This window comes from Ceratotherium simum, chromosome 36 (assembly GCF_057802395.1).
Source record: "Ceratotherium simum simum isolate JZ-2026a chromosome 36, ASM5780239v1, whole genome shotgun sequence".
Lineage (NCBI taxonomy): Eukaryota > Metazoa > Chordata > Mammalia > Perissodactyla > Rhinocerotidae > Ceratotherium > Ceratotherium simum.
In genome coordinates, this window is record NC_141935.1 from 5822525 (window position 1) to 6041745 (window position 219221).

Consider the following 219221-nt stretch of genomic DNA (forward strand, 5'->3'; position numbering starts at 1 on the left):
AGAATTTCCTTCCTTTTTAAGGCTGAATTGTATGTATAAACTACATTTTGTTTATCTATTTATCTGTCAATGGACATTTGGGTTGTTTCTACTGTTTGGCTGATGTGAATAATGCAGCTATGAACATAGGTGTACAAATATCTCTTTGAGTCCCTACGTTCAATTCCTAGAAGTAGAATTGCTGGATTGTATGTTCATTCTATTTTTAATTTTTTAAGGAACTATCACACTGTTTTCCATAGTGGCTACACAATTCTCTATTCCCACCAAGAGTGCACAAGTGTTCCAATTTCTCCACATCCTTGCCAATAGTTAAATTATCTGCTTTTTGATAGTAGCCATCCTAAACGGTGTTAAAATGGTATTTTATTGTGGTTTTGATTTGCATTTCCCTAATGATTAGTGATGTTGAGCATCTTTTCATGTGTTTATTGGCCATTTGTACATACTCTTTGGAGAAGTGACTATTCAGATCCTTTGTTCTTTTTTAAAGTGGGTTGTCTTTTTATTTTGACTTATGATTCTAGACACAATCCTTTATCACAAGTGTGATTTGCAAATATTTTATCCTATTCCATTGGTTGCCTTCTCACTCTTGATTGTGTCCTTTCTTTTCCTGTTAACTATTCTGAAGAACTTAGTTTTAGTTGTGTCTTTCATACATTGAGTGGGGTTTTGCATTGCAGCTCAATTAGAAAATCTTTTTCTCTTATAGTAGGTGAGTTAAGCTCTTTCAGTTTGTCATAACTACATATTATTTGTGTAGTTTTCCAGTTTTTCACCATGTGGTCCCTTTGTTCATTATGTTGTTGCTGCAGCTATTGTTTTTCTATCTATTTTGCTATTTAGAAAGGAATGTATTTTTTCAGGTAGTTATCTTTATGCTAATATCTTTTAATCATACCCTATTCCCACAAGTTTTGGACAATGTCTATTTGTCTCTATCATGAGAAATACATAAAATTCACTTAGAACTTGTTCCTTCCTTCCCTTTCCCTTCTTTTCCTATATTATCTAATTTTATTGAATGTTAATATCTTTCTTGGTGTTTATGCTTGTTTGTTCGTTTATATACTTAGAATTATACTATTTCATTTCAGCTTTAAATTATATTATTTGACTGCCTCCTATAACCTATGAAGGAAGGAATGGAGGGAGGAAGGAAAGAAGAAAGGAGAGAAGGTCAGAAAGAAGGTAGAAAGGAAGGAAATGAGGAAGATAGAAAATTGAAAAGTCCATGAATAAGAGAATAATTAAGTGAACTATGTTACCTCCAGCTTATAAAATACTATTCAGATATTATAAAGAATAAGATCAATCCATGTGAATTGGTATGGTGATAGGTCTATAGTATATCAAGTAAAAATGAAAGTCTTGGAACAATATATACAGTATGATATGCAATATGTATCCCCTTTAATATATATAAATAAAAATATGCATGTGTGTATATAAATACATATTTAAGTGTGTATATTTACATCTGAAAGATACAGAGCAAATTCTTTACAGTGATAATCTCCGGACTGAAGAGTAGATCTGGGGTACTGGGAGGAATAAAAAGAATGTTCATTCTTTATCCTATTTACATTTGTATTGTTTGAACTGTCCTATGATGTCAAAAGAGTTGCTCTCATATTTGAGAAAAATAATAAATTATTTTAAAATTGTAATACTTAAAATATCTGGTTATAGAAAAATTTACTTGATGTTAAGTAAATATGTAAACTGAATTTTTATTTTCTCATAAGCTGTTTTCGAAGTATATAAAAACAAATTAAAATCCTTGTCATAGTGAAGCTTGCATAGTAACTAGCCTTCAATTTATATTTGAGAAGAAGTATGTTAGGAAACTACTTCTCAGTTCGAGGTAGACTTTTTACACTCTCCAGTTACTCCAGTTTTTCTCCAAAGGAATCATGCTGAGTTTCCCTGAATTCAGTTTTAATGTGCAATGTATTCCAGCGTTTTGATCTTTCCTTTTTAAATGAAGAAATAGGCAGATATCTATCAATTCTTAACTTCCCTTTGAAAAATTAAAGTTTCTCTCTGCAGAACTGGGCAGCACCCTTTTAAGCTTTGGAATCCCCCAGGGCAATCACCATGTTAGCAATTCTTGGATCTTTGACAGCATCCCTGTACTACAAGGGTCGCAAATCACCTAAGCAAAGTTTGCTTTTGTATTCATCATGATAAAAATTATCTTACAACATACAGTTCTCTAAAAAGCAAAATGGTCATTGTACCATTATTCTCAACACCTCACACATCTAATTAAAGTGATAGTTCAATGAAACAGTTACAGTTTGCCAAATCAACCTGCAGAATTGTGCTTCTTTGTCAAGCAATCCTTTACTTCTGCTATCCTCTCATTCTCTCTCCACATGACTTTTCTCAACTTTCTCTGGTCTCCAAATCCTTTAACTTCTCTCCCCAAATATCCTTCCACATTCTCAGCAGGTGACTTCCCATCCTTCACAAAGGAAATACAAAACATGACGTGAATCACCTCATTCCAGCCACACACTCAGTCCCCCCTTCCAGCCAAGAGCCATTCTCTACTTGTGCTTAGGACCTATCTCTTCTCACTTTTCCAGGAAACCTCTGCCATCTATTATACAATATTTTCCCCATATCTTCCACTGTCCTTCTTTACTGACCCACTCTCATTTAATTTGAATATGCTCGAATTTCTCCCATCTTACTCAAAAAGAACTCCTTTATTATGCTGTCTCTTCCTCCATTCCACCCTACCTCTCTCCCTTTCACTGTCACACTTAATGCCAAGCTCACTACATTCATGTCTCTCTTTTTTTGTACCTTACACTTCTTCCTCAACCTGCTCCCATCTCAATTTCATGCTTAACGATGCTGTTCCTTTCAAGTATCCCAACAGCATTTTCAGTCCTCATCTCTTCCGGTTTTCATTCGACCAGTCCAGCCATTCCTTATCAACTTCTTTTGTTATACCTTTTCCTATACCCAATCACTAAACTTTGGATACCCTCAAAACCCTGAACTAGGCCTACTTCTAACCTCACCCTGATAAACTCATCTAGTACCTTAGTTTTAATCAATGTTTACTAACTGATGACTCCAAATTAGGCACAGTAGACTGTTCTGATGTCCAGGTTTATATAAACTCCCACAGATTGGGTTCCCAGGGAAGCAGGCTATGAGATGGAAATTAGCAGCCAAGATGGTTTTTAGGGCATTCTCTTAGGATCCACATGTGTGGAAGGGAAAAGAAGGAAGCAGGATGGGAGAAGTTGAGCTGTAAAGAACTTTCAACCAGTGGTGTCAGCCAACTCCATGGAGGGCTCTGCAGCTTGGATCGCCCTTTAAAGTTGTTCTGAGTTGGGGTGAGGGGGGATTTTCTTTATAACTCCTGTTGACCAGTCACTGATGTGTGCCACCCTTGGAAGGAGTTGTGACCTTGGGAGAAAAAGTTCTCTCCAGCTGAGGCAACCACCTTAGGGAGCTGATAATTGAGAGCTCCCAGCACCCAAGAATAAGTCTTTTGTTTTTGAAGGGAACCTGGGTGGTTCATCACAGCATTGACCACAAGAATCAACTGCTTACCAAATATTTTTTCTTGGCTATCCCTGAGATACCTCAAAAATAACATTTCCAAAACTAAAATCTTCATGCTAATCCCCACTCCTCACTTTGCTTCTCTCATCACACTTAGACGACCATCCCATCCATTTATTCAAGCTGGAAACCAAGGAGTCCTCCTGAACTCTTTTCTCTGCCTCACGCCCAGCCCATATCTAATTAATTCCCAACATTGTGATTTCACATCCTAAATATCTCTTGTCAGTTGACTTTGCACCATCTCTGCTACTTCATCCAGTGTAAATGACCACGTTATTTTGCTTGGATGATGGCATTATTTTCCTTAGTGGTTTCCCTATGCCTACACTTTTCTTCCTCCACATCAGTCTCTCCTTAATGCAGTCAGTAGTGTCTTAAAAAATCACTATAAGCATCTCATTTCAATCAGTGACTTCCAAAATCTTTAATTTGGCCTGAAAAGGCCTTCATCATCAGGCCCCCAGTCTCTCTAGGTTTACCTTGCTCCACTCACTTTGCTCCTCTCCACTCAGTCCATACTGGACTTTTGTTAGCTTCTTGGAAACTCCATGTTCTCTGCTGTTTTCCATATGTTCCTCCCTCTACCTGAAATTCTTTTCTTTTCTCCCATCAAGTCTCAGCCTATATATCACTTCCTCAGAGAAGCCTTTCTTGAACACCCAGGACTAGGCTGTATCTCCTGGTGTTCACTGCCAAAGACAGTGTCTTTCCTGGCACACCTCGTCTTGTAAAGATGCATTTAATCTCTTTCTTCTCCACCAGAGCACAAGCTCCATAACTGTAGAAGATGTGTTTTATTCATTGTTTTACCTCCAGTGCTTAGCATAATGCCTAGCATATGGTGTGTGCTCAATATTTGGTTTGTGTGGGCCTCCCTCTTGGAATGTCTTCTCTAGTCTTGTAAACCTTAGACTCTTTTCCCAGGAAGCTTCCTATACCCCATCTCACCAAAAAAGTTCATTACTGCCTCCTCCGTGCCACCACTTTACTTTGTACATGCTTCAATTGTCACACTTTTCACACTTCCATTTCTTTAGCATTTGGAGTTTACAGATTGGCAGCTAGTGAGCCACATTGCTCACAAAATTTTTTAAGTTCTCCCCTCCACATATAAGAATCAGTAGATTTCACAATAAACAAATTAGAAGATATGGCAATACTGGATACATATTCCCACATGAAGGTTACCGACTTTGAGCAAAGCTTCTGCTTCCTGGGGTATAGCAGGTGCCCAGCATTGTTGATCAATGGATTGTTTGATGAATTAATTGGAAACTATTAATACTTTTTTTTCTACTTACAAAACTTTATGGACCATTGCTAAATTACTTTTAAAATGCAGAAATCCACATTTAAATACTAACTGCTAGAAAGTAAATTAGGAAGTTAGGAAGCTACTCAGGTTAAACCGAACATGCTATCGTCAGTCCACCAGAAATGTCACTAGACCTGCCACACTCATCACCCACGTATTATGTCTGGCCTCCTGGCCATTTGACTTTACAACCATAGTACAACTTTAACTCTTCTACTAAACTGAGTAGTTCCTTGCTTTGTGAGTTCCTTGAAATAATGAGCTGAATTTTATTCATCTCTGAATCCTGCATTACCTAGCATGTTTCATGTGATATGGCAGGTGCTCGATATTGTTTATTAATAGATTGATTGATGAATTAATTGAAAAATATTAACATTTTCCTACTGATATTGAATTTCAATCAAAATTCAATTTTATGGGATCCACTGTGGAAAACTACTGTAGGAGATTCATTAAAATAATGAAGATGAACTCAAGGACAGTTCTAAAACATACATGTCTAACACTGAATGAATTAATATTTAGTCCCCAGAGTTAGGACCAGCTGTGGCTTCATTTCCAGAAGAAGCTATCTTATAGCTCAACAGTAGAAAACTATAACTTGGGGGTTTGAAGAATATTGTCATACTGAGAAAATAAAATTTTGAGTAAGATGAACTGAATAGCTTCTGGAGAGGAAAATATGACGTTCTAGTAGCAACAACCAGTGGTAATAGGGGTCCCACTACCCAGTGGTGCTGTTGCATGTGCTTATGAATGAACTGTAATAACCACTAGAAGTATAACTGTTACTTCAAACTGAAAAGTGACAATGTGGCTATTTGAAGTCTCTAATAGATATTAATAATATTGACACTGTCATTTTTTTTGGTGCTTTTAGGACCCATGATTTTAGATTTTACAATTTGCATGATTCCAACAATTACCTAACTTAAAAAAATTACTTGAAAGTATAAAATATAAAAATGGCAAGGGTTATTCTTTTTTTTTAACCATGTTTCTTGGACAACATTTTAACACGTGCATAGTTCACTACTTCACAAACAATTTGATTATTAACCTTGTAGCTAATATTAAAGTTAATTTTAAAAGTTCTTTACATTTAGAAAGTCTGAAGGGTAGTCTAGTTTGCATTTAATAAAGTAAATCCTCTAATATAATGTATAGTTTCTTATCTTTACTGTGTTTGGTCCTTTAATATTGACATAAAGAATGAATTAAAAGTAATGAAAAACCCTAATATTAATGAAGATGATAAAGACAAATGTAATGTTTTGCACATATATTGAAGACAACAATATAGCCCAGTGAATGGCCATTAGGAAACAGAAATATATTCATGTGTAGATCAATTTTTTAACAGATGGAAGACATGCAATAAAGATTAGGTTACATGTTAAATCTTCCAAATTAGAAATGAAGCAACATGCTCTGGCTTTTATTTATAAATAAAGAAAATGTTCAGCATAAACAATTTAGATTCAAATATTCAAGCAAGTAAAAGCATAGAGGTTCTTAATTCAACATTTTTCTTCTAAAAATTTTGTTCTATAAATGATTTTATGATGTGTCGAAATACTGTTCTTCTTTCTGCCATAAATTTTTATGTCCTTAAGGGTTCTTGATAAGACAGCATGCTTGTTGAGAAAGAGAGAGGGAGAGAGAGAGACAGAGAGAGACTTGAAATAAGCATCGTTTCTGGTCAAGTATTTATTACAATCTTAGCCCTTCAACATTTCATGTAATTAGTCATAGTTTTAACTGGTACTGAGAAAAACAAGTAACCATTCTTGATAAATTATACCACCAATTCATTTTTAAAAACTCAATGTCATTTACTGCACTAACCCCATTTTTTTACAATTTTTTCTAAGTTATTTGCTTCTTTTTCTCTTGGAAATGAGAAATCCAAGATACACCAAAACATTTAAGTAGCATAATAAAATTTTTCTACCTGACTTTACCACAGTTAAAATAAAAAATGAAAAAAGTTTTCCACCCACGTGTGTTTTATGAACGTTTTTTTCTAGAGTGTTCAAAGTATCTAAAAAGCTGTCCTTATGTAGTTCATTGTTTACAATTACTGGAACAGTACCACATGCACTTTGCCATAAGTTGTTTTTTTAATATTTTTAGTTTAACATAAAGTAAAATTTCCACTTTATGCTGTATCTTCAAAAGGGTCAAAATCCTGATACTATAAAATAATTACATCATTTTATCATATTATTGTAATATTTTTCTAAAAATTATAATTATTTTCCATTCATCAAGAAGTAGAAAATATATTTATTAAATTGTCATATAGGAATCACTTCAGTAAGTGATTCTAAATTCTTATATAGAAATGTGCTCTTGAAAATAAATACCATAATTTTAATCCTTATTAACATGCTCTTCTAACAGTAGAAAGATTTGTACAACTGTGTTTCCAATATTTATTATTTACATATGAACTTATACTCTGGAGTGGGAGAAAATGTGATTTTATATCTCAAAATGCATAGGTTAATTTTTGCACATTTAAATATTCCACACATAAATTGATTTATTTACCAAATTGCCAACGTGTCGCAAATATCAAATAGCAAACAATGCTTTGACTTCAGACAACTCAGAAAGCTTGTTGAGTATTACTTGTTAAGTAATATCTCTACAAGTTTGCTTGGTTTAAAAAAAACAAAAAAGAAAGAAAATGATTTCTTCCTTTATAATGACCGTAAAGTAGAGTGTTGTAGAAGCTAATGTTTCTGAAATTTATAACATAATGAATCTCTTGAATAACAATCTAACCAAAAAAATTAGTTGTAGGCACAAGCCTCTTCTTACCTTTCTCTTTGAAAACATCTTGGATAGTTTAACTGCCCTCTGTCACATTGCACTCTAGATTCAGATCTGATAATAGGTAACTCAACTATATATGTATCTCTCCTACAAAGAAAATCAATATACTCGCCATGAAGAATATATGGTCTATTGTCAAAATTCCATTTCAGCAGTAAATTATTCTTTTCCATTTCAACAAAAGATAATGTGCAAGGCTCTAAAAAATAAAAAGAAGAAAATTATCTCGGTACATCTTGGTACTAACAGGAAGCATTGTGTTGCCTACTCGTGATGACCTTAAAATTCCCAGGCAGTAGAGTGGCAAGTACGTTAGTTAGAATTAATATTCGAGTCAGAAAATATGTTCGAAGCTCAAGGAAAACAGTCTGCCACTTATTGCTGTGGTCTTGGATTTGGAAAAAAGGTATGTCCTGCCAGTCACTTAGCTTTAAACCATTAAGTTTTTCGAAAGATAGCAAACCAAAAAAAGTGTATTTTTTAGAGCATTGGCAGTTACTAATAATCATTGAAATAATGTTCTTTTTCTTTTTCTTCTTCAGGAAGTTCAAATGAAATGCTTATGAGGCAAACTACTTGTTTGATTACTGGATAGATAATATTTTATGGAAATGTAGGAACAAGCTGGATTCTCAACACTAACTCAAATTTTATGACCTGATAGCATCCAAAGTGGTTGAAAGTTTCCTATCTTTTGAATTTCCAGTTATTAAAGAATATCAAGATTGGATTAAGATGTTTCAATTCTAAGCATTGAAAGTATTATTGTGTCCTTCCCTCTTACGCATTAAAACAAAACAAAACAACACCTTAAGATAAATATTAGGATACTCAACAAACTTCTTTGTTTTTTTCCATGATAAAAAGACTGATATTTTCAAAATATCAAATACCAAATTATTTCAGAAAATGAGGTTGTTTGTGTCTTTATTTGCCTCCTGGATGACCTAGCACTAAGCAATAGCTTCCGAGATGAGTATAAATGTTCAGAGTTGCTAATAGAGCATATGAATCATATAACTATAATACATTAACAAACTTCTTTATTCAAATATTTTAAACAAGTATTTCTTGAATGCCAGATGTTATAGTAGAAATGCTATAGACAAAATAAAAATGGGCCAGAATTATTAGAAACACTCTATAGCATCTTTATAGTCACTGCAAACTAGCTCTGAAAATTGGGTCAAATTGTACTATAATTTAGAATATCATTGTTATATGAAAAGTGAAATTTTCTAAAACAAGTTAAAAATTAGTTCATGGATCTTCTGTTCTCAGCTATGACAGAGGAGCGTATATCAGACCAGCACTTCTACTATGAACTAGAAAATATGAAAACAGACACAAAGCAAGTATTTCAAGGAATCAGAGAATTTCCAAAGCAATCAGTCCTCAAGATGCTAAGGTTCTGGTAGAAGCTCATTCACATGAGTTCAACATTCTGTGTGGCATTTTCCTCTTGGGTTATTTGTTTATTCTCAGCATGAGCCAAGAGGCTGGGTAGAGAAGGCCAACAACAAACATAGAGCCAACAGAGCTTTTGGAAATCACATGGGGTTGAGAATAGAAAAATGGAAGTTTGGGTTGGCCAGGACAGCCAGGACTTGAGGGGCCAAGGACCCAGAGGGATGGGAGGTGCAGAGAATAAGCTTGATACTCTGCAATGGCTTTTACCTTGAGGAATTTGCCTATTCTTGACTTGTGCAGAGAGACAGAATAAGAAGCCAAGCAGAAAATGAGTGAAATAATAATATTAGAGCCAGTCAAGAAGGAGGAACCTTGGTATATACACCAAACTCTCAGTGAAGAACCTAGTAGGGGTATGGTCTATGAATAGGAGCAAACAAAGTTCTGAAAATAAGCTTAGAGAAAACTTTGTCTTTAATTGGACTGAGACTAAACACCCCTACTCTAACTATCAGGCAGAGGATGGGATGAGTATTCTCCGTAATAAAATGACATCATCATTCCAAGCTCCTAAAATTTTCCATATGTAATATTTCATATTCAATCAACTGTTAACAGAAGTAGCAAGAAGTGAGGTTAGAAAATGTAAATAGACCTACAGGTGATCCAGATAGTGGAGTTTTCAGACAAAGACTGAAAGATAAGTGTCATTAATGTGGTCAAGAAATAGATGTTAACATGAAGTCTTTCATCAGACACCAATGCACACACACACACACACACAAAATGAAATGGAAACTCCGGAAATGCAAAGGTAGTAGTTGGAATTGAGAACTCAAGAGATGAGTTTAAATCAGATTGGACACATCTAAAGAAAGGACTAATGAACTGGAAGACATATCTGGAAGAAAATTACCAAACTGAAACAAAGAGAAAAAGAACCTCCAAAACCTGTGGAAAACATCAAGCCACAGATTCAAGAAGTGCTACCAACTTGAAGAATAAAATGCTCAAAGAAACCCACATCTAGGCCCAACATAAATGACCTACTGAAAATAAAGGCAAAGAGAATCTCAAAACCAGTAAAGTACAAACAGAAACTTAGTTTCACAGAAGTAACCATTACGAATGACATTTGACTATTTAACACAAACTATAAAAAAGAGAAAAGGATGAAATGACATCTTTAAAGCATTGAGAGAAAATAGGGCTAAGCTAGAATTCTATATCAGGTAAAATTATTCTTCAAAAGTGAAGGAAAATAAAGAAATTTGTAGACCAACAAAAACTAAGAAAATAATAAAGAAATATTTTTTTCAGGCGTACAGAAAATTATCCCAATGAGAAACAGAGAAAAACAGGAGATGAGGAACAAATCATTGACAAATATATGGGTAAATATAAAAGAATATTGTTGGACATCATAACATTAATAATATCTTTGAGACTTAAGCTGTATGTAGAATGAAAATGCATGAAACAGTGTTACAAAAACTGGGAAGAGTAAATAAAGTTAAAGTGTTTTGGGTCCCAGAGAAGTGGTAAAAGTGCTAATTTATATTCAATTGTAATAAGTCAAGGTTACATTACATAATCTCTATCATGACGGTTAATGGAAGCCAAGAGGAAAGTATAATTAACAACCTAGTAGAGAGTGAAATGGTATAACAAATAAATTGATTCACCCATAAGAAAGTGAAATAAAGAAGAGAAAAAAGAATATAGAACAGATAGGGTGTATACTAGTATAGTAAGATGGTAGCTGTAAACCCAATATATCAGTAATCATATTAATATGTAAATAGACTAAATATTACACTATAAAGGAAACGATTGTCAGACTAAGTATATTTTAAAATAAACTAACTATATATTGCTTATAAGGCATATACATTAAAAGTAAGAACCCAGAAGGTTGAAAGTAAAAGGATGGGGAAAATGGTACATTTTTTAAATACTTGTCAAAAGCCAGCTGGTACAGCTAAAGCAGACTTTAAGGCTAAAATGAACAAACAAGCAAAAACAAAGCATTATTATAGATAAAAGAGGACTCTTTCAAAATCACACAGGGCCAATATATCAAGTCGAACATGCTTCAATTTGTGTGTTGAAGCTAATAAAAACTAATAAAACAGCACTGAAATAGAAAAGCAAAAATTGACAGAACTAAAATGAGAAATATCTTAAAATGCCCAGACTGAGAAACTTTTACATACTTATTTTGGTAACTGATAGAGAAACAAAGAAAAACAAATCAGTATGGATACGAATGAAATTAATAACATGAAAAACAAAATTCAATTCAAATGACATATGCAACAACAGTGAACCCAACAATGACGAAGATAATTAATTTCAAGTACAAAAGAATGTTTACCTAAGACAAACAAATGTATGCTTGTAATAAAGTGAGTATCAATGAATTTCAAAGGACAGATATAATTCAAAGTGTGTTTCATTGGATTTAAATTAGAAATCAATAACAAAAGAAAACTAGAAAATCCTCCAATGTTTGTAATTTAAAAAATAAACTTCTACATAACTCAGAGTGCATAGAAGATATCAAAATGGGTATTATAATTTTAACTGAATTATAATAAAATTCCAAAATATAAAAATGTGTGAAATGAAGTTAAAGTTGTACTCAGTTGGAAATTTATATCCTTTAAATTTATATATTAGGAAAAACACAAAGCTAAAAATCAGTAATCAAAGTATCCACCTAAAAAGCTAGAAAAGGAATAATAAAAAAAAATCCAAGAAATTAGAAGAGAGAAAATAATAAAATAAGAATATAACTGAATAAAATAGTAAGCAACATTTGATGAAAGTATCAAAAAATACAAATAGTTGTTTGAAAGGCCTAATAAAATTTATAGACCCTTAGCAAGATATGTCAAGAAAGAAAGAGACACATCTTAATAGTAATAATAAAAGACACATCAATAAAATATTTAAAAGAGTGTAAAAGGATGTCATAAACAATATGTCAACAAATTTGACAATTTAAATACAATGGACAACTTCCTAGAAAACACCCCCCACCAAAACTCACAGGACAGATAATAACCTAATATCTTTTAAACAAATTGAAGCTGTCAAAATCTGTCCTCAAAGAAAACTCAAGGCCCTGATGGTATGTTTGGTGAATTCTTACAATTATTAAGGAAGAAATAGTACCAGTTCTAGAGAATTGAAAAGAGGGAATACTTCCCAACTCACTGTATGAGGCTAATAGAAACTTGGTACCAAATCTGAAAGGAAAATAACAGACTGATCTCTCATGAAAATAAATGCAAAACTTCTAAGTAAACATTAATAAGTAAAATCCAACAACATAAAAAACCATAATTCCTCACAACCATGTGGGATTTATCACAGGAATGCAATCATGCTTTAACATTCAAAAAGAAGCAGTATAATTCCAGGGAAAAAACAAAAGTAATAATCATTTGATTATTTCAACAGATACTGCTAAAATTAAACACTCATTGAAGATTTTTAAAAAATTCTTAGCAAAATAGAAATAGAAGGTTTCTATATCTTTAAGTAGATTTTTTAAAAGTATTTATAACACTGTACTTAAAGATGAGTTATTAAAAGCTTTACATATGAGACTGGGAAACAAAGATACCCACTACCTCTTCTACTCAGCATTGTACTGAAGTCTAAGACAGTGAAATCAGAGAAGAAAATAAATAAAAGTCAGATACGGAGACAAAGAAATATTTTATTTTTATTTAAAGATATGCTATTTTGTGCCTCCTGAGAATCTTGGTGGATATCGTCACTTCTAATAGCATGCCTTGCTAATAAGGTATTAACTTGCTTCATCTTTCTAGATTGAGGTGGCCATTCCTATCTGTTTCTCCATTGTACTCATGTTTTCTATTACATCACCAATCACACTGAATGATAATTATTAACATGTGTACCCAAACCACAATGGCTTATTCATCTTATAGCCCCATACCAAATCAGTACCTTTGTATGGTTTGTACTTAATAAGTAACTGTTAGAGCAAGCTGGACTATGGTTATTTATGATGTAGAGGAAGGAATAGAAACCAGTGATTAAATAGGCACACTAATAAAATAATACAAATGTAGCAAATTAAGCATTATATTAGTGTTATATCTACTCAAAAAGAATAGAAAATGAAAAAAAAATATGGTTTTATTTTATTAAATAGAGACATATTTAGCAGTACATACCTAAACACAATGGCGGTGTAGTCCACACTCCCTCTAAACAATAGGACTCCCTAGACCCTTGCAGGAAATGGTGATCAAAACATTTGTATTCTACTGAGGAACCATTTTCATAGGTGCCTCCTGTTGAACTAACAGTGACTCCATTTTTAATAAGTGGAGGAGATGCACACATTCCTTTGTGTTCTGCAAAAATAATTTTTAAAGTATACAGTGAATGGCTATAATAAACATCCAGGGCTTATTATATATAATATATATAACTTATACAACTGTTATAGAAATAAAATGAGATATTTCACGTAAAACATTTTTAAGACAGCTCTCAAATAATTTTTAAATAGATCATTTCTGCAATAACTTCATACTATAAAATTTATTATTGCAATTAGAATCTCATATTATAATAGTTAAACACACATTTAAAACTAGCAAAGCATCAACAATCATGATTTTATTTTTCCCTTTCTATTTTATTTCTCCCTGTCAGCCAAAAGTGAAAGTGTATGAGAGCCCTCTTGAAGCCATGCTTTCTGTGTGTATTCTCTTCTTTTTTTTTCTTATTAAAATAGTCCCTCCAAGGAGTAGAGAAAATCTCTCACTCTACATCAAGCCCTTTAGCAAACCCTAAGAAGAGCAATGTTTTACAGAGTTGTTGATTGCTCATGAGGGTGATCAATCCTCTCATAGTCTGGTGATATTTATAAAACCTCTTGTTTTCTCCCTTTATAAAATTGACTTATTGGAATTAAAAGATGTCAGCATAGACATCCTATGTGAGTATATGTCTTGACTGAAAATTGATCATATCATTCCAAATTTTATAGATTAGAAGATGGTAGTGGTGAATTGCTTAGGATCTTATACTTTGAACCCATTGGTGATATTGATCACCTGAGAAACTGTCAGAAAGCACTATTGTTTTACCTTTTCTAAAACATAAAGGATATTTTACTTCTCCTCTATTGCACTGCACAGATAATTCAGACACTGGGGTTGATGGAGATAAGTCATATCCTTGTTTACATAAAAAATCTATTAAATCTCCATGTAGAACCTTTCCTTCATATTTCCACTTCAACTCTATGTTATTTCTGTTCATGTAATCCACATTAACAGTACATGGCTCTGCAAGACAGAAATGCTCTTGTAAATTCTTTATTCATCTGACAAATAATAAAGTGATATATTTTTTAAATAAAAATTATGACAGGCATCAAAAACAATATTTTATATTTAACATTTATCATTATTGAAGCTTCTCACACACTTTCATAATAAAGTATACACTTTATTACTATCAAATGAATTTATACATTTCTTATTATCCTCATTCTATCATAAAGTACAACCACTTAACTTGAAACATTAAAAATAGTTGAGGCCATCAACCACTTAGGTTAATCATAATTTCCTTCCTATAAAATAAAAATCTTGAAACAGGAAATATTTACTGTGTTATATTCATGGGACACTTACTACTCGATATATATCAATGAATTAAAACAAAGACCCCTGTCCTCACAGAGCTTCGCTTCTAACTGGGAGAAACACAACACACTATAAACAGTAAATATATGGATTTATCATTTGTGACCATCTTTAAACTACATATGATAAATTAGATGGGAAAATGAGTAGCGAAGGAGAGGAGCTATCAGAAGGCTGGGGTAAGGGAGGCTATACTTTTAAATGAGGTGGTTGGGAAAGGCCTAAATAAGAAGTAATATTGGCAGAGACTTGAAGAAGGTTAAGGAGTGAACCATGTCGATTTAAGAGGGAAAGGCGTTCCAAGCAGAGGGAATAACCCTGAGATGAGAGCATGCTTGGCTTGTTTGAGGAAGAGCGAAGAGACCCTAGTGGCTGGAGTAGAATGAGAGCAGGGAAGACCAGTAGGGACAAGTCTGAGTGGTTCATAATATCTGGAATAATAATTCACAGATGGAAAATTCTGCTCCTTATCACATTGTTTTTCCCATTTGTAGTGAGAGTACTTTAATTCCAAAGGATAAATAAGATGTGAAAAGCTCTTTCCTCTTGCCCTGATGACAATGAATGATCTTCACTCAGTATTTGCTTTGGGCTATTAGCACCAATCCTGAGGCAATTGTTCCAGAGATAGAATCATAGATTTCTTTAAACCTTCTTATTCCTTATGAGGTTGTTCCATTGCTAGTTTTTCCACTACTATTTCAATCCAGTCTCTATCTTCAGAGATGACTGTACTTCCATTCAATGCAATATCAATCACGTCATCAAAAACATTTATGTAAATATGATAGCAAAAGAAAAACTACAAGTGAAGATATATCTGGATTTGAATGGGGACAGCAACCTAAGAATGGTTTGAAAGAGAGAAACCACAAAGGAGATATTGAAAGAGATTAAGACTTAAAACTTAAACTTATGTATATTAAAAACACTACAAATAAAAGGAAAAGGAAAATAAAAAATGGTTGCAATATATATGATTGTCAAATGGATAATGCAATTTATGTAGCTAAAACTCTGAGTATGGAAAAATGGCTGAACTACAAACAATCAGTTCTTTGAAAAAAAACCTTGTGGCCACTAGAAAATTGAAAAATGCCCAATTGATTAATACATAAATAAATCAAATTAAAATAATTTTAATTGCTGAATTAACAAAATGTAAAGATTAAAATATTCAAGTTGACGAAGGTTAAGAAAACTGCTACTTTAATTCACTGATGGTAGGGTCATAAATCAGAATAAACTTTATGAAGACAATTTGGCAATTAACAGAAAAATAATTAAAATTCCAGATCTCTTTGATCCAGAAATTCCTCTTCAGAAAACCTGAAAAAAAATAAATAAAATAAAATGTGAAATAAATATAATTAATTTTAAAAATTAAAAAATAAATGTTGAAAACATAGTAAACATCCATCAGAAAGTGATTAATTAAATTATGGCATATCTGTATTGTGGAATACTAGACAGCCATTAAAATATATATTGCATAAGTATATCAAACCATGTTCATAATATAGTTTATGTGGGAAAAAAACAAGATACATAACCTCTTCATGATAGCATATATTTTTGTGAATATGTGTGTGTTTGTGTGTGTGTGTGTGTGTGTGTGTGTAGAAAAAGATTTAGAAGATCATTATTTAAGTCGTTAACAGCATTTGTTTCAGGCAAGTTTGCTGATATTTTCTGTTTTCTTCTAGTAGCTTCTATATGTTTATTCTTTTTTGGTAAAAAATAATAATCTGCTTTAGTAGTTTAAAAGACTAATATTTTTGAGAGTATTTTATTTTAACTTATAGGAAGTTTGTCATGGCATTACCTATTTGTAAAAGTCACAACATAACAAGTTCATTGCAACAGTAGTGACCAGTTACATTACTTTTAAATGTAACTGTGACTAGCAAAGTTAAAAAATGAGGCAAATCTATAGGCTTGAAATGAGAGGTGAATATTATTTTCTCAAAGTTATCTCAATTTAGATAATTATTTAGATAGCTGCCTCAATTCTCTACTTGAAACATTAATGTTAATTATACCACGTTGTAATCCAAAATATATTTAGAGTAACTACAAACACGTTTTTATTTGTTCAAGATATAACAAAAAGTGACCCTTCAAGTGAAGAAGTGGTGGCAAAGAAAGTTATTAAAAATATGCTCTCCTAAGGAAAGAATTGGATTGCTTATTCTTCTCTTCAAATGACATTCTGAGGACAATACATGCAGAGATATTGAAGACTATTATAAGGGGAAATTTAGTCAGGAGAAAGACAACGCCAGAAGTAATCAGTCACAAAAATGTGAATAAACTTAATGCTACAGAAATGCGGTTAAAATGGTAGTTTCATTGTTCATATTTTAATACAATTTTTTTAAAAAGCAGTGGGGTAAGACCTAATATAGTCCTAGACCCTAAGATATTAGGGGTTTTCTGCTTATAGAAATGATAAGGGAAATACTTAAAAAAAAAGATTTATACAAAATCATTATTTTCATGCTATAAAACATTATATGAAAATCACATAAAATACAAACATAAGAGTAAAAGAAATTCAATGTGTTCTGTTACAAGAGGAATAAGTTCCGAGGATCTAATGTACAGCATGGTGACTATAGTTAATATTGTTTTGTATACTTGAAAGTTGCCAAGAGAATAGATCTTAAATGCCTTCATCATAAAAACAACAACCAAACAACGGTAATTATGTGAGATGAAGGATATATTAACTAACCTTAGTGTAGTAATCATTTCACAATGTAAATGTGCATCACATCATCCTATTGTGTACCTTAAACTTACACAGTGTTATATGTCAATTATATCTCAATAAAGCTGGGGAAAATTTTTTTTTTAATTCAATGTATTCTCCATCTTACCTAAGCAAACAGGTGGAGGTGACCATTTTCCTTGTTCACAGTGAGATATTTTTTCTCCCTTCAGTAAATAATATTCATTGCACCTATATTCCACCGAGGATCCTGTTGTGTAGCTTTCCAACACCCCATCAACAACAGCCCCATTTATTACAGCAGGTGGAGGCTTACAGTTCTCTTTATTTGCTAAGAAGAGAGGATATTTTAAAATTAATATGAACTTCTAACAACATAATGATATAGTATAGTTACCCATAGAATAGTACCTCAGTATTTGTACTATATAGTTTAGGACTGTTGATTTCTAAATTCACCAGAAATGTGAGAAATTTTATTCAGCTCAAATATTTTTAAAATTTACTAAGCAAAAATAAACAGCAAATATTTTGCCTAAGAACAAGGATGCAAATTTTTCACATTTTTTTTTTTGTGTGTGTGAAGGAACCGTGATATGTAGAAAGGTGAACGCTCTTTAACCAAAAGATTATGGTCAACTCTAAAACTGTCCTTTGTCATTATCCACTTTTATTTTTTCCCTTCTCATTCCTCTTTATCTCAGATCTCAATCAATCCGTGGCTGAAAATTTCCATTTTTCTCTCCCTCTTTAGAGTCTTTCTCTGCTAACTTCTCTAGCATGCGTAATAGCTTTTCTCTTATGCAGTAGATATTCTTGGTAAATGCATTTGCGGAGATCTCTCCAGGATCTGATCAAGAAATGAGAAAGATGACAGGAAGGGTAACACCCAGGCATGGTAACATAGCTTGCTTGTGTCCTTCAGTAAAACGAAAGATCGAGGACATGTCTCAGAGGCATGTAGGGCTCAGAATGGTCAGATGCAAAAGTACTATCAGCAGGACGTAAATGGAGAAGAAGTGGATCATGATTATAGCCAGTCACTCAACCCAACATGCCCTTATTTGTTTTCTCTAATGAGCACATTGTCACTTATGTGCTCTCATCTAAAGCTCATAAGTCATAGCACCAGTCAGGTAAGGTAACAGTGCCTAGCACTAACATACACTAAAAAAATTGTTTTAGTTTCCCAATTCTTTATATTGGCTTAACTTCTACAGATGGCTCCATACACTCACAAAAAATAGCAGCGTATGTGCAGTATCATTATGTTTCTAACTTCTAAGCAATAGTCTCTTGCTATAAGTACATGGATTAAATAAGGAGAATGGAAAATTTTACACAATAGGCTTAGCTATTGATGTTAAATGTAGCACACACACCAACACACTCAGGGGCAAGTGTCCATTTTCCACGTTTACAGGTTATTTCTTTTGGTCCACGGAGATGGTAGCCACTTTCACATCCGTAGGTCACTTTATCTCCATTATAATAAATCTTAGAGGATAGATTTGCTGCACCATTCTCAACGATGGGTGGTTCCTCACAAGCTATCTTCTCTTTTTCTTCTGGAAAGGGATAATTTAAAGAGAAGAGATCATTTAGCTGCTTATGCAGATTTCATTTTAGGGAAATCTTATTTGAGGTGTTGCTAACCAACGCATTTTGGAGGTTGTGTCCATTTTCCATTTTCACAACGTATTTCTTCTGATCCCTGTATCTCAAAATTAAGTTCACATTCTATATGAACTGTATCTCCGTGACGATAAGTTGTTGAATATGTTTGAATTTTGGAGTTTAGAGGCAGAGGTGGAGGAGGACATCGATTTCTTCTTCCTTATAGAAAAATATCAGCATATTTAGCCAGTCATAAACTACAAAAAATAATAGTTAACATTTAAGAAGCACATTTATTGTGCCAAGTACCATAAGAAGTATGGCAGACAGACTCTAGGGTCACCCCCTGATCCTCACCTCCTGAGTTCACTTCCTCGTGTCATTCTCCTTCCCATGAGCAGGAACTGTGACTTGCTTCTAACCAATAGACTACAGCAAAGATGATGGGATGTATGTGATTATGTATACAAGATTATGCAACATAACATTGTGAGGCCATTCTTGCTGAGACAGTCTCTCTCCTTGCTGATTTTGAAAAAAGCAAGCTGACACATTGTGAGCTTCTAAATGGGGAGGGCCAGGAGGCAAGGGACAGAGGGCTGCCTCCAACTGGCAGCCAGGAAGAAACTGAGGCCTCAGTTCAGCAGCCTACAAAGCACTGAATGCTGCCAGCAACCACAGTGAGTCTGGAAGCAGGTTCTTCCCCAGTCAAGCCGCAGATGAGATTGCAGTCCCATCTGACACCTTGATTGCAGCTTTGTTAGACATGAATGCAGAGGAGCCAGTCAAGCTATGCTCAGAATCTCGACTCACAGAAACTGTGAAATAATGTTTGTTGTTTTAAGCTGCTAAATTCCTGATAACTTTGTTTTGAACCAACAGAACACTAAAACAGCAAGCATTTTACATTCATTATCTCCTTTAATCCTAAAATAACTATTAAGTGGGGTCCCATTTATAGATATTATAGATAAAGAAACTAAAACTTACAAAGTAAATTAATTTTTTTTTTTGTAAGGAAGATCAGCCCTGAGCTAACATCCATGCTAATCCTCCTCTTTTTGCTGAGGAAGACCGGCCCTGAGCTAACACCTATTGTCAATCCTCCTCCTTTTTTTTTGCCCCAAAGCCCCAGTAGATAGTTGTGAGTCATAGTTGCACATCCTTCTAGTTGCTGTATGTGGGATGCGGCCTCAGCATGGCCACACAAGAGGTGCATCAGTGCGCGCCCGGGATCCAAACCTGGGCTGCCAGTAGCGGAGCGTGCGCACTTAACCTCTAAGCCATGGGGCCGGCCCCAAAGTAAATTATTAATAAGTGACAGATCCATTATTGAGCCTGTGCCTATCTGAATTAAAATCTCCTGTTCTTAACTACTCTAAAATACCGTGCTAATTTCCTATTCCTGCTGTGACAGATTACCACAATTTACTGGCTTAAAATAGCATAAATTTATTCTCTTACCATTCTGGAGGCCAAAAAGCCAGAATCAGTTTCAGTGGGCTAAAATCAAGGTGTCAGGAGAGCTGCATTCTTTCTAGAGGGTTTAGGAGAGAATCAGCTTCTTTGCCTTTCAAGTTTATGGAGGCCGCCTTGGCTCATGACCCCTTCCTTATATCACTCCAACCCCTTGCTTCCATTGTCACATCTCCTATTTCCTCTTCTGTAGTCAAATCTCCCTCTGCCTCCCTCTTATAAGGATGCCTGTGATTATAATTAGGTCCCACGTGGATAAGCTCAAGATCCTTAACTTACATCTGCAAAGTCCCTTTGCCATGTAAGGTCCAGCATTCACTGGTTCCAGGGATTAGGATTTGGATATCTTTTGGGGGTGGGGAGGTAGGCATTATTCAGCCTACTGCACTGCCTATCCCACATCTAATGAAAATACTAAAGAAAAGCAACAGGCAACTTGGCATGCTGGTTAATTTGGATGGGGGAAGTGCAGAAAAGGCAGTAACTAGGTCTGCCATTTATTTTTGAAATAACATGCTAGAGACAATTTGCTAACAATGTTCCTCTCTACTGTTAGACCAAGACTGTTAGGCACAACTGGAAAATTAAAAAAAAAAAAAGCATCATAGTTATTGTTCAATTTATAAAGAATTATGATAGGTCTGGGCAATCCCATTGCACACCCCTGGTCAGCTCCCTCCTTCGTTCCTCCTAGCTCCTATTTCAAATCTTCACCAGTCTCTTCCAAGTTCTGCTTTCCTTTCTCCTGCCTGTCAATAATGACATTATTTTCTACATTACAGAGAAAATAGAGGCTATCAAGCCCTTTACCTCTCCCCGTCCCTCCCAATCCTCAAACTCCGATTTATCTTTTAAGGCTCAGTTCCAATATTACCAATCACCTCCACAAATGCTATCCCACACCACAACAATCAAAATCTTTCATGTTTGTTCATATTCAGGTGTTCAGTTTGTACACCTGACTTTGTTATACCGTTTGCCACATTGTGTCAGTTACTTTTTCATATCGGTTTCCTCTGCTAGACTAGGACCTCCTTCATATCACGTCATAGGTGAGATTAGATGACTATTCAATCGATGTCTTCTAACAGGTAATCATACCACCTGCTTGAACACATCCAGTGATGGAAACGATCATAGCTCTAGCTAGATGACCTCATTTTTCATTTTCACTCTGGGTAATATTCTGTTGCTTTTTCTGCTCTTTAACTCACCATTTTGAAGACTATATTTTCACAGCAGGAAATGTGTGGCCAAATAAGAAAGTACTCTCCCAAAGCTGCCAGCTTGGGATAATTGGATCTAGTAATTCCCAATAAGAAAAGTTACTCATTATAATAACAGATTTAAAATTTATAAGAGATTTAAAAAAAAGTTTAAAAGATATATCCTCTCTACAATCTAATACAAAACAAGATTTCTTCAGATTCAATGTATTAAAGATTGCTTAAAATAGTTAGCACTGATTTAAAAGACAACTTTTATGTTAAAAAGTAGCACTCAGGACAAGAATTAGATATCATCACATCTTTTCATAGGAATCAGAGCTGATTAAGACATGATATTTTATTTACACGAATGTGAAACTTCAAAAATTACCTTCACATACAGGAGATTCTGGGTACCAACCAAAGTTATAGCACTGAATTAAATCAGATCCACTTAGATGATAGTTTTCATGACAGAAAAACTGAACTACATCTCCTTCTTCATAGGTTTGCTTTATAGGATGAAAATAACCATTTTCTATTAATCTTAAAGAAGAGCACTTTAATTCTAAAGATGAAAGAACAAAGAAAAAAGTGTTATTTTTCCTTCTAGCACAAAATTGCCCTGCTACTTATATGCCGTATCTGGAATATAAATTGGTAAATTTGTCATATTTTGATATACATAATAAAAGCTTGATATTTATTAAATATCATCAGGCTTATTTTAATTTAATTACCCCAGCTTAAAGGAACTTTTCCTTTATGAGAGCTATGAATGATCAAAGCCTATTATTAACAAAATTAAAACCAGAAGCAGAAGTATGAAAAATGGAACATAATTAGCATGACAATTTATATACACGTCTGTATGAGAAGAGGTTTTCAGAGGGAAAGTAGATTGTCTTCAAAATGAGAACCTACTGGCACATTTTGGCGTGAGAGACCATCCGTATGTGTGACATTCTGCCTCCTCCGTCTTCTGGCCTCCTGCGGTGTAGTAGCCGGGAGCACATTCGTATTGCACTTTGTCCTGTATTTTGAATGTTTTCTGTGCTGTGGAATAGTTTCCATGATATAGTTCAGGAGCCAAACATGTTTCTAAAAAGAATAATAAAGTTATTTATTTTATGAACTTCATCACTAAGCCTAGAATATTAAAAAGAAATCTCAAAATGTATTTTCACTGAATCTTAAGAATACATGGCACAATCAACCCTGGGCAAAATTGAAAAATAGCCAGTTTGCCCTTGCCTCTTTATTCCCTTTTTTCATACACCTTGTGTCCCAACTCCATAAGTCTTCTCTTCTTAAAATTATAGTCCAGTGTATTTGACCAAAGGCCACAACTCAACTGAAGGCTTGTGCAGTAAAAATTCTTTGATTATATGCCATTTGTGGATTTGTGTAATTTAAACAACTAACAAAACACTCACAAAATATGTATACTATTCAAATTATTGGATTATTTTTAAGTCTATCTGATATACAATATAAAATAATCTGGTAATTATTTATTATATATAAATTATATTTACAATATAAAACAATCTGTAATGTGGTTTACAATATAAAATAATGCGCATTATCCCAAATTCTTCTCTTGTAAAGGAAATAGTAATTTATATATGTTGTGAGAAATAGATTTGGTAAGTTTCTTTCCTTTTATTCCACTCCAATTTTTTTTTTTATTAGTAGAAAGTAGGAACTGCTCGAGTAGATGAATTGTGGGAGTTGAGAATGGTTGGATTAAGGAAATGCCTAGCATTGGAGGCAAACAATATAACTTCTTGCACATCTTCAGATCTAGGAAATGATTCTTAAACACATACCATGTTCCTTCCTACAGGTTGGTTGAGAAGACCATCCATCGGTGAGACACTGAACCACTTCTTCCTCCTTCCCTCCAGTGGTTTTGTATCCTGAAGTACATCCATACCTCATGCTTTCTTGAATTTTGTATGATAATTTTACATCAGAGATGTAACCATTTCTCAGGTCGGGCTTAGTGCATTTTTCTATGGAAGAAAAGTATTTCTTTGCTTAACTTGATGAAATTAAGCTTGTCTTTTACTAAATGTTGTAAAACTAAGGCAAAAGTTTAATATTATTCTGGGAATTTTAAGGAGAGAGAGAAAAAGTGTTCATTTCACAATTTCTCGAATTAATTTAATTTTGGAAATATCTTGCATGTTCTGCATCAAATTTCTTTAAAAGTTGATTCAACTTGACATTGACCTTTTTTGTATTTATTAATCTCGGTTCTTATAGTCGTTCCTACCCCTACCACATCTATTTTTAGAAAATACATCCACAGCTTTTCTGCTAACAAAGTGTCATTAATGGCAAATAGAAGGAATTTCTTTTGCATTTACCTCCTAATATTTTTAAGTCCACTGTGTTTGATAATTTTTAACATCATGTGACAAAAGCACATACCTACTTTCTGGATCCTTAAATAATTCTGCAGACATCTTAATGTGAAAACTTTGTTCTTTCATTTTTTTCAGCAAATGATCTACGTGCACAGTAAGACTCCATAGTCGGTCCATGTAGACTGTGACCGAATCACAGACATATTACTCAAAACCTTTGAGTTTACAGAGTTATTTTTTAGTAGATACTTGCAACAGTGATGTGTTAGATAAGAAATTTACCTTAGCATTGTATGGAGTTCAATCAGTTTTTAGGCTCTATTATTAGACCCTTGTAACAAACCAATTCAGAAAGGTTAAGAGACTTGTCCAAGCTTAATATTAGTTTAAGTATATTTAGTGCTTGCTGTGTGGCAAGCACTTTATAAGGATTATCTCATTGAAGCAGCATTACCCCAATTTATAGATGAGAAACTTAGGCTTAGAATCTCGAAGTCACTTCCCAGTGGTGGAGCAGGATTCCCACGCAGGCAGGCTGACTGCAGAGGTTGTATCTTAACCATGACACTACACTGCTAAACTTGTACGACTATCTCTGCACCATGATACTACAGTGCTAAACCAGAGTTCCCCTCTTCTGGCTCCTATTTCAATGCCCTTACCTCTAATCTAAAAGAGTTAATAAACCTAAGATGTTCACTAAGATGTTAATTTATTCGTATGCTCTAGTTATGAATTTAACCTAGTTATGAGTGAGACTTATTTATTAGAGTTAGTCTATGGTCTGTGTTAATACTCAAAGTGCAATGCTTAAATTTGTGGTCTATTCTCAAGTCCTGGGAGGGATAATTATTCCAAATGGATATGTTTACCAGGTGTGTCAACCACCATAACCACCATACCCACTTCCTCTTCTAAATGCAACTGACTCAACCAAAGCCCCTTATTCTGCAAAACAGAGTTTAGGGAATTCTTTGCTCAAGAGAGGTCATCTGACCCAATGGAAGCCAATTGATAGTTTGACTATGATGTAGCCCAACATGAAATAATGGGATGAAACAATCAGACTTCCTTTTCACAAATCTGAACTCAAAATTCAGAAAAACACATTTTTCAATGGATATTATGAGAGAAGAAGTTGGCACACAAAGGAGGGATGAGTCTTTCAAATGATAAAACTCTAAAGTGACAGTCTTATTCTTCCTAAGGCCAGTGTCACATATTTTTCTGGCTTCCTATGCACAAGTATCTGTGTCAGTTCCTCATTCCTTAAAATAACTCAGTTGTGTCTGTGTTCCTTACAATATGATAATAGCAATTTCAATAATTATCCTTATTGCCTTCACAGGGTATTATTGAAAACAAGCAAAGGAAATAACATTTTAATGAGAAACATAATATACAGAATTTTAGGATATGTCTTCACTTTGTAAAGCCTACAGGGGGCCAGTAATTTTGTTCTTATCTACCAGGAGGTTTTACCACCTGCCATATTTTATTGGACTCTAGTTTACGAGCGAATCTACTGGAATATCATAAACATCATGTTGACACATCCCACCGACTTACTGAAGCACCGTGGTCCTGGAGACCAGCCTTCTGAAGTGCACGTGCTTTGTTCCTCTTGTTTTCCATTTTTAGTCGTATAACCAGCCAAGCAGTAGAATGACAATGTTTTGTCAACGCTCATGGGAAAGTAATAATTTTTAAAAGTATAGTAATATTGGGCAATCCTTCCATTCTCCACACTAGGAAGACCACAGGATTTCTCTGAAACGAGTAAACATCAAGCTGAAAACTGAAAAACATATCTAAACCATTAAATCTGTGATCAAGTGACAAAATATTTTTAAATTGAAAGTGTTTGCAGACACCTTAACTAATACTTAGTTTTATTCCCTAAACTCTTAAGGTATTTTTGTGACAATCCTCTGCAATCAGGATTAATCTGTTAGCAATCCCAATACCCAACAGTCAGAATCAAACTGGGCAGGCCACTTCCTCAGGGAAGCTTTCTGTAACTGAAACAGCACTTTCTAATAGAAATATAATGCAAGCCACATACGTAATTTTAAAATTTCTAATAGCCACATTAATAAAAGGACAAAGTTAATTTTTGGGGAGAGCAGTGAGGAAGATTGGCACTGAGCTAACATCTGTGCCCATCTGCCTCTATTTTGTATATGGGATGCCGCCGCAGCATGGCTTGATGAGCACTAATTAGGTCCACAGGCATCCGAACCTGTGAACACCGGGCCACCAAAGCAGAGTGTGCAAACCTAACCCCTAAACCACCAGGCTGGGCCCATGGACAAAGTTAATTTTAATAATAGGTTTTATTTGACCCAATATATTAAAACGATTTTACATTCTTTTTTTTTTTTTTTTTACTAAGTCTGAAATCCAGTGTATATTTACATTTACAGAACATCCCCAATTAGGACTGGCCACATTTGAATAACCATATGTGGCTAGTGGCCACGATATTGGACAGCAGATTTCTCGAAGACGTTCTAGATGACGTTCTCCTTAAGATATACACACCTACAAGATTTTGAAATACATGACCTTTTTTTAAGAAAAAGACATACAACCAATTTAAAAAGATAAATAAAAGACTTGAGCAATAGCTTTACAAAACAGGATATTTAAATGGTCAGACACCTAGTAAAAAGTACTCAGCTTTATTAGTCTTCAGGGAAATGCTAATTAAACCACCATGAGATGGTACTACATACCCACTGGAACAGCCACTGGAGTGACTGAAATGGAGAAGACACACTATATCAATGATTGGTGAAGATGTGGAGAAAATGGAATTCTTGTACTACTGCAAGTGAGAGAATAAATTGGTACAACCTCTCATGAGAAAATAGTTTGGCAGTATTTATTAAAGTAGAATATGCACATATATTAAAAAAACATACATATGTGCAGCCAAGGACATGTTGTAGAATGTTCATAGCAGTACTATTCATATAGTCGCATACTGGAAACAATCTGAATGCCCAGGAAAGGCAGAAGATAAACACATTTTAGACTCTACATACCATGTAGAGTATTATACAGCAACACAAATGCTGAGTGCTGAATGGTGAATTTCACAAATATATTATTAATTGAAAGAAGCCAGTCACACATGAGTAAATATTGTATGCACTTGCATAATTTTTTATTGAGATATATTTGACATATAACATTATAGTAGTTTCAGATGTATAAGATAATGATCCAATATTTGTATACTGTGAAATGATCACCACATTAAGTCTAGTTAACATCTATCACTGCAACAGTTACAAACTTTTTTCTTGTGATGAGAACTTTTAAGCTCTACACTATTAGCAATATTCAAATATACAATACAGTGTCGTCAACTGTACTCACCATGCTGTACATCCCCAGTACTTACTTTTTTTTTATTTTTGTGAGGAAGATCAGCCCTGAGCTAACATCTACGCCAATCCTCCTCTTTTTGCTGAGGAAGACTGGCCCTGGGCTAACATTTGTGCCTATCTTCCTCCACTTTATATGGGATGCCGCCACAGCATGGCCTGACAAACGGTGCGTCAGTGCGCCCCCAGGACCTGAACCCGGGCCACCAGCAGTGGAGAGCATGCACTTAACCGCTACACCACAGGGCCGGCCCCAGTACTTCCTTTTTTTATAACTGGAAGATTGTATCTTTTGAACACCTTCACTCATATTGCCCACCCCCCAACTCCCATCTCCAAGTGCCCAGCTTGGGGGGGTGCTGGGTGTGGGGCTGCTCTTGGGGCCATGGCTGGCATTGGCCATGGTTCCAGGGAGGAGCCTGAGGAGCACCGTGAGTTGGGCCGGCTCCCAAGTCAGCACGGAGGACGCTGCATCTTACTACAGCTGTTCAGAAGCATCACTGGAAGCTCAGATGTGGGCACCCCAGCCAGCAGCAGAGAGGGGTGCAAGGGAGCCACAAAGAGTCCCCTTCTGATGCCCCAAGGAGCAAGCTGACCCCTTTCAGGCTCCAGGAACACCACATTCATGAGAGGAATGTCTTCCACCAAAGAAATGAGACCTCCCTTTGACCAACGAGGATATGGGGAGAACTACCAGCTGCTCAACTAACACACACCCTCTAGTGATGCCTCTGAATGGTCCCAAGTGGTTGTGGTGGCCAGAGTCAGCCTGGAGGGTAAGGGAGCTGAGGCCATCACTGATCTGATGGTGGACTAGTGTGGCATGCTATATAAGGTGGCTGTGCCACCTGCCACCTTCTCCTCAATTGGCCTCCCATCGTAGTGAACGTGAGCCTTTTGCCCCCCACATTTAGTGTAGCATCTTCACCGATTCAACATCCAGGAACCCACTATCCCCCAATCCACTATGCTCAGCTCCCGTCCACCTCACTGCGGTTTATCAGGTCTCCTTATAGCTTCCCTATGCTGTGGCCCCTAATTTCCTACCAAGTCCCCTCCTTTTTCCTTCTGCCAATATTGCCACCTCTCACCTTCCACACTGTGCCTTGACTCCCCCAACAGCAAGGGCAAAGGCCAGGCACTGGTGCCAGTGGTAGAACGTGTGGTGGATGGACAGTTGTTCTCAGGTTCTCAGACTGCATGGGTGGAGGTGGTGCCGGCACACCGAGGGACCCCAGACACTGACCTCACGGTCTAGAGGGTGGTTGGTGCTTTAGCTTCTCAGAAGTATCGTGTGGTGGCAGCTCAGAGGAAGGAGGAGCCTAGCCCTCTCAATTTGTCCCATCATACTCCCGACCATTACGGTGAGGGGCGAGGGCCAGCCAGGAACCCAGCAGAGATGGCCAAGAAAATAAGGCCCAGGAGTTCTACCCTCAATCTCATCAGGAACCAGTGAAACAGAGACCTTTATCCAAAGCAATGGTTGTAGCCAATGACAACCTGGTGCCCACTGGAACTGACCCAGGCCTGCTGCCCATGGGCTCAGAGATCCTGATGGCACCAAGTTTATACATGCAGGCCAGAGCCACCTTCCCAGACATGGACCCAATGCCAACCCCTCATTACCTCCTCTCATTCGCCCTCCGATCTCATGAAAGGCGCCATCATCCAGCTGGCTACTGGGAAGCTGAAGTGGGTGGAGGACCTCCAGACCCGGGATTTTGTGCACAGTGCTGAAGTGAGTGGGGGGCTGAAGTGAGCAGACATTCAGAGAGCCAGTGGCTTGGATATGTCATACTGCATTTTGTAGTTGGTGAGCAGCAGAGCAGAGCGCTCCCCGAGCTCCCCTTCCTTATATATGGCCAGGGCTGGTCCTTCTGCAGCCCTGGGCAGACTGCACAGTTCTTATCTTTGCCCTTCCATTGGCTACAGGGGAGAGATGTCTGTATTTCTATCACTTTACAGGGCTTGAACAGTAACTCAGTTTCTCAGGCAGCTGCACTCCCCTAGGCCAGCTGATCCTCCACCCCAAGAAAGGCCTGAGAGGATGGTCTTGGGACCCAGAGAACAATGTGACAGGGAGGGGAAGAGCCAGCCATCAGGTGAGGGCTGCTGAGTGGTACAGCCTTCTCTGCCAGAGCCTGATGCTCAGGACTGCTGGCTAGACCCGAGCTTCCAAAGACACAGCATGCAAGGGAGGGAGCGTGGGCTGCACTGCTCTGCCCTCCTTCATCCCACGGGAGGTAAAGCTGTCCATGGAAGAGTGTTCCAATGCAGGAAAATGAACCTGTTTCCCAGACCAGGACTGGGGCTTTACCCCAGAGCTGGGCTTCACCTCGAGCAGGCAGCGGATTTGCACATGTCTAACAAGGAATGGCCCTATTAGCAGTGAGATTTGGGGGAAAGAGGAGTCATGAAGCCAGCTTCCCAATGTTGCTCACTAACCCATGGCATCCTTTCAGGACAGCCCCAGAGGGCGCTGTGATGGGAAGCAGCAGGCCTGGGGCAATGAAGGAAGGGGCTGTATGGAGGACAAGACGCAATCCAAACACCAGCTTCTCCCTGTTCCTTCTTCCCCATCCCTCGCTCCTGCAAGGGGAAGGCCAGACTTTGGGAGCAGGTGGTAGAAGGAAGGAGCAAAGAAAGAGCCCAAATGATGATCCAGAGCTTATAGTAGCAGTTCAACTGTCTGAAATTTTCTCTCCTTTCTTTTTTTGTGATGGGTGGGCAGGAGGTCCCATGGTTGGAAATAAGAGCCTTCCTATCCAGAACTCTTCTTTGGGGAGCTGTGCACTTGAAAGGGTAGTTCTGTTCCAGATGTCTATAGCTGGGTTTGTGGGGGTGGAGCGCTCATCACAGGACTCTGCTTGATCCTCTCCTTCAGCCCTTTCACATCTCTCCCCACCATTCCTCCCACAAGGTCTCCGGCACCAGGAGAGAGAGAAGCCCCTCCAGGGTTTAGAATGAAGTCCTGCCTTGGTGGGGACCCAATCAGGGGATTTGGGGAGAAAGACCCAATGGCCAGGCTGACCAGCCGCCAGGCAGGGCTTCTGGCAAGTTAGCTGACCTCCTCCTCCTGCTTAGCATGCCAGACCCTGTTTGAAATTGTACTGAATCTCTTCTCTGCCTTCTCCTACTCCTTCCTCTTCCTCTTCTTCTTCTCCTTCTCTTTTTCCTTTCCAGTCAAACACTCAATAACTTCTTTTGCCTTTGGTTGGCTTCTGGGGAGTGGAGGGGTGCCGGGGGCTGGCAGCAGCCTGGACTTCACATGTTCTCTGGTGGATCTCAAAGGCAACGACCAGAATTGCAGTCAAACCCAAAGGACTTCACAGTCTGGAGGCCACAGTCAATACAGTCCAGGGGAGGGTTGCAGCGTTCCTCAGGCCTGGACCCCAGACCCAGCTTCAGGAGACAGGCATGTTGGGAGGAGGCTCTGAATCTCTGGCTCTCATACTCTCTTGTGTTGGATGCCTGCATGTTCTGCCCAGCCTTCCTCTGCTTCAAATAGTCCTTGTCTCTGTGCCACTTGATGAAGATGAAAAAAAGATACCACAGGGGAAGCCCATGACCCAGGCTAGTCCCACAGCTTCCATGGAGTTCTTGCTTATCTTTCAGAAAATGTATCCAGCTCAGGGGATATGGGCTCAGACTCCTCCTGCACTCTGGGACGCTGCGGCTTGGCAGTGCCTGGGTCCCGTTCTGAGAAGCCTTGTTAGCTGTGGCTCCTGAGAGAACCCTTTGGAAGCCACTTCCACAGGACTGGGGGTAATCACCCTGGTGCCAGTAATCCATGGTAACAGAGGTCAGGATGGCTACTTGGAGTTTAGTGCCCCAGAGGGGACATTGAGGAGGCTGCTGAGGTGCTGTTAATGTTCTGTATCCTGACCTGCATGCCATAGAATTTTGTAAACATTTATAGAAGGATATCTTATGATTTTTTTATTTTCCTATAAATATTATACTCCAAATAAAACATTTATTTTTAAAAAATCTGTCCTTATGTTGGAGACCTTAAAATTATGAAAATGCTTAAAAGCTCTTGAGCAACTCCTCAGGGCTGTCCTGGGAGGAAGTATCAGGCATGGCTGGGAGGAGACCAGGGCCGGTGGGATGACTCTGCCTTCAATGCCTTAGGTGATCACAGTCTGCCCTATTGTTACCATGACACTTAAAAGGACAGCAGTGCCAGCCCAGGGCAAAAGGAAGTGGGCAAGGAATGATGGGTAATGTAAACTTTCCAGAGTCTGTTGGAGGGGAGGAGCAGATAAAAACATGTCCAGGAGAGTGCCCATTCTCTGAGAATTTTCACCGTTTTCCAGTCATGTACCACCAGGGATTTGCAACGGAAAGACTTCAAAAATAGCAGTGCTGTGGTGAACACACAAAGAGGTTGCTGTTGAGAGGAGCAAATGGATGGTGAACGCTACCTTGTGGCTTCAAAAACTCTGTCCTGGGCCATGTCCCTCCTTCACCAAGAGAGGCACATTACCTGTCACAGTAGCTGATATGTCTTGGGGAACGTGAATTGACGAGAAACAAGCAATGAGAAATGGGAGGAACTCAAACACAATAAAATAAAATCAACGAATTGGACAATCAATACCACGTGAAGCACAGTTAGTGAAGCAGATGGATTGACAACTTCAAATTTGCATGATGAATATCCTTAAATAGATATGGGAAGACACTGGGACTATAGAGCAGGAATAAATGGCTATAAAGAAGAAACAAGTACAAATACAGAGTATGGAAATATACTATTTGATGTAAATAAACCATTAAATGTGGAAAATGGCAGAATGGTTGTAGTGAAAAGCTAATTGGTATACTAGATATAAAATTTAAAAATTCCAACTTTATGAGATTAGGGCCTCCACATTGTACAGTTACAGAGGCACCATTCACATCGTGTGATTTGAGGCGTGGGAGGAAGAATCAGAAGCCAAAAGGCAAAAGTTGATAAATTTGATTACATCAAAATGAAGGATTTCTTTCAGTGAAAATCATTGTTGACAAAACAAACCATAACATTTCAGAAGAAGGAAATTGTAATGTCAAAAATTGGCAAGAATTTAAAATGTATAGTCTACAAAGAGCTCCCACAAATCAGCTATAAAAAGGCATAAAGCAAAGGAAAATGTTAGTCAGATATAAATCAGGAACTCAAGGAAAAAAATTGCCCCAATAATCTCACATGTAAGTACATACATGCCAAAGAAATTCTTAGAGAAATAAGGTGACTATGTGATAGCATTCATTTCAGAGTTATTTGTAGTTAGCAGGAAATTAGAAGTAACTCTGTGTCCACCTCTAGGAGGGTGGGTAAGTGAAATATATGAAACTCTATGCAGCAGTTAAAAGCAACAAAATAGATTCAGCAACATGGAAATACATTTAAACAGTAGCAAGTAAAATAAAGCAATGAAATAAAATCTACAGTAAACTATCATTTACGTGACTGTAAAACACACTCATGAACACAAAAGAAGACAGTTTACAAAGATATTTACATATTTAAGAACATATCAAACACATTATAGTGGGTCCCGGTTTGATGGCAGGGAAATGGAATCCAGGTCAGAGATAAGGGGGAAAATGTACAAATAAAGCAAAAGTGACACCTTTCATAGCCCAAAGATGACCCCATGCTATGAAATGGGCAGTGTAATTAACTCAATCCTTGCCCCTAAGGTTCCTGATGGGGGTAGAGGAAAGCATGGGGATATGAGATCGTGGTTCCTGTCTTCCAGCAACTTACGTTTTTTTGTTTATGTGAAGTAAGATTATAACCATATAATAATTAGAAAATTAGCTGGAATATTGCCATGTCTCCACGAGATAAAGACAATAATATTGGTTGGTTTTCCCCTATTTAAACAGGAAAGTATAACCAAAAGAAACTATTGATACAAAAATTATCTTCTTGTAGAATTAAATGTGTCCAAGAAGATGAACTCTATTTCACTTCCATAATTTGAATTGCAGACCCTTTTTTTTAAAAGATTTTTTTATTTATTTATTTTTTCCCCCAAAGCCACAGTAGATAGTTGTATGTCATAGCTGCACATCCTTCTAGTTGCTGTATGTGGGACCTGGCCTCATCATGGCCGGAGAAGTGGTGCGTCTGTGCGCGCCCGGGATCCGAACCCCGGGGCCGCCAGCAGTGGAGCTTGAGCACTTAACCGCTAAGCCACAGGGCCCACCTGCAGACCCTTTTTTGGTAGCAAATTTGTAGTAAACTATTCAACTAAAAGTCAACGATAATCCACAGGATGTCTTATTTCCACAAATCCCCTAAGGTGTTTATTCTAGAAAAGCCTAATGGCTGTGATTTCTCACTTTGCATATTCACTCTTGCTGACCTGTAATGACCTGCCTGGTTTCCTATCCCTACAGCCTAATAACACTGATAACTGCTCCTAAATAACCCACACCTGTGCACTGCCTCCTCACTCTCACACTCACTCACCCCTACGCAGTCTGCCTACTAAGATTTGTAATAGTCAGGGAGTCCATAGGTGTTGGTTTGTCTGTACAGTCCTGATTTATATCTTTGTCTCACATAATTATTCACAGAACCCCATTCACTCTCAAAAGTGTCCTTGTTTACATAATTAATTATATAGTCCTCCTATCAATCCCTACTTAATGACTTCAACCAACGAATAAATCACTAGGACAAAAATCAAAGTGTTGTGAGTCGAAAATCTTGCTGCTGATTTATGATTACTTCTTTTTCAAATTTCCCATATTTAAGCTCATTCTCTGAACAGAGACTTAAAATTGTACCAGCTTTGCCAGTGTTAGGAATGGATTCTAGCATGAAATTAGAATTAAGGTTAACATACTACTTCTAAATGGCAGTACTGTTAGCCTGAAAACTCTTTAAGGTATTTAGATTCTGGTCTCTTATCTCCCCAAACCTATAGATACAAAGAGTTTTTTATCTTGTCTTGTTTTTCTAAGTTATGTTACTATAAGAACAGTTTACTAGTTTTAACCAAAGGGAAAAGTCTGACTAAATATTATAACAGATTATATTTACAAGTATGTTTTATATAAAATTGACATGCTAAATGAAAGAGCATATTAAAAACTCAAGTGAAATGAATGTTAGAATTTCATTTTATATTTTTTAGAGACTAAATATCAAGAATTAATTTTACCTTCTGCATAGAGTTCTCCTGAGATGATCAATAAGATGATAAACACCAAGTCTTTCGACCTCATCTTCAATGATGTGCTTAATAAAAATTTTAACAATTCTAAAGCAGTAGGGACTCCTCATTAAGTGCACAGCACTTCTCTTGAAGAAAAAGTTAATTATTTACAACATCTAAGTCCCTTTGTACCAAGCCTTATATTTCATTTAAAATATTTTTGAATAATACTAAAATAACACAACTATGTTACTTTTCATGCCAGAGTCCAGTAAGAACGTGATAACCAGTAAGAGCCACAATAGCAGCAGCATAAATAATTAACTCAGACTGCATAAAAATCAGGGTAAATTTTCAACATTAATTCCCAATTGTAAGTCCATAGAGTAAAGTTCACATGTGGCCATTGATTTCTTCACCACCGTTGATCAAGTGAAGAGATGAACTTAGGAACATGAGACAACAAATATCTGCTGTTAAAATAGGGTGTTGTCTAAATCATACTGCTTAAATCGAAAAATGACCTTAACTGTCTCAAGCAATGATAGGATAATATTATTGATGGTCTTGTGTAACGTTTAAAGAGTGTATTCTGTGGCAAGTGATGAGATGGGCGCTGTGCTGTGTTACCACTCATTTATGAGAAATGTTGTGAGTGTTCACCAAGTACCAGGTCAGGTTCTGGTCTTTAGTACATAGCAGTGAAAAAATAGATTAAAATTACTGCCCTCATGGAGTTCACCTTCTAATGGGTTTTAATTTAGACTATAAAATAATACTGTGACATAGGAGCTATTACTATTTCAATGTTGTAACTTTTTATTAAAATACAACGTATTAAGAGAAAAGTACACACACCATAAGTGCACAGATCAATGGATTCTCACAAACTGAGCACATTCATGAACCCAGCACCCAAAACAAGGAACAGAATGTACCAGCACCCCAGAACTTCCTTCCACGGCACTGCTTTTGCCCACCCCAATGTTAAACACTATCTTCACTTCTAACAGCTTGGTTTTGCTTGGTTTTATACTACATAATGGAATCATACAGCATTTTTTTTTTTTATATCTGGCTTCTTTTGTTTAACATGTTGCTTGTGTTATCCATCCATATCTTGGGCTGCAAAAGATAGTTCCTTCTCTGTATAGGCATTCCATTCTATTAATATGCCAAAATTATCTATTCTTTCTACATTTCTGGACATTTCAGTGACTTGCAAGATTTGTTTTAGAAAAATGCCTCAATTTATCTATAAAACAGGAGAAATAAGCTATTCTTTTCCCTTTAGGAATATGATTATATTCAATCTAATATAATATTTTAAGGTAACAGACATGAATAACAGTGTTATAATAATTTTATGACATATTAGTTTGTTACATGCATGAGGTATTAAATAATAAAAGAAACAACGAATATAAACAGTTTATTTATTACATATATATTTTAAAATTTAATACAAAGTCAGATTTTTGAAGTTATACAAAGAAATCCAAAAACACCTGACATATATGTGATTGTTTTACTATTTCTTTTTACTGTACATACTGATAAAATGTTTACATTTACTTATAAGGAAGGCCAAGCATATCCACCACCATTTGAATAGCTTGCAGGGAATGTGTGATTTCTTCCATGATATATCTTCTCAAAACCCAATCTGGTTTAAGTCCAGAAAAGAATAAAAATCTTGTGTTAATAAAGTTCTTCACTTAAAAGAGTTACCTTCAGGAGGCAGGTCAAGATGGCAGCGTAGGCAGACTCTGAACTCACCTCCTCCCATGGACACAGTCAATTTACAACTACTCGTGGAAAAATTACCCCTGAGACATAACTGAAAACTGGATACAAGGAATTTCTGCAACAACGGACAATCCTAACTGAGGTGGAAGAGGCAGAAACTCCCTCGTGGAGAGGAGAAATGCTGCCTTCACAAGCCACCAGCATGACGGCCAGCGGGAGCAGCACACAGGTACACAGCCTCCCTGGAGGCGCTGGGCCCGGAGCCGGGGAGCACTCCACTGTGGGCATTTTGTGGAGCCAGCACAATCGAGATGAGTGGCATAATATCTGACTTTGCTTGCTACTAAAACATTGGGGAGTAGCCCCAGAAAAGCTGGCTCACAAAGACATTAAAACCGGCTCTTAAAGGGTCCATGCGCAAACTCACCAGTCTCGGAAAGCATCCTAAAATCACCAGAAAGAAAGGTGCACAGTGCTGTGGTGAAAAGAGACTCACCTGATAGGCCCAGAGTGCATCTCAGTGAGGGGTGAGACCTCTCCAGGGGGACTGGGACATTGGTGGCGGCCATTGTTGTGGCCTGGTGTCGGCATGCTGACACAGACGCCATTGGCGTTCTCCCTGAGGCCTGCTAGCCCAGGGTCTACTCCACGTGCTAGAGTACCAATTTAATCCAGCTCATCCAGGGCAGGTAGCCCACCCTAGAGACTGGCCCCACACAACAACAAGCCCTCAGGCAACGTGTGGGCCTGCATAGATTGGTGACTGGATTCTCTGCAGCCTGGCAACTAAGCCGACTTCAGTGGGGCAGGGCGTGCACAAGGAGCGGGTGGAGAGTGTGGGGCAGTGGCGGAGTTTGTGGGGCTCCCGCCGTGGAGAGACTGGGTCCCCTTCAGGAGTTCGGGGCACACACATGGGGCAGGACTATGTTGACTGTGTGTGTGGACCTGTGGGCGGCAGGGCTTGTCAGCTGTAGACTTGTGCTTCTCAAAGACCCACATAGGGGGTTTGCCCCACCTTCCAAAGCTTGAAGTAATTGGGTGCTCCCGTGCCTGAGGCCAGCTCCACCCAGCTGCAATCCTCAGACAGCTGATAAGAGACCTCAAAGCTGGAGGCTTACAGCAATTGTAAGGCCCTGAGCCTAACAACCTGCCACGCTGGGGGCCTACTCACTTAAAAGAAATACTGCAACACAAATGTGGTATTAGAACTTGCAGCCACCTGTGCTGGGGATCCCCACACCTGAAAAAGAGACTGAAGGACCCACAACAACTACAAGCAGCTGAGCATTACAACAGCTGGCCAGGAGCATAACTCGGCCTCCCTGGGTACCTACAGAGAGAGCAAACAGGCCACAACAGAAGGACACACGTAGCCCACATAGGGGTCACCCATGGAACGTTGAGAACTGAGGGAAGCACACTGCAGGTGTCCTAAGGCATCACTTACATAAGGTCACCTATCCAAGAGCAAGAGACGTAGCTGACCTACCTAATACGTAGACACAAGCACAGGGAAAGAGGCAAAATGAGGAGGCAAAGGAATACATTCCAAGTAAGGGAACAGGACAAAACCCCAGAAAAGGAACTAAGTGAAACAGAAATGAGCAACCTACCCGACAGAGAGTTCAAACTAAGAATGTTAAGGATGCTCACTGATCTGGGGAGAAGAATAGATGAACTCAGTGAGAATGTCAACAAAGAAATGGAAGATATAAAAAAGAACCAATCAGAAATGAAGAATAAGATACTGAAAATGAAAAATTCACTAGAGGGACTCAAAAGCAGAGTAGAGGATACAGAAGAACAGATCAGTGAGCTGGACGAAAGACTAGAAGAAATTACCCAAGCTGAACAGGTACAAGAGAAAAGAATTAAAAAGAGTGAGGACAGTCTAAGGGACCTCTGGGACAACATTAAGCACACTAACATCCGTGTTATAGGTGTCCCGGAAGGAGAAGAGCGAGACAAAGGAGCAGAGAATCTATTTCAAGAAATAATAGATGAAAACTTCCCTAACATAAGAAAGGAAACAGACATCCAAGTACAGGAATCACAGAGAGCCCCAAACAAGATAAACCCAAAGAGGCCCACACCAAGACACATCAGAATCAAAATGTCCAAAATTAAAGATAAAGAGAGAATCCTAAAAGCCACAAGAGAACGTCAAGTTACTTACAAAGGAAATCCCATAAGGCTAGCAGCTGACTTCTCAGCAGAAACATTACAGGCTAGAAGAGAGTGGCACGATATATTTAAAGTGCTAAAGAGAAAAAACTTACAGCCAAGAATACTCTACCTAGCAAAGTTATCATTCAAAATGGAAGGAGAGATCAAAAATTTCCCAGACAAGCAAAAATTAAAGGAGTTTGTCACCAAGAAACCAGTTCTACAAGAAATGTTAAAGGGACTGACTTAAGGAGAAAAGAGAAGACCACAAATAGGAAAAATTATCGATTTCCATGATTAGAGGGCAATTGGATAAAAATGCATGAAAAAGAGGTTAGATATGATATCAAAAACATAAAATGAAGGAGGAGGGGAGTTAAAGAGTAGAGCTTTCAGACAGAGGTCAAACTAAAGAGACTATCACTTCTGTATAGAAGAAGAAAGGAACAGAGAAGGACTACTAAAACACTGAGAAAAAAAGTTGAAAAATGGCAGTAAGTACATACATATCAATAGCTACTTTAAAGGTCAATGGACTAAATGCTCTAATTAAAAGGCATAGGGTGGCTGATTGGATAAAAAAAACAAAACCCATATATATGCTGCATACAAGAAACACATATCAGACCTAAGGACACTGACAGGCTGAAAGTGAAGGGATGGAAAAAGATACTCCACGCAAATGGTAATGAAAAGAAAGCTGGGGTAGCAGTACTCATATCACACAAAATAGACTTTGGAACAGAAACTGTGGAAAGAGACAAAGAGGGGCATTACATGATGATTGGGGGAACAGTCCAACGGGAGGATATAACACTTCTAGGTGTCTATGCACCCAATGTAGGTGCACCTAAATATATAAAGCAATTATTAACAGACATAAAAACAGAAATAGACAGTAACACAGTAATAGTGGGGGACTTTAACACTCCACTTACATCAACGGATGGATCAACCAAGCAGAAGATCAATAGGGAAACATTGGCCTTAAATGACACACTAGAACAGATGGACCTAGTAGATATATACAGAGCATTCCATCCAAAAACCGAAGAATACACGTTCTTTTCAAATGCACATGGAACATTCTCCAGGATTGATCACATATTAGGCCACAAAACAAGTCTCCATAAATTTAAGAAGATTGAAATAATATCAGGCATCTTTTCTGACCACAGTGGTATGAAACTGGAAATCAACCACAGGAAGAAAATCAGAAAAGCCATAAATATGTGGAGATTAAACAAGATGCTACTGAACAACGACTGGGTCAATGAAGAGGTCAAGGAAGAAATCAAAAAATACCTGGAGACAAATGAAAATGAAAATACAACATGCCAGAATTTATGGGATACAGCAAAAGCGGTTCTAAGAGGGAAGTTTATAGCAATACAGGCCTATCTCAACAAACCAGAAAAATCTCAAATAAACAATCTAACAATGTACCTAAAGGAACTGGAAAAAGAAGAAGAAACAAAGCCCCAAATCAGTAGAAGAAGGGAAATAATAAAAATTAGAGCAGAAATAAATGAAATAGAGACCAAAAAAAAATAGAAAAAATTAATAAAACCAAGAGCTGGTTCTTTGAAAAGATAAACAAAATTGACAAACCTTTGGCTAGACTCACCAAGAAGAAAAGAGAGAAGGCACAAATAAGTAAAATCAGAAATGAAAGAGGAGAAATTATGACAGACACCTCAGAAATGCAAAAGATTATAAGAGAATACTATGAAAAGCTATATGCCAACCAATTCGACAATCTGGAAGAAATGGATAAATTCTTCGAATCATACAACCTTCCAAAACTGGATCAAGAAGAGGTAGAGAATTTGAATAGACCAATCACCAGTAAAGAGATCAAAACAGTAATCAAAAACCTCCCCAAAAATAAAAGTCCAGGACCAGATGGCTTCCCTGGTGAATTCTACCAAACATTTAAAGAAGACTTAATACCTATCCTTCTCAAACTCTTCCAAAAAATTGAGGAGGGTAGGAAGCTCCCTAACTCATTCTACAGAGCCGACATTGCCCTGATACAAAAACCAGACAAAGACAACACAGAAAGAGGAAATTGCAAGCCAATATCACTGATGAACACCAATGCGAAAATCCTCAACAAAATACTGGTAAATCACATACAACAATACGTTAGAAAGATTATACACCATGATCAAGTGGGATTTATTCCAGGGATGCAGGGATGGTTTAACATTCGCAAATCAATCAACGTAATACACCATATTAATAAAATGAAGAATAAAAATCACAGGATCATCTCAATAGATGCAGAGAAAGCATTTGACAAGATACAGCATCCATTTATGATAAAAACTCTGAATAAAATGGGTATAGAAGGAAAGTACTTCAACATAATAAAGGCCATATATGAGAAACCCACAGCTAATATCATCCTCAATGGTGAAAAACTGAAAGCTATCCCTCTGAGAACGGGAACCAGACAAGGATGCCCACTGTCACCACTCCTATTTAACATAGTACTGGAAGTCCTAGCCAGAGCAATCAGTCAAGAGAAGGAAATAAAGGGGATCCAAATTGGAAAGGAAGAAGTGAAACTGTCACTATTTGCAGATGACATGATTTTATGTATAGAAACACTAAAGAATCCACCAGAAAACTTTTAGAAGTAATAAACCAATATGGTAAAGTTGCAGGATACAAAATCAACATACAAAATTCAGTTGCATTTCTATACACTAACAACGAAGTAGCAGAAAGAGAAATTCAGAATACCATCCCATTTACAATTGCAACAAAATGAATAAAATACCTGGGAATAAACTTAACCAAAGAGGTGAAAGAGCTGTACACGGAAAACTATAAAACATTTCTGAAAGAAATTGAAGAAGACACAAAGAAATGGAAAGATATTCCGTGCTCTTGGATTGGAAGAATTAACATAGTTAAGATGTCCATACTTCCTAAAGCAATCTACAGATTCAATGCAATCCCTATCAAAGTTCCAACAACATTTTTCACAGAAATAGAACAAAGAATCCTAAAATTTATATGGAACAACAAAAGAACCCGAATAGCTAAAGGAATCCTAAGAGAAGAGAACAAAGCTGGAGGTATCACACTCCCTGATTTCAAAGTATACTACAAAGCTATAGTGACCAAAACAGCATGGTGCTGGCACAAAGACAGACACACAGATCAATGGAATAGAATCAAAAGCCCAGAAATAAACCCACACATCTATGGACAGCTAATCTTTGACAAAGGAGCCAAGAACATACAATGGAGAAAAGAAAGTCTCTTCAACAAATGGTGTAGGGAAAACTGGATAGCCACATGCAAAAAAATGAAAGTAGACCCTTACCTTACACCATACACAAAAATCGGCTCCAGATGGATTAAAGACTTGAATGTAAGACCTGAAACTGTGAAACTTCTAGAAGAAAACATAGGCAGTTCGCTCTTCGACATCGGTCTTAGCAACATATTTTCAAGCACCATGTGTGACTAGGCAAGAGAAACAATAGAAAAGATGAACAGGTGGGACTACATCAAACTGAAAAGCTTCTGCACAGCAAAGGAAACCATCAACAAAACGAAAAGACAACCTAACAATTGGGAGAAGATGTTTGCAAGCCATACATCTGATAGGGGCTTAATCTCCAAAATATATAAAGAACTCATGTATCTCAACAACAGAAAAACTACCAACCCAATTAAAAAAATAGGCAAAGGACCTGAACAGACATTTCTCCAAAGAGGATATACAGATGGCCAACAGACACATGAAAAGATGTTCAAAATCATTAACTATCAGGGAAATGCAAATCAAAACTACAATGAGATATCACCTCATGCCCCTCAGAATGGCTATAATTAACAAGACAGGAAACAACATGTGTTGGAGAGGTTGTGGAGAGAAGGGAACTCTCATACACCGCTGGTGGGAGTCCAAACTGGTGCAGCCACTATGGAAAACAGTATGGAGATTCCTCAAAAAATCTAGGATAGAACTACCATATGATCCAGCTATTCCACTGCTGGGTATTTATCCAAAGAACTTGAAAACACCAATGTGTAAAGATACATGCACCCCTGTGTTCATTGCAGCTTTATTCACAATAGCCAAGACCTGGAGGCAACCTAAGTGCCCATCGGGGAACGAATGGATAAAGAAGATGTGGTATATATACACAATGGAATGCTACTCAGCCATAGGAAATGATGAAATCCAGCCATTTGTGACAACATGGATGGACATTGAGGGTATAATGCAAAGTGAAATAAGTCAGAGGGAGAAGGTCAAATACGGTATGATTTCCTTCACTAAGTAGTAGCTAATAACAACAATAAACAAGCACATAGAGACAGAGATTGGATTGGTGGTTACCAGAGGGGAAGGGGGGAGAGAGGAGGGTGAAAGGGATAATTCGGCACATGTGTGTGGTGATGAGTAGTAATTAGTATTTTGGTGGTGAACATGATGTAATCTATGCAGAAATAGAAGTATAATGATGTACACCTGAAATTTATACAATGTTATAAACCAATGTTACTGAAATAAACAAAAAATAAAAAAAATAAAAAATAATAACAATAAAAAAAGAGTTACCTTCATCTTTTTGTCTTACCTAAAATGCGGCTACTCCTGAACACATTACTTTCCTTACAACCCTCTCAAACAGGATGGAGGGCTTCATATTCTTGCCCTTTACTACTTTCAGACTATTTCTCTCCATCTTTCCTGAAAAATAATCCCAGCACCTTTGACGCTTATGCTATTTAGCTCCACCACTGCCTTTTGGGCATCTTCCAAACGCGCAGTGTTTTGTTCTTTATAAACTTCTTCTCTCAGCGCCTGTCTCCATTCTCAATAACTACAACAATCCTGTGGCCACAAAGCCAATAACCTCATCTGTCAGTTTCTGGCTCCCTTTCCTTCTGTCCCACCCCAGCCAATCCCTTCTCACATGATCACATAATAGACTTGGTCACCACAAAGTGCCCCCCCTGACGTCTCAGTTGGAGATTTCCATTCCCCAACCACCACTTCTGATCCATCCACGTCATTTGACTTAATACGTCCACTGCACATATGCTTCCACCTCACTGAGATCTCCATTCACTCGACCTCAACACGTGCTCATGACCCACCGGAATGCTTTTCTCACTTTCCTCCTTGGCTAGCGTAGGTCCATCAATAGACTCCCCTTTGCAAATACCATTAACTCTATTGTTTCTCTTTCCTATTGATTTCAATTGGAAAGTTCTATCTGGATTCCAAATTGAATCCAAATATCTGCTTTCTCCATTCCTATACAGCTGGACATTGTGAAAGAAAAATTACAGAACCAGGCTGACTGATTTTATGCCCATAATTGCAAATTGAAATGGGCACTTGGAATTGCCTAATATAATTTCTTTCTCTTTCCCCAAGGTGACTATTTTATTCCTTTCTTCTTTTCAAATGTCTCCTCCACACCCTCCCTGATCTGATTCTGACCTAATGTCTATAACCTCATGCTTCATTCCATCAGAGGGAAGCTCAAACATCTTTCCCACATAAATCCCCACTACTATATGCATTCCCACCTTCTTATTCTTTCCTGTTAAAAATCCAAATATCTATTCACTGGTCAGTGGTCAAACAAAGTGTGGTATAGCCATACAATGGAATCGTACTCTGTGATAAAGGAGAATGAAATTCTAATCCCTACATCAACATGGATGAACCTCAAAAGTCTTAAGTTAAATAAAGAATCCAGTCACAAAAAGCTACATACCATGTGATTCTATTTATGTGACAATGTAGAAAAGGCAAAACTAAAAGTACTGAAATCAGATCAGTAGTTGCCAGAGACTACGGGTTAAAGGAAGAGAACTGACTGCAAAGGGGCACAAAAGAACTCTGGTGTGATACAAATATTTTATCTCAGTGGTAGTTGTTTCACACCTGTGTACATTGGTCAAAACTCATTGAACTACATACCTACACAAGGGCGCATTTACACTGCTGGTAAATTTTACCTCAAAAAACGCGAGTATATCAAAAGAAAATAAAAGATCTACTCATTCATATGCTTTTAATAATAGTTTTAAAAACATAATTAATATTAAAATTTACCAGTCCTTAAATACAAATCATATGCAGAAATAGTGCCCATTAATAAATTTCAAGCAATTAGACTATTTTTATGTTATACTGTGAAATATGCATGATTTTTATGTTATACTGTGAAATATGCATGCATAAAACCAAGGTACAACTATTATACAGTTTATAATTATGAGTAATTATAAAGCTGTGCTATGTAATCTAAATCAAGTATAGTGCATTGCCAACACTGTGGGATTTATACCTAGTAGAGAATTGCTGAGGCATAGAAAGGAAGAAGAGAGAGAGGGAGGGAGGAGAGAGAGAAAGGGACAGCGAGAGGGAGGAAGGGGAGAATGGGAGGGGGGAAGGAAGAAAATTAAACATCATGAACTAATTTAGTTCATCAATTAAATATTTTTGTTAATAAGGTAAAATCAGAAAATGATAAATTTATCATTTAAATAAAATTTTACTCCCTGAGCAAACTGTAAATTCATAGCTGAAGTTCTAATGTTATCAATTTGGGGCCATAAATGAATTCAGGATTAATAACAAATTTGTACCTTAAATCAGTATTAAAATTCTAATTTATATCCTCTAACTGAAGGATGTGGCTAGAGTTCTCTGCATTAGAAGACCAATTTCTGTCATAAGAAAATTCATCAACTATTACACTTATAAAAGGATGAATTTTACTGTATATAAATTATATCTCAATAAACTTGACTTTAAAAACTATGGAATAGCAAGGTTAAATTACTACGTAAGTTTCTAAGTGCTCACTCTAAACTTGTGAACTTTTATCCACACAGAGCAATAATAGAGTTTTCCGTCTGGCACTGGTCTGTGGGTCATGCCTGGAGGACTGCTAAAGGCTTGAAGTGTCTCAGGTTTGATTTTGGGACAAGAATTCTATTTAGATGGTCTTGTGCACCAGGAGATAAGATCATCCTGTATTGTACAGACTGGCCCTACATCCACCAACAAGTGTCCTTACAGGAAACACAGGGAGGGAGAAGGAGGAGAAGCCCATGTGTAGACAGAGGCAGAGAAGGGAGCTGGACAGTAGCAAGCCAGGGACACCTCAAGTCACCAGAAGCTGGAAGAGTCAGGGAGGGATTCCACCCTGGAGCCTTCAGAGAAAGAGAGGGCCCCTCTGTGTCCTTGACATTGAACTTCTGCTTTCAAGAGCTGTGCGAGAATAAGTTACTGTCGCTTAAGGCCCCTTGATTTGTGGTAACTTGTTACATCAGCTACAGAACTCTAATATGAGGTCTGATAGAAAACTTCTCTAGAAGGAGAAATTTCAAGTGTCGGGGTGATTATGGGAGGAGTTAGAGGTTGATATTTTGGCCAAGAGGGATTTTCGGCAGCTCTCAAACAGTGTAGCTTATCTCACATGAAGGAAAAAAAAAAATGGTATAGCAAAGCTTATAAAACTTAACTATTAGCCTTAGCTCCCAAATATTTAATACAAGGAATTTATTGAATAACTACTAAATTCTCAAAGCTATAGTGTTATTACTTTGTTATTTATTGACATCATCTCCTTTAAATTTACCAATGATTCTATTCTTGTTCGTAGGTTGTTTCTCCATTGTCAAGCACAATATCTTGCTTATAGTAGGTACTTAATAAATGTTTGCTAAACGAATGAATGAATTGTGACACAAAACGACAGAGTACACTTACTGCTTACCTTGAAACTATTCTGGTTCTTACACGTGTTTCTGGAATAAAGGGAGTGCTGATAGAACCATTTGTCTTTTGTTTATAAAGTATTCTTTTAGTGTTCATTTTACATTTATGAGCTGTAATGAGCTTATGAGTTTGTAGAGACTATAAAAATGGTCAACAATTTTGGACCTACTTCGCACATCCTAAAAAAGACAATGTACATTTTTAAAACTAACAAGAATTAAATTTGGTATCCCTTATATGCTCGGAAAATTAATCATAATGGATAAACACTATGCAGTAAACACGAGCTTTTAACAAAAGCCAAGCTCTCCAAGTTCAGCAGTTAGATTGGTTTAAATTACAAACTAATTTGTAAGACAATTACAAAGATCTGAACACCACACCAAAGATATACAGTTGGTAAACAAGCACAGGAAAAAATGGTTACCATCACATGCCATTAGAGGATTGCAAATTGAAACAAGCATGTGATGCCAATACACATCTATCAGAATGGTTAAAATCTAAAACACTGACACTACCAAACACCAGCCAGGAAGCGGAGCAGCAGGAGCTCTCATCTATTTCTGGTGGGAATGCAAAATGCTACAGCCACCGTGGAAGACAGCTAGGCAGTTTCTTACAAACTAAACATAGTTTTAACATATGATCAAGCAATCCCATTCCTAGGTACCTACACAAAGAAGTGGAAAATTATGTCCACAGAAAAACCTTCACACAGATATTTATAGTACCATTATTCCTAATTGCTAAAAATTAGAAGCAACCAAGATATCCTTCAATAGGTAAATGGTTAAAAAGAAAATGTGGTACACCCTTGCAATGGAATGGTATTCAGACTATATCCAGAATAGAGAAAGAACTCTCAAAACTCAGTAAGATAAGCAATAAAATTATAAAAATTGGCAAAAGATTTCAACATACACTTTGCCAAGGAAGATACTCTGGAGGAAATAAAACACTTGAATATACAGACATCATCAGCCATCAGGGAAATGCAAAATAAAACCAAGACCATATGTGTTGGCGAAGATGTGGAGTAAGTAGAACTCTCACACAGCTCCCCACAAACTCCTCCCAAGTCCACATCGTCACCATTACTGATATTTGTTAAACGCTTCTTATGTTCCAGGCAGAGTTTCAGGGGTCTTATATAACTAGTGTAATCCTCACATCCCTAGGAGGCAGTTACTGTGATTTTACAGATGAACTCATCAAGGTTCAGAGCTTCAAGTATTTTGCCGGAGTCATACCACAAGCAAAAAACACATAAACCATATAAACATTTTAAACCATAAAACACCATAAACAAGCCAGTCTTAAAAAATAAAAACTTGAACTTTTACTCTATAAAACAGTAAATTCCCAAATACAACAAAACTGTAGTCCACATAATAAAAAGGAATAATGTAAATCGGGAAAAAAAAAAGAAAAAAAAAAACCTCTCTTTCCATAGAAAGAAAAGCAAGCATTCCTAGACTAGACGGGAGGGGCGGGTTCTTAGTGCAGCTGAACCACTGCTGACACACAAGTCAATGGACCTGAGATTAGAGCCTCTTCTCACTGTGTTATGACGCCGTTATTGACACAACTAGTCAGACTCCCTCAGCTAATGGTGTATTTTCACACCTTCAGAGGTTCTCCTCAATGGAAAAGCCACAGCAGTCAAAATAAGAACATAAATACCCTGGCTTTTGGTGACATGGATGGGAACATTACTCTGCACAATGCAAGGCAAAAAAGATACCCAAGAAGTTCTTGAAACAATATTTATGAAATGAGTTTCACCACTGAAACTACACTACAGCAAAGGATAAAAAAAGGATTAAAATACTCAAGTGTGCATACACAACACACATGCTTGCTGAAAACAGCCCTGAGGAGACGTTTTTGCTTTTTTTGCTGTAGATATTTAGCCAAAACTAAGCTCACTATTCCAGCGGGATAAGTAGCTACCCTGACTCTACATCGAGTCAGTATCCCGGGTACATATTGAAACTAAAATGTGTAGTAAGATGACTCATAGGATGCATTAAAAAAAACAATTAAAAGAAAAAAGCTACTCTCACCAAAGTACTCCTGGCAATCTTAAAAATAGTTTTTAGTTCCTGTAATGGATTCTGTCCCCCCTTCCAGGGCTCTATCAGACAATGCTCCATAGGGTTTTCCTGGACAATTTTTTTGGAAGCCGGTGGCCAAGTCTTTCTTCCTGGTCTGTCTTAGTCTGGAACCCCCACTGAAACCTGTCCACCAGGGTGACTCTGCTGGTATTTGAAATCCCGGTGACAGAGTTTTCAGCATCACAGCCACACGCAGCCACCAGAGGTTGACAAAGAACAGATAGGTGGTGTGGTTCCTAGACTGGGAAAGGAACCATGCTGTGGAGATGAGAGGAAAGAACCTTAACCACTAATCAATCTGGGCTGGCCAGAGACACCGGTGAATAAGAGGATTACTTTAACAGTGCCGCCCATTACTTCCGAATCACGAGTCTGTCCCAACCCCTGAAGCCTATTAAAAACGCTCCTGGATTGAATAGAGAGGTCTATCCAAATGCATCTCGTGATGCTACCTGCACGCGCGCTGCCGTGCAGCCGCCGCCCCAGTGGCCGGACGTGGCTGAGGGACAGCAGCGCGGGGCAGCCGCCTCCTCCTGGGCCGCGGGGTCCCGCAGCCCCGCCGGCGGCCTCGGCTCCGGGGGGCTCGCCCGCCAGCACCTTCGCCCCCCGCGCCGGGTCGCCACGGCAGCGCCGACACCCCGGGACCTCCGCCCGGCTCCCGCCAGGCTGCTCCGGAGCGGGGTCTCAGAGGCACTTGGACCGCTTCCGCCCTGGGCGGCTGTGCAGGTCGCGGGAGCGAATCCCCCCTTTCTTTTTCAGTCGCCGACACCAACAGGGTCGGAAAAAGAAAGCGACGCCCAGGGCTCTCAGACTCAAGAGAGGAGCACACCACCTGCGGTCCTCCGCCTCTAGTTAAGACTTCGAGCCTCCACCGTTGGGAGAGTGGGGCCCGCCCCCCTCCTCACAGGGCCAATCACCGAGCAGCAGCCCCTGTATGCGCAACATCACTCATCGTCGGGGAAATGCAACTCAAAACCCCATGGGATAGCGCCTCAAACCTGTTAGAATGGCTATCATGAAAAAGACAAGGGATAACAGCTGTTGGCGAGATGTGGAGAAAAAGGAACACCTGTGCACTGTTAGTAGCAATGTAAATAGCTGTAGCCACGATGGAAAACGGTATGGAGGTTCCTCAAAAAATTAAAAATGAAACTGCCATATGATCCAGCAATTTTGCTTCTAAATATTTATCCAAGGGAAATGAAATCACTCCCTCGAAAAGATATGTCTAACTCCATTTTCATTGCAGCATTATTTACAATAGCCGAGACATGGAAGCAACCATCGATGGATGAAAGAATAAAGAAAATGTGGTATACATACACGCTGGGATATTATTCAGCCATAAAAAAAGAAGAAAATCTTGCCATTTGCGACAGCATGGATGAGACAGAGGGCATTATGCTAAGCGAGATAAGGCAGGCAAAGAAAGACAAGTACTGTGTGATCTCACTTATATGTGGAATCTAAAAATAAAAACAAAAACAAAATGAACTCATAGGTACAGAGAACAGATTGGTGGTTGCCAGAGGCAGGGGGAAGTGGGGCGTGGGCCAAATGAGTTATAGTGGTCAAAAAGTACAAACATCTGGTAATAAAATAATTAAGTCATGGAGATGTAATGCACAGCATGGTGACTACAGTTATATTACTGTACTGTATATTCGAAAGTTGGTAAGATTGTAGATCTTAAAAGTTCTCATCACGAGGGGAAAAAAAATTGTAACTATGTATGGTGATAGATGCTGAGACTTTTTGTTGTGATCGTTTAGCAATACACACAAATATCAAATTGATATGTTGTACATCTGAAACTATTATATTGTCATACGTGAATTAAATCTAAATGAATAAATAAATAAATAAATATTTTCCTTATATCTAACACACACTGAAGTCTGTTTCTTACTGATAACAGCTTCCTCTTCAAGGTTCTCATGTTTGAAAATTCACTTTGGACTTATGCAGTTAATGCACAGATGATGCCAAGGCTCTGCTCCAAAACCCTAAAGTTCTGCCCTGTGACTCACCTGTCGGGGCCTGTGCAAGACTCCAAACAGCACCCGTATCTACCACTGACATTCCAAGCACCATTGGATATGCTGGATCATAAGGCCCAAGTGACAGAGCAACTTGAGTGTCACCAGGGATCTTTTCCAGAGCCTTCTCATGTTCTATGCCTCAGTTTAAACTAGCAAGTTTTTGGGACCATCAATAAATGGGGCAGAGTGACACCCTCAAATGGGGAATATATAGCTTCCCGAATCTAAAAATGCCCACTAGCTGCTGCACTTATTTTGGGGATGTGGGGAACTGGAGGGGGAGAGATGCAGTAACTTATGTTTCACCTTAAAAGGGATATCGCAACATGCCCCTCGCCCTCAACCTCTAGACATTTCCCTGAGGTAGAAGGCCCCTGAATATTTGTTGGGTTTATTCCTATCATCTGACATGCAAATGTCTTACCAGTAAGTCTAGACTAGTTGCTACTTCTTGCTCACTAGGACCAATCAGCATGATATCATCAATGTATGGACCAGTGTGACTCCTTGTGGAAGGGAAAGATGATCAAGTTTCCTGCAAACTAGGTTATGACATAGAGCTGCAGAGTTGATAGACTCCTGACGTGGGACAGTGAACGTGTATTCATGACCTTGCCAGGAGAAACAAAACTGCTTCTGCCAGGGTTTACCAACAAGGATGGAGACAAAAGCATTTTCCAGATGAATGGGGCACACTAGCACGTTCTCAGATATTACAGGGGATGTGCTAATTTGCTCAAGCAATGGAGCAACATCTAGTAAACCAGCTACGATGGGAGTCACCATCTGGTTCAGCTTGCAATAACCCACCGTCATTCTCAAAGATCCATCTGTTATCGGCACTAGTCAAATAGGCAGGTTGATGTGGATGTGGTATGAACCGCCACCCCTGCATCTTGCAAATCCTTGGTGGTGGCCTCATCCCTGCAGTCCCTCCAGGAATGCAGTATGGCTTTTGCTTTGCCATTTCTCTAGATAGAAGCAGTTCTACTGGCTTTCTCTTGGCCTTTCCCACCATAATAGCCCTCATTCCGCTGGTCAGGGAGCCAATGTTTTGATTCTTTTGGTTCCTTAGAAATGTACAAAGCATATCTGAGGAAGACAATGTAATATTCCTCCTGAGGAATGTAAATGTACACTTGCACAGAAAGAAAAATATAAAATCCTGAATAAGAAGACTCAGCAGCATTGTGTCAATAGTTCTTAAGTTCATATACACACTTTTACAACCTACAAATTTATTCTGAGAAAGTTTTCACAAATCCCTTTCTCTGTTTTTTGTTAGAAAATAACCTAGTATTTGTCTTCTTCTAACACTGTTTCCTTGGAAATCTGGGAAATAGGAAATGTCATCTGTGATAGCAGGACCCAGGCTTAGATTGATAATACTTGGGGAACAGGCATGGTTTCAGGGTTTTTGAGTCTTGTGATTTGTAAATCAGTGTCCCCCTTGCAGGTCCTGGGCTCTGCTCAAGTTCTCCTTTGAGAGATATGGACTCCTGCGGGGATGAAGAGTCCAAGTCTAGACGACACCCTCACTGACACACAGGTTTTATTTCCTTGTTACTCAGGTGTCACCTGGGGAGATGCAGCACAGACCGGGACGGCTGCAGGGACTCCTGGTGCTGTCCTTCATGATGTGCTGTACTTCCTGCCCTTAATCTTTCAGCAAAGCTGAGATAACTTTTGCCAGAACAGCCTACTAGTTTCCTGTTAGAATGAGTCTCTGAACTGAAGACCATCGCTGACCTTCAAGCAGAGTGGGCAATGCAAATACCTACAGCTTTCACTTTGGAGTCAGACGAGTTCATTCTAAAGTTTCTAGGGATAGGTAACAATAGCCATGAAAGCTCTAAAAACAAAGAAAGAATTACATGATGGCTGGTCCCACTGCTTATCACATCTCAGAAGCCTTTACAATTATACAGTTGGTGCTGGTAGAGAATGGACAGATAGAAACCCGATTATAATAGAAGGTATAAAAAGAGACACATGCCCAAAGAAATTCTTATATGAATAAAGTCACATCTCAAATGACTAGGAAAAGGACAATGTTTTTGATAAATACAGTTGAGACTACTGGAGAGTCATTTAAAAAATAAAATATATCCATACTTCCACGTCATTTTTAATTTTAGATATCTCCAAGTAAGAAAACAAAACGCATTCTTCAATACAAAAACAATCAGTGCATTTGTTAAGAATAGGATATGTAGATCTATGACTCAGAATTTGAGGAAATAAAAAAAAGACTGATAATGATAAGTGCATAAAATTCAAAAATTCCTGCCTAGAAAAATCAACATGAACTCAAACACCAATAACAAATTGAAAAATATGTCTAATTCATATCACAGAAATGGGAAACGAAAAATGATAATTTCATTATTTCCATAGAAAAGAATAATAAAAGGAAAAAGGGGCTAGTGTCTTAATCAGAAAATTAAGAGAAAAAAAAAACAAAACAAATGGCCCTTGCATATATTAAACAAAAATAAGCACATTCATAATAATAAAATACACAGGAGTACTGTTTACTATCTACCAAACAGGAAAATATCCAAAAGGTTGGCAACACCCTCAGTTGGCAAGGCCAAGGAAAAGAGGCTCTCTAGAACACTACAGAATAATGTACAACACTCCTATGGAAAAGAATTTGAAATATCTAAGACAGTTACAAATACATTTGCCTGATGATCCATTCATTTCACTCCCAGCGTTATATCCTGACAGTAGGTCCACACGGTGTATTCATCCTGTCATTCGTTATCTGTAATAACAAAATATCAGAATGGTCTGAGTGAGATACATTCTAAAATGAAAACTGCAAGGCACAGATAATGTGTAAAGTAACCTCCATTCTCAATAACAAAAGGAGATTAATGAACACAGGAGAGATGTCAGAAACTAATAAAATTATAACTTCGTTCAATGAGGGAACAGGTGTGATGGAAGTAAGACTACTCTGCATAGACACTTCTCGTATCACTTTGATGTTTAAAACATGTAGGTGTATCTTACATTCAAAAAAGAAAGTTTAGATTAAAAGAGAAAGCAGAAGAAAACTTTTAAATCAAAAAAAATGCTAATGGAAATAAATATGAAACTGTAATTATTTGGTAAGTGAGCCACAAATGATAAGAATTATTTCAAGTCTTTTTCGAAGAGGATACTTACACTCAGAGCTCAACTTCCTAGGACAAAGTAAATGCAAAGACATTTGAACCTTCATTCACTAGTTTAACTGCTAATTATAACGTATGCATTATACTTTTGATATTATGTTCATGGATATGGAAAAATAAAAATGTACAAGTAAAGAGAGAAAATGTACTAAAAAGTTTTTTAACTCTGTATTATTAACCTTGAATTGTAAAATCCAATAGGAACTGATGAATTGTAAATTTCATTTCTATTTCAAAGGTCTGAGAACCAAAATACTGTGCAAGTGAAGACATTTCAACACTATTGAACACTCCCATCTAGCACCAATAGCACAGGTCTTGGGTTCTAAACACTTTTGCCAATAAAAAAAAATCAGATCTTGGAAAATCATGATTATGGGTGTTGGGCAGGGGAAGTACACAGTGAGCCTGGAACATCATGTTGTGCTAAAAAGAAGAGCAATGCTCAAAGGCTAATGGGATACAACAAAAAGTCTACAACAAAGACTAATGGGATACAACAATCAGGAGCCAGTTTCAAGCGGTACCCACTTGCGAAATTTGGGATAATTTGAGCTTCAAACAGAATAATGACTATAATTGATTGTGACAAATTGAATAAATAAAAATTCATAAACCAGTGCCGATGCACACAACATTTTTAAAAAAGAAAGGAAAACATCTTTAAAGGCATCATGGAAGGTCGCTATTACATCAATTTCTCACTGGAAAAATTGGAAATCAGAGGGCCAAAATAGAGATTTACCAAATCTTTTAGGTGAATGTTTAATTTAAACAGAATTGGTAGATTAACACTCATCTTTACGCAAGAATGACAGTTAAGAAATGCAGAAAAATGATACAATTGATCTTAAAAATCACTATTTTGCAGGCAAAAATAAAATAATTGATTATAGGAAAGTGTCAGAAATAGATTCCACAATCATTATGTGAAAAGTTTTAGAGAAATAGCACGTACACAAAGTGAAGATTAACAGCAAAGCTAACTAGCTGATTGTGACAATGTTCCTTTGTGAGAAAACTGGCTGTCACCAGTGATTCAGATTTATATAAATTGGCTCCATTGGTGACAGCCAGGTCTCTAGTCTAAGAAGGAAACTTGATTTGATGCAACACAAAGTTACAAGTTATCATCATAAAATAATTTTTTACGATTAATGGTTTATACCTTTATTATCATATTACAGTTTGCATGTTTTTGTAGAAGTTAAAAACGTCTATAGTCAACCAACTTTAACTAACTATGCTGTTTCAAATGTACAAACATAAAAATCGTATTTCAGACTCTTGGGGTTGAATGTTTCCAAAACCCTCTATACCAGCAAAATCATGAAAAATTTATTATATCTAAAGATGATTACCAAAGAGGTCTCTATACTTCTCAGCATGTAATGTCTTACTTTATATATATCTTTATTTCTAAACAATATATTCTTGTGGTTCAAGGGCGATATATGTTAAAGATAGAAAAATTGGAAAATACAGCGAAGTATAAAGAGTTAACCACCAACTCTTACCCCAATTATCTCTAAAGTCAACTCTAGTTATGGGAAATATTTTATTATACTTCCTGGCAATCTTTGTTCTATAAACATTTGTTTGGGGCTCAAAGCATAGTGTGTGTGTGTGTTTATACTTGATATTGGAATTTTTATCACGTTTCATGTCAAGATTATGCTAGCTATGCACCCAATTAGATTCTAATTCCTCTTTATGTTTCATTTGAATTATGATGTGAGCTAGATAGACATCTTGTAGAAGATCATGCATTTCACCACTTTTTCATATATTTATCTATTGATAAGTAAGCAATGTAAGTAATAACTACTTACATCTTACTTCTAACATGGGTATGACAGTTTGGTTTTTACGTGTTTGTGACGTGATATTATTTTCAAGATGGAGACAAGCCCTTTTTTCCATTTCCTCTGAAATAGAGAGTCTCAGAAAACCTCAGAGGTTATGGAGAAGCTTTGGGAAAGTTGGGAGAAGGATGGATGGAAGCAGGCACTGAGGTGATGGCATCTAGATTCTGGCCATAGATACTTGATGAACAGGACACAGAGCGTTTTCATTTGCCAAGTTTTAATGAGGTTCTTTTAGAATTGATTCATTGGTCTCTCAGATTATAATCACATTGTCCACATAATATTTAACACAAATTCTAATGTATGAGTAAAATTGAGTTAAACAATACTTGAAGAAATAAACTGAGAAGGATTGGATTAATAATGAAAAATTCTGAATAAATGTACATATGTGAATTTTATGACTGCATGTTAATCATGGTTCTATCCACAGGTGGGATACACCACTTTCCCTTCACGACAGGTTGTTCGAAATGTTGCAGGTGGTGTCTTTGGTCGATATCCGCGTTTGCACCTAAATTCAACGGTATCCCCTGTTTCAGAATACAATTTTTTGTCATATGACCATCGTAGTTCTATCTTATGTTTTTCCATAATTTCTTCTGATAGTACGCATGCATCTGAAGTCAAAAAAATGAACATAACACATTAAGGAGTATACAAATATTGTCCACAAAAATTCAGACTCAAGTAGAATCTTCTATGCTGTTAGGACTTCATTCTTAAAACTTTTTACAAACCAATTCATTAAAAATCCAGTATGTGGATTTAAACCATTTTATAAAATTAATGATGTAAAAATGAAGTATTATGTTTAATGGATGATAACTAAAGGTTATAATCTAAGATTCATAATATCAATTATCATATGAAGAGCTTTCGTAAAAGAATGTTTTGTTGCTGTTGTTGATTCAACAAGAATCTTTCAAACTTTATTTCCGCACACATTAATATTTGGTAGCAAGCATTCCAAAGATGAATTCATTTAATCCATGAAAATTCTATTATAAACAGCAAAACATCATACTCATTACACTGATTTTCCCAGGATGCGTCAGAATATTAAAATATTTACCTAAACAATTTGGTGGTTCTGACCACTGTCCATTCCTACATATTATATTCCTTTTTCCCTGAAGCACATGGAAGGACTGGCATTGGTACTCAACTGAGGATCCTGGAGCATACACTGGTAATGGGAATGAGGTAATGTCTCCATTGTCAATAGGTGGAGGGGGCCCACATTTTCCTTTAGAGTCTAAAAAATATGATTTGATTATTGAAAGACCAAGAAAAACATAGGTTAAACTAAAGCAAATAAAAGTATAGCACAATACGTAATATCAAGACTTGTGATTTCTGATGACAGAAATTATTTGTTGAAGAAATTTTAATCATTTAAAGTGAAAGTCACATTTTTAAGCCCTTACTTTCACCCCGCATGAAACTACACATAAAGCATCAACAAATACGTCTGTTTCGCAGTACCCCCGTAATAAAAAATGTTTTTCTTTGTGAATATATACGGGACATTGGGCTAGCTAAGACAAACAAAAAAGTTCCTTGTTCTTATATACAACATACTGCCGTGTCTGTTGGATCTCTAGTCAGTTTTTATTGATTTACATTCTTACTGTAAAAGAAACATCACTCCTTTAATAGAATTCAAGAGTTACAAATTTACATAATGTGAAAAGGAATTGCTGGCTTCCTGTTCTGGACAAGATGAGGTAGAAACATTTCTGCTTATTCCTTCTGTTAAGTATAACTAAAAATCCTGAACATATTATAAAAAGCAACAGAAGAGATTGTGAAAGATGTGGAGAACGGTCTCTAACCATCTGGTTAGAGACTTTGGGATTCAAGGAATTAAAGTGCAATGAGTTGTCATGGTTTTCATTTTGTCTTCTAAGTATCCTGGACTGGGCACTGAAGAAGATTGTAACCCAGAAACGATATCAAGATTAGGCAGAAAAGAAGAAAAATTCCCAAGAAGAGCCTGCTCTCTTTAGACAAAAGCCCAGGAAAGGAGCAGCCTCGCAAGACAGAAACATTTTCTACAATAGCCAACTTACTCTGGAAAAACATCATAGAAGAAATCTACAACTAATCTTCCCCCCACCTCAATCAAGAGAGGCCAAGTGAGGAGACTGGACTTCTACTCACACTCTGAGGGATCAAGACACCCCTCCCCTTGTCTGTGGTGTCAGTGGAGGCAGAATGGGAAGCCTGGACTTGCACACTGCCTGGCAGTAAGGGAGGCGTGATAAATAAAAAATTCCAATAAAATCCAGAGTTTCAAAACATAATACGCAAAAGGTCCAGAATACAACTGAAAATCACTCATCATACCAAGGACTGGGAAAATCTCAAAAGAGAAAAGACGATCAACAGAAGACAACATTGAGATGATACAGAGGTTGGAATTATTTGACAATGGTTTTAAAAATCCAGTGGGAATCATAGAACTAAAAAACATAACAGAATAAAATAATGTCACTGGAGGGGCTCAATAACAGATTGCAGATGACAGAAGGATAAATCACCTTGAAGATAGAACAATACAAATCACTCGCTTTGAAAATAGACTGACAACAAAAAAATAGACAGAGCTTCAGGGACCTGTGGGAAGATAGCAAAAGACTGGAGACTCAGGAAGACAAAAGAAGGGGGTTGGAGATGAGGAAAAAAACTCACAAAATAATGGCTTAAAATTTCCCAAATTGGGCATAAGGCATATATCTACATATTAAAAAAAATGAGTGAGTACCAAACAGGATTAACCCAAGAAATTCATGCCAAGATACATAATAATCAAACTGCTCAACACTAAAGAAAAAGAAAAAAATCTCAAAAGCAGCTAGATAGAAATTATGCAAGGCTATAGGGAAAAAAGGATTCGAACATCAGTGTGGTTTTCATCTGTGACCAAGGAGCCAGAAAGTGACAACATTTTTCAGGTGCTGGAAGAAAAGAACTGTCAACTCCAATTCCATATCCGGTGACATTATCCTTTAGGAATAAAGGGAGAAATGAAGACATTCCCAGACAAAGGAAAACGGAGAATTGGTCTCCATCAGACCTGTGCTTAAAGAATTGCTAAGGAGTTTTTCAAATCAAAAGGAAAAGATAACAGAAGGATGATTGACACTTCAGAAAGGAAGATAAAACAAGGGAAGTGATAAAAATAGGGGCAAATGTAATAGACTTTTTCCTAATGAGTTTGTTAAATTTGGGTGCAAAATTATATTATTTGATAAGATGCTCTATGTACATAGAGGAAATACCTAAAACATTTATGTTTAAAATGTGGGGAGATTAAACAGACCTAAATGGATGGAAAGTTTCCACACTTTGTTTGAAGTGGTAAAATGTCAATTTTAGGTAATATGTCAATACCATTAGGGAGTGATAAGCTGCATACGTATATCTTCACACCGAGAGCAATCCCTAATAACTCTGTACAAAGAGACAGCTCGACAAGAATACAGATATTTTAAAATAAAGTGATTTTAAATGTTCAAACAAGCTACAGGGAAGGCAAGAAAAGGAAACAGGAATTAAAAACAAAGGAAACACACACACACACAAATAATAAAATGGCTGACATAGCCCCTAACATGGCAATAGTTACTTTAAAAGCTAAATGTTCTAAATGCACCAAAGACTGAAAATGGCAGGGTGGACACAGAAACAAGACCCAGCTATATGCTTCCTACAAGAAACTCACTTCAAACATGAAAACATAGGTAGGCTCAAAGCAAAAGATTGGGAAAAATGTATACCAATTTCAATTTCAAAACAATTTGAAAAACTAGAAGTGGCTAATATAACATCTCCTTTGTTGGCTCCTCTTATTTCTTGACCTCTAAATACCGGAGTGTCCCATGACCAAGTTCTCAGACTACTTTTTTTATTTATACACGAATTCCCTGGATGAGCTCAGCTAGTAACATACCTTTAAATATAATCCATATGCTAAAGAAGTGCAAATTTACATCACATGCTATGATTCCCACCCCTGTCCCACTGCCTATTCCATGTCCTAAAGTAAAACTTCACAGGGCTGTCAAATGTGGTTAAGGTATCTGCAATACATTTATTCCTTGGGAAGAAACTGAATCTCTTAATGCTTCAGAGAGGGAATAATCCACGATTCCAACTCTTCTTCTAATCTGATCAAATCTTTCATAAAATAGATATACCTTATTACTTATTAAGTAATTAAGTTTTTCCATCCACAAAAAGAATTGGATTTTAAGCATCATCGTTTTATTTGTGTTTAAAAAATTTATTCCGTAAGAACTACTTCATTCTCTATTTACGTCAACGTATTTTGTCCCTAATATATGCTCTAAAATTTGGAGGGAAATAAGATACTCTACCTTTGCACTGAGGTGGGTCTGTCCAAGTTCCATTCAAACATGTCACTTCTATTTCCCCAAACAGATCAAAAGGTTTGTTGCATTCATAACGTACTCTCTCCCCAGGTGGATACCTAGGCATCACACTTAGTATAACAGCATTTTCCACTTTGGGTGGTTTCTCACAGGAAACATCTGAATAGAAAGAAAAAAAGTACCTCCAACATAATGATCATTTTGAGTAGCAAATCAACAAATGAGATTCTAAATATATTTCAAGAGGGGTTTAAAATAAGTCGTTAATCTGTCATAAAAGACTGCTCGTCTTAATAATTTTCATGTAAGAGTGAGGAAAAGGAGAGAAAGCAATATTTCTTTGGTAAGATTTAAGCTTCTACACCTTAAATCTCTCTCCCATCCTTCACTAGACTGTTGATAGACATTTGTGTGTGTGTGTGTGGAGGCCAGTGAAAATGAGAGTTTATCTGGACATTTCTCTTTCAGTTCCTTTTATATAAATTAAAAATGAATTTATAAACCACAAGAAAATCATAATAAAGAGATTATTTGATAGTAGGATTTGGTTTGCAATCATCCTGTTTGTGAATTGTAATTTTAAGCCCCTAGAAAAATAAATACAAATAAGATACTTCCTTAGAGAATAAATCAATCATGAACACATTGAAGAATAACATAGTTGAAGGAAGAACATGACTATTCAAAGGATCCAAACAGGAGGTGTAGAAAAATGACAGAAAAATAACTGTATAGTTTATAAAAACACTCAAATGACTTTTGGGGAGCAAATGCCTAGGATACTACAATGAGTTATGTGTAACTCATCAGTGAGATTCAGGTGGATATAAAGTATAATTGGCTATAGCTATGGTTCCTAAACCAAAGTGTCCATCGAATACCTTGACCCCAGAGTCTTTGATTCAACAGGTCTGACTAAGCCTGTGAATTTGCATTTCCATTTCTAGCAATTTCCCAGAAGATGCTGATGCTGCTCCTCCAGGGACCAAACTTGAAGAACTATCAGGTTACAAGACTAACCATTGAGTAGACAATTCCATTCCATTACGTTAAGGCATAAATCTTCTGTGCCTAAAAACCTGGCCTGAAAAAATAATCTATGTCCATTTTATGATGATGCTAGAGGCAATTCTATATTATATTACTTAAGACACTTGCATAAATAAATTTTAAAATTTCATCGAAGTACCTCTGCAGGTTGGCCTTCCTATCCACTTGCCGTTAATACACTGGACAATACTGGATCCATCCAATTGGTAATATTTGGGACATTTATAAGCCACTTGTTCTCCTGACCTATATGACTCCTTCTTCTGGCCTATGAGTATAGCATCATCAAAGCTGGGTAAGCTAAAACAGTCCGTTTCTGAAAGAAAAAAAAATGTATTTGTTCAGTAAATGGTTAAAAATACATAATGGCCAATAAATATATATTCTAGAATAACAGCTACATATAAAACCAATGAATACTGTGCAATAATTTTCTTATACCTTGAAAAAATGTGTTAGCAGTCGTGACTTAATTACATTGAAAGGTTCTACATTTATCAAAATATAACATGGGAATAGTGATTTTGAAACCTTGAAGAGATATGGATGCGTGTAATGCTTGAGACCATACTGCTTACATTCGCATTCTTATTGGCCCACCTGCATTTTGGAAGTATTTCTACTTTGTGCTTCTGTCAAAATCTGTTTCTGTTAATTACGTCAAATATCTCAGAAAATTCTATATTCAAAGGAGATAACTGACAAACTAACAGTAAATTGCATAACAATGCGATTGATGAGCAGGGGCCAGCTGTGACACTGGAACAGAGATGAAAGGTCTAAGTACATATATCAGAGGATGTCGCAAGTGCACACAAGATGACGGGAGAATGAAATCATTCGGCTCATGTTGTCACACTTTTCTTATTACCAGGGCTATTAATTCCCTTCCAGAATCCAGAACTTCCCAGAGACACCTTGTTAAATTCTAGAATTACTGCTTAGTTTCATATTTGTACCATTTATGCTACGAATTAAAGATATTTATCAGCCTTAGAACAAAATGAAATACACTATACTTATGCATTCTGGAGGATCGGACCATTTTCCTCCTAAACACTTTATAGATGCAGGTCCATCAATCCCGAAGCCTTCGGTACAGCTGTACATAACTTCTTCTCCATATTGGTAACTGCGTAACTTGTGAGACTGAACACCGTGTGGGATCGGAGGTGGCTGTTCGCAAGGAATTCCTTTAAAAAAAAAAGAAATGAAAGAATGACTCCATGTTACACTAACTCTGAAATTTAATTCTATGTACCAGTTATCATATTTGGCTGTTTTAATTTACAAGACATGATCACACAGGAGCTACCATCACATTACGGAGAAGATGCACAAACGCTTCCTAAAACCACCATTCTGGTGTGTGTAAAGCTGTCAATTTGAGCAAAAAGTTGACACTAAAAATGTCAATATATTTATGAAAGACTATCGATGCTTCTCTAACCAAGCATGAATAATATAAGAAAACATCAAGAATTAATCATCTTCAGAAAAGTACTATATATTGTGAGAAATCAGAAGGGACGTTGTTGGCAGAACATAGGAAATTTTTTTAAAAACTTGGCGTCGAAGCAAACACTATACCTTATATGAAGAGTTAGGTACATGAATAGGTATAGCTACAAATAAGGAGGTTTAATTTCACTATACATCCACTTTTAACACAAAACAAGCCAGAATTAAAAGTGATTTTACAAGGAACCAATGACCTTAACAAAAATAAGCTTGATTTGATTATGCAAAAATTGTTTGATAAAATATGTAAATATGTAAATGGTAGAAAAACGTACAAATGACTTTATTTATTTAGAAATGTAATGGATTCTTTCTCGTAACTTTGATGACAACTGATTATTTTTAATGCACTGTACTGAAAATAGGATTTTAGTTTGTGTACTCTCCTTACCTACACACTGAGGTGGAGAACTCCATTTTCCCATGTGGCATGTTATCCTATCTTCTTCAGATATCCTGAAACCATCATCACAAATATAACTTAATCTGGTGCTATGTGGATAAAGCTTGGGTTCAAATCTCTCTTTCTTTTCTTCTGGAGAGTTAGGTGATTCAATGGTTCCATGTTCTATATGAGGTGGTTGAGAACATGGAATTTTTTCTATACGAAGAAAAGAGATCAAGGAGTTAAGCACAAATATAATGTTTAAATTGAAAAATAAAATCAAACACTCTTTGGGATTTTAAAATAAGGATAGTTTGAACAAATTAAGTTATTTTAAAAACTGAAAACCATTTGAAACTTGAAAGAATATGTCTTCATAAATTCTATACTACTATCCACTTGTTCAATATGCCCCTTCATTCTTGTCAGGTTCATCATGAGGAGTAAAATAGGCCTGAGCAGAAATTTTATCTGGTATTTACACAGTAACCCAAAGTTTTTGTCTATATTCATTTCTCAGTAGAAGTGAAAGGATGCTGACTGATTTGTATACATAGATTTTAATTTGCTGTTTCAAGATAAACTGGAATAGATATAGAGCAAGGCCTTCATCTTATTCATCTTCACAAAGCACATGACAGTATTAGCTTATTTGAAAGAATGTCACAAAGCAAGTTATGAACTACTGACCCACACAGCGTGGTGTTGACTCCCATCTTCCATCTTTGCACACAATTTCTTCCTCTCCTTGAATTAGATATTTTTCTTGACAGAGAACAGATATTTTTTCTCCATCTCGATAATTCACTGTTGTTGTCATATCTTGAGCATTGGGAATCTGAGGTGGAGGTGGGCATGATTGTACTTCTAAAAATATTAAAATTAGATTTCTTGATTAAAAATCATAAGTTAAAAATATTACAAGGGTAATTCAGTAAATAGAAAACTTAATAATAATGTACCATACATAAAATTCTAACGTTATGTTCTATGTTTCAATATGTTACGCTTTTCAGCTTGTATACCCTTTTAATCTATCACGTTGGGTATATATCCTCATGGTCTTCCTTGGACTTTCTTCTTTTTATTCTTTCTGTGATCTTTCTGTGATCATTCTTTGCATAATTTATGTAAAACCTATTTTGATTATTTCCAACCATTAGGATGTTCTAGCTGAATAACTCATTCAATACCAGGCACTAAATAAAGACTGACATCAGGATCCTTTTTTTCTTTTTCATTTTTTTAATCGAGGTAACATTGCTTTATAACATTATATAAACTTCAGGCGTACATCATTATATTTCAATTTCTGTGTAGACTACATCATTGAGAATTTTTCTACAGATATCCATGATCCAATGTATTGGGATTGGATTAAAACCCTCACAAGATATTCTACCAATGGAAGCTGATTAGTCAGACGAAGAATTATATTTAGTTAATGATCAATTAATTTGATAGAGTTTCTTGGCCAAAGTAAGAATTAGATATGTTCACTAGCAGTTTATAGTGTGTTATTAAAAGTTCAAAACTCCCCTGGAGGTTCTGTTTACCAGCTTGCCTACACTGTTAAGGGATACAGACGGATGAAGTGTTCCCAGTTGAAGAGATTAGACAGCCTGGCTTTAGTTACATGACCAGCAGTGTATAAAAGATCCCTCTGTAAAGTTGTGTCTGAGCGCCCACAAAACTGAGACACCTCAGATATATCTCGTCAGTTCATAATCTGAAGACAAAGCATGTCCTGTTCAACTGAGGGAAGATTCTGGATGACCATCCCTGGAAGATTTAGAACCTCTCTATGATTTGTTGCTTTTATTTTCTCTTTTCATACTGTGTCTTTATTTCATTAAAGAGAATCAATTTGAATGTGATGAAAAAATTGAACAAAGAGTGAAATATTGATGAAATAATAGCAAAATTTCATACTGTATCTTTGTTTCATACAGTATCTTTTTTCATTATGTGAATATAAAAGAGGAAGTCTTGTAAATCTTTTCAGTTGTCCAACATTTTCTATTCAATTCAGGCAAATGTTTCACTGAATACACTTCATTCATGCTTATTAATATTGTTCAGATTTTCAGTTTCTATCTAACTCTATAATATTTTATATTCCATCAAAAATATTTTTTCGTTTTTCTGTTTTAAATATCTTGGCATATTTTTCTACGTATTCTCCAATTTATTTTCTTCTGTGTCTGATCTTTAACCACCTTTGTCCTAAGAATCTTAATTTGAACTTCTTCTTGGTAAGTCTTGCTAGAGGTTGGTTTATATATTAAATTTCCCTAAAAGCTGAATTATTATTCTGCAAATCAGCTGTTTATGCATTTTTAAGCTTCTTATAATAGTAATTGATGCTTTAATTATTCTTTCCTTCTATGTTTTTTGGGTGTATTATCTTTCCTAGCTTCAGGATTGTAATACCTATTGCTTTTATTTTGCTCTTTGTTTTATAATGCATGTTTTAAAGCTATAAATATCTTTGCCTTTGCTGCATCCCATAGATTTCAATGTGTACTGCTACCATTGTCATTTTATTCAAGTATTTTCTGTTAGTTAATCACTAATAAGGGATTTTTTTTCCCCCGGATTTGTAAGATGGGTGAATAAGGTGTGCCGGTAGTTCTCTTATCATTTTATATTTGCTTTCAATTTAGAGAGAATGGTTTGAGGACACTGATTACTTGAAATCGGTTGGGAATTCCTTTCTCACATGGACATGATCAATTGTTTTAAATTAATTGACTATGTTAAATTAAGCCAATATAGACTTCAAGACATCAGTATTACAAATATAATCAAGAAATACTTTATCATTATAAAAATGATAATTCACAAGGACAAATTTATCATAAATGTGTATGTATCTAAAAATACATGAAATACATGAAGCAAAGATGGACAAAACCAAAGGAAGAAATAGACAAATCCACAATCCTAGTTAGCAGTACTGATACCCTACTTACTCTGACTGATAGAATAAGGAGATAAAAAATTTTAAGCAGACATAGACGAACTTAAAGAACACCATGAACTTCTTTAACCTGATCCAACAACTAGAGTACGCCTATGCTTTTATATGAAAATAAAACCATCACGAAGATAGAAAACGAGCTGTGCAATAAAAAAAGAAGGACCAAGTCTCAAAATATTGAAATTTTACAGAGTACGTTCTGTGACAACAAAACTGGATTAGAAATCAATAAGTATAAATTATCTATGCAAACATCCACTATACTCACTAAATTATATACATCAAATATGTGCAGTTCTTTACACAACAATCATACAACATAAAGCTCTCAAAAGAGAATAAATTATTTAGAAAAGCATGAATATTTGGAAATTAAATGACAAACTTTTAAATAACTGACAGGTCAAAGAAGAAATCACAAAGAGTTGTAGAAAATATTTCACATAGAATTAAACGAAAATAAAATAAATTTAAAATTTTTTTGAGACACAGCTAAAGCAGTATTTAGAAACAAAAATGTAGTTTTAAAGGTTTATATTTAAAAAGCACGATGGTTTAAATTTAAACTTTCATTTTCTGCTTAAGAAATGCAAAAAAGAGTAAAATTAAAATCAAACTACTAAGAAGGAAGGAAACAATAATTCCACGGAAGACAGAAAATAGAGAAAATTGAGAAAGACAAAGAGAAAATTAACAAAGCGAAAAACGGTGAATGTTAATAAAGCTAAAAAATAAAAAAGAGTGAAAATTAAGAGTGTTAAAATTAGTTATTTGAAAACATAATTAGAAAACCCGAGGAAGGATGATCAAGATGAAAGAGAGAAACAAATGTCAATATCAAGAATGAAAGAAGTGACATCACCAGAGATGCTATAGAAGTGAAAGGAAAACAGAATATTTAAGTGACTAATAGAAACACCTGTATACCCATCAATTTGATAAATTGGATAAAATCGAGATGATTCTTAAAAAATACAACTTCCTTACATTTTGACAGAGATAACATAGAAAATCTGAATAGCCCACTACTTACTAAAGAAATTGAATTCTTCATCAAGAAAGTCTTCCATAAAAGCAAACTAGGCATCAGATGACATCCCAGGTGAATTCTATCAATCATTTAAGGGAAAAAATAATACAATAATAATCTTACACCCGCACTTTCAGAAAACAGAGGAGCAGAGAACACTTCTCAATCTCTTTTATGATGCCACAACATCCCCAAGAGCAACGCGGCAGAGACATTACAAGAAAAAGTAACGACAGATTCGTTTCCCCCTTGAACACAGAGGCAAGAACCCTTAAAAATATACCAGCAAATCAAGGAAACAAAACTATAGAGAGAATAGTATATCACCACCAAGTAGAGTTGACTCTAGGAATGAGAGACGTGTTCCACATTCAAAAATTTACAGCCCTAATTTCCCATATTAACAGAATTCAGAAAGTCATATCATCATACGCATAAAAAGCATCTAAAAGCATTCAACGTTGGTTGATGGTACAACTTCTCACTCAGCTAATAGGAATAGAAGGAAATTCCCCGAATCTGATAAAGGGCAACTACAAAAATTCTAAAGTGACTTTATAATTGTGGTAAAATGTTGACTATCCTCTCCCAGTGGTCAGGAATAAGACAAAGATGTTTGTTCTCATCTCTTCCCTTCAACAGTTTACTGGAGGTCTTGCTCAGTGCAAGAGGATAAGAAAATAAACAAAAAATCAAAATTAAAACGGACCAGTAGAAATAAAATCTTGCATTTGCTATGATACAGTTGCTTACAAAATAATGTCTAGAATGAATAAGGCAACTTAGTACAGTTTCAGAGGATAAAATAAATATACAAAAATCAAGTGCATTTCTTTACACTTGCAGCAAAAAAAAATGGAAAATGTGAGTTTGAAAAATAGCATTTGTAATACTAAAACACAAAATAGGAATAAATTTTTTAGAACTGTAAATCTTCTACACTTACAACATTACTAGGATAATAGAAGTAGAAATAAATAATTGTAGACACATATCATATTTATAGATTGAACACTCAATTTGGTTAAGATGTCAATTTTCTCTAATTTATCTTTCATTATACAAGCCATCCCTTTCATTATACAAGCAGATATTTCATGGAACTTGATTAGTAGTCCCTGAAATTTCTATGTTAATGAAAAGACCAGAATAACTAAAACAATCTTGAAAAGGAAGAAAATAATTGGAGACTGTATATATCAGACTTCAAGACTTACTATAAAGCTGTAGTTATCAAGGCACTGTGACAGGGCTAAGGAGAGATAAATGGATAAATGGTCTGAAAAGAAAGTCCAGAAATAAATCAACACTTCCATAGTCAATTGATTTTCATTTCAAAATTTTTTCCATACGTATTGCTAGAACAACTGGCTATCCATATATAATAAAAAACACCAACCCCTGTTTTATACCATCTTCAAACATTAATGTAAGATGGATAATATGCCCATATATAAATACTAAAACTGTACAGCTTCTAGAAGAAAATGTAGACCATGTGTACTGTACTGCCTGTAAATATCATTTCTTTTTTTTTTTAATTTGTGTTTTAATAGTTTTTAACATTGTGAAATTTTGGGTTGTACATTTTTGTTTGTCCATCACCATATATATGACTCCCTTCACCCCTTGTGCCCACCCCCCACCCCCATTGCCCCTGGTAAGCACAATATAGTTTTCTCTGTCCATGTGTTGGTTTATATTCCACATATGAGTGAGATCATACAGTGTTTGTCTTTCTCCTTGTGGCTTACTTCACTTAACGTAATACCCTCCAGGCCCATCCATGTTGTTGCAAATGGGATGATTTTGTCTTTTTTATGGCTGAGTAGTATTCCATTGTATATATATACCACATTTTCTTGTTCCAATCGTCAGTTGAGGGACACTTAGGTTGCTTCCACTTCGTGGCTATGGTGAATAATGCTGCAATAAACATAGGGGTGCATAAGCCTCTTTGGATTGTTGATTTCAGGTTCGTTGGATAGATTCCCAGTAGTGGGATGGCTGGATCATAGGGTATTTCCATTTTTAATTCTTTGAGGAATCTCCATACCGTTTTCCATAGAGGCTGCACCAGTTTGCATTCCCAACAGCTGTGTATGAGGGTTCCTGTTTCTCCACATCCTCTCCAACATTTGTTGTTTTTTGTCTTGGTGATTATAGCCATTGTAATGGGCGTGAGGTGATATCTTAGTGTTGTTTTGATTTGTATTTCCCTGATGATTAATGATGTTGAACATCTTTTCATGTGCCTATTAGCCATATGTATATCTTCTTTGGAGAAGTGTCTGTTCATTTCCCCTGCCCATTTTTTGATCGGGTTGTTTGTTTTTTGTTGTTCAGTTGTGTGAGTTCTTTATATATTATGGAGATCAACCCCTTGTAGATGTATGTTTTGCAAATATTCTCTCCCAGCTGGTGGGTTGTCTGTTCATCTTGATTCTGGTTTCGTTTGTCTTGTAGAAGCTCTTTAATCTGATAAAGTCCCACTTGTTTATTTTTTCTTTAGTTTCCCTAGTCTGGGTAGGCATGTCATCCGAAAAGATTCCTTTATGACCACAATAATAGTAGGGGATCTTAATACCCCACTTACATCAATGGATAGATCATCCAGTCAAAACATCAATAAAGAAATAGTAGACTTAAATGAAAAACTGGACGAGATGGACCTAGTAGACATATACAGAGCACTCCATCCAAAAACAACTGACTACACATTCTTCTCAAGCACGCATGGAACATTCTCAAGGATAGACCACATGTTGGGAAACAAAGCAAGCCTCAATAAGTTTAAGAAGACTGAAATCATAACAAGCACCTTTTCAGACCATAATGCTATGAAACTGGAAATTAACCATGAAAAAAAAAATGGGGAAAGTGACAAAAATGTGGAGATTAAACAACATGCTACTGAACAACCAATGGATCATTGATAAACTAAAGGAGAAATCAAAAACTATCTGGAAACAAACAAAAATGAAAATATGCCACACTAAACCATATGGGATGCAGCACAAGTGGTCCTGAGAGGGAAACTCATAGTGATACAAGCCCACCTTAACAAACAAGAAAAAGCCCAAATAAGCAACCTTAAATTACACCTAACAGAACTAGAAAAAGAAGAACAAACAAAGCCCAAAGTCAGTAGAAGGAGAGAAATAATAAAAAGCAGAGCAGAAATAAATGAAATTGAGACCAAAATCACAGTAGAAAGGATTAATGAAACAAAGAGTTGGTTCTTTGAGAAGAGAAACAAAATCAACAAACCCTTAGCCAGGCTTACTCAGAAAAAAAGAGAAAAGGCTCCTGTAAATAAAATTAGAAATGAAAGAGGAGAAATTACAATGGATACCATGGAAATACAGAGGATTATAAGAGAATATTATGAGAAATTATATGCCAACAAATTGGACCATCTAGAAGAAGTGGATAAATTCTTAGACTCATACAACCTCCCAAAACTGAACCAAAAAGAAATGGAGAATCTGAATAGACCAATCACAAGTAAAGAGATTGAAATAGTAATCAAAAACCTCCCAAAACATAAAAGTCCAGGACCAGATGGCTTCTCCAGTGAATTTTACCAAACATTCAAAGAAGGTTTAATACCCATCCAGCTCAAACTATTTCCAAAAAATAGAGGAAGATGGAACACTTCCTAAATCATTCTATGAGGCCAACATCAATTAGGCAAGAAAAAGGAATAAAAGGAATCCAAATAGTTAATGAAGAAGTGAAACTCTCACTATTTGCAGATGACATGATTTTATATATAGAAACCCCTAAAGAATCCGTTGGAAAACTATTAGAAATAATCAACAACTAGAGCAAAGTCGCAAGGTACAAAATCAATCTACAAAAATCAGTTGCATTTCTGTATGCTAATAACGAACTAACAGAAAGAGAGCTCAAAAAGATAACACCATTTACAATTGCATCAAACAGAATAAAATACTGAGCAATAAATCTTACCAAGGACGTGAATGATCTATACAATGAGAACTACAAGACATTATTGAAAGAAATTGATGGTGACATAAAGAAATGGAAAGACATCCCATGCACGTGGATTGGAAGAATAAACATAGTTAAAATGTCTATATTACCTAAAGCAATCTACAGATTCAATGCAATCCCAATCAGAATCCCAATGACATTCTTCACGGAAATAGAAAAAAGAATACTAAAATTTATATGGGGCAACAAAAGACCCTGACTAGCTAAAGCAATCCTAAGAAAAAAGGACAAAGCAGGAGGCATCACAATCCCTGACTTCAAAACTTACTACAAAGCAACAGTAATCAAAACAGTGTGGTACTGGTACAAAAACAGACACACAGATCAATGGAACAGAATTGAAAGCCCAGAAAGAAAACCACACATATACGGACAGCTAATTTTCGACAAAGGAGCTAAGAACATACAATGGAGAAAGGAAAGTCTCTTCAATAAATGGTGTTGGGAAAACTGGACAGCCACATGCAAAAGAATGAAAGTGGACCATCTGCTATCTCCATTCACAAAACTTAAATCAAAATGGGTCAAAGACCTGAAGGTGAGACCTGAAACTATAAAACTTATAGAAGAAAATATAGGCAACACACTATTTGACATTGGTCATATCATTTCTTTTTTTAAAGAACTAAAAATATGTTAAACCGTAGACAGTAGATTTGTTTTTATATTTGTATGAAACTACTTTCTGTATTTTCTAGGCTTGAGGAAATCGGTAAAAATATTAAGGAGAGTGAGTCCAGGTGCCCTACACTTAGAGAAGAGAAATACAGATATGAAAAGTGGAAAACTGGAATGAACGCTGTGCTATTAAATTGAAATTGGTGCTGTCAATATGACTCAGAGATTTCAAGATTAGTATAGATAAATGATAAACGACTAAACAGATACATAGGTAGATGATATAGATAGATAGATAGATAGATAGATAGATAGATAGATAGATAGATAGATAGATAGAGAGATAGTTGATTGATACATAACAGTCATAGACATAGGCATAGGCAGATGCGGGTGTAATATAAGGAATTCGAAGCAATGGTGTTCTAATAGTAATGAGCACCAGATGTTAGTTGAAAACCACCAAGTTTCTGGGTGGTTTGTTACCTAGCTGACTAGTGCACATGATACAATTAAAATGTAGAAACAGTGTTTTGGTTAGTATCTAAATTATCTTCCAGCTTGAAACTTATTTGTTATAGTAAACACGTAAAATTTTTAAAAGACAGAAAGATAATACTTTCACAAGTTAAGAAGAAATAGAATAAAAATTTGAACATATTATAAATAAGAGTTTACCTGTGCAGGTAACTTCAGGATCCCATTTTCCATTTATGCAGACTGAGCGTTTGGATTTTCCTTTACATTTGTAATTTATGTTGTGGCCATGATTAAATTCATTCTCATCTGATGGGTTTGTCTCACGTAGAATTAACTTTGGAAACGTACACTTCACAAGTTCATCTGTTGCTATAAAACGAAAAAGTTTCCTTGAAAATACCAATTATAAAAATCAAAGCAACTACTGCAATAAAACAGACATAGCATCAATGGTATAACGAAATTAGAATGCACACCTATAAATTCCACCAACAAAGTTATTCCTCATCATATTGCATAAGATGGGCCATTATGTATGAACATAAGTCCCGTATCCACTCTTTGAAATTTCAGAGAAAATATCCATTATTCAGACATTTTTCACTTTGGAGATTGGAAAAGCACAAGATCACTTTTTGGATGATCGACATAGTGAACAGTCATCCCATGACTGAATTTGGTCCCATAGTTGAAATCTGCACAAACACTCACATTCATTCATTTCTTAATCTCAAGCATCTCTACATCGTTTTTATTGCACAGTCTTAAAACATTAAAATAACAACAATTATCTGTGGAACTAGAATATATGAAGTTGTTAGTTTAAATACATTTTTTTCAAGAAAGGTAACATAACATAATAGGAAAAGTAGATCTAAGATGTCTCGTATAGAATGTGAATATTTAAGCAGATATTTAAAAAGAGACAGATAACTGGAATAAGAAACTGAGTGCTTAAAGTCACTACCTATTTTCTATATATAATCTTAGAATTCTTAAGAAGCTAACTTATACACCAGAACACCATATAATTCAATAATATTATAATACCATAATAGTAAATTTTTGCTGGTTTGACTGTGAGTTAAATACTGACTATAGAAACCTTTTATATAGTTACATATTTCAAAAATTCAGTACAGGTAAGAGTCCTTCTGAATTCTGATAAAATATCAGTGTAGGATTTTGGTAGTATTTGTTAACGGTTTATTAATGATCAGAGTCAGGTAAGGATGAACAGAATAAAGAAAACCCAAGTGACTGGCCAATGTAAAGTAATGATTTTGTACTGCAACCCTGACAAACAGTTAAGTAAAGGAGACTAATTCAAGACACAGCAGAGTCTTGAGGAATAGTTCTATTTTTAGGACTGGTCCAGATTGTTGGGGGAGACAACACTAGATATTCTTCAAGAGACAGTAACTGAAGGAAGATCTGTGGTCAAAAGAGTGGTGGTGGCAGTTGTCACTATGTCCTGTAATTGCTTGGTTTCTGAAAGGATTTCTTTGTTTATTAAGAGAAAATAAACAATTGAGAGGAGTGAACGGCTAGACTAGAGGGAGGTGCAAATAGACATTGAGAGGATAAAATTGCAGTAAGGCATATGACAGCTTGAAGGGGATTATGTGAAGGTGAATATAGGTAGAGAATTCACCTTAGACAGGAAAACTCTGAGATCAGAAGAGAGTATTAATTGAAGCAGATGTTTGGAGTAAGTTAGAATGGAAAGTTGAGAGATTTCATGCCCAACATTACCTTGGGTTTTTCCCCATGTGAAATAAGGTGGGATCATTTGTAGAGATAGAAGAGGACAGAGATGAGGTTTGGTCCTGAAGAACTGGCAATACCTGTGACAGGAATGTATTTAGAAAAATGTAAGGATTAAGAAGTGACCAAATTTATTGATTCCTTTAACAAACTCCTAATGAATATCTCCTATATGTCAGCCAGTCTTTTGGCTGTTGAGAATACATCAATGAACAAAATACCTATCGATTCCTGCTCTAATGGAGCAGAGGCTCAGTTCTACCTTCTTCTTGGAATAATCAGTGACTAGAAATCTGATGAATAAGAAAGACTGGACATCCAGGGATCCCTTTGAATGTAGGACCCAGGAAAACTCCAGGAAAGAACTTATTCCAAAGGAAAAATGAAAGAGGACAGCGGGATTCTCCCTGTTATCAAAGCCTTGGTCATCCAAAGGTTGGGATGATTCACTTACAGAGTGCAGGGCATCAATCAGATTTGTTTCCTGGCCCAAATCCTACTGCGTCCTATGACTTAGAGGGCTTGTGGCCCACCCACCCTCCAGCACATTAACCACTTTTTGTTGCATTTGAAACAGACTGAGAAATTATCATTGTTAGAAGCTCTGGGATAGGCAAAAATCCTATAGGAGTATAGCAAGTGGGTATTTTCTCAACTCTTTTTCCTTGTTTTCCAGGGTCTAAAAGAAAGTGCCACAGAAAAACAAAAATGGTATTTGTGCAAGTATAGTTATATTTTCCTGGTAATTACTACTTGTATTTTAATCATATAAATATCTTTAAGTAAAATTTAGCTTCACACTAATAAAGATACACAATGTTAATATCAGAGACAAAAAGATTCATGAAATTCTATTGCTAATTTATATTTGTCCTCTGTACATACAATGAATTATCAACAACAAACATTTGGATTCGTTGTAATTTAAGACCTGACATTTTCAAGAATATCTCTCAATTTCAAAAATATGGTTCTGAATACTGTTTTTACAACAAAAATATTAACCTCTATTAAATGTCAATTGAGAAGTGTATTCTCACCAATGCACTGAGGAAGTTGGGTCCAGGTTCCACGAAGACACATAACTGATCTGTGTCCAATCATTGTAAATGCTTCTCTGCAGTTGAACTCTACTGAATCTCCATGGTGATAGGGAGGGGCGGAAGGCTGGACATCGCCGTGATCAAGCTCAGGTATATCTCCACAGGTACTCTCTTCCTCTGTGAATTTTCACAAAAATGTGTTTATCTTGAAGATATAATTTATGTGTGTATATGAAAACAAAAAGTTGATTTAAGTTTAAACATTAATATTTTTTATACATTACCAATACACACAGGCAAGGTTGTCCATTTTCCATCAACACACTGAGTTTTGTTAGAACCCTTCAACAGAAATCTAGGATTGCAAACATATTCCACCTCTTCGCTGTGTCCATATTCCTCTTTCTGTGTTTCTTTAACTTCTCCATTGGGGAGTGGAGGGGGTGGACCACACGCCCGTACATGCTCTAGAGTAGAAATACTGTGTAATTAATGCTTAAATTGTCTATTTTTTCAACTTAAAATTCCAGTAAAATGGAATGGTTTTTTCCTTAATTTATTTATTATTTCTTATATAATTTATTAGAGCATCCTTAAACAATGACCAAACAATGGAGTTTACACCAGATTCGTGTTTCCCAGGTCTATTACTTATACTATGAACTAGCATATTGGAAGTATATTTAAAACCAGAAAATAGGTTCAATAATCTAGATGTTGTAAAGATGTATGCAAACCACTTAATAAATAGGGTTGTGTTGGTGATAGCAATATCCATATTCCACAGAAACATTTTATGAAAACTTTCTGAAAAAATACCACCATTGGGGGCAAGCATTTGATCAACATATTTCAGCTTTGATTAAGCCATACATGAGCTTGAATTGACTAGAAGCTCCTTGAATATTCTTTGGACATAGTCAATGGAACTTGTTGTCAGGGCCATGCTATCTAAATTGTCCAATATTAATGGAGGAATTGTATGCAAAAGGAAAAGCAACAAAAGAAATCCCTCCAGGGGCAGACATCCTGTGTGTATCTATGGAGACTTCCACTACATATGACAAGAAACAGCTGGAGATTAATTTCCCAAAGAAGGAAATCTGAAATATCTTCTATGGAACACATGTCCTTCACAGGTATACCCTGGCTTAATGCATGAGATTATAGACGCACTGGAAACAAACAGAAAATTAAGAGAGGAGAAAAAGTTGATATCGAAAATTCCAATTCTGGTTTCAGCAATTGCGAGATACATATTCACCTTTACATATTGGAAAATCAGGGGACCATCCGAAGTGGTAGCACTGAATTGAATCTGCTCCAACTCTTATACGTCTTTGTCTGCAGGAGAATTTCAGTACATCTCCAACTTTGTAAGTGCGTTTCTTGGGCTCAACATTTAATAAGCTGTCTATTTGGGGAATACTGCATTCTCTTTCTATAAACAAGATCAAATAATTTAATCAGATTATATAATCATTTTTATATATGTCATGTAAAAATGAGGTGCTAGGAACTGCATATACAGAGGGACACTAGACAAAATCTTCTTCCTTGAAAAATGCTACATGTTAGGTTTTATACACCCTCTAAATCCATATGAGACTCTTTGAGCTGTATTAAGATATTGAACAGCGATATTTGTACCCAGAAAATTTATTTGTAAAGTCAACTTTCTTATACTAGATCTGATGTTATCACTGACATTTATAACATTTAATGTTACATTTTCCGTACTCTCAAAACATAAAGTACTCTCCCACATTAAAAAAAACTAATGCTACAATTCTTAAATTGCACACCTATAAATACTTGGTAATTTTATTTAAAGTAATTTGAGAACCAGAACACACAAAAGAGACATTTCTAATGCATTTTAGTTAGAGGAACATTAAAAACTGCCTAATTAATATTCTGCATGTTCAGAAATCAAACTGAAACTTGAAATAAAATGAAGAAACACGTTTGAGGCCATATCGTATGGCTAGGTGTATTCTAGGCATTCTGAATATTTCTATAATATACAAATGTCTATTCTTATTATAACTGTAATTTATACTAGCTACTAATAAATTGTTAATTATTCTCATTCAAATAAGTAATGTGTAAAATATCCCTTAATACTTGTCAAATTTGTGACATTGCTAAATATTATGAAAAATGCATTATTTTATTTAGAATTTTTCCATCTTGCAAATTAATTTATAAAATTAAAAATTAATTTAAAAATTAGAGTCATACTAAAAAGAAACGTTTTACTAACTAAAAGTCATGTATTAAAACACTCATAAAATTAGGTGTGTTAACTATTTTTAAAACTAATGTCACAAAAATAATAACTCAATAAATTTGCTCTTGTTTTTGTTTTAATGTTGATTCTTGAAGTTTAGTTGAGAAGATAACACTTAACGAGAACCACTTGGATTACTCCCCTAAAATTCGATTCCAATCATCTACATAGCAGTTCTTTTATTTGTATGTCTCTCTGTTTATATATTTTGTGGTCATTTTACATAAATTATCCATCTCATCACATTACGAAAGACACTGCCTTAACAACAACAACAACAGAGCTTGGCTGTTGACTATTTTATAAGTGTTATATTTATATAAAGATAATGACTTAAGAAATGTGATTTAAAGATTTTGAATGGGCATACTATGAATTAGAGATATTTGGCTTTGCCCCTAAAAGTCAAAATCCTAAATCCTAGCACTGATGATTGGAAACATGAGTATGAATTTTTTACTCTGAAGTGTACATTTATTTAAGATTGCTGTAAACATTGTTGGGCTTAAGTGGCTTATGACAGCAACGATTGTTTGGAAATCTCTCCCCAAAGGACAGAACACCCAGGATATTGGAAATAAACTCAGATATCAGCCAATCTGGTTGCACTTTTCTGCTACATGTTTGAGGGAAGTTATTTGAAAAGACTAGTAAACTGTGATTTGTTCATTTGATATTTGGAGGCCTACACCGTGCTGGAGAATTCCTAGCAATGTGTTCACAAGGTCATAAGTTTTTATAAAATTTGCAATAGAAAGCCATGTTGGCCACATCAGTTTCCACTGCTGTCTCTGTCACTCCAACTTCTTCTCCTTCATGTTTCCTGTCATGTGGTGACGTTGGAAACACCAGCAGAATTATATGGTCATGATTTTGCATTCTTTTTTAAAGAAGGCCCCTCAAAATGTAAAAGCTTCCGGCTTCCTAAAACCTGGATCTGCCTCTAATCCCAGAAAAGAAATTCATGATCATCTTGAAAGCTTTCCACTTTACTTAGAATAAAATCCAAACTCTTTATGATCCATCCTTTGCCTGCACTTCCAATGTCATCTTATATCTCTCTCCCCCTCTCAATCCAGACTCCAGGCTTTATGATCTTTGAATTGTTTAAATAGCTCAAGTTCTTTGCTGCCTCAGCTGTGGACAGACCCCTATCTCTATCCTGAATGGTTGTCACCCTTTCTTTGCATAGATGCCTTCCTATATAAAGTAGATCCATCCATCCTCTCCTATTTTCAAAGTTCTTGCATTCTTTTGTTCCTCTGAACACAGTCATATATCAAATATATTTAAAATATTTTTATCATTTGTTCATTATTTGCCTTAATTCATTGATTTTTTCATACTGGAATGAAAGGTCTCAAAAGGCAGACCCATGTTTGCATTTTTCACCATTTTCTCCTAGCCTATTTCTAGCCCATGATAGGTGTTTGCTGTCAGCGTGAATCCAATTCACTGGGACCAAGACACTGCTAAGCAAGTCTACCTCAGCTCTATAATGAGCTCACTGTGTGTCTCTCACAAGTCTCTATTTCAAACCTTTTCTACTCTACCTAGTGTGCCCTCTCCTCCTTTCCCCATGCACCACTCAATCTCAGATGACTTTGTCTTGTATTTCAAAGGAAAATAGAAACCATCAGCTCCTGCTTCTCCCCAGCATTACATTTACACTTCTCTTTTCCTTCCTTCCTCCTGTGAAAAGTTGGAAGTAGCCCCATCACTGCCAAACCCTATTACTTCCACAGGAGCTCTGGTTCCCTTTCTCTCCCACCTTCACAGGGAACTATCCGCCTCATGTATTCCATGTCTCCCTGCTTCCTTCTCTACTGCATCCTCATCAGCATTCAGTCCACTCTCATGTCTCCCATCTTTAAAAAAAAAAAATACTCCCTTGGGCTGGCCCGGTGGGGTAGTGGTTAAGTTTGTGCACTCTGCTTCAGCAGCCCAGGATTCGCAGGTTGCAGACCTACACACCGCTCATCAAGCCATGCTGTGCTGGTGTCACATATACAAAGTAGAGGAACATTGGCACAAATGTTAGCTCAAGGTCAATCTTCCTCATCAAAAAAAGAAACAACAATACTTCCTTGAGTGTATAATTTCCTCTAACAACATTCTGAATTTCCTATTTTGTGGCACAGTCAACCTTGAAAGAATTTTGCCCACATGTTGTATGAAATTTCTTACTAATCATTTTTCTTCAGTAAATTCTATTTAGGTTCTGCCTCATGTATTCCATCCAAAATTGTTTTTGCTACCCTTATTATTGGCCTTGATGTAGCCAAATCCACCATATTTTTACAGTCTCCTAACTGGACATATCTACTGAATTAGAAATGTTCACCACTCAATTTGTCATAATAATGTAATTAGCTTATAATTCATTAGGTTTATCTTTGGCAGGTACTGTGGCAAGAGGTTTATAAGGATAATTTAGTCTATTAGTCAAAACAATCCTTTGAAATATTATGACAATTGTAAATATTAAAACACTTTTCAGATAAGGAAGAGTGAAGAGAGCTTCAAATAGGCGTGGCTGCTGACCTAAGATACATGCTTAGCGAGTGGTGGAGCGGGAAGTAGAACCCGGCCAGTCTGACTCCACACGCTTCACTACTAACCACTCTGTCTGTTTCCTCTGCCTTCAGTCATTTTCTTCTCCTCATATCTGTGACAATATTCACTAGTACAGTTTTCTTCTGATTCTCTGAGTCCTTTTTTCTATCTACTTTGCCTTCTCTTCCTCTTCCCTGTGACACCTAAATGTTGGGAAGCTGCAGGGCTGAGTCCTGAGCTCTCTTTTCCTTTCATTCTTTATTCTTTTCCAATGTGATATCATCATTTGCATCGTGATAATCCCACATGTATATCTCTTGCCTAGACCTACATATCTAAACTGTGGTTTACATATCTGATTTTGATTGCCCATGAGCAGCTCAACCATAATGTGTCCAAGGCAAAAGTTGGGATGTTCCTTTCAAAGTGCTCTCCCTCCTCCAGAACCACTTCACCAAAAGACGTTGCCATTTACCTGCCTGCTTAAAAAATAAAGTCAAATAAACATGTGAGTCCCTTGACCTCTTAATCTTTTTCATACCCAACATTTGAAACATTACCTATGTTTCTACCACCAAAACATATCCCAAATCTTTCCTCTGCTCTGCATCTCTCAGCCATCACCCTATCCCAATCCCTACCCTTTTTCACCCACATGGACTCCTGAATCTTCTCTTGTTCATCACAAGCACAGCATAAAAAAAAAAGAAAACCTTCAAAAGTCCAAAGAAATTTATATTGTTCCTTTCCTTAAAACTCCTTTATGGCTTTTCATCCATCCCAAAATTAATACAGATGCTAACATGCCCTGAAATAACCTGGACAGTCTTTCCTTTGTCACCTCTCCAGCCTCAGCTCATAAAATTCTCCCACACCTTGAATAGAATCAACTCACACTGGTATTTCCCAAATATTGTTTTGTTTTCAATGCTTTCCACATACTGTTCCTTTGGCTTGGAACACTCTACATCTACTCAGTTTACTACACATTCATCTACAGATTCCAGCCCCGGAAAACAGACAGCTGATGGGCAAACATAAAAGAGATTCCTGTAATAGTCCACAGGATTTTTCAAAGTCAGAAAATAAAAAGTTCTTCTCAGGACCTGCAGAAATTAATGCTCAAGGTGGGAGGGGTAAAACTGAAACAGAAGCCAAATACCTGAGTAAGTTGTAAGTAACTGTAATTTTGGTAATGAGTGCCGTGTTTAAATAATATGAAAGTTTGCCTTTGGAATAACAAAAACAATTATACTTTAATCACAAATCTATGATACATATGGCTCAGGATTAAAGCACGGTGTTAAAGGTAGCTTGTTATCTCTGGGCTTCAAAACAACCTCTGCTCCCAGTTTTTAATAAATCAGAAGGTGACACCTTGATTTTAATCATTGTTCCTTCAATATGAATCTTGATAATTCAAACTTTTCACAAATTAATGTTAATTTTGTTCGTCTTGAAAAAAAGAACAACTGACAAAACAATACTTACCATAACATGTGGGTGTATCAGACCAGCCATCGTTACCACAAACTATGGAACCTGTGGTGCGTCCATCTCTGCTCTCATAGCCATCACGGCACACGTAGTCCAATCTGTCATTGAGCTTAAACCATGTTCTATCACTTTTGGCTCTGGCCTTCTCAAATAGTGGCATATCACAAGATTCTAATGCGTAATAGAATGGAAGATTTCACTTCTAATATTATTAAATGAACAAGCTGAATGAGTATGTCCCATACGAAAGGGAAGTAAAAGACTCTATCAATTAGTATATGCTAATAAATTAAATATCAAATGGAAATAATCTGAGAATGTCAGTGATAAATCATTGTCCTGAAAATCTAACTCAAAAAAGAGTTTCTACATAACATTTTTCGCATCACTTAAACTCTCTGAAAAATTCATTTTAAGAATATTTTTCTCAGTTCAACTATACTCATGTTTTTGTCCCATGTTAGTTATAACATAGGCCAGTGCATTTTTTAGCAAAGTGGAATAGCATTGTGTGAATTAAGATGACCAACTTATTAGCAGTCATGTCACATATGCTAGAGAAAAAGGATTAGTTGAATTAAAAGATTAATTTTCAACAATGCAAGTAAATTTTTTAAATTTCTGTAAAACTCAGTTTTAAAACATTCTAATTTTTAAAGCACACATGCTGATTTTGCTTTCTCAAATATTTTCCTAAATGCTTTGTGTTCTTTTATACTTATCAAGATTGAATATAGAGAGAGTTCTATTGCTTATAATTAGTTATAAGAAAGTAAATTGTTAAAAAATAGTCTCAGGGGGCCGGTCCAGTGACGCAAGCGTTTAAGTGCGCGCTCAGCTGCAGCTGCCTGGGGTTCCCCGGTTCAGATCCCGGCCGCGCACCAACGCACTGCTTGTTAAGCCATGCTGTGGCCACGTTCCATATAAAGTAGAGGAAGATGGGCACGGATGTTAGCCCAGGGCCAATCTTTCTCAGCAAAAAAGAGGAGGATTAGCATCGGATGTTAGCTCAGGGTTGGTCCTCCTCACAAAAAAATAATAATAATAATAATAATACTTTCAGTTTTCACTAACATTATACTAGAGTGATGTTAATAAAGGTTTAAATAATTTATCTCAAATTATATAATGTGTTATAAAGCCAGCTAGCTTAAGATTTAGAAAAAGAAAGCAAAACTAAAAACATACTAATAAAAATTTATTTAACCGAGACATTTTCTCTTCCACAATAAGCGTGTTGTAATGGATAGCTGATCACAATTCAGTATAAAATGAATTTCATATGGAGGCAACTTTTCTCATTTTTTCTTTGGCTAGTGCCCATAGTAAGCAAAGAGACTGAAAAAAATGAAATGAAAACAGCAAAAATGGATATTTTAAATATCCCTTTAACTTAAAGTAAATATGTTAAATATCATTTCAAAAAATGTTATTGTGTGGATTTAGGATAATAAGATAAACTGAGCAAATTGTTTTTAGAAAATATTCATAAACGTCTAGGTAATGGGACAGGGAAATCTTTCAACACAGAAAAATTTGGTACCATCTAGAAGTGTTTCTCAATCTCCACTAATAAGATGTCTAGGAAGAACTCCTAAGAGAGAGGATTTTTCAGAAGTGGACCTATCCTGCAGTATAAAACAAGTAAATCATAAATAGTCTAAGATTATGCATTATGAACCCACCTCTTCGCTTAAAAAAATAACTCTCCTGTCTAGCAGCAAAGACTGAGACATGAAAGTCTGATCACCTTGAAGCAGGTACAACAGGTACAAAGGTCTCAGCTAATAATAAATGAGTTTACACCAGAATACACATAAGTCTTCCTAAGTAGATTTGAAATGACCAGAGGTCTTAAAGAGGGAACACTTGAACTGAAAGATGCACTCATATTATACCACACCAGTAATTAATCTTAAAAGGCAAAGTATCATATATTCTTCTCAAAGTTTTTTTATTTGTCTTTTCAAGTGGAACCACCTCAGACCTCCCAAAAAAGAATTAAAGTAAACTTTTGTACAACGATCATCAGGATGAAGATTAATAACATAGTCCATTACTTACTGATGCATGTGGGCTGAGCTGACCATCCTCTTTGCAGACATGTAATTGATCCTGATGCTTTACCATCTGCTGTTACATAGCCTGGTTTACACTTATATCGTGCTCGTTTATTTAAGGGATATGTAAAGTCAGATTCAGAAATAAATCCATTCTCAATTTCTATATCTGATTTTGAACATGTTTCTAAAAGGGGGAAAGCTTAAGGAAAAGACAAGTATATGTCATTTGTAAATGATAACCTGGAAAAATCCTAACCATCCAAGTTCTTGTGCAAAGAAAATAGGCTATGAGTTTCCACAATATTAAATCAAGATAATTTATTCAAATTTGGGAGGAACAAAACAAGATTTAAAATACTCAGAATCTCTTCTAAGAAATTATGAGAAATCTGTTGGTCTAATGGATCTAGATCTTACAGTGTGCCAGAGCTCTCCTAGTAATGGGTCCTTTCCTGGAACTTGTGTTCAATATTGCCTAATTTGGATGTCTTAAGCAAACCCAGAACTCAGTTAACCAGTTGGGGTATCTCAGATCAGATGATGATCTCAGAGGATCTTCCACCACAGCAACCACAGCCTTTGGCCCTGAGATTTTCAAATGTCGATCATCATAATTGGGTGCTTAAAACTATATGGATACAAGGAGTTCACTGAAGATGGAAAAGATCAACACATTCATTGATCTTGGAAGGCCAAAATGATGATTCGTCAAGTTACGTACAAGTTCACTTGAAACAGTAAAAGTAGACTTTTGTCCTTTACTGCATCTCCGCCCAGGACTCAGCTTCATTTATTTAATAACTCATAGATAAAGAAGACAGCAAAAGAGAAAACATTAAGTACTTTTAAATGAATAATAATAAAAACATGTTAAATAAAATTTTGTGAATTGACACTAAGGTAGTGCTGAGAGGGAAATTTTACCATTAAATAGCTATATTAGAAAAGAATAAAGACTGAAAATCAAGAATTGTTTGCACTTTAAGAAATCAAAAAAGAAAAGCAAACAAAACCCAATATAAGTATAAATTTGAAAAAACTATAGAAAAGTTAGTAAGATGGTGGAATAGGATGGCTCGACCTCTCCTCCCCACACACAAACCGAATTAACAGCTACAGGTGTATCAATTCCCTTTATTAGAAATACAAATCTGGTTGAGAGATTCCTGCAGACAAGGCAAGTGAGAAAATGGTAAGGGGTAGGAGAAACTGCAATACAGTCTCATCATAAATCCCACCCCTGGCACAGCACCATCCAGCTGGGAGGGAATGCCCAACTCACAGCTTCTCCTTGAGGAACAAACGGTTGGAACCCTATATCTTGTGTCCCAAGTTTCCAACTGCTACTCCAGGATCTGGCTTCTAAGTCACCTGACTGGGAGGTAAAGGGCCCAGCATATGCTAGTCTCCTGGGGACTACAGAGGACCAAGTGTCAGTTATGAATGAGTGTGTGAGCACTTCTCACAGTTCAGCCCCCAGCTAAGTGCAGAGTGAGCAGATCATAAAGCCCAGCAGCCAGTTCCCCATGGAAGGAGTTAGATCACGCATCTAGACCCTCATCTTTTCCAGATGCTGCCTGAAGAACTGTCTTCTAACTAACCTGTTTCTGAGAGCTGACGAAGACCACAATTGGCTAGATGCCTAGGGGCTCCAGAGAGCAAAATAATGGCTTGACAGAGCATGCGGTTTGAAGGAGTGTGCATGCATTGCCACAACTCCTCTCCCCACCTCAGTGCAGAGTGAGTGGAATGAGAAACTCCAGCTCCCAGCCTCACCCTGAGTAGAGAAGGAACTGGACCACACATCTAATACCTCAAATTTTCTGGCTTTCTTGAGGGCCTGGCTTCTATCTTGCCTATCTCAGGACACTGATGAGACTTGGCTTACTCTAGACTCCTGGGGAATGCTAAACACAAAGACCACAGGTTGGATGAGCAAACAGTTTTGAGAAGCACCCAGAATCTCTGTCTTGGCCAATGATGATAGATTCTTCTACAATCAGGAGGAAGACAAGTGTGCCCACTCTCACCACTTTTATTCAATATGTACTGGAGGTCCTAGCCAAGCAATTAATCTACAAAAAGTGGTGAAAGTGGTAAAGGGGCACAAATCTGCGGTGACAGATGGCAACTAGACTTTTGGTGGTGAACACAAGGTAATCTATACAGAAGTTAAAATATAATTACATCTGAAATTTATATCGTGTAATAAACCAATCTTACCTTAATAAGAAATTTAAACATTAACAAAATTAAAAATATAAAAAAGAAATAAAAGGCATCCAAATTAGGAAGGAAGAAATAAAATTATCTCTTTATACAGAAGACACGATATTATGTGTACAAAATCCTACAGATTGACCAAAGCTGTTAGAACTAATAAACAACTTCAACAAGTTACAGGAAACAAAATCAACATACAAAAATTAGTAACATTTCTACACACTAACAACAAACTATCTGAAAAGGGAATTAATAAAACAATCACATTTACATTAACGACAGAAAGAATGTAATGCTGAGGAATAAACTTAACCAAATTAGTGAACAACTTGTATACTGAAAATTATAAAATATGAATGAAGAAAATTAAAGAAGACATAAATAGAAAGACATCCAGTGTTCATGGATTGGAGTCTTCAATATTGTTAAATGTCCATACTACCCTAAGTGACCTACAGATTCAATGCAATCCTAATCAAAACCCAATGGCATTCTTTCCAGACATAGAAAAAACAAACCTAAAATTAATAGGTAACTACAAAAGACCTGAATAGCCAAAGCAATCTTGAGCGAGAACAAAGCTGAGGATATCACACTTCCTGAGTTCAAAATATATTACAAAGCTACACTAATCAAAACAGTATGGTACTGGCATAAAAACAGACAAATAGATCAGTGGAAAAAGATAGAGAACCCAGAAATAAATCCACACATAAACGGTCACCTGATCTTCAGGAAGGGTGCCAAGACACACCATGGGGAAAGGACAGTTTCTTCAACAAATAGTGTTGTGAGAACTAGATATCCACGTACAGAAGAATAAAACTGGGTCCTTATCTTACACCATATACAAAAATCTACTCAAACTTACTATATTGTTGTCAATTTCTCCTCTTCAAACCTGTCAATATTTGCTGTACATGTTTAGGAGTTCTGATGTGGAGTGCATATATGTTTACCATGTTATATCTTCGTGATGAATTGACTCTTTTATTATTATCTAATGACCTTCTTTGTCTCTAGAGACAGTTTTAGACATGAAGTCAATTTTTTTGTATTTAAGTATAGCGACTCCTACTTCTTTTGGTTGTCATTTGCATGAAATATCCTTTTCCATGCCTTCACTTCTATTTGTCTTTAAATCTGAAATGAGTCTTTCATTGATAGTATATCATCTGTTCTTGTTTTTTTAGTCGTTCAGGTACTCTTTGTCTTTTGTCGTTGTTGTTTATTGCAGTAACATTGGTGTATAACATTGTATAAATTTCAGGTGTACATCATTATACTTCTATTTCTGCATGGATTACATCATGTTCACCACCCAAATACTAACTATAACCCACCACACACATGTGCCAAATTATCCCTTTCGCCCTCCTCCCTCCCCTCTTCTGCTCTGGTAACCACCATTCCAATCTCTGTCTCTATGTGTTTGTTTGTTGTTGTTATTATCTGCTACTTAATGAGTGAGATCATACGGTATTTGACCTTCTCCCTCAGACTTATTTCATTTTGCATAATACCCTCAATGTCCATCCATGTTGTCACAAATGGCTGGATTTCATCATTTCTTATGGCTGAGTAGCATTCCATTGTGTATATATACCACATCTTCTTTATCCATTCATCCCTTGATGGGCACTTAGGTTGCTTCCAAGCCTTGGCTATTGTGAATAACGCTGAAATGAACACATGGGTGCATGTATCTTTACACATTGGTGTTTTCAAGTTCTTTGTATAATTAGCGAGCAGTGGAATAGCTGGATCATATGGTAGTTCTATCCTTAATTTTTTGAGGAATCTCCATACTGTTTTCCACCAGTTTACACTCCCACCAGCAGTGTGTGAGAGTTCCCTTCTCTCCACATCCTCTGCAACACATGTTGTTTCCTGTCTTGTTAATTATAGCCATTCTGACAGGCATGAGGGGATATCTCATTGCAGTTTTGATTTGCATTTCCCTGATAGTTAGTGATTTTGAACATCTTTTCATGTGTCTGTTGACCGTCTGTATATCTTCTTTGGAGAAATGTCTGTTCAGGTCTTTTGCCCATTTTTTAATTGAGTTGTTAGTTTTTTTGTTGTTGAGATGCATGAGTTCTTTATATATTTTGGAGATTAAGCCCTTTCAGATGTATGGTTTGCAAATATCTTCTCCCGATTGTTAGGTTGTCTTTTCGTTTTGTTCATGGTTTCCTTTGCTGTGCAGAAGCTTTTCAGTTTGATGTAGTCCCACCTGTTCATCTTTTCTATTGTTTCTCTTGCCTAGTCACACATGGTGCTTGAAAATATGTTGCTAAGACCGATGTCGAAGAGCGAACTGCCTATGTTTTCTTCTAGAAGTTTCACAGTTTCAGGTCTTACATTCAAGTCTTTAATCCATCTGGAGCCGATTTTTGTGTATGGTGTAAGGTAAGGGTCTATTTTCATTTTTTTGCATGTAACTATCCAGTTTTGCCAACACCATTTGTTGAAGAGACTTTCTTTTCTCCATTGTGTGTTCTTGGCTCCTTTGTCGAAGATTAGCTGTCCATAAATGTGTGGGTTTATTTCTGGGCTTTCGATTCTATTCCATTGATCTGTGTGTCTGTTTTTGTGCCAGTACCATGCTGTTTTGGTTACTATAGCTTTGTAGTATATTTTGAAATCAGGGAGTGTGATACCTCCAGCTTTGTTCTTTTTTCTCAGGATTCCTTTAGCTATTCGGGGTCTTTTCTTGTTCCATATGAATTTTAGGATTCTTTGTTCTATTTCTGTGAAAAATGTTGTTGGAACTTTGATCAGGATTGCATTGAATATATAGAATGCTTTAGGAAGTATGGACATCTTAACTATGTTAATTCTTCCAATCCGAGAGCATGGAATATCTTTCCATTTCTTTGTGTCTTCTTCAATTTCTTTCAGCAATATTTTATAGTTTTCGGTGTACAGATCTTTCACCTCTTGGGTTAAGTTTATTCCTAGGTATTTTATTCTTTTGTTGCAATTGTAAATGGGATTGTATTCTTAGTTCCTCTTTCTGCTACGTCATTCTTATTGTATAGAAACGCAACTGATTTCTGTATGTTGATTTTGTATCCTGCAACTTTACCATATTCATTTATTACTTCTAAAAGTTTTTTGGTGGATTCTTTAGGGTTTTCCATATATAAAACCATGTCATCTGCAAATAGTGAGAGTTTCACTGCTTCCTTTCCAATTTGGATCCCTTTTATTTCTTTCTCTTGCCTGATTGATCTGGCTAGGACTTCCAGTACTATGTTAAATAGGAGTGGTGAGAGTGGGCATCCTGGTCTGGTTCCTGTTCTTAGAGGGATAGCTTTCAGTCTTTCACCATTGGGGATGATGTTAGCTGTGAGTTTGTCATATATGGCCTTTATTATGTTGAGGTAGTTTCCTTCTATACCCATTTTATTCAGAATTTTTATCATAAATGGATGCTGGATCTTGTGAAATGCTTTCTCTGCATCTATTGAGATCATCATGTGATTTTTATTCTTCATTTTATTAATGTGGTGTATTACGTTGATTGATTTGTGAATGTTGAACCATCCCTGCATACCTGGAATAAATCCCACTTGATCATGGTGTATAATCTTTTTAAAGTATTGTTGTATGCGATTTGCTAGTATTTTGTTGAGGATTTTTGCATCGATGTTCATCAGTGATATTGGCCTGTAATTTTCTCTTTTTGTGTTGTCCTTGTCTGGTTTTGGTATCAGGGTAATGTCGGCTTCCTAGAATGAGTTAGGGAGCTTCCCCCCCTCCTCAATGTTTTGGAAGAGTTTGAGAAGGATGGGTATTAAGTCTTCTTTGAATGTTTGGTAGAATTCACCAGGGAAGCCATCTGGTCCTGGACTTTTATTTTGGGGGAGGTTTGTGATGACTGTTTCGATCTTACTGGTGATTGGTCTATTCAAATTCTCTATTTCTTCTTGATCCAATTTTGGAAGGTTGTATGATTTTAAGAATTTATCCATTTCTTCCAGATTTTCTAATTTGTTGGCTTATAGCTTTTCATACTATTCTCTTATAATCTTTTGTATTTCTGAGGTGACTGTTGTAATTTCTCCTCTTTCATTTCTGATTTTACTTATCTGAGCCTTCTCTCTTTTTTTCTTGGTGAGTCTAGCTAAAGATTTGTCAATTTTGATTATCTTTTCAGAGAACCAGCTCTTGGTTTTATTAATTTTTTCTATTGTTTTTTTGGTCTCTATTTCATTTATTTATGCTCTGATTTTTATTATTTCCCTTCCTCTACTGATTTTGGGCTTTGTTTGTTCTTCTTTTTCCAGTTCCTTTAGGTGCATTGTTAGATTGTTTATTTGAGATTTTTCTTGTTTGTTGAGATAGGCCTGTATTGCTATAAACTTCCCTCTTAGAACCGCTTTTGCTGTATCCCATAAATTCTGGCATGTCGTATTTTCGTTTTCATTTGTCTCCAGGTATGTTTTGATTTCTTCTTTGATTTCTTCGTTGATCTAGTCATTGTTCAGTAGCATTTTGTTTAATCTCCACGTATTTGTGGCTTTTCTGATTTTCTTCCTATAGTTGATTTCTAGTTTCATACCATGGTGGTCAGAAAGGAAGCTTGGTATTATTTCAATCTTCTTAAATTTATGTAGACTTGTTTTGTAGCCTAATACATGATCAATCCTGGAGAATGTTCCATGTGCATTTGAAAACAATGTGTATTCCTCAGTTTTTGGATGGAATGTTCTGTATATATCTACTAGGTCCATCTGTTCTAGTGTGTCATTTAAGGCCAATGTTTCCTTATTTATCTTCTGTTTGGATGATCTATCCGTTGGTGTAAGTAGAGTGTTAAAGTCCCCTACTATTATTGTGTTACTGTCTATTTCTCTTTTTACATCTGTTAATAGTTGCTTTATATATTTAGGTGCACCTACACTGGGTGCGTAGATATTTACAATTGTTATATCCTCTTGTTGGATTGTTCCCTTGATCATTATGTAATGCCCTTCTTTGTCTCTTTTTACAGTTTTTGTTTTAAAGTCTATTTTGTTTGAAATGAGTACTGCTACCCCGGCTTTCTTTTCATTGTCATTTGCGTGGAGTATCTTTTTCCATCATTTCACTTTCAGTTTGTGAGTGTCTTTAGGTCTGAAATGTGTCTCTTGTAGGCAGCATATATATGGGTCTTGTTTTTTTATCCAATCAGCCACCCTATGCCTTTTAATTGGAGCATTTAGTCCATTGACGTTTAAAGTAGCTATTGATAAGTATGTACTTACTGCCATTTTTAAACTTTTTTCTTCTCAGTGTTTTAGTGGTCCTTCTCTGTTCCTTTCTCTTTCTATACAGAATTGATGGTCTCTTTAGTTTGACCTCTGTCTGAAAGCTCTACTCTTTAACTCCCCTCCTCTCTCCTTTTACGTGTTTGATATCATATCTAACCTCTTTTTTGTGCATCTGTATCCGTTACCTTCTTATCATGGAAATAGATAATTTTTCCTATTTGTGGTCTTCCTTTTTCCCCTTACATCAGTCTCTTTAACTTTTCTTGTAGCACTGGTTTCTTGGTGACAAACTCCTTTAATTTTTGCTTGTCTGGGAAATTTTTGATCTCTCCTTCCATTTTGAATGATAACCTTGCTGTGTAGAGTATTCTTGGCTGTAAGTTTTTTCCTTTTAGCACTTTAAATATATCGTGCCACTCTCTTCTAGCCTGTAATGTTTCTGCTGAGAAGTCAGCTGATAGCCTTATGGGGTTTGCTTTGTATGTAACTTGCCTTTCTCTTGCGGTTTTTAGGATTCTCTCTTTATCTTTAATTCTGGACATTTTGATTATGATGTGTCTTGGTGTGGGCTTCTTTGGGTTTATCTTGTTTATGGCTCTTTGTGCTTCCTGTACCTGGATGTCTGTTTCCTTCCTTAAGTTAGGGAAGTTTTTATCTATTATTTCTTTCTTTCTTTTTTTTTTTTTTTGTGAGGAAGATCAGCCCTGAGCTAACATCCACGCCAATGCTCCTCTTTTTGCTGAGGAAGACCGGCTCTGAGCTAACATCGATTGCCAATCCTCCTCCTTTTTTTTTTCCCAAAAGCCCCAGTAGATAGTTGTATGTCATAGTTGCACATCCTTCTAGTTGCTGTATGTGGGACGTGGCCTCAGCATGGCCGGAGAAGCAGTGCGTAGGTGTGCGCCCGGGATCCGATCCTGGGCCGCCAGTAGCAGAGCGCGTGCCCTTAACTGCTAAGCCACAGGGCAGGCCCCTCATCTATTATTTCTTGAAATAGATTCTCGCCACTTTGTCTCTCTCTTCTCCTTCTGGGACACCTATAACACGGATGTTAGTGCATTTGATGTTGTCCCAGAGGTCCCTTAGACTGTCCTCACTCTTTTTAGTTCTTTTCTATTTTACTTGTTCAGCTCGGGTAATTTCTTCTAGTCTTTTGTCCAGCTCACAGATCCGTTCTTCTGTATCCTCTACTCTGGTTTTGAGTCCCTCTAGTGAATTTTTCATTTCTAGTATTGTATTCTTCATTTCTGATTGGTTCTTTTTCATATCTTCCATTACTTTGTTGACGTTCTCACTGAGTTCATCTATTCTTCTCCCCAGATCAGTGAGCATCCTTAACACTCTTTGTTTGAACTCTCTGTCAGATAGGTTGCTCATTTCTGTTTCACTTAGTTCCTTTTCTGGGGTTTTGTCCTGTTCTCTTTCTTGGAATGTATTCCTTTGCCTCCTCATTTTGCCTCTTTCTCTGTGCTTGTGTCTATGTATTAGGTAGGTCAGCACGTCTCCTGCTCTTGGATAGGTGACCTTATATAAGTGATGCCTTAGGAGGTCTGCAGTGTGCTTCCCTCAGTTCTCAATGTTCCAGGGGTGATCCCTATGTGGACTACGTGTGTCCTTCTGTTGTGGCCTGTTTGCTCTCCCTGTAGGCACCCAGGATGTCCGAGTTATGATCCTTGTCAGCTGTTGTAATGCTCAGCTGCTTATAGTTGTTGCGGGCCCTTCAGTCTCTTTATCAGGTCTGGGAAGCCCCAGAAGTCTTGGCTGCCAGTTCTAATACGTCATTTACGTTGCAGTATTTCTTTCTTTTTTTTTTTTAAGATTTTTATTTATTTATTTTCCCCCCCAAAGCCCCGGTAGATAGTTGTATGTCATAGCTGCACATCCTTCTAGTTGCTGTATGTGGGACGCGGCCTCAGCATGGCTGGAGAGCGGTGGGTCAGTGTGCGCCCAGGATCCAAACCCGGGCAGCCAGCAGCGGAGTGCGAGCACTCAACCGCTAAGCCACCCACCGGGCCGGCCCTGCAGTATTTCTTTTAAGTAAGTAGGGCCCCAGCGTGGCAGGTTGTTAGACTCAGGGGCTTACAATTGCTATAAGCCTCCAGCCTTTAGGTCTCTTCTCAGCTCTCTGAGGATTGCAGCTGGGTGGGGCTGGCCTCAGGCACGGGAGCACCCAATTGTTTCAGACTTTGGAAGGTGGGGCAAACCCCCTCTGTCACTCTTTGAGAAGCACAAGTCTTCTGCAGCTGACAAGCCCTGCCACCCACAGGTCCACACACACAGTCAACACAGTCTTGCCCCCTGTGTGCACCCGGGCCTCCTGAAGTGGACCCAGTCTCTCCACGGTGGGAGCCTCACACGCTCCACCACTGCCCCACACTCTCCACCCACTCCTTTTGTACGCCCTTCCCCACTGAAGTTGGCTCAGTTGCCATTCTGCAGAGAATCCATTCACCAATCTACACAGGCCCACAAGTTACCTGAGGGCTTGTTGTTGGGTGGGGCCAGTCTCTAGGGGGCTGCCTGCCCTGGCAGAGCTGGATTAAATCAGTGCTCCAGTGGGTCGGGCAGACCTAGGCTACCAGGCCCCAGAGAGAATTCCAATGGTGTCTGTGTCAGCAGGCCCACACCAGGCCACAACAATGGCCACCGCCAATGTCCCAGTCCCTGGAGAGGTCTCACCTCTCACTGCAATGCACTGAGATCCTATCAGGTGAGTCTCTTTTCACCAAAGTACTGTGCACCTTTCTTTCTGCTGATTTTCCGTTGCTTTCTGAAATGGGTGGGTTTGCGCGTAGGCCCTTTAAGAGCCGGTTTTAATTTCTTTGTGAACCAGCTTTTCTGGGGGTACTCCCCAATGTTTTAGTAGCAGGCAAAGTCAGATATTACGCCACTCATCTCAATTGTGCTGGGTCCACAAGATGCCCACAGCAGGGGCGCTCCCCAGCTCAGGGCTCTGCTCCTCCAGGGAGGCTGCGTACCTTTGGGCTGCTTCCGGGCGGCTGTGAAGCCGGCGGCTTGTGAAGGCAACGTTTTTTCTCTCCAGAAGGGAGTTTCTGCCTCTTCCACCTCAATTAGGATTGTCCTTTGTTGCAGGAGTTCCTCTTATCCAGTTTTCAGTTCTGTCTTAGGGGTAATTTTTCCCCTAGTAGCTGTAAATTGGCTGTGTCCATGGGAGGAGGTGAGTTCAGAGTCTGCTTACGCCACCATCTTGATTTCTCTCTTCACGTATTCTTTCTTCTGTGTGATGAAGTCTGCTGTTGATGCTCTTCATTGTATTTTTCATTTCATTCACTGTAGTCTGCAGCTCCAGACTCACTTTGGTCCTTTATATGATTTCTGTCTCATTAAATTCCTGATTTCCTTGAATTGTCCTTTTGTGTTATTCTGTAGCTAAACGAGGTTTCTTAAGGTAACTATTTTGAATTCTGTATTAGGCAAATCATAGATCTTCATTATTTGGGGTCAGTTACTGGAAAATTATTCTGCTCCTCTTGTGGAGTCATGTTTACTTGATTTGACATGTTTCTTGAACTGTTGCATTGCTGTCTCTGCATTTGAAAAAGCAGTCACTTTCTCTAGTCTTTACTGACTGATTTTGGAAAAGAAATAACTTCTGTCACCCCTACTAGGAATTCTGAGGCTTTTTCAGACCTTTTTTATGAACATACCTGCTCCACATATCTTCTTGCCACTTGAGAGGGATTTCTTACCTTCTATGCCTTCTCTCAACCCTGCAAAGCCAGTCTGGGTGCTGAAAACTTCCTGTTTGCTTTCCCTGGGGCAATGCAACATGGTCAAGTTTGTTTTGCCCCACCCCTGTGGAGTCAGGTTGGCTTTCTGAGTGTGCACTTCCACCTACAAAGGCTCTCACTCACTAATATTGGGAGTGTACACAGGGAACTGGCCATGGGACGGGGAGAGGAGTGTGTGGGTGAGATATGCAGTGTGTTAGGGGTGTGTGTGCCTGAGCAGAGTTTGCAATTAAGATGTCCCCACTGACTAGATGGAAGTCTTCTTGATGGAGTCTGTAAAGTGCTTAGTAGGATCTGCATCCCTTTAGGAATTCTGAGCCTATATCTTGTGCTACAAGCTCTTCCCAAACCCGCCAGTCATGCAGATCGTCTCAGTATTCTGGATGTGTTGGGGTAGAAATGGGCCCTTTTGTCAGTGATGCACACAGCTGAGGAGGTCAAACACTCATTCATGGGCTCTTTCTTTCCCCCAGTGAAAAAATCATGGGCCGAGTGGATCTCTCTTGGCACTGAGCTGTGCCACTGTAGGGGAGGGGTGATTAAGGTAAATGAAACTGTACCTCTCACCCTCTTCAGTGCACCCAATCTGGGATACTTTTGCTCCAATGGAGTGCTGATATGTCTCTGCTAGATTCCTCAACTCCCAAAAAGATGCTCTTGTCCATGGGTCATTGTCAAAGTCAGTGTTCTTTGTGGGGAAGAAAATAGAAACTCCCTTTCTGTCATCTCACTGATATCACTCTCTTATTACAGCTTTCTTCTTTGTGGCTCTTTTACCATTTTCTTGAATAATGTCTATCAGCTGGCTCATTTATTTTGCTATATATGTATCAAGAAATTTTTATATCCATTCATACACACTTGGAAAAAATTAAAATCAAATAGGTCCATTGATAAAACAAGAAGTTGATATAAACATTTTGTCATAGGTAATATAGATGAGTCTTAGCAAATCATAAACATATTGGGATTTCAGACCAGTGTACTTACTGACATGGATACATTTGGGAGGAGGGGACCAGCCATTCTCCGTACATGTCATTATTGTCTGCTCATCTGGAAGACTGTAGCCAGAATAGCAATCAACTTTTACAGATTGCCCCTGTAAATAATTTTTTCCCTCATATGGATAATATCCATGCTCCAAGTAATTGAAAATACATTGTCCTAAGGATCATAAAAATGATAAATGAAAAGTCTTAAACACCCATAAATTTGGCAAAAATAGTAATTTAACATAGTAATGTTAAATAGTAATTTATCTTTACATCCAATAGTAATTTATCTTTACAATATTTAAATTGGAATGAATCAGCATCCAAAAATGATATATAACTTAAGAAAAACTAAAGTTACTACCAAACATTTTTTAAAAATAAAAAATTAATACTGAATATTATTTACCTTTAGTTTTAAATTTAAATACGTATAAATGATATAGATGTTCTTGTAAAGTTTCTATCTTTGTCTCTCGTGATTTTTGTGAAGAGCTCCTTGTGAAAGGAAAGATCTATATTGATCATTTTGCTCATAGAACTCATCTTTTGGCCTTATTTTTTTCATATAAGACTCAATTGTATTCACTTACGTGTTTACTCTCTCCACTCTTTGAAATATTTGTATATATACAATTATAAAAAGGTTTACTTACTTTGGCAGGGTACTGCTGGTGACCATCCTTCTTGTCTGCAATCAAGATAACCCCCTCTATGTCCTGAAGGAGTCACAAAATTTTGATCACAGTAATAGTAATACTGTTTTCCTATAGGTACTGGAAAGTATGGTTTATAATACTCTTCATAATGTAGACGTCCGTGTTTTATTTCTGGAAAATCACAAGGCTTCACTGGCAATAAAAAACCATAATAAAACTGGTATAAATAATGTTTTACCTCAATAAAAATCAAATTCGAGATGAATGTTTCATTGTTGAATTAGATTCTCTTATCGGCATAATGACACTCATTGCGTTAGAGTTTCTAGGACAAGAAAAGTTATAAAATTCAGGTGACTGAAGTGTGTGAGGAAGCCCTTGGTAATGAAGATAAAATTATGTCTGTGGGTCATATGATATAGGAACTGTATGAAGACTCTGCAGGAAGAAAACTGCACAGATCTGTTTAATGAAGTCTCCTTGAGAACATGTAACCTAGCCCTGGTTGATTAAATGAGCATCTTGATTGAGAGATGAAAGTACTGATTTTATCACTCAGCTCATCTGTCTTCTTTTCCTTTCTTTCCAGTTTCATCAGAAATCAGAGCCTTGTCTTTTCTTCTCAAACCAACTCAATGTAGGAAGATACTGGGGTTTTTGTTTTTGTTATTTTTTTGGATTGACATTGATTAGTTTGTTTTCTATTTATTGCAAACAATGTAAGAAATAGAGAGAAGCACAAAAATTTTCCATTGATAACATCATACAGAAAAATATCATTCTTATTCATGCCTCAAAACACTCATTGAGGCAAGTTTTACTTTCTTTATTTAACCACAGAAATGAAATAGGAATATTTCTCAATAGCCAAATAGTTAGGATTATAGTAACATATGATTGTTTATTTCTAATTTTAATTGGAGAATGACATGTTTTTAAATGTCTGATAAATATTTTTAAATGAGGTATAATAGAATTACAATTTGTTGAGTTAATCTAATATAGCAAATAATTTCAACACATACGTTTAAATGCTATGTTGTTTATAACACGTTTATATATAATATTTTATATAAAATTCTGCCCCTTACACTGGATGACTTTGAGATAATTTGGAACTTTTAATACCAGACTCATACAAGTTTTTTCCATGAAATATGATTCTATTCTAATAAACCTTATGGAACATCTTAAAAAACGTTCCAACACACACAGACACACTCACACAGATATACACACACCAAATATTCATTATCATCTTCATCTTCCTTAAGTTCACTGATCTCTTTTATTCTTCGTTTGGTTAGAGAAATTTTCAAGTTGTTTCTACAGACTTGCTATGTGGATTACAAGCTTTGAATCCTTGCATATACTAACATCTTTCTTTATCAAAGAATTGTGAATCATATATTCTCTAAGGATAGATTATTGCCTTAAAGTCCATAACTCTCTTCATTGATAGATGTTTTCTCCACTTTTTTTGTGTGTGTGTGAGGAAGATCAGCCCTGAGCTAACATCCGTGCTAATCCTTCTCTTTTTGCTGAGGAAGACTGGCTCTGAGCTAACATCCATTGCCTAATCCTCCTCCTTTTTTTCCCCCAAAGCCCCCCAGTAGATATTTGTACACCATAGTTGCACATCCTTCCAGTTGCTGTATGTGGGACAGGGCCTCAGCATGGCCGGAGAAGCGGCGGTGCGTCGGTGCATGCCCGGGATCCGAACCCAGGCCGCCAGCGGTGGAGTGCACGCACTTAACCACCAAGCCATGGGGCCGGCCCATCTCCACTTTTTTGAAGGTTCTTATATTGAGATTAAAATGCCTATTTAGTCTCATTCACTTTAAGCAATTCTAGCTTTTTCCTCCACCACTTTTTGGAGATTCAGAGTATTTTGTCTTCACTCTTGGCTGAATTTCATCATGATATGTAAAGATGTGTGTCATTTAACAATAATTATATTTTGAGCAAGCTTAACTCTTTAGATTTGCAAGAACTTAGTCTTAAGGAACTGAATTAAATTTGCCATTAAATTATAGAGGAGAAAATATAATGCTGGTTGTCTTATTTCAGAACAGGTATGGTTATCTACCTCATTGTGGTGTTTCAAAGGATATGAAATAAATGAAATACTTCAGTGAGATTTCTTTTCAAAAGGTAATCACAGGAGGTCAAATTAAAAGTAGGTGTTATTATTGTCACAGGACTGAGCCCCGTTGCTATTTTTTCTCTTTCATTCGGGAACACTTAAATCTGTCTTTACCATCCAACAAGCTCATTTCTGAAGCAAATATAACATTCCACATATGGTCTGATCAGCACTGATGCTGGCAGGACTTAGAACAGCCTCCTTCTACCTCTTACACTTCTACCAGTGCAGGATGTGGCCTCATTAGCAGTTATGGTGGTTCCCTCATATTTTTGACTCAAACTGATCTCAAAATTGATCGAAATAAGACTAATTTTTGAAATTGTTTCAATCTGTCTATATTTCTGCAGCTAATTCCTTTGACCCAAGCCCAGGATCTTATAGTTAAATGTCACGTTATCAGATTCAACCTAGCATAAAGGATTCTTTTTGAATGATGAATCTGTGCTAATGAGATTCACTACATTACACGCTCTATCATTCCAGTTGTGAATTTGCACTGCATTTCCTCTAAATCATTAAACTGTTTGATAACACAAACGAGTAATGGAGTATGCCTAAGAACAAAGTCCTGCATCTGAGAATGACATAGGTTATTTAATGAAATTAAAAACTACAATACAAATTAACTATTTAATGAGTTAGAAACCATCTAACTCATCTATTTCCAAATTTTGTCCACAAGAACTTCAGAAAGTCCCTTGTAGAATAACCTTGCTGAGATCCAGATACTGTTGGGCTGATCTATCATTTTCAAAAACCAATCATAAACATGATTAAATATTTTGCTTATGTAACTGGTTCAAAATGGCAATGTAGGAGGACCCGGAACTCACCTCCACCCACAGACACATCAAACTTACAGCTACATGCAGAACAAATTTCTTCTGACAAAAAAACAAAAGCTAGCTGAGTGACTCCTATACATCAGGCAAAAGTGGAAAAACGTACACCGAAGTGGGTAGTTGAGACAGGACATATCTCGCCATAAACTTCACCCTCAGTGTGGTGACCCACAATCAGGAGGCAACTCAAAACCCCAAGCTTTTACCTGAGGAGTGAAGGGTTTGAAACTCACATCTAGCACCCGAACTTTCAGAACTGAGAGACAAGCCCCCAAAACATCTAGGTTTGAAAGCCAACAAGGCTTGTGTCCACAAGACCTACAGAAAAATAGTGAACTGAGAAATGAGTTTAAAGGACCCACATGAGTGGACTCACCCACCGCAGGACCCAGTACAGAAGAAGGCAACTGAAAAGGGCCCAGACCTTCTGTGGAAGAGGCTTATTTGCCTATCATAAAGCATGGGCCTGAGGAGCAGGAATTTAAATTAACTCACATCTAGGAGCCTACTTAAATACTCTCCAAAGATGGAGGACAGTGGATGCCATCTTTGTGCTCTTCCTCTGCCTCACTCCAGGTCACCAGCATCTCCCAGAAAGGAGCTTGTACCCTTCTTTGACGCTCTGGTTTTCATGGCTGGCACCCAGGAGATGCGTCTAGATTGCTTGGCTCTGCTGGTCAGGAAGGCTTACACTTGCAGGTTCCAAAGGACTGTAACAAATGGAGAAAGAGTTTCTAACAGGCTCTTTCTGTGGAAGAGGCCGATTAGATTCACCTTCATTGCTGTGGACTGATGGTCAGATTTCTAATTAAAGGCATATCTAAGGATTGTTTTAATCCTCTCCAGACACCTTGGAAGGAGGTGCTATCTTCACACTCTCCCTCTGCCATGCTCCAGAGCACCCTTAACTCCCAGATGGGGCTGGTACAAGTGTCTGGTTCCCCAGTTTTTATGTCTGGTGCACCAGATTATTGGCTGCCACCAAGGGGATGTTCCTTGATCACCTAGCTTTAGTGGCCAGTGGGGCTTGTGGTCATGGGTCTCACAGGACTATAGCAAATGAAGAGACAATTTGTGGCCACTTACCACCCACATGGCACAGTGCAGATGCAGATTGAAATACAACCTCAGTCTTCCTGTGAAAGAGGCTTATTAGCTTTTCCTGGAGCTTTGGCCTGAGGGGCAGTCTTCTGGTTGGGGACATATCTAGGGGCCTACTAAGTGCTCTCCAGGGACTGAGGCCGGGGGACACCACTGTGTGCTCTCCCTCTGCCTTGCTCCAGCTTGCCAGTATCAGTACCCTCATTTGGTGCCTCAATTTCTGTTGCTGCAGCCCACGGGATACCTCTGGATCACTGCACTCTGGTGGCCCATGGGGCTTATGCTCACAGTCCCACAGGACTGTAACAAAGGGAGAAAACATTTTTAACTGTCTACCAACCCAGGGAACAGTAGAGACAAGATACTGGCGAGTCTGTTCTTACTGTGAAAGAGGCCTATTAGCCTATCTTCATAGCTGAGGACTGAGAGGAAGATTTCTAATTAAACACACAACTAAAGGCTGACTGTATTCCTCTCTCCAGAGACCATGGAGAGCAAGTGCTTTCTTCATGCTCTCCATTTACCAAGCTCAAGAGTGCTAGGAGTTCCTGGAAGGGAGCTGGTGTCCTGGATTTTACATATGGTGCCCCAGTTTTTGTGGCTACTGCCCAGGGATCTCCACTTGATTGTCTGGCTCTGGTGGCCACTGGGGCTTGTGTTCATGAGTTCAACAGGACAGAAGCAGAGAAGCAAACAGGTCTTCACTGGCCAATACCCACAGCTCAGCTCAGAAGGAGCAGGCAGAAGTTCCCATATCCCAGTCTTCCCCTGAAAGAGGTATATTTGTATACTTTACAAGCTGCTGCCTGGGATACAAAATCAATATACAAAATCAGTTGCATTTCTATACACTAACAACGAAGAAGCAAAAAGAGAAATTAAGAATACAATCCCACTTACAATTGCAACAAAAGAATAAAATACCTAGGAATAAACTTAACCAAAGAGGTGAAAGATTTGTACACTGAAAACTAAACTATAAAACATTGCTGAAAGAAATTGAAGAAGACACCAAGAAATGGAAAGATATTCCATGCTCTTGGATTGAAGAATTAACATAGTTAAGATGTCCATACTTCCTAAAGCAATCTATAGATTCGTTGTAATCCCCACCAAAGTTCCGACAACCTTTTTCACAGAAATAGAACAAAGAATTGTAAAATTTATATGGAACAACAAAAGACCCCAAATATCCAAAGGAATCCTGAGAAAAAAGAACTAAAAAAAGAAGAAAAAATAAAGCCCAAAGTTAGTAGAAGGAAGGACATAACAAAAATCTGACTGGAAATAGAGACAAAGAGGCAATAGAAGAGATCAAGAAAACTGAGAGCTGGTGTTTTGAAAAGATAAACAAAATTGACAAACCTTTTATGGACTCACCAAGATAAAATGAGAGAGGACTCAAATAAATAAAATCAGAAATGAAAGAGGAGACATTCTCACAAATACCACAGAAATACAAAGGATAATAAGAGATAACTTGCACAATTATACCAGGAAATTGGACAACCTACAAGAAATGGATAAATTTCTAGAAACATACAACCTACCAAGACTGAATCAAGATGAAATAGAAAATCTGAACAGACAGATTAGTAGTCAGGAGAATGAATTAGTAACCAAAAACTTCCCCTAAAGAAGAGTCTAGGACAAGATGACTTCACTACTGAATTCTACCCAATATTTAAAGAAGAATAAATGCCAGCTCTTCAAAAAAATAGAAGACGAGAGAATGCTTCCAAACTCATGGTCTCCAACAAGGCAAGAATTACCCTAATTCCAAAACCAAACATGGACACCACAAGAGAAGAAAATTACCAGCCACAATTCCTGATGAACATGGACACAAAAATCCTCAACAAAATATTAGCAAACCAAATTCAACAATACATCGAAATGATCATACACCATGATCAAGTGGGATTTATTCCAGGGATGCAAGGATGGGTCAACATTCCCAAATCAATCAGTGCAATATGCTACATTAACCAAATGAAGATTAAAATTATATGATCACCTCAATAGATACAGACAAAGTATTTGACGACATTCAGAATTTACTTTACTCTCAACACAGTGGGTATAGAGGGAAAGTACCTCAACATAATAAAGGCCATATATGATAAGCCCAGAGCCAACACCACACACAATGGTGAAAAGCTGAAAGCTTTTCCTCTAAGGTCAGGAACACGACAAGAATGGTCACTCTTGCCAGTTTTATTCAACATAGTATTGGAAGTCCAACTAGAGCAAGCTAGGGCAATTAGGCAAGAAAAAGAAACAAAAGCATCCAGATTGGAAAGGAAGAAGTAAAACCATCATTGTTTGCACATGACATGGTGTTATACTATAGAAAACCCAGAAGAATTCACCAAAAATCTGTTCCAACTGACAAACAAATTTGGTCAAGTTACAGGATACGAAATCAATATATAAAAACCTGTTGCATTTCTATAAGCTAATAATGAACTATCAGAAAAAGAAAATAAGAGAACAATCTCACTTACAATTGCATCAAAAGAATAAAATACCTAGGAATAACTCTATCCAATGAGATGAAGCACCTATATACTGAAAACTATAAGAAAATGATAAATGAAATTGAAGAAAACACAAACAGAAAGATAGTCCATGCTCATGGATTGGAAGAATTGATATTGTTCAAATGTCCATACTACCCACAGCAATCTACAGATTCATAGCAAAACCTTTCAAAATTCCAGTGTCATTTTGCACAGAAATAGAGCAAACAATCCTGAAATTGTTTAGAACCACAAAAGAGTCCAAAAAGTCAAAGCAATCCTAAGAAAGAAGAACAAAGCTGGAGGATTCCTGCTTCCTGATTTCAAACTATATTGCAAAGCTATAGCAATCAAAACGGTGTGATATTGGCATGAAAACAGACACATAGAGCCCAGAAATAAACTCACACATAGATGGTCAACAAGTCGAGAGAAAGGAGCCAAGAATATATAGCAGAGAAAGGACAGTCTCTTCAATGAATGGCATTGGGAAAACTGGACAGCCGCTTGCAAAAGAACGAATCTGGACAAAACAAAATTAACTCAAAACTGGATTGAAGATTTGAACTAAGACCTGAAACCATAAAACTCAAAGAAGAAAACATAGAGGGTAAGGTCCTTCACATCAGTCGTGGAGATGACTTTTCATTTGACATCAAAAGCAAAGGCAACAAAAAATGAAAATAAACAAGTGGGACTATATTAAACTAAAAAGCTTCTGCACATCAAAGGAAACCATCAACAAATGAGGTTCTCCCTACCAAATGGGAGAAAATATTTGCAAATCATATATCTAATTAGGGATTAATATCCGATATACGAAAAGAACTCATAATTCTATAGCAAAAACAAAAACCAATCTATTTAAGAAATAACCAGAGGAAATGAACAGCCATTTTTCCAAAGAAGCCATCCAGATGGCCAACAGGTACATGAAAGGATGCTCAACATCACTAATGATCAGGGAAATGCAAATCAAAACCACAATAAGATATCACTTCTCACCTGTTAGAACGGTATCATCAAACAAAAGAGATAACAAGTATTGGGTTGGAAAAGGGAACCCTTGTGAACTGTTGGGCGGAAATGTAAATTGGTGTAGCCACTATGGGAAACAGAATGGAAGTTCTTCAGAAAATAAAAATAGAACTACCATATGATCCAGCAATTTAACTTCTGGGTATTTATCTGAAGCAAAAGAAATCACTATCTCCAAAAGATATCTGTAACCTTATGATCATTGCAGCATTGTTGGCAAAAGCCAAGACATGGAAGCAACCTAAGCGTCCACTGATGGATGAATTAATGAAGAAAACGTGTATATATACAATGGAATATTACTCAGCTATAAAGATCAAGGAAATCTTGCCATTTGTGACAACACGGATGGACCCAGAGGGCATTATCCTAAGTGAAATAAGGCAGACAGAGAAAGACAAGTACTGTATGATCTCTACTTATATGTGGAATCTAAAAAAAAAACCAAAAAACTCATGGATACAGAGAACGATTGGTGGTTGCAGGAGGCAGGGCATGGATGGAGTGGACAAAATGGTGAAGGTTGTCAAGAGGTACAGACTTCCAATTATAAAATAATTAACTCACGGTCATGTAATGTATAACATAGTGACTAGAGTTTTATCACTGTATCGTATATTTGCAAGTTGCTAAGTGAGTAGATCTTAAAAGTTCTCATCACAGGGGGAAAAAATTTGTAATTATGTGTGGTAATAGATGTTAACTAGATTTTTTGTGATCATTTAGCAATACATGCAAATATCAAATCATTACATTTTACATCTGAAACTTATATAATGTTATATTTCAAATATATCTAAGTCAATAAATAAATATTTTCCTTATATCCAAGGAACACTGAAATCTGTTTCCTCTTCAAGAGTCTCATGCTTTGGAAATTCATTTTGGACTTATGCCTAGAATTAACATTGAAGCCATTGACCTATTATTTGTATCACTACATTTTTCATTCGTGGAGTATCCAATTTAAGTGGGTTCACTTTTACAAGGAAGTGTGACATATAAAGAAAGCGAACATAATTGTACAGAAAGAAAACACTTGGAAAAGGGCAAAGGAAACGTCCCCAGAAATAAAACACTCTGTTGAATTGAGTGGTATTTTGTTCTTGTGATGGTTTTAAAAAATTCCACAATGTCTTCAACACAACTCCTTCCAAAAACTGAAGCCTAACTTGTCTCCCCTTGAGTGTGCTGGACTTAGTGACTCACTTCTAAAGAATAGGCATGGCTGAAGCGACAGTGTGTGACTGGGTCATAAATGGCATGGAGGCTTCCTCCCCTCTCTTACCAATCCTCAGCTCTGGAGAAAGTGAGCTGCCATTCAAGCAACCTGTGGAGATGCCCATGTGGTATGGAACTGAGGTTTCTGCCAAAAGCCACGTGAGTGAGCTGTCCTGGAAGCAGGTCCTCCAGCCCAGCCTAGCCACCCAGGAACTGCAGCCTACACCAGCATCCTGACTGCAGCACAGGAGTCTGACTCAGAACTACCCAGCTAAGCCACTCCCAATTTCCTGACCCAAAGAAACTCTGAGATAATGCAGTTTTGTTGCTTTAAGCCAATATGTTTTGGGGGAAATATTTTACACAGAAACAACTAATAAACTAGGTATTCAAAGACACTAGTCTTACTCAATATTTTAGTTTAGATTTTAAATTACATTAGGTAGAGAAATATATATTCATACAAACACATGCACACATATATTTAATGTTGAATAGCAAAAAAAGAGAGCTTTTTACAAAGATGTGTTTTTGATCCTCAGAATTGGCTACTTTGAAAAGCAAAGAATGTTTCTAAAGCCTCTATTTTACATAAACAGTGAGGCAAATGTTTCGATTTATTGTATCCCTATGATTTTGTGTTTAAGAGAAAGTAATTTCAGAATTAAGAAGTAGGTCAAGATATGAATGGAACTTACAGCTACATCTTGGTGAAGGTGCCCAGCCTGAACTGGTGCATTTTCCTGTATTTCCTTGGCATTAAATGAATGGCATTAAAATGAGCACAGCCTCATATCCTTCCCCTATATCACTCATTTCCCTCACTGTATCTCTCATCTTATGTATTTCTGCCTCCTGGACTCTTGAATCCTGTTTCTCCAAAGCCATCACAAACTTCATGATGTTCCGTATGTGGCAATGAATCCATGATAAATCACTTCAACTACTCTTTTCACTTTCTTCAACTTCCTTGGCTTCTGTAGTTTTCATAAGGACTGCTTACAAATATTTTGAGTCTCTTCTTCCAGAAACTTGGTAGGATTACATATCCCTGCCCCTTTGAAGTAGACATGGCTATATGACTTGCATAGCTCAAGGAAATGAACGTGGAAGTAATATGTTTCCCTTTAGGGAGGAAGTTTTAAAAGCTGTTGTGTGAAATTTTATGTTCTCTTCCCCACAGCTGCAGTGATTAAGGAAGGACATGGAAAGATGATGTCTCTCTCTCCTGATTCTTACAATGGATATAATGAGCAGAGTCCATTCAGAACTACATTGGAAGTTAGCATGAATAAACTAAAGTTTATTTCCTATTCATATTGAGATTTTGGAATACATTTTTCTTACTGTAATAAAATAACCTAGTCCAGGGCGTGGAAAACTTTTTATGTAAAGAAACCAGATAACAGGTCTCTGTCACAACTATTCAACTCTGCAGTTGGAGCACAAAAGTAGTCATAAGCAATGCAGAAACAAATGGGTGTGGCTGTGTTCCAATAAAACATTGTTTACCAAAAAAAAAAAAAACCAAAAAAAAAAATATAGGATGCTTTTGACCTGTAGGCTCTTGTGTGCTATCCCTTGACCTAGTCTATCCTAATGTATAAAGCTCCTTCTCAGTCCTTTCCATCAACTTTGCTCTATCTCAGCAATGGATCAATTAGCAACATTCATTTTCTAATAAAATACCATTTCTTTTAACAATTGTAGACATGTAACCTAAGCATTTATAGTGGTGCCATGTTGTATTTTAGACTAAAATCGTGTGATGGACGTTCAGCATTGCCTGAAATCCATTTATATGCCCCTAATTTACTTCAAAATCCATTTCCCAAAGAAAGCGACCCCCAGTTTCCTCATTTTCCTCAAGCCACCTAACACAATTGCTCCTTCATCAACAGGTAATAAGTCCCTGCATTCACAGAAAACAGTTGAGAGTAAACGCTGGGGGCGCCCTAGATTTCTCTCCAGCATTCCTTCAACTCCAGCTGTATTTGCTCTGGACTTAAGCCTCTCCCTTAACCTTTGATGATAAGGTGCTTTTTTTTTTTTTTTTTTTTTTTGTCGTATTCATCCTAGCTTCTCTAGCCTGTCACTTGCCATGAATCATGAACCATTGTTGACTCCTTCCCTCTCTCACTGTGTCAACCACTCTCTCTTAAGTGGATACGCAAGCTTCCCCAATGTTAAACTCCTTCTCTCAACCCTGGGTCCAGGTTCAGCTAATGTACTACACTTCCCCTCCCCTTCACAGCCCACATCCTTACAATACCATCTTACACTTGCTGTCTCCTTTCCCAACTCCCATTTATTCCTCAACCCACTGCTATCTGGCTTCTGACATCTAAATTGTGCCAGACCTGCTCTGACAAATGTCACCAATGTCCTCCAATTTCCAAATCCAGAACTCTCTGTAGTCCCCATGTCACAGTGGCTGGTATATATCATGGGCTCCTTAATTGTTTGTTGAACTGAAGAGACAGAAACCTGTGATATTTGACACTGGTGATCACTGACTTCTTGAAGTTCTCCAATGCCTCACATTCTTATGTTCTCCTTACCTTTGTCTGAAGAGCAGTATTTTACTTTACTTATTTCACTTCTAACTGCTCCTCTTCTTCTACTCTACATAAAGTGTTAGGCCCTGCCAGCTTTTCAGGTCTCATCTCCTACCACTTTCCTGCTCACTCTCTGTACTACCAACACTATAGCCTTCTGTCCTGTCTTCACACAGACCAAGCTCATTCCTATCCTCTGCACTACCTATTCTTTATTTCTGAATGATTCTGCTCTGGATCTTCCTATTGATTCTTATCACCACCTCGGAAACTTCTTTCCTGGAGACCCTGCAGGTATTGTGTGAATGGATATCTAGCCTTTAAAGTTGGTTCCACATGAGTTTTTGAGTAGATTCTGTTGTTTTCCTCTTCACATTCTCTGTGTGACTCAAGACACTTTCATGATAAAAAGCTACCACTGTTATGCTAATCACCTCTTCAGTGGGATCCACATCCATCTATCCAACTGCAGCTTCACACTGTTGGTCCATGCATATAATTCAGAGGCATATCCAACGTTTTATGTCAAACTAAAACATTATCCTTCTCTCCATAGATGTTTTTACTCCTGTGTTCAACATTTTAATTTGTGACACAAGAATCCCACAAGAGAAGACTGGAAATTTACACCACACTCCTTCCTCCTCATCACTCTGATATTCAGTTAAACACCATATTCTAGGAAGTTGTCATTATTGCTTATATATCTCCTCCCCCTCCCCTGTGTATGTTTAGCTTCTAGAGGTATTGCAAAAGTCTCTTGATTGGTCTTAAATTTATTCTCCATTATGCGAGACGAAGTTTGATAGATTATTGCTAACTTGATAATATACTTATATTATCAATGATTATGTTAGCATTAATAAAAATAATATGTGACCGCCTAAACAGAAGGTTTAATTAAAATATGTCTTCAGTGCTTGCTGTTTATTGACACAAACCTCAAAAGAGCCTTAAATGTGTTCCTTTATTTTGTTTTGTTTTTTCTCTCTCACTTCACTCTGCTATATCTATCATGGTTTCACATACCCCTGCACTCCAGTTTACATAACCCAGTTTTTAGTTCATATTATAACTGAGCTTAATACCAGTGTTTAAAGATACAGCTACGAGGTATAGAAAATGTGTGTTATGCTAAGACACCAGCCAAATAATATTGGGAGAATTTTGTTAAATTAATTAAGAGTTTAAGAACTTAAGGTGATTATTTTCAAGCAGTGGACATTACTCCCTTAATAAATTTTAATCATCTACTGTCATAATCTTCATTAAAAAATGATGATATTATAATATTGCCAGGACAGGTGCCTCTATTCAGAATAACAATCTTTGAGACTGTCCAACTGTGTGGGGCCACGTTTCTTTCTACTGTTAGAAACAACCTTAAACATTTAAAATCAGAATAATAATTCAAGGTTAGCACTCCATGTTGTGGCTCACTAGAAAATTCTGTCTGCTCAAGGAACAGATGGATTTGGATCAAATGTGGCTTTTAGTTGGCAGGTCTAGGTACTTTTAATTATTCCTGGAAATGACATAGTCAGAGACTGTCCCTTATGGGCTACAGAGACCAAAGTTTTCATGAATCACCCTCAAATAAAAGCCCTTACACATGCAAATCATAGACCAGATGGACGAAAATTTAAGTGTTTTCTCCAGAATTATCATCTGTAAATTTCCTCTTATTCTTTAGTTCCCAATTTCTGATATATTTGGGGAAAACAAGATACAGAAATTCGGAATTCATCATCTATCAGCAAGTAGATCTTTCCATTGTACCGGGAAAATAAGAAGTATTTGTGATATATTACCTGAGGTACAGAGAGTGGAGTTCCTTTTAATAAGAGACTCATCTACATCTAGTTAATGTAAAATGCATTTCAATAGGGTGAAGCATGTTGTAAGAGAGAGGGCATGCTTATCTAATCTGGGGGGAACTTCTCTTTATTTATATTGATCTTTGGTAAACTCTCTTGTGAAAGAAAGTGCCCAATCCAGTGCATCCCAATTCTGGTATCTCTCTCCCGAAAGAAAGCAGGATCTGAAAGCACACAGTCTTGAATTTTTGTTATGACTCGTGACTGAGAAAACGAGAAAGAAATTCTAAAAGGAAAATGTTCTATAAATGTAGACTCTTTGGGTCTGTGTGTGTGTGTGTGTGTGTGTGTGTGTGTAAACGAGTCAAGGTTCAAGAAGCCTAGGAGTTATAGTAACCATATCAGAAAAACAGAGATTTCCCATTGTTAAAACTATCAGGTGCTGAGCAAGACTTTTAAGACCAAGAAGTGACCAAGTGACCAAGTGACCAAGAAAATAAATAATTAGACAACTTCTATGAACCAGTCCTGCTGACCTGAATCCTATGTCCAAGTAAAATTGAATCTTCAAAGTCTTACTTTGAATTCACTGACCCTGGAATGATGGTTTATTCTAACGTGTATCCTCAATACAGGACAAGGAGTCTGATATAAAATAAGTGGTTTATAAGTTATATTTTGATGATTGGATGGATAAATTAACTAATTATTTAGAAGAGCCTCTGGAAGTAAAACACATGGCAGAGGTTAATGCCAGGGGATGTGTGCGCCCACTCTCCTGGCTTAGGAAGCACGGATGCCATGAAGACAAACAGCCGGATGCCACACACCATCAGCCTAACACGGATCTAATGTGGGTTATCGCTGTCTTGTGTTTATTAACTTCTTTCTAAAATATTTTCTTAACGATGCCTGAAAGTGGAGGTCCTTCAGTTGTCTAGGAGGATGTATTTTTCAAGGTGCTGTTTGTGGGCTCAATTTTTTTGTTAAAGAAAAGAATAGAATCAACACAAAAACTGTAGTTTTTGTAAAAAAAAAAAAAAGGATCAGTAAAACAAGGTTTATACCTGGAATTAGGATTTAAAGTTCAGAGTGCTCTTAAGAGATCAGCTGTTTTCTCCCCCTACAGTATGGAATAATCTGTAAAGTCATCCTTTTACAATGTCCCGTGACCTCTGATTGTGTGTATGATACATGGTCACTTGTTTCACTCACTACAACAGCTCTCATCAAAACATAACTCACCGGTTTTCATAAATGTCTGCAAATATCTCAGCACAGTTCTTACCAAGCTATAGCTGTATCTTCTTGCAATTCTTCTTATGATATGATTTCTTAAACTCCTCAACTATCTACCTCCCATCTTCTAAGTGATGATAGGATGACACTTTCCCTGTTAAAATGAGGTAAATTAAGCAGAACACAATATTCCAGACATAATTTTTGGTGAGTGAAGAACACAGCTGAAATGATCTCTTTGTCTCTGTAGAACATCTTTCCATTTTGAGCCTAAAAGAGTTAGTGGTTTCTTTCGGTGCCATCGTCACTGTTGATTCATGTTAAGCCTGTGGTTAATGAAATCTCCATTTTCTTCCACTTAATTCCATTGTCAATTCAGGGTTTTCTCATATAATATTAATAAAGTTTACTTCTTTAAAGCTAAATGCTGGCCTTTAGAAGACCAATCTAACTGTTTGAGAAGTGTATCTACCTGGGAATTGGGAAGTCTGGTATAGTCCTGGCTCTGATCTAGACTTGCTGTTTGACCTGCACCGTCTACTTAATTAGGTATTGAACTTACCGTTCCTGTTTATGTCTATCTTCAGAGTGAGAGATTCATACGAATTGATCTCAAAATGGCCCTTGCACACATAAAATTTTAAGATCTATACACATATAATAGTTGATTTCTATAAACACTAGTACTCCACTATGAGAACAAATAAACTTCTCAACTGTAAGGAGTACGTGAATTAAAATAATTGATAAAATATACAACAAAAGATATAGAAAAGAAATAGAACATTACATGAAGGAACTGCACTCCTTGCAAATTTAGTGCACGCATCTCCTCTTTCACTGTATTCAAAACCCTTATTATATTTATATGGAAATTATTCATTTTCTTTATAAGTTATCTTCTGAGATACAGAATATGCATTTAAAGTTTCCAGTACTTTGCAGGAAATTTCTAAATAGAAGGGATTAAATTCCAAAATGTTTGCTATATATTAAAGGACTGTGTCCAAGACAATTAGTTATATAAAGACTCACTTTGTTTCCATTGGGTAAATCAGGCAACCAAACAAAAGTTCTGTTCTGACTTGAATGCTTGATGAATATTTTATCTGTTTTTATCAATATTCATTTTTGAAGGAAGTTAAAATTCAGATTAACATTATGTTGCTCTTTTTATCTGGTCTGAAGATAAACAGTCCTCTTGAAATAAGTAGTGGCCAGTAATACTCATCCACTGTCTATGTAGAATTGGATATACATATTGGCAATTGATAAGTATTTTCACTGAGTGATCAGCGAAAATTACATATTTTTTTAGTTTTTGATAATAGAGTAATTATAGAAAAAACACTTTGTCAAATAAATTAATTTAACTCAGTTTTGTCACACCTCCTAGAAGTAACTGACCTTCTGCATTTGTGTTTTCAATATCCATCCAAGTTTTCTGCCAAAAAGAGTCTGGTCATCATCTTTGATGCCATCATCTCTGATGCCATCATCTCTCAAACATATTTCCCTGGGATTAAAGCAACAATAACAAATTTCCCAAGTCCTATTCTCCCACCTTTCTAATCTGTTTTCCTGTTTGAATCTTAATGACCTTTTTTCTTGTCAGTTCATTGATCCAGTCAAAATCCTTCATTGATTCCCAATTCAGTTTTAATACAAGACAAATTCTTCACCATGGTGTATGGAGCACCTAAGAAACTTGTAACAGCCTATCTTCATCCATCACTGACTTATCCCACACTTGCGTCCTACACTACAGCCCCTCAGAACAGTGGCCATAGGGGAGCCAGATGCTCAATGAAGCCTCAGTGCATTTGCATTCCTCTCCATGAGCTTCCTTTGACTGGTATGCTTTTCCTCTCCACAATTCATCTAAAAAATTCTCATTCTTCCTTTCAGACTTATCTTATGCATTAGTCATTCCAGCAAGGATTCACTAACCACAGAAATTTAGCTGTAAGAAGTAAGCCCCATCCATGAATTCTAGAGTATACAGTATTTGCTATGCTTAATATAAATGTTTACCATTATTGACTCAAAGAACTAGTTTTGTTAGAAAGAGTTCTTAAGAAGAAGAATGCTTTCCTCTACATCTTATTGTAGGATAGACTCGACTAAGAAAGTATAAATAAGTTGGGCATTTTAGATAATGTTAAAATGTATGGCACATGAAAAGATGTTCAAAATCACTAACTATCAGGGAAATGCAAATCAAAACTACAATGAGATGTCACCTCACGCCCGTCAGAATGGCTATAATTAACAAGACAGGAAACAATATGTGTTGGAGAGGATGTGGAGAAAAGGGAACTCTCATACACTGCTGGTGGGAGTGCAAACTGGTGCAGCCACTATGGAAAACAGTATGGAGATTCCTCAAAAAATCAAGGATAGAACTACCATATGATCCAGCTATTCCACTGTTGGGTATTTATCCAAAGAACTTGAAAACACCAATTTGCAAAGGTACATGCACCCCTGTGTTCATTGCAGCCTTATTCACAATAGCCAAGACTTGGAAGCAACCTAAGTGCCCATCAAGGGATGAATGGATAAAGAAGATGTGGTATATATACACAATGGAATACTACTCAGCCATAAGAAACGATGAAATCCAGGCATTTGTGACAACATGGATGGACATTGAGGGTGTGATGCAGAGTGAAATAAGTCAGAGGGAGAAGGTCAAATACCGTATGATTTCCTTCATTAAGTAGTAGATAATAACAACAATAAACAAACACATAGGGACAGAGACTGGATTGGTGGTTACCAGAGGGGAAGGGGGGAGGGAGGAGGGTGAAAGGGATAATTCGGTACACGTGTGTGGTGATGGGTTGTAATTGGTATTTTGGTGGTGAACATGATGTAGTCCATGCAGAAGTAGAAGTACAATGATGTACACCTGAAATTTTTACAATGTTATAAACCAATGTTACTGCAATAAACAAAACAAAACAAACAAACAAAAAAATGTATGGCACAACTTTCTGCCCAACAAGTGTTGGTAAAACAAAGTATGGTGCTTTTAAATAAATTGTGCAGAATGTTTCATTACAAAAGCACAAGTCATCAGATTGGTCATGATGCACAGGTCGGCAGTATTACAAGTAAAGAAAGGGAATATAATTGTAGGGAAAGAAAACAAATCAATGAACAATGTGCTAGAATTAATGCCATGAAAATTATTGATTCACTTATTTATTTAGTCAACATTTTCTGGTGATCCCTGAAATGAAAAGTGTAATTTATTGTCATTCCACTGGAAATTAAGGATACATAGAGAGTGATGTCAGGATCATTGTCGTTACAATGATAGTTACAACATTGTCGTTACAATGATAGTTACAGTTACAACTGTAAGTTACAACTAAATGGACATCTATTAACGAAGAGGAGATTCCTTACACAGCACAACAGGATGCCTGAGAGATCCATGCAGCTGTACATCTGAAGGTGGGTGGACCGGATGCCACGGAAGCAGTGGAACTAGGGGAGCTGCTCCTTCCCCCTCCCTGGCAGCAGTGTTCCAGATTGTGGATCCTCACACAGCTGCCAATGAGACTGAGTAGAGGTGGGCGCAGCCATCCCACAGGTGAACACTTGTGGAGCAGTAGCCTGGCTCATAGGAGCACCACAGTGCTGTGGCAGCCCCATGCCAAGATGCCCTGCCGAGCAGCAGTCCAGCCCATGAAAGCATGACCTGCCTGATGAACACAACACACCAAGAGGCAGCCCGTCCCATGAGAAGCTGCTACAAGGGTCACCTGCAGCTGGCCCTTGTGAATGCAGAGCAGCCCAACTGGCACAACTATGAGCAGAGGGGGCAGCAGCAGAAAAAACAGCTCCTGCCCCACCCCCAGCAGTGGCAGGTGAATCTGTGACCAGAAGCAACAGGCACTACAGCAGAACCAGTGACCCAGCCCCCAGTAGCAGCAACCCACACACCAGCCCCCACAAGAGCAGAGGCTATATACAAGTCCCTGGGTCCCAAGACCCCTGCCAGCAACAGTGACAACTGCGAACCCAACACCTATGGCAGTGGCTCAACCAGTACCCCAAGACAACCTGGAAACAGCAGTGCAGGTGATGCATGGTACAGCAGCGTCTGAGCACGCAGAGACCCAGTGACCAGAACCAAAGTAATGAAAGCTGTACACAAATAACAAAAGCTGATTACAACCGTAAATGTGCCAGCAGAGGATCAATGCATCAAACACCGTGAAGAACTACAGAAACACTGCAGAATAGAAGGAAAACGACAGATCTCCAGAAATCAAATCTGAAGTCACAGAAGATCACAACCTAAATGGTGGAGAATTCAAAATATCTGTCATAAAGAAACTCAACGAATACAAGAAAACTCAGGAAGACAGTTCAATGAGCTCGGGAATAAAATTAATGAACAGAATGAATACTTCACCAATGAGATTGAAGCTCTAAAAAAATCCCAAACAGAAATTCTGGATATGAAGAAAACAATTAATGAGAGAAAAAATTAGGTAGAAAGCATTAAGAAGAGAGAAAACCTTATGGAGGACAGAACTAGTGACCTCAAAGATAGAAATCTACAAATGCTTCAGGTGGAGGAGGAGAGAGAACTAAGATTAAAAAAAAATAAAGACATTGTTCAAGAACTACCGGAGTCAATTTGGAAAAGTAACATAAGGATTATAGGTATTCCAGAAGGAAGAGAAGGACAAAGGAGCAGAGAGCTTGTTCAAAGAAATAATAGTTGAGAACTTCCCAAACCTGGCGAAGGAACTGGACATACTAGTACATGATGCCAATAGAACTCCTAATTACGTTAATGCCAAAACCATTTTTCTGAGGCATATGATATTAAAACTTTCAAAAGTCAATGACAAAGAAAAAATACTAAGGGCAGCAAGAGAGAAGGAAATAACCTACAAAGGAACCCCCATCAGGCTTTCAGCAGGTTTCTCAGCAGAGACTTTACAGGCTAGGAGAGAATGGAGTGATATACTCAAAATAATGAAAGACAAAATCTGTCAGCCAAGAATACTCTAGCCAGTGAAATTTTCCATCAGATATGACAGAGAAATAAAAGTTTTCCCAGATAAACCTAAGCTGAGGGAGTTCATCACCACTTGACTTGCCTTACAAGAAATGATCAAGGCAGCCCTCCAACCAGAAACAAAAACCCAAAGTTTTACAAAGCATTGAGCAAAGAGATAAATACACAGACAAAACTCAGAAAATTGCAGCTCTCTATCAGAATAAGTTAGCAAACACTTAATTATAACATAAAAGATAAAGGGAAATAAAGCATTAAAAATAACTATAAACACCAGATTAGTCACAAACTCACAACACAAAAAAGAATAATTTGTGACAACAGAAACATAGAAGGGGAAGAGGAAAGGGATGGAACCAGCTTAGGCTAATGAAGATAAGAGGATATCAGAAAATGGACTATCTTGTTTATGAGATCTTTTATACACATGTCACAGTAACCAAAAAACAAAAACTCAGAGCAGATCCACAAATCATAATTAAAGAGGAAACCATCAGAGAAAACCACCAAACTGAAAGGGAAGTCAGAAAGTAAAGGCAAAAGAAACAATGGAAATGTAGAACAACCCGAAAACAAGACATAAAATGGCAGTCTTAAGCCCTCATACTTCAATAATCACTCTAAATGTAAATGGATTAAATTCACCAATCAAGACACAGAGTGGCTGGATGGATTAAAAAACAAGACCCAACAGTATGCTGCCTCCAGGAAGCACATCTCAGCTCTGAAGACAAACATAGCCTCAAAGTTAGGGGATGGAAGATGACACTCCAAGCAAATGGCAAGCAAAAGAAGCCAGGTGTAGCAACACCAATATCAGACAAAGCAGACTTTAAGATAAAAAAGTTAATGAGAGACAAAGATGGGCATTATATAATGATAAAAGGGACATTCCACCAAGAAGACATTACACTTATTACTATATATGCACCTAACACAAGCACACCAAAGTATACAAAGCAATTATTAACAGATCTCATGGGAAAAATAGGAAGAACACAATAATAGTAGGGCACCTTAACACTCCATTCATGTCAGTAGATAGATCATCCAGAGAGAAAGTCAACAGAGTAGAAATAGAACAAGGAATCCTAAAATGTATATCGAACAACAAAGGATGCCGAATAGCCAAAGCAATCCTGAGAAAAAAGAACAAATGTGGAGGCACCACAATCCTGGACTTCAAAATGTACTACACAGCTACAGTAATCAAAACAACATGGTACTGGCAGAAAAACAGACACACAGGTCAATGGAACAGAGCTGAAACCCAAAAACAAAGCCACACATTTGTGGACAGCTAACCTTTGACAAAGGAGCAAAGAACATACAATGGAGAAAGGAAAGTCTCTTCAATAAATGGTGTTGGGAAAACTGGAGAGCCATGTGCAAAAGAATGAAAATAGACCATTATCTTACACCAGACAAAAATTAATTCAAAATGCATTAAAGACTTGAATATAAGACCTGAAACCATAAATCTCCTGAAGAAAATATAGACAGTACACTCTGACATCGGTCTTAGCGATATCTTTTCAAATACCATGTCTACTCAGGCAAGGGAAACAAGGGAAAAAAAAAAATGGGACATCAGACTAAATAGGTTCTGCAAGCAAAGGAACCCACGAACAAAATGAAAAGACAACTCACCCACTGGGAGAAAATATGTGTAAATCATCTATCTGACAAGGGGTTAATTTCCAAAATATATGAAACACTCAAAGAATTCAACAACAAAAAAACAAACAATCTGATCAAAAATGGGCAGAGGATATGAACAGACATTTTTCCAAAGAAGATATACAGATGGCCAACAGGCACATAAAAACACATTCAAGGTCGCCAAATTTTAGGGAAATGCAAATCAAAACTACAATGAGATATCACCTTACTGCTGTCAGAATGGCTATAATTAACAAGACAAGAAATAACAAGTGTGGGAGAGGATATGGAGAAAAGGGAACTCTCATACACTGCTCATGGGAATGCAAACTGGTGCAGCTACTACAGAAAACAATATGGCGAATCCTCAAAAAATTAAAAATAGAAATACCATGTGATTGGGCTATCCCACTACTAGGTATTTATCCAAAAAACAGGAAAACACAATGCATAAAGATATGTGCACCCCTATGTTCATCGCAGCATTATTCACTATAGCCAAGACATGGAAGCAACCCAAGTGTCCCTCAAGGGATGAATGGAAAGAAAATGTGGTATATCTATAGATATAGATATAGATATAGATATAGATATAGATATAGATATAGATATAGATATAGATATAGATATAGATATAGATGTAGATGTATATCTAGATATGGACATAGATAAAGATTAGATATATTTATACATATACATACAACGGAATACTACTCAGCCATAAAAAAGACAAAATCCTGTCATTTGCCACACATGGATGGACCTTAGGGTATTAGGCTAATCGAAATAAACCTGACAGAGAAAGACAAACACCCTACGATTTCACACATATGTAGAAGATAAAAAACACATGGATAAAGAGAACAGATTAGTGGTTACCAGAGGGGAAAGGAGTGGGAGAGGGGCAAAAGGGGTAAAGGGGCACATATGTATGCTGATATGCGGATATAAACTAGACTATTGGTGCTAAACATGACGTAGTCTATACAGAAACTGATATATAATAACATACACTTGAAATTTACACAAGGTTATTAGCCAATATAACCATAATAAATTAATTTTTTTTAATGTTAAATGAAAACAAAAAGAAAATATTCTACTTGTTTTTCAGAGAGATATTCCTTTTTATCTACTGTTAATACTTTTGAAATGTTAAATTGATTGTGATGTTAATGACTTTTAACAGCTTACGGTATAATTGAGATATAGTAAGCTGCATATATTTGAAATGACTGAATTAATGAGTTTTCCTTTATGAATCCATAAAACCATCACCATATGCAAGATTATGAAGATATCCAACACTCCCAAAGGTTTCTTCGTATTAAAAACAAGACCTCAACATATTTTAAAGTCAGATTCCAGCTCGTCTTGTGACGAGTACTGTATTTCCTACAGTAGTGTGAGCATAGTCACATATCTCCATAAACATTGAGAGTTCTTTCTCTGTGGAACTCAAGAAACAGAGAAAATATAATTTATTTTCCTCTTAGGAGAATATGAGATAATTTTTCTACTAAGTTATTCGCTATGAGGATATCACAATACAGACCATTCCCACTAGTTGATTCAATAAAAAGAAAAGACACATGAAAGTAGATACGACATGAAGTTACATTTACGAGGGAAGCTGAGAGTTCTGACCTGTTTCCGACTTACCTTCTCCATGAGCACAGGAAACCCAGAAGGGGAGAATGACACTGATTAGTAACAGCACGTTAGATGTTCCCAATGGCATATTAACACAAATATTCCAGTTGTGCTGTTTGGGGTTTTAAAACTGCTTTGTTAGCAGTTGTCTGTTGTGACTCTGAATTTAAGTGCACTGCCAAGAAGCAAGTTAATTGAGGTCCCTTAGTAAATATCAAAGTTCAAAGAGCTTTGCAAAATCTCTCAATTCCTGTTAGTGCTTTCACAATCACTTCTGGAATTCATTCCCGAATATGTACTTGTACAACTTCCTTTAGGAACAGCTATAGACTGGTTTCAAAAGTGATGTGAAGCATTCTCACCATTTTCCTTCCCCATACCACCAGGGGTTTACAATGACAAGACTTTTCAAAAACAGCAGTGCTGTGGTGAACACACAAGGAGCCTCCCTGAGAGGCAGGGTTGCTCTTCAGGCAGGGGCAGCAAAGGAGTGGTCAACCCTAGGTTTCAATCTTGGTCAATCCTGGCGTAAAGCACTCTCTGTCCTGGGGCACGTCCCTCCTTCACCAGGGGACGCACAGTAGCTGTCAAGGTAGCTGATATGTCTTAGGGAACATGAATCATGAGAAAAAAATATAGGAAATGGAAGGACCACAATGAATTTCAACCAAAATGAAAGAGAGGCATCAAACTAGACAATGAAAACCACGTGGAGGACAATTAGTGGAACAGATCGACTGAGAAATTAAAATTTGCATGATGAATATCTTTAAATAGATATGGGATTATTAGTAATTAGTATTTTGGTGGTGAACATGATGTAGTCCATGCAGAAATAGAAGTACAATGATGTACACCTGAAATTTTTACAATGTTATAAACCAATGTTACTGCAATAAACAAAAAATTAAAAAAGAAAAAAAAAACAAAAAAAAATAGATATGGGAAGATACTGGGAATATAGAGCAGGGGTAAATGGCTCTAAAGAAGAAACAATTACAAATACTGAGAATGGAAATATACTACCTGATTTAAATGACCCATTAAATGTGGAAAATAGAATGGTTGTAGGGAAATCTCATTGGTACACTAGAATATAAAATTTAAAAATTTCAACTTTATGACCTTAGGGCCTCCATGTTGTACAATTACGAAGGCACCTTTCACATTGTGTGGTTTGGGGGTTGGAAGTGGGAAGCAGAAACTACAAGGCAAAAATGGACAAATTTGATTACATCACAATTAAGGATTTCTTTCAGTGAAAAGCATTGTTGACAAAAAACATGCAGAACGTTTTGGAGGAAGGCATTTGCAACATCTAAATTCAACAAGAAGTTAAAATGTATACTCTACAAAGAGCTCCCACAAATCAGCTATAAAAAGGTATAAAGCAAAGGAAAATGCTAATCAGATATAAATCAGGAAAGCAAGGATAAGAATTGACCCAATCATCACATGTGTGAGTACATACAGGCCAAAGAAAATTTCAGAGAAATAGGGGATTATGTGACAGCATTCATTTCAGAGTTATCTGTGCTTAGGAGCAAATTAGAGGCAACTCTGTGTCCACCTTTAGGAGGGTGGCTATGTGACATATATGAAACCCTATGCAGCAGTTAAAAGCAACAAAATAGATTCAGCAACATGGAAATATATTTACACAGTAGCAAGTAAAATAAAACTGTGAGATAAAATCTATGATAAGCCTTCATTTACGGGAAAGAAAAGCACATACACAAAACAAGACAGTTTACAAAGATACATATTTAAGAATATACCAGACACTTTATAGTGGGTCCCAGTCTGGTGGTAGGGAAATGGAATCCAGAGTCAGAGATAAAAGGGGGAAATGTATAAATAAAGCTACAGTGACACCTTTCATAGGCCAATGATGATCACACGCTATGAAATGAGAAGTGTAATCAACTCAATCCTTGCCCCTAAGGTTCCCGATGTGGGCTGGGGAAAGCATGGGGATATGAGATCGTGGTCTCTGTCTTCAGGCAGCTTACATTTTTTGTTTATGTGAAATATGATTATAATCATATAATAATTAGAAAATTAGCTAGACTACTGCAATGTCTTCACGGGATACATGATAGACAATTATATCAGCTGGTTTTTCCCTATTTACAGAAAAATAAAAACAAAGGAATCTATTCATACAAAAATTATCTTATTGTAGAATTAAATCTGTCAAAGAAGAAGAATTCTATTTATTTCACTTTCATAATTTTCATCTATTAAAATAAATTTTAATTGATTTGAATTGATTAAAGAATTTAATCAATTCTCTTTTTGTAGAAAATTTGTGGTAAACTATTCAACTAAAAGTCAATGATAATCCATAGGATGTTTTATTTCCACAAATCCCCTCAGGTGTTTATTTTAGAAAAGCCTTATTGCTGTGATTTCTTACTTTGCAGATTCACTTTTGCTGACCTGTAATGTCCTGCCTGGTTTCCTATCCCTACAGCCTAATAACACTGATAACTGTTCCTAAATAACCCACACCTGTGCACTGCCCCCCTCACTCTCACTCTAATCTCACCCCCAGGCAGTCTCTCTACTAGGATTTCTAATAGTCAGGGAGTCCACAGGTGTTGGTTTGTCTGGACAGTCCTGATTTACATCTGTTGTCTCACATAATTATTACTAGAGCCCCCTTCACTCTCAAAAGTGTCCTTGTTTGCATAATCAATTACATGGTCCTCCTACCAATCCCTATTTAATGACTTCAACCCATGAATAAATCTCTAGGACAAAAATCAAAGTGTTGAGAGTCGAAAATCTTGCTGATGATTTATAATTATTTCTTTTTCCAATTTCCCACATTACGCTCACTCTATGAACAGAGAATTAAAAGTGTACAAGGTTTTCCTGTGTTAGGAATGGATTCTAGGATGAAATTAGAATTAAGGTTCACAAACCACTTCGAAATGGCGGTACCATTACCCTGAAAACCCTTAAAAGTGTTTTGATTCTGGTCTCTTATCCCCCCAAACATATTGATACAAAGGGTTTTTTAACTTGTTTTGTTTTTCTGAGTTATGTTACTATAAGATTAGTTTACTAGGGGGCCGGCCCCGTGGCTTGGCGGTTAAGTGCGCGCGCTCCGCTGCTGGCAGCCAGGGTTCGGATCCCAGGCGCGCACCGACGCACTGCTTCTCTGGCCATGCTGAGGCCGCGTCCCACATACAGCAACTGGAAGGATGTGCAGCTATAACGTACAGCTATCTACTGGGGCTTTGGGGGAAAAAAATAAATAAAATTATTTAAAAAAGATTAGTTTACTAGGGTTAACCAAAGGGAAAAATCAGTCTAAATATTATAACAAATCATATTTACAAGTATGTTTTATATAAAATTCATATGCCACAATGAAAGAGCATATTAAAAACTCAAGCTAAATGAATGTTAGAATTTCCATTTATATTTTTTAAACAATAAATAATATCAAGAATTAACTTTACTTTCTGCATAGAGTTCTCCTGAGATGATTAATAAGATGTTAAACACCAAGTTTTTGGACCTCATCTTCAATGGGTGCTTAATAAAGACTTTAACAATTCTAAGCCAGTAGGGACTTCTCATTAAGTACACAGTACTTCTCTTGAAGAAAAAGTTAATTTACGACATCTAAGTCCCTTTGTAGCAAGACATATTTCATTTAAAATATTTTTGAATAATGCTAAAATAACACAACTATGTTACAATACTTTTCATGCCAGAGTCCAGTAAGAACACGACAACCAGTAAGAGCCACAATAGCAGGAGCATAAATAATTAACTCAGACTGCATAGAAATCAGGATAAATTTTCAACATTAATTCCCAATTGTAAGTCCGTAGAGTAAAGTTCACTTGTGGCCATCGATTTCTTTACCACCATTGATCAAATGAAGAGATGAACTTAGGATCACGAGGTCATGAATACCTGATGTTAAAATGGGGTGTTGTCCAGATCGAAAAATGCTTAAATAGAAAAATGACCTTAACTGTCTCACGCAATGATAAAATAATATTATTGATAGTCATGTGTAATTTTTTAAGAGTCTATTCTGTGGTAGGCGATGAGATGGGCGCTGTGCTGTGTTATCACTCATTTATGCGAAATGTTGTAAGTTTCACCAAGTACTAGTTCATGTTCTGGTGTTGGGTACACAGCAGTGAAAAAATAGACTAAATTTACTGCCCTCTAGAATGCAGAATTAGTCTACATTCTAATGGATTTTAAAGTATAAATACTGTGACCTAGGAACCATTAGTCTGAATTTTGTAACTTTTTATGAAAATACAACATATTAAGAGAAAAGTGCACGTAGCATAGCTGCACAGATCAATGATCACATTCGTGAAACCAGCACCCAGAACAAGGAACAGAATTTACAAGAACCTCAGAATTTCCTTCAAGTCATTGCCTATGCTCACCCTCTGTCTGAAATACCATCTTGACTTCTAACAGCTTGGTTTTATACTACATATTGGAATCATCCAGTACTGTTTTGTCCCTCTGGCTTCTTTTACGTTGCTCGTGACATCCACTCAGATCTGGGGCTGTAGTAGATGGTTGCTTCTCTGTATAGTATTCCGTTCTGTTACTATGTCACAAATTATCTATTCATTCTCCTGTTCATGGACATTTGTGTGACTCCAACATTTGTTTTAGAAAAATGCCTCAATTTCTGTATAAAACAGGAGATATAAGCTATTCAAACTAATATAATATTTTAAGATAACAGACATGAATAACAGTGTTATAATCATTTTATGACGTCACGTTGTTACATACATAAAGCTATTAAATAATAAACAATAAATATAAAAACTATTTATTATATAAATTTTTAAAAATTTAATACAAAGTCAGATTTATGATGTTATACAAAGAAATCCAAAATCATCCTACTGGTTTACTGTTTCATTTGACTGGATATACTGATAAAATGTTTACATTTACTTATAAGGAAGGCAAGCACATCCATCACAATTTGAATAGCTTGCAGGGAATTTGTGATTTCTTCCATGTTATCTCTTCTCAAAACCCAACATGGTTTAAGTTTGTGAAAAGAACAAAAATCTTGCATTAAGAAAGTTCTCTTAAAAGAGTTACCTTCACCTTTTCGTCTTAACTAAAATGTGGCTACTCCTGAACACATCGTTTCCCTTATAACCCTCTCCAACAGGATGGAGGGCTGCATATTATTGCTAATACTAATTTTAGACTATTTCTCTCCATCTTTACTGAAAGATAATCCCAGCTCCTTTGAAGTTTAGGCTATTTAGCTCCAGCACTGCCTTTGGCTCATCTTCCAAACTCTCAGTGTTTTCTTCTTTGTAAACTTGGTTCCTGGTCTTCTCTCAACGCCCGTCACCATTCTCAGAACTTCAACATCTCTGTGGCCAAAAAGCCAACAACCTCATCTGTCAGTTTCTGCCTCCCTTTCCTTCTGTCCCACCCCAGCCAATCCCTTCTCACATGATCACATAATAGACTTGGTCACCACAAAGTGGCCCCCACTGACGTCTCAACTGGAGACTTCCATTTCCCAACCACCACTTCTGATTCATCCTCGTCATTTGACTTAATACGTCCACTGCACATATGCTTCCACCTCACTGAGATCTCCATTCACTCGACCTCAACACGTGCCCATGACCCATCGGAGTGCTTTTCTCACTTTCATCCTTGGCTAGCTTAGGTCCACCAATAGAATCCCCTTTGCAAGTGCCATTAACTCTACTGTTTCCCTTTCCTATTGAAAGTTCTATTTGGACTCCAAGTTGAATCCAAATATCTGCCTTCTTCATTCCTATACAGCTGGACATTGTGAAAGAAAAATCACAGAACCAGACTGACTGATTTTATGCCCATAATTGCAAATCAAAATGGGCACTTGACATTGCCTAATATGCTTCCTTTCTCTTTCCCCAAGGTGACTATGTTATTCCCTTCTTCTTTTCAGATGTCCCCTCCACACCCTCCCTGATCTGCTTCTGAGCTAATGTTTATGAGCTCATACTTCAGTCCATCAGAGCGAAGCTCATACATCTTTCCCACACAAATCCCTTCTACTATGTGCATCCCCACCTTCTTATTCTTCCCTCTTAAAAATCCAAATATCTATCCACTGGTCAGTGGTCAAAGTGTGGTATAGCCATACAATGGAATCGTACTCTGTGATAAAGGAGAATGAAATTCTAATCCCTGCATCAACATGGATGAACCTTAAAAGCCTTAAGTTAAATAAAAGAATCCAGTCACAAAAAGCTACATACCATGTGATTCTATTTATGTGACAACGTAGAAGAGGCAAAACTAAAAGTACTAAAATCAGACCAGTAGTTTCCAGAGTCTAGGGGTTAAACGGAGAGAACTGACTGCAAAGGGGCAAAGGGAACTCTGGTGTGATACAAATATCTCATCTCAGTGGTAGTGGTTTCACACCTGTGTAAACTGGTTGAAACTCATTGAACTACATACCTACACAAGGGCGCATTTACACTGTTGGTTAATTTTACCTCAAAAACCTGACTTTATCAAAAGAAAAAAAAGAATCTATTCATTCATATGCTTTTAATATTAGCTTTTAAAACATAATTAATGTTAAAATGTACAAGTCATAAATAAAAATCACATGCAGAATTAGTCCCCATTAATAAATTTCAAGCAATTAGATTATTTTGTGTTATACTGTGAAATATCCATGCATAAATCCAATTTACAACTATTATAGAATTTATAATTATGAGTAATTATAAAGCGTACTGCTATGTAACCCAGATCAAGAAATAGTGTACTGTTAACACTGTGGAATTTATACCGAGTAGAGAATTGCTGAGTCATAGAAAGGAAGGAGGGAGGGAGGGAGAGAGGGAGGGAGGAGAGAGAGATAGCCAGAGAGAGAGAAGAAAGGGAGGGAAGGAGGAAGAAAGGAAATTAAACATCATGAGTTAATTTATCAAAATCAATTAAAACCTTTTGTTAATAAGGTAAAAATCAGAAAATGTTAAATTAACTATTTGAATAAAATTTTACCGCCTGCGCAAAATGTAAAGTCATAGCTGTATTGCTGAACCAAGTGGGCTTGCCTCCTGGTGAGTTAAATAAGACTCCACACCACTGGAAGTTGTCTCACAAAGTAAAGTGTATTTCTAGTAAATAGGAGGCCATGAGGAATCATTTCCAAGGTCATGGCGTCCCTGAACAAAGGGAAGCAGGAACTTTTATTTTGGTTGGCGAATGAATATTCAAAAGGGATTGGCGGGTATTCGCTTGTACAGGCTCAGTTGGAAAACGTTTCCACATAATGAGGCCTACGTTCCTCTTTGAGAGAGCTTTTCATTCAAAACAAGGTAAAGGTCATGGGCATAGCTCTTGTGGTGAGGCATGGTCAGTCTCAGGATGGTTGGTGGTCACACCTCCCTAACATACGAAAGGGGAAGAAACAACTTGGAAAAACAGTTAATAGCTTCCAAACCCACCTTTGACTTTCTCGAGGCACCTAGTCAGTGACAGCTGAAGTCCTAATGTTATAAATTTTGGACCATAATTGAATTCATGATTAATAACAAATTTCTCTCTTCTTTTTTCTTTTTTGCTGAGGGAGATTCACCCTGACCTAACATCCACTGCCAATCTTCCTCTTTTTGCATGTGAGCCACCACCACAGATTGGCGATTGACAGATGAGTGGTGTAGGTCCACGCTTGGGAACCAAACCCAGGCTGCCGAAGCAAGTGCACTGAACTCAAACACTAGGCCACTGAGGCTGGTCCACAAGTTAGTGTCTTAAATCAGTGTTGTAATTCTAATTTATATCATCTAACAGAAGAATGTTTCTGGATTTCTCTACAATAGAAGGCCAACTTTTGTCACAAGAAAATGCAATGAATATTACACTGATAAAAGGATGAATGTGACTGTGTGTAAATTATATCTCAATAAATTTGACATAAAAACTATGGAATAGCAAGGTTAAATTACTATATAAGTTTCTAAGTGCTGACTCTAAACTTCTGAACTTTTATCCACACAGAGCAGTGACAGAGCTTGCCGTCTGCACTGGTCTGTGGGTCATGCCTGGAGCTCTGCAGAAAGGATTCAGGTGCTTCAGGTTTGATTTTATGACAAGAACGCTATTTGGATGGTCTTGTGCACCAAGAGATAAGATCATCCTGTGTTGTACAGACTGGCCCTACGTCCACCAACAGATGTCCCACAAGAGACACAGGAGAAGGAGGAGGAGAAGCCCATGTGTAGACAGAGGCAGAGAAGGGAGCTGGACAGCAGCAAGCCAGGGACACCTCGAGTCACCAGAAACGGGAATAGTCAGAGATGGATTCCACCCTGGAGCCTTCAGAGAAAGAGAGGGCCCCTCTGTGTCCTTGACATTGAACTTCTGCTTTCAAGAGCTGTGCGAGAATAAGTTACTGTCGGTTAAGGCCCCTAGGTTTGTAGTAATTTGTTACAGCAGCTCTAGGAAACTCACACAATGTCTCAGAGAACTTCTCTAGAAGGAGATATTTCAAGTATTAGGGTGATCCCAGGAGGAGTTAGAGGTTGATATTTTCGCCAAGAGGGATTTTGGGCAGCTCTCAAACAGCGTAGCTTGTCCTACACGCAGGAAATAAGGAAAATTTGTCGAGTAAAGCTTATAAAAAGATAATTATTAGCCTTAGCACTTAACTCTTTAATACAAAGAATTTATTGAATAACTATAAAATACCCAAAGCTATAGGGTTATTACTTCATTATTTGTTGAGATTATCTCTCTCAGATTTATCAAAGATTCCATTCTTGTTCGTAGGTTGTTTCTCCATTGTCAAGCACAATATCTTGCTTATAGTAGGTACTTAATAAATGTTCGCTAAATGAATGAGTGGTGACACAAAATGAGTGGTGACATAAAATAGAATACATTTAATACTTACCTTGAAACTATTCTGGCTCTTACAGTTGTTTCTGGAATAAAGGGAATGCTGATAGAAGAATTTGTCATTTGTTTATAAAGTATTCTTTCAGTAATCATTTTATGTTTACAAGCTGTAAGTCTGTAGAGACTATAAATACGGTCAACAATTTTGGACCTACTTCAAACATCCTAAAAAAGAAAATGTACATTTATTAAAATTAATAGAAATTAATTTTTCTGTGTGTGTGTGAAGAAGATTGGGCCTGAGCTAACATCTGTGCCCATCTTCCTCTATTTTGTATATGGGATGCCTCCACAGCATGGCTTGATGAGTGGTGCATGGCACTGCGCCTGGGATCCGAACCTGTGAATCCCGCGCCGTTGAAGCGAACTTAACCACCATTCCACGGGCCCAGCCCCCAAAGAATTAAATTTTGTATCTCTTCTATGATAGCAAAAGCAATCATAATAAATAAACACGATGCAGTAAACTTAGGAGCTTTTAACCATTAAAAGCCAAGCTCTCCAACTTCAGCAGTTAGATTGGTTTAAATTATGAACTAATTTGTAAGACAAATATAAAGAAGGAAAATATTCAAAAATTGTACACTTAACTCCCTATGAATTAAAAGGCAAATATTACAGTCAATATACCTATTACATCCAGTCACCAAGTCCTGTGAATTGCTTCCCTTTAAAGATTCCACGGTTATCCACTTCCCTCTCACTGATACAACCCCAGGTCAAGTACCATCTCCTGCCTGGACCACGGAAGATCTACACCTGCCTCCTCCTTAAAGGACTCTCTACATCCACACGTGCTCTCCCCAATCCATCCTTCAATCACCACCCAGACTGATGTTAAAAGTTAGACTGGAACATCTTCCCATGCTTAAAATGCTTGAGTGGTTTCCTATTGTTCTCAGGATAAAGGCCACATCCTATCACAGCCTGTGACCACCCCTGCATTGACTGTGACACCGAGAGGGAATAGCGCAGAGGTCTCACCACAGGAAAGCTGGAAATGTGCTTATGGTCACAGCAGGAGGAGGAGGAGTCACACACATCTGGTTTCTACCTTGCTAGATAACTCGTTACTTCCCTCGGGTAAACGGGAAATGGTTACTCATATGGCTGTAACAGAGTCTATTTTTATCATTCAATTTCTTTAATACATAAGAAACAACTTGGGCTGGCCTGGTGGCGTAGCGGTTGAGGGCGGGTGCTCTGGTGCAGAGCCCTGGGTTTCACAGGTTCGAATCCTGGGCACACACCAACACACTGCTTGTCAAGCCATGCTCTGGCAGCAGCCCATATAAAGTAGAGGAAGACGGGCACAGATGTTAGCCCAGGGCCGGTCTTCCTCAGCAAAAAGAGAAGGATTGGCATAGGATGTTAGCTCAGGGCTGATCTTCCTCACACACAAAAAAAGAAAAACAACAACTCATATATCAGCACAAAAAGCAGGTTTGAACACATACAAAACCCTAATTAAGATGTGACAGTTACTAAAGGAAAAGTATAAAAGACTTAGACCTAAGAACTGGTAAAAATAACCTCAAAAAAAGTAACTGATTAATACGTAGAGAGGCTCGATTTGTTGTCTTCAATAAAACAGCTAACAAACAACAGTTTTGTGAAAATGCTTCCACCTTGTCCGACACTTTGTCACCAGGCTTTTCTCGGTACCTGGCAAAAGCTGCAGTAGTGTATCTACACAATTTTCTACATCGGGAACTGCTGAAGTGGTTGTCTCATACTTGAGGAGAACAGAACGAAATTAAAAGTTATAATACACACATGTGCTCTTAAAAACAGCCCAACTGAAACGAAAGCTTAGAGATAAATTTAGGGAGCGTCCGCAGGAGGTACAAAGGACGTCATGAAATGACTTTTTGATTTTACTTTTATTTCTGTATTCACATTCTATGCAAATCTGCATTTTAATTGTTTTCTTCCCAACCTACTTTAAAGTTCCACAAAAAATGAATCATGTCTAAAATTCTGAAAATGAACACCTTGAAGTAAATAGAAACAAGCTTAAAGACAAGGCCATTTTAGTGAGAACCTCTCAGGAAAAATAAAACTTATTCGTGATAGTTGATCATAGGAGAAGATGATAAAGGCAAGATTTAATTAGTTACCCTAATACATGCTTCCTGAGAAGAAGGGAATCTTGTCTTAAAATAAAATAAATTTGATTCTAATAAGTCTAGGATAAATGTTTCATGCCTCAGTTATCTAACCGTATCATTAGATTTCTATGGAAATTTGCATGGTAACAAATAATACTAATGATACTAAGGTAAAAAGAAGAAAACAACAATATTCACAATTAACACTTACCTGGCACTTCTATGTATCAAGCACATTATTTATGTTGAATCATTTAGTCCTCACAACAACATTATGAGGTAGGTACTGTTAGTACACCCATAATATAAAGAAAGGGAAGCACAGCGAGGCTAAGTAACCTAGAGTTAGCTACAGAGCTGGGGTTCAAACCCAGGCAGTTTGGCATGAGTCTGTGTTCTTAACCACTACTTCTCAATAGGAAGATGCCAGGTAAACTGCTTTAAGTTGTGGCTGAGGGGTAGGGTGGGGCAGACCAACCTGTCATCTCGATACCTTGGATCGCATGCATTACAGTTTAGTACAGGTATCTGTTGCCAGTCCAAAGCCAAATGACTTAAATCCTAGTACAGAGAGTCCTGCAGGGTAACCAAGTTAATGCAACCTCTGTATCATGTTGTCTCAGATGTGATTCTAAGAGGTTCTACTGTTCTGATACAATACAGGGGATGAGAAAGAAACTCAGCTCTGGAGGTAGACAGAAATGATCCATATTCAACTCTGCCACTTATCACACTCGAGCCCTTAGGCAAGGAACTTCTTTTCCATGAGGATTATTATTCCTTCTCTATAACATTAGAATCATAACAGGAACCACCTTAGAGAGTTAGTGTAAGGACTAAATTAAATGACAAATGAAAACCGTAGCACATAAAGTACTCAATAAATGTTAGTCATCATTCCTATTAATATATAAAGACAGAAGAAATAAAATGGTAAAAAATTAGTGTTTCTATGCACAGTGATGTTAACAGATTAAACATTTTTCCCCCTAAGACTCTTGCACATAAATGAATTTTCACTTGGAGATCTAAGTTCTAGTGATGAGCAAGCATAAACTTAATTTGCTGGGTCAGATTTCTTGAGCAATGAACATTTCATTATTAAAGTGGAAAACTACCTTAGCCACGTCAAGCAGGACTTGCACAGCATAGCTGATGACTTCCATACAAGGAACACTACAATTGCAACCTCAGATCAAAACACATACTTTAGAAATCTCTCCACTCTAGGCCATGTTCTCACAACAAAGAGGAGACGATCTAGTAACTGCCTTGAAAGAGAAAAAAAGAGCTGAATTCACAGCAACAAAATGAAGTTTCAGCTAATATTGTTGTATTATAATATTATTTGTACTCCCAAAGGTAAAAATGCATGTCTAACAATACACAAGGTATTGTTAAAACAAACTAACCTCAGTGCTTTAAAGCCTCAAGACCAGCAGACAGGTGCTTACACATCAAAAGATAATAAAGGGCAAGGGTAGATCTTCTGTAGAATTTGTTTTCTTCTCGAATCTCCCTATTCACAAGCTGGGGATTTAGTCATATAGCTTTAATTTTTGAATTTTCTTCCTCCAAGAATATCCTCTTTATAATGCATGAAAGAGACAAAATATAGCAATTTTAAGGCTACAACCCATGATGTTTTGAACTTATACCTACATCTATTTCCACAGAGAAAATATTTTCAGTAAATTTATATGAAGTGATCCCATACTTTGTAACTAAAATCTCAACTCAGGTTCTAATGAATAATAAAATCAATTTTTCTAAATGAAAATACATATATAATATTCCTGTGTATACGCTGAAGCATCAGTCATTGATCAAAGATGCCCAGGTCTATTCAAATGCTAAAATACTTTTTCATCTCTCAGTCATAAACTTCCTCTAGGAAATTCAAAAATAAAGGGCTTAGCAATGAAATTATGCTAGCTTGATGTTTATGAGTTATTCTATTGGCTAATCTTAGCTTTAATTGCAAATTTAATTATAGCAAATTTGTCGCATACAGCACCATTAACATTAGGAGCAAAAAAGAGAAATACTTAGAAACATATCTAACAAAATCTGTACAAGATCTGTATGAGGAAAACTAGAAAATTCTCATGAAAGAAATCAAAGATCTAAATAAATGAAGAGATATTTCAAGTTCATGGATAGGAAGATTCGATTTTGTTAAGATGTCAGTTCTTCCCAACTTCATCTAGATATGCAATGCAATCTCAAACAAAATCTCACCTACTTGATTTGTGGATATCAGCAAATTGATTCTAAAGTTGATATGGAGAGACAAAGATCAGAATAGCAAAAACAATACTGAAGAAGAACCAAGTTGGAGGACTAACATTCAAGGCTTACTATGAAGTTACAGTAGTCAAGACAGTGTGGTATTGGCACAATTAAATGGACAAATAGATCAATGGAACAGAATAGACAGCCCAGAAATATATCCCTGCAACACAGTCAACTGATCCTTGAGAAAGGGATAACACAAGTGAATGGACAAAAGATAGATTTTTCAACAAACGGTGCTGGAACAACAGGACATCCATATGAAAAAAAAAATGAGTCTAAACCCTGACTCTTTACCTTTCACAAAAATTAACTAAAATGGATCATCGATCCAAACATAAAACATAAAACTATAAAACTTCTAGGAGATAACAGTAGAATATCTAAGTAACTTTTCATTTGGCAAAGGCTTTTTAGATATAACACAAAAGTACAATCCATGAAAGAAAAAAATTGATGTTGGATTTCATTAAAATTCTGCTCTCTGAAAGACTCTGTTAAGAGAACAAAAGGATAAGTCACAGGCTAGGAGAAAATATTTGCAGAAAACATATCTGATAAAAGATTTGTAACCAACTATACAACGAACTCTTAAAACTCAACACTAAGAAATCAAAACATGAGAAATAAGAATTTGCAAAATGGGCAAAAGACCTATACACCTCACCTAAGAAGATATACAGATGGTAAATAAGCAAATGAAAAGATGGTCGACATCATAGGGCATTAGAAGATTGCAAATTGAAACATCTATCAGAATGGTTAAAATCTACAACACTGACAACACCAAACACCAGCCAGGAAGTAGAGCAGCAGGAGCTCTCATCCATTTCTGGTGGGAATGCAAAATGCCACAGCCACCGTGGAAGACCGCTAGGCAGTTTCTTACAAACTAAACATAGTTTTCTCACATGATTAAGCAATCCCACACTTAGGTACCTACCCAAAGAATTGGAAAACTTACGTACGTGGAAAAACCTGCTCACGGATGTTTATAGCACCTTTATTCCTAATTGCTAAAATTAGAAGCAACCAAGATCTCCTTCAGTAGGTGAATGGATTAAAAAACTGTGGTACATTCACACGATGGAATGCTATTCAGACTATATCCAGAATATAGACAGAACTCTCAAAACTCAGTAAGATAAGCAACTCAATTATAAAAAGGGACAAAAGATTTCAACATACACTTCACCAAATAAGACATTCAGAAGGAAATTAAACACTTGAAAATATAGACATCATTAGCCATTAGGGAAATGCTAGTTAAAAGCAAGACAATATGTGTTGGCGAAGATGTGGAGAAAGTAGTACTCTCACACAATTCCCCACAAACTCCTCCAAAGTCCACTTGTCACCATTACTGATGTTTGTTAAACGCTTCTTATGTTCCAGGCAGAGTTTCAGGGGTCTATTATGACTAGTGTAATCCTCACATCCCTAGGAAGCAGGTACTGGATTCTACAGATTAACTCACCAAGGTCCAGAAAGCTGTAAATATTTTGCCAAAGTCCTAACACTACTAATTAGAACCCAGGCTGACACCCAGCTCAGACATTAACATCTGCTCCCCACAGCCTGGCAGGAATCTGCCAAACGCAAAACCCTGACATGACAAAGCAAACTCTGTCTGTTGTTTTTCAGGGGAAAAAATGACAAGTTTACTTCTAAAGCATAAAACCTATAAGCCATATAAACATTTTAAACCATAAAACATCATAAACAGCTGGTCTTAAAAAATAAAAAAGTGAACTTATACTCTATAAAATAGTAAATTCAAAAAAACAAAAGACGGGGCTGGCCCTGTGGCATAGAGATTAAGTTCGCCGCTCTAATTCTGGAACCCATGGTTCGCATGTTTGGATACTGGGTTCGGACTAATCTTCGGCTTGTCAAGCTATGCTGTGGCAGGCGTCCCGCATGTAGAGGAAGATGGGCACGGGTGTTAGCCCAGGGCCAATCTTCCTCAGCAAAATAGGAGGATCGCCAACGGATGTTAGCTCAGGCCTAATCTTCCTCACCAAAAAAAAAAAAAAAAACACTTTAGGTCCACATAACAAAAAGAATAATATAAATAAAAAAAAATCTTCTTTCCATAGAAAGAAAAGCAAGCATTGCTAGACTAGAGGGGAGGGGCAGGTTCTTACGTGCGTCTGAACCACTGCTGACACACAAGTCAATGGACCTGAGATTGGAGCCTCTTCTCACTGCGTCATGACGCCGTTATTTAGACAACTCGTCAGACTCCCTCAGCTAATGGTGTATTTTCACACTTTCAGAGGTTCTCCTCAATGGTAAAGCCACAGCAGTCAAAATAAGCACATAAATTCTCCAGATTGGGTGATAGGGATGGGAACTTTAGTCAATGCAACACAGAAAAGCTACCAGGGGAAGTTCTTGAAACCTGTATAAAATGAGATTCACCCTTAAAATTACACTACAGGAAAGGAAAAAAAAAACATTAAAATACTAAAGTGTGCATACACACCCCACATACTTGCTGAAAACAGCCCTGAAGAGGTGTTTTTATTTTTTCTGCTGTACACACTTAGCCAAAACTAAGCTCACTATTCCAGCTGAATAAGTAGTTACCGTGACTCTACATGGAGTTGGTTTCCGGGATACATATTGAAACTAAAATGAATAGTAAGACCACTCATACGAAGCCACTTAAAAAAAAAAAAAAAAAGCTGCTCTAATCAAAGTACTTCTAGCAATCTTAACAACAGTTGTTAGTGCCCTGGAGTGGATTCTGACTCTCCCCCTTCCCTCGCTGTATCAGTCAATACTCCACAGGGTTTTCATGGCCAAAGTTTTTGGAAGTGGACGGCCAGGTCCTTCCTCCTAGTCTGTCTTAGTCTGAAAGCTCCGCTGAACCCTGTCCACCACGGTAACTCTGCTGGTGTTTGACACCCTGGTGGCAGAGCTTTCGGCATCACAGCCACACGCAGCCACTACAAGAGGACAAAGGACAGACAGGTGGCGCGGTTCCTTTATCAGAACAGAGACCAGGGTCGCAGCGAGAGAGACAGAGTGGTTATCTTAACCACTAGACTAGCTGGGCTGGCGAGAAAGAGAGAGAGGAAAATAAGAGGTTAATTTTAAAAGTGCGGCCTATGACTTTAGAACCGCAAAAATTTGTCGCAACCCCTGAAGTCTACCAAAAATCGCTTGTGGATTTAATGGAGAGGTCGGTCCAAACGCTTCTCACGATGCTGCTACGTGCACGCGCGTTGCCCTGCAGCCGCCGCCCCAGTGACCGGGTACCCTGGCCCAGGCTATACGGGACAGGACCCACCAGATCAGCGAGAAGGAGCTGACTTGACCCCCCACCGCACCCCCGCAAGGGTCTCCTGTCTGGTCCTTTCTCTCCGGCCGCGCCGTCCTAGGAGGGGCGCCCGAGGGGCCCACGACCCACCTGCAGCACCCAGGAGCGCGGCGAGACGCTGAAGCCGCGGTCGGCGGCGGGGAAGCGCGCCACCTGCACCTCGGCCACCTCCTCGTTCGGGTTGTCCAGGGCCAGAGGCAGCGTCCGCGAGGCGCCCAGGCGGACCGCCCCGAAGCAGAGGAAAGGCGACTTGCGGAAGTGGCTGAGGGACAGCACCGGCGGGGCAGCCGCCTCCTCCTGGGCCGCGGGGTCCCGCAGCCCCGCCGGCGGCCTCGGCTCCGGGGGGCTCACCCGCCAGCACCTTCGACCCCCGCGCCGGGTCGCCACGGCAGCGCGAGACCCCGGGACCTCCGCCCGGCTCCCGCCAGGCTGCTCCGGAGCGGGGACGCGCGGGAACGCCACGCGCTTCCCCCAGGGGCGGCTGTGCAGGTCGTGGGAGCGAATCCCCCTTTTCCTCTCCGCTGGCGGACAGCGTAGCCCAAAGGAAGCAATGCCCGCAAGCTCGCAGACTCAAAAGAGGAAGAAAACACCTGTGGTCCTCCCATGGGGTTAAACTTCGAGCCTCCACCGTTGCGGGCGTTGGGGCCCGACCCCCTCCTCACAGGGACAAGCACTGAGCGGCAGCCCCTGGATGCGCAACATCACTCATCATCAAGGAAATGCAACTCAAAACCCCATGAGATAGCGCCTCAAACCAGTGAGAATGTCATGAAAAAGATAAGAGGTAAGAACTGTTGGGAGATGTGGAGAAAGGGAACCCTTGTACCCTGTCGGTGGAAGTGTAAATTGGTGTAGCCACTATGGAAATCAGTATGGAGCTTCCTCATAGAACTATCATATGATCCAGCAATTTTACTTCTGAGTTTTTATCAGCAGGAAATGAAATCACTATCTCGAAAGGAGATCTCTAACCCCGTGTTCATTGCAAAATTATTTACAATAACCAAGACATGGAAGCAACCTGTGCCCATTAATGGATGAAAGGATAATAAAATGTGATATATATATATATATATATATATATATATATACAATGGGATATTATTCAGCCATAAAAAAAGAAGGAACTCTCGACCCTTGAGACAACATGGATGGACCATGAGGGCATTATGCTAAGTGAGATAAGGCAGACAGAGAATGACAAGTATTGTATGATCTCACTTATATGAGGAATCTAACAACAAAACCAAAATCACAGATACATAGGACAAATTGGTGGTTGCCAGAGGCAAGGGGAAGTGGAGGCAGGGCAAAAAGGATGATCATGGTCACAAAGTACAAACTTCCAGTAATACAATATTTATTTAAGTCATGGAGATATAATGCACAGCATGGTGACTATGGTTTTATTACTGTATTGTATATTTGAAAATTGCTAAGAGAGTAGATCTTAAAAGTTCTCATCATGAGGGGAAAAAAAATTTCTAACTATGTGTGGTAATAGATGCTAACTAGTCTTGTTGTTGTGATCATTTAGCAATATATACAAATATGAAATCTTTATGTTGTACATCTGAAAATAATATATGTCAATTAAATTTAAATAAATATTTTCCTTGTATCTAATGCACACCAAAGTCTGTTTTATACTGATGCTAACTTCCTGTTCAAGGACGTCATGCTTTGAAAATTCACTTTGGACTTATGCAGTTAACGCACAGATGACGCCAAGGCTTTGCTCCAAAATCCTAACGGTCTGCCCTGTGACTCACCTGTAGGGGCCTGTGAAAGACTCTAAACAGCACCCGTATCTACCACTGACAGTCCAAGCAGCATTGCATATGCTGGATCATAGGCCCAAATAGCAGAGCATCTTGCATGGCAACCAGGACCTATTGTAGAGCCTTCTCTTGTTCTATGCCTCACTTAAAACTAGCGGGTTTGGGGGCCCATCAATAAATGGGCCAGAGTGACCTCCTCAAATGAGGAATTGTAGCCGCCAAAATCTCAAGAGGCCCACGAGGTGCTGCACTTCATTTCTGGGTTGTGGGAAAGTGGGGGTGGAGGAGAAGGTGCAGTAACTACGTTCCCCCTAAAAGGGATGTCTCACCATGCAGCACAACCTTGATTCCTAGATATTTCCCTGAGGTGGAAGGGTTCTGAATATATGTTGGACTTATTCCTGTCATCTGACATACATGTGTCTTACCAGTAAGTCTAGACTACTTGATATTTCTTGCTCACTAGGTCCAATCAGCATATCATCAGTTTATGGACCAGTGTGACTCCTTGTGGAAGGGAAAGATGATAAAGTTCCCTGCAAACTAGGTTATGACATAGGGCTGAAGAGTTGATGTACTCCTGAAGTTGGACTATGAATGTGTATTGATGACCTTGCTGGCTGAAAGAAAACTGCTTCTGGTGGTGTTTACTAACAAGGATGGAGAAAAAAGCAGTTTCCAGGTGAATAGGGGCACACCAGCATGTTCTAAGATATTACAGGGGATGTGTTAATTTGCTCAAGCATTGAAGTGACGTCTGGTAAAGCAGCTACGATTGGAGTCACCATCTGGTTCAGCTTGCAATAACCCACAGTCATTCTCCGAGATCCATCTGTTTTTGGCACCAAATAGGCAAGCTGATGGGGATGTGGTATGAACCGCCACCCCTGCATCTTGCAAATCGTTGGTGGTGGCCTCATCCCTGCAGTCCCTCCAGGAATGCAGTGTGGCTTTTGCTTTACCATTTCTCTAGGTAGAGGCAGTTCTACTGGCTTTCACTTGGCCTTTCCCACCATAATAGCTCTCATTCCACTGGTCCGGGAAACAATGAATTGATTCTTCCTGTTGGTTGGAAATATACAAAGCATATCTGAGGAAGACAATGTAATATTCCTCCTAAGGAATGCAAATGTACACTTGCATGGAAAGAAAAATATAAAAACTTGAATACGAAGCCTCAGCAGCATTGTGTTAATAATTCTTAAGTTCATATACACGCTTTTACAGCCTAGAAATTTACTTTGAGAAAGTTCTCACCAATCCCCTTCTCCTTTTTTTGTTGGAAAATAGCTCCAAGTTTCCTGTCTTCTAACACTGTTTCCATGGAAACCTGAGAACTAGGAAATGTCATCTGTGTTATCAGAAAACAGGCTCCGATTGATAATACTTGGGGACAGGAATAGTTTTGGGGTTTTTGAGTCTTGTACTTTGTATATCAGCGTCCCACTTGCTGGGTCCTGGGCTTTGTTCAAGTTCTCCTTTGATAAGGACCCCTGTGGAATTGAGTCCACATCTAGACGACAGCCTCACTGACACACAGGTTTCGTTTCCTTGTTACAAAGGTGTCACCTGTGGGAGATGCAGTACAGACCTAGACGGCTGCAAGGACACCTGGTGCTGTCTTTCATGACATGCTGTACTTTCTGCCCTTATTCTTTCAGCACATCTGAGATTACTTTTGCCAGAACACTCTATTAGATTCCTATTAGTATGAATGTCTGAACTAAAGACCGCTACTAATCTTCAAGTAGAGTGCGCAATCCAGATACATACAGCTTTTATTTTAGAGTCATACAAGTTCATTCTAAAGTTTCTAGGGATAGGTATCAATAGCCAGGAAAGTTCTAAAAGCAAAGAAAAAATTACATGGTGGCTGGTCACACTGTATATCACATCTAAGAAGCCTTTACAATTATACAATTGATGCTTACATAAGAATGAACAGGTAGAAAGTGGATTAGAAGAGAAAGTTTAAAAAGAGACACATGCCCAAAGAAATTGTTGGGTGATTGAAGTTTCATCTCAAATCACTAGGAAAAAGGCAATGTTTTTAAGAGATACTGTTGGGACAACTGGAGAGTCATTTAAAAAATAAAAGAATTTAAAATATATACTTACCTCCACATCATTTTTAATTTTAGAGATATCCTAGTAAGAAAAAACCCCACACATTCAGTACAAAAACAGTGGATGTGTTTGTTAAGATTAGGACACGAAAATGTATGATTCAGAATTCAAGGAAATAAAAAAATGATTGATATTTTTTTTTAATTTTTTGTTTATTGCAGTAACATTGGTTTATAACATTGTAAAAATTTCAGGTGTACATCATTGTACTTCTATTTCTGCATAGATTACATCATGTTCACCACCATAATACGAATTACAACCCATCACCACACACATGTACCGAATTATCCCTTTCACCCTCCTCCCTCCCCCCTTCCCCTCTGGTAACCACCAATCCAATCTCTGTCCCTATGTGTTTGTTCATTGTTGTTATTATCTACTACTTAATGAAGGAAATCATACGGTATTTGACCTTCTCCCTCTGACTTATTTCACTTTGCATTATACCCTCAATGTCCATCCATGTTGTCACAAATGGCTGGATTTCATCGTTTCTTATGGCTGAGTAGTATTCCATTGTGAATATATACCACATCTTCTTTATCCATTCGTCCCTTGATGGGCACTTAGGTTGCTTCCAAGTCTAGGCTATTGTGAATAACACTGCAATGAACACAGGGGTGCATGTACCTTTGCAAATTGGTGTTTTCAAGTTCTTTGGATAAATACCCAACAGTGGAATAGCTGGATCATATGGTAGTTCTATCCTTGATTTTTTGAGGAATCTCCATACTGATTGATATTTATAAGTGCATAAAATTCAAAACTTTCTGCCTAGAAAATTAACATGAACTCAAAAGTCAAATAACAATTTGGAAAATATGTCTAATTCATATCATACAAAAGAGAGCTGTAAAGTGATAATTTCATTATTTCTAAAGAATAATAATAGGAGAAGAGGCTAGTGTCTTAATCAGAAAATTAAGAGGAAATAAACAAATTACCCTTAGATATCTTAAATGAAAATAAGCACTTTCATAATAATAAAATACACATGAAAACTACACAGGGGTACCATTTATTATCTGCCAAGCTGGAAATATATCGAAAAGTTTGACAACAGCCTCAATTGGCAAGGCCAAGGAAAAGAGGCTCTCTAGAACACTACAGAATAACCTACAACACTCCCATGAAAAAGAATTTGGAAGATCTAAGAAATTTACAAATATATTTGCTTGATGATCCATTCACTTCACTTCCAGCAGTGTATCCTGACAACAGGTCCACACAAGTGTATTCATCATATCATTCATTATCTAATAGTAAAATATCAGAATGATCTGAGTGACATACATTCTAAAATGAAAAGAGCAAGTTACAGATAAATGTGTAAAGCAATCTCCCTTCTCTAGAATAAACAGAGATTAATGAACCCTGGAGGGATGTCAGAAACTGATAAAATTATAACTTCATCAAATGAGGGAAGGGGTGTGATGGAAGTAAGACTACTCTGCATAGACCCGTCTGGTATCATTTTGATTTTTAAAACATGTAGGTCTATTTCACATTCAAAAAAAAGATTAAATGAAAAGAGGGAGAAGAATAAAATTTTAAAATTGAAAAAAATACTATCGCAAATAAATGTAAAACTCTCTTAATTTGGTAAGTGAGCCAAACAGAGAAAAGAATTATTTCAAATCTTCTTTGAAGAGGGTACTTACACTCAGAGTCAAACAGCCTGGGACAAAATAAATGCAAAGACATTTGAACCTTGATTCACTGGTTTAACTGCTAATAGTAATGTTTGCATTACACCTTCGATGTTAATTTCATGAATATTGAAAAATAAGTATACATGAGTAAAGAGAAAAGAGAGAAAATGTGTTAAAGTGTTTTTTTCACTTTGTATTATTAAACTTAAATTGTAAAATCCAATAGGAACTGATGAATTGTGAATTTCATTTCTATTTCAAAGATCTGACAACCAAAAGACTCTGGAAGTAAAGACATGTCAACACTATTGAATACTCCCATCTAGCAGCAATAGCACAATTCTTGGGTTGTAAACACTATTGCCCAGCAAAAAGAATCAGGTCTTCTTGGAAAGACATGATCATGGGTGTTGGGCAGGGGAAGTACACAGTGAGCCTGGAACGTCGTATTGTGCTAAAAAGAAGAGAAATGCTCAAAGACTAATGGGGACACAACAAAAGCAATCAGGAGCCAGTTTCAAAATGTATCCACTTGCCAAATGTGGGATAATATGAACTTGAAATAGAATAATGATCACAATTGATTGTGACAAATTGAATAAGCAAAAATTCATGTTCCATGCTGACACACACAACTTTTTTAAAAATGAAGGAAAAACATATTATAGCCATCATGGAAGGTCACTATTACATCAAATCCTTACTCCAAAAAATTGGAAATTAAAGGGCCAAAGTAGAAATTTACCAAATCTTTTAGGTGAAAGTTTCACTTAAACAGAGTAGGTAAATTAACACTCATTTTTACGCAAAAATGACAATAAGTGCAGAAAAATGATAGAATTGATCTTAAAAATCCCTATTTTGCAGACAATGATGAAATAATTGATTTCATAATAGGCCATAACAGTGTCGTAAATAGATTCAATAATCATTATCTAAAAGATGTTGGAGAAATAATATATATACACAAATATTAATATCAACAGCAAACATAACTTGCCAATTGTAACAATGTTCCTTTAAATGTGAGAAAATTGGCTGTCACTAGTGATTCAGAGCTATATAAATTGCCTCCACAGGTGACAGCTAGGTCTCTCATTCTAAGATTGTCACTGGATTTAATGCACTACAAAGGAACAAGATATCACCTTAAAATATTTTTACCGTAACTGTTTATATCTTTATTTGTGTCTTAAAGTTTTCATATTTTTGTAGAAACTAAAAATGTTATAGTCAACCAATTTTAACTAATTATGCTATTTGAAATGTAGGTACATAAAAATCACATTTCAGACTCTTGTGGTTGAGTAATTCCAAAACTCTCTATACCAGCAAACTCACGAAAAAGTTGTTAGATCTGAAGTTCATTACCAAAGAAATCTTTATAGTTCTCCACATGTATTGTCTGACTTTTTATATATCTGTATTTTAAATACTTTTGTGGTTCAAAAATGATGTACACTAAAGATAGAAAAATTGGAGAATTCAACTAAGTATAAAGAATTTAACACCAACTCTCACACCTATTATCTCTAAATTGAAGTCCAGTAATGGTAAATATTTTATTATACTTCCTGCCAATCTTTGTTCTATAAACATTTGTTCAGTGCTCAAAGCATAGTGTGTGAATGCGTGTGTGTGTTTATACTTGATATTGAAATTTTCATCACATTTCCTGTCAATGTTATGCTAGCTATGCACACAATTAGATTCTATTTCCCTCTTTATGATTTGTTTGACTTATGATGTGTGCTAGATAGATGTTTTATAGAAGACCATGTATTTCATCATTTTTTGGTATATTTGTCTATTGATAAATAAACAAAAGTAAGTAATAACTACTTACATCTTATTACTAAAGTGGGTATGACAGAGTTTGGTTTTAACGTACTAGTGAAGAAGTGATATTATTTTGAAGGTGGAGAGAAGCTTTTTTTTTTTTTTTTTCCTCTGAAATAGAGAGTCTCAGAAAGCGTCAGAAGTTATGGAGAAGCTCTGGGAAAGTTGGGAGAAGGATGGATGGAAGCAGGCACTGAGGTGATGGCATCTAGATTCTGGCCATAGGAATTTGATGAACAGGACACACAGCATTTTCGTTTGCCAAGTTTTAATGAGGTGCTTGTAGAAGTGATTCATTGATCTCTCACATTATAATCACATCGTCCACATAATATTTAACACACATTCAGATTTAAGAGTAAAAATGAGTTAAACAATACTTGAAGAAATAAACTGAGAAGAATTGGGTTAATAATGAAAAATTCTGAATAAATGTACATATGTGAGTTTTATGATTGCATTTTAACCATCGCTCTATCCACAGGTGGGATACAACAATTTCCTTTCCTGACAGGTTGCTCGAAATGTTTTGGGCGGTGTCTTTTTACGATATCCACGTTTACACATAAATTCAACAGTATCCTCTGCTTTAGAGTAACTTTTTTTCTCATATTTCCATCATAATTGTATCATGTTTTACGTGATTTCTTCTGATCAATTACTCATGCATCTGAAGGTAAAAAGAATGAACATAAAACATCAGGGATTATACAAATATTTTCCATAAAATTTCAGACTCAAGAAGAACCTTCTACTCTGGTCCAGGACTTTATTCTTAAAACCTTTTCCAAACCAACACATAGAAAATCCATGATGTAGATTTAAATCACTTTAAATGATTAATGATGTAAAAATGAGGTACTGTGTTTAATGTGTGAAAATTAAAGATTATAATCAAAGATTCATTATGTCAATTACCATATGAAGAGCTTTCACTAAAAAAATCTTTTGTTGCTCTTGTTGCTTAAACAATAATTTTTCAAACTTCATTTCCTCACATATTAATATTTGGCACCAAGCATTGACCAGAATGGTTGGCTGTTAATCCATGAAAATTCTACTATAAACAGCACAACACCATACGCGTTATAGTGATTTTCCCAGGATCCATGAAACTATTAAACTATTTACCTAAGCATTTTCATGCTCCCTAACATCTACGCTACTAACCACTTGTTCAATATGCCCCTTCATTCTTGTCCTGTTCATCATGAGGAGTAAAATAGACCTGAACAGAAATTTTATCTGGTATTTACATAGTAACCCAAAGATTTTGTCCATATTCATTTCACAGTAGAAGTTAAAGGATGCTGATTGATTTGTGTATGTAGATTGTAGTTTCCTGTTTCAAGATAAAGTAGAATGGATATAAAGAAAGACCTACATCTTGTTCATCTACACAAAGCACAGGTCAGTATTAGCTTATTTGAAAGAATGTCACAAAGCAAGTTATGAACTACTGACCCACACAGCGTGGTATTGACTCCCATCTTCCATCTTTGCACACAATTTCTTCCACTCCTTGAATTAGGTATTTTTCTTGACAGAGAACAGATATTTTTTCTCCATCTCGATAATTCACTGTTGTTGTCATATCTTGAGCATTGGGAATCTGAGGTGGAGGTGGGCATGATTGTACTTCTAAAAATATTAAAATTAGATTTCTTGATTAAAAATCGTAAGTTAAAAATATTAAAAGGGTAATTCAGTAAATAGAAAACTTAATAATAATGTACCATATATAATAAAATTCTAACGTTATGTACTATGTTTCAATATGTTACGCTTTTCAGCTTGTTAATCTATCACGTTGGGTTTATATCCTCATGGTCTTCCTTGGACTTTCTTCCTTTTATGCTTTCTGTGATCAACCTTGCATAATTTAGGTAAAACCTATGTTGATTATTTCTAACCATTAGGACATTAGAGCTGAATAACTCATTCAATACCAGGCACTAAATAAAGACTGATATCAGGATCTTTTTTTTCTTTTTCATTTTTTTTTAATTGAGGTAACATTGCTTTATAACATTATATAAATTTCAGGCATACATCATTATATTTCAGTTTCTGTATAGACTACATCATCAAGATCTTTCTACAGATAGCCATGATCAAATGTACTGGGATTGGATTAAAACCCTCACAAGATATTCTACTAATGGAAGCTGATTAGTCAGACGAAGAATTATATTTAGTTAATGATCAATTAATTTGCTAGAGCTTCTTGGCCAAAGTAAGAATTAGATATGTTCACTAGTGGTTTATAGTGTGTTATTCAAAGTTCAAAACTCCCCTGGAGGTTCTGTTTACCAGCTTGCCTACACTGTTAAGGGATATAGATGGATGAAATGCTCCCAGATGAACAGATTAGACAGCCTGGCTTTAGTTACATGACCAGCAGTGTATAAAAGATCCCTCTGTAAAGTTGTGTCTGAGAGCCCATAAAACAAGGTACATCAGATATATCTTGTCAGTTCATAATCTGAAGACAAAGCATGTCCTGTTCCACTGAGGGGAGACTCTGGAAGACCATCCCTGGAAGCTTTAGAGCCTCTCTGTGATTGCTTGCTTTTACTTTCTCTTGTCATACTGTGTCTTTATTTCGTTAAAGAGAATCAAATTTGAACATGGTGAAAAAACTGAAGAAAGAGTGAAATACTGATGAAATAATAACAAAGTTTCATACTGTATCTTTATTTCATACTGCATCTTTTTTCATTATGTGAATATACACTGGGAAGTCTTGTAAATCTTTTCAATTGTCCAACATTTTCTATTCAATTCAGGCAAATATTTCACTGAATATACTTCATTTATGTTTATTAATATTGTTCAGATTTTCTGTTTCTAAGTCAATAGGAGTTTTTTATATTCCATCAAAAATAATTTTTCATGTTTCTGTTTTAAATACCTTGGCATATTTTTCTACGTATTCTCAAACTTATTTTCTTCTGTGTCTGATCTTTAACCACCTTTGTCCTAAGAATCTTAATTTGAATTTCTTCTTGGTAAGTCTTGCCAGAGGTTGGTTTATATCCTAAATTTTCCTAAAAGCTGAATTTTATCCTGCAAATCAGCTGTTTATGCATTTTTAAGCTTCTTATAATAATAATTGATGCTTTAATTATTCTTTCCTTATGTTCTTCGGGTGTATTATCTTTCCTAGCTTCAGGATTGTAATACCCATTGCTTTTATTTTGCTCTTTCCTTTATAATGCATGTTTTAAAGCTATAAATATCTTTGCCTTTGCTGTATCCCATAGATTTCGATGTGTACTGCTACCACTGTCATTTTATTTAAGCATTTTCTGTTGGTTAATCACTAATAAGGGTTTTCTTTCCACCCAAATTTGTAAAATGGGTGAATAAGGTGTGTAGCTAGTTCTCTTATTATTTTATTTTTGTTTTTAATTTAGAGAGAATGGTTTGAGGACACTGATTACTTAAAATCAGTTGGGAATTCCTTTCTCACATGGAAATGATCAATTGTTTTAAATTAACCAACTATGTTAAATTAAGCCAATATAGACTTCAAGACATGAGTATTACAAATATAATCAAGAAATACTTTATCATTATAAAAATGATAATTCACAAGAACAAATTTATCATAAATGTGTATGTACCTAAAAACACACTAAGTACAGGAAGCAAAGATGGACAAAACCAAAGGAAGAAATAGACAAATCCACAATCTTAGTTAGCAGTACTGATACCCTACTTACTCTGACTGGTAGAATAAGGAGATAAAAAATTTTAAGCAGGCATAGACAAATTTGAAGAACACCATAAACTACTTTAACCTGATCCAACAACTAGAGTATGCCTATGCTGTTATATGAAAGTAAAACCATCAGGAAGATAGAAAACGAGCTGTGCAATAAAAAAAAGCAGGATTAAATCTCAAAATATTGAAATTTTACAGAGTACGTTCTGTGACAACAAAATTAGATTAGAAATCAATAAGAATAAATTATCTATGCAAACATCCACTATACTCACTAAATTATATATGTGCAGTTCTTTACACAACAATCATACCACATAAAGCTCTCAAAAGAGAATAAATTATTTAGAAAAGCATGAATATTTGGAAATTAAATGACAAACTTTTAAATAACTGACAGGTCAAAGAAGAAATCACAAAGAATTGTAGAAAATATTTCACATAGAATTAAATAAAAATAAAATGAATATAAAATTTTTTGACACACAGCTAAAGCAGTATTTAGAAGCAAAAATGTATTTTTAAATGTTTATATTTAAAAAGTAGGATGGTTTAAATCTATGTTTTCATTTTCTACTTAAGAAATGCGAAAAAGAGTAAAATTAAAATCAAGCTAATACGAAGGAAGGCAACAATAATTACACGAAAGACAGAAAATAGAGAAAATTGAGAAAGACAAAGAGAAAAGAGAAAATTAACAAAGCGAAAAACAGTGAATGTTAATAAAGCTAAAAATTAAAAAAGAGGGAAAATTAAGAGTGTTAAAATCAGTTATTTGAAAACATTAATTAGAAAACCCTAGGAAGGATGATCAAGATGAAAGAGAGGAACAAATGTCAATATCAAGAATGAAAGAAGTGACACCACCAGTGATGCTATAGAAGTGAAAGGAAAACAGAATATTAAGTGACTAATAGAAACAACTGTATACCCATCAATTTGATAAATTGGATAAAATCGAGATGATTCTTAAAAAATACAACTTCCTTGCGTTTTGACAGAGATAACATAGAAAATCTGAATAGCCCACTACCTACTAAAGAAATTGAATTCTTCATCAGGAAAGTCTTCCATAAAAGCAAACTAGGCATCAGATGACGTCCCAGGTGAATTCTATCAATCATTTAAGGGAAAAAATAATACAATAATAATCTTACACCTGTACTTTCAGAAAACAGAGGAGCAGAGAACACTTCTCAATTTGTTTTATGATGCCACAACATCCCTAAGAGCAACCTGGCAGAGACATTACAAGAAAAAGTAATGACAGATTAGTATCCCCCGTGAACATAAATGCAAGAACCCTTAAAAATATATCAGCAAGTCAAGTAAAAAAAATATAGAGAGAATAATATATCACCACCAAGTAGAGTTGACTCTAGGAATGAGAGACTTGTTCCACATTCAAAAATTTACATCTCTAATTTCCCATATTAACAGAATTCAGAAAGTCATATCATCATATGCATAAAAAGCATTTAAAAACATTCAACGTTGGTTGATGGTACAGCTTCTCACTCAGCTAAGTAGGAATAGAAGCAAATTGCCCGAATCTGATAAAGGGCAACTACAAAAATCCTAAAGTGACTTTATAATTGTGGTAAAATGTTGACTATCCTCTCCCAGTGGTCAGGAATAAGACAAAGATGTTTGTTCTCATCTCTTCCCTTCAACAGTTTACTGGAGATCTTACTCAGTGCAACAGGACAAGAAAATAAACAAAAAATCAAAATTAAAATGGACCAGCTGAAATACAATCTTGCATTTGCTATGATATAGTTACTTACAAAATAATACCTAGAATGAATACGGCAACTTAGTACAGTTTCAGAGGATAAAATAAATATACAAAAATCTAGTGCATTTCTTTACACTTGCAGCAAAAAAATGGAAAATGCAAGTTTGAAAAATAGCATTTGTAATACTAAAAACACAAAATAGCAATAAATTTTTTAGAACTGTAAATCTACACTTACAACATTACTGGGAAAATAGAAGCAGAAATAAATAATTGTAGAGACATATCATATTGATAGATTGAACACTCAATATGGTTAAGATGTCAATTCTCCCTATTTTATCTTTCATTAGACAAGCCATCCCTTTCATTATACAAGCAGACATTTCATAGAACTTGATTAGTAGTCCCTGAAATTTCTATGTTAATGAAAAGACCAGAATAACTAAAACTATCTTGAAAAGGAAGAAAACAATTGGAGACTATATATATTAGACTTCAAGACTTACTAGTCACAAGGCACTGTGACAGGGCTAAGGAGAGATAAATGGTTAAATGGTCTGAAAAGCAAGTCCAGAAAAAAATCAACACTTCCATAGTCAATTGATTTTCATTTCAAAATTTTTTCCATACGTATTGCTAGAACAACTGGCTATCCTTATGTAATAAAGAACACCAACCCCTGTTTTACACCATCTTCAAAAATTAATGTAAGTTGGATAATATGCCCATATATAAATGCTAAAATTGTACAGCTTCTAGAAGAAAATGTAGAACATTTGTACTGTACTGACTGTAAATATCATTTCTTTTTTTTAAAGAACTAAAATTATGTTAAACTGTAGACAGTAGATTTGTTTTTATATTGGTATGATACTAGTTTCTGTATTTTCTAGGCTTGAGGAAATCAGTAAAAATATTAAGGAGAGTGAGTCAAGGTGCCCTACACATAGAGAAGAGAAATACAGATATGAGAAGTAGAAAACTGGAATGAACACTGTGCTATTAAATCAAAATTGGTGCTGTCAATATGACTCAGAGATTTCAAGATTAATATAGATAACAAATGATAGATGACTAAATAGATACATAGATCGATGATAGATAGATAGATAGATAGATAGATAGATAGATAGATAGATAGATAGTTGATTGATACATAACAGTCATAGACATAGGCATAGGCAGATGCAGGTGTAATATAAGGAATTAGAAGCAATGGTGTTCTAATAGTAATGAGAACCAGATGTTAGTTGAAAACCTGGTGGTTTGTTTCTGGGTGGTTTGTTACATAGCTGACTAGTGCACATGATACAATTAAAATGTAGAAACTGTGTTTTGGTAAGTATCTAAGTTATCTTCCAGCTTGAAAATTATTTGTTATAATAAATACGTAAAATTTTTAAAAGACAGAAAGATACTACTTTCACAAGAAGAAATAGAATAAAATTTTGAAAATATTATAAAGAGGAGTTTACCTCTGCAGGTAACTTCAGGATCCCATTTTCCACTAGCTATCCATATATAATAAAGAACACCAACCCCTATTTTACACCATCTTCAAAAATTAATGTACGATTGATAATATACCCATATATAAATGCTAAAACTGTACAGCTTCTAGAAGAAAATGTAGAACGTGTGTACTGTACTGCCTATAAATATCACTTGTTTTTTTTAAAGAACTAAAAATATGTTAAACTGAAGATAGTAGATTTGTTTTTATATTGGTATGAAACTACTTTCTGTATATTCTAGGCTTGAGGAAATCGGTAAAAATATTGAGGAGAGTGAGTCAAGGTGCCCTGTACTTAGAGAACAGAAATACAGATATGAAAAGTGGAAAACTGGAATGAACTCTATTCTATTCAATCAAAATTAGTGGTGTCAACATGACTCAAAAGTTTTCGAGATTAATATAGATAAACAAATGATAAATAGATGACTAGATAGACAGATACATACCAAGATAGACAGACAGACAGACAGACAGTAGACAGATGGTTGATTGATACATAACAGTCATAGACAGGCATAGGCAGATGTAGGTGTAATGCAAGGAATTAGAAGCAATGGTGTTCTAATAATAATGAGCACCAGATATTAGTCTAAAACCACCAAGTTTCTGGGTGGTTTGTTACATAGCTGACTAGTGCACATGATACAAATCACTACGTAGAAACAGTGTTTTGGTTAATATCTAAATTACCTTCCAGCTTGAAACTTACTTGTAACAATAATTAGGTAAAATTTTTAAAAGACAGAAAGATACTACTTTCACAAGATAAGAAGAAATAGAATAAAATTTTGAAAACATTACAAATAAGAGTTTACCTGCACAGTTTGCTTCAGGATCCCATTTTCCATTTATACAGACTGAGTGCTTGGATTTTCCTTTGCATTTGTAAGTTATGTTGTCGCCATGATTAAATTCATTCTTATCTGATGGGTTTGTCTCATGCGGCCATATCTTTGGTAACTTACACTTCTCAAGTTCATCTGTTGCTATAAAGTGAAAATGTTTCCTTGAAAAGACCAATTATAAGAATCAAAGCAAATAGTGCAATAAGATAGCCATAGAGTCAATGGTATAATGAAATTAGAATGCACACCTACAAATTCCACCAACAAAGTTATTCCCCATCATATTGCGTAAGATGGGCTATTTTGTGTGAACATAAGTCCGGTGTACAGTCTTTGAAATTTCAGAGAAAATATCCATTATTCAGACATTGTGCACTTTGGGGATGGGAAGAGCATAAGAGGATCACTTTTTGGATGATCTATACAGCGAACAGTCATGCCATGACTAAATTTTGTCCCATAGTTGAAATCTGTGCAAATGCTCACATTCATTCGTTTCTTAATCTCAAGCATCTCTACATCATTTTTATTCCACAATCTTAAAACATTAAAATAACAACAATTATCTGTGAAACTAGAATATATGAAGTTGTTAGTTTAAATATATTTTTTCAAGAAAGGTAATGTAATATCATAAGAAAAGTACATTTCAGATGTATTGTATAGAATGTGAATATTTAGGCAGATATTTAAAGAGACAGATAATTGGAATAAAAAATTGGGTGCTTCAAGTCACAGCCTATTTTCTATATATATTCTTAGAATTTTTAAGAAGCTAACTTATACACCAGAACACCCTATATTTCAATAATATAATGCCATAATAGGACATTTTTGCTGGTTTGACTATGAGTTAAATACCGACTATAGAAAAATTTTATATAGTTACATATTTCAAAAATTCAATACAGGCGAGAGTCCTTTTGAATTCTGATAAAATATCAGTGTAGGATTTTGGTAGTATTTGTTAACGGTTTGTTAATGATCAGAGTCAGGTAATGATGAACAGAATAAAGAAAACCCAAGTAACTGGCCAATGAAAAGTAATGATTTTGTACTGCAACCTTGAAAAAACAGTTAAGTAAAGGAGACTAATTCAAGACACAGCAGAGTCTTGAGGAATAGTTCTATTTTTAGGACTGGTCCAGATTGTTGAGGGAGACAACACTAGATATTCTTCCAGAGATGGTAACTGAAGGAAGATCTGTGGTCAAGAGTGGTGGTGGTGGTTGTCACTATGTCCTGTGATTGCTTGGTTTCTGAAAGGATTTCTTTGTTTATTAAGAGAAAGTAAACAACTGAGTGGACTGAACGGCTAGACTAGAGGGAGGTGCAAAATAGACACTGAAAGGAGAAAATTGCAGTAAAGCCTATGACAGCTTGAAGGGGATTATGTGAAGGTGCATATAGGTAGAGAATTCACCTTAGAAAGGAAAACTCTGAGATTAGAAGAGAATATTAAGTGAAGCATATGTTTGGAGTACGTTAGAGTGGAAAGTTGAGAGTTTTCATGCCTAACATTACCATGGCTTTTTCCCCATGGGAAATAAGGTGAGATCATTTGTGGAGACAGAAGAGGACAGAGATGAGGTTTGGTCTTGAAGGACTGGCAATACCTGTGACAGGAATGTGTTTAGAAAGATGTAAGGATTAAGAAGCGACCAAATTTATTGATTCTTTTAACAAAATCCTAATGAATATCTCCTATATGTCAGCCAGTCTTTTGGGTGTTGAGAATACGTCAGTGGTCAAAATAGCTATAAATTCCTGCTCTAATGGAGCAGAGGCTCAGCTCTACCTTCTTCTTGGAATAATCAGTGACTAGAAATCTGATGAATAAGTAAGACTGGACATCCAGGGATCCCTTTGAATGTCGGACCCAAGAAAACTCCAGGAAAGAACTCATTCCAAAGGAAAAATGAAAGAGGACAGCGGGATTCTCCCAGTTATCAAAGACTTGGTCATCCAAAGGTCGGGATGATTCACTTACAGAGTGCAGGGCATCAATCAGATTTGTTTCCTGGCCCAAATCCTACTGCCTCCTATGACTTAGAGGGCTTGTGGCCCACCCACCCACCAGCCCATTAACCTCTTTCTGCTGTATTTGAAACAGAATGAGAAATTATCATTGTTAGAAGCTCTGGGATAGGCAAGATTCCTATAGGAGTATAGCAAGTGGGTATTTTCTCAACTCTTTTTCCTTGTTTTCCAGGGTCTAAAAGAAAGTGCCACAGAAAAACAAAAATGGTATTTGTGCAAGTATAGTTATATTTTCCTGGTAATTAGTACTTGTATTTTAATCATATAAATATATTTAAGCAAAATGTAGCTTCACACTAATAAAGATACACAATGTTAATATCAGAGACAAAAAGATTCATGAAATTCTATTGCTAATTTATATTTGTCCTCTGTACACACAACGAATTATCAACAACAAACATTTGGATTCATTGTAATTTAAGACCTGACATTTTCAAGAATATCTCTCAGTTTCAAAAATATGGTTGTGAATACTGTTTTTACAACAAAAATATTAACTTCTATTAAATGTCAATTTGAGAAGTGTATTCTCACCGATGCACTGAGGAAGTTGGGTCCAGGTTCCACGAAGACACATAACTGATCTGCGTCCAATCATTGTAAATGCTTCTCTGCAGTTGAACTCTACTGAATCTCCATGGTGATAGGGAGGGGCAGAAGGCTGGACATCGCCGTGATCAAGCTCAGGTACATCTCCACAGGTACTCTCCTCCTCTGTGAATTTTCACAAAAATGTGTTTATCTTGAAGATATAATTTATGTGTGTATATGAAAACAAAAAGTTGATTTAAGTTTAAACATTAATATTTTTTATACATTACCAATACACACAGGCAAGGTTGTCCATTTTCCATCAACACACTGAATTTTGTTAGAACCCTTCAACAGAAATCTAGGATTGCAAACATATTCCACCTCTTCGCTGTGTCCATATTCCTCTTTCTGTGTTTCTTTAACTTCTCCATTGGGGAGTGAAGGGGGTGAACCACACGCCCGTACATGCTCTAGAGTAGAAATACTGTGTAATTAATGCTTAAATTGTCTATTTTTTCAACTTAAAATTCCAGTAAAACGGAAAGATGTTTTTCCTTAATTTATTTATTATTTCTTATATAATTTATGAGAGCATCCTTAAACAATGACCAAACAATGGAGTTTACACCAGGTTCTTGTTTCCCAGGTCTATTACTTATACTATTGAACTAGCATATTGGAATTATATTTAAAACCAGAAAATAGGTTCAATAATCTAGATGTTGTAAAGATGTATGTAAACCACTTAATGAATATGGTTGTGTAAATTATAGCAATATTCATATTCCACAAAAACATTTTATGAAAACTTTCTGAAAAAATACCACCATTTGGAGCAAGCATTTGATAAACATATTTCAGCTTTGATTAAGCCATACACAAGATTGAATCGACTAGAAACCCCTTGAATATTCTTTAGACATAGTCAATGAAACTTGTTGTCAGGGCCACGCTATCTAAAATGTCCAATATTAATGGTGGATTTGTAGGCAAAAGGAAAAGTAACAAAAGAAATCCCTCCAACATCAGACACCATGTATGTATCTATGGAGACTTCCACTACATATCACAAGAAACAACTAGAGATTAATTTCTCAAAGAAGGAAATCTGTAGTATCTTCTATGGAACACATGTCCTTCACAGGTATACCTCTGGCTTAATGCATTAGATTATAGACACACTGGAAACAAACAGAAAATTGAGAGGAGAAAAAGTTGATATCCAAAATTCCAATTCTTGTTTCAGCAATTGCGAGATACATATTCACCTTTACATATTGGAAAATCAGGGGACCATCCAAAGTGGTAGCACTGAATTGAATCTGCTCCAACTCTTAGACGTCTTTGTCTGCAGGAGAATTTCAGTACATCTCCAACTTTGTAAGTGCGTTTCTTGGGCTCAACATTTAATAAGCTGTCTATTTGGGGAATACTGCATTCTTTTTCTATAAACAAAGTCAAATAATTTAATCAGAATATATAATCACTGCCAAACTAAATTTTATATTTGTCATGTAAAAATTAGGTGCTGGGAACTGCATATACAGAGGGGCACCAGACAAAATCCTCTTCCTAGAAAAATGCTACATTTACGTTTTATACACTTCTAAATCCATATGAGACTCTTTGAGCAATATTAAGGTATTGAACAGTGATATTTGTACCCAGAAAGTATATTTGTAAAGTCAACTTACTTATACTAGATCTGATTTTATCACTGACATTTATAAAATTTAATGTTACATTTTCTGTACTCTCGAAACATAAAAGTATTCTCCCACATTCAAAAAAACGAATGCTACAATTTTTAAATTGTACACCTATAAATAATTGGTAATTTTGTGTCAAGTTATTTGGAAACCAGAACACACACAAGAGGCATTTCTAAATGCATTTTAGTTAGAGGAACATTAAACACTGCTTGATTAATATTCTGTATGTTCAGAAATCAAATTGAAACTTGAAACAAATGAAGAAACATGTTCGAGGCCATATAGCTGGGTGTATTCTAGGTATTCTGAATATTTCTATAATATACAAATATCTATTCTTATTATACCTACAATTTATAATAGCTACTAATAAATTGTTAATTATTCTGATTCAAATAAGAAATGTGTAAAATATCCCTTAAAACTTGTGAAATTTGTGACATTGCTAAATATTATGAAAAATGCATTTTTCTTATTTAGAATTTTTCCATCTTGCAAATTAATGTATAAAATTAAAAATGAATTTAAAAATTAGAGTCATAATAAAAGAAATTTTTTACTAACTAAAACTCATAAAATTAGGCGTGTTAACATTTTTACAACTAATGCCAGAAAAATAACTCAATAAATTTGCTTTTGTTTTTGTTTTAATGTTGAGTCTTCAAGTTGAGTTGAGAAGGTAACACTTAACAAAAACCACTTGGATTCCTCTCCTAAAATTCTATTCCAATCTTCTACATAGCAATTCTTTTATTTGTATGTGTCTTTGTTTGTATATTATCTGCTCATTTTACATAAATTATCTGGAGCATCACATTATGAAAAACACTGCCTTAACAACAACAACAACAGAGCTTGGCTGTTGACTATTTTATAACTGTTATATTTATATAAAGATAATGACTTAAGAAATGTGATTTAAAGATTTTGAAGGGGCATACTCTGAATTAGAGATATTTGTCTTTATCCAAATTCAAAATCCTAAATAGTAGCACTGATGCTTGGAAACGTGAGTATGAATTTTTTACTCTGACGTGTACATTTATTTCAGATTGCTGTAAACAGTGTTGGGCTTAAGTGGCTTATGACAGCAACTATTATTTGGAAATCCCTCCCCAAAGGAGAGAACACCCAGGATATTGGAAATAAACTCAGATATCAGCCAATCTGGTTGCACTTTTCTGCTACATGTTTGAGGGAAGTTATTTGGAAAGACTAGTAAACTGTGATTTGTTCATTTGATGTTTGGAGGCCTACACCGTGCTGGAGAATTCCTAGCAATGCGTTCACAAGGTCATAAGTTTTTATAAAATTTGCAATAGAAAGCCATGTTGGCCACATCAGTTTCCACTGCTGTCTCTGTCACTCCAACTTCTTCTCCTTCATGTTTCCTGTCATCTGGTGACGTTGGAAACACCAGCAGAATTATATGGTCATGATTTTGCATTCTTTTTTAAAGAAGGCCCCTCAAAATGTAAAAGCTTCTGGCTTCATAAAACCTGGATCTGCCTCTAATCCCAGAAACGAAATTCGTGATCATCTTGAAAGCTTTCCACTTTACTTAGAATAAAATCCAAACTCTTTCCAATCCATCCCTTGCCTGCACTTCCAATGCCATCTTATATCTCTCTCCCCCTCTCAATCCAGACTCCAGGCTTTATGATCTTTGAATTGTTTAAATAGCTCAAGTGCTTTGCTGCCTCAGCTGTGGACAGACCCCTATCTCTATCCTGAATGGCTGTCACCCTTTCTTTGCATAGATGCCTTCCTATATAAAGTACATCCATCCATCCTCCCTTATTTTCAAAGTTCTTGGATTCTTTTGTTTCTTTGAACACAGTAATATGTCAAATATATTTAAAATATTTTTATCATTTCGTTCGTTATTTGCCTTAATTCATTGGTTTTTTCATGCTGGAATGAAAGGTCTCAAAAGGCAGACCCATGTTTGCATTTTTCACCATTTTCTCCTAGCCTATTTCTAGCCCATGATAGGTGTTTGCTGTCAGCGTGAATCCAATTCACTGGGACCAAGACACTGCTAAGCAAGTCTACCTCAGCTCTATAATGAGCTCACTGTGTGTCTCTCACAAGTCTCTGTTTGAAACCTTTGCTACTCTACCTAGTGTGCCCTCTCCTCCTTTCCCCATGCACCACTCAATCTCAGATGACTTTGTCTCGTATTTCAAAGGAAAATAGAAACCATCAGCTCCTGCTTCTTCCCAGCATTACATTTACACATCTATTTTCCTTCCTTCCTCCTGTGAAAAGTTGGAAGTAGCCCCATCACTGCCAAACCCTATTACTTCCACAGGAGTAATGTGGTTCCCTTTCTCTCCCACCTTCATAGGGAACTATCCGCCTCATGTATTCCATGTCTCCCTGCTTCCCTCTCTACTGCATCCTCATCAGCATTCAGTCTACTCTTATGTCTCCCATCTTTAAAAAAAAAATACTCCCTTGGGCTGGCCCGGTGGGGTAGTGGTTAAGTTCGTGCACTCTGCTTCAGCAGCCCAAGATTCGCAGGTTCAGAACCCAGTAGAAGACCTACACACCGCTCATCAAACCATGCTGTGGTGGTGTCCCATATACAAAGTAGAGGAAAATTGGCACGAATGTTAGCTCAAGGTCAATCTTGCTCATCAAAAAGAGAAGAAACAACAATACTCCCTTGAGTGTATAATTTCCTCTAACAACATTCTGAATTTCCTATTCTGTGGCACAGTCAACCTTCCTGAAAGAATTTTGCCCACTTGCTGTATGAAATTTCTTACTAATCATTTTTCTTCAGTAAATTCTATTTAGGTTCTGCCACATGTACTCCATCCAAAATTGTTTTTGCTACACTTATTATTGGCCTTGATGTAGCCAAATCCACCACATTTTTACAGTCTCCTAACTGGACATATCTACTGAATTAGAAATGTTCACCACTCAATTTATCATAATAATGCAAGTAGATTATAATTCATTAGGTTTATTTTTTGACAGATACTGTGGCAAGAGCTTTATAAGGATAATTTAGTCTACTAATCAAAACAATCCTTTGAAATATTATGACAATTGTAAATATTAAGACACTTTTCAGATAAGCAAGAGTGAAGAGAGCTTCAAATAGGCGTGGTTGCTGACCTAAGGTACATGCTTAGCGAGTGGTGGAACCGGAAGTAGAACCCGGCCAGCCTGACTCCACACGCTTCACTACTAACCACTCCGTCTGTTTCCTCTGCCTTCAGTCATTTCTTCTCCTCATGTCTGTGACAACATTCACTAGTACAGTTTTCTTCTGATTCTCTGGGTCCTCCTTTTTTCTATCTACTTTGCCTTCTCTTCCTCTTCCCTGTGACACCTAAATGTTGGGAAGCTGCAGGGCTGAGTCCTGAGCTCTCCTTTCCTTTCATTCTTTATTCTTTTCCAGTGTGATATCATCATTTACATGGTGATAATCCCACATGTATATCTCTTGCCTAGACCTACACATCTAACTCTGTGGTTTACATATCTGATTTTGATTGTCCATGGGCAAGACAACCATAATGTGTCCAAGTCAAAAGTTGGGATGTTCCTTCCAAAGTGCTCTCTCTCCTTCCAGAACCACTTCACCAAAAGACGTTGCCATTTACCTGCCTGCTCAAAAAAATAAAGTCAAATAAACATGTGAGTCCCTTGACCTCTTAATCTTTTTCATACCCAACATTCGAAACATTACCTATGTTTCTACCACCAAAACATATCCCAAATCTTTCCTCTGCTCTGCATCTCTCAGCCATCACCCTATCCCAATCCCCACCCTTTCTCACCCACATGGACTCCTGAATCTTCTCTTGTTCATCACAAGCACAGCATAAAGGAAAAGAAAACCTTCAAAAGTCCAAAGAAATGTATATTGTTCCTTTCCTTAAAACTCCTTCATGGCTTTTCTTCAATCATAAAATTAATACAGATGCTAACATGCCCTGAAATAACCTGGACAATCTTTCCTTTGTCACCTCTCCAGCCTCAGCTCATAAAATTCTCCCACATCTTAAGTAGAATAAACTCACCCTGAAATTTCCCAAATATTATTTTGTTTTCAATGCTTTGCACATACTGTTCCGTTGGTTTGGACACTCTACATCCACTCGGTTTTCTACAGATTCAAACCCTATTTCCATCCAAGGAAAACAGACCACTGATTGGCAAATATAAAAGAAATTCCTGTAACAGTTCACGGGACTTTTCAAAGTCAGAAAATAAAAGTTCTTTTCAGCACCTACAGAAATTAACACTCATGGTGGGACGGGTAAGACTGAACCAGAAGCAAAATACCTGAGTAAGTTGTAAGTAACTGTAATTTTGGTAATGAGCGCCCTGTTTTAAATAATATGAAAGTTTGCATTTGGAATAACAAAAACAATTATACTTTAATCACAAATCTATGATACATATGGCCCATGGGAAACATTACTTTAATGCCCGGTGTTAAAGGTAGATTATTATCTCCAGGCTTCAAAATAACCTCTGCTCCAAGTTTTTAATAAATCAGAAGGTGACACCTTGATTTTAATCATTGTTCCTTCAATATGAATCTTGATAATTCAAACTTTTCACAAATTAATGTTAATTTTGTTCATCTTGAACAAAAGCATACCTGATGAAACAATACTTACCATAACATGTGGGTGTATCAGACCAGCCATCATTTCCACAAACTATGGAACCTGTGGTGCGTCCATCTCTGCTCTCATAGCCATCACGGCACACGTAGTCCAATCTGTCATTGAGCTTAAACCATGTTCTATCGCTTTTGGCTCTGGCCTTCTCAATATGTGGCATATCACAAGATTCTAATGCATAATAGAATGGAAGATTTCACTTCTAATATTATTAAATGAACAAGCTGAATGAGTATGTCCCATACCAATGGGAAATAAAAGACTCTATCAATTAGTATGTGCTGATAAATTAAATATCATATGGAAATAATCTGAGAATGCCAGTGATAAATCTTTGTCCTGAAATTATTACTCTAAAAAGAGTTTCTACATAGTATTTTTATCACCACCTATACTTTTTGAAAAATTTATTTTAAGAATATTATTCTCAATTCAATTATACTCATGTTTTTATCCCATATTAGTAAGAAAAAAGGCCAGTACATTTTTTAGAAAAGCAGAATAGCATTTTGTGAATTAAGATGCCCAACTTATTAGCAGTCATGACATATATGCCAGAGAAAATGGATTAGTTGAAATAAAAGATTAATTCTCAACAATGCAAGTAAATTTTTTAAATTTCTATAAAACTCTGCCTTAAAACATTCTACTTTTAAAGCACACATGCTGATATTGCTTTCCCAAATAATTTCCTAAATGCTTTGTGTTCTTTTATACTTATCAAGATTGAATGTAGAGACAATTCTATTGCTTATAATTAGTTATAAGAAAGTAAATTGTTAAAAAATAGTTTTAGTTTTCACTAACATTATACTAGAGTGCTGTTAATAAAGGTTTAAATAATTTATTTCAAATTTTATAATGTGTTATGAAACCAGCTAGCTTAAGATTTAAAAAAAGATAGCAAAACTAAAAACATCCTAGTAAAAATTTATTTAATAGAGATATTTTCTCTTCCATAATAAGAGTGTTATAATGGATAGCTCATCACAATTTAGTATAAATTGAGTTTGATATGGAGGCAACTTTTCATGTTTTCTTTGCCTAGTGCCCATAGTAGGCAAAGAGATTTACTAAAGATGAAATGAAAACAGCAAAAATGGATATTTTAAATATCCTTTTCACTTAAACTAAATATGTTAAATATCATTTCAAAAAATGTTATTGTATGGATTTAGGATAATAAGATAAACTGAGCAAATTGTTCTTAGAAAATCTTCATAAACATCTAGGTAATGGGACAGGGAAATCTTTCAACACAGAAAAATTTGGTACCATCTAGAAGTGTTTCTCAGTCTCCACTAATTAGATGTTTAGGAAGATTTTCTAAGGGAGAGGATTTTTCAGAAGTGGATCTATCCTGCAGTATAAAACAAGTAAATTATAAATAGTCTAAGATTATGCATTATGAACCTATGACTTTGCTTAAAAAAATAACTATCCTGTCTAGCAGCAAGGACTGAGACGTGAAAGTCTGATCACCTTAAATCAGGTACAACAGGTACAAAGGTCTCAGCTAATAATAAATGAGTTTACACCAGAATACACATAAGGCTTCCTAAGTAGTTTTGAAATCACAGGAGGTCTTAAAGAGGGAACAGTTGAACTGAAAGATGCACTGATATTATACCCCACCAGTAATTAATCTTAAAAGGCAAAATAACATATATTCTCCTCAAAGTTTTTTTATTTGTCTTTTCAAGTGGCACCCTCTCAGACCCCCAAAAAAGAATTAAAGTAAACTTTTGTACAACGATCATCGGGATGAAGAATAATAACATAGTCCATTACTTACTAATGCACGTGGGCTGAGCTGACCATCCACTTTGCAGACATGTAATTGATCCTGATGCTTTACCACCTGCTGTTACATATCCTGGTTTACACTTATATCGTGCTCGTTTATTTAAGGGATATGTAAAGTCAGATTCAGAAATAAATCCATTCTCAATTTCTATATCTGATTTTGAACATGTTTCTAAAAGGGAGAAAGCATAAGGAAAAGACAAGTATATGTCATTTGTAAATGATAACCTGGAAAAATCCTAATCATCCAAGTTCTTGTGCGCAGAAAATAGGCTATGAGTTTCCAAAGATATTAAATCAAGATAATTTATTCAAATTTGGGGGGAACAAAACAAGATTTAAAATACTCAGAATCTCTTCTGAGAAATTATTAGAAATCTGTTGGTCTAATGAATCTAGATCCTAAAGTATACCAGAGCTCTTCTAGTAATGGGTCCTTTCCTGGGACTTGTGTTCAATATTGCCTAATTTGGATCTTTTAAGGAACCCCAGAACTCAGTTAACCAGTTGGGGTATCTCATCAGATGATGATCTCAGAGGATCTTCCACCACAGCAACCACAACCTTTGGCCCTGAGATTTTGAAATGTTGATCATAACTGGGTGCTTAAAACTATATGGATATAAGGAGTTCAATGAAGATGACAAAGATCAACACATTTATTGATCTTCTTAGGCCAAAATGATGATTCCTCAAGTTATGTACAAGTTCACTTGAAACAGTAAAAGTAGACTTTTGTCCTTTACTACGTCTCTGCACAGGACTCAGCTTCATTTATTCAATAACCCATGGATAAAGAAGACAGCAAAAGAGAAAACATTAAGTACTTTTAACTGAATGATAATAAAAAGATGTTAAATAAAATTTTGTGAATTGACACTAAGGTAGTGCTGAGAGGGAAATTTTACCATTAAATAGCTATATTAGAAAAGAAAAAAGACTGAAAATCAAGAATTGTTTCCACTTTAAGAAATTAAAAAAGAAAAGCAAACAAAACCCAATATAAGTATAAATTTGAAAAAAATAGAGAAAAGTTAGTAAGATGGTGGAATAGGATGGCTCGACCTCTCCTCCCCACACACAAACCGAATTAACAGCTGCAGGTGTATCAATTCCCTTTATTAGAAATACAAATCTGGTGGAGAGATTCCTGCAGACAAGGCAAGTGAGAAAACGGTAAGTGGTAGGAGAAACTGCAATACAGTCTCATCATAAATCCCACCCCTGGCACAGCACCATCCAGCTGGGAAGGAATGCCCAACTCGCAGCTTCTCCTTGAGGAACAAATGGTTGGAACCCTATATCTTGTGTCCCAAGTTTCCAACTGCTACTCCAGGATCTGGCTTCTAAGTCACCTGACTGGGAGGTAAAGGGCCCAGCATATGCTATTCTCCTGGGGACTACAGAGGACCAAGTGTCAGTTATGAGTGGGTGTGCGAGCACATCTCACAGTTCAGCCCCCAGCCAAGTGCAGAGTGAGCAGATCATAAAGCCCAGCTCCCAGTTCTCCATGGAAGGAGTTAGATCACGCATCTAGACCCTCGTCTTTTCCAGCTGCTGCCTGAAGAACTGTCTTCTAATTAACCTGTCTCTGAGAGCTGACGAAGACCACAATTGGCTAGATGCCTAGGGGCTCCAGAGAACAAAATAATGGCTTGAGAGAGCATGCGGTTTGAAGGAGTGTGCATGCATTGCCACAACTCCTCTCCCCACCTCAGTGCAGAGTGAGTGAAATGAGAAACTCCAGCTCCCAGCCTCACCCTGAGTAGAGAATGAACTGGACCACACATCTAGAACCTCAAATTTTCTGGCTGCTCCTTAAGGGCCTGGCTTCTATCTTGCCTATCTCAGGACACTGATGAGACTTGGCTTACTCTAGACTCCTGGGGAATGCTAAACATAAAGACCACAGGTTGGATGAGCAAAGAGTTTTGAGAAGCACCCAGAATCTCTGTCTGGGCCAATGATGATAGATTCTTCTACAATCAGGAGGAAGACAAGTGTGCCCACTAGCACCATTTTTGTTCAATATGTACTGGAGGTCCTAGCCAGAGCAATTAGCCAACAAATAGAGGTGAAAGGGGTAAATGGGCAAAAATCTACGGTGACAGATGGCAACTAGACTTTTGGTGGTGAACACGAGGTAGTCTATACAGAAATTATAATATAATAATATACATCTGAAATTCATATCATGTAATAAACCAATCTTACCTCAATAAGAAATTTAAACATTAACAAAATTAAAAATTTTAAAAAGAAATAAAAGCCATCCGAATTAGGAAGGAAGAAATAAAATTATCCCCCTATGTAGATGACATGATCTTATACGTAGAAAACCCTACAGATTGAACAAAGCTGTTAGAACCAGTAAACAACTTCAACAAGTTGTTTACTTGTTGAAGGAAGTAAACAGGAAAAAAATCAACATATAAAAATTAGAAACATTTCTACACACTAACAACAAACTATCTGAAAAGGAAATTAACAAAACAATCACATTTACATTGACAACAGAAAGAATGTAATGCTTAGGAATAAACTTAACCAAATAAGTGAACAACTTGTACACTGAAAATTATAATACATGAATGAAGGAAATTAAAGAAGACAGATAAACAGAAAGGCATCCAGTGTTCATGGATTGGAGTCTTCAACATTGTTAAATGTCCATACTACCCTAAGTGACCTACAGATTCAATACAATCCTACTCAAAATCCCCATGGCATTCTTTACAGAAATGGGAAAAACAATCCTAAAATTAATAGGTAACTACGAAATATCCTGAATGGCCAAAGCAATCTTGAGCAAGAACAAAGCTGAGGATATCACACTTCCTCATTTCAAAATATATTACAAAGCTACAATAATCAAAACAGTATGTTATTGGCATAAAAACAGACAAATAGATCAATGGAAAAGGACAGAGAATCCAGAAATAAATCCACACATATACAGTCAACAGATCTTCATCAAGCATGCCAAGAACACACCCTGGGGAAAGGATGGTACCTTCAACAAATAGTGTTAAGAAAACTGGATACCCATATACAGAAGAATAAAATTGGGCCCTTATCTGATACCATATACAAAAATCAACTCAAAATTACTGTACTGCTGTCAATTTCTCCTCTTCAAACCTGTCAATGTTTGCTTTATATGATTAGGTGTTCAAATGTGAGGTGCACATATGTTTAAAATTGTTACATCTTCCTGTTGAATTGACTTTTTATCATCATATAATGACCTTTGTCGCTAGAGACAGTTTGGGACAAAGTTAAAATTTTTGATATAACGATAGCTATGCCTGCATTCTTTTGGTTGTAATTTGCATGAAATATTTTTCTCCATACCTTCACTTTTATTCTACTTGTCTCTTTAAGACTAAAGTGAGTCTTTTATAGATAATATATCATTTGTTTTCTGTTTTTTTAATCATTCAGGTACTCTATTCCTTTTAATACTTGAACTTAATCTAGTTACATTTAAAGTAATTATTGATAGGTGAAGATTTACTTTTGACATTTCGGTACTTGTTTTCTGTTTTGCAATAGTTTTTTCAATCTCTTCCCCTTTTGATGTCCTCCTTTGTTATTTGATTATGTTTTGTAGTTATTTGCTTTGACACTTTTCTCCTTATCTTTTGTATGTCTATTACAGTTTGCCTCCCTAGCTTTTTGGAAATATAATTGACAAAATGGTATATATGTAAAGTGTACAATGAGATGATTTGGTACACATATACATTGTGAAATGATTCTAAAAAGCAAGTTAATTAACACATATATCACCTCATATAGGTATCATTTTGTTGTTGTTGGAATGCTTAAGATCTATAGTCTTACCAAATTTCAAGTATATATACATTATAACTATTATAGTCATCAAGCTGTGCATTAGATCTCCAGAATTATTCATCTAATAACTGAAGTCTTACACCCTTGGATCAGCATCTCCCAATTTTCCCCACTCCCCAGCCCCTGGTAACTACCATTCTACTCTCTGCATCTATGAACCTGACTTTTTCTTCTTCTTGCTTCTTTTTTGGTTCTGCATATCAGATTTATCAAGAAGTATTTGTCTTTCTCTGGCTTATTACACTTAATATAACGTCCTCTATGTTTATCCATGTTGTTGTAAATGGCAGGATTTCCTTCTTTCTCATGGTTGGGTAATATTCCATTGTACATATACATACCACATCTTCCTTATCTATTCATCCATCCATGGACACTTGGATGTTTCAATAGTTTGGCTGTTGTGAATAATGCTGCAGTGAATATGGGGGTGAAGATATCTTTTCCAGATACTGATTTCATTTCCTTCAGTAACATAGCCCAAAGAGAGATCATATGACAGTTAACTTTCTGAGGAAATTCCATGCTGTTTTCCACATAGCTGTAACAAATTACCTCCCCACCAAAAATGTACAAGTGTTCCCTTTTCTCCACATCTTCACCAGCACGTTTTATCCCTTGTCTTTTGGATAAAAGCCATTCTAACAAATATGCGGAGATAGCTCCTTGAGATTTTGATTTGCATGTACATGATGATGAGTGATTTTGAGTAATTTTTCATGTACTGGTTTGCTATTTACATGCATTCTTCAGAAAAACATCTATTCAGATCCTTTGCCCATTTTTTAATTGGATTGGTTGTTTATTTTGCTATGGAATTGTATAAGTTCCCGATAATATTTTTTTATTAACCCCTTATCTGATATATGGTTCGCAAATATTTTCTCCAATTCCACAGGTTGCTTTTTCATTTTGTTGATTTGCTGAGCAGAAGCATTTTAGTTTGATGTAGTCCTATTTATTTATTTTAGCTTTTATTGCCCGTGCTTTTGGAGTCATATGAAAAAAAAAATCGTTGCCTAGACCAACGTCAAGAAGATATTTTGTTATGTTTTCTTCTAGGAATTTTATGGTTTCAAGTCTTAGATTTAAGCCTTTAATCCATTTAGAGTAATTTTCCTCAGTGATTTAATACAGGGGTCTCATTTCATTCCTTTGGTTGTGGATATCCAGTCTTTCAAACACCGTTTACTGAAGACATTCCTTTCCCCATTGTTTATTCTTAGCTCCCTTCTCAAATATTAGTTAACTCTATATGCATGGGTTTATTTATGGGCTCCTGATTCCGTTCTATTGATCTGTGTGTCTGTACCATATAGTTTTCATTATTATCACTTTGTAATATAGTATGAAATCAGGAAGTGTGGTGTTTCTAGCTTTGTTCTTCTCTCTCAGGATTGCTTTGGCTATTCGGGGTTCCTTTGTGGTTCCACAAGAATTTTAGGATTATTTTTTATCTTTCTGTGAAAAATGTCAGTGGGATGTTGATGGATTGCTTTATATCTGTATGTCACTTTGGGTAGTATGGACATTTTAACAATATTAATGCTTTCAATCCATGAACATGGGATATCTTTCCATTTCTTCATGTCTTCTTCAATTTATTTCAACTATGTGGTATTGTTTTCAGGTTACAAGTCTTTCACCTCCCTGGTTAAATTTATTCCTAGATATTTTCTTATTTTTGATGCTATTGTAAATCGTTGTTGTTTTAATTTCTCTTTCTGATAGGTCATTGTTCATGTATAGATGAAAATGATTTTCATATGTTTATTTTGTGTCCTGTGGCTTTAATGAATTCTTTTATTAAATCTAAGAGTTTTTTGGTGGAGTCTTTAGGGTCGTCTATGTATAAGATCATGTCAGCTGCAAACAGAGAACATTTTACCTCTTTATTTCCTGATTGGATGCATTTTACGTCCTTTCCTTGCCTAATTGTTTTGGCTGGGACGTCCCGTACTATGCTGAAGAGAAATGGTGAGAGTGGACACCCTGTTTTTTTCCTGATCCTTGAAGCAAAGCTTTCACCATTTCATTGTTGAGTATGATGTTAGTTGTGGGCTTCTCATGCCTGATATTTATTATGTTGAGGTAAGTTCCTGCAGTGCCTAATTTGCTGAGAGTAATTTTTTTTTTTTTTTTTTTTTGCCGAGGAATATTCACCCTGAACTAACCTTTGTGCCAATCTTCCTTGTTTTTTGCTTGAGGAAGATTAGCCCTGAGGTAACATATGTGCCAATCTTCCTCTATTTTGTATTGGGTCGCTGCCATAGCATGGCTGACAAGTAGTGTAGGTCTGAGCCTGGAATCCATCCCCATGAACCCATAGGCTGAAGCGGAACCTGCCAGAATTAACCACTACTCCATGGGACCAGCCCTAATAGTATTTTTTTTAAATCATAAACGGATGCTGAAATTTGTCAAATGCATTTTTGGCATCCGTTGAGATTATCATATGATTTTTACCCTTCATATTGTTAATGTGGTGTGTCAGTTTTACTGATTTGCTTCTGCTGAACCATGCTTGAATCCCATGGATAAAACCAACTTCATCATGGTGTGTTCTCTTAATGTGCTGTTGAATTCAGTTTGCTAATATTTTGTTGAGCATTTTTGCATCTATGTTTATCAGTGATATTGGCTTATAATTTTCTTTTCTAGTAGTGTTCATGTCTGGCTTTGGTATTAAGGTAATGCTGACCTCATAAAATGATTTTAGAAGTGTTCTCTCCTATTCTCAATTATTTAAAATGGTTTGAGAAAGATTGGCATTAATTCTTCTTTAAAGGTTTGGTAGAATTCACCACTGAAAACCTCTGGTCCTGGGCTTTTCTCTGTAGGAATGTTTTTGATCACTGTTAAATCTCATATTCCTTGTCATTGGTCCATTCAGGTTTTCTATTTCTTTATGATTCAGTCTTGGTAAGTTCTATGTTTCTCTGAACTTATCCATTTCTTCCAGGTTATCCAATTTGTTCGTATATAATTGTAGAATTGTGTCTATAATCTTTGTATTTCTGTGGCACCAGTTGTAATGTCTTTAATTTTATTTCTGATTTTATTTATTTGAATGTCTCTTTTTTTCTCTAATCAACCTTAGGTTCATCAATTTTGATTTTCTTTTTTAAAATGGTAGGTCTTAGTTTTGTTGATTTTTTATATACATTATTTTCTAGTCTCTATTTCATGTATTTCTACTCTGATATTGCTTATTTTCTTCATTCTGTTGACTGTGGGCTTACTTAGTTCTTTTACTCGTTTTTGAGGTATAAAGTTGGATTTTTTTTTTTTTGAGATCTTTCTTTTCTCTTAATGTAGGTATTTATCACTATAAACACTTCTCCCAGAACTACTTTCACAGCTCTTTGGTATGTTGTGGTTTCTTGTTGTATCTTTTAAGATATATTTTGTCTTCTTTGACTCATTCTTTTATCAGGAGTGAGTTGTTTAATTATCATATTTCTATTTCTATCATATTCTATTTCTGTATCTATCATATATCTCTTTCTCCTTTCAGATATGTTAGTACTTGTTCAATATATTTAGGTGCTCCAATGTCGAATGCACATATATTTACAATTGTTATGGCCTCTTGATGATTTGGCCCCTCCATCATTGTATAGTGACTTCTTTGTCTCTTGTTACTATTTGACTTAAAGTTTATTTGTCCAGTATAAGTTTAGCTACACCTGGGTTCTTTCAGTTTCCATTTCCATAGAGTGTCTTATTCCATCCCTTTACTTTCAGCCTATGTGTGTCCTCAAAGCTACAGCGAGTCTTGCCTAGTTGAGTCTTTTATTTTTCGATCCAGTCAGCCTTCTGTGTGTGTCTTTTGATTGGATAATTCAATTCATTTACATTCAGAGTAATCATTGATAGGTAAGGACTTAGCAATGCAATTTAATTAATTGTTGTCTAAGTGCTTCATAGTTCCATTGTTTCTTTCTCATTCTCTTGCTGCCTTCGTTTGAGAATTGACGCTTTTCCATAGTGCTATACCTTGATTTCTTTTTCTATCTTTTCTGAACGTACTATAGGTTTTGCTTTATGGTTACCATGTAACTTACATACAATATCATAGCTATAAAAACCTCGTTTAAGTTGATAACAAATTCACTTTGTTTGCACACACGAACTATACCCTCTGACTCCCCTCCGCACATTTTATGGTACTGTGTCACAATTTACATATTTTTCTATGGAGTATCCATTATCAAATTATTGTAGCTATAGGTATTTTTAAAACTTCCGTCCTTTGATCATTATATATGAATTAAGTGACTTTTACACCAACATATTAAAGAATTCAAGTATTCTAAATTTAACAATATATTTACCTTTCCAGTATGTTGTATACATTTATATGTTCTCATGTTAGAAATTAATGTCCTTACATTTCAACTTGAAGAATTGCTTTTAGCATTTCTTGTAAGGTAGGTCTAGTGTTCAGGAATTCCCTCAGCCTTGATTTGTCTGGTAAAGTCTTTACTGCTCCTTCATTTCTGTAAGGCAGCTTTGCTGAGTAAAATATTCTTGGTTGAAAGTTTTTTCTTTGTTTCATCACTTTGAATATATCATCCCACTCTCCCCTCCATCAAGGTTTCTGTTGATAAATCTCCTGATAGCCTTATGGGGGTGAATGTGAGGTATTTTTTGCTCTTGCTTCTTTCAAAATTCTCTCTGTCTCTGGTTTCAGCCATTTTTATTATAATGTGTATTGTAAAAGATTTTTTGTCTTGAATATGTTTGGGGTCTCGTGAGCTTCTTCATTTTGATAATCCATATCTCTTCCCAGATTTGGTAAGGTCTTAGAAATTATTTCTTTAAATAAACTGTCAGCCCCTGTCTCTAACTCATCTCATTCTGGGAATCTCTTAACGCCTACAATGTTTCACTTCATAAACTACCACAATTCACGTAGGCTCTCTTCATTCTATAATTATTTTTCCTTTGTTTTCCTCTGACTAGAAACTTTCAAATATCCTGTCTTCTACTTCACATATTCTTTCTTCTGTTTGGTCAAGTCTGTAGTTGATGCTCTCATTGTATTTTTCATTTCATTCATTGAGTTCTTGAGTTCCAGAATTTCTGTTCATTTCTTTTTATGATTTGTTTCTCATTGTTTTCCTGATTTGCTCGAACTGTCTTTTTGTGTTTACTTGTAGCTCACTGAGCTTCCTAAAAACAAGAATTTTTAATTATTTAATAGGCTAATCATAGATCTTCATTATCTGGGTTCAGTTACTGGAAAAAAATTGTGTGCATTTTGTGGTATCACGTTTCCTTGATTTTTCATGGTTCTTGAAGTGTTGCACTGCTGTCTTTGCATTTAAAGAAGCAGTCAATTCTTCTAGTGTTTACTGACTGAATTTGGTAAAGAAATAACTTCTGTCACCCCTGCTAGGGATTCTGATGCTTTTTCAGACCTTTTCTGTGGATATACTGGCTCTACACTTATTGGAACCTCCTGGGAGGGAATTCTTACAGTGTACGCCTTCCCTCAGTCCTGCAAAGCCAGTCTGGGTGCTAACAGCTTCCTGTTTGCTTTCCCTGAAGAAATGCTGAAGGATTAAGTTTATGCTTCCCCCATTCCTGTGGAGTGAGATTGGCTTTCTGAGTTTGCACACTAGCTATGTTCAAAGGCTTTCACTTTCCCCCAGTGAGAAAGTATTTGCTACTTTTGGGAGTATACACAGGGAGCTGACCATGGGATGGGGAGTGTGTGGGTGAGATGTGTTGGGGTGCATGTGGGTGAGTAGGACCTGCAGGCAAGGCATCTTCAGTGGCTAGTGGGCAGGGTTCCTGATGAAGTCTGCAAAGTGCTTAGTAGGATTTGTGTCCCTTGAGACATTCTGAGCCTGTATGTTGTGCTCCAAGCTCTTCCCAAACCAGCCAATCATGCAGATCGCCCCAATATTCTGGATGTGTTGGGGTAGAAATGGGCCCTTTTGTCAGTGATGCACACAGCTGAGGAAGTCAAACACTCACTAACAGTCTCTTTCTTTCCCTCAGTGAGAAAATCTTGGGCCAAGTGGATCTCTCTTGGCACTGAGCTGTGCCAGTGTAGGAGAGGGGTGACTCTGGTAAGTGAAACTGTACCTCTCACCCTCTTCAATACATCCAATCTGGGATATTTTTGCTCCAATGGTGAGCTGAAATGTCTCTGCTGGACCTCTCAACTCCAAAAATGGTGCTCTTGTCCATGGGTCGTTGTCAAAGTCAGTGTTCTTTGTGGGGAAGAAAAGGGAAATTTCTTTTCTGTCATCCCGCTGATATCACTATATTATTACATGTTTCTTCTTTGTGGCACTTTTACCATTTTCTTGAATAATGTCTATCAGTAGGCTCCTTTATTTTGCTATATATGTATCAAGAAATTTTTATATCCATTCATACACACTTGGAAAAAATTAAAATCAAACAGGTCCATTGGCAAAACAAGCAGTTGATATAAACATTTTGTCACAGGTAATATAGACGAGTCTTAGCAAATCATAAACATGTTAGGATCATACACCAGTGTACTTACTGACACGGATGCATTTGGGAGGTGGAGACCAGCCGTTCTCCGTACATGTCATTAATGTCTGCTCATCTGGAAGACTGTAGCCAGAATGGCATTCAACTTTTACAGATTGACCCTGTAAATAATTTTTTCCCCAATATGGATAATTTCCGTGTTCCAAGTAATTGAAAATACATTGTCCTAAGGATCATAAAAATGATAAATGAAAAATTTTAAAAACCCGTAAATTTGGCAAAAATAGTAAACTAACAACTATCCTTACAATATTTAAATTGGAATAAATAACCTTCCAAAAATAATATAGAATTTAAGAAATACTAAAGTTACTACCAAACATTTTTTAAAAATAAAAAATTACTACTGAATATTATTTACCTTTACTTTTAAATTAAAATATATATACATAATATAGATATTCTTATAAAGCCTCTCTTTTTATCTCTCATGTGATTTTCATGAAGAGGTCCTCGTGAAAAGAAAGATGTATATTGGTCATTTTGCTCATAGAACTCATCTTTTGGCCTTAATTTTTTCATATAAGACTCAATTGTATTCACTTAAGTGTTTAACTCTCTCCACTCTTTGAAATATTTGTTTATATACAATTATAAAGAGGTTTACTTACTTTGGCAGGGTACTGCTGGCGACCATCCTTCTTGTCTGCACTGAAGATAACCCCCTCTACTTCTTGAAGGAGTCACAAAATTTTGATCACAGTAATAGTAAAATTGTTGTCCTATAGGTACTGGAAAGTATGGTTTATAATAATCTTCATCATGTAGACGTCCATGTTTTATTTCTGGAAAATCACAAGGCTTCACTAGCAATAAAAAAACATAACAAAACCGGTATAAACAATGTTTTACCTCAATAAAAATCAAATTAGACATGAATGTTTCATTGATGAATTAGATTCTCTTCTCTTCATAATGATACTCATTGCATTAGAGTTTCTTGGACAAGAAAAGTTATAAAATTCGGATGACTAAGGTATGTGAGGAAGTCCTTGGTAATGAAGACAAAAACATGTCTTGTGGATCATATGATATAGAAACTTGTATGAAAACTCTCCAGAAAGAAAACTGCACAGATCTATTTAATAAAGTCTCCTTGAGTACATGTCACCCAGCCCTGGTGGATTAAATGAGCATCTTGATTGAGAGATGAAAGTACTGATCTTATCACTCAGCTCATCTGTCTTCTTTTTCTTTCTTTTCTATTCTCATCAGAAATCAGAGTCCTGTCTTTTCTTCTCACACCAACTCAATGTAGGAAGACAACGAGTTTTTTGTTTTTGTTTTTGTTTTGTGGATTAACATTCGTTAGTTTGTTTTCTATTTACTGCAAACAATGTGAGAAATAGAGTGAAGAACAAAAATTTTCCATTGATCACATCACACAGAAAAACAAATTCTTATTCATGCCTCAAATTAGTCACAGAGCCAAGTTTTCCTTTCTTTATCTCTCTAGAGAAATGAAGTAGCAATATTTCTTAATATTCAAATAGTTAAGATTATGGTAAACAACGGATTGTTTATTTCTAATTTTACCTGGAGAATGAGATGTATTTAAATACGTTTTATAAAAATTTTTAAATGAGGTATAATATACTAACAATTTGTTGAGTTAATCTAATATATTAAATAATTTTAACATATATGTTTAAGTGCTGTGTTGTTTATCACACGTTTATATATAACATTTTTCAGAAAAATTTGCCCTTTCCATTGGAAGATTTAGCGATAATCTAACACTTTTAATACCAAACTAGTAGAAGTTTTTTCCATGAAATGGGATTCTATTACAATAAACTTTATGCATCATGTTAAAAAAAGTTCCAACACACACACTTGCACAGATATACATGCACCAAGTATTCATTATCATCTTCATCTTCCTTAAGATCACTGCTGAATTTTCTTTTTTCTTTGATTAGAGACATTTTTCCAGTTGTTTCTACAGACTCATTAAGTGGATTATGAACTTTGAATCCTTGCAGATACTAATGTCTTTCTTTAACAAAGATTTGTGAATGATACCTTCTCTAGGCATAGGTTCTTGGCTTAAGTCCATAACTCTTATCACTCAAATGTCTTCACCACTTTTTTGAAGCTTCCAATATTGAGATTAAAATGCTCATTTAGTCTCATTCTTTTTAAGCAACATTCTAGTTTTTTACCCACCAGTTTTGGGGGATTGAGAGTATTTTGTCTTCACCCTTGGATGAATTGCATCATGATATGTCAAGATGTGTGTCATTTAACAATAATTATACCTCGAGCAAGCTTGACTCTTTGGATTTTCAAGAAAGTCTTAAGGAATTTAATTAATTTTTTCATTAAATGATAGAGGATAAAATTGAACTCTGGTTGTCTGATTTCAGAATAAACATGGTTATCCACCTCATTATGGTGCTTCAAAGAATCTGAAATAAATAAAATAGTCTATTGATATTTCTCTTCAAAAGGTACACAAAAGGGGCATAATAAAAAGTAGGTGTTACTATTGTCACAGGACTGAGCCCCTTGGTATTTTTCCCTTTGAGTTGGGAACACTTAAATCTGTCTTTACCATCCAACAAGATCATTTCTGAAGCAAATATAATATTTCACATATGGTCTGATCAGCATTGACGTTGGCAAGACTTAGAACAGCCTCATTCTAACTCTTACACTTCTACCGGTGAGGGTTGTGGTCTCATTAGCAGTTATGGTGCTTGCCTCATAGTTTTGACTCAAACTGATCACAACATTGATTGAAATGACACTAATTTTTAAAAATATTTCAAACTCTCTATATTTTGGCAGTTAATTCCTTTAACTCAAGCCCAGGATCTTATAGTTATCACCAATAAATGTCATGTTATTAGATTCAATCTATCATAGAGGATTCATTTTGAATAATGAATCTGTGCTAATGAGATTCAGTACATTACGCCCTCTGTCAGTCCTGCTGTGAATTTGTAGTGCATTTCCTCTAAATCTTGAAACTGTTTGATGACACAAGTGAGTAATGGAGCAGGCCTAAGAACAAAGTACTGCTTCTGAGAATCACATAAGGTTATTTAATGAAATAAACTATCTGATAAACCATCTAACCCATCTATTTCCCCATCTTGTCCACAAGAACTTCAGAAGGTCCCTTGTAGAATAACCTTGCTGAGATCCAGATACAGTTGGGCTGATCTGTCATTTTCAAAAACCAGCCAAAAACGCGGTTAAATATTTTCCTTAGGTAACTGATTAAGGAAGGCAATGTAGGAGGACCCGGAACTCACCTCCACCCACAGACATATCAAATTCACAGCTACATACAGAACAAATTTCTTCTGGAAAAAAACCAAAAGCTAGCTGAGTCACTCTCACACACCAGAGAAAAGCAGAAAAACACACATCAAATTCTGTAGGTGAGACAGGACACATCTCGCCATAAACCTCAACCTTAGCATGGTGACCCACAATCAGGAGGCAACTCAAAACACAAAGATTTTCCCTGAGGAGTGAAGGGTTTGAACCCCACATCTAGCACATCAACTTTCAGCCCTACACCTGAGATATGAGCCCCCAAACATCTAGCTTTGAAAGCCAACGGGGCTTGTGTCCCGAAGACCCACAGAGCAATGAACTGAGAAACGTGAACTGAGAAACAATTTTAAAAGGCCCACATGAGTGGACTCACCCACGGCGGGACTCAGTGCAGAGGGAGCCAACTGAAAAGGGCTCAGACCTTCTGTGGAATAGGCTTATTTGCCTGTCATAAACCATGGGCCTGAGGAGCAAGAATTTAAATTAACTCACATCTAGGAGCCTACTTAAATACTCTCCAAAGATGGAGGCCAGTCGATGCCATCTTTTTGCTCTTCCTCTGCCTCATGCCAGATCATCAGCATCTCCCAGAAAGGAGCTTGTACCCTTCTATGATGATCTGATTTTTGTGGCTGGCACCCAAGAGATGCTTCTAGATTGCTTGGCTCTGCTGGCCAGGAAGGCTTACACTTGCAGGTTCCAAAGGACTGTAACAAATGGAGAAAGAGTTTTTCACAGGCTCTTTCTCTGGAGGAGGCCGATTAGATTCACCTTCATTGCTGTGGACTGATGGTCAGATTTCTAATTAAAGGCACATCTAAGGACTGTCTTAATCCTCACCAGACACCTTGGAAGGCAGTGCTATCTTCACACTCTCCCTCTGCCATGCTCCAGAGCACCCTTAACTCCCAGATGGGAGCTGGTACAAGTGTCTGGTTCCCAGTTTTTATGTCTGGTGCACCAGATTTAGTGGCTGGCACCCAGGGGATTTTACTTGATCACCTAGCTTTAGTGGCCAGTGGAGCTTGTGGTCATGGGTCTCACAGGACTATAGCAAATGGAGAGAAAATTTATGGCCATCTACCACCCACATGGCACAGTGCAGATGCAGACTGAAGTACAACCTTGTCTGTCTGTGAAAGAGGCTTATTGGCTTGTCCTGGAGCTTTGGCCTGAGGGGCAGGCTTCTGGTTGGGGACATATCTAGTGGCCTACTAAGTGCTCTCCAGGGACTGAAGCCAGGTGACACCACTGTGTGTTGCCCTTCTGCCTTGCTTCAGCTCACCAGTATCAGTACCCTCATCTGAAACCACGATTTCTATGGCTGAAGCCTAGGGGATACCACTGGATCACTGGGCTCTGGTGGCCCATGGGGCTTATGCTCACAGTCCCACAGGATTGTAACAGATGGAAAAGGCATTTTTAACTGTCTACCAAACCCAGAGCACAGTAGAGGCAAAAGACTGAGGAGTCCGGTCTTACTGTGAAAGAGTATGAGCCTATCTTCATAGCTGAGGACTGAGGGGAAGACTTCTAATTAAACACAAAACTAAAGGCTGACTGTATTCCTCTCTCCAGAGACCATGAAGTGCAGGTGCTGTCTTCATGCTCTCCATTTACCAAGCTCAAGAGTGCTAGGATCTCCTGGAAGGATGCTGGTGTCCTGGCTTTTACATCTGGTGCCCCAGTTTTTGTGGCTACTGCACAGGGATCACCACTTGATTGCCTGGCCCCTCTGGCCAGTGGGCTTTGTGTTCACGAGTTCAACAAGACAGAAGCAAAGAAAGAAACAGGTCTTCATTGGGCAATACCCACAACTCAGCTCAGACATAGCAGGCAGAAGTGCTCATATCCCAGTCTAACCCTGAAAGAGGTATATTTGCATACTTTAGAAGATGCTGCCTGACAAGGCTGGGCCTGTGGCATAGTGGTTATGTTTGTGAGCTCCTCTTCGGCAGCCCGGGTTTGCAGGTTTGGATCCCTGGCATGGACCTACACCACTCATCAGCCATGCTGAGGCAGCAAGCTACACACAAAATAGAGGAAGATTGGCACAGATGTTACCTCAGGGTGAATCTTCCTCACCAAAAAATATGAAAAAAAAAGCTGCTGCCTGTGGTTTTGGCTTCCAGTTGGCCTGAGTCAAGGTGCTGACTGAGATCCTCCCTTTGTGACACTGACAGTTCTTGGCACACCCTCAACCACTGAGAGCCACTAAAAATAAATCACAAAGACTGGTGAGACAATCAAGAGCTAAGACACAGTTGAACAATAAGGTTCATCTCCTATGCGAAGTCACTCTTTCAAGACTGCGAGAGGTGGCTGTTTTATCTAATGCATAGAAATCAAGAGAGAGAGTAAAGGAAAAATAGAAGAAACAAAGGAATATATTCCAAATGAAAGAGCAAGATAAAACTTCAGAAAAAGATCTTAATGAAATGAATATCAGTGGTTTACCTGAAAAGGACTTCAAAGCAATGGTCATAAAGAAGCTCACTGAGTTCAAGAGAAGAAAGAATGAGCACACTAAGAATTTCCACAAAGAGATAGTAAAGATAAAAAAGTAGCAAATAGAAGTCACAGAGCTAAGAAGTACAATAACTAAACTGAAAAATACAATAGAAGGGTTTCACATCAGAAGAAAGGATCAGTGAAGTCAAAGACAAGGTAGTGGAATTCACCCAATTACAGCAGGAAAAAAAGAATGAGAATGAGTGAAAATAGCTGATGGGACTTATGGGACAACATAAACCAGACCTCATTCACATTATAGGAGTCCCATAAGGAGAAGAGAAAGAGAAAGGGGCAGAAAACTTATTGGAAGAAATAATGGTCAAAAACTTCCCTACCCTGGGGAAGGAAACAGTATTCAGATTCAGGAGACACAGGGAGTTCCAAATAAGTTGAACCCAAAAAGAACCACACCCACACACACTATAGTTAAAATGTCAAAAGTTAAAGACAAGGAGAGTACCTTAAAAGTAACAAGAGAAAAAGAACTTGTAATGTACAAGGGAACCTCCATTAGACTATAAGCAGATTTTTCAGCACAAACTTTGCAGGTCAGAAAGGAGTAGCACAGTGTCTTCAAACCGTTGAAAGAAAAAAGCTGCCAACCAATAATACTCTACTTAGCAAAGCTGTCTTTCAGACTTGAAGGAGAAATAAAGAATTTTCCAGACAAGCAAATGCTAAAGGAGTTCAGCAACACTAGATGGGCTTTCCAAAAAATGTTAAAGGGACTTTGTTAAGCTGATGTGAAATAGTGCTAATTAGTAACAGGAAAACATATGAAAGAATAAATTTCACTGGTAAAGGTAAATATAGAGTAAATTCAGAATAATCTACTGGTTTAAAGGTGGTGGGTTAATCACTTACAAAGTTAGTACAAAGACTAAGAGATAACAGTAGTAAAAATATAACTACAATAATTTGTTAAGAGAAACGCAAGATAAGATTCAAATTGTGACATCAAAAATGGGTAAAAATTTAGAGCTTTAGAATGCAATCAAACTTAACTTGTTATAAAGTTAAAATAGACTTTTAGAAATATAAATTATTTTATGTAAGCCACAAGGTAACTACAAAGCAAAAGCTGTATTAAATAAACAAAAATTAAAAAGAAAGGAATCTAAGCATACTACAACAGAAAGTCATCAAATCACAAAGGAAGAGAGCAAGAGAAGGATAAAAGAACAGAGGAATTACAAAACAACAGGACAACAATTAACAAGCTGGCAAATTGCAATAAATACATACTTATCAATAACTACTTTAGATGTAAATGGACTAAATTCCTCAATCAAAACACATAAAGTGTCTAAATGGATTGAAAAACAAGACCCATTTACATGCATCTTACAAGAAACTCAATTTAGACATAAGGACACACACAGACTGAAAGTGAAAGGATAGAAAAAGATGTTCCCTCCAAATGGAAACCAAAAGAAAGGTGGAGTAGCTATACTTATATCAGACAAAATAGACTTGAAACAAAGACTGTAATGAGAGACAAAGAAGGTCATTACATAATGATAAAAGGGTCAAAATAACAAAAGGATATAGTATTTGTAAATATCTGTGCACCCAAAATAGGAGCATTTAAATATATAAAGTGAATACTAACAGATCTACAGGGAGTAACATACAGTGATACAATAATAGTAGGGCACTTTAATACTCCACTGACATCAATGGATAGATACTGCAGACAGAAAATCAATGAGAAAACATCAATATTAAATGCCACATTAGACCAGTTGGACTTAACAGACATACGCAGAAAATTGCATCCCAAAGTGACAGAATACACATTCTTCTCAAATGCACATGCAACAGTCTCCAGGATAAATCACAAAACAAATTAAGCACAAAGCAAGTTGTAATACATTTAAGAAAACTGAAATTATATCAAACTTCTTTTCCCACCAAATGGTATGAAACTTGAAATGAACGACAAGAAGAAAACTGGAAAGTAAAACCACAATTATGTAGAGATTAAAGAGCATGCTACTGAATAACCAATGGGTCAAAGAAAAAAATCAAAAGAGAAATCAAAAAATACCTTGAGACAGATGAAAATAGAAATACAACATACCAAAGTTATGAGATGCAGCAAAAACAGTTCTATGAGGGAAATTCATGGCGATAAATGCCTACATTGAGAAACAAAAAATCTGAAATAAACAAACCAACTTTATACTTCTAGGAACTAGAAAAAGAAGAACAAACAAAGCCCAAAGTTAGTATAAGGAAGGACATAAAAATCTGAGTGGAAATAGAGACAAAAAGGCAATAGAAGAGATCAAGAAAACTAAGAGCTGGTGTTTTGAAAAGATAAACAAAATTGACAAAACTTAAATGGAATCACCAAGATAAAAATTGAGAGAGGACTGAAATAAATAAAATCAAAAATGAAAGAGAAGACATTCGCACAAATACCACACAAATACAAAGGATAATAAGAAACAACTTGCACAATTATACTATGAAATTGGACAACCTACAAGAAATGGATAAATTTCCAGAAACATACAACCGACCAGGACTGACTCAAGAAGTAGAACATCTGTACAGACTGATTAGTAGTCAGGAGAATGAATTAGTAACCAAAAACCTCCCCAAAACAAGAGTCCAGGACAAGATGACTTCACTGGTGAATTCTACCAAGTATTTAAAGAAGAATTAATGCCAGCTCTTCAGAAAAATAGAAGATGAGGAAACACTTCGACACTCGTGGTCTCAAACAAGGCCAGCATTACCCTGATTCCAAAACCAAACATGGACACCACAAGAGAAGAAAATTACCAGCCACAATCCCTGATGAACGTGGACACAAAAATCCTCAACAAAATATTAGCAAACCAAATTCAAGAATACATCAAAAGGATCATACACCATGATCAAGTGGGATTTATTCCAGGGATACAAGGATGGTTCAACATTCCCAAAGTAATCAATGTAATACATTACATTAACCAAATGAAGATTAAAATTATATGAGCACCTCAACAGATATAGAAAATGCATTTAACAAAATTCAGATTTACTTTACTCTCAACACAGTGGGTATAGAGGGAATGTGCCTCAACATAATAAAGGCCATACATGATAAGGCAAGTGCCAACATCACACACAATGGTGAAAAGCTGAAAGCTTTTCCTCTAAGATCAGGAATCAGACAAGAATGGTCACTCTTGCCAGTTTTATTCAACATAGTATAGGAAGTCCTAGCTAGAGCAATTAGGCCAGAAAAAGAAACAAAAGCATCCAGATTGGAAAGGAAGAAGTAAAACCATCATTGTTTGCAGATGACATGGTGTTATATTACAGAAAACCCTAAAGAATTCACCAAAAATCTGTTTGAACTGATAAACAAATTTGGTAAAGTTACATGATACGAAATCAATATATAAAAATCTGTTGCGTTTCTATAAGCTAATAATGAATTATCAGAAAGAGAAATTGAGAAAACAATCTCATTTACAATTGCATCAAAAGAATAAAATATCTCCATCCAAAGACATGAAAGACCTATATACTGAAAACTATAAGAAAACGATAAAAGAAATTGAAGAAAACACAAACAGAAAGATATTCCATGGTCATGGATTGGAAGAATTGATATTGTTCAAATGTCCATACTACCCAACGCAATCTACAGATTCATAGCAAAACCTTTCAAAATTCCAATGGCATTTTGCACAGAGATAGAGCAAACAATCTCGAAATTGTTTAGAACCACAAGAGTCCAAAAAGTCAAGGCAATCCTAAGAAAGAAGAACAAAGCTGGAGGATTCCTGCTTCCTGATTTCAAACTATATTTCAAAGCTATAGTAATCAAAACAGTATGATATTGGCATGAAAACAGACACATAGAGCCCAGAAATAAACTCACACGTATATGGCCAAGTAATTCATGAGAAAGGAGCCAAGAATATATAGCAGGGAAAGGACAGTCTCTTCAATGAACAACATTGGGAAAACTGGACAGCCGCATGCAAAAGAACGAATCTGGACAAAGCAAAACTAACTCAAAATGGATTAAAGATTCGAACTAAGACCTGAAACCATAAAACTCCAAGAAGAAAACAGAGGGTAAGGTCCTTCACATCAGTCGTGGAGATGATTTTTCAATTTGACGTCAAAAGTAAAGGGCACAAAAATGAAAATAAACAAGTGGGACTACATTAAACTAATAAGCTCCTGCGCATCAAAGGAAACCTTCAACAAACGAGGTTCTCCCTGCCAAATGGGGGAAAACGTCTGCAAATCATATACCTAATTAGGGATTAATATCCGAAATATGTAAAGTACTCATAACTCAATAGCAAAAAAAACAACCCATCTATTTAAAAAATAGCCAGAGGATCTGAACAGACATTTCTCCTAAAAAGCCATCCAGATGGCCGACACGTACATGAAAAGATGCTCAACATCACTAATCATCAAGGAAATGCAAATCAAAACCACAATAAGATGTCACATCACACCTGTTAGAATGCTATCATCAAACAAGAGATAATAAGTACTGAGGAGACTGTGGGAAGAGAGAATCCTTGTGAACTGTTAGTGGAAATGTAAATTGGTGTAGCTACTATAGAAAACAGTGTGGAAGTTCCTTGAAAACTTAAGAAGAGACCTAGCATATGATCCAGGAATTTAACTTCTGGGTATTTAACTGAAGGAAATGAAATCACTATCTCCAAAAGATATCTGTAACCTTATGATCATGGCAACATTGTTTACAATATGCCAGACACGGAAGCAACCATGGAAGCAACCTAAGTGTCCATCGATGGATGAATTAATGAAGAGAAGGTGCTGTATATACACAACGGAATATTACTCAGCCATAAAAAAATGAGGAAATCTTGCCATTTGTGACAGCACGGATGGACCAAGAGCATTATCCTAAGTGAAATAAGGCAGACAGAGAAAGACAAGTACCGCATCATCTCTACTTACCCGTGGAATCTAAAAAAAAAAAAAACTCATAGATACAGAGAGTGATTGGTGGTTGCAGGAGGCGGGGTGTGGGTGGAGTGGACAACATGGTGAAGGTGGTCAAGAGGTACAGACTTCCAGTTATAAAATAATTAAGCCAATGTCATGTAATGTATGACATAGTGATTACAGTTTCATTACTATATCATATATGTGAAAGTTGCTAAGTGAGTAGATCTTAAAAGTTCTCATCACAAGGGGAAAAAAATTTGTAATTATGTGTGGTGATAGATATTAACTAGACTTGTTGTGACCATTTAGCAATATATCCAAGTATCAAATCATTACGTTTTATATCTGAAACTTATATAGTATTATATGTCAACTATATCTAAGTAAATAAATAAATATTTTCCTTAGATCCAAGGAACACTGAAGTCTGTTTCATACTGATAATAGCTTCCTCTTCAAGGGTCTCATGCTTTGGAAATTCATTTTGGACTTATGCCTAGAATTAACATTGAGGCCCTTGACCTATTATTTGTATCACTACATTTTTCATTCATGGAGTATCCAATTTAAGTGGGTTCATTTTTACAAGGAATTGTGATATATAAAGACAGGGAATATGATTGTAGAGAAAGAAAACACTGGGAAAAGGGCAAAGGAAACACCCCCAGAAATAAAATACTCTGTTGAATTGAGCAGCACTTTGTTCCTGTGATGGCTTTAGAAAATTCCACAATGTCTTCAACACAGCTCCCTCCAAAAAGTGAAGGCTAATTCCTCTCCCCTTGAGTGTGCTGGGCTTAGTGACTCACTTTTACAGAATAGGCATGGCTGAAGTGACAGTGTGTAATTAAGTCATAAAGGGGATGGAGGTTTCCTCTACTCTCTTACCAATCCCCAGCTCTGGAGAAATTTAGCTGCCATTCAAGCAACGTGTGGAGAGACCCATGTGGTACAGAACTGAGGTTTCTGCGAAAAGCCATGTGAGTGAGCTGTCCTGGAAGCAGGTCCTCCAGCCCAGCCTAGCCACCCAGGAACTGCAGCCTACACCAGCATCCTGACTGCAGCACAGGAGTCTGACTCAGAACTGCCCAGCTAAGCCACTCCCAAATTCCTGACCCATAGAAACTCTGAGAAAATACAGTTTTGTTGCTTTAAGCCAGTATGTTTTGGGGGAAATTTTTCACACAGAAACAAGTGATAAACGAGGTGTTCAAAGACACTAGTCTTACCCAATATTTTAGTTCAGATTTTAAAATTACATTAGTTGGAGAAATATATATATTCATACAAAAACACACACACATATATTTAATGTTGAATAGCAAAAAAAAAAGATTTTTTTATATACAAAGATGTATTTGTGATCCTACTTAGAACTGGCTAATTTGAAAAGCAAAGAATGTTTCTAAAGCCTCTATTTTCCATACACAGTAAGGCAAATGTTTGGATTTATTGTGTCCCTATGTTTTTGTGTTTAAGAGAAAGCAAGTTCAGTGTTAAAAGGTAAGTCATGATATGAATGGAACTTACAGCTACACCTTGGAGAAGGTACCCAGCCTGAACTGGTGCATTTGGCCGTATTTCCTCGGGTGGCAGGATAAAAGCCATTTTTACACTCGTATCTGATTTCATCTTCAGTTCTGTGTTTAATCCTTTCAGGTGTGTAGACACCATTTGGAATATAAGGAGGATCACATGTTACCTCTGAAAAAAAAAGGATATGTGAATAATGTAGAAATCACTACACCTTAAAATAAAGTACATGAAAATAAAGAAAGTAGTTATTTTTTTGTCTTTACCACAGCACAGAATGGCACTAAAATGAGCACAGCCTCATATCCTTCCCCTCTATCACTCATTTCCCTCGTTGTATCTCTCATCTGATGTATTTCTGCCTACTGGACTCTTGAATCCTGTTTCTCCAAAGCCATCACATACTTCATGATGTTCCATATGTGGCAATGAATCCATAATAGATCACTTCGACTATTCTTTTCACTTCCTTCAACTTCCTTGGCTTCTGTAGTTTTCATAAGGACTGGTTACAAATATTCTGAGTCTCTTCTTCCAGAAACTTGGTAGGATTACAAATCCGTGCCCCTTTGAAGTAGACGTGGCCATATGACTTGCACAGGACAAGGAAATTAATGTGGAGGTAATATGTTTCCCTTTAGGGAGGAAGTTTTAAAAGCCATTGTGTGAAATTTTATGTTCTCTTCCCCACAGCTGCAGTGATTAAGGAAGGGCATGGAAAGATGATGTCTCTCTCCCCTGATTCTTACAATGGATATAATGAGCAGAGTCCATTCACATCTACTTTGGAAGTGAGCATGAACAATAAACTAAAGTTTATTTCCTATTCATACTGAGATTTTGGAATACATTTTTCTTACTGTAATAAGATAACCTAATCCAGGGTGTGGAAAACCTTTTATGTAAAGGACCAGATAAAAGGTCTCTGTCACAACTACTCAACTCTGCAGTTGGAGCACAAAAGTAGTCATAAGCAATGCATAAACAAATGGGTGTGGCTGTGTTCCAATAAAACATTGTTTACAAAAAAAAACAACCAAAAAAAGAACAGGCTGCTTTTGACCTCTGGGCTCTTGTGTGCTACCCCTTGACCTAGTCTATCCTAATGTATAAAGCTCCTTCTCAGTCCTTTCCATCAACTTTGCTCTATCTCAGCAACGGATCAATTTGCAACATTTCTTTTCTAATAAAATACCATTTTTTTTAACTATTGTAGACCTGTAACATAACCATTTATAGTGGTGTCATGTTGTATTTTAGACTAAATCCTGTGATGGACGTTCAGCATTGCCTGAAATCCATTTATATGCCCCCAATTTACTTCCAATTCCACTTCCCAAAGAAAGTACCCCTAGTCTCCTCATTTTCCTTAAGCCACCTAACACAACTGCTTCTTCATCAACAGGTAATAAGTCCCCACATTCACAGAAAACAGTTGAGAGTAAACACGCCCTAGATTTCTCTCCAGAATTCCTTCAACTCGAGCTGTATTTGATCTGGACTTAAGCCTCTCCCTTAACCTTTGATGATAAGGTGCTTTTTTTTTTTTTTTTTTGCCGTATTCATTCTAGCTCCTCTAGCCTGTCACTTGCCGTGAATCATGAACCATTGTTGACTCCTTCCCTCTCTCACTGTGTCAACCACTCTCTCTTAAGCTGATATGCAAGCTCCTCCAATATTCAACTCCTTCTCTCAACCCTGGGTCCAGGTTCAGTGAACGTACAACATTTCCCCTCCCTTTCACAGCCCACATCCTTAAAATACCATCTTACACTTGCTGTCTCCTTTCCCACCTCCCATTTATTCCTCAACCCACTGCTATCTGGCCTCTGACATCTAAATTGTGCCAGCACTAGTCTGAGAAATGTCACCAATATCCTCCAATTTCCAAATCCAGAACTCTCTGTAGTCCCCATGTCACAGTGGCTGGTATGTATCATGGTCTCCTTAATTGTTTGTTGAACTGAAGACACGGAAACCTTCTGTGATATTTGACACTGTTGATCACTGACTTCTTGAAGTTCTCCAATGCCTCACACTCATATTCTCCTTATCTTTGTCTGAACAGCAGTATTTTATCTTACTAATTTCACTTCTAACTGCTCCTCTTCCTCTACTCTACTTAAGTTTTAGGCCCTGCCAGCTTTTCAGGTCTCATCTCCTACCACTTTCCTGCTCACTCTCTGTACTACCAACACTATAGCCTTCTGTCCTGTCTTCACACAGACCAAGTTCATTCCTATCCTCTGCACTACCTATTCTTTATTTCTGAATGATTCTGCTCTGGATCTTCCTATTGATTCTTATCACCACCTCGGAAACTTCTTCCCTGGAGACCCTGGAGGTATTGTACGAGTGGATAGCTGGCCTTTATATTTGGTTCCACATGAGTTTTTCCCTGGATTCTACTGTTTTCCTCTTCCCATTTTTTGTGTGATTCAAGACATTTCCATGATAAAAATCTACCACCGTCATGCTAATCACCTCTTTAGTGACATCCAAATCCATCTATCCAACTGCAGCTTCACAGTGTGGGTCCAGGCATATAATTCAGAGGTGTATCCAACTTTTTATATGTCAAACTAAATCATCATCCTTCTCTCCATAGATGCTTTTCCTCCTGGGTTCAACATTTTAGTTTCTGACACAAGAACCTCACAACAGAAGCCTGGAAATCTACCCCACGCTCCTTCCTCCTCATCTCTCTAATATTCAATCAAACATCAAATTCTAAAAAGTTGTAATTATTGTTTATATGTCTCCACCTCTTCATACTATACTTCCACTGTGTATGTTTAGCTCCTAGAGGTATTGCAATAGTCTCTTAATTGATCTTAAATTTATTTTCCATTCCGCCAGACCCAGATTTAATAGATCTGTATTGGTAACACGATAATACACTTATATTAGCAATGAATTAATAGAAATAATAAAAATAATACGTGACCGCCTAAACCCAAGTTTTAATAAGATGTCTTCAGTGCTTACTGTTTATTGACACAAACCTCAGATGAACCTTAAATGTGTTCATTATTTCATTTTATATTTTCTCTCTCACTTCATTCTGCTATATGTATCATATTGTCATATACCCCCTGCAGTTTACATATCTGAGTTTTGACTTCGTATTATAACTGAGCTTACTACCAATGTTTAAAGTCAAATGCTAAAAGACATAAACATGTGAGTTTTGCTAACAGACCAGCCAAATAAGATTGGGAGAATTTTGTTAAATTAATTAAGAGTAGAAGAACTTATGGTGATTATTTTCAGGCAGTGGACCTTAATCCAATGATAAGTTTTAATTCTCTACTGTCATAATCTCCATTAAAATAAATGATGATATTAAAATATTGCCAGGACAGGTGCCTCTATTCAAAATAACAATCTTGGAGACTGTCCAAATATGTGGGGCTACATTTTTTCTACTGTTAGAAACAACCATAAAGCATTTGAAATAAGAATAATAATTCAAGGTTAGCACTCTATGGTGTGAATCAGTAGAAAATTCAGTCTGCACAGGGAACAGATGCATTTGGATCAAATGTGGCTTTTAATTAGCAGGTCTAGGTACTTTTAATTATTCCTGTAAATGACATTGTCAGACACTGTCCCTTATGGGATACAGAGACCAAAGTTTTGACAAATCACCCTCAAATAAAACCCCTGACACATACAAATCATAGACCAAATGAAAGAAAATTTAAGTTTTTTATCCAGGATTATTTTCTGTAAATTTCCTTTTATTCTTTAATTCTAAATTTCTGATAGATTTGGAGAAAACAAGATACAGAGATTTGGAATGCATCATATATCAGCAGGTAGATCCTTCCATTGTACCAGGAAAATAAGAATTTGTGATACATTAGCGGAGGTACAGAGAGTGGAGTTCCTTTTAATAAGAGACTCCCCTACATCTAGTCAAAGTAAAATGCATTTCAATAGTATGAAGCATGTTGTAAGAGAGAGTGCATGCTTCTCTAATTTGGGGCGAACCGCTCTTTGTTTACATTGATCTTTGGTAAACTCTCTTGTGAAAGAAAGTGCCCAATCCCAGTGCATCCCAATTCTGGCATCTGTGTCCCTAAAGAAAGCAGGACCCTGAAGCATACGGTCTTGAATCTTTAAGTCATGACTTCTGACAAAGAAAATGAAAAAGAAATTCTAAAAGGAAAATATTTTATAAATGTGGGATCTTTGGGAGGTGTGTGTGTGTGTGTGTGTGTGTGCCTGGGTACGTGTGTGTGTGTAAATGAGTCACATTTCGAGAAGTAAGCCTAGGAATTGCAGTAACACATATATGAAAAACAGAGATTTCCCATTGTTAAAACAAATATGTGCTAAGCAAGAGTTTTAAGTAGGTGGCTAAGTGACCAAGAAAATAAATAATTAGACGACCTCTATGAAGCAATCATGCTGTCATGAGTCCTATGTCCAAGTAAAATTGAATCCTCAAACTCTTGCTTTGAATTCATTGACCCTGGAAGGATGGTTTATTCTACCGTTTATTCTCAATACAAGACAAGCAGCCTGACATAAAATAAGTGGTTTATAAGTTCTGATGATTGGATGGATAAATTAACTAATTATTTAGGAGATGCTCTGGAAGTAAAACACAAGGCAGAGGTTAATGCCAGAGGACTCGTACACCCACATTCTTGGCTTAGGAACCACGGATGCCATGAAGACAAACAGCCGGACTCCACACACCATCAGCCTAACACGGATCTAATGTGGGTTACCACTGTCTTATGTTTATTAACCTCTTTCTAAAATATTTTCTTAACAATGCCTGAAAGTGGAGGTCACTCAATTGTGTAGGAGGATATATTTTCCTAGGAGCTGCTTGTGGGCTCAATCAAATTTTTAAAAAAAGAATAGAATCAACTCAAAAGTAACTCTAGCTTTTGTAAAAGAGGATCACTAAAACAAGGTTTAAACATGGAATTAGGAATACCATGATTTAAAGTTCAGAGGTCTCTTAAGAGGTCAGCTCTTCTTCCCCCAGGGTATAGCAGAATTTGTAAAGTCACCCTTTAGTAAGGTCCTGTGACCTCGTTCGTATGATACACGGTCACTTGTTTCACTCACTGCAGCAGCCCTCATCAAAAGCAAACTCACTTGTTTTCATAAATGTTTGCAAATATCTCAACACAGTTCTTACCACGCTATAGCTGTATCCTCTTGCAATTCTTCTTATGATATGATTTCTTATACTCCTCAACTATCTACATTCTCTCTTCTAGGGCATGATAGCGTGACACCATCCCTTTAAAATGAGGTATATTAAGCAGAACACAATATTACAGACATAATTTTTGGTGGGTAAAGAACATAGTTGAGATGAACTCTTTGGCTCTGAGGAACATCCTTCATTGTGAAGCCCAAAAGAGTTAATGGTTTCTTTCAGCACCATCATCACTGTTGATTCATATTAGGCCTGTGGTTAATGATATCTGCATTTTCTTCCACTTAATTCCATTGTCAATTCAGGTTTTTTCTCATATGATATTAATATAGTTTACTTCTTAAAGCTAAATGCTGGGCTTTAGAAAACCAATCTAGTTGTTTCAGAAGTGTATATACCTGGGAATTAGGAAGGCTGTTACCGTCCTGGCTCTGATCTAGACTTGTTTTTCGACCATAGACTAACTACTTAATGAGCTTTGAAATTTTCAGCTCCTGTTTATGCCTATCTCCAGAGTGAGAGTTTCATACCAATTAATCTCAAAATGGCCCTAGCATACAAAAAATTTTCAAGATGTATTGTCTTTACAGTAGTTGATGCCTATAAACATTAATACTCCATTATGAGAAAACAATAAACTTCTTAACTATAAGGAATAAATAACTGATAAAATATACAAGAAAATATATAGAAAAGAAATATAACATTACCTTTACATGAAGGAACTGGACTCCACCCAAATTTAGTGCACGCAGCGTCTCCTCTTTCACTGTATTCAAAACCCTGATTGCATTTATATTGAAATCGTTCATTTTGTTTATAAATTGTCTTCTGAGATATAGAATATCCATTTAAAACTGATGGTACTTTGCAGGAAATTTCTAAATAGAAGAGATTAAATTCCAAAATGTTTGTTATATATTAAAGGACTATGTCCAAGACATAGTTATATAAAGATCAAAATTTTATTTTCATTAGGTAAATTAAGCAACCAAACAAAAGTTCTATTTTGATTTGAATGCTTAATAAATAATTTCTGTTGTTCTTAACATTCATTTTTGAAGGAAGTTAAAATGCTTATTAAAATTATGTTGCTAATCTTATTTGATTTGAGGATAAATTACTCCTCTTGAAATAAATAGTGGCCAGTAACACTCATCAACTGTCTATATAAAATTGAATATAGATATGGGCAGTTTGTGATAAGTATTTTCACTGAGTGACCTGCAAAAATTACACTTTTCTAGTTATTGATCAAAAAGTAATTATAGACAAAACATTTTGTTGTTAAAGAGATTATTTTAACTCATTGTTATTACACCTCCAAAAAGTAACTGGCCTTCTGCTTTGTGCTTTCACCATCCATCCAAGTTTTCTGTCAAAGAAAATTGGCCATTATCTTTGACGCCATCATATCTCAAACAGTTTTCCTGGGATTAAAGCAACAATAACATATTTCTCAGATCCTATTCTCCCACCTTTCCAATCTGTTTTCCTGTTTGTAACTTAATGACTTATTTTCTTGATACTTCATTGATCCACTTAAAATCCTTCATTGATTCCCAATTCAGTTTGAATACAAGCCAAATTCTTCACACGGTGTATGGAGCACCTCAGAACCTTGTAGCAGCCTATCTTCATCCATCACTGTCTGATCCCCCACCTGTGTCCTACACCAGGGCCCCACTGAAAACAATGAGAACAGGGCAGCTAGATGCTCAATGAAGTCTCACAGCATTTGCACCTTCCTCTCCATGAACTTCCTGTGACTGGTGTGCTTTTCCCCTCCTCAACTTCATCCAAAAATTCTCATTCTTCCTTTAAGACTTATATTACGCAATAGTCATTCCAGCAAGGATTCACTAACCACAGAAATTTAGTTGTAAAAAGTAAACCCCATACTTGAATTTCTAGAGTATACAGTATTTACTACACTGAATATAAACATGTTTATCATGATTGACTCGAAGAACTAGTTTTGTCAGAAACAGTTCTTAAGAAGAATGCTTTTTTCTGCATCTCTTCATAGGATAGATTACACTAAGAAAATATAAAAATTTTGGAGGTTTTAGAAAATGTTAACAAATATGGCAGAAATTTCTGCTAAACAACTGTTGGTAAAACAAAGTATGTTGTTTTAAATGTATTGTCCATAACATTTCTTTACAAAACCCCAAATCGTCAGATTGGTCATGATGCACAAGTCAGCAGTATTACAATGAAAGAAATCTTGACTTACACTTTACTATCGAACCTTTTAAAAGACAATGATTGTTTAGTGGATTCACAGCAATATTTATACTAAACCCACGGTGCAAATACAAAACAGAGCCATTTCCTAGAGATATTATTTAAAAACAGAATGTCATCGTGATGCATCAGTGGAAATAAATAATGAATATTTGGCTTTTCAAATTAAAAAAAAAAAAGCTTATTCTGGAGGCCAATATTAAAACTTTTAGTAAAAATTCTTCGCATCTTATTTTAGCCATAAAAGCCCAGGGCAATTAATTATGGTTATAAGCGTAGACTTTCGTGTCAGATAACCTAGGTTTAAATCTTAACTCAACTATGTATGCCGTGATAATTTTGGACATGTGATTTTACTTCTTTGCACCAGTTTCCTCAGTTATGAAATAGAGGTGAAAACAGTGCAGAAATCATACAGTCATTTTGAAGGTAAAATGAGATGATACATGTGAAGAACTTAGATCAATGACCAGGCAATAGTAAGTACTCAGTAAATGGTAGTGATTATTAGTATTATTCAGATTCTTTAGGACACACAATGTTTTGAAATGCATATTTTCATGAGAAAAACTAAATCATTCAAATAATCAAATGAACAGTGAATGTTTCTTACCCACACATCTCGGTTTTTCTCCACTCCAAATACCATTTGTTGAGCAATGTATTTCTTTAGGTCCGTCAAGCATGAAGCCTGAATTACACTCAAACTGTACCACTTGTCCAAAAGTATATTCCTGGTCCAGTTCCAACGCACTACTGATAACTCGCCCATTCTCTGGTTCTGTCACTGGTAAACACTTAACAACTGAAAAAAATAAATATAACTTTTTCTAATAGAACTTGAAAACTTTATCATGAAAAATATGCATATATACATATATTTTATCTATAAAATCATCAGCAAAATAAGATTGGAGGAAATTACTTACATGTTTTGTTTTAAAGAAGCATTTGATATACCTGTTTGCCAGAGATAAATTCTGCTAAGTAAAAAACAATAGTAAGTTTAACTCTGATTCTTTTCTATGAAAGTGGACAAAGAAAATTATGACTTTGAATGACAGTTTATATTTTTGTAGCAACAAACAACTGTTTCTTGAATAATTGAGAAATATAAAGCTTGGGATCATTAAATACAAAATTCCATTTAAGTCCCACTGTAATATAACACTGTATTCCTACAAGGTGTAAAAGCAAACTTTCTGATTATATTTACTTCAACAGAGAAATAGTCTTTAATTTTCTTTCCTCTTCCACATCAGTGTTCAAAGTAATCTGAGTACTTCTTTTGATTCTACTTAATATTATCCAACATTCCTTACGTTATGGTATTCAAACTTTATTTTATAGTAGGATGACCCAAGAAGCTTGTTAAAATGGAAATTCTATGGCTATCTCCCTGCCCTATCACTGCAGATACTGATTCAGTAAGTCTTTAATAACCAAAAATTTCAGTTTTTAACAAACGATCCAGGTAATTCCAATGTAGATGTCCCCTAGAACATTGATCTCCTTCCTCTCATTTCCATAGACAAAAGATCTTCCATTCTCTTGTTTAGGCAACAGGATTTTTGAGTGATCACATTTCTCCTCTACCTCTCCACCTCTTCCTCTTCCTTGTTTCTTTCTTTCTCTCTATCCCGCCCTCCCTCTTTCCTTGCTTTCCTTTCTGCCTCTCTCTCTTCCTCCCGACACCTCAATCTCTCCCTCTCTGCTTACTCCTTTCACCATGGAATGGGGAAAGACTATTCTGATTGATCTCTTTTATTTCCATGATGACTAGAGATTGAGATTACTAACCCAAAATTTGGAAACAGGATCTACATTTCCTCCTTCTAACGGTTTGCTATATTGGTCAACAGGAAAAGGCAGAGCTCTCTCTTATTTCCTGCAGCTTTTCAGTAAGACCAAGACAACAGGAAACCTCTCTTGTCAGGCAAAAGAGGAGAAGTGTCTAAATCATATTCTCCACTTCAGCTGTTATCAGAGAACCCTACATTTGGGTGGTTATTGGGTGAGGGCCTCTTCATTAATAAAGCTGAAATTCAGATCTTCATTTATATAGTGATACTTGTGTCATTTCTAGTGGTTAGAGTCCAAAAAGAAAGAAAAATGAATTTTAGATTTCCTAATCTCTAATACTTTGAATATTACCTCAGATGAGGTATATTTATATTTGATTATTCACACACAAAATAACATAGCAATAGAAAGATCAGATATCCACTCTGTACTATATCAGAAGACACAAAAATAATTTGAGTATGAAATATTTAATGATAGACTTCAAGGATATTTTAATCTAAGACATTTTTAAAATCTTAGATATTTTAAGTATATTATTCTCATCAATCAATTTTACATCTACCTTCACATAAAGGAATATCATTGGTCCATCCATCTGCATCACATTCACGGTAATTAATCGTACCTAGAAGCTGATACCTGAAAACCAAAAATAACAGAATGGTGAGCTAATGTGTCTATATGCGGTTTTAAGTTCGATACCATTCTGAATGTTCAGAAACTCCATTTCAGAAAAATTAACAACATAGGCATTTTCTTCCTTTTCTTTCTTTCTTGAGAAAGGCCCGCAGGCTCTCAGGTGCATGGACTTGGAATAATCATAATTCTTGGTTCATGACACAAACCCATAATTGTTTCATGACAGTGCATTTATATTTTTTCATTGAGTCAGTTAACTAGTTACACTTAACAATGTAATAAGTTCCATGAGCTACTACCAAAAACAAAAGCCAAAAGTATGACAATAACCAACAGCTAATCTTACGTTACCCCTTCTCCAGTCTTATTCCGTACTCCCACCCTCCACAATTGTGACATTTTGTGGACACTTTGGGGTTTCTACATAATCAAGGATAGGGCTAGCAAAAATTCCTTAGGTGTGGTTCATTTTCAGCACTTCGATCTCCCCACTTCCATCCTAGAGATTCTTTCCAGAGTGTGGTCATGGAGTCAAGTCTGCTTATACAACCCATTCTGTGTGGAATTTATCTAATTATAGTAACTCATCAAGCTTGTCCTTAAAATCTAAAATGTTCCACTTGAATGAAAGTTTCTTGGGGCAGGTGCAAAACGTGCAGTCATTGCCAGAGGCTTTAGATTAAGGCAAAGCACCCTTCTCGATATTACAGTGGACAGCTGGAGGCAAAAAGCTTGTTCTCAAAAAAATAAATAACGGGAAGGCATTTTGATAACCTATAATTTGATAATTATAAAGAGACATAATTTTGAAAAAGCATCTCTCATAAACTTTTAAATAATTCTACATGGACAAATGTTTCCTTCATCTGCAAACAAGGACTGTTCTATCCATTATACAAATAAAACACAACTTTTCTCCTTCAAAAAATACCTTGTCTTTCTTTCTCTTTTTTTTTGTGAGGAAGGTCAGCCCTGAGCTAACATCTGATCCCAATCCTCCTCTTTTTTTTTGCTGAGGAAGATTGGCCCTGAGCTAATATCCATGCCCTTCTTCCCCCACTTTATATGGGACACCGCCACAGCATGGCTTGACAAGTGATGCGTCTGTGTGCACCCGGGATCCGAACCGGCGAACCCCGGGCCTCCAAAGTGGAGCACACGCACTTAACTGCTTGCACCACCGGGCCGGCCCCTACTTTGCCATTCTTTGATGGTTATTGATTTGCTCCTAATTCTCTAAGGGAAGAAAACGTTTCAATAGATTAAATCAGAGCCACAGAACTTAAAGTCAAACATTTACTCTACACTTCTATCATATAAAGGAACAAAATAATTGGTTATTAAAGGTTATCTGGGTCCTCTACTGGTACCCCCTTCCAACAGAGAAAGCAGATTTCCTGGCTAACATTTTCCATCTACACCAGAGACCCATCCATTCCCCCAAAGCTCTTTCGGTAGTTCTGCAAAATTCTACACAAAACCTCCTACGGCCCATATACCTGAGGGGAAGAGGGAAGAGAGAGAGATTGTCCAAATGTTGGTGGCTGCGGAAAAGTAATGGCTCAGGTTTCTGCAACCCTAGCCACACAAAATACCAGAAAAACTTTTTGCAGAGTGCCTCCTTAAAACTACCTACCTGTAGGATAATAAAAGTGGATACCCATATGGATATCCTGATAAGTAGCTAGTATTCAGCTAAGTAGGTATTCAGCAGAGAGAGGATGGATGGGGATAAAGGATCAAAGAAGATAGGTTGATTGTCAGAAACATGGGTGTAGTAAACCCACTTTACCATTAGATTCCACAACTGAGTCAAAAGATTCACATCCCCTCTGATAGGTAACACACTCCCCCAATAAAATTTTAAAATAGTGTAAAATCCTTCTGCTTCCTGACCTAGCATGGGCCAAGGACTTTCATTTCGCTGACAAATGTCTAGACCCGTTGGAGGCCCAAGCTGAGTGGCGGAGACAGTTACTCCAATATAGCGAGTCTATAACAGAGTTTACCCGTAATTTATAAAAGATGCAGGAGGCAAAGATGAGTTAAGCCAAGTCAGAGTCAGAGGCAAGTATGTCCCTAACTTCTTTACCACATTATAAATATTACTTATAACTGAGATTTAGGGAATCTAGTGGAAGAAGTCTATGAATTTGATCCCTTTTGCTAGGTCAAGGGTGAAACATAAAAAGTCCAGACTAGCCTGGATTGAAAGAGATATTTCGGAGGTGAAGAGTGGAGCAAATTGGCAAATTCATGCCCAGATGGCCTTAATCTATTTGCTCACGTGTAATAGGTCAGCAGTAATGACTGACGGTTGGGCTAAAAATGTCTGAAAAATCTCCCTCAAGTCGTGACCAAAGGGAGACTAAATCATAAGAACTAATACTTATTGAGTGTCTACAATATCCCAAGAACTCTTCTAAGGGTTTCAAGTGTGTGTCTTATTTATTTCTCCTGCCAATTCTATGATGGACCCGATATGTTTCTGCTGCTTCTTTTTTTATTTTTTTTTGTGAGGAAGATCAGCCCTGAGCTAACATCTGTTGCCAATCCTCCTCTCCTTGCTGAGGAAGATTGGCCCTGGGCTAACCTCCATGCCCATCTTCCTCTACCTTATATGTGGCATGTCTGCCACAGCGTAGCTCTACCAGCGGTGAGCATGTCCGTGCCTGGGATTTGAACCTGCGAACCCCGGGTCACCGAGGCAGAGCATGCAAACTCAACTGCTACATCACTAGGCTGGCCCCAATATGTTTCTGCTTTTACAAGTGAGGAAGTAGGAGTGAAGAGATATTTTTAAAAATACATACAGTTATTGAGTGGTGGAATTTTGGAACGCAGGCTTACTACAAAGCCTAAACTTTAAAATATTATATTTTATTGCCTCAAATCAATAAATAAATGAGGAGAGAATAATAAGATTCCGTTTGTAATTTCTCGATCCCGTTTATAATTATGTAATATAAAATTGTAATGATACTGGCTTTCCCACGTATGAAACTTTCTTCAAAATAATTTTTTGACCTGGCTGGGAATAACAGGGAAGAAAGAACACTGGGGGAGTAACATGAAAACCCAGTGAGTGGTTAGAAAACACAGAGTCATCAATTATGAACATAGTAGCATTTTTGGTCCATGTGATAAGAATAATTTGCAGACCGTGGAACCTTAAAGAATGGTAGTTATTATTTCAGTGTAAAAGTCTTTTTTCTCCAAAATTTTATAAGATTTTATCAAAATAGGTACCATGTAATCTAATTTTGTTATCATTCCCACGGTCCCTGACACATTGAATTCCCATAATACTATGCACATAGAGTGTAGTGAGGACTTGTTAGAGCGAACACTTATTTACCTGCATACTATTTTCCCATCATTCTATAAATACACTCTACCAAAGTAATTATAAATCATTTTAATTTTTCAGTGTTGAGGAGATAATATGGTATCTAAATATAATCATTTCCATTAAAGTTTAATTTTTCAGGTTAATTGTGTGCTACTTATAAAAATGCTCATAGAAAAATATACTAACCTTAAAAAATATAAATTAATACAGTTCCTATTTACTATATCAATTACAAATGATCTCAATTATAAACCTCTTTTTATATTGAGGACTTACCCCTCATCACATGTATAAACAACCTTTGCTCCATATGCAAACTCATCTCCTACCGCAAGATGGAAAGAACCAAATGGAGTATCCCCAGGATGTCCACAGGGCTTTTCTAAAATTAAAAAAAAAAGGGTGTAATAGCAGTATGTAACAAAGAGAAACACATCTTATGTAGGAGCTCAGGGACAAAGATATTTGATATTATATTAGAGGACAGAATTGAAGATATGGACAAGTGAAAAATGGCAAAGTTATTTTATAATTGAACTTACCTGTATGCTTGTTTTTTGAATTTTGGAAGATTAAAACCCCTTTTTAAGAATAATGATGGTGTATTGTTTTGTATTTAAATGACAATAATGATATAATTCAGTCAGTATTGCTACAATATCAAACATTCAGTATTTTCACAACTAAAGTTTTCGTAAATTTCACAAATGTATGAATTACTTACTCCGACATATCCTTGATGGATAAAGAGCCACCCATTCTCCCTTCCTGCATTCCATTATAATAGTTCCAAGAGTTCTATATCCAGGGCGGCATTTATATGTAGCTTGCGTGCCCTCCGTATATGTTAGTTCAGTCCAGGAACCTGATAGAATTTCTGTTTGTTTTCTTGGAGGAGGTTCGTTACAATCTACAAACAATAAAAGTAAGTGCTTAAAGTAACCATTTAAATATATCCTATGTTTAGGTTATTTTTGCTTTAAAAAATACTTATGTGGTTACAAGTCCAACCAAATGTATGTCTTAACATAAATAAAATATGCATTTTAACTTACATAAATTGAATCTACATAAATTTGTAAGAATAATTTTCCAGAGAAATAGTTATACTTTACTGGATTATTCTTAACTCCTACACTGTGTTCTACTATTTATTCATTTAATTTGGAAAATGTTTATTGAGCACTATTCTAAGTTCTGAAGAAAAAGCCAATGTATAAAAGAGACATAGAATGGACTGAAATTTCCTATAGTCTCGTGGAAAAAGTCCCAACAATAAAAGGGGCCTGCTTCAGATACACAACTGGTGTCCTCATCAAGACATTTGCCATATGTAGAAGTCACTCAGGGTGAGATTGAAGAGCAGAGGTCAAAACATCAGGGAAGCAAGATCGATCTATCATAGTCTTTTGGGATGGAGGAAGAAGAGACCAATCAAGTTTTTGATAAAAACTCAAGAAGGTCTCTACCTTGAGACTTTTGAATACAGAACTGGAGTGACTCAAAGTAAAAGTGTATCTCAAGCCCATCTGAGTGCAATGCCTGATTGAATCAAGAGAGAGCAGCACTCTTGTCAGTGGGGGTAAATAATATAAACTTTATCATTACATTTATTTCATATAAAATGTATGGCTTTGGATAAAAATTAAAAGAGACACAAGGCAGCAGAAAAACATATAACCAAAAATGTAGCAAAAGTAAATGGCTAGTAGAAGCAAATGCTCAGATCCAGATGTTGGAATTAGCATCAAGGCCTTTAAAATAGCTATTTTAAATATGTTAAAGGAACTATAGGAAAACGATAGATAAAATGAGTAAAAAGATATTCAAAAGAAAATTGATGTTGTAAAAAATCATACATTATACTAAAATTACAAAATAAAATTACAAAATAAATATCAGAAAAAAGGATGCATTGGATAGTCTGAAGAGTCAAATAGATACAGCAGAATACAATCTTAGTAAACTTGAAGAAGATTGATGTAGAAGTACCCAAACTGAAGTATAGAAAGACAAAAGTGTAGACAACAACAACAACAAACAAAACAGAGAATAAGAAATGTGTGAAGCAGAGTCAAGTGATGTAGCAGATATCTAATTGGAGTTCCAAAAGTAGAGGAGAGAATGGACAGAAGAAATATTTGAAGAAATAACAGCTCAATGGTTTCCAAAATTGGTGAAAGATGTCAACTCTAAGATTTGAAAGTTCAGCAAACTCCTAAAAGGGTAGATACAAAGAAAAACTATACTGAGGATTTGCTGAAAACTAAAGATAAAAGCAAAATCTTAAAAGCAGACAGAGAAAAGAAAACACATTTCTTTCAGGAGAACAGTAAAAATAACAGTTATGTCTGTAACAGTAACTACCAAAGCCTGAAAATAGAGTCTTGACATTTCTAAAGTGCTGAAAATAAATGGCAGCAGAGAACTCTATGTCCAGTGAAAACATACTTTAAAATGAGGAATAAATACACATTCTTGAACAAACAAAGCAGAGAGAATTCAACAATAGCAGACTCATACCACAAAAAAAAAACCCAAAAAAAACCACTAAAATTCGCTTGGCTGGAGGAAAATGATTCCCGATACATAAGCAAAAGTCTAAGAATGAATGAGCAGAACTGAAGAAAATAACTAGATGGGTTAATAAAAAGATTATTGAAAAATGATAAATAATATGCTATGTATATTTTACCAAAATAAAAAAAGACTATTGACTGTTTAAATCAATAACAATGCTTTGGGGCCGGCTCCGTGGCTTAGCGGTTAAGTGCGCGCGCTCTGATGCTGGCGGCCCGGGTTCAGATCCCGGGAGCGCCCTGAGGCACCACTTCTCCGTCCAACGTGAGGCCGAGTCCCACGTACAGCAACTAGAAGGATGTGAACCTATGACATACAGCTATCTACTGGGGCTTTGGGGGGAAAAAAACTGAATAAATAAAATCTTTAAAAAAAAAAAATAACAATGCTTTGTAGTCCTTCTAACAAATTCAGGAGTAAAATACAAATCAATAATCACAAGAATATCAAAAGATGGCAAATGAAATGAAACTGTTTTAATGTTTTTGCATAGTTTAGAATATTGTGAAAGTATTAATTTAGGGTGGACCATAATAATTTAAGTACGCTTGCTGTAATTGGCAGGGTAATCACTAAAACAATGATATTAAGAGATCTATAAAATAACTAACAGAAACGATACAGAGAGATAGTAAAGAATATTTGATTAATACAAAAAAAGGCAGGAAAGGAGGAATGGAAGACAAAAGAAAGAGAGGACACAAAAAATAAATAGCAATATGTTAGACTTGAACTTAACTGTATCAGTAATTACATTAAATGTAAGTGGATTCACCACTCCAATTAAAATACAAAGATTGTTGGAGGGAAGAAAAACAGAAAATAAAGCTCAAGTATATGCTGATTACTTTTAATAAAATGGGACAGATAAGTTGAAAGTAAATGATGAAAACTGATACACCATGAAAATATTAACCAAAAAAAGATGGTGTTAATACATTAATATCAGGCAAATAATAATTGAAGGTAGACAGTATTAACAGATAAAAGAGGGTCATTTCATACAAAGAAAAGGGCTACTTTAACAGAAAGATGTAATAATCCTAAATGTGTATGAGCAGTGATTGGTGGTGCTGGCTCTTACTGACCCACAGGAGGTCATTATACATATCTCTTCCCAGTACAGTTATTCAGCAATGTCATGCTGGTAACTTGAAATGGACCATATTGTGCCTATTTACACCATGGATATCAGCAAACTCTACAAATCAAGGCTTTTTTCTTTCATTTTTTTTTTTTTTATGAATAGTTTGTTGTTACACATTTGCCAGCACGCCACTATGCATAAACTTATTCATATACCTTCAAGATATAACAGAAGTAAAAGGAGAAGTAAACAAATCCACCATCATAGGTTGAGATTTAAACACACTTTTCCCAACATCCAATAGGCAAGAAAATGGAAAAATAAGGTTATAGAAGATGTAAACAACAATATTAACCAAATTGGCTTCTTTGTATTTATAGAACACAAACTTCAACAACTGCAAGATACATATTCATTATGAGTACACATGAAATATTCACAACAGACCATAAGGAAATCTCAACAAATTTCAAAAGATTGAAATCACTCTAAGTATACTCCCTGACCGCTAGACATTGCTAACAGAAAATAACCGGGATATTCTCAAAAGTTTTTAAGTTTAGCAACATTTCTAAATAACTCATGTGTTAAAGAAGAAATCATAGTACAAATTAGAAAATAATTTGAACTGCCACTAACAGAAATATGATACACATCAAAATTTGTGGGATGATACTAAAGCGGTGATTAGAAGGACAATTATAGCTTTATTGCATTAGAAATAAAGAACAGGGGCCGGCCCAGTGGCGTAGCAGTTAAGTTTACGCATTCCGCTTTGGTGGCCCGGGTTTTGCCAGTTTGGATCCTGAGCATGGATCTACTCACCACTCATCAAGCCATGCTGAGATGGTGTCCCACATAGAAGAACTAGAAGGACCTACAACTAGGATATAAACTATGTACTGGGGCTTTGGGGAGAAAAAAGAAAAAGAGGAAGACTGGCAACACGTGTTCGCTTAGGGCCAATCTTCCTCAAAAGAAAAAAAGAAGGAAAGAAAGAAAGAAAGAACAGTTGAGAATCAGTTATCCAAACTTCTAACTCAAGAAGCTCGAAAAAATTAAATTAAACCTAAGGAGAGTAGAAAGCAGCAAATGATTAATGATGAGACCACACATCACTCTCTCGATTCTAAGTGACAATTAAAGCATTTAAGCTGAAGATCCCTAAGCTTGCAGTTGCTCTGTATGAGTATGACCTGTATTTGCATCAATTCTCATCCTTTCTCATGGGGTGGTTGAGACATCAGAAGCAGTGTCTGAGGGTCTGAAATCGTTATCAAGTTCTTGTACTTTCTGATGTACTCCCTCTTCTGTATCACTTCTTGAAGCTAAGTAACCTTGGCACTGGCTAGGTCAACTGTATTATGTGGATTGGATGGACAATCTCAAATTGAAATCCACTCTGGCAGTCTTGCAATTATAAACCACTGGAGATGAAACGGAATAAAGTTGAATCCTTACTTTATTTCCAAACACACACAGACACGTGCACACAAATTCCAGGTAAATTACAGAGTTAGGCTTAAAAAATTGAAAAAAACACACGTATCTACTTCTTTCTCTTATAATTTCTTTAATCGCCTGCTATATCAGATGCTATGTCATTTTTGTAACCCTCTATTATTTATTTGTGCCATCTATCTAAAATCATATTTATTAATCTTTTCAGAAAACTATGAGTAAATAATAAAAACATAAAGTTTAGTGAATAAATTGTAAAAAGAGTATACACACATTAAAATACTTTAACATTAAAAATTCTATTTATGAAAATATAATCCATGCAAAATTTAAAGGAAAATTAACTGCAAAATTATTTTCGACACAAAAGCACTTCTTGCAATAACAAAAGCACTAACACTACCAAAGGAAAAATATCAGAGTATGACAGATCATTTTCTTAAGAATGGCCAATAACATAGCCATTATTAAAAATCAAAGACAAGAAAATTAAATATAAATGACTTTTTTGGTGAATTTCAATGACAAAAATGTAAAGGAAATGACAGTCAATTTTGTAGGAAATGAAGTGATATAAATATTATTAAATAAAATTAGAATTACAAATGACTATAATATTAATAGAAAACAATTTGGTGATATAGATAAAGATCTTAAAAGTGCTCATATAAATTAACAAATAATTTCAATCTAAAAGAAGTATCCTAAAGCAATAATCAAAGATTTGGTGAGCTATTTAGGTATAGGACGCTTATTACAACATTTTTTATAGTAGATAAAATGAGAAACAATTAGAATGCTAAAAAAATATGGATATTGTTAAATTGTGATACAGTCACCTGAGGAAATATTATCTGGCTTTTAAAAATTGTGTTTTGTGGAATAGTTAATAATGTGGGTAAATATTATAACATAAGAGTAAGGGGGGAAGGTAGCACAGACTTTCCGTTTCTAATGAAGTTATGTTAGATCAGGGATCAGAAGGATTAGGTTTACAGCTGACTTTCAGTAGCAATAACAGAAACCAGAAGATGTTAGTCAATCACTTCAATTTGTGTAAGGCAATAACTATCTACCTGGAATTCTATACAAAAAAATAATTCTTCAAGAATGAAAATTTTGATTAACAAAATTTGAGAGAATTTGCCATTACAGATTCACGTTAATGGAAAATAAAAGACGTACTTCAAAAAAAGGAAAATGATCCCAGATACAAGGTTTGCGATGAAAGAAATGAAGATCAAAGAAAACAATACCTATACAATAAATCTAAATGATGGCTGACTACAAAACAGTAAAAATATAGTCTTATGTAGTTTTAAATACATACATATACACACACATATACATACACATGAAGCAAATGACAACAGTGTGTTAACTGAGAGAAGGAAAAATAAAACTCAAGTTTTATAACTTTAAGACTCACAATGTCTAGAAGAATAGAAAGGAATTAACTAGCTGTGATGGCTTTTTTTTTTCATGAGGAAGACTGGCCCTGAGCTAACATCTGTGCCAATCTTCCTCTATTTTTGTATGTGGGACGCTGCCACAGCATGGCTGATGAGCGACATAGGTCTGTTCCTGGGATCCAAACCTGTGAACCCGGGCTGCTGAAGCAGACACTGCCCGAGTTAACCACTACCCCACCAGGCTGGCCCCTGTGAGGGCTTTTATGATGAATCAACTTGTCTAGGCAACAGTCCCATTATTTAATCAAACATTAATCTAGGTAGTCTTGGGAAGGTATGGTGCCAGATGTAATCCTAATCAATTAATTTTAAACAAGGTGATTATTCTGGATAATCTGTGTGAGCCTGATTAAATCACTTGAATGGTTTTAAAAGCAGGGCTGACGCTGCTCCTCTGTGGACAGCAGCTACCTTGCCTGTGAGTTCCAGCCTATGTTCTTTCTTTTCTGACTTCCGGCTCTATGGAGTTTGAACTTTTACCCAGTGCCCACAATTGCATTAGGCAATTTCTTGTCTCATAACAGATCTCTCTTTAGATAGGTAGGTAGGTAGGTAGGTAGGTAGGTAGATGGATAAACTTCTACTGATAATATTTCTCTGATTGAACCCTTACTGGTAAACTAGCATTGAACTTTGATAAGTGAAGAAAGCATGTTTTAATTTCTAGGTTAACTGCCAAAATTATAGAAGTAGAATTGAGATGAAAATTTCCAGCCTAGGTGACAGGAAAAGAGTAAATAATAAAAATCAACCAAACCAAAAGATGGCAAGATCAGAGAGAGGAAGAAAGACAAAAAAGGGGATCGAGTTGAGTGTTAGATTTTAACTTAAACATATCAGTAATTTTATTACACAGAAATGGATTAAATGCTCCAGTTCAAAGTCAATGGTTTTTTGACAGGATAATAAAATTCTGGCAAAACTGATGAAGCTGTGAGAGAGAAGGCACAAATAACCATGATCAGGAATGAAGAAGGGATACCACTAGAAATCTTGCAAACAACAAAAAGATTTTAACCAAATACTTTAAAAAGCAATTTGCCAATACATTTGAAAATATTGATAAAACTGACAAATTCCTACGAAAAAAACACGACAACAAAACCAACTCGAGATTTTTTTAAACCTCAAGGGTCCTATTACCAAAATAAACAAAGAAAACTCCGGCCTCACTTTCTAGAATAAGTTGGCTTCACCAGCTACTTTTACAAAACATACAAGGAGAAATAACTTTGTTTTTAAAACTTGACAAGGCTGTTTAAAAAAAAAAAGATAATGGATAGAGGACTTGAACAGGTATTTCACCAAAGAGAAAATCTAAGTGATCAATAAACTTATGAAAAATTACTCAAACTGAGAATGTAAATTAAAACCATAATATACCATGAATAAAATAACACGACATTGGCAAAATAAAAAAATCTAAAAATCCCACAACTTGGAAAGAATGTGTCACATCAGGAACTGTTGGAGGGAAGGAAAGCTGAAACCACCACAACAGAGAAGAGTCTAGCAACTCATAGTGAAGTTGAAGACATGTATTGTTCAGCACTCAGCAAGTTTCTTCCTAGGAATATATCCTGGAGAATTTCATGTATGGGAATACTGATAGCTATATGATTTTGTAATAGTCAAAAATGGAAATATCTGTAATGTTCATCAACAGTTGAACAGATAAAAACACATGGTATATCCATGCAATGCAATAATACACCAATGCCACATAATGACATGAAAAGAAAAAATACTGATCACATGAATAAAAAGGCACAAAGGTACATTACAGGATATTTCATCTATATGAATTCTATATAAATATGTCTATTTATATCTACCTATATCAATATATAATATAGTATATAATTTATGTAATATAATATTACAGTATTATTTCATCTATATAAAATTCAAGAACAGACATATATATTAGGGATGTGTACATAGGCTGTGAGTAAAAATGTAATTACTATAAATAGTAGTAATTACTATTAGAGTAAAAATGTAATTACTATAAATAGTAAGGTAACGTTTTCTTCTAGAAGAAAGATAGGAGTATTAATCTAGAAGAAACCGGGGGAATTTTCTGGGAGGCTGGGAACATTCTGCTTCTTGACCTGGGTGATTATAATGATTCGTAATAGAGTACATTCATATTTACTCACTCATATCTCACAATAAAGATATTAAAGTAATATAATCTACATATACAGTATGATTTTTATTTTTCAAAAAATTGACTACATGACATGAAGAGGAGAACACAGGAAATTAATAACAAAAAATCATGCCTCTGATTATAATTGCTAATATTTTTAATATTGCCTGCTGTTTAATTTAATATAACTACTCTTGATGTTAGAATGATTACATTAGTAAACCCCCAATACATTACTTTTAAAAAAGCAAATTCAGGTAGTTAGCACCATACATATTTACTGATATTATTTTCATTGCTAAACTCTTTTCTTAGTTGGTTTTATAATGATTGTTTAAGAATTCTGTTCTAGAATTTCTTTTCAAAAGGCAAGGGGAAAAAAATAATCAGCTGAGCCGAATCCCATGAGAGTACATAGCCATTATGAAAACGTTTTACAACATTTCATGGACCAGGAAGCTCCACGTGAAACTATATTTCTACGTAAGAAATAAGACTTGCGTGGGCTTTCATATGCTCTAGTTTTCTTTTGGAGTTTTTGCAAATTTTTAGCACATTTACGTCAAGGAACTTTGTAATAAATGATTCCACACTGCAGTCTTGATTTTTATAATTTAAGTAAACTTACTTTTAGGCCACTAGAGGGTGCGCATGCCCTATCAAAAAGCAACACATACCGCTCGTCCCACTCTTACCCCGCCCTCTGAAAAAAGCCCATATTTTGTTTTGTTTTGTTTTAATTTAATGTTCATGCTTTTACAGGTTTTTCTCTTTAATTACGGAGTAATATGTGTGTTTTTCACTTTCGAATTTCAGATCCTCCTCATGGCGTTCAGGTTATTGGAAAAATAAATTGGTTAAATTTCAAATGTAGATGCAACATTGTGAGTAGAGAACTATTTTCCACTAATATATTAACATTTTGATAAACTTAGTTCCTATCCTGTCATCACGCTAGTGCAAGGAAAGAGAAATAAAATTTTTCTTATGAATTAGTTTAATCGATTCAAATTCTTGTTATTAAAGTAATTAACCTACCAAAAGAATAATCCATCCAGAACACATTCAAAGTAATCCATCCACAAAAAAATTCAGACCGTTGGCTAGCCAGAGGCAAATGATTTTTCTTTCGGTTATTGTTATATTTCCAGATAATACGTTTATACCTCTAATTCTTGATTTTTCAAATTTAGGTAATTGCTTTTAACAACCAGACAAGGGTATGTCTCTTTTCACATAATCTTTCTATCAGCTTCTCACAATATTTATTCTGCGTATATCTGTTTACTATATATCCAGTTCTCATACTGATTACCCTTTTCACTGCATATAATACTTAGAACTCTGTGCTCTTCCCATGAACTTTAAATAGCATCTTTTGACTGTGTAATAAAAAGATATCACCCCTATTCCATTTTTCCGTCTTTACACTGCCATCTCCAAAACTTTAGTTCTGATTATCATCATCTGTCACCTTGACCTTGAAACAACCTGCTGACTAGTCTCCAAGTCTCTACTCTTCCATTCTCCACGGAGCTACAAGTGATTTTTGCAAAGCTGGTCATGTCACTCCTGTGATTAAAAGCCTTCTATGACTTTTCCTTTCACTTGTAAGACATTCAAAACCCCTTACCTCAGCCGTGGACCCCTTGTCTGGTTCTTGTCATTCTCTGATCTCATCTTGCCACCTTTACCATTTACTCACTGTGCCAAAGCCACCGTGGCTGGTTTGTTTATATTTTGTGGAGCATCTCAAATGTATTTTTTTTCCTTAGATCTTTTGCACACGGTCTTTTGCACATGTTGTTTTCCCTTCCTCAAGCACGTTTCCCACAGACTTTTTTTCTTGGTGAGGAAGATTGGCCCTGAGCTAACTGTTTGCCAGTCTTTCTCTTTTTGCTTGAGGAAGATTGTTGCTGAGCTAACATCTGTGCCAATCTTTCTCTGTTTTTTGTATGTGGGTTGCCATCACAGCATGGCTTGATGAGCAGTGTGTAGGTCTGCACCTGGGATCTGAACCCACAAACACAGGCTTCCTTGTGGGGCCACCTGCACAAACTTAACCACTACACCACAGGGCTGGCCCTTCACACAGAATTTTGATGGTTGGCTTTGTCTCATCTTTCAGGCTCTATTCAAATATTATTTCCTCAAAGTGATCCACTTACCTCTAGTCTTCAAGCCCAGCCCGGCTCAAGTCTCCAAACCTCACTACGCCATCTCTGTTATTTTTCCTCAGCCTCTACTTTACCACCTTCGCAACGCAGGTCGCAATTTGTAATTATTTGCATGTTTACTAGGATTTCATCTATCCTCCCATCAAAATATAAGCTCCCTGAAAATAAGGACCATCTGTGTCCTGTTTTCCATAACAGAGAGATTTTCATTAATATCCAGATCCTCTAACTTCAAATATACCTCTTGTCTACTCTTGTTCTAAACTTCAACGTATTGAGTATTATCAACTCATGTCATAACAAAATAAAGAAATGATTCACTCTATTGTCTTGCAACAATAATTAAGCATATCTCACAACATGACTTCCATTTGCCTAAACTGACAGATAACTAACTGTTCAAGCTAAGCTAAGCCACATCTTCAAAGATTTCTAATTAGAAGAAAAGAATTATTTTAGCCCAAGTAATCAAAAAATTGGCGTGTATGTACAAGAACCACATTTGCTCGAATTAGATTGGCAGTTCTTGAAGAAATAGAGCAGGGGGCTTATTAAATAGGTAGCACAAAAATATTTTCAAAAGCACAGAAACATTTCTTAAGGTACAATGTATCTTAAAACTTTTTTTTGAATAGCCATTTCATTTCTCAAGTTCTAAGTTAATGAGTCAACTAAATTTTCTCATGTCTAAGTATTTATTTGGATTTAAATAATGAATATTGGGCCGGCTCTGTGGCTTGGCGGTTAAGTGCGCGCGCTCTGATGCTGGCGACCCGGGTTCGGATCCCGGGAGCGCCCCGAGGCACCACTTCTCCCTCCAACACGAGGCCGGGTCCCACGTACAGCAACTAGAAGGATGTGAACCTATGACATACAACTGTCTACTGGGGCTTTGGGGGGAAAAAACTGAATAAATAAAATCTTTAAAAAAAAAAAATAATAAATAATGAATATTTTATCTTATGTGTTTGCATAGTCATTTAAATGCCAATTAATTTTTTTTTTTTGTAAAACGCTACTCACTTGGTCTGATTTGCCAATTTAAAATTATTCAGTCCATAAATAAGGAGTATGAATGCATTTGGCTATTGGACAGGAATAGGATTCATTTTGCTTTAATTTGAGGGACATAGTTATAAAATTTTGGTCAAAGTTAGAAACAAATATACTTTACATTTTAATAATCATCATTTACCTAATTTTTTCACTTTCAAAATTTAAGGTAGTTGTATTGCATTACAGACAGCGAGCTAATTACTTGTTTTCAATGTCAGTGTATTTACAAACTGGTCTTTGAAAAATCTTCTTAATCACATGAAATAAATCATGATAAAATTAAATATTTGAGAAAACCATAATCAAATTTGTACTGTATTGCTTTGGTAGACTAAAGTTCATCTCTGTTCAATTACTCTAGCTTTCTAAAATTATTTTGGGAAAAAAAGAACAGAAGACATTACTTTTTAAATTGCCTAATTCTTTTTTTTTTTTTTTAAAGATTTTATTTATTCATTTTTTTCCCCCCAAAGCCCCAGTAGATAGTTGTATGTCATAGGTTCACATCCTTCTAGTTGCAGTACGTGGGACTCGGCCTCGGGTTGAACGGAGAAGTGGTGCCTTGGGGCGTGCCCGGGATCCGAACCCGGGTCGCCAGCATCAGAGTGCGCGCACTTAACCACTAAGCCACGGAGCCGGCCCCAAATTGCCTAATTCTAAACTTAGTAGATATGAGAATATATTATAAAGCAAAACTAAAAGTCAATTTAGAAAAAAATAAAGCAAAGGGACAAAAGGGAAATAGCAAAAATAACTATTTTATGTTAAATTTATTTCTCATCTTCTCATTGGTATATATTCATATTACTTATATTTGTATATATATGATATGGTCCAATTAGCTTTTAAAAATAAGACATATTCAGATTATTTTACAAATAACATAAGAATACTTAAAGATAATTTAGTAAGTATTGTATAAATAACTGTGTAAAGAAAATATCAGTTGTAATGAAGTTTTTTTTTAAATAAAACTCTAGAAAAAGCAGATAGAGATTGTTTCATTTAATAATCATTTGAAGAAATAAAATTATATCTTTAAAATTTAAAAAGATGGTTATACAACTTATTTTTAAAATTTTAACAGTAAAAAAAGAGCATAAAGATAATTCCAGGATCATAAAAAGCAAACGGGAGAATGGATGGTAGCTGTAAGAAACCAGGGAGAGTAACAAGTACATCATAATTAGGACTGAAACAAGTTACTGTCAGGATACAGGTTGAAAATTCCACTGAAATCAAGTTTCTTGAACTGTGTAGTATTTGAATAGCTAACAGCTAATGCCAATTATTGCTCAACTCAAAATGTTAATTTTAAATTTTAAATTTTAAATTTTAAAATAAATTGTTAGTATTTAGAGAATAAGTTGTCATAAGGCCTAACTGGTGACTGTAGAAAGGAGCTCAGTCACAGGGTGCCACTCAAATGAGGACCCTGAAAATTCTGTTGCAGGAATAATTTAGCATCTGAATACTTATCATGCCAATCTTGGGGATAAGTTTTAAAAGAGAAAGGGAAGAAAAAACACACACTATACCCAATTTTACTTGTACTTGTGGTAGTTCAGTTGATGGAAGGATTAGAAATACCAGAGATGATTTCAGTCCTCCAGTTTTACAAAATTATTGTTGTTAGTCCTTTGTATACACACGCAATGTCGCCTCAGTCTTGAGTGTCCTCCTTGTCATCATCATCTGGTGAACTCCTATTCAACCATCAAAACCCACTCAAGATGCCATCGCAATCCTGACATATTTATCTCTCTTCATTGCAGCTCTTAAAAACTAGCTCCTCAACCCTATCCCACTCCATCTTCTCATTCCAATGTGGGTTTCCTGCCTTCCCTAAATGATCCTATAGTCTCTTTTGTTAATCTCCATCACAATACATTATGTGATAAAATATGTGTTAATAAAACACAATAATCATTCCTTTCATTTTCCCCACTAAGTGACCTCCTTTTGGGAAGTGCTAGTATAGTGTCTGGTACTTAGCAGTCACTCAAAACATGATAATTGAATGAACAAGTGAATGAATGAAAGAATGAATGAATGAATATGAAACTATTTCAAAGCCTTTCCGTTACTTCTGTAGATCATGGGCAACCTGTGGAAAGGGCACAGTAGATGGTAGCAAATGTAAAGGATAAGAGAAAACAAGGGAACAAATGTTTAGTGCACTTAAAGCTCTGCTGCATGAACCCAAGAAACTCTAACATCTGTAATTCCATTGCATATCTTGTCCACACGTCCTAAGTTTGAATCTATATTATACTTTTTGAAGTCAGAAATCCTTTTAATTTAGCTCAGAAAAACTTTTGGGAACCTTTGAAGGAACATTTCTATAATACTTTTCTATTTATTACATTTCTGGTTAACAAGGTTTCTGAGAAACTTGGCTCTTTCAGTTAAAATGTCAAAACAAACAAAAGTGTTCTGTCAGGGCCGGCCCCGTGGCTTGGCGGTTAAGTGCGCGTGCTCTGCTGCTGGCGGCCCGGGTTCGGATCTGGGCGCGCACCGACGCGCCGCTTCTCTGGCCATGCTGAGGCCGCGTCCCACATGCAGCAACTAGAAGGACGTGCAACTATGACATACAACTATCTGCTGGGGCTTTGGGGGAAAAAAAAAGGAGGAAGATAGGCAATAGATGTTAGCTCAGAGCCGGTCTTCCTCAGCAAAAAGAGGAGGATTAGCATGGATGTTAGCTCAGGGCTGATCTTCCTCAAAAAAAAATAATAATAAAATAAAAAAAATAAAAGTGTTCTGTCAAATCTTTTTCCCCCTTTCCTTTTATTATTTTTGTGATTTTTTTCCTGTCCCATTACTTTGCTTTCTCTGAGCCATTTTTATAATGTTTCGTTATAGTGTTAAACTAAAATGTAACACTTTCTTTTTCAGTTTCATCATGTCCTTTTTATGCACTGTGTTCTGGGGCTGGTTAAAGTTGTTAAGAAATGGGTAAAATGCTTATTAGTTAAGTGAGCACAGGACAGATTGGTTGGCAGAATCTCACAGGCCGGGCAGGTGGGGGATGTTGTGTGGGGTAAGGAGGACGAGGCATAGCTGGAAAGAAGAAAAAGTGGCAAGGCTGTAGAATAATCAGGAATTGAGCAAATAAAAATGGGGCAACTTAGACTTTGGCTCAAGCCCTCAAAATCAAAGGCCAAAAATGAAGAATCTTTGCTAACTTGTGCTTCAACTTATCTTTGGGAACTTACCCCTAGCTAAGAATAATTTTAGGAATACTTAAATAATTCCATTCTAGTTTAACATTATATGCAGGCAAAAGAGTAGCATACACATTCCCGGGCTATGCCTGCACTTAGAATAAGCAAGGCTGGCTGTGGCACACCTCTCCCTCCCTTAACATTCCTACGCGCATTTTCTCTACCCCTTCCCACGGCGCTTGCCGCAGCATTTCATCTGTCAGATCTAACCTACCTGGGAATAATTCCTCACCCAGAATTGCTGGGTCCTGTTCTTACCCTCCTCATCATCCAATTCTACCTTTCCCCACCAAAATTGTTGCAGAAAGGTGAGCAACTTACAACAATTCACAGTAAATTGTGGTGAATCATACTAAATTTAACTATCCCAAAGTATTTATTCAGAGTATTTTTCATTCCACATAAACTTTGGATTGGTTGAACTTAAGGTAATATCAATGTGTAGGACGTGTTAGAAGGAGAGAAGATATTGAAAACCATTGGGCCATTGCACAATTTTAATTAAACCTTATAGGTAAATACCCACACTAATATCTCTGAAAATGTGGGGTTTTGAGGGGGGAGGGGGGATTCTTATTTATCATACTGGAATTGAAACATAGAATTTAGGATTATAAACCACTATCACAAGTTTTATGGATTATAGCTATACATAATATTCACATATATCCTTATAAAAGAGTAATTTTTATTAATTTATAATTAATTCTTATGATATCCATAATATCAATTCTTTTTTTCCATATTAGGATTAATTTAAATTTGAAGCCATCTTGTACTTGAAACAATATAATATATAAAAAAAATAAGTTCTCCTCTTCTGATGGAATAGAATCTCTCTCTCTTTGATCTGTAATGTATTTCATGTCCTGAAAGAACTTTTTTTCCCTTTAAACCTCCAGAATTAAAAAACATCTCTCTCCAAACACCACAGCCAGTGTGTACTTGGACATGTTTCATTAGAGTTTTAATTTACTCACTTGAATCAGCCCAGTATTTCTGGGCTATGGCTAATTGCAAAGAGTATACACTTTTTAGACGCTAAATCTAAAAGGTCTACTTGAAAAGTTTGGTTGTCATATATTCCAGAAAGCAGAAACTATGTGGTATGATTGAGGAACTGTTTTCTAAACTTTGTCCTGTGAACCTGACCAGATTCTTAGTAGTCTGTGGCGACTCCCCCAGCCATGATTTTTTACCACAAGAAAGCAACTAATGTTCCTGTACCACTAGGAACGTGAGTGCAGACAACCTATTGCATGAAAAAGGTAGTACTTGGTCTTCAATATATAAAAAAAGGAAAAAAAAAAATAGAAAGTTGGGTTTTCAAATTCTTCCCGTTGGCTATTATTCCTCTTTAGCAGTGAATAATATTTTTGGTGGGATGTTCGCTCTTAACAGGGCAGAGGCTATTTACGAAAATGCTAAAATGTTTTGTCTAGTTGAAGAAGGCAGATTGTGATAGTGTTCAAAACTGTCTTTTCTCAATTTCTCCATTTAGCATTCAGTATTCAGTTTGGTATCTCTCAATATCTCAATTTAGTATTCCATATTTATTTCTACATATGAAATAAAAACAGAGGCAAATGTTGAAGTATATGTGGATATTTTTAACGATCAAGGCTGCTCTGTTGAGTAAAATATCCGTTAGGTATGGTAACTGATGCAGTTGATTGACATTTCGAACTAATTTAGTTTCAGAACTATTTGGCAAACAAGGAATAAAATAGCAGTTCTATATCCACTGAAAATTCATGTAATTTTTCTCGACTAGCTTGTGAATTAGATGTGTTTTTGTGAAAATCATGAGGCTAACCTAAGTGTTGCTTTAAATACTAAAGTTGTACTTTATCTGTTAGGAAACATCCAGATTTATAGTCATTTTCACTATAATATGTACAGTGCTAATGCTCAGCTCACTAATAGAAACTGATATCTCATTTAAACATACATTGTTGAAATATAAAATACAAGTGAAATAAGTCAGCAGGAATCAATTACATAAGCGAGGGGTTTAAATCACTATTGTTTAATTTTTATCATTTATACTTTGTAGCACCCGATTTTAATAATGTTTCAAATTACACTTTTTAATCACTTCAACAGTTTAATTAAACTTGGCATCAATACTTAAGTTTTAAACATGAGCTAGAAATAAAACAAATCTTCCTTGCATGACAAATGCCTACATAAAACCTCAGCAAACAATATGTAAACAGTGAAACGCTAGAAGTATTCCTACTAAAAGAAAAGACAGAAATACTTATGTAAAGAAAAATATGTTTGCTAAGATTGGTAACATTAACATTGTTCCAGAAGTCTTTGCCAATACAACAATATTTTACTTTTAAATACTAATTGTAATATTTAAATGTACAGGGAAATGATTGTATACCTAGTTTTAAAAAGTGGTTGGATATAAAGCTTACAAGCTAAAAATCAAGCAATAGCATATTAGAATGTATAATTGCAAAAAAACTCTATCTTTCCAAAAATATTAAACACATTTGAATAAACTTAAAAAAATTACTAAAGGGTATAACTAAAAAAAGATATCTGCCTTTATTTTCTAGGTTGAAACACCCTCAAGCACAGAGGTTTTGTGTTATTTGGAATATTTCTCAATGCTTAGAAGCTGACATGATGTAAGTGTTCAATCAAAAGTTGTTGACTTAGTGAAAAGTTCTGGGAATTTATGAATGATATCTAATTCACTTGGTTTGAAAATATCAATCAAATATCTATCACATAGTTAGTTACCCATCATGAACTAGGAAAGAAAATTTCCTCCAAGAAGAAACTTTTTAATAAATGGAGAAACAGTGCTAGAATTAAATTTAATTATGAATTCAGAAATTTTCTTACTGATAGCAGAAGAAAACTCCTACACTCATATTAACTACTCCTAAAGGCTAGTCTTCTAGAATATATCTTATATACAACTGCAGGAAAAAACCCTACTGAACAACTTAGATGTGACAAAGATTGCATATTTAATTTTTTTCAAATTTATATAATATCATCATTCGAACGATACAAGTAATGCTTATCTACCAGACTTTTAAGGCCATGGCAATATCAGTCATAGACGATAAATAAAATTTAGAAAGAGTTAATAGCTATATCTGAAATAAATCCAATCATATGATTTAAAGGCTTTTAATGTCTAATTTATGTTCTGGTTCTATGTATGTTCACATACTTCTTAATACTTTCACATAAAGCATTTTGGTGAAAATTCTAAGCAAAAAAAATTATATTTTATGAAAATTACAAAGGAAATGATTATGACATTATAGTTTTCAAAAATATTTATTCAAACATTTTCTAAAAATTTTCACTAAATAAAATTATGATGAATAATCAGATATGTCATCCAAGTAAGCTATTTATATTTTTTAAACTTAACACAGTCAAAAGCCACGCATAGACTAAACTACAGAACAGTAATTCACATTTTCTAGATCAAATTTTTATTACCACTGTAAAAAGCATATTAGCAAATGTTTGATAATATAGCTATAGGACAAAGTCTTCCCCTTTTACTCTTACCTTGTGCTACACAAATAGTCCATAACATAAGCCACACAATGTTTGCCGGAAATCTCATTTTTGGGGTCTTTTAGGGGTACATTTAACAGCTGACACTGCTCACACTAGGTCAGGTTCTCCTCTGCTAAGAACTGCGATTAGGGCAGGAAATTACTTGCTCCAAAAGGAAGTTGAAATGCAGCTTGAGAATTAAAAGGATTACTAGATGCTCCGCCCATCAGAAACTTTTCAAAGTAAAAGAAAAAAATCAACCGCAAGCCCCAGCAGTGTCAGAGTTTGAACCGGATTCTCACTGCATTCCTACGGAATGTTAATGCTGGACCCACTCTGGATTTGTTTTTATAAACCCAGGCATGTTCTCCGTTGGGACATGTTCAGATTCTTGGAATGTGCGAAGCAGTAGCTGGTGATATCCTCTGGATTTCATAAATCCTCCAGTTCTTGAAACTCCTTTCAGGTCTTGTGTGTCAACCTCAGAAGAAAAGTAATAGGACTCTTTTAAAAATCATTTACAGAACTCGAGCTTAGGCAATGCTTTCACAATCATGACCCAGACAACGTGAGTAAACTTTGCCAAGAACGCAGTACTGGCTGATATTGGGGGCCTGCTTTTCCCACAATTCATGAAATTCATCTTCTAAGGACTTGTTAGATATGTCTGTAAAGCAACAGGTTCACTCTCATTAGACATAAGAGTTTAATAATTCAAAAATCAAGAAATTAAAATGCTAATTGTTTTAAAACTTTGTATTGAAATATAATATGCATAAAGAGAATATAAGCAAGTGGTTTGCTGAATATCAAGAAGGTAAAGACTACCATGCAACCAGCACCAAGGTCACGAACTGAACAGCACTATTTCTCTGGAAACCCCTAGTATTCCCTTTCTGTCAACCTCCCTCACCCGCTCCCCCACCACACACAGCGTAACCACTACCCTGATCTCTAACCTATGGAATAGATTTGCCTGTTTTTGTACTTTATATAAATCAAATAATAAGATACTTACTCTTATGTGTTGTGGACATTAATAAAAGAAACCTTAACTAAATTGGAGTTGGGAAGGCCCATAGAGGGAGTTCTCACGCCCCATCACACATCCTCAATTACTCCGAACAGGCAGAGACAGACCCTTGCATCTTGGGCAGGAAGTAAAACCACTTTACTACTGAAGGAAGATTTTTCTCACCACCCAGCAACAGCTCAACCAATAAGAAGGCATTGCTGCCCTGAGCTGTTACTTTCCCCCAGTGGATTTTCATTTAGGACCGCCCCTTCCTACTCCCTTTTTTCTCTGTAAAAGCAGTGCTCCTTCTTTGTTGGATTTGCCCATGGTTTGCCATAGCATGAACATCTCGAATTGCAATTCTTCTGGCTGCTCTGAATAAACTCATTTTGAGATAAAATAACAGGCAAATTTTGCTTTCTACGTTTACAGTGTTTAGAGCTTTTCACTAAAAATGATGTTTAGGTCCTTCAACCACACTATTGGGTGTAGTTGCATCTCATTGATGTCTTGTAAGAATGAAAGTTTGCTCCTGTCATGTGTGATCTATTGACATGAATGAAGATGCCATAACACTTATGTCTCTACAATGAGGACATTGAGAACAAACTAGTTACAATATCTCAGTTCAAATAGTATTTGATATTACTCACAACACAAGAACTCTTTTAATGCCCTGAATTCTTGTAGTTCATTATATCAAGAAAACTTGAGTTTTTCCAAAATTTGACAACAATCCTAAAAATTTATAGGCCATTATAAATCATGAGTTGTGAACCTGAAGGGACTTTTCTAATATTTCAATAACAAGTAACAAATTTAAATCAAATATGCTAAAAACTGAATTATTTTTCTACTTTCTCTATATTGAAAATATTAGAAAATTACACCATGTGAAGACAAGCTCAAGAGAGTATTTAGCCAAAAATGTAAAAATTAAAGGTATCATAGAGTTGTATAAGACAATATACATATTATGTTCTTTCTGGTTTTTATGATGTCTTTGGAATTTTTTTAACTTTATAATTTATAATGATTTATTTCTAATTTTAACTTATTTTTTATTTATAATTTCAAATAAATATTTACTTTCAAATCTAATTTCTGTTCTCAGTTTGTGGTCTTTTCCTTAGAGAGTTCTGTCCAAATTGCATGCCACATCCAAAAAACCTGGATCTTTCCTGATTAACGTGTAGTATTAAAAGTGACAGGTAACAACATAGGTCAGTCTATACTATGAAATCTATAACACCTTAAGGCGTCTTATGTAGTCCTAAAGAAATATTTTAAAGGAACGATGCTTTGTATCTTTGATGTCACATGCAACTAATCACTGCATAACAATTTTTCTTATTGGTTTGGAATGGGCAGTTAGTAGCTATGGCTTCTGAACCATTGTCCACAAATAACTTATTACATTGAAATTTAAATTTAAGTTAACTAAATTAACTTAAATTAATTTAGTTCTTGACTTCCACTTCTGATCAATGTAGAACAGAGGGCCTGGATTTATCCTTCCACCTGAACAACTAAAAAGAATCAATAAACTGACAAAATGGATGAAAAAGAGTTTTCAAGATAAGGGACATCAGGCCATATAAAACAGGTATCTCTGAGGGATGGGAACTGAAAGACTTGGGCCCCATGATTGCTCCAGTTTATTTCCTTGAGAAAGTTTCTGGTGTTGAGGAAC

The 219221-nt window shown here is 36.4% G+C and overlaps 2 protein-coding genes and 2 pseudogenes across 2 annotated transcripts; 2 read left to right on the forward strand and 2 right to left on the reverse strand.

Annotated features, from left to right (window-relative positions):
- Positions 1–6518: 6518 nt before the first annotated feature.
- Positions 6519–34906, reverse strand: F13B (coagulation factor XIII B chain). Its single transcript, XM_014794158.2, has 12 exons — positions 34843–34906; positions 25851–26051; positions 23739–23924; positions 22831–23007; positions 22298–22474; positions 19262–19441; positions 18988–19173; positions 17754–17936; positions 14308–14508; positions 13384–13566; positions 7745–7958; positions 6519–6552 (listed from the first exon to the last, which is right to left on the reverse strand). Exons 1-12 carry the CDS (start codon positions 34904–34906, stop codon positions 6519–6521), a joined length of 1986 nt encoding a protein of 661 aa, XP_014649644.2.
- LOC106803244 (ataxin-1-like) lies at positions 28062–28785 on the forward strand (annotated as a pseudogene).
- Positions 28788–29961, forward strand: LOC147912338 (ataxin-1-like; annotated as a pseudogene).
- Positions 34907–55946: 21040 nt separating the features above from the next.
- Positions 55947–216722, reverse strand: LOC101393840 (complement factor H-like). The gene is made up of 22 exons (XM_087424350.1): positions 216523–216722; positions 198480–198665; positions 198032–198137; positions 194327–194403; positions 192572–192763; positions 190419–190589; positions 184518–184691; positions 172850–173044; positions 95673–95849; positions 83448–83645; positions 81378–81554; positions 76302–76478; positions 75322–75504; positions 75035–75214; positions 72426–72596; positions 63787–63963; positions 63103–63312; positions 62210–62383; positions 61330–61506; positions 60126–60299; positions 56816–56998; positions 55947–56360 (listed from the first exon to the last, which is right to left on the reverse strand). Exons 1-22 carry the CDS (start codon positions 216578–216580, stop codon positions 56164–56166), a joined length of 3714 nt encoding a protein of 1237 aa, XP_087280476.1. The 5' UTR covers positions 216581–216722; the 3' UTR covers positions 55947–56163.
- Positions 216723–219221: the final 2499 nt, after the last annotated feature.

Excerpts from the sequence above, each read along its gene's own strand:
- LOC101393840 (XM_087424350.1), bottom strand. The coding sequence starts at position 216,580 with ATGAGATTTCCGGCAAACATTGTGTGGCTTATGTTATGGACTATTTGT. Across the intron at positions 95,850-172,849 it reads GCCAGCAGTACCCTGCCAAA|GACAATGTATTTTCAATTAC; the intron begins GTAAGTAAACCT and ends TATGATCCTTAG. Across the intron at positions 81,555-83,447 it reads AGCTCAGCCCACATGCATCA|AATCTTGTGATATGCCACTA; the intron begins GTAAGTAATGGA and ends ATTACGCATTAG.
- F13B (XM_014794158.2), bottom strand. The coding sequence starts at position 34,906 with ATGAGGTCGAAAGACTTGGTGTTTATCATCTTATTGATCATCTCAGGA. Across the intron at positions 17,937-18,987 it reads ACTTGCCCCTGAGTGTGTTG|CAAATAAAGAGAACTGTAAG; the intron begins GTGTGTGTGCTA and ends CTCTCTTCTTAG. Across the intron at positions 6,553-7,744 it reads AGATGTTTTCAAAGAGAAAG|CATGCTGTCTTATCAAGAAC; the intron begins GTAAGAAGAGGC and ends TTTCTCAACAAG.